This window comes from Balaenoptera musculus, chromosome 21 (assembly GCF_009873245.2).
Source record: "Balaenoptera musculus isolate JJ_BM4_2016_0621 chromosome 21, mBalMus1.pri.v3, whole genome shotgun sequence".
NCBI classification, from domain to species: domain Eukaryota; kingdom Metazoa; phylum Chordata; class Mammalia; order Artiodactyla; family Balaenopteridae; genus Balaenoptera; species Balaenoptera musculus.
Genome location: NC_045805.1, coordinates 18,053,399 through 18,311,355, shown reverse-complemented (window position 1 = coordinate 18,311,355; position 257,957 = coordinate 18,053,399). Strand labels below are relative to the sequence as shown.

The window sequence follows — 257,957 nt, the reverse complement described above, 5'->3', positions numbered from 1 at the left end:
ACTAAGACAACTCCTAGAAATTTACCAGTTTTCAAAATACATTTCAGTAGTCCCCCCTTATCCATGGCTTCACTTTCCGTGGTTTCAGTTACTCGTGGTCAACCTGGGTCCAAAAATATTAAATGGAAAATTCCAGAAATAAAAAATCCATAAGTTTTAAATTGCTCACCATTCTGAGTAACATGATGAAATCCCACTGTGTCCTTCCTGGGTTGTGAATCATCCCTTTGCCCAGTGTATCCCACGCGTTAGTCACTTAGTAGCCGTCTTGGTTATCAGATGGACTGTCATGGTATCACAGTGTTTACATTCAAGTGACCCTTATTTTACTTAATAATGGACCCAAAGTGCAAGAGTAGTGATGCTGGTAATTTGGATATATTAAAGAGAAGCTGTAAAGTGCTTCCTTTAAGTGAGAAGGTAAAAGTTTTCAACTTAATAAGGAAAAGAAAACAGTATGCTGAGGTTGCTAATACCTACAGTAAGAATGAATCTTCTATTTCTGAAATTGTGAAGAAAGAAAAAGAAATTCATGCTAGTTATACTGTCACACCTCAAACTACAAAAGTTACAGCCACAGGGCGTAATAAATGCTTCGTTAAGATGGAAAAGGCATTTAATTTATACAAGAAGATATTTTGAGAAAGAGAGAGACCACATTCACATAACTATTATTACAGTATGTTGTTACAAGTGTTCTATTTTATTATCAGTTACTGTACCTAATTTGTAAATTAATCTGTATCATAAGAGTGTATATATAGGAAGAAAATTTTTTTTCTCTGAATTTACCTTTTTATTGTCTCCTGTTCTTGTTTTGTGTGTTCAGCAGCTTTTAATTCTCTCTCTGATTATTTAATTTCAGTTTCTTTGAAGTTTTCTTCTCCTTTCATTGCCTCATTCCATTTTTCTGTTTGTGTTTTAGGTGTCTCATATTAGAGGTTTTTCTCAAATATCTGGTAATCTTTTGTTATATGTTCATATTTTAAAACAAACTAGAAGCTCTGTGTGCATGGAGTGAGCTTTTGGCCAATGGGTTCCACTCATTGCTGTTCTGGCTGGGCCATTTCATATGAGGGGCTTTGACTATCAGTATTGTTAGGTCTTTTTCTCTTTGGTTGGATTTCTCCTGCCTGGTAGTCCACAGCCTAGCTGCTGTTTTGTTCAGATGCCCTTTGATGATGGAGCCATAGGTATATTTAATAAAGGGGGCCATCAGCTCATATACTTAATGAGCTGTTATTGAGCTGTTTGAGTGTTTTTACCACGTCTTTGTTTACTTTTTCAAGAAAAGCACATTTTTAAAACTTAGGACCTCAGTCTGGGAAAAGTGGGACTAAATCATGAAGTTCATGTGCTGGATGGATTTATTCACCAAATCCAGAGTTAGGTTACTTCTTCTTGAGGCAGATAGAGATAGTTTTAAGAAAAATAAATGTATAATGGTGATTGTGAACTTATGGAACTACCACATGTTTAAGCTTGGATGGTAGGGATGAGGAAGAGATTAATTGATAAAGGAACGTCAGTGAATATCAGTTATTGGATTTTAAAGTTAAAGATAGCAGACATACTCTCCTACAAAACATATTTTGGTGACATTTACCACAGAGACCAAGAACTGAACTTGATTATTAGCCTAATTAAGTATGGCATTTTCTACTGCATATTTTCAAGGATGAAGCAAGCAGCTTGAAGGTAAGCAGATTTGTCTTCTAGCAGATTTTAAACTGTGATAAAATGAGAGTTTAGGACAGAAGGAAAGACAACTAATAAAGATATTTGTAATCTGTGGTATATAATGCTTTATTCCTTGTAAGCTCTAGGTGCTATAAGAGTTAAAAGTTCAAGCTGAAAAATCTACAAAAACCACTCTGAAAATCTATACTTTTTTATTTCATTGCTCTTTGGTGCTAAGAGGTTCTCAAGAAGGTGAGTATCTTATGTACCATTTGTGCTGTAATATTTAATTACAGTGAGTGTACAGAAGATTAGCTGTCTCAGAGATTCTTTTGAAATCAGATTGCACATCAAAACTGCATTGTGCCCTGCTAAGTAAGCAAATTTAAGAAAGAGGAGAAGGTGATGTCAAGACTTACTGCAAAATGAACAAATAAAGGAATAGGATTTGCTTGGTGTTCAGCCTATTAAAGCATGGCCAAATGTCAGCCTTCATTTGTCAACTTAAATATATTTTTCTAAAATTTACGAAGATTCAGTTTATGGAAAGTATCCTTTAGCTAGTATTTGAACTTGAGAAATAAATTAAGCAACACAAAAATGATGAATAGATTATACTAATAACTCAATTTCTCATAGTGATTAATTACCACATGAATATGTACATTAGTAATTCAGATACAGATACCTGTTGTCCCTTTTTGTTATTTTTCTGATTATAATGTTAATACATGTGTTTTTGCTCCCTGATACTTGAGGTTTTAGAAACTTAGAGGTTAACTTCTCCTCCACAATAGCTAGACACCCCCGGCCCCTGCACAAACACAACATGCACTGAAGCATTTCAGGTTTCCAGGGATTTCTCCCTTCAAAAAAAAAGTAAAAATGAAATTTTTAAAATCCAAGAGCCGAACCCCAAATAACCAGGTAGACTAAGGTAGCTTGGAGCCTGAATTGGACTTGCTGGAAATAATCAGGAACATAGGTGAGGACCTCAGGCCAGAGCAACAAAGTTCACAGGCGCTTGAAACTAGAATGATAGGGAGCCGGCAGCCTTTGTGCAGGGATAGGATTTCCCTGAGGTCAGAATTCTATACTGACCGTATCTGAGTATATTCAGCCTTGAAACAGCAACGAGGTGGAGAGCCTGAATCTGAGACCCCTTCCTCTAAGCTAAAATCCTGAAGGAGGCCCTGAAGCGTCCTGAGACACGTATGTACACAAAGAGAGACGCTTGATTACAATCAAGCTTGACCTCTTAAGCAAAGACTACCAAATCCAGATAAGGCCTGCCACTATTAGTGAGAATCAACTAATAAATTTAGACCCCAAAGAATGCAGTTGTTGGAACCGAAGACAGAATGCATAAGAGCTACGTATGAAACAAACTATGAAATTACAAAAATGAGTTTTTTTTAAAACTATAGGAATTACACAGATATGAGGTAGAATTTCTAAGAAAATTTAATTGCTGAAATCAAAACCTCAATCAAGAGTTTTGAGTCCAGTCGTGACTAACTGGTATTGTTCCATCATAAACTACAACATTGCACAACAGACACTTCAAGGCCTTTGTCCTTGAGAGAAAGGACACTCATGTGGTGACCTCTACATTCACTCTGGCTTGCTGCCTGGAAGCATTTTCAGCAGAGGGAAGTGAAGCCCAAACAGAAAACAGAAGATGGAAGAAATGAGATGAGAAAACAGCTACTTAGGGTCACACGGGGCTGGGAGACATTGGAGTTCAAATCAGCCAGAGTGTAAAGGCCTCACTGAACAACCCAAGAATTAAATTAAAGACATGCCTTAGGAGTAAGACTACTCTAGAGTAAGGGTGACTCTGGACCCTAATAAAACCTAAAATTAATCCTCAGTTGGAACAAGCGGATCTACCAGTATAGTGACTACCTGCCAAAACAAAATTCAGTACTCTTTAAAGGAAAACAACAAAAATCCTATTTTTGATAATGTAATATCCACAACATCCACTATAAAGCAGACAAGTTTTATATACGCTAAGTAAGAAAATGTGACGTGACCCTTAAGCAGGGGAAAAAGCAACCCACAGAAACAAATGTTTGACTTAGTAGATACAAACTTTAAAAGCTCTTATAAATATGTTGAGAAGTTTAAAGGAAAAGATGGACATAATGAGAGAAGAAATGGGAATTATATACAGAAAAATTAAAACTATAAAAAATAACCAAATGGAAATTCCAGGATTGGAAAATATAATATTTAAAATAAAAATTCATTGTATGGACTTAATAGAAGATTGGAGACAGAGTAAGAAAGGATCAGTAAACTTGAAGGCAGAGAAATACAGACTATCCAAACTGATGCACAAAGAGGAAAAGTTACTGAGGGGGAGGGGGGGGAAGACAAAACAAAAAATAGTGCATCAGTGACCACACAAAGCAGTCAACCATAAGTGTAATTACAGATCCTAAAGGAGAAGGAGAAGGGTGGGGTGGGGAGCAGAAAAATATTCAAAGAGATAATGGCCAAAATTTTTCCAAATTTGAAGAAATACATAAACTATAGTTTCAAGAAGTTCAGCAAACCCTAATAAAGAAATCTATGCCTAGTCATATCCTAGCCAAATTGCTGAAAAGCCAAAAAAATTTTTTTTAATCTTGAAAGTATCCAGAGACAAAAGATACATTATACACAGGGTTAGTGATAAGAATAACTGCTGGCTTCCCATCAGTAACAATGGAGAGCAAAAGATAGTGGTGTAACATCTTTAAAGTATGGAAAGAAAAAAGGAAATGCAACCTAGAATATGATATTCAGCAAAATAGCCCTTTAAAAATAACAGTGAAATAAAGACAACTTTAGATAAATATCAGACAGCCTGAAACCAGCAGACCTGTACTACAAGAAAAGTTAAAAGAAATTCTTCAGGCTGTTGGGAAATGAAACCAGCCAGAAATTTTGATCTATTCAAAATAATGAAGTTTGCCATAAATGGTAAATTTCTAGCAAATATAAAATTTTTTATCTTAAACATATAAAAATGTAATCAACTGGTTAAAGCAAAAATAGCAATGTAGTGTGGAGTTTATCATTAAAATGTTCAATAATATCATAAAGGACAGAAAGGGGTAAATGGAAGTATCCTGTTCTAAGAGTCTTACAGTATAGTGCAATGATATAATATTCATTCAATCAATGCGTATTTTAACCCATGGAAACATAGATGAATTAAAATGCAATAATAAAAAGATATTGACTAACCCAAAGTAAGGCAGGAAAGGGGGAAACAAAGAAAACTAGGATGATAAATTTAAAAATAGCAAAATGATAGTATAAATTCAACCAATTAATAATTACATTAAATGTAAGTTCATTAAATATTCCAATTAATAGTCAGATATTGTCAGATCAATTATTTTATGAAGATCATTTGCTACCTAGAAAAGATGTACTTTAGATATAAAGACACGGATAGGCTACATGTAAAGTGATAGATAAAAGAATACAATGCAAACACTAACAATAAGAAACTGCAGTGGTTATATTAATATCAGACAAAACACATGTCAAGGCAACGAGAATCACCAGTTGTATTAGTTGGGATCCGGTCAGAAGACAAAGTGACACATGATTTAAACAGGGACGTGTAATATAAAGAATTATTAGAATAATGGAGAATTGACTAGTATATAATATATACATATATAAATTTTTATGTATTTGAATATGATCTTATTTGCCATTTCCTCCATTGCTTTTAAGCTTAGAAATTTTAAGCTCCCAATGTGATAAGTATTCTGTCATATATTTTTATGTTTTATATTTTCTTTGTATTTAACTAAAAAAAAAAAAAAATCCACTTGGGATTAATTTTATTACATGGTTTTAAAAAAATGAGGCCCTAACTCTAGATTTCCCTGCCAATTTATCCAACACTATTTACAGAATAATTCTTCGTTTTTGCCATCTAATATAATGCAAATTATTTTTAAGTATTTTTACATACCTGAATCTGTGTTAAGAGTCTGGCTATCCTTGTAACCACATTGTTTTAATTATGTACCTTTACAATGTTTTCATAGTTCATAAAACTAGTCTATCTCCCCCTCTCAACAGCCACACACAGATTTCTCTTCTCTTCAAAAAATTCCTTAACTATTCTTACTTGTTTATCCTTTCAGATTAACTTTAGAACATATATAAACATATATAGATATGTTTAGAATCGTATCTCCTCCAAATAGTGTTTTTATTGGGATCACTTTGAAATGATAAATTTGGAAAGAACTGACACCTGAATTAGTCAGGGTTCTCCACAGAAACAGAACCAATAGGATGTAGATATACAGAGAAACAGATTTATTATGATAAGGAATTGGCTCACAAGATTATGGAGCCTGACAAGTCCCAAAATGTGCAGGGTGAGTCAGCAAGCTGGAAATCCAAGAGAGCCAATGGTATAGTTCCAACCTGCATCTAAAGTCCTGAGAACCAAGAGAGCCGTTGGTTTAGTTCTAGTCTGAAGGCTGGCGGGCTCAAGAGCCAATGTTTCGGTTCAAAGGCAGTCAGGCAGCAGGAATTCTTTCTTACTTGGGGGAGAGTCAGCCCTTTTGTTTTATTCAGGTCTTCAATTGATTGGATGAGGCCCACCACCTTAGAGAGCTAATCTGTTTTATTCAGTCTATTGATTTCAATGTTAATCTCATCCAAAAACACCCTCACAGAAACACCCAGAATAATGTTTGACCAAATATCTGGGTACTCCATGACCCAGGCAAGACGACACCAAAAAAAAAAAAAAAAAAATTAACCATTACAACATCTTTATAATATTTTCATCCCATCCAGAAACAGTTATTCCAATTATTTATTCTCAAGATTTATGGCTTTCGCTATCTAGATCATACTTCTCATAAGGTCTTTTCTAGATCCTACATACTTACTATTGCTTTTAAGAGTAGGATTTTTTCCCATTAGATTCTCTATCTGATTACTGATTACTATCTCAAACTGATTAAGCAGTTTGATTTATTCAGCCACTAAACTGAACTCCTAGTAGTTCTGACATTTTTTTCTGTTGAGTTTCTTAAGTTTTCTGTTGGCCAGTCATACTGTATGCAGATGACGGTAACTGTCTTTGCCATTCCTATATTATTGCTCTTATTTCTATTTCCTGTATTTTTGTGTTGATTATAGCTTTCAGAACAATGTAAAATACTAATAGCGATAGCAGGAATCTTTTGATTTCCTGTTTCAATAGGATTATATCTAATGTTTCAAATTAAGCATAATATTTTCCTGTTGACTTGAGACAAATACTTTATCTTGTTAAGAAACTATCCTTTATTTCCTGAATTTGAAAGAGTCTGGAAAAAGGAGTGACTGTTGAATCATCTCAAATGCCTTTTTGGCTTTGACTGACGTGATTATACATTTTTCCAATTTGATCTCCACATGCAATAGATCTGCTTTACAGGCTTCCTAGTCTTAAATTATCCCACATTATTGTAATAAACTCTGATCATAGTAGACCATTCTTTTCATTTCATGGTCTTAGACAAGTTGCCTTCCCTGTATCAGGTTCCTTATCTCTAAATTGGGGCTAAAAATTGTATCTGCCCCACGTTACAGGGATGAGACGAGACGAGATAATTCACATTAAGTAAATCTGTATAATTTGCAGTTACCATCTTGAAATTCTTAATAATGTTATCTTTGAATTTTTGTTTTGTAAATGAAGTCAGTGGGACGATGGAGCTTGTGCAGGGGCCTGGAGCCTCTGCTCACACCCAGCCCTCCTTCCCACTCCCAAGGATGGGTTCTTGGCTACGCTCTGCTTTGCCCAGCGTCACCGTCCCCAGCCCTGCCCAGTAACTGCTTCCATACTCCAGCCCCTTGGCAGGGGTCTAGGTGTAGGAATGGGGAGGGGCACCCGCACTGTCAGAGTCTTGGGGCAGAGTGTGGTGGAGCCCCTCCTGCTCGGGCCTGGCGGTGCTAGCCGTGGTGCATCCGCTGGCAGCCAGCCAAAGGCCACAGGCTGGTGGAGATGAGCCTTTCTCCCATTCCGAATCCGGGTACTTAGAGCTTTCTAACTCCGAGGTTTCGATCCCCTGGGGGTTGCTTATTCACTGTGGGTTGGGGTATCACGCCTATAGGAAGAAGAAATGTCTGCCTGAACTTCCCCAGGGTGCTCCCCCAGCTGAAGCACAGTGCATCGGTCCAGCAGCTGGTGTGAGCAAGTGTATGTGCATCCTGAGTCATGGGATGGGGACCCAGGACACCTGTGAGGGTCCACACTCACCTGGAAGCATCCCCGTACCAGAAGGAGCATGCCCTTGGCTTGCTTCATGCTGGATGAACCTTCTCTTCCTTCTTCCAGCCTTCCTGAGTCTGACTCAAGATGCCTCAGAAGCATTCTCAGAAGCTGTGCCATTAAATACGAATTAGGTAATTTTGGTGATTTCACATAGAAGGTAAATGCTCTGATATTTGCACTTTAAACAGACATTGTACAATATAAAGATGAATGGTGAAAGTCATGCTAATAACAAAATTTTTAAGTTTTAGTTACTTAAAATGACATTAAATAGCAAATTAAAAACATCATGACATGTTGAGAGAGAGAGACTATGAAAGAAGGAAAAAGTTTTCTATTTTAATACCTTAGCACTTTTTCCTGCTTTGCTGGACAAAGAGCCCTGCATTTTCATTTTGCACAAGGCTCCAAAAATTATGTAGCTGGTCCCTCCCTGGAATGTGGATATTTGGGCCAGTGTGCAGGGGTGTCTGTGGGTTTGGTGAGACATGGGATGGTAAGAAACACAGGAAGAAAAGAGTAACATTTTATGCTACTTGAAAGTGGATATTGATTTTCTCAAAACTATAATGGAGAAAATGGTTTTTGTGTTAGAAAGAAACAGAAGAGAAAAGAATGCTAAGATGGTAAGTGTGCTGCTTATGATACCCGAGGTGTATGGCAACAGTGGAGCATTAAGGCCTAGGAGAACTTGATGTCTAGAGAGCAGTTTACGATGAACTGTCTGAACTGACCACCTGAGTATCAACAATATGACTTAGGGACTCTACTTAACAAAATTCCAAGTAGCTTCACTTTTTAAAAAAACATACAAAGTAAAGCTATTACTCCAGCAGAATGTAAATTTATAAAGAATAAATCATAGCAAGATAGTATAACATGTTTAAATTTCACATGAGGCAGAAGGTATTTTGATAAAAACAGGGGTTTAAAGGACACACAGAACATACCCTAACTGTGGGTTTGCGCTGTGGGCTATGGGCAAATGACTGTAATAGATAACCTAACCTTGGGACAAATTAAAGGAAGGAAATGAATGACAGCTGGGGGGAAAAAAAGTAAGAACTAGCAAATAACAAAGTCACCTTCTGCTGCTTTAATGTACCCAATGCTGGAAAGAATACTGGTCACCTTAATAATAAGTAGGCAAATCATCATCTTCAAACACAGAAGAAAAGGGTAAGGAACAATTCTTTAAAAGACATAGCAATGGTTCTCACATCTGGTACTTCGGTAACTGCTGTTGTCACACAGTGTCTTGCTAGAGAGGCATTTTCATTCAAGATGAATATGTGGTTGATTAGCACTTTTCAAAAAGCAATTGTCTGAGGTTCTCTGTACTTGATATCCTGTTACCATTTTCTCATTAAGGTGATTCATGAAATTTTTCAATGAGGTTCCTATGGTATTTTTAAAAATCGATTTGGTTTCACCCTTTCAACTAAATGAATGAGTCAGTGTATCATTCAGACAGATGTGGACTTGCATAATTATAAAGTTAAATGATCTTTGCATAGAATTGAGAAGATGAGCAAAGACTAAAAGCAGAATTCAGGATGACATAACTATATCAAAAAGGATATATTAGAAAATATGCATAAACCGGTGAAATGCATTTAGCCCACCCATTCAGAACAGCATGCTGAAGCAAGGGCTCTTGAGTCAGCCTTCCCGAGTTCAGATCCTGGCTCTGTCACTCCCCACCTTTGCAGTTAAGCAAGGTTCTTACTACACTCTCCACACCTCAGCTTTTTCGTATGTAAAATGAGGTAACAGAGCAGCTGAGTCTTAGGGTGGCTGGGAGAATTAAAGGGGAAACTGCTTGTAGAGTACTGACTTTAGCAAACACACAATCAATGTTAGTTATTATCCCTAAAATAATAGGCCTATTCATTTAGAATTGCTTATTTGTAATCATGTTCATAAACTTGACCTTGAAGATTAACACAAAGGTAAAAATTCATGGACTACTGAAAATTTAAAGTGGTACTTATTATTAAAGTGGACTAAAAATAGTGAAAAGAAAATATCTTTTTAAAATCTCTTCTGGTAGATATGGCTAAGCACTTTAACCCTATCCTGTACACGGTTCCTACTTTAGTTGTCACCATATTCATCTATTAAATTCTCTTGGTTTCTGGGCACCTACTTAACTTTAATGAGTATTTTATGCTGTGCGTGTGAAATATATAGTCCATGTACCTAGGACTATTTCTGTCTACTAGTTTTTCTTGTTTCCAAAAAGAGAAAAGAGGAATGCCTACAGCTAAAACAAAACATTCTCTCTCTGTCAGCTCCTTCTGCTGATACTTCAGCATTCCAGATTATATATTCGCATCATTTGGATTTTCCGACTCTTAGTTTTCAAAAAACCAAGAAGTCAAAACTAAAATACATTGCTTTTTATAGCAGAAAATAACTTCCATTGCTCAAAGCTAATTTAGAATAAAATCCGGTCAACCCGAAAAACATATACATATATATGTATGTATACATGTATATATATGTATGTATACATGTACATGTATGTATATATATGTATACATGTACACGTATGTATATGTATATATACATGTAGATGTATGTATATGTATGTATACGTATATATGTATGTATGTGTTTAAATTTGGCTGCAGATCCCTTGTCACTCATATTCCCACACAAACATCTTTTTAATTTTTTTAATGTAATATTTTCCTTTAAGAAGTGGGAACAAAGCTTTATTCTTGTTGAAAAGCCTTGCTCAATCCTGTGCTTAGCATAGGACCTGGGATCTGGTGAATAACCAATACAAGTCTGTTGAAAGAATAAGTGGGTGAATCTATGAATAAATGAATAAATAAACAGAGTAAGGCCTATCAAGCCTGAAAAGCAAATATAGTCTTTGCCTGACTTTTACTTTACTCCTTAACATATTTCCTAAACTGTGTCTCTGCCTTCCAATATTAAAATTAATAAATACAATCGCTCACATACTTGAGAGTTTCCTAGTAAAACACACATCCCAACAACTAAAGTGCTTCAGCCTCAATGAAATGAATTTGCCTTCTGTGATAGTAAATGCTGACAGTAGCTAACATATATTCCTCATATATATTATGCATATAAAATGCTTAGTACAGTATACACATATACATATGCTCTATACATATAGTTTCTCTTTATATGCTGGACACGAGGCTAAGCATTTCTTATACATAATCTCATTAATATCCTCAACAATCCTATGAGGTAGTAGATACTAATGTATTTCCCAGTTTATATCTGACGCTTAAAGAAGTTAAGTAATTCCCTTAAAATCAAATAGCCATTAAGTATCAAACCAGGAGTCAGACCCACGTTTGCCTAATTCCTGAGTCAATCTCTTAACTGCTGTGATGAATTCATTACCATGATACAAGAACACTGGGAAGTGGACAGAGGTGACTTCTAATTCCTAGAAGAGGTGCTAGTGACAGGCTATGGTTTGGTGAGAAATTAAGGCTTCTGAGCAGACTGGAGAGAGGTTGTGGTCAACTAGGCGTGGGGGATAGATGGAATATTAGACAGAAAACTGGGCGGAGGGAAGGCTGAGGTACTGGCCTCTATCTAGGGTCATATAATTTATCATCCAAACCAGGACACTTTTGAAAGTGAAAGAGGGCTCCTGCATAACTACACCAGGATAGCACCACGAATTGGACTATCCTGGTAAACCAGGACAACAGTCACCTTCCCCATGTCCCTCTCTTACTAACTTTTTCTCTTTTATTCCTTCTTTCTTCTTTCCTCTCTTCTTTCCCCTCTCCTTTCTCTTCCTCTTTGTTCTCCCCATGTCTCTCACCAACTCGTTCCACGCAGCTTAAGTGGCAATAATATGCCATGATTATCAGGAATTGGTATGCTCACTAAATCCCTCATATTTGAACTTATTTAGACAAATGCTACAAAGCAACATTTTCTTTGCTACTATATTAGTTGTGGCTGCATAACAAATTTACCCCAAAATGAAGTGGTCTAAGAAAACATTTATTATCTCACACAATTTCTGAGAGTCAGGAATTCAGGAGCAGCTTAGCTGGGTGATTCTGGCTCAGGGTCCCTCATGATGACCAATCAAGCTGACAGCTAGGACTGTAGTCATCCGAAGACATGGCCGGAACTGAGGGATCGACTTCCAAGCAAGCTGACTCACGTGGCTCTTGGCTGGAGGACTCTGTTCCTTGCCACCTGGGCCAACCCACAGGGGTGCTCATGACACGACAGCTCACTTCCCCCAGAACAAATGATCCAAGATAGAGGAGAGAGGAACAGTGCACCATTTTATGACCTAGTTTCTAAAGTTTCCCTCTCTCGGTTCTGCTATATTCTATTTATTAAAAATTAGTCATTAAATCCAACCACACTCACAAGAAGAATTGGACTCTGCCTCTTGAAGGGAGGAATATCAAAGAATTTGAGGAGACATTTAAAACCACCACAGTCCATCCTCTGGCCACAAATTATTTACATTCTTCCCACCTGCAAAATATACTCACCACTCCCAAGGTCCACAAGGTCTAATGCATTAGCTCCAACTCCAGAATCTAAATCAGTTCCTGGTATGGATGAAGCTCCTTGGGTATAGTCCTTAAGTACAGGTCCCTGAGTACAGTTCCTTTCAACCTGAAAATGTGTGAACGAACAAGACAAGTTACCTGCTCCCCCTGCCATACACACACACACACACACACACACAAAACCAATATACAATATATTGTACAATGGTGGAACAGAGATAGCATAGCCATTATAGGCATTCTTCTTTAAAAGGCAGGAAACTGGAGGAATGAAGGAGTCAATAGTTGATAGCATTTCTGGAAGTATGTTAAAATGCTGGAAGATCTTGATAAAGATTTAGTATTACTCCTGCCTGGGAATAATTCTCCATGGCTCTTAGATCTATTCTCTGGGCTCTTGGTTCTGCCACCTTAGTCATCCTTCCTTTTCCATAAAAGGTAGCACGTGTTTGCAGCTGTGTGATTTCCTTAGTCATTTCCCACTTGTAGAAGTCTGGAATCCCAAAGGCCTCTTTTTATTATGTACTGTCTCTGTCCCTGGTAGTCCGAGCTGGCTCTATTTCTATGAAGATAATTCTCTTTAAAACTTTGTGGCTCTCCTATGTATCTTATTGGGGTTCTCTCCATTAGACAAATGCCACAGTAACAGATCTCTTTGAGATCAGACCTTCTTTACGTTGGATATCTGCTGAGACACAGAAGACTTGCCCAGAGCTAGACTATCCACTTCCAAGAAGACTCACTCTCATGGCTGTTGACTGGAGGCTTGTGTCCCTTGGTACAGGGCCCTTCCATAGGGCTGCTTGTGACATAGCAGAGCGAGTGATCTGAAAGAGAGAGGAGAAAGTCACAGTGTCTTTTTTACCTAGTTGTTTTTTTTTTAATAAATTTATTTATTTTTGGCTGTGTTGGGTCTTCGTTGCTGCGCGTGGGCTTTCTCTACTTGCGGCGAGCAGGGGCTACTCTTTGTTGTGGTGCGTGGGCTTCTCATTGCAGTGGCTTCTCGTTGCAGAGCACAGGCTCTGGGTGCATGGGCTTCAGTAGTTGTGGCACGCGGGCTCACGCTGGCTCTAGAGCCCAGGCTCAGTAGTTGTGGCACATGGGCTTAGTTGCTCTGCGGCATGTGGGATCTTCCTGGACCAGGGCTCGAACCCATATCCCCTGCCTTGGCAGGCAAATTCTTAACCACTGCGCCACCAGGGAAGTCCCTTTACCTAGTTTTTGAAGTTATCCACCATCAATCCTGCTTTATTCTATTCATTAGACATAAGTCACTAAGTCCAGTCCCCACTCAAGGGGAGGAGAATTAACCTCCACTTCTTGAAATGAGGAGTTATCAAAGAATTTGTAGACATTTTTTAAAAATCACTACAGCTGCATAACTTTTTCAAACTTTAACTCTTTAATTTTATCTCTGGGACTGTATCCAAAGAAAACAATAAAATATAAGGGAATGCTATGTGAACCAAGCTATTTACATTATGTTATACCAATGAAAAATTAAAAAACACAACTAAATATCCAGCAATAGAGGAATGGTTTGATGAATTACAGTACTTCTACAGAATAGAATATTGTACAACTATTTAAAGTTATTCTGAAACCTGTATAGTAACATGAAAAACGTCTGTGATGAAATCTTTATGAGAGAACAGAAAATTGTACATTGAAAAAATATGCACAAAAAAGAGACCAGATAGAAACATACCAAAATAACAACAATGGTGAAATCATGGGAGGTTTATTTTTCTCTGTTTTCAAATTTTCTGTTATGTAGCTGTTTCCAAAATTTTTTTATGAATTGTTCTGTAATGTATAATTCTATTATGATTTTTTTATTTTAAAAGAGAATTAAAGATAATACTGACTTTATAAATAAGGATTCAGTAGGCATTTATGTATTTTTTTTCCTGTGTAGCAAAAAATAGACTGTGCTCAGATTTATAGACTTGTGAGGGGTTATATTACTGACGGAAGAGGTAGGGAAGAGGTGACACACTCGAAAGTGGTAATTAATTGAGAAGAATTTAATTAAAGGAGACAGAGTATGGTTGAACACCCTAGGGAGTTAGGTACTCACCCTGCTTCGGCTTGAAGAGGCAAAGGGAAAGAGTGTCTGTAGCTCACAGAAGCTGTGATCTTCAGTGATCAGCCTCAGGGAGGTGAAACAAACAACCCTATGTTATTCTCTGACTCTCTAGATCACTTGTTCACCTCCCACTGATTGAACCAACCAGAATCCAGAGTGGAAAGAGTCTTCCAATAAAAGGTGAGGCTCCCATAACACAAAGAAGGGTAGAAAATGGATCTGGAAGAGCAAATGGAAATATCTAGCACATGGGGATTATTTAAAAATAGCTGGGTGGTGCTCTGATGAGAAGATTCCAAAGCTCTTACATACAATTTATACCTTTATACTAAAAATGTATATCGACAATGTTTGAGGAATATACATGTTGGCATCAAACTGTTTACATAAAGATGTCCAGATATCACACTAGTTATGGACATTTACACTTTTAGACACAAACACACTGCCTGCATTTTAGATCATGGCAATTCAAACTGATTCTTGCATCTGTTCATACATATCTTATACCAGGTTTTATATTAGTATAGACAGATGTACACAAACCAGAACGACATTTTCAATGATACACCAGTGACCCTCCTGATAAATTTATTCCCATTCAAGGAAGAGATGTAGAAGTGGACATTTCCTTTAGCTGGACCATGAATTTCACCAAGGCAAGCCCCTTATTGGGTTGGGTTTAATTTGGTTTGGTTTTTGCTCACCATGCAGCCATCACCTATCATAAATGTTAACAGGAAGTCAACAAAATTTATTCAATGGATGAATGAATGGAGTTATTAAACACTTTATCTTTTAAAGCCACTAGTGATATTTAAGGAGACTCAACAGATCTATGATTTTTAAATTTTATAAATATATTGGAAACTTTAGCTGTTTTCTAATGATTATAGTTATAACTGACCTTTCTATAGAAAAAATTAATTAGTACTTTTAGCCAAACTAGATATTTTATTCCAGTGTTGGAGGCAGTATAAGTCATTGCAGTGCTCTCTATTTAACAAATAATGGAACACTGATGCTTTTAACGTTAAAGTCACTGGAATTTGCATTCAAGTATGTATATTCATATTCCTGCTAGTTAAAGAGTAGTTATAAATTTCTATAGGTAACTATCTTTACCACTGTAGAAGTTTCATTATCACATCGTGTATAAAGTCCAATTTACCTCTTACATCCATTCAAAATATTTTAAACCTGCATAATTTCTGCATTATTATTAAATTAACATACTTTCCAACAATTCACAAGGTAACTATTCCAAGCTGTCAAATCTTTTCCACTTCTTGGGAATTAAAACTGTTATCGTTACTATTTTAAGGAGTTCAAGGGAAAGCTTAAAAGAATGAAAATTTATTACCCAAACCCATTATTTGGTTTAAAGCATAAAATCCAAAACCTCTAATCATTTGGATTTTGAACCTTCAACCACTATATAGAGTGTTTGAAAAACAAAAAACCCATGTTGTCTCATATTCCAGATATAAAGGTTACTGATATTCCACTGCCAATCTAGCATTTCATAGCATGACCCATTATCAAAAAGACTGAAATATAAGCAAATGGAGAAAGGTTTTAGCAACCAGTGAAACAGTCCAAAGAAATTCAGAATCCACAGTGTCCGAGTATCACTTGAAAATAATTGTAGACTCAAAGACTCTGAGGTATAAGACATAGCTTACACTGAATACATTCTAGCTGATGGAAGAATCCCTGATAATCAAAAATTTTTTTTCTACTACAAATCTGAAGCCAACATACTTTCTCATTAAATGTCATCATTAAATATTTATTCTGCATTTTCCCTGCTCTTTTTAAAGGCCTGAGAAAACCCTGGTAAGATTTTTTTTTTTCCCCTTCTACAGTAACAAATTGCAATGTGATCTTGATCTCTAAGTTACATTTAAAGTCTTTGACAACACTTGGAAATACTTATTAATATTAAACATTGTATATATTTTTTCTCTTTCTTTCATTTTTTTTTTTTTTTTTTTTTTTGCAGGACAAAAGAGTGTCTTGAACCAGAGCCAGTGTGAGTTTCTACAAACCACTGGGCAAGACATATTAATTCCACCTCCTCCCACATCTGCCATACAGAAAATCCAGCATGACTAATCTGGCCTACAGCTTGACAGAAACAGAGCTGAATATAAGCAATTATTCTTCCGGTCCCCCAGTGATTATCTGCTCAACCAACAGAACAGAAAGTGTCCTGACGGCCACTGGATGAAGACAGGCGATCCTGTGCTCAAAGGCTGGAGTTATCCCAGAATAAGGCTGTATCAAGCACGATTGGATGAAAAGCTAAACCCAAGATTTAGCTTTATGGATAGGAATTTGAGTGAAGTATTGTAATATGTTTCTCCCTGCATATCCTTTGCAAGTAATTATTTGTATATAAACCTCAGGTTGAAGAATCTATAGTGTGACCTCTTGTCCCTTTAGTATGGCTCCTGACTCTTTAGATTCTTGTCTTCAAAGGAAGAAAGCTCCTAATACTATTAACCTAAAAGTGTCTTTAACTTCCTATTACCTCTCATTTTTTTTTTTTTTTTGTTTCTGTAAAACAGTAGAGATCTAATTAGAGAGGCAATTTTTTTGTTTCTTGCGATTATAAATATAGAGCTTGCCTCATGAATATTCAGACAAGATTAGTCAGCTCTGTCCAACGGAACCTTCTGTGATGACGGAAATGTTCTAGATTTTCACTGTCCAGTACGGTAGCCACTAGCCACATGTGGCTCTGAGCACTTGAAATGGGCTGCTGCAACTAAGGAAATGGAATTATTTTATTTTACTTTAATTAATTTTAATTTAAATTTGAAAAGCCATACGTGGCTAGTGGTACTTACTGGACAGTGCAGGTCTGGAGAGCGCAATTTGAAGGCACCAAGTTGGCTCCTCTGTCCCCAAATTCCTGTATCCCTATTTCTCATAATGCCTCGGTCTCCATGACCCTTTAAGAAATGGGATGGGGGCTTCCCTGGTGGCGCAGTGGTTGAGAATCTGCCTGCCAATGCAGGGGACACGGGTTCGAGCCCTGGTCTGGGAAGATCCCACATGCCGCGGAGCGACTAGGCCCGTGAGCCACAATTGCTGAGCCTGTGCGTCTGGAGCCTGTGCTCCGCAACAAGAGAGGCCGCGATAGTGAGAGGCCCGCGCACCGCGATGAAGAGTGGCCCCCACTTGCCACAACTAGAGAAAGCCCTCGCACAGAAACGAAGACCCAACACAGCCATAAATAAATAAATAAATAAATAAAATTTTAAAGAAATGGGATGCTGAATGAAATTAAAATTCTGTTCCAGTCAAAGTTCTTTGTTGCAAACACAAGTCAATGCCAGTGGACTTACACAAAAAATGTCTTTGCCAGTATGTATACACCCCACAGAATCAACCGGAAGCCTGGAGAATCGAGCTTGAGCTGACACAGAGGAAGCTGATGCCTGGCCAAGGGCCTGCCACTGAGAACAGTCTCCTAGGATGCCATTGCTGGCCTTGACATTGCTGGAAGCTCGCCACCACACTGCAGGACTCTGCTGCCCTTGGTCACTCTCTGCTGGCCATTGAACTCTCCACCCCACAGTGGCCACTTCTCATCATCTTTAATTGAACTTTTGCCGTTTGTGTCACCACTCAAAGATCCTGTCAGCCCATGGAGAGGAAATATCTGCTCACCTTTCAGGTTCATAGATTCTGCTTTCTCCCCACGTAGGGGCAAGGGACGGGGGGTTGGTGTAGGCAAAAGCACTCATTTAAATGAAAAGTTCCAATTTTATTTCTAAAGAGATTAACCTTCATGCAAACTGTAAAGAAGTGGAAGCAGAAACAGAGCAATTTGCATTCTTTTCAATTTTCTGAATATGGTTTTTATTAGTCATTAGCCACTAAATTATAGCATAAAATTGTATAAATATAACAATTATAATTATTTATAAGTATATATAATTGGTCATGAAGTTATAATTCATAATTTATAATGGGCTTGGTTAAACTAGTGGCTGATTCTATCGAAATCTCTACAGAAAGATGTCAGGAGAGCTGCACCGCTTGGTGTGCGCCTGCCGCCTAGTGGCAAGATGCTATTAACACTACCACAGAGATCCCACAGGGCTTGAAAGGCAAGGTTTGCCAGAGTTTTTCCCACTTTACTGTTTTCCTAACATTTTAATCCAATCCACCAGATAATCCTTAGGACTTTGAAATTCTCTTCCATTATATTCCATTCCATTCCACGCCAGGTTGACTGCAAACTATAAATCTCTGAGAACCAAAGTGTATCTTAGCAGCACTTTGAACCACATTCCCTAAACCAAGTTCACTAAGACTGCTTTTATGTTACTTGTGTCCAGAAACGATGCGTGGATTGGGCATACTATTAAGGTCCCACAGAGAATATCTTGGCCACTATTACGAAAATGCAAATTAACACTGGAGTCCTTGATGTCATGGACTTCTGACTTCTAAAGGGATTTTTTTCCCCCCCCGAAAGAGTGATAAGCTTAGTTTAAGAAAACAATGAAAGAGGATCTATCGGTATTTTTTTCAGACCGCTCTAAGGTGGTATGGCTGAAAAGATGAGATGAAGTTGCGATAGGCAGCATGAATGGAGGTCCAGGCTCCCCAGAGACAGGCTGGGTCCAGGGGCTCCCTGGGCTTGGTTCAGGCTATTCTTGATTCATACTATGAAAGGCAATAAGTAAACATTTTTAACCTGGATCTGGAAGTAGGAGGAAGATTTGGAGTATTAACCGGGATGGCAAGACAGATTTGAGGTTTGGGGACTGAAGAATCTGGGGACTATTTCAAAGTAGATCTTGACTGGAGAAGAGAAAGATCGTTTCCTATGTGGGGGTCAGGGTATGATGATAGGGGTTTTGAAAAGTGAATGACTTCCATAAAACTGCTGAGTGGGTGGAGCATGGAGGCAGAGGTCTGGTGAGGGCGGAGCTACGGTTCTCAGGGACTGAGTGGGTCAGGTCAGGGGGACTCGCTCTTCTTCTCAGATGCTCCCCTGCCCTGATGCTTGCCTGGCCATCCCCTTCTTCTTTGCCTTTGTGTTACCCTCTCCCCTCCTTTGCAATGACTGACTCGTTTTTTCATAAACAGCTGTAGCAGTTTTATCAAAATTATTACATGGAATTCATAATGTGACTTACTGGGTATCTAAAATTGGTGAGTTGAACCTTCTGTACTTCTTTCTTAAGAGTAAGTCTCCAGTCAAGTTTCTTCTTAACGGTTGATGACCTTCAAATTGTTTTCTTGTTGATGCACAGCTCTAAATAAAGCCAAAAAAAAAAAAAAAAAGGCTCTCTAGTCCTAAAAATTAAAGTTACCTTTCCACTCTCATCAGAGCCTAATATCTAGAGACTGGCTACTCTCCAAAGAGCTTACATTTGTGCATGCATACTCATGCCTAATTAGAGCCTAGGCAGAGCTAAATCCTATCATCATGTGGCTTTAGAGACAATTATTCCTGAGCTAGACTTTTTTTTTTTAGGTAAGAGTGATACCCTTGGAGGGCTTCCCTGGTGGCGCAGTGGTTGAGAGTCTGCCTGCCAATGCAGGGGACACGGGTTCGAGCCCTGGTCTGGGAAGATCGCACATGCCGCGGAGCAACTGGGCCCGTGAGCCACAACTACTGAGCCTGCGCGCCTGGAGCCTGTGCTCCGCAACAACAGAGGCCGCGATAGTGAGAGGCCCGTGCACCGCGCTGAAGAGTGGCCCCCGCTTGCCGCAACTAGAGAAAGCCCTCGCACAGAAATGAAGACACAAAACAACCAAAAATAAATAAATAAATAATTAAAAAAAAAAAAGAGTGATACCCTTGGAGAACTCAGTAATAGTAGCACTCTTAAAATGACTCAAAATAGGTTGCGATTATTCCACAAATATTTATTATAAATATGAACAATAACATGTTAGATACGTAATAAAAATGTAGCCTCGGGGCTTCCCTGGTGGCGCAGTGGTTGAGAATCCGCCTGCCAATGAAGGGGACATGGGTTCAAGCCCTGTTCCGGGAAGATCCCACATGCCGCGGAGGAACTAAGCCCGTGTGCCACAACTACTGAGCTACTGAGCCTGTACTCTAGAGCCCGCAAGCCACAACTACTGAGCCCCCATGCCGCAACTACTGAAGCCCACGCGCCTAGACCCCGTGCTCCGCAACAAGAGAAGCCACCTCAATGAGAAGCCTGAGCACCGCAACAAAGAGAAGCCCCCACTCACCGCAACCAGAAAGCCTGCGTGCAGCAACGAAGACCCAACGCAGCCAAAAATAAAATAAAATTTTTTTAAAAAAGCATCTTAAAAAAAAAAAAAGTAGCCTCCTTCAAAGATGTTACACCTGCATATTCTTCCAAAAGGCTAAAAGATGTGAAAACTGTCGAATGTTCTCCATTTCTGATCTCAAGACCCTGTAAGACTGTTTGCAGAGAAGCAGCACAGGGCGCTATAGCATCTAATATCTAAAGAGGCACACTCTGCGCTTTCTTCCACTGTTTCCAGTATGGGAAAATTGATCCCTTACTTTTCATTCCTTAGAATTCTTCAGTGACCTTCAACACTGATTTTCTCATTTTGTGGAGGTATCTCAGTCCTGGTACGAAGTTTTGTTTCTTGTTTTTAGAGTCTTCGGACTGGGAGCATAAATTTGATATCCATGGGAAAAGCTGAGGATTCCAAGGAAGTTATGTTCTTATATTAACCTACCCTATAGGATATCCATAATGGGTATAAGGCGTTATACCAATATACAGTGATTCACTGGGATAGAAATGATCTCAGAAAGATAATCACAAAGACATGAGCTTAAATTTCTTTATGCAAATCAGTACTTCTTTTTTTAAAAAATTAATTTATTTTTGGCTGTGTTGGGTCTTCGTTTCTGTGCGAGGGCTTTCTCTAGTTGCGGCAAGCGGGGGCCACTCTTCACTGCGGTGCGAGGGCCTCTCACTATCGCGGCCTCTCTTGCTGGGAGCACAGGCTCCAGACGCGCAGGCTCAGCAGTTGTGGCTCACGGGCCTGGTTGCTCCGTGGCATGTGGGATCTTCCCAGACCAGGGCTCGAACCCGTGTCCCCTGCATTGGCAGGCGGATTCTCAACCACTGCGCCACCGGGGAAGCCCCAGTACTTCTTTTTATCTGTTCATTCTACAGATGAATACGAAGTAATTTCATCCAATATGGTTGCTGTGTGGTGTACACACATATATTCATTAATGTTAAAATCGTGCACATTATATATAATGATTATGCACATAATTCAGAGACACTCCATTTACTGGGGTGCTTCCATGCGGAGTCAGGTGCGCTCATAATCAGAGGAAAGGAGAAAGAAAATCTCAGAAGCATTCGTTTCTTTTCCGTTTCAGCAACCATCAAGCCGGGCCTTCGGTCTCACTACCTTCAGGATTCTTTCGGGGTTTTTAGCACTTTAGAACCAGCTGTATGCTAAGCTGAGAATTGCCACCACAAAAGAAAACACTGTAGTGAAGAACCGGCTGGGAAAAAAGCGTACACCGAGAGAAGCCCCGGCCTTGCGGGAGGCGTTGGTGGAGATAGATGGCTGCTCCTACAATCCCTAAGTGGCTTAAAAGAGTTCAAATTCTCAGAGCACATGATTTGTGTTTCTAACTCCGGTGGTCTCTGGATTCACAACCCAAGGTGCTTCCTCCTCACGCACAGTGCACGGCGGACTTCGGCCCCGCAGCCCCTCTTGGTGGTGCATTCCCGCGTCCCCCCAAAACGCCGCGTGCAAAAGGCGCCCCGGCCGCTCGCGCCAGCCTCCGGGTCTGGAGCACCAGCCCCGCCCTCGCTGCCCCCCGCCTGTTGACCGGGACCCGCAAGTTGAGGCTTCCCTTCCTAGCAGGAGGCAGGGACGTTGGCCTCAGCGCCTAAGGACTTCGTCGAGGCGCATCCCCAGGGATGGCGGCTCGCCCCCTCCGCGCGGCGCCGGCAAGGGGTCCGGTCAGTGCGCACGACTCCCGGGGCTGCCCCTCCCGGCCCTGCCCCGCGCGCGTCTCCGCGGCCCGCGTCCGCCGCCAAGGGTCCTCGCCCCCTGCCCGGCGCGTTCGCCCCAGCCCAGGGGCCAAGCCGGGGGCGGGAGGGCCAAGGTGGGCGCCTTCACTCCCCGCCTCGGGCGCCCCTGAGGTGCCCAGCGACGAGGGCGTGAGGCCCCGGGGCGCAGCGGGGACGGCCCGGAGCGCCACAAGAGGCCGCCCGAGGGCGCAGCGCGCCGCGCCGGGCAGGCGGCCGCGGGGGGGCTGGGGCGCGGGCGGGACGCGCGGAGGCGGGGCGGAGGCTCCCACCGCCTCCTCCTCCCCAACCTCCTCCGCCTCCGCCTCCGCCTCCTCCGCGCCCTCCTCTCGCAGCCACCGCCTCCGCCGGACGGAGGAGCCGGGAGTCCGCGGCGCCGGCTCGGGGCTGCGGGATGGGGAGTTAGCGCCACGGCGGCGGCAGTGGCCGCGGCGCAACCGGCCGCCGCCCCCGGGCCCGTCCCGCCGGGGACGCCGGGCGCGGCCAGCCAGCCCTGGAGCCAGGCCCGCGGGCGGCGGCGGCGGCGGCGGCGGCGGAGCTGGGCAGGTGGATGCGGCTGGAAGATGGCGCCCTCGGGCCCGGGCAGCGTCAGGCGGCGGTGCCGGCGGGTGCTGTACTGGATCCCCGTGGTGTTCATCAGCCTCCTGCTCGGCTGGTCCTACTACGCCTACGCCATCCAGCTGTGCATAGGTGAGTGCGCGCCCGCCCGCGCTCGGCCCTCCCCCCGCCCCCGGAGGGCCGGCCCGGCCACTCAGCGGCCTCTGCGCTCGCCCCTCGCCCCCTCCGCCGCCCACTCGACAGTCCCGGGACGCGGGGACGCCGAGCGCACGGCGCCGCGCGCCCGCTCTCCCCACCCCGGAGCCTGTCGCGTCCCGGGCGCCGCCAACTGGCTGCTTCTCGGCCGGCGCCGCGGTCGAAAACAGCCTCGGGGCAGCCTCCTTCCGCTCGCGCTCCCGTCGCCTTCCCCTCGCAACTCTCCGGTTACGGTGCCACCTCCACCCCGGCGCTCGCGCAGCGCAGCCACCCCCGCCCTCGGCAGGACGGCGCCCGGGACAACGGCGGTGTCCGCCGCCCCAGCCTCCGCCGAGGGCTGAGGCCCGGGGAGGCTGCGCTGGAGGCTGGAGGGCTCCGAGCTGGGCCCAGGATCTGAGCTGCGCCAGACCCGCGCGGGGGACGGTGGCCTCGCGTGTCAGAGCTGCCCGTTTCTGGTTGTCCTTAATCCACTTTTTAAAAATTGGTGACAGCCCTCAGGGGCGTTTTTGCTGCCTTTATGATCTTTGAGCATTGCCAATTGGACACTTGCTAGTGAAGAGGAGGTGGAGGTGGGTGGGTGGTGAGCTACTATAAAGTATTTTCGAAGATATATGCAGTACGCAAGACCGTAATTTAGATGTTAGAATAATGGAAGGGAAAAAGGAGGCGACCATCTGATGTTTTTTCATCCAGAGAGCCAAGTGGCTCAAGTCCAAGTTTTAGGCTCCAGAATCGGTTCGATGGGGTATTTGCAGCGCTGAAGATGAGAAGAAAAAAAGTTGATTACGCACGATTAGGCAATACAATTCTGTTCCTTAATGTAAGCCGGTTTCTACCTTAGAGGTTTTGTGAAAGCTCATCGTGTTGTCAGGAAAGGTGATAAACCAGAGGATGACCTTTCTGCCAGTGACTTGAGAACGCTTTTTGTGTTTTGTGTTTTCGCCCTCCGGCGTACTTGCTTCCGGTGAGGCCAGGAGAAAGGTTAAATAGTGGCCTGTTTAGTTGAACCTTCTCAATTTAAGCGTTTTGCAAGCTGCAAGATTCAGACATAGAATCTTCTCTGAAGCCATCTTACCTCAAAATGTTGCCCCTTGTGAGAAATGATAGGTGTCGGAATAATACAGCAAAATAATTACTGACATAACTTTTAACAGAATTGAGACTAACTTCCCATTTCATATAGTTTTAAAATTTGATATTATTACTATATTGTTTATTGAATTTAGAAACAATATTTCAGTACAAAAGTAGCTTTTTTTAAAAAGAAAAGGATTGGGTACCGAAATCATCAAGACAGTGCACCTGAGTATGTAGCATTCAAGTTATCAAAAATGTATAGGAAAAAATTTTCAGAAACATGTTGTACTTTTTGTATTAGCTGTTAATATTAAAACAACTTGTCTTATTGAGGTATACTGAAATGTTACATAACTATTAGAAACGTTTGTTGTATTTCATTCCTTCTCCTCTTAGAAGCAGTGAGCAGTTTAAATTACTGTAACTGGTGCAAAAGAGGAAAGTGTCAGAAGGCCTCAGTTATCAAAACAGGCAATTTATTCACCTACATTATCACATTAAGCTAAGAAGCTTAGCCTGATGCAGTCTCATGCCCATCAGGAGGAAACACATGAAGGCTGGGAGAGCTTTTCGTCCCTTACGATTACCTCTGCCCCAGCTGAGTTCTACATAGGATGTCTTACTGTATTGAGTGGACAGGTGATGGGGGAGGAGCTAAATGGAAAACCGCTGTTTTATCTGGATATTATTTATATATATTTTATATATTTTTATTTTAATTTCTGTAAGTTTAAGGTAAATCTAAAATATCCATGAAATTCACATCACTATTTTAGTAAGTGAAATTTTGACTGAGGGGGGAATGCCTCTTTTTAAACTGCCTAAGTGACATGGCCTGTTTTTGATACTTTCCCTGGAGATCAAAAATGAAGTCTCATGTCACTTCTCGTCATTGCCTCCCTCGCCTGGTACAATGCCTGTCATGTTGAAAGCAATCAACAAATAGCCTTGAATAAACAACAACAACGAAATGATTCAGAGGCAATCTCCCTGAAGTTGTCAGAAAGTAGTTTTTCTATTAAAGCTATAGAAACAAATTGTAAGTAATCGTATGAAAAGTCTAGATCCTAGAGTCAAGAAGACAGCAAATTGAAAATGATTCTAGACGCTATGGCAGTTTAGGAGGGGTAAGCTCTAAAAGCTTGGATAGCCTTGGTTGGGTGGGAAGTTGAAATTAACTGTACAGTTCCCTTACAGGCACCGGGAAAAGGGCCACTAGTGTGGCAGGCACACAAAACCAGGCTTCTCTCCTTTTCACAAACAAAGCAGAGAGGAATGCCAACCTTCCCTACCCCCCAGCATTATTCACATCTCTGATGGCCCTGCCCTTTGTGGATTCTGTTTCTCTTGGAAGTTGCCGTTTACCATCAGATTTTCCAAATTTTACCCATAAAACATTGGCCAGGGTTGGGACCAGAGGATGGGGGTTGGGGGTTGGGAATTAGAGTGAGTAACAAACAGAATAGAAAAACAGGGCGGTTTACCCTGGCCTTGCTTCTGTATCTGCTGTCAGCAGAGATGACCCTGAATATAAATTACTTTGTGCCCTTTGCTGAGTTAACTGCAATTTAGGAGTAGTGCTTACCCTGGTATCCTTGGAAACTGGAGATAATGATTCTCATTACAGTTAGTTTCTATATTTAACAATGTGGATGTGTGTGGCTCTCTAGGCACTTTTTCAATTAGCATAATGTTTGCTTAGTGTTTGTATTTTAGAAAAAATAAACTCATATCTCTTTGGAATATGTGTACATAAAAAATATATGGGATGTCCATATATTGTATGAGAGTCAAGTATTTGGGGTAAGTTTCCTTCCTAGTCTACCAAAGAAGAGAGAATACAGAGCTGCTGCTATTTGTGATCATTTCAGAACATGTTTATCTAGTTAATTGATTAACTGGTCTCTTCTAGTCCCTCCCTCTCCCTCCCACTACTCTCTCCACTCCAGCTTCTTTTGTGTCTTATCTGTCTTTTGATCCCTTTAATTACTAGTTAGCTCATTTTCCATAAAGTAAGATAAATTCAAAGGGTAAAATTTGTAAGGTGGGTAATTAGGATGCAGAATAGAGGGAATGACGGTAATCTGCAGGCATGCTTGGTTCAGGGAACATACTAAGCATGGCTTTTGTGTTTTCCAGAAACATTATGGCAGTCGCTGTGTTAACTTTGTTGAATACGGTAACTGAAGTTTTCCCTTTTAAGTGCTAACATTTAAAATTGTTTTAACTATTTTTATACCTTTTAATTTGATAATAATTTCAAAGTTACAGAAGAGTTTCAAGAATAGTACCAGAAAGCTCCACATACCCTTGTTTAATAAGTTTGGTTTTCACTTTTCTAAAATGTATTCCTTCCCTGCCTTCACCTTAGGCAGGTGCCATGAAACATTTATTATTAAGTTGTGTGCTCATATGGTTCTGAGTTTGCTTATGGATTTACTGAAGTCATTTCAGAGAATCATGAAGATTGCAAAGCTTAAAGATCATTTAGGCCAACTGTCTCTGGCATTTGTAGATGCAGACATTAAATGTCCAAGAGTTGCTACCAGTTCTATGTCCTTTTTCCAAATTAACCAATGTGACTTCAGCTTCTGTGGTACAAATGTTAAAATGTCTCCCTTTCCTTGCAAACCCCTCACCGCATCTCTCTAGCCCAATGAAGTCCTTTAGAAAGTCCATTAAACTTTATTGTTGTTGTTTAATAAGAGTTAACACAGCTCTGAAAGTAAGGGAAACAGCCTTTATATAATGATTTCACAATTTTCAAAGGGTTTATAGTTTGGGCCAGATAGTTACAACCACTCAACACGACTGTTGTAGCACAAAAGCAACTTTAGATAATTTAACAAATGGGTGTGACTGTGTTCCAATAAAACTTTATTTATAAAAATAGTCAGCAGGCCAGACGGCCCTTGGGCAATAGATTGCTGACCCTGGAGTATGTTAGAAGTTAGACCATTAGAATATTGGGGTTTTACTCATGGTTTTGCAGTCTTTATTATTAATAAACACCTCTCAGAAATGATTGCAACCTCTTATATTCCACAGTGATTATTGAAGATGTTCAAGAATTAAAAGAATTAGTCTACATACTTAGGGATCAGTTTAGGAGATAGAAAATTACGTTTTCCTTCTTTTAAGGATATCTTTAAGGATAAAACATATAAAACCTCATACGTGGATTCTGTTGTGATCTACCATTAATTCAAGGCCATTGCACGTTCAAGGATGGAGACTGAATGGGGCTCTAAGTTGTTTTCCATCATGAAATGAATTTGAGCCCCACAGAGAAAGAACTGTGTTTTTGTTATTGGTAAACTATCATTTTTAAAAATTATGCAGGACATTAAAACTTTTTTAGAAAAAACTACTAACACATGATCTTGAGAATACAAGTGTTACCATCTATAATTATTAAAATAGTTTTAAATGACACAGAAAGCACATCCATAGAAGACATACACATGCTAAATGTTTAATGCCTAAATACTTAGAAATTATTTCTTGTTGACAGTTGATTTAAAATATATTAGTTCTTTAACTTTTCTTGATATTATCAAATACTTTCAAGATTTTTAGTTGTCCAAATAGAGGGATAAGAACTCAACATTTCTTCAAATCTAAAATTCAAATGTATAAAATGTGATGTACTCCAAATTCTTGACCTATGTACCATTTGACTTTAATATAAATGGTCAGTGGGAAAGGAGAAAAAAAGACTCTGCTTAATGCTTTCTTGGTTCCATTTAGTGTGTCAGAAAGCTTTTTAATTTATATATTGGACAATGCAGCATTACTGTTTGCTATTAAATCCTATTAGAGATGACATAGGTAACGCAGTTACCATGGTACTTAGCATGCAGAGGTGCTCACTAAAAGTCGAATGAATTAATGTGTTTGATTTTTATGAAACAGTTGTATAATGTAAATAGATAAGAGAAGAGGGTCTAGAAGTCAAAACTCAATTTAAAGTTTGTTGTGGAGAAAAAAAGTTTACTTTCAAATGCTTACTGAGAATGCCGTGTCCATGCTGTCAAAATAAATACTTGCTCAAGTGTTTCCAGTAATTAAGCAGAAGCTGAAGGGGTGGTTTCTTAAGTCAAGATAATTGTCTCTAGAGAAGGTGCATTTCCGCAAGGTTAGAAAGAGGCCAGCTTCAGAGGGTTTTGAGCAGGGTTCATTCAAAAGCGTTTATTGAACCTTTGTTATGTGCTAGGCACTTTTTCCCCCCGAGATGATTTAGAGGAGAACTGAATAGACATCTTTTCCTCACAGCTAAGGGGAAAAATTGCCTCTGGAAAAGCAAAACAGAACAAAACTAAAGCCTTTCCTCCAGCTTGCGCATGAGGAGAACGGTTGGTAACTTTCAAAATGCGGCTCGCATGGCACAGGGGCAGGAAGGAGAAATGGAAAATGAAATACCCCAGTCCCGGGAGCCTGTGAGTTGGTTGCTGTGCCAGTGTTAAATCAGAACGATCAATACAGCAGGTGAGGCGAGCTGACGGAGAGCGCTTCACTGGTAATGCCTGGCTAATCATATTATCGATCTACCACGTATAAACATCTCAGAGCGAGATTATGACCAGTAATTTTTGCCTCAGCTACGTGCTACGTGGTTGTTTCAGTTGCCTCATTTCTTACCTAATGCTCGGGCAACTTTTACTCTGCTCTCTGCTTAGGGCCTGTGACTTGGTGGGTAAATGTGAGAACTTCCGGAACACAACTCATTGAATCCATGGGAAGACTGGAGAACCTAGCTTAGAAAATGAGCAGAAACCAAGAGAAGGTGGGTGAAGCAGAGCTGATGTCATACCGTTGGCAGGAGCTGCTGCCCTAGTGGCCAGCCATCCCAAGCACTGGAGCCACCCCTGCTCCCTGTGACTCCGTAAGGATGGTTCTGGGAGCATCAGCTGGCTGACCTGTTGTCGTGCCCACACCCCAGGCAACAGGGTTTATTTAGCAAGAGCAGGTGTTTGATCTCTTTGGCCTCCGTGGTAGGAAGAAGTGCCAGGAGGACAAAAACCAAACAAACCAAAAGGACAAATATTCCAGAGATTAGTGTAGATGGAGAGTTCTCAGTGAGAAGATTCTCAGTGATCTTTGTTTCATTTGTTTTTCTTTTTCATCTTGATGGAAAATTTGTGGTTTTTCTTCTCAGAAAAATGGAACCAGGACTTAACATGTTGTAATTTATACTGCTGATTTCATGCATTTTGACTGTTGTATCACGTCTCTCAGCCTTCTTTCCTCTAGGAAGTGGTGAGTTCGTGGGTCCCCTGAGACTTCAACATTGTGATGACTGGAGAAATACTATCTCATCTTACTTGCAAAATGATAGATTTGCCATAGATTCTTTTTTTTTTTTTATAAAGATAATCTTTAAAGACTGTTGCTTTTTTTTTTTTTTAATTAATTAATTTATTTACTTATGGCTGTGTTGGGTCCCCGTCTCCGCGCGAGGGCCCTCTCCAGTTGCGGCGAGCGGCGGCCACTCTTCATCGCGGTGCGCGCGCCTCCCCCTATCGCGGCCTCTCTTGTTGCGGAGCACAGGCTCCAGACGCGTAGGCTCAGTAGTTGTGGCTCACGGGCCCAGCTGCTCCGCGGCATGTGGGATCCTCCCAGACCAGGGCTCGAACCCGTGTCCGCTGCACTGGCAGGCAGACTCTCAACCACTGCGCCACCAGGGAAGCCCCTGCCATAGATTCTTAATGTTCTCCGTTGGGCAAACAGTTTTACAAAGATTGTTTAGAAAGATAGTCTTAATAGTATGTGGAAGCCTACGATTTTGTATTACCATGTAGATATATAACAGAGAATTAATAGTAAAAGTATAACATAATTGAATTAATTTCTTTAATAGTCCATTAAACATTGTTGAAATATTTTTCTCTAATTCTTTTAAGGGTAGTTTTATGATATCTTAATTGTTATCTCAGTCAAATGCTGAGAATGGAAAAGGGTGGAATTTGCAAGGCAGCGGGTGGGGTGAGGGCAGCTGGGAGGAGGTAGATGACCTGATTTCTTAAGAAGCATATGTTAGCAATTAAGTAACCGGCTATGATTGCCTGAAATTTTTCCTTTAAAATTAAATCACATTTGAAACATTTGTGTATCATTTTTCCTAATTTGACTTTTCATCTGACTGTGACTTTTAAATTCAATTATAAATATTTGTGCCAGAAATGTTAAAAATCCATTTTTATTTGGGAGACACTGGAGCAAAAATATCTGCTGCATTTATCATCTTAGCGCTTCTCTGCACTCTAAAATGCATACTTGATGGTAGTTCATTTTAGATATGTTGTTGATTACATTTTTAAATGCAAATGAAAGAGAAGTGCTTTTACAGATGACTGAGCTTTATTTCTTTGCCAGTATTTCTCCATGGTATCCTGAAATTTCTCCTCATGTAGAGTGTCAATTAAGCTTTCCTGCTATACTTAAAGTATTTTGACCTCTTTGGATTTATTCACTAGCATCGCCACCCTAAAGGAACAGAAGGTCCAGATCAGTTTGTCAGTAAAATAAACACCAAGCAATAATCAAAAAACCTTTTTCTCTACATCCGTTAAAACCAAATATCCAAAGAGTACAATAGTTTCAAGGTAATTTGTTCATCTTCATGGTCATCTTATAATAGATACAGTCCTTGTAAAAAGCAGCTCATGTATTTCCAAGAACTTTATAGATTTATTTGATTGTAACTCGGTGAAATTTGGCAGACCAGAATGCTTTGTAATGCTTATCTATTTTCTTATATATATAGATAAAATTAAATTTCTGACTTTGTTTATTGCATTATGTAAAAAATGGATTTTCACTGTATTTGAATGAGTATGTTTAGAATGAGGTGACTGAAAACTCAGACTAGATTGTGTCCCTGATGGTTTTGGGGGCCCGAAGGTCATCTCAAGAGAGGTAGTAGGTGGCTGAATCTGAAGTGTGGCTTTTCACCAAATTGGTAGGGATGTGAGAGATGGTGCAACTTAAAGTACAGTCTCTGTAATGTCCGTATAATTCACATTGGGCATATGATAGTGGGAAAAACAGCCTGCTCCAAAACAGCTGATGCTGAGCCCTAATGAGAGACACCTGGTACCATTTACCAACTGAGAAAAAGATTTCAGTGTTATGAGCCTCAAACTGTAAGTCCCAAGCCTGCTCTGAATTGCAGGGACTAATATGTGATCAGGTTTTTTACTTGGTGTCCAACTCCATGTGACATGTTGTAGGAAGAAAGGCAATAAGGGATTTATGTGCTTAACTAGGACTAGTGATTATACAGGGCACCTCCAGGGAGGTCCATTAGTGTGAAGGGAATGAAGGGCAGAGACCAGCTGGACTTAATCAAGGTTTTAATTATAGCATATTTTTAATGAAATGCAGCTTATTCCAGGACTAGGACATATCTAAAAACTAAGATATGCAGAACTGAGAGCTGTATGTCGGTTGGAGGGGGTGGAGAGCAGTGATTCAGTTGTAGGCCCCCATAAACTTGCATTTTAGCAAGCAATTTTAAAATCCAAGGATTGAATGCATTTCAAACCATCCATAATTTATTGAGTACCTTTCTAATTTATTCATTCATTCAAAAATATTTGTTAACGGCTCTTAGAGTTTACATTCTAGTTGGAGGATAGGAAGGACAAATAAGAGACACAGTAGCTTATATAATGTGTTAGAGGGTCCTAAGTATCATGACAAAAAAGCAAAAGGCAGAGCAAAAATGATTGGGAATGCCAGTGAAGTTTTCCTTTTTTAGTTTTTAGATCACCATAATAAGTCTAGTTGTCATCTGTCACCATTCAAAGATATTACATAATTACTGACTATATTCCCCACCCTGTACTTTGCATACTTGTGACTCATTTATTTTGCAACTGGAAGTTTGTACCTCTTAATCTCGCCCACCTATTTCTCTCCTCCCCCCACCAGCCTCCCCTCTGGCAACCACCTGTGTGTTCTCTGTATCTAGGACTGTTTAGTTGTGTTGTTCATTTGTTTTGTTTTTTAGATACTACATATAAGTGAAATCACATAGTATTTGTCTTTCTCTGACTGATTTATTTCACTTAGCATAATGCACTCTAGGTCCATCCATGTTGCTGCAAATGGCAAGATTTCATTCTTTTTTATGGCCAAGCTATATTCCATTGTATATATAGACCACATCTTTTTATCCATGCGTGTGTGTGTGTGTGCGTGTGTGTGTGTGTGTGTGTGTGGTGGGATGGTCAAGGAATTTAAGCAATGACTCAAAGATGCTGAGGGATTGAACCATGCTTGCACTGGGAAGAAATGCATCTCAGGCGGAGGGAACCATCAGTATGGAGGCCCTGAGGCAGGAGGGTGTGAGCGTGTTAGAGGAGGAACAAGGTGATTTTGGCTGGAGGGGTGTGAGCAGGGGGAAGGGACGTAGGTGACAAGGTCAGAGAGGTGCAGAAAAGGTACAGATTATGGGGCCTCATAGGCCATTGTGAGAATTTTGGCTTTACTTGGGGTGAAACGGGGATCCATGGCAGAGTGCTGGGTAGCACAGTGACATGCTGTGACTTACGTTTAAAAAGATCATCCTGGCTGCTGCGTACTCTGGGCTGTCCACTTCATCAATCCAGGTGAGAAATGATGATGTGTCAGACCATGGTGGGGACAGTGGGAAGGGAGAGAGGTTGCCAGCTTCTGCATTTCTTTTTAGAGACAACAGGATTTCCTGACAGACATTTGTGAGTTGTGAAAGAAAGGAAGGAGCCACTCGATTCCAATGTTTTGGCCTGAGCAACTGGACGAATGGAGATGAGCTGAGATGCACAAGATGTAGGTAGAGCGGAGCTGGGTGGGGATGGGGTGACCGTAGATCACCAGTGTTATGTGGACATGGAAACAGAGCTGCTGAGTGAGCAGTTGCGTAGATGAGCTTGGCATTGGGAAGAGAGTCTGGACGGGAGGAGTAAATTTGGGAGTCCTCAGCATTTAAATCGATTTAAAGACTTAACATTGGATACATTTGTCCCAACAAGAGAGTGAACGTAAATTGAGCAGAGACGAGGACCAAAGATGACCAGCACTGAGAGTTGAGGAGATGAGTAGGAACCAGCAAAGGAGACTGAGAAGGGATGACTAGTGGAGTGGAGGAAAACTAAGAGAATGTGGGGTCCTGAAGCCTGGGGAGGAGAAGGTGTCAAGGAGGAGGGAGCACTCGATGTTGACAGATAGGCTCATATGTCAAGTAAAATAAGGACTGAGAATTTAACAATGTGAGATTGAACTCTTGTTTTAATTTATTACTGACTGTGCTCTGAAGACCCCCAAATTTAATTTTTAAAGTTTTACTAAAATGAAACACATATAGCAGTGTGTGAGTCGCTGGGATATCTGTTATTCCTTCAATCCAAATTAAAAAGACCTTATTCTATTAGATAAGCTTAACTTTCTTATTATCTGAAGATTACCTGTAGAAGATTTCATTGAGAGCAGCAACAATGTCTGGTTACAGTTGTAGCCTTGATGCCTGACACAGAGTAGCGTTCAAGACATACTTCTCTTAAAGGAATGGATGCCCACGGAACTTGTTTAATGAGCCTTTTGTGATCGCAGTAGACATTTCAAGCTTCAAAGAACGTGAATCCTTTACGAGAGAATTACCTGCTTAACTTTTTATTATTTGATCACTCAGATGTTCGTAAATGAGTTTGTAATATTTTTATTGTTTCAAATTATTATGGGCCAAGTTGTACCCTTCCCCCGCCCCCCCATTTCATATGTTGAAGTCCTAACCCCTAGGACCTCAGAACATGACTGTATTTGGAGATAGAGCCTTTAAAGAGGTAATTAAATTAAAATTAGGTCATTAGAATGAGTCATAATACCATATGATTGGAGGAAATTTGGACACACACATATAGAGGGAAGACCATGTGAAGACACAAGGAGAAGTCAGCCAAGGAGAGAGGCCTCAGAAGAAACCAAACCTGCTAAATCTTGATCTTAGATTTCTGGCCTCCAGAATTGTGAGAAGATAAATTTCTGTTGTTTAAGGCATCCAGTCTGTGGTACTTTGTTATGGCAGCCCTAGTGAACTAATACACAAATATAATAATCAAATGCCTCTTTTTTTTCTTTCTGAATATTGAAATGTAATCATTTATAATAAGGATTTAGATGACAACATTAATTTTATAACCCATTTGAAAAGTTAAAAGATTAAGAACAATTTAGAATATGCAAAATATTTGCCCTAATATATAAATATAAAAATAATCACTAAAAAAATGAGTGAAATGCATTTGCAGGAAGCACTCAAACTTAGCCAGCATTGCCCAGAGCTGCTATATTCCATTTTAAAAGTTTTCAGCTAACTAAAATCTCCCCTTATAATGCTAAAATTTTTACCCATTTTAGATTAAAAAAAAGAAAGACTTTCTAAAATATTCAACTCCCCCTTCCTTGCCCCAGTCTTCTTAGAGTATGCTGTACATAATTTAACTTTAATTTGAAGCTGTCAATCTGAGATGGATACATGTATGCAGTTAATATCCAAAAGTACCCAGGACCCTTGAAGTCTTTGGATTTTGCATTCATTCACTGAAAAAGGCCAAGGAAGTGTGGAATTTGTAATTTTGCCTAGGTGTTCTTCTGAATCTCAGACACTGAGAATCTGGGAAGACTCATGAATGAACCACTTCGGTAGAAGTGCCTAGGTAGACATCTGCATCTCAACAAAGCTTTGTTTTTCTTTACTTACCACTTCTGAGCTTACTTTCTTGAAAAGATCAAACAACAAAAATCCTTCATTGTAGAAATAACCAGAGATGAGAAAGAAAACTTTAGCTACAGGTGAATATTAGTTTAATTTGTGGTTTGGGAATAGTCTCTGGAGCAGGTGATTTTTAAATGTTTTTATTGTGATAAAATATACGTAACATAAAATTTTGCCATTGTACCCATTTACCATTTTGACTGCATTTTAAGTGTGCAGTTCAGTGGCATTAAGTACATTCCCATTGCTGTGCAACCATCACCACCATCCATCTCCAGCAATTTTTAATCTTCCCAAAATGACACTCTGCATCCATTAAGCAATAATTCCCCATTCTCCTTTTCCCCCAGCCCCTGGCACCCACCATTCTACTTTCTGTTTCTATGACTTTGACTATTCTAGGTACCTCATATATGTGGAACCATGTATTTGTCTTTTTGTGTCTGTTTATTTCACTTAAGCATAGGTCTTTAAGGTTTATCCATGTTGTAGCATGTGTCAGAATTTCATTCCTAATGGTCTATAATATTCCATTATATTATGTACCACATTTTGTTTATCTGTTCATTTGTTGCTGAACATTTTGGTTGTTTCCACCTTTTGGCTATTGTGTATAATGCTGCTGTGAACATTCGTCTGCAAATACATGTTCAAGTCTCTGATTTCAGTTCTTTGGGTATATACCCAGAAGTGGAATTGTTGGATTATATGGTAATTTTGTGTTTAATTTTTGAGGCCTGCCATGCTGTTTTCTTGGAGCAGGTGATTTTGATGGAAGTGTGATTCCAGAGAAGCCTGTATATACCCTTGTAAACATATCTAAACTTGAAGGTCTCTGGAAGTGTCTGTGAGGTCCATATCAATGTCTCCGGAGTAGTTTTTAACTACCTTGCCCTTTCACAGTGCAGCAGGAAAGCTGGTGGTCAGGGAATTGTGAGTAACTCCATTTTGCCCATGCAGTAGCTTTCTTCATTCCTAGGGACTGTGTCCCTCATGAGAACACCGGCCATCAGGTACGGCCAAGGCAGAAATGTTGAGGGCTGCTGGCCTACTGCACCTAGTCTAAAATTCAACAACAATTTTTGGGTAACCAGAGCACTAATGATAACTGGTAGAAATTTTATCTTTTTAAAGAGCAACATGTTATGAGTTTAAATGGTACATATACTGGGTAAACATGAGCTGGTGGCATGAGCTGGTGGGGAGAAGTCGAGGAAACATACCTGTGTCTGTGGATGCGTCAGTATCCCACGGTGTTAATCATGAGCTAGGTCCTTATACACAGCACAGGGAGTGAACACGATTCATGAATGAATATCAGGGTATTTGTTTTGCCTGCAGATCTAGAGTAAGTGACAGTGGTTTCAGGAACAGAAAACAAAAATCAGTACATTAATTGGTGGAGAGAAACAAGTAGGAAACATGAGATTCAGCTCACACATTGAGCAGAGAGAGAGACTCAGTCCAAGCATTGATGACTGTCTTAGATCTGTACACAATTGCGTAGAACTTCCTGTTTACGTTAATGAATACGTCTACTTATAATTAGGTGGTACTTGTATACTATTGTGCTCTTATACTCTGCCTTAAGCAGTAGTAGGGCCCGTCTTTCATCTGTGACCTGCCAGTTTACAACTATGTCAAATTTGCTTTTGCTGCAACTGAATATAGGTACTATCACGGCAATTACTGGCCGGCGGGCTGTGCTAGTGCTGTTGGTAAATGCAGTATAGAGTAAGGGTATGATTTGCTGCAAGTAAGAGGAACAAGGCATACTGTAATTCAAGCTGAGATCAAAGAAAGATTGTGTGTGTGAGAAGTTTACTTCATGAATATATGACAGTGAAGAAAATACTGTTGTAAAAGAAAATACTGACTCACCCTTCAATACCCAGTACAGAAGGGTGAGTCAGTGAATAGTTTAATACCTTTGCATGTTTTAATAGATATTGCGACTCAGTGCTCTACTGCAGTAATTATTGCTGGTGCTAATGTTGTTTTAAATCTTTTAATTCATCCCTTCAGGTGTGCCACTGTAAATTCTATTCTGATGAACATCATAAACACAAACTCTGGAATTATAGCTTTGTCCCGTTCGTTTCTTTCTCTGGAGTACTATAGAAGTGTCAGATAATTTACGTGAGCCTAGAAATATTGGTTTAATTTTTAAGTATGTTATATGTGGTCTGTTATAAGTGCCCTGGTCATTTGGTACTCGACATGTAGCTGCTAACCCCGGGAGATAGTTTTAGAAGGTTATCTGTTTCCATGGAGAAGCACACAAGAAGCACTGATTTTTCTACTTAATAAATCAGAAAGCTAATGTTTGGTAGTGAAAAAAAAATTCTCTCAGTATTGTCCTCTTTGATAATTCTGAGTACACCAGGTAATAAGGGATTGATCTAATGACATTAAAAAATACACTACAAAAATTCTTTCCATCTGATCTTATATGTGTTATTTTTAAATGCTGAAATAACCAAAATACAAGTGGGATTTTTGCTTACTATGAATAAATAAATACATATATAAGAAAGATGAGTAGTTACACTGAGCAAAATAATCATTAAGGCCCTTCCAGTTCTAATATTTGGGTTCTGACTAATGAAGGGGATGTTTTCAGGATTTGAAGTCTCTGCTTGACCTTCCCCCAATAGTAGACAACCATTATTTGGGAACCGGGTAGAACTTTGCTGAAGGTGTATTGTTCACACCAACCTGCCTGATTCAGAGGAGTCGGTCATGCCTCTCAGGGCCAACCCAAAGAAGGGCATGTGGAATTGGAAAGGAAGGGGACTGGAGTTGAAAAGACCCAGGCATTGTTGGAACTTGAATTGAGCTGTAGCCACGTGTGGAAGAGGGGGGACCCGTACAATTCTATCTAACAGGGTAAATAAACTCACCTGCCTTGAAATCTGTACAACTTGCTGGCACTGGGAATCTCCTCTGTTTTTTTTTTGTTTTTATTTATTTATTTATTTATTTATTTATTTATGACTGTGTTGAGTCTTCGTTTCTGTGCGAGGGCTTTCTCCAGTTGCAGCAAGTGAGGACCACTCTTCATCGCGGTGCGCGGGCCTCTCACCATCGCGGCCTCTCTTGTTGCGGAGCACAGGCTCCAGACGCGCAGGCTCAGTAATTGTGGCTCACGGGCCCAGTTGCTCCGTGGCATGTGGGATCTTCCCAGACCAGGGCTCGAACCCATGTCCCCTGCATTGGCAGGCAGATTCTCAACCACTGCGCCACCAGGGAAGCCCTCTCCTCTGTTTTAACTGAGACAGAGGGATCATAGGATTCCATTGAGTAAGCTTTGAAGTGAGGACACTAAGCCAGGGACCAGCCCTGAGATCAGATTCCCTTGTTTAACAGTACTGCTTAGTACACTCGGTGAGTCAGGAATTGTCTTTCTCTTTGCCGAGACGAAAGTGGCAGTGAGTTTTTTCAGGGCCATAATCGTGAGACAAAATCTTCATTCCCCTTTCAAAACTGATAAATCAGAAGACCCACACATCCCTAATGATTAAGTACAAACATTCGGTGTGTTCCCAGCCTTCAGTTGGGAAAGTCAGAGTTTACACCAAATGTTTCTGCAGAGTAGAGCTTCTTAGGTATTGAGAACAATGATTTGGTCAAATTGCTAAAGAAATGGGGAGAGAGAGAGAGAGAACTTCTAACTTGGAAAATTTTGATAACGGTAGGGATTACAAATTCCCTTTCCGGGACAGATGTATGTTCTGTCACTCTTCATTGCCAGTTTCTACAAGTGAGGGATCTTCCCGTAAGGGAGTGTACCTGGGCCGTACTGACCTCAAGAATGATCTTTCCCTCTGCTCCTGAGAAGGCGGGTCAGGAAGTCCCAGTGTCCTCTCCTAATCCTCTTCCCTGCATCACCATCTCACTCTTATCCTCGGAACCCGGAGCTCTCTTCCTTCCCCAACTCTTGAATTGAGAACTCAGGAAAGCCAAGCTCTCAGCACTGAAATATAACCAAATATTTGAATTTTTTTTGTGCCCAAAGTTTGTAAAATGACCTGCTTCCAGGTTATGTTTAAGTTGGTTGGTGGAGGAAGGGTGACAAAAAGAGGACGTCTTAAACCTTGATCTCCAGAGCATTCCTCATCACAAGTAGCAGGTAGCGGCCCAGGTGTTAAACACAGAGGGGCCACTGTGTGGGGGCAACCAGGCAAGGAACAGCTGCCCAGGACAAAGAAGCCTGGAAGGGATATGCATTCGGGGGCGCCAGATGTCACACATCCTGGGAGGGCAGGTGGAGTCCTTGAAAGAGTTTTGGAGTCAGACAGACCTAATATGTAGATCCTAGCACCACAGGTTATGACTGAATGACATTAGGAAAGTTATTTTACTTTTGGGAGACTGTTTTCCCAACTTTTAAAATTATGATAATACCTTCCTTACAGATTGTTGTAAGGTTTAAATGAGATAAACATTTGAAAAGAATTAGCACAGTTCCTGGCATAGAGTAAACATTTAACAAAGCGCTCCCTTCCTTTAGTTTATTCTTGCCCCCCATCATCTGACCTCCCCCCACCACCAGCCCAGTGATGCCCTGTCACCCCAACCCAGCCTTCACCCTGCTCGAGCTGCAGGCTTATTTCAGAGAGTGTTTCTGGCTGAATTGTGTCTTCCCCCAAGTTCATAGGTTGAAGTCTTAACCTGCAGGACTTCCGAATTTGGAGATAAGGTCTTTGAAGAGGTAATTAAGTTAAAATGAGGTCATTAGGGTGGACCCTAATCCAGTATGACTGATGTGCTTGTAAGAAGAGGAAATTTGGTTCTAAAGATACACAGAGAGAAAACTATGTGAAGATACAGGGAGAAGATGGTCATCCACAAGCCAAAGAGAGAGGCCTCAGAAGAAACCAGTCCTGCCGACACCTTGATCTCAGACTTGTATCCTCCAGAACTGTGAGGAAATAGCTGTCTGATAAAGAAGCCGCGAAGTCTGTGGTACTTTCCCAGACCGACTAATACAGGAGTCATCACTGAAGACTTGGGGTGGGAGGAACGTCTGCTCTCATAGCCCAGCAGGTAGGGGAAGAGAATGAGGGCAGCCTCTTGTTTACCCTGGTGGAAGGGAGGTGAGTTTGGATGTTCCAAACTCAAAAAGGCTCCCCTGACACAGAGTAGCTAATTTTTGTAATATTGTTAATTCACAATTTTGTAATGTTGTTTCAGGTACATTAAGCATTAGAAAGGCTTTTGATGGCTAATATGGAGGCCTGACCACCCAGATAACATATGACTTGCATAACCTTTTGGATCATAACCTGTTCTTTTTTTTCTTTTAATTTTTTTTTTTTTAATGGACAGAGAATCTGATAGATACCTTTTTTTTTTTTTAAAGAAATTCACGTTCTTTTATTTATTTATTTATTTATTTATGGCTGTGTTGGGTCTTCGTTTCTGTGCGAGGGCTTTCTCTAGCTGCGGCAAGTGGGGGCCACTCTTCATCGCGGTGCGCGGGCCTCGCACCATCGCGGCCTCTCTTGTTGCGGAGCATAGGCTCCAGACGCGCAGGCTCAGTAGCTGTGGCTCACGGGCCCAGTTGCTCCGTGGCATGTGGGATCTTCCCAGACCAGGGCTCGAACCCGTGTCCCCTGCATTGGCAGGCAGATTCTCAACCACTGCGCCACCAGGGAAGCCCTTCTTTTAATTTTTATTAAAGTATAGTTGATTTACAGTGTTGTGTTAGTTTCAGGTGTACAGCAAAGTGAATCAGTTATACATATACATATATCCATTCTTTTTTTAGATTCTTCTCCCATATAGGCCATTATAGAATATTGACTAGATTTCCCTGTGCTATACAGTAGGTCCTTATCAGTTATCTATTTTATATATAATAGTGTGTATATGTCAATCCCAATCTCCCAATTTATCCCTCCCCCCACTTTCCCCCCTGGTAACCATAAATTTGTTTTCTACATCTGTGACTCTGTTTTGTAAATAAGTTCATTTGTATCATTTTTTTAGATTCCACACATGAGCAATATCATATGATACTTGTCTTTCTCTGTCTGACTTCACTTAGTGTGATAATCTCTAGGTCCATCCATACTGCTGCAAATGGCATTATTTCATTCTTTTTTATGGCTGCATAATATTCCATTGTATATATGTACCACATCTTCGTTATCCATTCCTCTGTCAATGGACATCATAACCTGTTCTTAAGGTTCCCGTTCTTCCTGTGTCTTGGTTTATATTGACTGGTTTACTGCTGTTCATTTTTTTTTTCTTTGTTGTTGCATTGTGCCATTCTTCAGGAGAAGTTCTCCTTGACCATTTTTCCATGGTTGTTTGATAATTTCTAGCACACAAAACATCTAGTTTAGATCAGTATAGTTTGTTAGACATAAATCCTGGGGTAGAGGCAGGGGGGATGCATCAGACCACCTGGGAAATCCTACTTCTCGCCAAATTACACAATTTCCTCCACTCCTCACATTGAGATGCTGATGCCTGCCAGACCCTATGAGAACCTGGACAGGCCTTGGTCGGGTGGGGATGGGGGTGGAGTTGAGAGGAAAAGTTCTTCAAGGAGTAGGGAAAGAAAATGTAGTTTTAAAATTCACTGGTTTAGTGTTTTCTCATTATGTTAATTTGCCCACATGGTAATTCACCTGCATTTTTCTGCTTATTCACACTCAAAAGTTCTTCCAGCAATTTATTTCCATCAACTTGGCATTTCACTGTCCAGAAAATTGTAGCACTCCAGCAAGCTAAAAATGCATGGTGTGCTTCTTTCTCCAGGTTGTTTATAAAACTGTTGACACTAAACCTTGGGGAACTCCTACTCTTAAGGTTTCACTGTTTCGTGATTTATTTATGCTCCATATTCATCTAACATTTATTGAGCTCCTCATATATGCCAGCTTCTATTCGAGGTGTTTTTACTTACATTACCTAGTTTATTCTCAAAACAACTCAATGAGATAAATATTGAGATAAGACTGAGGAGAGAATAAGTAATTAGGCGGAGATAAAACATCAAACTGGACAGAGCCAGGATGCAAACCTCAGTGAAGGACATGGAAAAGAAACAAATAAAAACAATTACAGGCTGTGCTAAGTTCTAAGAAAGAAACAGTGTGTGGTGGTAAGGATTGTAGCTGGGTACTGGACAGGAGGACCTCTATGAGAAACTGACCTGCAACTTGCAAGCTGAAGGATGATCAGGAGTGAGCCAGGAGAGGCAGCAGGTGAAGAGGTAACAACACTAAAGTTTAGTGTGTTCTGGAAGGTCAGCCCGTTTGCAGCTTAGTGGGCAAGAGGATGAGCGATGAGAAGTGATCTTGGAGAGGTGGGTAGGAGCCAGAGCATGTTGGCGCACTGAGGCCTGAGTAAGGAGATTGGACTTCAGTGTAAATTCAGTGCAAAGCCACGGAAGGGTTTTTAGTGAGATGACATCAATTGACATTTTAAAAGAAACCATGGTTTTCTTATTGCAGAATGAGTGTTTAAGGAACCGTATGGGGATCTGGCAAGGAATGTAGACTGCCTGCCCCGTGTTTGTGGTTGGCACTGTGAGGTCTGGCTTTTATGTAACCGTGAGAACCCACATGGGAAACCATGGGTTTTTGGGTCCAGGTGATGTGAAGCCTTACCCTTATTCTTTGTTTCTATTCTGGAACTGCTTTGCTGTCCTTGACAAAACAGTTCCTACAAACCCACCGATTCTATTTGTAGAATGACTTTTGCCCCAAGTTTTTGTTTTTATTTATTTATTTATTTTAAAAATTTATTTATTTATTCTTGGCTGCGTTGGGTCTTTGTTGCTGCACGCGGGCTTTCTCTAGTTGCAGCAAGCGTGGGGCTACTCTTCGTTGCGGTGCGCGGGCTTCTCACTGAGGTGGCTTCTCTTATTAAAATGGTCTAGCAGCAGTGTCACCAGTATTCATGGGAATGATTTGATGTATTTCTCCTACTGACCCAATTTGATCTCTAAAACATTAAAAGTGAACTAGTGCTTCTTGGAAGGTAGCTGAAAGGACAAAGGATTCTGCTTCAAAGGGTTTTCACTGGCCAGTTTCACCAAAGAATTCACTGTCAGTTCAACAAAGCATTTCAAAAAGAGAGTAATTAATTCTGTTAGAGTAACTTGAGTACCAAGAATTAGGGAGGGTATTGGTGACCTTGACAGGACTGATAGCAGTGGAATGTTGGGGGTGCAGAACCACTTGGTGGTGGTCGAGGAAGTAACAAGAAATTTGGGGGTACGGGCTTCCCTGGTGGTGCAGTGGTTAAGAATCCGCCTGCCAATGCAGGGGACACAGGTTCAAGCCCTGGTCTGGGAAGATCGCACATGCCGCGGAGCAACTAAGCCAGTGCGCCACAACTACTGAGCCTGCTCTAGAGCCCGCGAGCCACAACTACTGAAGCCCACGTGCCACAACTACTGAGCCCGCGCTCCACAACAAGAGAAGCCACCTCCATGAGAAGCCCGCGCACCACAACGAAGAGTAGCCCCCGCTCGCCGCAACTAGAGAAAGCCCGCGCCCAGCAACGAAGACCCAACGCAGCCAAAAATAAATAAATAAATAAACAAATAAATTAATTAATTAAAAAAAAAAGAAATTAGGGGGTAGAGGCAGTGCGTTTGGATGATTGTTAAAATAAGTTTTCCTGTGAAAGGCCAGAAAAATGGGGTGGCAGCTAGAGACTTGAGGTCAAAGGAGAGATGTAAGGACAGGAGATATTAAAGTATATTTGTAGCACTCTTCCTATTTTCATCTTAATTTTCTGAATCTGAGGGGCTTCTGTTTCTTAATTGAAAATGTTTTACTGATTTAATGTCCTTGTTTTTTCCGTTAGTTTCAACTTCTAAGTAAAATGGCCCCATGAACTCTAGGCTTTTTGAGCAGGGGGATGGAGTCTCATTTACCATTTTATCCTCAGTGGTGTAACTATGGTAGACTCAGTGACTGTTTTTCAATAGATGAGTTAAAGATAAGCAGAAAAAAATAGAGCTTGGCTATAAAGTTATCCTTCAGATTCACTCATTAGAACCAATTCTTTACTTTTGGTGTTCTTCATTATCAGACTGAATATATGGGGCTAAGATATATCTGTGTCAGACTGCCCTAGTGGATTTATACAGAGAAGGTACTGTGTTTATGCAATAAAAGTAAATTATTCTTCCAAAACAGAGTTTGAATTTGAAGGCAAGAAAAAGAAAATTCAGATTAAGAAAAGAAATAAAAAAATCACAGCCGTATACATTTGTGATGAAAATACCCCAAAAACAGATTGTTCTGGAAAAAATTATGTAACTGTTCTTTGCTAATTTAAGGGGGAAAGTACTTTTTTTTTTTTTTTTACCTACTATGAAGGCTTGTTTTAGTATCTGAAGTTTTTTGGATTTTGGATGTACTTAGGACTGAACGTTGAACTAGATTCAAGCTACTGACTAACAGAGGTAGGCTGCTACTTATCAATAGATAACATTTTTGACAGCAAACTCTCAATTGTATAATCACCAAAGCAAAATTTTAAAAAATCAGTTGGTAAAATATAGGACTGGAAAGATCTTTGAGACGAACCTTTGCTTTTAATCAAGATTGAATTTAAATCAATCTAGACTAAATCGGCTCTAATATTTTTAGAGCTCTTTAGAAAATAGGGTTGGATAGCATCCTTAGGGAATCATATGGGTGTATATATAAAGTTACTTTGAATAGGATTATTTGCAGTCAAGTTTTTAGAGTATGACAAAGGATTTTATTATTGTTTTCCCTCTAGCAGATACATAAAGTTAGTTTATGTAGTTACTTTGCTAGCTATAATTCCAATTTATTAATTTACAGTAAATAATACACTTGGCTTCAGAACTTACACAGAAGATCAACACATGTCTTCTTAGTAAACTATGTTTAGAATAAAATTAGATTCTAGATGCAGGGTGTGATGATTAATTTTATGTGTCAACTAGGCTAGGCTGTGGTGGCCAGTTGTCTGGTTAAACACCAGTCTAGCTGTTGCTGTGAAGGCATTTTTTAGATGTGGTTAACATTTAAATCAGTAGACTGTGAGTAAAGCAGGTTACCTTTCATAATGTAGGTGGGCCTCACCCAATCAGTTGAAGGCCTTAAGAGCAAAGACTGAGGTCTCCTGAAGAGGAAGCATCTCTGCCTCTAGTCTGCCTTCAGACCCAAGACTGCAACATTAACCCTTCCCTGGCTCTCCAGCTTGCCAGCCTGCTCTGTAGATTTTGGACTTGCCAGCTCCCATAACCCTGTGAGCCAACCCTTAAAATTCATATTCATTCATTCTCTACTCTCTTCTCTCTCTCTCTCCTTCCCTCCTCCCTCCTGCCTCCTCCGGCCTCCCTCTCTCTCTCTACACACACACACCCACACCCACACACCCACACACCCACACACACACACACACCCTATTGGTTCTGTTTCTCTGGAGAACTATATTTATACAGGGGTTGAAAAGCATTCTCTATAGAAGGCCAGATAGTAAATATTCTAGGCTCTGCAGGCCATACTCTTCCTGTCACAACTACCCAACTCTCCATTGTAGCACAGAAATAACCATGTAAATGAATGCGTGTCTCTGTTCCGAAAAACTTTATTTACAGAAGCAGATGGCTGGCTATATTTGGATTGAGGACTGTAGTTTACTGACCCCTGGATTAAATGACTGCTTGATAATTCATGCGGAAGAGATAAGTGAGGTATGCCTTTAATTTTTTTTGTATGCATTTTTAAGGATGTTTACTCAAGTCAGGTTTGGAATAAGAAGCAGTTTTTCATCCTTTTGTATATTAGGGGTTACTACTTTGGCTGACAGTCTGACTCTTCAACTTTGGTTTTACCTGTTTTATTTTTACACAAGAGTTCCTTAAAGATCAGTACTACAACAAAAGTATCATGCATCAACGCTAAACTGATGGCTGACCAATCAGCCTTTTCTCTAATGCCCCACTCTGTTTCTTAGAGGAATGATTAATGAAGGAGGAGGAGGGTTAGCAGAAAGGGTGGCCGGAAAACACAACTGGCCACCCGACCTACCAGCCTTGCAGTTATATTGACACTTCCAGATTCCAAGATGTAATTCTTTTTTTTTTTTTTTTTTTTTTTTTTTTTAGTTAGTTAGTTAGTTAGTTTTGGCTGTGTTGGGTCTTCGTTTCTGTGCGAGGGCTTTCTCTAGTTGCGGCAAGCGGGGGCCACTCTTCATCGCGGTGCGCAGGCCTCTCACTATCGCGGCCTCTCTTGTTGCGGAGCACAGGCTCCAGACGCGCAGGCTCAGTAGTTGTGGCTCACGGGCCTAGTTGCTCCGTGGCATGTGGGATCTTCCCAGACCAGGGATCGAACCCGTGTCCCCTGCATTGGCAGGCAGACTCTCAACCACTGTGCCACCAGGGAAGCCCCAAGATGTAATTCTTAAAGGCCTTCATTTTGCTCTTGGCAAAAGGAACATTCTTGCAAACACTGGTAATAATTTATCATTCCCACTTTCTCTCTTCCAATAGACCACCAGTGCCAATAAAGTACTTCCATTCTTTAGGATCTTTCAACAAGGCAGAGTTCTTGTTGCCTAGTTGTACTGCACTTAATCTGGGAGGAGTTTTAAGTCCTGCAGGTAGATTGAAAGTTAGAGATCTCTAAAGCAGCATATTATCATTGTAGGCTATGGAACTGGAAAGAAATTAGGCTAATCCAAGATAAAATTAGGCAGTTAAGTTTTTAAAATGAAAATTAAAATCGTGACCCCTGATGTTACTATTGTATGTATTTAGATAGTCACCAGATGTATGAAGGGTAAATATTTTAGTGTAATAACAGCAGTGCTCTTATTCCCAAGAGTAAATTGCATCTAACTTTTTTGGAATGAATATAAGATTTAGGCCTTTAAAAAAAAAAGTCATTGTTCTTATTCATTAAGTTGGACAGATTGTGTCCCATCCAAAATAGATCTTCTCACTTTTAAGTGAAGTTCTCACATGGGCTGACTGCCGCATCAGGAATGAAGTTTTTATGTCTCCTCGTTACCCTGTGTAAGGATCAGTACCACCATTTTTATTTATCATGTTTCTGGAATGACACATCTATATACAAAGGCAAGATATGGAGATCTAAGTTATTTTTCACCTTTTATTTTTCACTTTGTAAAGTCTATTTTTAGTCAGAATTTTGCATTTATGTCTTTTAAAGGTCTGTACAAATACTACTTGTCTCTTTGTAATTTTTCTTCATTTGTAGTCCCCTTTCCTATACGTTATCTATTACAGCTAGTGTTCGCAAAATTAAATATCATGTATTATAATTGTTTGTATATTTGGGGGCTTACTGTGTGCCAGGTACTATGTTAGGTACATTACATGTATTACCTCTTTTAATTCCACAACAGCTCTAATGATATTGCTGTTGCTATTACTACCCTCACTTCGTGATGGAATATGTAGAATCACTGTGTAAACCAGCAAGTGGCAGAGATTTATCCAGAGCCTTTGCTCTTTAGTTTGGTGGTTGTGCTTAGTAAGATTCTTCTTCACTTTGACAAACTGAACTATTAAAAAGTAAAATACTAAGGAAGAGCCAAAATTAGGAGGGAAAAACCCTATAAACGTATAAAACCTTTCTATCTTCTTTCAAAGTTGCTTGAAGCCAAGTTGAAGCCAGTGTCTTCTTCAAGCTTTTAATTTTTAGAGGATCATGAACCACTTGGTCGTCTCTGTCTCCTTTGTGTAATGAGGTATTGTCTTCACTTCTGGGGATGTATGCTAGCAGGCAGTACAGATAAGATTACTCTTGGTTTTGCAAATTACTAGTTGAGTTTCTACAGTGTGCTAAGATGACAGGTAGAAGAAATAACTTTGTTCTTGAAATTTTCAAGTCAACAGAAGAAAGAATTAACATAGGTGTGCTTTGGGATTCCACTTTTATGATTCAAATTAATGGTGTTTTCTTCTGTTTGTCTTTTTTTTTAAAATAAATTTATTTGTTTTATTTATTTTTGGCTGCACTGGGTCTTCTTTGCTACGTGTGGACTTTTCTCTAGTTGCAGAGAGCAGGGGCTACTCTTCGTTGCGGTGCACAGGCTTCTCATTGTGGTGGCATGGGCTCTAGGCGCGCGGGCTTCAGTAGTTGTGGCTCGTGGGCTCTGGAGCGCAGGCTCAGTAGTTGTGGCGCACAGGCTTAGTTGCTCTGCAGCATGTGGGATCTTCCTGGACCAGGGCTCGAACCCGCGTCCCCTGCACTGGCAGGCGGATTCTTAACCACTGCGCCACCAGGGAAACCCTTTTTGTCTTTTTTATTCAGTAAACATTTATGGGAGCATATGCTCTATGCCAGTTATTATGCTTTAATAAGGAACTAAGTTTAATAAGATCCAGCAGAGCCCAAGTCATAATATTTTTGTCACATGCGTAAAACTTTAAAATTGAAAATAAAAGAATTTCTCAGATAGAATTAACTAATGTGCTACTCATTGTGACTTGGAGTAAAGCTCGTCTGCCTCCATTTTCTTTTAATAAAAATAGAAATAACTATATTAAATTACCTCAAAAGTCGTTTTTAGAAAATATGTTAAAGATGGTTATAAAAGATTTGAAATTTCTTTGTGTGTAGTTGGAGAATAAGTATCAGCATAATTTTTAAATAGACCAAACTGAAATTCTGTGAAATAATAAAATTAAATAATACTGAATAAAACTCAAAATTCACATTAAAACCCAGTAGATTTTTGGAAGATCTGTCATAAATATGATCAGTATTGCTGTTTAATTCTCATGTTGATGTAAATAGTCAAATTACATTTGACTTACCATCTATTTGACTTACCATCTATTTGACTTACCATCTATTTGACTTACCATCTATTTTTTCCAAAAATGAGTCTCTATTTCCCATATATTATCTTTATATACATATATATTGGAAACATATGTGGCTAAATTATAACCTTTTCTTAAACAGTCATTTATGAACAAAATAGAAAATAACATTGTTCTATGTGGTTTTGTCCCAGAAAGGAAATGTTGAAATTGGCAACTCTTCCACTAAATTGAAAATTACAAGGTGAACCATTGACCTACTAAACAGGTAAACATGGTTGAAAGAACATTAATTTCCTCAAGATCATAAAGCAAAACCAAGTATAGTCCATATATCTGTTAGTGAAATAGGTCAGTTTGAAAGTTTTGATACTGCTGTTTAATCAGGGACAAACCATAAGATTTTGCTAGTATTTATTGTCTTTTTTTTGCTGCGCCATGCGGCATGTGAGATCTTAGTTCCCCAACCGGGGATCGAACCTGCGCCCCCTGCGTTGGAAGTGCGGAGTCTTAACCACTGGACCGCCAAAGAAGCCCCTATTAAGTCATTTGAAAGTAGTTATACACTACTTTATTTGGAACATACGTAACAAATATGGGATTACTTCCCAGAGTACAATATAAAAGGCTCTCAATAAGTAAAAGAGAAGTAGACCAATGGGAAAGTGGTAATTTAATCAGAAGAGATAGGAAAAGCCAATCATTTTATTTTTTAATAAAAATTTTTTAAAGTTCACTAGTAATCAGGGAAATGAATACTAAAACAATGACTTTTTATTTTGGCCTAAAATGTTGACAAAAATTAAAGACATTTTACATTCATAGGAAATTGGATAGGCTCACAATTTTGGGGAGTGTAATTGATACAGCCTTTTTGGACTTTCGCATTTAACTCTATAAATGTTATCAGAATTATTTACCATAAGCATGCATCCATGAGTAACTTGTTTAAATGAAAAAAAAAAAAGAAGAAGATCTGTGAATTTTGGAGTACATTAAGAGAAAAACAAACTGTGAAGGGCGGAAATAGCTTTTTAAAAGATGTCTTTGAATGCATATCCAGTCAATATAATAATGGTCCAGGGCAAAAAACTTCTCACCTCATACTAACTGTACTTTTTCTTTTTTTTAATGTCATTTTGTTTTACTGTTTCAGTTCTGACAGCTAGAGTCATGGGTTAGCAAATACATTTTCTTTAAAACACCAGCACCTCTGAAATGGTCATTAAGGGTCATTCCTATATAAATGCACGAATGAATTAAAAGTGCTTTTGCATTTCATTAGATTAGCTGAAGGAGCAGAAATGTTGATCCAAGGAAGAACTGTAGTCAATTTTAGGGCACTTTGAAGACAGGGAAGTCAGAGCCTGGAGAGAAATGCCTGAAGGGAGAGGTGGAGGTCAGACAGAAAAGACAGGTTGGTCCTTGGTCCTTCCTCTGGCCTCACATTAACCTCTTCACGTATTCTGTGAGAAAGTGCATATGACTCTCGCCGCTGGTGGACAAGCGCACCTGTGGAACAGGCCGTTTGTAAGTCAGAGATCATCTGTGTCTGCCTGTCCCATCCTGGGGATCAGAAACGTAAAAGGAGATTGAGAGACCAGGAAATATTTAAAGGAGCCACATCAAGGTTGGTGAGAAATCTGGAAATCATCTATTTTTTGGGTTAAGAGAGAACATATGAAGGTCTGCCATTTAGATTTTCTGTTTATTGCTACAGATTGGAAGCCTAGATTCCATAGGTAGAAGCCACAAGAGGCTCATTTCGGCACCCTCTGATCGTACAATCATTCTTTTTTTTTTTTTAATTAATTTATTTATTAATTAATTTATTTTTGGCTGTGTTGGGTCTTCGTTTCTGTGCGAGGGCTTTCTCTAGTTGCGGCGAGTGGGGGCCACTCTTCATCGCGGTGCGCGGGCCTCTCACTATCGTGGCCTCTCTTGTTGCGGAGCACAGGCTCCAGACGCGCAGGCTCAGTAGTTGTGGCTCACGGGCTTAGTTGCTCCGCGGCATGTGGGATCTTCCCAGACCAGGGCTCGAACCCGTGTCCCCTGCATTGGCAGACAGATTCTCAACCACTACACCACCAGGGAAGCCCCCGTACAATCATTCTTAAGAGCAATCCAGTGAGGGAGTGGGCTGCTCTCCAAAACTGTGTCTCCTGCTCACTCTAGAAATGGCTAAACGGTAGCTCTCCTGTGAAGGAGGTTGGTTGGATCAGGTAATCTTAAAAATCTCTCACAACATTACCCTCTGATTTCAGTGCTTCTTAAGGCAATGAAAATATACTCCAGGACAAAGGGCCAGAATCCTGTACGCCTTTAAATAGCCAAGGAGGAACAAAACTACATAAATAAAGTCAAATCTTGCCTTGCTACAACTGAGATAGGCCAGAGCTTCCTAAAGACTTTAGTACAAATGGAGGATGACCACATGGGAAGCAAAACAAGGAGACGATACAGAAGGCAAGAAAACTGCCCGAGTGGGACTTTTTGTCCCAGCTTGTTTGAGCTCTGTGGTCCCTGCCCTCAATCTACCTGCCACCTTGCGATATTTACGGCAGCCCTTCAGGGATGGCAGTTTCTCAGGCACATGGTCTGGGCCCCTTGTTGTACAGTAGGAAGCAGTTAGTCCATCGGGCATAAGAATTCATCCTTTCAGAAATATGGCAAGAGAAGTGTATGCCGTGGACACACTTTTTTCCTTCTGGAAAGCTAACTCGGTGGTTGCCAACTCATAAAGAGCAATCAGTGTCTCTGGCAATGTGAGGAGCTGGAGAGCTTTTATCCGAACTCTGTAGTTGGAAGGAAACCTGAGAAACAGATCGATATAGGAGTAAGACCCGCCAGGGCCATGCTTGGCGGGGTTAGCTTTCTGCATGAGAGCCAGGGCTGGAACGCCAGCGGGGGCCTGGTTGAGGGCGGCCACCCGCCTTCCCTCCCCACCTCTCTGCCACAGGGCTCGTGCCTCCTCTAAACAACGTTGAACAAATATTTAAAGAATGTTGGTTTGAAAAGGAGCCAAATTATTAACCTACTCAAGCGTCTTCTCTCTCTGTCAGGCCCTCTGTTTTCCATAAGCTTCTTGTAACCTATTGCCTGTCTCTTTTCTCTATTTATTTCTATAGTGTCCATGGAAAATATTGGAGAACAAGGTAAGATATATCACTGCCTTCAGTCTAAAATTTTAAAAATAGTTGGAAAAAACGAATAGCATTCATTTAGATTTGGTTGGAGTAAGTCATACTTGGAGAATGTTGGAGTCAGGATGGGTTAAAGGCGTATCATTCTGTCAGTCCCCAGACTGAATTCTCTCAGACGCTTGGCAGAGAACTTGACCCTGAAGTGGCAGTCACTATGCCAAGGTTCTTATGGCTTCAAGATACAGGAATGTCAACAATCTCCTGTTTCTACTCAGAGTCTGACCCCATGCCTGAGTCACCTATATAATTCATGAAAAATATCATTGGGTCTAGTCATCTCACACTGATTTAAGTGCCTGTGAGGTAACTGAATGTTTTAATGGTTCTATAATAGGAATATCAGCTTCTTTTAAAAAGCTAAAATGGCTGTTAAGGTTTAAAAATACCAAACATGCTATATTTTAAATTAAATTAGCATATTTTATTCAACTGTATCTTACACAAGTAAGTTATATATTAATGTATTATCCAGAATTAATCATTATCACTGTATACAAAATTAGTATTTCAGCTTTGCATAGGACTTCAAGACTAAAATACCATACAAAGTGTGTTTATGTACACTACCTTAAAAAAATATTCGGAATGTTTTTGTTAACAGTTGTCCTATGTGATCAGTAAGAAACTTGAACTCTTCTTGGAGGAAATCTCTCTTTGTTCAGAAGATCTCTGTTTAAAACTACTGTCCTTGAAACAGGACCACCAGATTTGACTCGAGCTGAGCAAAATAGGCAAACAGCTCAAGCAGGAACTGCTTTTGCTATTCTTCGTTAGTGAAGCAAAAGTTCTTACAGCCTGAATGTTTTAACATTCGTTTAACACTTTGTTTATGATTTAAAGTTGCAGGCATAACTGCCTTATTTTTACAACTTAGGAGAGGTCCCCGTAGCCATTTTGCCGATAGATGGGCTTGTCTACAGATGGGAGGGTTCTAATCATGGGATAGTAAGTAATTAAATAATTAAATTATTCGGTTATTTTAGAACAAGCACATCTTTTGTGAATACCATGATTTTAGTATGTATTTGCATATTAAAGTGATAATTTTGTTTCTCTCATTTTAGTTGTGTGCCTGATTGCTTATCATCTACTTTTTGCAATGTTTGTCTGGTCGTATTGGAAAACTATCTTTACATTACCAATGAATCCTTCAAAAGAAGTAAGTTAAAATATTAGTATAGTTATGTCCTAAAGATGGAAGTCTGTAATACTGATGTCTGAAGAATGAGTTTTATGTCTTTTTATTAATGTTGCAAACTTAGTGATTTTTTTATATTAATGTGTTAATTAAATACTTGAATTTTCACTTGATAAATATTATTTTTGCACTGGATGAGTATTATACTTACAATATTAAATATGTTATATGTTCCATTTCTACTTTAGAGTCAGACACAAGGATGGATGGATGGATAGATAGATAAAAAGATAGAGCTGAAGGTAGACACATTTCTATTATAATTGTCATACTAATGGAGCATTAGTTGGCTGTCAGCCACCAGAAACAACAACAGCACATTAACGACTTAACTAATCTTCTCTTTCTTTTTTTTTTTTAATTAATTAATTACTTTATTTTTGGCTGCATTGGGTCTTCATTGCTGCGTGCGGGCTTTCTCTAGTTGCGGCGAGTGGGGGCCGTGCATGGGCGTCTCACTGCGGTGGCTTCTCTTGTTGTGGAGCACAGGCTCTAGGCGTGCGGGCTTCAGTAGTTGTGGCACACGGGTTCAGTAGTTGTGGCACACGGGCTTAGTTGCTCCGCGGCATGTGGGATCTTCCTGGACCAGGGCTCGAACCCGTGTCCCCTGCATTGGCAGGTGGATTCTTAACCACTGCGCCACCAGGGAAGCCCAATGTTCTCTACTTTCAAAGTATAGCTAGTCTACAGCTGTCAGGTACCCAGGCTCCTACCCTGTTGCTCTCTGACATGTATAGCCTCCATTCCCAACATTACCTCTTGGCCTAAAATGGCTGCTTCATTTCCAGCCATCATGTCTACATTCCAGACAGCAGGCCAGAGAAAGTAGAAAAGAAGAGTAGAAGTAAATGTCCTTCTCTTTAAGGACTTTCTGGAAGTTGCTGATGCCATTTCCACTTACATTTAGAACTTAGTTTTATGGCCACATTTAATTGCACAGAAGACTGGAAATTTAGTGTTTATTCTCAATGGCCATGTTAACCACGTTAGAAGGAGTAGATGTTGGGGGACAACTAGCAGTTTCAGCTACAGAAGGTTTTTTAAATAGAGTTATATATTCAAATATGCATCTTGAAAAGATCATTCTGGCGAACTTTTTGTTTCTGGGTGTTTAATCCTGGTTAAATGTCCTTGAAGCAGAGAAACTGTGATTTACTCATTTTTGTACCCTTGGCACTTAGTCTAGTATATGGTTGTTGAATAGAAATATACTCTGCTCCAGTAATAATAATGTAGTTTTAGTAGGCTAACGTTAAAAAAAAGAAGTCTAGGCATCACTTAGAATTGTTTTCTGAAATAATCTGTTTGAAATGCAGCTGTGGTCAAAAAGGCCAGTAAATATGCTGTATGAACTGGGAAAGGATATTAAAAACAAAACCACAGGTATTTGCACAGTATTAATGGCACGCTTGGCCTAGAATGCATTAGATATAGCCTTTCTTCTTCCTCTCTCTACTTACTTTTTTTCCTACCTCTTTTTCCTCCCTCCTACCATGTTCTCTTCTTTCCTATCCTTCTTACCCTCATCCTGTCCTTAGTTGTAGGTTTGAAGGAAATTGCTGACTTTTATCATAGGTCATCTCATCCACTCTGGTGGTTTGCCTGTGACCTCTGTGTTGACATGTCCCAGATCTGTTTCTAGCCTGACCTCTCCCACGAATTTCAAATTTATATTATCTCCCTGCCAAACATAGCTCCTTGATCACTGCACTGACACCGCAAACACAACACATGTGAGACTGAAGCCACCACCCTCTCCTTCCCCAAACCGTGACTCATCTGTTTCTTCTACGGGTTAATGCCACTGCGAACCACTTTGTCATTCGATCCAGAAGCTTGGCATCCTTGCGCCTCCCCCAGCATCCAAATCCTGGAAATGTTTGCACTTCCTAATTTTTCTTTTTCAGTTCCAGCCCCTTTCTCTTTATTTTCCATCACTGCCCTAATTCAGAGTCTTGGTCATCTCTGTCATCTGAGACACTGCAGTCTTCTCTGTGGTGTCACCCTTGACAATCTTGCCTGCATTCCCTCGGAGAATTCTGCAAAAATCCATCCTTCACTCTGCTGCTTGTGTCTATTCAGTGACTCTGCCCATCCCACAGGGTGAAGGCCAGTCTCCCTAGTTTGGCAACGATGACTCTTGTCCAAATTTCTGACTCCTCACTTTGTACTCTAGTAGTTCTTATGTACATGGTTTCCTGTGTACACCATGCCATAATTTTCTTTCTAGAATGTTCTTAACTCCTTTCTCATTAAAATAATTTTATTTTTATCTATAGTGGCAGCTCCTTCTTGATTTCCTCTGCTGGTTCCTCATTATCTCCTGAACCTCTAAAGCATTGGATTATCCCAGAGTTCAGTCTCTGGCCCTCTTCTCTTATTTATCTACATTATGACTTTATATACCGTCTCATCGCTTTCAAATTAATCACTAGCCTGATCCTCCCTCCTAAACTCCAGACTCCTTTCCAGCTTCCGATTTGGCATCTAATAGGAATTTCAAATTCAAATTCCAAGTACCTGAAAATAAACTTCTGATTTTCTACTTGGTCCCCAAATCCTTCTATTCCTACATTTTTCCCATCTCAATGATGGCAATTCCATCCTTCCGGTTGTTCAGGTCAAAATCTTGGAGTCACCCTTGGCTACTCTTTTTCTCTCAGACGCCACACCCAGTCAATCAGCAAATTCTGTAGGCCATACCCTCAGAGCACCCACGTGTTAGCTCACGCCCCTCCATGCTCCCAGCGTGGTCCAGGCCACCAGCATCCCTGCTGGTATATGTCCAGTACCCTGTCAGCACGTTTCCTTGCTTTTGTGTTTGCCCTCTTCTGTATATTTTCAGCACAGTACCAGAGTGATGCTTTCAAAACACAAGACAGTTCATACTATTCCTCTGCTCAGAACTTTGCTGTCATATCTGAGCTCACTCAGAGTAAAACCCTAATTCTCTGCTGTAACCTAAAAGGCTGCGCATGGCCTGGCCTCACACCACTTCTCTGACCCTCTATAATGCTGTCTTAGTCGCATCAGTTTCCTTGCTGTTCTGCCAGCACACTAAGCGTGTGTCTCCTTCAGGAGCCTTGAGAGCGGCTATTACCCCTTGATCTGGAACCCTCTTCTCACAGCTAACGGCATGGCCACGCCCTTCCTTTTCTTGCTCTCTCTGTGTCTCTGCCCAAGAGTACCTTTCAGGCATTCCATGACCACTTCCTCCAAAATAGCAAAACCCCATCCCTGCTTTCCTTCTAAACCTTACCTTGCTGTGTTTTTCTCCATGGCATATCATTCTGTAATTCATCCCATAGTCATTTTTTATACCATCCCTAGAATATAAGCTCTACAACAGCATGAACTTTATCTGTTTTATTCACTAATCCATCACCAGTACCTGGTGTCTGACCCTTAAAAGGTACTCAATAAATATTTGTTAAATGACTGAAAGTTGAGGAGTTACGTGTATAGAGACAGGTTTGTGTTTATAGCTTTGGCAGAAAGTTGAAGTGACTTCTGATTTCTCCCTAAAATTATATGTGAGATCAACAACTAAGAATAATGGGGGAAGTAGGTTGACTGAGGTTTGGAAGAGCAGAGAAGGTTTGAAATAGCAGCTGGAGAGAGAGGAAAAATGAAATGATAAAAAACGCAGAATTGAGGGAGTAGTGGAGGTTGATGACAGTGAATTTACAGTTTTGTACCAGGCCTTGTTGGATGACTTTTGTACAGAAGACATATACCTTATTCGATTCATACTACTGTAGGAGATGGATATTATTTATTACCATTTCACAGATGGAGCAACAGGCTTGAACATGAACTAATTATCCTAAGGCATCAAGCGCTAGTATGTGGCAGAGCTAATAACATTCAAAGCAAAGTCCTTTTGACCATGGAGGCTGCACTCGTGTCCCTGCACCACGCTCTAGCATGAAGAGTGGACCCCACGTGGGGGCTGTGGAGGGGATGTGTGCCAGGACATCAGTTGGCACATGGAGGAAAAAAATAGCCAAACTTCTATTTATATGCTGTTCTTTTATGTTTCTCCTTTTTTAAAGATTCTTATATAAGATACATACTATATTAGCTAATAGCACATCTATAAATAAGTAAATATGCATATATTGGCAGTGCAGTCTCAAATTATTTTTTACTGGTAGGGGTACATTATCAAAAGAGTTTGGAGACCAGTGTCATGAAAGAAAGAGCCCTTGCTTGCTGGTTAAGAATCTTGGGTTATTCCATTAATAAAATGCAAGATCTTGGGCTTAATCTTCTAATTGATTTGCATCCAGAGACCCCTCACTTGTAAAATGAGGATCTTGGACTTCCAGCTGACAATAAAGTGCTCTCAAGTGCTAAAAATCTTTGGAAAATGGTACTAAAAAAGTAGGAGAAGAGATAATATAAGAAAATAATGTAAATATTTTCTTGTCACTGTTCAGAGAATATAATTTTTCAATTCATAACATTTTCTCCCGATATTAAAGTAATATAACCATACGAATTTATATTTTGAAAACGAAGAGTAGGCAGAAAGAAAAAGAAAAAAAAAATCCCACCACACTAATTCAGCCAGTTTACATTCTGAATTTCTTTCTGGTTATTTTTCCTAGTGGTATTCAGAGCACACATATTCCAGTTTTTTTCATGTAATAGTTCTTCCTTGGTTTATTGTCATTTTTAATAACAACATGATATTCTCACTGAAACACTGCATTTTTAGTCTGATCGCAACTTTTCATGTTATAAACAGCGTTGTTAAAGTGTTTGTTCATAGAGCTTTACCCATATTTTGGGTTATTTTTCTTAATATAAATTCTCAGAAGTAGAATTACTAGACGAAGGAAATTTAAGTCACTTGCCAAATTGTTTCCCAGAATAATTACAGCAATTTCCAAAGCCACCAGTTTTTATCAGAACCTTGGCACTGCATGCTGTTCTTAAGAAAACTGTTGTGAATTTAATAGGCAAAAAAAGTTCTACGTTTTAATTTGGACATTTTAGGTACTAGTGAGGTTATATTTTAATTTTTGTCCTAAGTCAAAAACAACTAGCAAAAAAGGAAATACAGTTCTTTGAGTTTTCTGTTTATTATTGGATTCTGGTTTTTTTCTTAATTTGTGCACCCTTTTAAAATTATACTCTCCTTTAATCTGAAAACTGTGTTTGATCCCAGATGTTGGTTTCTAATATCATTCTCTAAGGAAAGGAAGAAGAGCTCCTTGGAGAAATGGCTGATTCTAGAACTAGGGCAGGATATTTTGAAAATGAGCCTGGAGCGTATTATGCCAAAAAGTAAAAGGTACTCCAAAAAATAAAATAAAATATATTGTTGGTGGTGTATCAAAGGGACATAGGATCCAGTTGAAAATGTCCCAGTGACCAAAGCCGGAACAATTTCAGCAGGAAAATAAATAAAATAGTGTTCATTTATAACTCAGAGTATAAAATAAATATCTTTGAGTCTACCGATATAAAGAAATGATTGAATTAATAAATAAATGGGGAGAAAAGAGAAATCTCTTTTACAGAAGAATTCCAAATAATTTATGTACATACTCTGCCCTCAAGGAGGGGAAGAATAAATCTCCACTCCTTAAATGTGGGCTGCATGTGGTAACTTCTTTCCAAAGAGTACAGAATGAAGACAGGGAAGTAACGAGTCACTTTACAGTGGAGAAACCTGAAAAACACTCCCTCAACCAGGTGATTGAAGTCAACATCAACAGTGCTAAGTCACATTGATAGTATGTTCCCTTGATATGACGTGGTGAGAATGGCACTTTGCCTCTGTGGTCTTCCTCCCCAAAACCCGTAACCCCAGTCTAATCATGAGATAAACATCAGAAAATTTCCAGTAGAGCAGCATCTTACAAAATACCTGATCAGTACGACTCAGAATTGTCAAACTCAACAAAAACAAGGAAAATCTGAAAAATTGTCTCAGCCAAGAGTAACTTAAGGAAACATGAAAAATAAATGTACTGTGGTCTCCTAGATGGGACCCTGGAACAGAAAAAAAGATATTCAGTGAAAACTAAGGAAATCTGAATAAACTGTGGACTTTGGTTAATAACAATGTATCCATATTGATACATTAATTGTCCTAAATGTACCATGCTAATATATGATGTTAGGAATATCAGCAAGTTGATGAGAGGATATATGGGAACCTTGTACCATTTTCTCAATTTTTCTATAAATCAAAATTGATAAAACTGTTTAAACAAAAACAAAACAGCTTGCATTACTGACCAAAGGACCGCTGCAATCTGGAAGATCGGAGGTCAGGTATATTATCTTTTTCACCCCAGGAGATCTCTCGTTCCTTCAGCTCTCTGCAGATGTCATCTTTCCTCAGATCTGTGATGTGCGTTTATACATAAAAGTGTTCTGAGGGGGAGGGGACTGCATATTTGGTGCATTCCAAGATAGAACTAGATATTTTGACATCCATCTTACATAAATAACAATTCCACCAACATGTATTTGGTTTTTAGGACCTGATGGTTGCAGTGTGTTATGTTTATTTATTTATAAAAGCATTAAACATACTAAGGACTCATTTCCATCACTCACTAGAATTTACCTCTAAAGTTAGAAGGATCCAGAACTCTGTAGAAAATGTAATAAAATGTCGATGGTTTTGTTCCTTTTTAGTATTAAGTCTTTTACGAAACTAATTTTCAATGCTAGGTTTTAAATTACTTTTAGAAATGGTCAAGGGAGATATATCTGCCTGAATTATGGGACTTATGGTTCTGACAATGGAAAGTTAGAGACTAGGATACAAAATAACTTTTGCTTTGATATTCAGTGGTCTGACTTAGGTTTCCTGGTACTTGTTCCTTTGTCCATTCCACAGTTCTAGCAGAGGGCTTACTCTGTGCTAAGCTTGATCCCCTTGTGGGGTTACATGCTTGTGGAAGAGACAGACAAAGGACAAATGAACCAACAAAATAATTTCAAATTATGGTGTGTAACACAAAGAAATCACACGTGGACCTGATGGAGAGTATGGCAGGGGGAAGGGACAGAATTATCAGGGTCCCTACCCTAGTAAGGGAAGTTCTTTGAGAAGATGACATTTCAGCTGAAACCTGCAAAATGAGAAGGAGCCATCCAGAAAGTGTGAGGAATAATGCTCTAGGCAGAGGAATCAACGTGTACAAAGTTAATAGATACTTTCTCCAGATCGACCCTACCTTTTCTTGACTATTACAGAATTACAGCATCATTTGATGTTATACATTTTCTACCACCACTCATATATTTCCAAACAAGATACACAGTTCTATAAAGACCATCAGTACACTTACCTGTTTGTCAGTGTTTTCTTTTTTTTAAAATAGCATGTTTCAGATTTTAAAGTAGTGTCATCAACAGGTGCATGGTGCCCAACCTAGAATTTTTAAGTAAGAAAGAAAATCTGGCAAATCCTCTGATAAACCAATATGATTGCATATGATGGGTCAATAAACAATTTGAATTTTTCTTTGTTAGGTGTTTAATTCTGTTAGTAAGATCTGAATGGTGACAGCATTCTCATTGCCTCTGCTTCCTAGTGAACTTCTTTTTCAGAGTAACTCTGAAAACAATGGAATAGATTCTAGGAATCCACGATCCAATTGAGAGATAGTTTTCCACCTGTTGGAAATGTGGTTCCCAAACTTTCTTTGACTCTAAGGTATTTAATCTGCTGCTATTCCTGCCCCAGCCTCTAGGATTAGGCTGCAAGGTCCTTTTTTTCTGGGTTTGAGACTCAACACTGCTCACTGCCACTCACTGCCCTCATTTATATAGTCATGCAATCCAGAAAATTGTGTAAATATATTTCGTTTTATAAACTGAGATTTAAGGTAGCAAGCAAATGAAGAGCATCTGATAGAACGAATACACCAAGGCTTTATAAATGTGGCCTTCATTTATTTGTTATTCGTATTCATTTGAAAAAGGATTGGTTAAAGTATAATTTGAAACACTGAAATTAATTAATAGTAAGCAAATGCTGTGAGCATCTTGCAGGAGGAATATTTAATGTGGAGAATACTTTTTTTCAAATATCTTTCACAGACTCTTAAGGGGCCTAACAGTAACATACCTACTAATTTAATGTAAGTAAATTTGATATACTAATTTAGAATAATTCATATTACATAAATTTCTACTTAGAGAAAACTTATTTTTATTTTCTTTACCTTAATGAGTCTGAAATTTTACAACTATATTAAAAATCATGCATTTGTGAATATTATGGTACCTTAAAATTATTTACATTTGGAAGCTGAAGATTTGTTTCTTTTTTTTTTTTTAAGTTATTTATTTGTTTTTATTTTTGGCTGTGTTGGGTGTTCATTGCTGCGCGCGGGCTTTCTCTAGTTGTGGTGAGCGGGGGCTACTCTTCTTTGCAGTGCGCGGGCTTCTCATTGTGGTGGCTTCTCTTGTTGCGGAGCACGGGCTCTAGGCACGCGGGCTTCAGTAGTTGTGGCACTTGGGCTCAGCAGTTGTGGCTCGCGGGCTCCAGAGCGCAGGCTCAGTAGTTGTGGTGCACGGGCTTAGTTGCTCCGCGGCATGTGGGATCTTCCCAGACCAGGGCTCGAACCTGTGTCCCCTGCATTGGCAGGTGGATTCTTAACCACTGCACCATCAGGGAAGCCCTGAAGATTTGTTTCTAATTTTAAACTAACCTCAGTAGAATTATCAACCTCTAAACAAAGATTTTTAATTTTTATTTCTCTGAAGATAATGATTTAGGTTCAAATATCATGACCTCATTTTCATCAGATTGTTCTTTCCTTCATTGACATACTTAAATCACTTTTTAAAAACTTTTTAAAAATTGTAAAATATGTCTTACATTCAAAAACCATATATAAGGCACAGTTTAAAGAATAATAAAATGAAAACACCTAAACAGTCACCCAACCAAATAGAAGCATTATTTATATTTGAAGTATCTTCTGTGTACTTCTATTTTGTATTTCCCTGCATTTCTCAAGAAGTAACAGCTATCCTGAGTTTTGTGTTAATCATTTCCTTGTTTTTAAAATAATTTTATCATATATACATATCCCTAACCATAATAATATATAGTGGTTTATTTTATATATCTGTTCATCAGTAGGTTGCGAGTCTTGGTTGTACACAGCTGTAGTTCATTAAATGTTAAGTGCCATATAGGATTCAATTATTTGGATAGGTCATACTCCAATTTATTTATCTCTTCACCTTTTGGTGGACATTTAGGTTGTGTTTAGTTTTTTACATTTTAAACAATGGTGCTGTGAATACCCTTGTACATGTCTCCTGGAGTACATTTATAGGAGTTCAAATAGACTTTTAAAACCATTTTTTTGTGATTATCAAGTTGGAGCCCAAACAAATTTTCATTTTTCTCAAATAAGTATTTTTTAAAATTGGTTGGGCCCAATTGGCAGTATAAGAAGTAAAGTCAATGACTAGTTCTTCTGAGTGCTAGAGAAATTCACGTAACGATTATCCCTAAGTTAAAACTCACTTAAATGAGAATGCATGCTTGATGTATTTGTTTCTATTTTTGTTTTTAATTATAACCAATTGAAAAATGCATCCATTGAACCAAATTTGTTTATTTTGCCATTTCATCTATTAATGTAACTAATATTTGGATAGAACTCTACAGTTTATAAGGCACTTTTACATACTTTATTTCTCTTGAGCTTCACAAACATCTGAGGAAGTAGGTATTATTATTATTCTTCCCTTTTTTTAGATTTATAAACTAATGATCCATGAGATTAACAGATTTGCCCAGATTTCAAATCTATTACCTCTCTGAATTTATATGCTACATACTGTTAATATTTTATAAATACCTCTTTGTGGGTATAGTAGATAAGTATGTTATCATTTCTTTGAGAACACTGATTAAAATTTAAACTTCTTCCACAGTTCCATCTCTCTTATGCAGAAAAAGAATTGCTGGAGAGAGAGCCAAGAGGAGAAGCCCATCAGGAAGTTCTTAGGCGAGCAGCCAGAGACCTTCCCATCTACACCAGGACCGTGTCTGGAGGTAGAGGATAACGAGTGCTTTGGCAGGGTGGCTTGTGGTGATGGTTAGAAAGCATATCTGTACTTGAAACTGTCACACACTCGTTGAAACACATTGTGCTTCAGCTTGCATTATTATTAAATCTCTCCCGTACAGTCCCATAAAACAGAATGGAAAGATGAGTAACGCTGCGGCACAGAGATCTCAGCCAAGTCAGAACTGACTTGACTTCTATTCTGCCTTCCTAGCTGTGACTCAGTGAAGATGTTAGAACTGCTGAAACTTGATTTGTAGTTGCGTTCATTTTTAAAGTTTTAATTCCTATTCTTATTTAATTCAAAAGAGCAGTATCTGTAATGAACATAACATTGATAACTCTACATAAATTTAAAACTTAGTATGTAAATTATACAAAACTTAATTTGGGTATTGATAAAATTTCTTTATCTTTAAAATTTATTTATTTATTTATTTATTTTTTTACAAAAGCGACTCAATAAATCTCATTTACTTGGACTAAGATTTTTCAGGTAATTTAACAGCTGTCTAATTAAAGAATTGTCTTAAAAACTGACACACATGGACTACCGGTACTTACCCACAGAGGCTCACCCAGAAGGAAACTCTGTGACTTCAGCTGTATCCTGTCCCTTTCAGTGGCCACTAGCCCCATGTGGTTGTTGAGCACTTAAGACGTGGCTAGTCCAAATTGAGATGTGCTTTAAGTGTAAAACACACAACTAGTTTCCAAGACTTGGTATGGAAAAAAGGACTGTAAAATACCTCGTTAATATTTTTATATTATTTATATTTGTTTCTAACTCAGAGTCGTAATTGAATATAACGCTAAGCTTCACACATGATTTTTTCCTGTTGTTTTTACTGTTTCTCAATGAGCAAGTGGTCATTCCCTGATTTAATATGATGCCACTGGTTCTATCCCATAAAGAGAGTGATGTGCTTATGTATGTTTACATATATTTACCCTGTGTAAGCCTAAACTAATATTGAGGAGATTTAAGCCCCCTAAAAATAAGTTACTACACAAGTTGCCAAAACTAGTTGATGGCAGTGACAGTATCAGGTGCAAAAATCTAGTCTCCTCATTCCTAGTGCAGTGCTTTTTCTACTAGACCCCTTGCTACACCACAGTAAGACCAAGGGGGGAAGTATAAGTCATACCAGGATAAAGTATTACTATTCATTAATAACAACTACCCTTTGGATTTATAAGTTATCTCCTTGTGTGGGTTATGTACTGGTAAGGCTGTCATCTCTTGTATGCCTATCTCCTGGGATGAACTTATGATTCTCAAAATTTGTGACAGTCTGGAACAGAATCTGAACTTCCTGATACAGTCTTTCTGTTTTTAGTGCAAAAATTCTGGATGCATGCTAAAATCAGTATTAACTGACTAGAGTCACTGACTCAAATTACAGAAAGTAAAATAGATTATAACGCTGGTGTGATTGATCTCCTTCTGGCATATGTGGAACGTAAAGGTAGTCATGATGCAGAAAGGACGTCCAGTGGAGCAGCCACAGTACCCCCAAGGCAGGAATGTGAGTGGGATCCTTCTCACCCCATCCCCAGCCAAGACCCTTGGGTTGTTTGGATAACTTCCTTCTTCACCCTGCGAAAGGCTGCGGACTAAAGCAATGAAAGGCTCAGTTGATGTTCACACACTTTATACGTCTTAAGAGAATTGAAGAAAGTAGATGGCAGTATAATTTGGGGTTTTCCCATTCATTCTAAATCCACAGTCCTTCCTCCAAACATAAAAGAGGAAAATACTAGCTGCCTGAACACTGACTGCTGTACACAGAGAACAAATTCAACCCTATACGGACTTGGGTGTAGGGTGTAGTGAGGCAGGTACTACGACTCCTCATCTCACTTCTGTTTGCCCTGTGCTTTCTCCTGATCCGACCATCTCCTGCTTTCTTACAGGGTTCTCCAAACTCTATCATATTATTATTTATTTTTATTTTTATTAATGAGGACTACTTGCTTTTTTAGCTCTCCCTTGCTATCGATCCTTTCCTACAAAAAAAGATTTGTAGATTTTTTGACAAGGAAGGTAACCATTAGAAGTGAGGTAATTAGTTTATCATTTTGCACACAGATGTTGGTAATGCTTCCTTTTCAACACGTACCAAAAAAGTTTTAAATCGCATAATACATGAACGAATTCTCAAAAACTTCAAGCAAGACAGTTAAAATAAAATGCCCCCTCCACTGTTAAGACTTTTTAAATGATAATTAGATGGCTCAATTAAAATTCCAGTGGGATGATTTTAGTTGAATATAATATGGCACATGGAGTGTTTTTTTATTATAAGACTAAATTTCTGTTTCTGAAAGACTGTAAACAAAACCTTTTTCTACGTTGTTTTGATTTCTTGTGAGTTAGTGCCCACTTTAATTTGAAAGGTTTTTTTACCCCAGTGTACTTTAGAGATAATCACCACTTGGAGAGAATCTAGCATTGCCCACCAAAACTCACCTGGAAATTCTGTGACTTTGGACCCATGCTACCCATTATGGTAACCACTAGTCTTTAAGTTGTGATTACTGACAACTTAAAATGTGACCATAAGTGTAAAACACATAACAGGTTTCAAAGGCTTGGTATAAAAAAAAGTACAATATGTCACTAATATTTTATATTAATTATATGTTGAAATAATATTTTGGATATATTAGGTGAAATAAAATATATCATTAAAATTAATTTCCCCTGTTTCTTTTTACTTCTTTTAACGTAGCTCCCAGAGAATTTAAAAGTACTCACGTGGCTCACATTATATTCCTTCTGGAAAACACTGCCTCACACTTTGATACTTCGCATGAGCCAGTGATACCTTAGAGCTTGACTTGGGATGTACCTGTGAGGCTTCTTCATTCAGGAGATGAGCAGACCATGCCATCCATCTCTGGAATTTCTGAAAAAGAAAGTTATAAGGGGATGATTAAGGAATTATTTCAATATTGAAAACAACTCCATCTAGGCCTTGTGTTCTTAAAAATAGACCTCGTTTTATTCTTAGTTTATAGCAACCATTTCTGTTTTTTTAGAGATTATAGTATTAGCTAATCTAATCTTGGTAACTGCTTGTTGCAAGTATTTTTTCCAAATTTTAAGTTCATTAGTATTGGTTTTGCTGGTCCTACTGGACTGCCCACTTAACTGATCTCCTGTAATTTTGGCAGACTGAGTGCATCCTGTCAGGTGCCTGTGTACTGAAAGAGCATCTCCAAATCAATCTTCCATAATTGTCTTTGATATCTGTATTAGAGAAGAAAGGATCAGGACTTCAGTCACAAGAATTAAAATTCTCTACTGGAAATACCTCTTGCAATACTCACTTCTAATCTTGTATCTCACCCAACAGAAAAGATGTGAGTGCTTTCCCAGTTCAAGCAACCAATTGAGTGTATTCACAAATTTCTAAAATGTGTTTCTCAAAAAACTTCTAGAATGTGGTTGTGTCCTCCCCTAGTTATCCTGGCAGGGTACTGGAAATGAATTGATTTAGTCGAGGGAGACATTCTGTTTACTTTGATAGAAATGGACATGGTTGCACCCTTTGTGAATCTTACTGTGACTGCTTTATAATTATACAGTATAGTTAGAGTTGAGCGTGCCTTAGAAAAATTTCCCCAAAAGATTTTCTGTTCTTGGGAAACCTCTCCAGAGAACTGAGGCTACAGGCAAGTCATTCCATTTTTGTTTTTACGCAGTCGAATATGTCATTTTTACCGAATTTAAATTCATTATGCTTTTTAGAATTTAGATTTGGATAGATGATTAAGAGCTATTTAATTGTGTATTCAATTCACTGTTAAATCTAAGGCTAAGTGGAACTCTTTGTTCATAGCAATCCGCTATTGTGACAGATGCCAACTTATAAAACCAGACCGCTGCCATCACTGTTCCGTCTGTGATAAGTAAGAAAACCTTTTACTTCTAAAATGTCTACATGCTGGTGGTCTTTTTATTTAATACGTTTCTTTTCTCACCGCTTTCCGCATTATTTCCTTTTCTCCTTATTCATGCTTCTCAGGCCTTTATTTAGGAAGTATAACCAGCATGGTCCCTTGCATTAATATGAGTGTGGCTGAGGGCCATGACTGGTTGCCCCTCTCCCCCCAGATTTTCGCTGATATGAATGAAGTGCATGATTTTTCGCAGCTCATACTTGGCTGGTTCTAGTTAACAAGTACTTCTGTGATTCATTTCCCTCTTTATAAAGATAACTCAGTTGGCTTCATGACAGTCAGATGTTATTATATACTTATACTACAAGGACAGTACTACTTGGCTTAAGGTTGGATATTAACGGAAAAGCTTTATCCAGACTTTCTATAAATCTGTTGACATTTTGCACTTTATCTTTAGCGTAAGAGTTGTATATTAACATACTGCTTGTTTTTAGAAAATTATTTTATTTGCATCTTAAAGTATGTATATTTTGAATTTAAAGTTCTGCTATTGGGTCGTCTAGAATTGGCCGTAGTGTTTACTGCGTTTATTTTAGATGAAGCCTTTGGCTACTATTCAGTTTTTAGATAAGTAAATAACTTTGCAGTATTTTACTCGCCACAACTCTCTTGAAATAGCATTTCCTCTTTGTAACGTACTGGGATTACACTTTTGCGGGACGTTGAGTTCTGTGTGTGTGATTTTTTTTTTAGATGCATTTTGAAGATGGACCATCATTGCCCATGGTGAGTGTGGCTCTAAAAGAACTTTCTGTCCTTTATAACATAACAAGTGGAATCATAGATCTACTTAAATCTTTTTATAAGTGAAATCTTGCCTTAGCTGACCTAGGAGGACCTTTCAGATTAAGTTCCTAGTATTTGTTTAGTTAGCTCAAAAGAGCCTTTCTTCAGGAGAGTTTCCATGAAATAATTTTAACACCAGTAGGTTAACAATGTAAAAGTTATTTTCTCATATTTGCTCAGAACAACTGGTTTTCTTTGTATGCACATGCGTAAACACAGAGATTCTAAAATACTTCTCAGAAATTACACCAAAATGTACACATAAATTATATACAATACTGCACTCAAAGTTTCTAATAAAGAATGAATTCATCTAGAGCTTTAACAATCTAACAATCTAACAATTCATCTAGAGCTTTAACAATTATTTTAAATAAAACTTAACATTTAGGAGTAGAATAGGAAATATACAAATACACACATATGTTTAAACAAGGGTTTCCACTTAGAATTCATTAATATTTTTAAAAAAAAGTCTAAATCATGAAATTAGATAACTTAATAGAGGATTATTTGAAAGATCTATTTAACTAATGAAGGTTGATTTTTCTACCTTATAATTCTTCATCTCAATGTGCACATCTGTGTGACAACCACGCTAAAGTTGCCAGCCAGGTTGGATTTAGACATTAAGCATGATCATTCTAAAAGCCTTATCTTCTTTCAGGGATGGCACTAGGGAAAGGTAGACATGCCCACAAATCTACACCAGGGGTAGGTGGAAACATACATAGTAAATGGTTATCTTAGCTGCCGGGAACAATAGAGGAATGTCGGGTTTGCAATGTTATTAGCTCTGTCCAGGGTACCCCGTACTTTTCTTCACCTAGATTTTCTGCTTTAACATGTCAAGGCTAGTTAATGCCTATGAGAATAATGCTCCTCTCAGAGAAAAATGTCAGTAAATAACCTCTCTTTGGAGTATTAATTTTCATTTGAGGTCATTCTTTTTTTTTTTTTTTAATTAATTAATTAATTAATTATTTATTTATGGCTGTGCTGGGTCTTCGTTTCTGTGCGAGGGATTTCTCTAGTTGCGGCAAGCGGGGGCCACTCTTCATCGCGGTGCGCGGGCCTCTCACTCTCGCGGCCTCTCTTGTTGCGGAGCACAGGCTCCAGACGCGCAGGCTCAGTAGTTGTGGCTCACGGGCCCAGTTGCTCCGAGGCACGTGGGATCTTCCCAGACCAGGGCTCGAACCCGTGTCCCCTGCATTGGCAGGCAGACTCTCAACCACTGCGCCACCAGGGAAGCCCTGAGGTCATTCTTTTGCTTTCCTCATTCTTCCCCTCATTCCATTCGTTCTGTTCTCTTTCTCAGCACGTTCTTTTCCCCCTGATACCTCCAATTATAAGTTTTCTTAGTCCTCCTTACGGTCCTCTGTTGATCCTTCCGGTAACACCTGCTGTCAGTCCCTCCCCGCCGCCCCCGTAGCCCCACCAGCCACCTGTGCGTTCTCTGCACCTGCGGTGGACAGTTCCCAAGCCCACCTGCTACTCCCACTTTGGGCACCGGCTTTTCTTTGCTTCTCTGCCTGAGGGCTCTCTTCTGTCTGGGGGGTTTGTTCAGCTCATAATCCAGGCAATTCAGAAGTGCCAGGGCATTAATGCTTCCAGAGGCCACTCTCACCCAGTGAGGGACTGGCCAGGAACACATGCTTTCTTGGCTTTTCTCCTCCTTTCTGGATAGCTGGGTGGTCTAGCTGTGACTGAGCAGAGTGGTAAAGAAACCAGGGGCATAGAGTTCATTCCCGTTTTCCTATCTTAAAGTAATAACGGATAGTGATGATAAGCAATGGAGAGCTGGAAACAGGATTAATCCCAAGCTAGTGCACACCTATAAAGCTTGCCATGCCCTGGCTATCCTCAGAAAATTACACATAGAGAGATGATGATTTATTATGATAGCAGTCTTTCTTTATTTTTTTTTAATTAATTAATTTATTTTTGGCTGCATTGGGTCTTCATTGCTGAGCGTGGGTTTCTCATCGGGGTGGCTTTTCTTGTTGTGGAGCACGGGCTCTAGGTGCGCAGGCTCAGTAGTCGTGGCTCACGGGCTTAGTTGCTCCGCGGCATGTGGGATCTTCCCAGACCAGGGCTCGAACCCTTGTCCCCTGCATTGACAGGTGGACCCTTAACCACTGCGCCACCAGGGAAGTCCTGATAGCAGTCTTCCTAAACCTGACATTAATTTGGCTTTAAAAGAAACATAGCATAATTGGATAATCTTTTAAATTTTGACAGACCCTACTAAAAAAGTCAAGGGGAACAGATGTGACCCTAGAGTTTTAAAAAAAATGGGTTCAGATTACATGTCTATACACTACCTGTTGTCACCTTCACACCGCGTGGCAACGTGGAAGAAGTTGAATGGACTGACGGCAGTGGCTTTCAGCTTCTGCGTTGCTGCTTCTCTGCACTGTCACCTCCTGTGCCGCAGCCACTGCCCCAGCCCCCATCCAGATCCGGGCACCCCCTTGCAGAAGGCAGTAGCCAGGTCGACTTGTGAAGGGTTTGGTGCCGAGGACCTAATATTCACCTGGTGCCAGCTGAATGGAGCAGCCATTTTATTTATTTCAAATTTCAAATTAAAATTCTAAATTTTAAAATGTACAGATAATACACACTCGCAGTTCTAAATTCAGAAATAAAAAGGTGCAGGTGTTCTTCTTAGCCCCTTCTTCCACTCCTCACAGGGAACCAGCGTTGGTTGCTACATGTCACGTGTGCTTTTCAGATATAAATCTGTATGTGTGCGTGTGTTTAATATTTTTTATACACACAAGAAAATTTTTTATGCATTTTTTTAACATAAGTGTTTGCCTTATGGACTGGGTCTCTGCCTTTTTTTCCCTTCACTTAATATATCCTGGAAATTGTTTCATATCAGTATATAAAAGATCTTTTTCTACAGCCGTTATGTGAATGTGTAACAGTCACTTACTAAGACCTTTAGTATGTTCCCAAACTGTGGGGAACCTTTTTATCCAGGTCTTGTGTATGATTTTGAAGTTCAGTATCTGTCAACTTTTAGTGTTGGAAAAGTCATAGAGCCATACCTCTTCTGTTCTCAGTGACTTCAGCATATCTGCTGTGGCCAGTTAAGAGTACCCATCAGGGTGCAGGGGATCAACCTCACACTTCTTTTTTAACTAAAGTAGTATTTGCCTTATTGGGTTTCCTATCAGAGAAGTGCTTTTTCTTTTAATAAAAAGTTCTCGTTTATCAATTAATTATATTAACAATATACCTTGACATGCTTGCCAGTGGTTAGGTAGTACTAATTAAATTAAATAATTTTAGCCTCAGTTTATTGAGTGCCTGTAATGTCTAAAGATGATATATCCATATATCTGTAAAATCTGTAATCCTTATAACAGTGACAGATATTATTAGAAATTATTTGTTTCATTTTAAAGAAGAGGAAAGTGAGCCTCAGATAAATTAAAGAGTGGGCTTAAAGTCATATAGCAAGTTTTCTGGACTTCAGAGGCTACTTTCTTTCCATCTTTTTTTTTTTTATATTATGTTCTTTTTCCAATTTAGGCTCAGAAAGCAATTTCCCTAAAACAGAGCCAAGAGCTGTTTACCCTGAATTTAAACAACATATAAGGTATATTTACCTAGAATGTGTTTTATTTCTCCATATAAAGTCATTCAGACTCAGAAACATGCACTTCCTTTTCAAATCGAGTCTACAGAGTAGTAGGCAGTTAAAATGTCTAACCAAAAGCTGTCTGTCATGACGAGACTAAGATGTTATTCAAAATAAATATTACTCTATTTCCTCAAGTTCAAAGTACCTATCAAACTCTAAAATACCTGGTCTTTATTTACTGACTTTCTCCTGTTTCCTGGCTCTGACATGGCAAGTTACACCATGCCCCTAAGTAGAAGTTAAAGTAAGCTAAATTACATGTTGTAAAATCTACGTTCAAAATCGTTTTCCTTTCTATAAAAACGCTATTTGTCATCTAATACAAAAGCTGCTTCTTGCATTCCTGCAGGAAGAGAAACAGTCTTTCCCATCCCTTCTCGTTTTCCCCTCGGCCACAAAAGAGTCGTCGTCTCCATCCACACGTCCAGTCTTAATGCACCCAGCCTTTGTCTGCCCGTTCTCTCCTCTTGAAACCAGCGCATGGAAGAACAGGGAATAGCCTATATCCTTTTGTGACAGAGTACATTTAGGCTAGGCCAGTGTGGAACTGTTTGCAGTATTATTTCTTGCCATTATTTCGTTCAGATGTCGTAAGAGGCAATCTTAGTAACTGGTTTGCACTCACCCTGTAATCTCTAGAACTGCAAATGTTACTGTTTTCATACAGCGTGCACCCACAGTTTTGCCTTCTTTATGAATTTGTCATACGCAATACCCTTAAGTTCCCAAATTACTAAATCTAATGCTGTTCCCTTTGCCTTATATATATATTTTTTTTAATTAATTAATTTATTTATTTATGGTTGTGTTGGGTCTTCGTTCCTGTGCGAGGGCTTTCTCTAGTTGTGGCAGGCGGGGGCCACTCTTCATCGCGGTGCGCGGGCCTCTCACTATCGCGGCCTCTCTTGTTGCGGAGCACAGGCTCCAGACGCGCAGGCTCAGTAGCTTTGGCTCACGGGCCCAGTTGCTCCGCGGCATGTGGGATCTTCCCAGACCAGGGCTCGAACCCGTGTCCCCTGCATCGGCAGGCAGATTCTCAACCACTGCGCCACCAGGGAAGCCCTGCCTTATATTTTTTAAGGCAGAAGATATACACATTTTCCATTTTTGTTCCAAATTTCTGTTTATTCATAAGCCCAGTGTTTGACTTCTGAATTTTTTTAATTACAAGAATTTTTTAAATTGTATGAACACTTACCACGAGCTCTATCCTTTTAGCAAATTTTTAACTCCACAGTACAGTTTGCTAACCACAGTCACGGTGGTGTACAGCAGATCTAGAACTCGTTCATCTTGTGTGATTGAGTAAACGTTTTTCATATGAACATAGTTTCACCTTAAGAGAGAAAGAAAAATGTTTCAGTTTACTGGCAAAGTCAGTAGAGAGCAAGATTACCTTATATGAACATAAGAGTAGGAACAAAGGTGTTTGAGGAGAGGAAACACCTATGTGTTCTATGCAATGAGTTTATTATACCAATTAACAAAGTGAACCCGTGAAGACAGCAGCCAGTTCCACTTAGGTGTTGTGTCACATTTATACCTTATCTAGGAATTCCCTTGTCTTTATGAAAAGGAGGGAAAAAGCTTTGATAGAAAAAGTGAGACTGTAAAGTATGAGTTATGTTTGTGTTTATGTTTATTGGTACAGTAGTTTGAATTCTTACCACCCCTCTTACCAGATAGAGTGATTTCAGAGTGAGGACTGAGAATTATAAATCTCCATTTTTGGAATCATAACATATAGAGCTGGCTCTCAGAAAGGATCTCAGAGTGCTTGTTTGACAGATAAGGAAAATGAAATTCTTAGAGACGATGGCACTTTATCAGGGCCACATAGTTATTTAGCATCAAATGTGCACGACGACCTGGCTTTCTGGTTCCCAGTCCTGTTTCTTTTCTTAAACGTACCACTTAATATGCTTTGATAATCTGGTTGCTTCAGTGCTATACTGACGGCATGCAAGTAGTCTCTGAAGAAATTTCATCTAATTTGGGAAAACTTGAAAGATTTTAAAATTAACTTAATCATAGTTAGAAATCAAACCCAAAGGTTAACGCAGAGAAGAACTTAGAAAATTCCTTTTATCTGCTTGGCATTAGTAGATTTCTCACAGGATCTATGCTTAAGGCACGTGTTTATTTGTATAACTGGACAGGAAGTGTAGGGTCATGATTGATTAAAGCAGTATTACACATATGTCAAATTTTAAAAATCTAAACATAGAAATTCCTTTTTAGTGAAGTGGATTTTTTAATGTTTGTATGTATAAAGAAATCTTCTGAGTTATGCTTAAAGAAATGCCAATAAATTTTAAATGTTAGGAAACAAAATACTTGTATTAAGGTTGAGCATATGTATACCTAGGGTGACAATGTAAAACTCATTGAAAATGTTGTTTTTGTTTTGTTAACAGGGTGAACAATTGTGTTGGATTTTCAAATTATAAATTTTTCCTCCTTTTCTTGGCTTATTCTCTGCTGTACTGCCTTTTTATTGCTGCTACAGATTTACAGTATTTTATCAAATTTTGGACCGTAAGTCATTACCTTGGTGACTTTTTTTGGTATACAAAAATACGTATTAAAGATTTTCAGTAGTGAATTAATCCAGACACTAATTATAGAAGAGAGTTAACTTATATATAGTCAGTCCTCATTATTCGCAGATTCTGTGTTTGTGAATTCACCTACTTGCTAACATTTATCTGTAACCTCAGAGTCAATACTCAACATAGCTTTTGTGGTCATTTGCAAACATGCACAGAGTAGGGAAAATGGGAGTCACCCATGTGCACATTTCTAGTTGAGATCAAACCAGAGGACCTGCTGCGTTCCTGTTGGAACTCACATACGGTAAATAAGTGTGCTTTTTCATTCTATTTAGTGCCATGTCTTTTGCATTTTTGTGCTTTTTTGTTGGTGATTTCATTGTTTAAAAGGTCTTCAAGCCTAGCGCTGAAGTGCTGTCTAGTGTTGGTGAGCAGAAGAGACTGAGATGTGCCTGACGGAGAAAATACATGTGTTTAGTGTTTAGATAAGCTCCCTTCAGGCCTGAGTTATGGTGCTGGTGGCTGTGAGTTCTGTTATTTAATATGCTAAATAAGGTATAAATTAGGTTTTATAAGCAGAAACACACAGAACAAGGTTACGTATTGACCATTTGACAAAAATATTATGACGAGAGGCTTACAGGACCCTAACTCTGTATCTTCCCAGGAGAAATGGTTCAGGATTCACAAATTCAGTGTTCATGGCAACTTTATAGAACAGCACCACTGCGAATAACGAGAATTGACCATATAAGAAGAATTTTTTTCTTAGTATTGAAAAATAGAAGTTTTTCTTTATGTGTAAAACGATTATTAAACTATTATACCTATAATGTCCTGAATTGTTATTAGGTATTGTATATGCTTTAGGCAGCTCATTTGTTTTCTTCACTGTGTATTTTAAATGTAAGCAAAATGAAATTAGAACTATGTGTTTTAAATACCCAAAGATATTCCTCATGAACACCAAACAATGGTAAAAAAACAGTTATCCCTTGCCAGGGTTGCTTTATTACATTCATTAAATTATCATTTATTATGGTAAGGCTTTCTGGATTGCTAGATCACTGATGTGAGATTTGAACCACATTCAATACTAAAGATTTATTGAATCCTGTTATGTGCCAGTTATATTGCTAAGTGCTAGGAATCCACAGGTGAATGAACATGGCCTAGCGTTCAAGGATACTTCCAGTGTCCAGCTGGAAGAATGATCTCTAATGAATGTCTGAGAGCCTATGGCCTCACTGCTCCTCATTCCTGTGGATGGTTTTATTTCCAAACCACAAATAAATTTGTAAAGGAATGACTGGTTTTCACTGTGATGACTCTGCTGTCAAAAGCTGTCAGTGAGATCTTGTGACCTGGGTCAATCTGACAGATACTACAGGATATTGAAACAGAATATCAGAAGGGGACACGTCCTAGCAGCTCTGGTGCTTCGCTAAGTGTCCCCAAGCCTGCCATTCTAGAGGGACTCCAGATCTCCTTGGACATACGAACAAGGAGAGTCAGTCTGGTTTTGCTTTGAGATGGCCTTTTGCAGCCCATGGGTATTGTAAGGTTTATTTTAGACAGGTGTTATAAACTAGTGTTGATCTTTTTTGTGATGACGTTGTTTAAAGTAGCTTGGAGTATTACCGTGGATGTGTTCTTTGTGTTTGTAGTTGATGCTGTTGTTTGTAGTGATGTAAAACATCAATGAGAAGGGTAGCTAAATTGTGCCAATTAACCTTCCATTTTCTGGCATTATAATCAAACTGTTTAAGCATTTGTAAATCTGGAGTATGTTAACAAAACATTTTCAGGAAGTAAATTAAAAGCTATATTTTATAGCTCCCTTTATCTTGCTCCCTACTGATGCAGTTTACACACATCATAATTTTTCTATGAATTCGGTTATACAAAAGAAAATAAGTATCCCAAATTTTAATATATTTTCCATATATATATACATATATATTCACGTTATAGTAAACATTTATTCGAACCTGAAGATGTATTTTTTTCCTCAAAGTTTTAACATAAAACCATATATCTTTCTCCATACCTAAATTTAAGAAGAATTTTAAGCAAAAAATCTCACTTACAAAAGTAGGGGAATACTTATCCCTTTGACAAAGCATTTTATTTTCTTCCTTTCTTTATAGAATGGCCTACCTGATACTCAAGCCAAGTTCCATATTATGTTTTTATTCTTTGCTGCAGCGATGTTTTCTGTCAGCTTGTCTTCTCTGTTTGGCTATCATTGTTGGCTAGTCAGCAGAAATAAATCTACATTAGGTGAGTATCCAATGATTGTAGTTAACAGAACTTTAAATACAAAACCAAATAGTCATCAGAAGTTGCCATATGATTAAATGCTAACCTGTCCTGAAGTTGTAAAATCATTCTCGTTTCCCACATTGTCTTGCGGGACAAATACAAATTCACTCATTCCATATATTTTTTGACTGTCCATTGTGTGTAAAGCATTGTGTATATACAGTGGTTAGCAAGGGTAAAATAGTCTAGCGAGGGGCACAGAAAATCAATAACCAAACGTAAATGTAATTACAAAATGCGAAGTGCTTTGAAACAAACAGGATGAAGCAAACAGGATGTTCAGGTATGAATCAAGGTCTGGGGATGGTAGAAGGGAACCTGTTTAGATGGAGTGGTCAGGGAAGAGCTCACAAAAGCAAAAAGTATATTTAAACTAAGAAGTCAGTCACGGAAAGAGCCAGAACATCTCAGGCAGAGAAAACAGTATGTTCAGAAGCCCTGCAGACATGGGATACAGCAAAATCAGTGCTTAGCAGGAAATGTATAGCTATAAATGCTTACATTAAAAAAGAAATACCTCAGATCAATAACTTTACACCTTAAGGAACTATGAAAAGAAGAGCAAAAAGTAAACCCAGAGCCAGAAGAAGGTGGGAAATAATAAGGATTAGACAGGACATTATGGAAACAGAATTCTAAAAAACAGAAGATCAATGAAATCAATAATTAGTTTATTGAAAATATCAACAAATATGACAGGCCTATAACTAGAAAGCAAAAAAGAAGCCTCAAATCATGAAAATCAGAAATGAAAGTGGGAACATTACTACCAACCTTGCAGAAATAAAAAAGGAGTTTAATTAGGTAACCTTGGGACTTCCCTGGTGGTGCAGTGGTTCAGAATCTGCCTGCCAATGCAGGGGACACGGGTTCAAACCCTGGTCCAGGAAGATCCCACGTGCCGTGGAGCACTTCTACAACCTGACAAAGGACTTTATGAGAAATTCTCAGCTAATAGGATACTCAGTGGTGGAAAATAAACCTTTGCCCTAAATAAATAAACCAAGGATTCCCTCTTTCACTACTGCTGTTCAGCACTGTACTGGATTCTAGCCAGAGAAATTAGTCAAGAAAAGAAATTAAGGCATTCAAGTTGCAAAGGAAGACGTAAAACTATTGTTTTTGTGGATGAAATGATCTTATATATAGAAAACAGTAAAGAATCCACAATAAAAACTATTAGAGCTAATAAAATCTGCAAAGTTGCGTGAGCAATATGCAAAAAAATCAGTTGTATTTCTATATACTATCAATGAACGATCCCAAAGGAAATTATTGAAATTTCTATTACAATTTCAATGGCCTTTCATGCATAAATGGAAAAGCTAATCTTCAAATTCATATGGAATTTCAAGGAGCCCCAAATAGCAAAAACAGTATCCACCAAAAAAAAATTGTTAAGTTCTTCCTGTTTATAAAACTTGCAACAAATCTATAGTAATCAAAACAGTGTGATACTGGCTATGAGATTCCGTTATTATAGTAGTCAGTGAAGATTAATTGTAGTATATAGTCAGTGAATGTTCATTTTTAGTATTCAGGTGAAATCTTATCCCAGCAAGTACTATTAGGGTGAAAATATTGGTATAATAATTTCTAAACAAAGTACCTTATTTCAAATTATATGTAGAGCAATTAAATTATTTTTCAAACGTAAATTTTTCTACTAGCTTTTAACTTCTAGAAACGTCTAGATTTAACTTGTAACACTGAAAGGGCTTCCTCTGGACAGTATGGTCCTATAATTATTGAAATGTTTTATAAAAAGCTATATAACCTAGGTTGATAAATGTTAAGGATCTTGCAAATCACATTTTTCATAGTACCATGACTCTGCTAGTTATGTTTTTCCTTTTTTAAATTATGGGCAGAAATCAGTACACTTCTATGTTTATTTGCACCCCAAAACTAACATTTTAGATTTTGCATCTCGGCATTATTTAAGAAGAAAATGTAGCATAATAGACAGAACTTTGATGACCTTGTTCAAGTTCCACTTCTGTCATTTATTTTTTGTGATATTTTGAGCAAGTCGCACGGTCTCTCTGAACCTCAGCTTCCAAATGCAGAGTGGGCATAACCAGCTATAACGTATGGCTCTGTGTTGGACCCTGGTTTGGACAAAGAGCTTTAAAGTACATTTTTGATCAGCTAGAAAAAAAATTATGATTGGATGAGATAAAATTTTAATGAAATTGGAACATGGAATTTATTAACTGAAAAAAGGTTGTAGAATGTATCTGTAGTCGCACTTTGGTTAAAAAAATGGACATTTGTAATTATTTTCTCTATCCATCCAGCCATCCATTTAATAAAGATTTAGAAGATGTAAAGTTTTAATTTATTTGCTTGTTTGCATTTTCTAATTTTCAACAATGCAGATGTGCTGCTGCAAGAAGAAAAGGGTTACTTAAAATCTAAAATAATATCATATTTTATGTTTGTTTTAAAAGAATAGACAGTCTTCATTGCAGGGCTGTTGATAGGCACATAAGCAGTCACAGGAGGCTAGCCATTGGTTTTCAGAGTTTCTTCATTTAATTCAGTCATTTCTAACTATAGGGGTTGCTAGATGATGTGCTGTTTACTCATGTGATTCCTCTACCATCTTTTCTAGAGGCATTTAGAAGTCCAGTATTTCGACATGGAACAGATAAGAATGGATTCAGCTTGGGTTTCAGTAAAAATATGGGACAGGTTTTTGGTGATGAGAAGAGGTACTGGTTGCTACCCATTTTTTCAAGGTACTTTGTTGTGCAAATTTTCAGGGTTTAGACGGAAAGTGGAAGTAATCCAACAAAAGAACTCTGTAATTCTGCATAAAAACTCCTATTTTTTTTTTTTTAATTTTTTTTTTTTTTAAGGGCAGGGATTTAAAATTTTTTTTTTTTAATTTTTATTTATTTATTTATGGCTGTGTTGGGTCTTCGTTTCTGTGCGAGGGCTTTCTCCAGTTGCGGCAAGCGGGGGCCACTCTTCATCGCGGTGCGCGGGCCTCTCACTATCGCGGCCCCTCCCGTTGCGGAGCACAGGCTCCAGACGCGCAGGCTCAGTAGTTGTGGCTCACGGGCCCAGCTGCTCCGCGGCACGTGGGATCCTCCCAGACCAGGGCTCGAACCCGTGTCCCCTGCATTGGCAGGCGGACTCTCAACCACTGCGCCACCAGGGAAGCCCAAAACTCCTATTTTTTACAGTATTATTTTATGACTCACTATCACATCAATGTGGAAATCAGTTGACTCACATCTGCATAAACATACCACATTCAAGCCAATGTGTGATATACACGTTTTGTCCGTAATACAACTATGTTGTACTCACAGAGATCGTCTCTTTCACTGCGTAATTGTAAGTTTTTATTTTAATTTTAGTCTAGGTGATGGCTGCTCCTTTCCAACTTGCCTTGTTAACCAGGACCCTGAACAGCCCTCTACTCCTGCAGGATTGAATTCATCTTCTAAAAAGTGAGTCCATATTACTTTCAAAGAATATATTTTATCCTCTTGCGTCCTTCGATCATATGTTCCTTTGAAAAAGAATTTTAAGAACTTAAGATAATTTACTACACTGGTTTCTACCTGGAATGAGGGTGAGAGGAAAGTATGACTGGGGAGGGGTACCTACCTAGGGAGCTTCAGTCATAATTATAAAATTCTGTTATTAATCTGGGTGGTCAGTAAACAGGTGTTAACTCTCTCTACATTTTTGTTAACTGAAATAAATTATGATTTTTTAAAATGTGGTGCTTAAAAGAAAAAAATGTAAGTCCAAATTAGTCCCCCTAGTGATTAGGTGAGCAGACAGGGTAAACTTTCCCTCTGACCCTCCAGGCCTTTCTTCTCGGCCGTAACTGTTATAAAGAGATCAAAAAACGTCCCTGCCTGGATCAGGCCTTTGGAGATGAAATGGAATCCCAGACATCTGCTTGACAGTCCCATTAGCAATGGGCACTATATTCTTGGTACTCTTTAAAGACCTCTAAGCATGATCTGAGCCATTTCTGTGGAGAGAGAAAGGAAGGAGTCTTGGAAATCCGTTGTCTGGAGACTTTGGCTACTGCTTGAAGTCTCTTTTGGTTCCAGTCTATCAGGCATTTGAGGAAGACCTGAAACTGGATTCTGACTTGGCTACTAACTGCCAAAAGGCAAAACTATCTAAACGTTTCAAAATGCTCTACGTGAAGTGTTAAGTTGAAACATTTTTTTACATGTTCAAGACAGACTTTTTTTTTTTTTAAATTTTATTTATTTATTTATTTATGGCTGTGTTGGGTCTTCATTTCTGTGCGAGGGCTTTCTCTAGTTGCGGCGAGCGGGGACCACTCTTCATCGCGGTGCACGGGCCTCTCACTGTCGCGGCCTCTCTTGTTGCGGAGCACAGGCTCCAGACGCGCAGGCTCAGTAGTTGTGGCTCACGGGCCCAGTTGCTCTGCGGCATGTGGGATCTTCCCAGACCAGGGCTCGAACCCGTGTGCCCTGCATTGGCAGGCAGACTCTCAACCACTGCGCCACCAGGAAAGCCCCAAGACAGACTTTTTTTTTTGATGTGACCATACCTCTAATTTTTAAATGAAAGCCAATAGTAAAAGCATACCCATAATATCATTAGTTAAATTTTAAAGGTTTTCTTAGTTGCTGGAATGCTATGTTCATAGCACCTATGCTTATAGTCTCCACATCTAGTTCGTGTTTCTTATTGATCACAGCACTTTGTCCACTGGAGCCTGATGTGACCCCAGCATCCATCTCAAGGTGGTGATTCTGGCAGCCATTCCAAAATCATCTTAAATTGTCATGAAATGAAACCTATTTGCCCCCTCCATCCCTAGAGTGAGCTATGTGCAGTCCAGACTCGACCAGTTAATGAGGAGGCCATTCTCATGTGTGTCACAGGGACATTCAAAGGCACCAGAGTCTTACTGGGTCCTGCCCTGTGAGTTTTGGCTTAAAAATTCTACAACGCTAAATGCTAATTTTTTTTTTTTATACCTCAGGGCAGAAAAATCTTGTTTTAATAAATTACTTAGAATGCTTTCCTGCTTTTATAAAATTTAACAGCAGTTTTCAATAATGTTTTTTATCCTTGTTAAGAGGTTTTTGTAGTTTAAGACTATTTGGGTTTTAGAGATAGTATCTCTCCTACTAAATATACAGTGGGCATTGGGAGAAATCCTAGTTCTGGCACTGTTACCCAGCTAGGTGATCTAGAAGAGGTCAAGTAACCTCTCCGGGCTTCTCTTCCCTTTCCTTTAAATGTTGAGATTGGATTTTGACAGCTAAAGTCTCTTCTACAAAATTCTGTAATTTCCCCCGATTAGCCCCTATGAATTTTCTGTGGCTAGTGCTGGTCTCCCCTGTGTACTCCAGAGTTGTATATTTGATTGTCTACACAGTGGTCCCACCTAAACATCTAAAAGTCATTGCCAGCTGAACAGGTGCAAAGCAGAACTCTTGATTCCAAGCCATCTATACCCTCGCCCCACCCAAAACTCGATTCTTCTTCATGCTTTCATGTGTCAGTAGTAGTGACCTCCATTCTCCCAGATGCTCAGGCCAGAAACTTGGGAGTCATACTAGATTCCTCTCTTTCAGGGACCCTGTATATACAGATGTAGAGCCTGTCAGATGTCCCCTCCAAATATATCTATAACCTGGATACTTTCTTACCACCTCCAAGGCTGCTTTCTTGGTCCAAGCCATCATTTCTCACATGGATTATTTCAATACCTTCGTTACTGACCTTTCTGATTCCATGTTTGCCCTCCTCCAGTTTATTCTCCATTAAAATGTCAGAGTGATCCTCTTAAAGCGTAAATCATATGGTGTCACTCTCCTGCTCAGAACCCTCCACTGATTTTCCATCTTGCTCAGAATAAAAGCTAATGAATGTCCTTACCTTGCGCTGACTAATCTCTTCCCCAACACCTCTTGATGTCACCCCGTACCACTTTCCCGACACTCGCAATCCTCAGACACACAGACCTTGCTGGTCCTCAAATATACCAAGCATGTTCCTTATTTAGTGGCTTTGTACTTGCCAGTTCCTATTCCTAAAGGTTCTTCCTCTGGATATCTGAATGGTCTGTGCCTTCGCTTCACTTTCTGCCCAGGTGTAGCTTTACAGTAGAGGCTGCCTTTGGAAACCCTTGGATAATAGTAACCTGCCCCTCCATTCCCTTTATACTGTCTTTTACTGTTGTCAGAGCTCTTCTTACCACCTGACTTACTATATATTTATTATACTTCTTCCTCAATTACAACAAAATTTCCATGAGATCAAAGACTTTACTCACTGATGTAACAGGTACTCAGTGAGTGTTGTTGAATGAGTGGATCCTTGCCATTTGTTAGATTCCTGTTAGCAGTAATGGATCTCCAAGCAGTCCTTAAACCAGGACTTAGTTTGCTGTACTTGGTCTAAGGTCCCTTTCCTGAGGAATAATTAGAATTAGAGTAAAAGAGATATTTCATATGAATAGGAGACAGGCTTTTCTTTCTTAAGATTTTCCTCCCAAAATTTTAATAAGGGGTTGTTAAAGCAGAACAAAATTGAAATAGTCTCAAATTTTAGATATAAGGTAATTATTAAAGAGCAAAGGCATATCCTTTAAAAAATATAATAGTTATAGTCAACTAAAATATGTGAAATTACTCTTGGAAGAATTTTAAGTGGGTTTTTCTTTTGAACATTATTATAATTTCTATTTCGGTGTGTTGTAAAAAAATACACTAATAGTTTCTGTGCCAATAATTTTTTTAATCTAAGTGAAATGTTATTTTATGTATATTTTTTGATACCATCTGTCATATGTGGCATGTCTACTTAAATTTTAAAACCTAAAGTCTTTCTTTTAAACTCCTTATTTACCAAATTAAACATCAGATTTTTAAGACCTAATAATGTCAGATGTTTTCAGCATCCCTGCAAGATAATGTTCAAATTTGTTGTTTAGGTTTTATAGAGAAAGATAGAGAATTCTTTGTTCGAGACCACTTAGGCCACTTTAGAAACAATAAATAGGTCAGTTTTTCTCAAACTTATCTTTCTACCATCATCTTCATTTATTTTTTTCCATATTTTTTTCCACTTGTAAAATTAATATTTTTCTTTAATATTTTTATTTAAATTGCCACTTAAATTTTTTTTAAACCAAACTTTATATCACTGTCATAAATGAGAAATTAGTATAATCTGCCATAGAATATAACTTTAAAAAAAATAAAATCAATAATAAAATACTGTTAAGTTCTAAGTAGATTCCCTTACCTGCTAAAGTCTTAGGCTGTGGCCTATTCTCCATATTAAGAATGGAGATTTGCCAAAGTCAGAGATTGTCATTGTATTGTAATCAGAAGAAAGAAAAGTGAACTGAAGCGAGAACACTTTTTTCATTGTGAGTCAGTGTGATTTAATGCCTTGTTCCTGTTTTCCCCAAATTCTCTTGGGTAACTCCTACAATTATCTTGCACCACAAGTGGGTTGAGTTCCATCCTTTGCAAAATGCTCACCCTAATACTATCAAGAGTTAACCTAATGATCATGATGATAATTATTGTTATTCAGTCCTGAAAACCATCAATTTCCTGCAAAGCCATTGAGAGAGTCCCAGAGCCACCTTCTTACTGATTCTCAATCTTGGACGGAGAACAGCACAAACCTGGGAAAAGGTAAAGCTGGTAAGAGTATGCTTGTTTGGCTATTCCAATATATTTTATTTTTAAAAGGTGAAAGTGGTAAAAATTTTTCATTCTTATTACCTGTAGAATTTTTCTTGTTTTGGAGTCAGACTACCATTGTAAATATAGAACTGTTTTCAAAGAACTGCTTGTGAAGTGCTTTGATTAATGTCTGGAAGCTATAGAAAATCATTTTGTGAAAAATAGATTTACATTGCTTTTTTCCAGTTTAGAGAACCAAATCTTTATTATCGCATATTAAATAAAATGATAAACTCAAAATATAATTTATTTAAAAATTGGAAAAAGTTCAGTAAGCTCAGGCAAAAGGTTGAAAAGTATCTACTGAAAGGGCTCTCAAATTATGTAGTTTTTATTCAAAAGTTTCTATCCTTTTCAAAATGTCGAAGTAAAGCCATTGCAGAATTGCCGTAACTTTAGCTACCTGTTATTTCTTCATATCCAACTCACAGTTCTCTTGTTATTGTTGATTTTAATCTTTTGATTATTTGGGTCAATATAGTTTATTGGCAAAAAACAAGAAAGTGTTTGAAGGCAGACAGACCTGATATCAAATCCCAATTTGGGCACCTAATCAGTGTGTGGTATTTGTTAAGTTACTTAACCTCCTTTAGACTTAGCTTCATCTTTAAAAGACTACTTATTTTTCAGGGTTGTTAAGTATTAAACAAAATATGTGATCATATGTGATCATATGTGATCATATGTGCAGGGGTGTGTATATATTATATGTGTGGTCTCCTGAGTGCAAAACCATGCATGCTCTATTAAGGCACCATTAGCCAGAAAATCTCCAAATTGACCTATTTAAGTCTTCAAGTGTTTCTCCTTCATTTCTAGTCTTTTCTTCAAACCTTTTCCTAGTGCTTGCCTGACTGTGGCTTACTGCACTTTAAAGTGTTTCCTGGTTTATTTGAAATCTCTTTGGGATTTAGTGAAAAACAAACAGATAGTCCTGAGTAAAAATTCTTAAGTCATTATTTAATAAAAAATCAGACACGTTCTCTCTTTCTTTAAAGAGTCTTGCTCTTGAGGAATGTGTATGCCTCTGAAGACCCCCATGATCTGAGTATTCATAACTTGGTCTGTTTCTCCACCTTCAAACATTCCATTCCATTCTTCAGTCTATGGGAGGGACTAGGTATTACCTAAGCAAAATTGATGACACCTGTTTGCCTTTTGAATCCCTCAGTTTCCTTAGAGACAAAGAAGTGATGTATATTTGGGGGGTAGAAAGACAAAGAACTCTTTCAGAAGAGATTCATATTTCACTTTATAGTTCTACATTAATGTAGAAGTGATTTTCTGGTTTCTGTGTGCTGTTAATTTGGAGACATAGATTAATTTTCTGTTACTGTGATAGATGAATTGAGAAATTATTTAAAGTTTAAAGGATGGTGTAAAAGAAGGAAGAGAAATATGAAAATGGTGAGATGAGAAAGGGCTCAAAGTTTAGTTTGACAAGAATGAGGTAGGTAGATGAAGAATTAGAAAACAGTGATTTAAGGTAGTGTGAGAAGTGCCAGGCTCAATGTTTCTTACATTATTTTATTCACACCCCTAGTTCTTCAGGTGTATGTATTTAACTGTTTTTAAAGTGCTTTTTTTGTGACACCGGTTGTGGCCGACTGTATTGTATGTGTGTGTGTGTGTTCTATATAACATCTTCTAAATACCCATACTACGTACAGGTCACCTTTGGTAAAACAGTGGCAGGATTCATGACTGAATAAACAAGTCTCTGCCTATTTGTTCAAAAGCAACAACAAAAATTGCTAACTTATGTTCTTTCTTGAAGGTATGAGCAATCCTGCACTGACCATGGAGAATGAGAATTAACTCTTCTAACAAAATTTACTCATACTTTACGGAAGTAAGAAAAGCTTTTCCTTTATTGTTTTATATTTTCAGCAGTTCTCTAGCTCTCTTAGGGCAATAGTTTCCATAAACATTTACTTTTTTTTTTTTTTTAATAAATTTATTTATTTATTTTTGGCTGCGTTGGGTCTTTGTTTCTGTGCACGGACTTTGTCCAGTTGCAGCGAGAGGGGGCCACTCTTTGTTGCGGTGCATGGGCTTCTCACTGTGGTGTCCCCCCCATTGTGGAGCAGGGGCTCCAGGGGCACGGGCTACAGTAGTTGTGGCACGCGGGCTCAGTAGTTGTGACTCGCGGGCTCTAGAGCACAGGCTCAGCAGTTGTGGCGCACGGGCCTAGTTGCTCCGCAGCATGTGGGATCCTTCCGGACCGGGGCTCGAACCCAGGTCCCCTGCATTGGCAGGCGGATTCTCAACCACCGCACCACCAGGGAAGTCCCAACATTTACTTTTGAGTGACTCAAATAGAAGATGTCTTAGCTGACCTTTGGGATTGCATCAGTCATGCTGGAGACCTCTGGACATGGATTTAGCTTGAATGTTAGCTAGTACTTAGGTTAACTTGATAAAATATAAGTTGATGAACAAAATTCATTTTTATAGTAATGCATTAAATAGCAAAGATTGATCCTAAAATATTGAACTTTATATGACAAGTGTCATTTCATAGGATCATGCAATTTTTTTTTATTTTTTTCTTTCCCTCAGGATATCCAGTGGTCTTATTCTTGACCACCCATTAGTTGAACCTCACTGTGTCTAAATACAAGATAATTATATCTTGTTAGCACAAATCTCTGCTACCCCTATTTTTGGTCACGGTAGGACCCTAGAGCATGTGTCACCCTTAAAATACTAGGTGTTCCAAGTCATTTTCTTTAACCCGTAATTTTTTTAAACCTATAGTTCCAAATCAGTTTCCTTAAAGTGAAATCTATTTATAAGGCTGCAGTCAATAAAAAGCTACAATAAGGAGCCCCTTTGGAACAGAGCCATAAACATCTTAACAAATTAAACAACTATGTGTACTATTACAATAAGCAATATGAAGAATTGGACTTGTGGTTGTCAAGGGGGAGGGGGGTGGAAGAGGAAAGGATTGGGAGTTTGGGATTAGCAGTTGCAAACTATTATATATAGGATAGATAAACAACAAGGTCCTACTGTATAGCACAGGGAACTATATTCAATATCCTTGATAAACCATAATGGAAAAGAATATGAAAAAGAATATATGTATATATGTATAGCTGAATCACTTTGCTGTACAGCAGAAATTAATACAACATTGTAAATCAACTGTACTTCAATAAAATTTTTTAAAATTAAAAAAAATTATATGAAGAATTGAACATTGAAGTTATCAAGATAACTCTCTACTTATAAAACTGTGACCTAGCAAGAGAGCAGCATCTAAAACAAAATTGTGTCGAAGTAGTTCATGGATATCTGGTTTTTATTTTATTTGGTTTTGGTTTTGATGAATAGCCATGTGATTCTGTGTGCCAGTTGGCCAGTGTTTTGGTTTTAGATGACTCTATATGATGGTATAGTATATTAGATTGATTGTAACTATGGTTAGGATAGTGAAAATTTAATGTTCTTCATTTGGTTAATTAGCAAATACAGTGTAAATTTCTGGAACTAATTCTTAAAATATAACTGATTATATAAATACGAATCATTAGCTAATACCACAAGCAAAGTATTTTACAGAACATAGTTCTGTAAAGCATACAGAGTTTCACAGGATTTTTTTTTAGTACGTTGAATTAGTTATAATTACCATTGTTTGTGAGGTTATCTGTGTTAAATATTTTATAAGCTTACATAGTAACGTAACTTTGTGTGTAAATCCGGTAGATTTCCCAGTATTTTGACAAGATCAGTGTTGTGTTTGTTCATCATTATTCTCAACCCTTTGCAGTGCCAGACGCATAGTAGGTTCTAAATAAACAGTTGGTAAATGGGTGATAAAATAACATCATTGATGTTTACTATCTCACAGAAACTTGATTTTATTACATTTGAATATATGACAGTAGTGGTCATAAAAACCCAATTGCAGCATGAATTAACTGCGTTGATGTAAAAGAAAAAAAAAAGTGTTTTCTGATGTAATGTTTTTCATTCTGTTGACATACCAGTGAAAAGTTCCTTTAAAAAATTGAATTTTCCTAAGGTAGCTGATAGTCAAAATAGTTTTTTAAAGTTTTTCCTGCTTTATACCTCAGACTTGCAATTCATTCAATACACATTTATACTGAACAATATTATCTGATGTTGATACACCTAATTTGATTATATTACTAAATGATATCTCTTCTCCTTTTTCAACTACATTAGTAAATGACCTGTGGCCTTTTTATAAAATATTTCTTGGTTCAGTATAGTTTCCACACAGTCAAAATGTGCCTAAATCCATAATAGTGCTAAAGTATAGATTAAACTTAGCCTGCCCAACCTTCACTCTTATACAATAGAAACTTTAAAATGCTGTGCTTCTATGTACATGGTGTTTCAGAATTATTTCCCTAAATCCCCTAACAACTCACTTGTCACTTGTAAACTCTTGTTGGCCTCAGACAAATTCAGAACTAAGAACGTAGAACCCTGTGGCTCAAATTGGGGCCCCAAACCAGCAGTATTGACATCACCTGGAGCTTAACAGAAATGCAGAATTGTGGACCTTACCCTAGACCTACTGAATCAGAATTTGTATTTTCTGCATTTTAACAAGATCCTCTTCTCTTGTATGTGTGTATTATAGTTTGAGAATTGATGTAAAGGTCTGTCTATATTCAAGAACTCATCTGATGAGCCTTCTAGTATAGAAAACATTTAATTTTGAACAAGGGATGTTATTGCAACAGTGAATGAGTTGGTTCGTTTTTTGTTTGCTTGTATTTTTATAGTTAACACGAGAGTTTCACGTTTTCTGTTTCATCCCAAGGTGTAATCAGTGCTGTCGATGGATGGAAGAGGCTTCCTGCAGGAAGGCACCACTAGCCAGCTGTTCCCATCCCCTGTGGCTGGATATGCAGAATGTGAATTGACCATTTCTCTCCGAGCTGTTGCTTAAAACATAACACATTTTTACTCCAGTATACAGATTGTTTCAACTAACACAAATTCCTCTTAAACATTAAAAGTAGTTATGGTTTATGAATCAAGGACAAAAATATCTTTTATCATAAAAACTTGGAATAAATTCATGGACCAGTTTTCACCCAGATATTTGGGGAGCACAACTTACCACATAAAAAACCCACTGATCCTCTGATTTTCTGATTCAGAAAATTGAGACTATTAAGATATTGAGATTTAAAAGATTTCACGTAACATTATAATGATAAGCTTTATTCGTAAAACCTGTTACCTATGAGAAGGTGGAGGTAGCAGACGAGACTTGTTTACTCCCTCCGATGTGATTCTAGCCTTAGACTGCGTGAACTGTAAAAACCATGAACTCATTACAAATTTCAAGTGGCCTGCAGTTGAAGATGACCATCCATTTTTTTTTTTGCCAGACTTTAATTCTAGCCTTTGTTCCCTGCTGGAAAAGATGTATGATCACTGAAGCTTGAGCTCAACTGGCTGGAAAATCTTTTCAGAATTAATACATTTCTGTTATATTAGAAATATATTTTTCATCTCTTTTACTTATCTGAAAATGGGGGAAGTCTATAATAACAATTATGAAGATTGGTTTATGATATTCTTTTGCTGGTTTAGCTTTTAAAAGTCTCTTTTTAGGTTATTTCTCCTATTGAACATAGCAAACATATTGAATTTTTGTTAAGAATTCCTGATGGGCCAATGGATTAATCCTTCATTGACATCTATATTATTTCTTTTTCCTCTCATCAGAAGTATGACAGTTAAACTACATAGGTCCTCAAATACCTATTAAGATTAAATTATGCAAATCATCAAACAAAAGTCATATCCTTTTGGAAATTTAGTCCAACATGAACTGAATGGTGTGCTGTTTGGAAACTGAGTTTAAGATAAACTACAGTGGTGTGTTTGTTGATGCCAAAATGTTCAGCTTCAGTAAATATACTAAGAAGCTCTTGTGCCTTCTCTGCACTATTAAAAAGTCTTATTCTTTTTTAATTTGATGGAATGCAAGTTTTGTAAATGTTAGCAATTAGAATACGCTGTATACATTTTTTTGGTACTGACTTTGAGAATTTAAAGCAGACTAACTTTAAGACTACACAGCTAAGGAACTGGTATTTAAACAAAGAGAAAATGGTATTAGAGTTTTCAAAATCTGAATTAGATAAATTCAACACAAAGTAGACTAGAATTCCAGAGGATAATGGAGTAACAGATCCTTGCAGTTACTCATCCTTGCTAAAAATGTGAAGTTTTATATTAAATGACTTTATGAAAGAACCAGTGTCAGCCCAGTCCATTTTATAAATCATTTGAGTGCACTTCTTTGAGCAACAGGATGGTGGTCTTTTTCAGATTTTTTTTTAAAGCTAAAGATTTTGATCTGACAATCTACTTCAAGAAAACTCAGAAGATACGATACATTCTTACTTTTATCTTAAAGCATTGTTAGGTCATCATTTTCATTACCTGAAGTGCCAGGTTGGAACCTATAGCTACTGTTAGAAGTCTTAAGGGCAAGAGCATCACATAATGTATTAAGAATTATGTGCAGCCAGATGTTTTTCAAAGCACAGTACTAGAGCTGTTTTTACAGACAGGATTCTGTTGGGTGTCCCCTCCTGTCTAACTAGAAATTAGGGGAAAAAGAGGGATTTTTATTCTTTACCTTGCTAGAGTACTGTTAATTTCCCCCCCTCCCTTTAGCTCTTTCATGTAATTATTCAAATACATAAGTCAATACACATTAGAATCAGATGAAAACATTTTTTAAAATAAAGTTTTTTTCATTAAGTTGTAATGGTTCCCTTTTTGGTTTCATACAGTGACTAATCTTTAAAGTGTTTTTTGTTTAGTTTTGTTTTTAACTCTAAGGGGTTATAATTTTTGGAGATGATGGCATATCTCATTAGATTTGCAGTATAAATTTTATCTGAGTGAACAGAGCATCAAATAGACCTACGTTTTGTATATATTTATAAAATGTACCTTAAAAACACTTTAAACACTTTACTTTAAAAAATTTAATTGCTTAACTCAAACTTGAAGACACTTGAAGTATAAGTCCTGACAGTCCATTAAATAATTTTGATTTTTCCTGTTTTTAGAGATTATATCATATAGGTATCAATATTTAAGAATTTTTTCATTTAGAAATATTGTACAAATGCTTCATATACATTAGCTATTTGCCATTGTGCAGTGAAAGATTTGTTTTTTTCAAAGATAAAAACTGCATCTGAATACAATGATGAGACATTCAAGTAAGTGCTTATCTATGAATTCCCTCCTGTTATACCATAATAAAGTCTGGTTGATCACCTTTGTTAGCTGTCTATATGAAATTGCCTTTGCACTAACAATCTAAATTGCTTTAAAGATATACTTTTCCTAATCATCTACCAGAGCTCCTGCAGGCAAGATTCATGTCTACATCCTGGTTATAACATAGGTCTTTGGAGAAGAAGAGGATGACAGGATGAGAGGATTGCCCATTAGTAGTTAAAGGAGTCTGAGGACAATTAGAAAAAGACTAACATTCGGGCGTGCTGTAATCACTAGATAACTGTTGGAAATACGGCATATGTTTGACAAAAAAACCATCTTCACTAGGAAAATCATACACAAAGGTCTTATAAACCATGTTCATAGAAAATTAAGCTAGTAATGTGATTCATGCTTCAAGAAAACAACCTGTGAAAAAGCTGTTACTCCCTTATATTATAAACTAGCAAATTTTCCCTATTTTGAAATAGTACATGTAAACCTGCTGGGCTGATTCTTAAGTTATACTGTATACTGTGGTACACAATTATTGTCACATATTTACTTGTAAAAGTGATAGTTTTGATACTATGATGAAAAACCACCACGTATATTCAAACCTCATAAAACTTAAACGCAAATCCACTTACACTGTAAACTGTGATGAAGGTATCCTCCAGTACGACCATCCCCCTTCCACAGACTACAAATTCTGATCTGCTAACATTTTATCTGAAGTGATGCATTTCAACAATGGATTTTCACTGGTAACATACATCTCTGGGTAAGATCCTTCTGTGGAAAACTGTTCTAAGTAACCCCAAATGTTTTTTAACAGCCTGCACTCCTTTTCCACATACTTAGCCAACTTAGAAGTATTTCCTCTTACCTGTGGGAGCAAATTGTGTTACACACCTTAAGTATTTGTTACTCTTTTACAAAGATACCACTGGAATTTTTTTACCTTGGTAAAAATTCATAGATTCTAATTTTTATTAATACTTTAGCAATTTGATCATGTCACTTACTAAAAACATTAAATACATTCCAACATTAGAGAAGTCTTGATTTTAAAACTGAGCAATCTCTTCCTCCACTAGATTTAGAATTTACTACCAAAATATCTTACTTTGTTACAGAACACAGGCAACTGTGTTAGACTTTATAATGGTCCAAACCTGTGCACCCTTTTGTCTTTGCCATGATGGATTTGTTATTCTTTTACAGTAGTGTCCTGATTTGTATCAAGTGGACATCACTGAAGGGATGAGTTCAAGTAGGCTTGTTTCAAAGGAACTCCTGTGGATCACAAACTACGAAGTATCTCTCAGCACGATGTTCAGTATAGCAGGAGGCTCTGAAATAGGATGTTTTTTCCATCTTCCAAAAAAAAGGATGTAAGTAAAGAGGATGCTTGTCCGTAATGCAGTCTAGGTTGTTAAGAGCTCAGTCTCTGACACCCTTGAATTGTTCTTTACCAACAAAAAGGTCAAATGAAAGTCTGGCCAATGCCAATAAAGACAACTTTAAATCACTTGCAGCCCTCTCACTGCAGGAGAGTGACAGCAGAAACAAAATGTTGACAACGCCCAAACATAGATCTTGGGATGTTCCTGTTCATACAGCCAACATTCGGTATTTCTGTACTGTTGGTTTACAGTTGGGGGGAAAATGTGTTAGTATTATTCATCTTTTGTGTTGACTTATTTCTGAGTACCAGTTAAACCAAAGGGGGCCTTTTGATAAGTGATTTTAAGCTCTGGTTTATGCTAAAGCAGCTCCTTATTGCTCAGAAAGGACATATTATTTTATGATTCATGAAAACAAACTGATTTATGTTGCATCTTCCAGGGAAGATTTAACAATGTAAGTTTAATCCTGACCTGAATTTAATACTTAATGTTTCTTGTTTGACAGATTAAGGTGCTTAATCAAATTAAGAAAAAAACATAATGCCCCAAAGTAGAGTTCTGTTGATGCTGAATTAAAGAACTGTTACCATGGAAAGCTTCAGTTCTGTTGTTGTTTATTCAGCTGAAACTAAGACTATTGTCAGAATTTAGGTTTGTGTCTTTTTCTGTCAGTATGTATAGCCCCTAAAGCCTAGTATTGAAAGTATCTTAAATGCCCTAATCAAACATTTATAATGTGAAACTTGAATGTTTTAAAAAAGCAACCTTGATTATACACTAATCTTAGTGTAACATACAAACATGTTTTAAAGTTCTTTAAAAAATATACTTAGGCAAGAAGTAGAGAATATGGATGAGCCCTGGAGTAATGGCTAGAAAGAATCAACAGAAGGACAGTCTGTATACAGATGTGTATACTTCAGGTATGATTTTTTTTTTGTTTTTTTTGGTTTATGCTCTTTCTACATGGTCTTTGTAGTGGTATAAGACACCAGCTATCAGTAAACAATGTTAATTCTTGTTAGGAAAAAAACAAAACAAAGGTGTATGACACAAGTGAAATGCGTCCCCACCAAACCAAACACCTTAACATTTCCAGAAGTTTTAAAATTTGATTAAACTTTTTCCTGCTCCATGCATACTTTTACCACCATCAGTTATATCACATCCTAGTAGATTCCACTTCAGGTTGTACTGACTTAGTGGTTTCTCAACTTCTTTGAAAATATTCTCACCTGTAGTTATTTCTTCTTTACTCAAACTCAGCACTGATTTCTCAAAAATAAAGAACAGCTGGCACTGATAACATCTGACTCATTAAGAGCCAAAGAAAAACATTCAAAATCATTTGTCTTGTTCCATAATTAACTGCTGATGTTGTGCCCCACTCTTTAAGCCAACTGTTCTCATCAGAAAGCTGTACACAAAGCTTAAGTTTTCTCTGGATACATTCTTTGGGCTACTGCGTTCAGACATGATATATAACTCACCATCAGTAAACAGCTTTGCTTGGCTAACAAATGGGCCACTTGTAAACATACTTTGGCTGCAGCCTTATTTTCGTGAAGAAATTATGCTGTGATGAGATACTCCATTTTAAAATTGCTAATTCTCCTGACTGTTGCTTTCCCATGAGTTGGGAATACTGTGATGAGGGCTTAGTCTAGTTATGTCAACATACGTTGTACTTTTTTAGCACAGTTATAGTGTCACAGTTTATTATAATTTGATAATATAATTCACACTCCAACGTGCCTTAAAAGCACACCAAAGTGCACTTTTCTTGTTTTGACATAGTGGGTATGAATTGGTAACATAAACAAATAATAAAATGTTGTGGTTCAGAGATATACATGGCACAACTGCTGTTGGGTCATCATCTCCATCACTGATTTTGTAGCGTACCAAGCAGAAACATGAAATGATGAGAATGCCATAGGCAGTTTCTGTAGCAGCTACTCAACTTTCCCATTGTAGTGCAAAGGTAGCCATAGACGGTACATAAATGTTGTGGCTGCAATCCAATAAAACTTTATTTATGGACACTAAACGCTGAATTTCATAATTTTCACATGTCAGGAGATGCTTTTTTCCCCCCAACCATTTAAAAACTGTAAAATCCATTCTCATGTCACTGGCCATACAAAATACAGGCAGCAGGCTGGTTTTGATTAGTAGGCCATAATTTGCTGATTCTTGCTCTAGATTTAACAGAATATGGTGAGTCCAGAATTAATGGCTTAGGAACATTTAAAAATGATCAAATATCTTTTATCCAAAAGCTAGGTTTAGTAAAGGTTATAATGTTCCTCTTTTAGAAGTTATAAAATATATTAGTTCTTGGAGACAGAAACCAAAACCAAAAAATTGATACAAACTCTGAAATTCAGCAACTACAAACTGAAATTCAGCCAACTACATGGCTATTCAGAAGGCAATCTTTATAAAAGATCAAAAGAAAAAGAAACCAATTAGATACCTGCTATAGTGTGTTGACTTTAAAAGAAGCCACAGTAAGTTATACCAAATGCATTTACTTTGTACATCTTTCAGAATAAATGGGGAGACAGAAGTCAAGTCTTAACAACTAGTTGAGGTATGCATAAAAAATAAGCCAACACTGTTGAAATGTAGAAGGTGCAGGTTGATTTTTTCAATTAAGAGATTAAAAATCAGCTAGTTAATGAAGTTACTGAAGTTACTGAGTTCTGTTCAGTTGCCCAAATTAAAAAAAAAAAAAAAAGAAAGAAAGAAAACGACCCACAATAGCCCCCAAATATTTCTAAAACAAAATTACCAGTCATCAACATATAATAAGAAAACATTTCTGAAGCCTTTATTTACAAAAGCTTTAAAAACAAATAATCCCTCTGTTTCACAAATGTTTTGTTTAAAAAGGACCACCCAGTTACAGCATGGAAGTATCATGAATAAAGAATGTACAAGGGAAACAAACCAATGTGGCTAACATTTGGAGATTTGCTACTACTACTGATTGAAGTGCAGATAACACACATCATAACTTGTAGTCCATCATTTCAGGGCAGAGTTAATGATTACCGAAGTGTCTTCCTACACATGCTCTGATCTGGTCACATATTCTGCATGGCTAAATATTTCACAGTCTCTTGTCAATATATATAAAATAGATTGCAAAGATATACACAAAAAAATAAACAAGCATTACACTCCTCAGGTAATTTTATTAGCTACACTGTATATAGCTAATAAATTTAATATTTTTTGTATTTTGTTGTTTTGCACCAAATCTCTCCATTATTTATCTTTGTAGCAACTATGAAAGCACAAACTTTTTGTCTTCTAATTTAATCTGGTACAAAATGTACCTAAAGACTTGCAATCTTTGGGTTTTAATGAAATTGATTTGTGTAATCAACAAATCAAGAGCATCATTAAGAAGTATGGCTATAAAATCTTAAAAAATTAAAAATAAGGGTAAATAGCGATGGAATAAAAAGAAGCAGATCAAGGGAAGTGTGCTATCATAAAATAACTGCAGCTTCAACATGTTGGATACCAGTTTCTGGGCAGACACTAAACATCCAATCACAAAGGATTTTTCCTGAAGGGTGTAAAGCTGGTTTGAAAAATTCTTCAGTCACAGAGCAGCCTACACATGCCAATTAGAAACTGACAGACACTAGATGTGCTTGGGAGATTAAGTACTACCTACAGAAACAGCAGTTACTAAGCTCCTCAGTAGTTTTTTGTCTTTTTTTTTTGTAGTCTTGCTGAATCAACCATTTGCACAATGCATGTTCTATATTCTGTGGGTCAAAAGCAAGTAAATACTGTATAAAGTTGGCAGATGGTCATTTTTCCAGCTAAGAGCAAGAAAAGCCAAAACTGCTGATAAAACAGAGGATTTGAGTCAGAATCACTCTCTAAAGTGCAAAATTGATGGTCCACAATCTCAAATAGCTAAAACTCCTGCAGAATGGAAGGGAGACATGAAACAGGGAAATAAATTACAGTCAGTGCTAGTTAATTTAGGAAAGGGAAAAAACCAAGCTCAAGTAAGTAATGTTTATCAAAGTATTCAATATGATGTACTGAATAGCTTTCCCCACTCTGTCACACATGCCTACTAACAAGTATATTAAGGCCAGATTTAACCTGAATGCTTTTCTATTTATTAAGATCTGAGATAGGAATGGTCACACTTAGTACTGAAAGGCAGAAAATAAAATGAGCTATGAAAGGAAAAAAAAGTAATGTCTGTTGTTCAAGGGATTCAACCAGAGATAAAACCTATATACAAGCATGTGTGTAGCTCAGATACAATAAAAATAAAAGAACCATTTCATGTCATGACTGCTTGTTGGCCTCCTCTTCATATGCACTCCCTGTGCCATTCTGTACATAGGATGAACCAGAACCAAGGCCGTACAAATGACCACAATATTTGGCATCATCAATATGATCTTCAAAGAACATCTAAAAAGGAATTTTGGAAGAAAAACAAAAAAGATAATTTTAACCAAAAGGTACCAATGGTAATTTATATTTCAGCAATTGAAGTACTGACTGTTCATTAACTATAATGACAGCCCTTTTCTGCGGTGCTCCTCTGAAGCCACACATTTAAATTAAACGTGTAAGACTGACTTTCTCACGAAGTACAGAGCTCAAAAGAAACCAAAGAAAAAGACTACCAAAAAAATGTATAAACACAACGCCTTTCCTATTAACACTCAGACCATTTTTATGAGAATTTGTAATGGAAAGATGGCAGGCATTTTTATTCCATTAATTTAATAATACTTAATCATGAGAATGAATAAAAATAGCCAATAATGGGCAGGGGAGGGGAAGTTTAGGTTTATAAGTAGCCTTGAGTCTATGTGCAAGGCTAAGTTGGCTGAAAACAATCAAACCCCAAACATGTCTGGAAAGCAAACCCTGAACATTCAGATTAGGTTATTATCCTTAATAAAGCCAAGAAAAATAAAGATAACGAATTAGTAGCAGAGAATCCACCATTAATTGAACCCTTAAGGCATTTTTTAAATGCAAAACTGAAAACTCAGAAGGTTGTCTTAATTCTCTAATGAAGCACTGGGAAGAAGTAACAAAACAAAATATTTACTTGTCATGAACAGTCCAAATCACTTCTGAATCAATACCACTTGGCAAAATAGCTATATGCTTTCTATTGTATGTATTATTAACACATTTCTACAAAAAGTTTTAAATTCCCAGAAGTATTCTCAGTCATTTCTTTAATGTCTAAGAGGATATACTCAAAAGAATTCTACAGTGAATATTTTGCAAGAAGGAAAACTTTTTTGTAAGCAAAAAAGTCCGTTCTGTTTTGTTTCTGCACAACTGGCTTTCTTTTCTTTGCATTTAGCTACAGTGAAGTATACCTGTCACTTAACCTAAGAGTAGACCTGGGTTCATTAAATTTCATTCTTCCATACCTAACTTCTTTATATTTGAAGAACTTATCTCTGCCTTTTGCCACTTAAGGAGTGTCTGCCCAACATGATTTTTGATTTAACTATTTCAGATTTAACCCCTTTAGAATTCAAAACCTCTTTGTAAGAATCTACTAAAAAGCATGTAAATCTGTAAATCCTCAAAGAACTGAAGAATGGCAAGAGCAAACAGTATTTTCAGCAGCAGTTTAATACCTAAGAGAAGCCAATGCCAGGGGAAACTTAACATATGGATCCCTTGACTTGACAGAAGCAACACTGATGTGGCCAACAGAAAGTCCTCTGGAGTTCTCCCATTAGTAATGTGTATGACCTTGGATAAAGGCTACCTGCATCTGGCCTCAGTTTCCTCACCTAAGAAATATGGTTGGACCTACATGACTTCTAAGGTAGTTTAAATTTTTTATTCTACAAAGAACTTATTTTTTTTCATTGCCTTCTGAACTACATTTCAAGATGACTTATGATGACTTTTGATTACTTTCATTCAAGTGTAGTGAGTATGACTTAACATGGTACCTATAATCATATCTTCACTTAATATGTACTTATTGCCCCAAAACTTTTGCCATTAGATTTTAATGTTCTCAACCTAACAACCAACTGAGAAAAATGCACTGATGTCTTCATACTTCTCTCATTTTGAAAAAGGCCATTCCTGTGAGCAATGAGTCAGATCCTGCCTGATGTTGTGGTCCTATCCGTTCCAGCTCTAACTGTTCAGCAACTTCCTGTAAACCACCCTACAAGAAAGAAAAATTGCTTGTCAAAAGAAAGAAACATTGCAACACTCGAATTCACAAATTACGTAACTTAGACAATGACCAAAATAGAAATGAACTTCAGTATGTAAAGATGGACCTTATGAAGATCAGCAAAAAACAGAGAATGTGAATTACTGATGTATTTATTGAATGTGGGAGATGTTTATAATTTAATAAAAAATGAGATCTTAATTGGGAAAATTTATCTTCATCATACTCTTTAAGGCGTGTGGCAGGCAAATAACTTCGCTGAAGATACGGGAGAAGCAGATCGTATATAAGGTAACAGGTACACAGGGTAACACTTACCAAGTACATTCACAGTCCCTCTATCCACCCATCAATTATTATAAAACTGACTGTAGGCAGTTACTTTAAATTTTCTTAAGCTTCACATCAATCTATCTCTAAATAGTTTCATCTAAATAATTTGCACAAAACAAAGCTGTTATGATTAATCAAATCCATAAGAATTCACTAAGTGCTTAACTATGGTTTTGTTAGTTTAAAAAAGTTATAAGAATACAACTCCTTAGAAGGGTCTGCTAAACACCCCCCTATTTAAATATTGCTAGGATTAAAAAAAAGATAATGAGATTGAAAGGAAGAGAAAGAATACAAGAAAAGAAGGAGAGAGGGAGTGAGGGAAGTAGAATAAAGAGGGGGAAAATGGGAGGAGAGAAAGGAAAGAAACATCAGGACCAACGACAAAACACACACAAAGAAATTTCTCTAAATTGTTAAGGCCTCTACCAGCAAACCAGCCCTTCTCTACATCACAGCTTGAAACAGTGCTTTGCACAGCAGCTGCTTCAGGGCTAAAAATAGCACAAGGATTAGGTATCATTAGCAGCTGCTTAGGAGAGCAACAGAATAGAGCCATTCAGTACCACTGACTATAGGTCAAAAAGTACCTTTGTCATTAACCTAAATTTTAACACTGCCGGTAACTCGGGGCATATTCAGAATATCTAATATGCTTAGAAATTTTTCAACAACATACACATAATGAACAATAATTCGGTTCTCTGTTCCCCAAAACTGTCACTGTACAGACATGTCAATTTTAAAAAGCATTTCCACAGCCAGATTAAAACATTTATGCCTTGGATTCTCAGCACACAATACTTTCAGGGGGTATCCTTTATTTCTTAAAAATTTCCCTGGTTATATGCTATATCCTGTAATGAGGCAAGGAAACTCTGGACAAAAGACCACTCTCATGATTTTCAGTTCATCTGTCAAAAGCAAAGTTTCCTTATTCAACTCCAAAATTATTTCTTTCTGCATAAAGTAAAACTCAAAGTTTTTACCATCTCCTAAAAGTATAACCTTCCTTGCACTTCTAAAAAGTTGGTGAGGAGAAAACTTGATCAACCTTGATGTAAGTTCTATGAAGCAACCACTTTACATAAATGTTTTTCTTGAATTACAGCTTAAACACAAACACACCAGAAAAAACAAAACCACTATATTCCTTAGGAGTCTGTACCCCCATAGTGAATTCATTCTAAGACTAAAGGAGCACTTTTCCTTAATAAAGACATTTTCTTTTCTTTTTGAAAGAATTAATGTTCAGAAGTAACAAATCATTACACACATGGTAAGCAGTGTCAGAATGTAAGCTGCTGTCTAGACAGGACCTACCCAATTACTAGCACTTACTACTAACAAGCTGACATCTATGGGCCAGGGGAGGAAAAAAAACCCTTTTAGCTATGTAATTTACTCCTAGTAACATGACCCTATGACTAGACCCAGGAAAATAATCTCTCACGAAGGTAAGCTGAAGGGGAGACTCTTTTTGCTACACGACTGACTGTATCTGCACATTGCTGGCCACTTCAGACTTTCTCTTGCGTGGAAAGATGTGCGTGTTGCAAGAGAGTGAGAACTTGCACTTCTGTGCCTGAGAGGCTCAGGTTCTGTGCTAGTTTATGTTCAATCTGGCAAGCAATGACAAAAATCTGATCTTTTGTTTAAATCCTGTTGAAAATTTATTCTGCCAATATATACGGAAGCTCTGAAAAAGGATTTCCTATAAATTATTTATGCAAAAAAGGAATCAAATGATCAGATAATGTAACTGCATTTAACATAAAACTTAAAAATAGGGTTTAAATCAACATCCCAACCCAGCACCTTATAAGTCAGTCACCCATTCTGAATACCGTGCTGATTACAGATAAAGCCATTCGAAGCCTTACTTTGAGATTTTTGCAGCTCTTCATGAGGTACTTCACATCATAAATGACAGGAAAAAACAATCGAAGGATCTCAAAAAAGTCAAGTTCTTCTTCAGGCAAGTTAGAATTGGTCAGGATTTTGATTAAGTAGCCAAAGTCATAACCACTACAAAAGGGTTAAAGAATACAGAAGAGGGACCATAAATACCACAGAAATGAAAAGATATTTTTTTTCTGATACAACTTTTAAGTGAGTCACACTGTAGGCAGAAAAAAAAAAAAAAGAATGAACCAGAAAAAAGTACACAGAAGAAAAGAGAAAATAAACATGTTTACAATTATAATGGGAAAATGCCATCTTTTACAGACAGTGTCATTTCATCATTCAGGGATACCAATATACAGAGATCTCTACTACCCTCCTAAGCGTGTAGTCACTAAACTACTATCTTGCTAATCCTTGAATAGAGAACTCTCTAAATTTAGAGTATCAAACTATCCATAGCAGATATCTCAAAAAATAAAGATGAAAGGAAACTTGGCAAAAATGTCAAATGATGCAGGAAAACTGGCATTCAGAAGGCAAAAATAATGCAAATTTTCCCATCATTTACATAATGAGGTCATTCACTTCAAAAACCCAAACAGTTAATTCCCTAACAAACTATCTTCACTTCCCGTAAGTGATTTTATTAATAATACTCTCTTCCCTCAAAATTTTGTTCCTGTCTCAATCCCCAAGAGATACTAATGGTAATGTTGAACCTTGAAGCGAAGGTAGTAAAGGCTGAGAACTAGTATCTAGAAAATAAAAAACCAACTCCCATACTCTCAAATCAACACCTCCTTCCTCTCCCTACTGTTTGGCTTTTCCACAGCTTTATATCAATACCTCTCTACACTCCCGTGCCACAATCACACCCCCTTCTTTTCCCTGTCTACCTTTCCTTTAAGGACCTCCCACAGGATGCCTTCCCTCAAGAGCTCAGCTCCCACAGATTTCTCAGACAAGCTGTTTTCTTGTACTTCCCTTTAAAGTCCATGTATTGTTTTCTCCACATGTTTAAAGGGTAGGTGTCACATCTTCAAATTTTTTTTTCCTTATGGCACAAAGTTGGGACTCAAATATTTGATGAGAGATGCTATTTAACATATCTTTCAAGGGGAGATTACAAATAAAATTTCTATTCAATGTTTAGAATTTTACTTCTTACTTTAAAAAGAGAAAAAAATGTTTTTACATTGAAGACCATTAAGGAATATCAAGGAATAAACAATAAACAGCAGAAACCTTTAAATTTCTGGTAGCTAACAAGGAAGTAACTAACTTTGCTGTCTACCTAAAATATGTCAATATATTTGCTTAGCATCAATACTAGTAAAAGGAAGATCATATTAGAGTTTAGGATTTATAAAGTTCTTCAACTAGTCTTTATCTACTAGAAATAGATTAGAATATGAAGAAAATATTTAATGACATTTAGTAGAATAAAATCTTAACATATCTTGACAAATACTCAAATATATCAGTCTAATCCAGACTCTAAACTATAAGAAGACATGACCCCTTTCTGTTTTTTTTTTTTTTTTAAACATCTTTATTGAAGTATAATTGCCTTACAATGGTGTGTTAGCTTCTGCTTTATAACAAAGTTAATCAGTTATACATATACAATATGTTCCCGTATCTCTTCCCTCTTGCATCTCCCTCCCTCCCACCCTCCCCATCCCACCCCTCTAGGTGGTCACAAAGCACCAAGCTGATCTCCCTGTGCTATGCGGCTGCTTCCCACTAGCTATCTATTTTACATTTGGTAGTGTATATATGTCCATGACACTCTCTCACCCTGTCACATCTCACCCCACCCCCTCCCCATATCCCTTTCTGTTTTTGTTCATCTTATCCTAGTACCTAGCACATGGTATTTGCTCAGGGTATTTTTTGAAAGAAAGAACCTGTCATACATAGTAATAAAAAACAGGACTATGCTTTCTAGTTCTTTTGTATCTTCATGACCAGGAAAGTAAAAAAAAGAGCTCAAAAAACATTCCTGAAATTACCAGAGACTTAAGCCTCATCTCCTGAGGTATAGGCTCAAATGGAGAATAGAGAAAAAAGATGATAGGTGGAAATTAGTATGTTCAATACTCCAACTCAAAAATTACTGCTTAGTACTGCCTTGAAGCTGACAATATGAACAGTCCTTCACTATTCTCATTCATTATACAGGCCAGCATTGGAAATTCTAAAGCATGCAGAAACTCTTATTTTTTTTTTTAAATGTGTGAAGTGGACCAAGTATAAGAACATTAATGCAAAATGCAGTGCTTTTTAAAAAGATAACAAGAGGCCAAATAAACTTCCCAAGGTCACTATTAGTCCCTGGGCTGCCAATTTAATTTAGTTTACTTTGGAAAATTCTTTCTCTTACCTAAAAGTCTATATTTACAAAATGGAATTAATTTCCTTTCCAGAAATTCTCTTCAACAATCTGGTTTTATTTTATGATAAGAATTTAAAACTACCACTTATTGAGAATATACTGTGTGTAAAGCACTTTACTAGATGCTTTAAATATGTTATTATCGACCATTAAAACAATTCTGTAAGATAATTCTTCTAAGTGATTTCTTCCTGACACTCTATTAAAAAAAAACATTAAAATCCACCACAGAGACTCACCCCTAGCTTTCTTTGCCATTTTTTTTTCCATAGCACTTAATCACCATCTAACCAACCACAATATACATCTCATCATTTTAAAAAATTGTCTGCCTACTCCCACCAGAATGTAAACTCCATGAAATGAAAGATTTTACTCTATTTTGTTCGTAGCTTAATGCCTAGAATCTTACCACAGTGCTTGGCATATGGTAGATAATAAATAACTTTTTTAAAAAATGAATAAATGTTTTCATTCTAAGGCTTAGAAATGTTAAATAACCCTAGGTAACACAGATTCCAAATGGCACTGCTGGATTTAAACCAAGGTCTATTTTTCCAGCCTGTACTCTTTCCACATGCAATACTGTCTCTTAGTCTAAAATGGATCCCATATCATTAAATTCATCTTTAAGTAGACCAACATTAGCCTGTGAAGAGTTAGGAGACTGCTATATGGCAGCCAATTTTTTGTAACTAAGCCTGAAATTGCTGACACAGTGACCCAAGTGAAGTGTGAAGCAGCCAGGAAATGGTAACACAAATGCCATTTTCAATGTAATCTTTTTACCTGTGAAATGATAACCATTTGACCCCTTCGCAGAGGACTACTCCTGATGTCATAAGAAGTTCTGCAAAGTACTGGGTCTCAATCCCTTCCTCCTCATGTTTTTTAAACTGGATGCCAGATGTTGTCAGTAGCTCTATAGAGTCCTGGGCATACATGTCCTCCCTGGCAGAAGAAAAAGAAAGACAACGTTCAAAAGTGCCGTACTTCAAACTGTTTTTCTCCCACTTATATCTACAACTACAGCGCCAGAAATATCAAGAGAGAGAATGGGCTTGGGTCCATTTATTCCAATGCTTCACATATATGGAAGGAAAATACAACTTAAATACAAAGGTCATTTAGTATTTTAGAAAAATGTTCATATAGTAAGTAATCATTCACAACAGTCCAATGGTGAGATTTTCATCTTTACTATCAATTTCATTAGCCTTTCACAAGTTAAGTAAATTTAGCTGGGTTTGAAACAAAGGGTCTTCTTCTCACCAGCAGCCACCCCCACAAAGTAAGCGATGTGTTCTTACTGGGGGCTTTCGGTCTCAGCAGCCCGTTCAATGCTGCCAAATGGAGCTGCAGCCCCGGGCGTGAAGGCCTGTGTCTGTCTCCCGGGCTCTCAGCAGGAAAGAGACTGAGTAGAAAACATCTGCTGTGGCTGAGTTAAACCACATTCCGTCTTAAAGAAAAAGGAGATGCCTCCTCTCACTACTGATGAGCCTTTCAAATAGCTCTGATAGGCAGTAAACTGTTTAAAATGAAGGGCTCTGCTAGAATAGCATTAATTTCTTCTTCTAACAACCTTACTCCTAGAAGATTACCTCCCAAAAATCAAGCCAGGAAATCTAAATATAAAACCAATCTTTCAAGATTTTACTTAAGCCAAAAAGAAAGCCATCTCTAATTTGTAAGCACAAACACACAGGTATCCAAAACATTATATTAAATCAAAAAAGTGATCAAAATGGAAGTATGTTTCTGAGAATAAATGAAAAGTATTTCATGCATTGCCCACTGGATGCTTCCTTTTATTTACTTTTAAAATTGTGAGAATACTGGTTTTTACCACTTAGCAAAAGAAAATTCTATAAAAGCTTTAATAAAACAAAACCAAAAGGAACATTACACTTAGGCCAAAAAAGTATCCTTATGGTCTACTCTCTGGAAATCAATTTACTATTAAATGTCTTTGAAAAATAACAAAACTAGCAACTGAAATATTTAAAAACAGAGGAACCACAACGATCACTGTCAAACTTCCCTGGAAAATGTCCCTGGAAAACCCTTGTTACAGAAGGGGACTGAATAAGTCCACGTTTTTTCATTACACAACAGGTACTATTGTCCTTATTATACTAAAATATGTACCTTGAACAAGTAGAATCTCACTCATCGTGCCCCAGTGCTAAGAGACACGCTTTAGCAACTATAACCAACCAAAGGCATCCAGATTCTTTCCAGGCACACGTTATTCTGGGCCATATGTTCACTTTACTTTTATTTTAGTTTATTATCTCGCTCTCAATCAGAACTTAAGCTTGAAGAGGGCAATGATTTTTGTCTGTTTTGTTCAATGTTGTATCACCAAGGAGTACTGCACTATTGAAATCAGTATTTCCCAAACCTGCCCGATGATAACAATCACTCAGAGAACTCAGCAACAATATGGATTCCCAAGTCCCACACCTGGACCTACTGGATCACAACCTCCAGGAGACAGACCTGGATGAATACCTCTGGTGTTTTATGATCAAGTATCAAATTATACTTTAATTTTCATGTACATATCAACTCCAAATTCAGTTTAGAGCAAATTCCCAAACATGGGACTTTGGCAATAGAAAGCAGACAGAAGAGTTATAGGAACACTAAGTTAAATGACTATGACCAACTTTCCTCAACACTATGTCCCTGGGGCTTAGCACAGCTGCTGACACATTCATTCTAGGCACTCAATAAAAAAGTCAATTTTCATCTTTCTTCAAAATATCCAAGATTCATGGTGCTCTTTCTCCACATTAGGTAGAACTGGTTTTATCTTCCAACTGACCTTTTCTACTTAAATAATATTCTTCACTGTATCCTTAAACATCTCTTAAGATATTAACATTAGTATGAATGGTAGCAAAACTACAGTAGCCCTCTCTGTATAAGAAAAAAACGTCTTTCAGAGATTGTCAACTTTACCAAAACTCAGACACTTAATGGTCACCTACTCACGTAATGCGATCACAGCAGTATCTTAGTAAAGACCAATGTTCTAACGATCAGCTTGGAAAAAAGGTAACATGGAACAAATGAAATGGTAAAGAACTGATTTTAAAAAGGGTTATCTTTTGGGAAAAGGATAAAAGGGAATTTTCGGAACTAAAGTACTTATAAATGGTTATTATCAGTTTTAATAGAGATGAGTACCTTTCACCCTCTACCAAGTTCTGGAGTGTATATTATTAAATTCAACAGAGTAAAAACAAAGAGTCAGGCTAAACATAATGCAATTAGAAGCCATACTATTGCACCATTGACAACACTACCCTCTGAATTCATCAGCCCTGCTTTTCTTTAGATCTTATATGCTAAGTATCACATTACAGAGAATGGAGGTTCTTACGTGGCACTACCATTAATTGTCCTACAGCTTCTTTTACAATTTTCCAAATCGGATGTTAGATCATATGAAACAATCAGAGGCTGTCAAACAGAAGGACAGTGCAGTACAGTAATATACTCAAAATGTATTAAACATCTCCCCATCTTACAGTCAGTTTGTAAACAATCTGCCCTTACCCCCAAACACTGGAAACTTCCCTAAGCTATCAAGACTACTCATACCAATGATATAGAAGTATTGTGAGTAAAGAAACTGGGTTTTGACCCAGGGCTTGAGTTAGAATTCAGATTCTGAATTGTTTCTAAAAGAAACACCAGGCTCAAAGATACTATTACTTCTCCCATAGATAACTTACAAAAGGTTTTGTGGACTGACCTGAGAATATAAACATTATATAATATTGATTTAAAAGGAAAATGCACCCAAGTTTCCAAGAACTATCTTACCACCTGTGATGTGTAATCTACTCATACACTGGAGTATGACCGTAATAAAAATCTCTTCACAAGAAGGATAACTATTACAACAAAAACATACATACTTCAAATTGCACTCAAAGTTTGAAAGCAAAATTAATGTTGTAAGATTATTTTTTTCTATCAAGAAGTATTTTCAATACCCAGTTTTCCAAATTTCAAAATAGTGGCAGTCATACTTTTCAAATAACATCTCTAAAACTCAAAGTATTTGCATTTAAGTCTTCTTTATCCTAATTTTTTTGTCCCATGATAAAAAGAAATGTAAACTTTTGAAATTTTAGGTTTTAAATATTTCCAGGATAATGACATCAAATTCAGTTAGAATTTCATTTGTCATACTTGAGGGAAATGAATTCCTAAAATTAAACTAAAAAAAAAAGTTTGGGTTAGATTTATTCCCCACTTACGTCAAATTAAATTTAAAATTAAACTGCCAAGTTGAAGTTCCCGGAGGGTACTCTCCTTGCTCATTCATAAAGGTCAGCCCTAGCTGAATTATCTTCAACAAGTCCACGTTACACCGCAGCAGTTGGTACTGATAGTCAGCGTTGCTCCTGAATTCTCCAATGGGCCTTGCAACCACACCTGGAAACTCGGTGTCCTGTAAAATAGTTTTAAGGTTCATTATTTACTAAATGGTCGAAACCACAATCCACAAATTCCTAGAATAAATAATTAATTTGGGGTACAAGTCGAAGAATCCTGTTATAGGTGATATTCTACACAATTCACGGTCAATTGCAAAGTACCTTTTAACTAGGAAGAGCATTACTTTTTAGAACCATAAAATAAAACTCTGCAAACTTAATGACTTCTTCTTACTTTAAATATCATATTAGTAAAAAACTACTATGTATTAGATACACATAATAATGCAACTGAGTACTCTATTCCCAAGGAAGGGGGAAAAAGTCACAAATTCATGTTTCTCAACAGGTGTGTGAAACTATGCTCACTGTATTCTAATGTTAAAAACAATGAAGAACTGGTTAAAAAGAATGGAAAATGCACCATACTTTCCGATTGCTTTTCTGAAGTAAGGTTTATCTAAACACCAAAACCCTCCTAATTTCTTGGGCTAAAACAGTACCCTCTCTACAGTCCAGAGAAAGCACATCCTTAAAAACTGCTAAAAACTGCATGCCACCACTCATTCCTGTAGAATGTTAAGCACATCTCTAATGTTGTCACTCCTTATCATCTGAGAAAGAAATGATCACTATGAATTCCTACTAGAAAAAAATAATTTCATTCTAATTGTAAGTACATCTATTAAATAGGACATTATCTATGTACACTCAAATATTCATATTTTAACCAACCTGCCCTTCCCAAAAAAAGAGTATAAATTCATTTGTATTAAATATACTAAGAAAATAGTATATCAGTTTAGTATTAAAGTTCAAATTAGGAAACTAAGAACAAAACCTAAATACCAACTCATATGAAGCAGTAAAGAAATTAAAATTTTTCTAAATTCAGTCCAACTCAACAACCGCTTTATTGGATGCTATGTGTTATGCTAGGTGTCGGGGAAGAAAGGATGATTAAGACACTAATCTCTTACTTCTCGAAGCTAATAATCTAGAAAACAGTAGAGAAGCCAAAACACAATAGTAAAGAAGCAAAATAATTAACTGAGTAGACAAGCTAGGCAGATTGAACAGTATATGCAAAAGTAGAAATGCTTAACAGTACTGTGTGTCCATGGAACTCCACTGGTAATTAAAAAACAAACAAAAACTGCAGATCAACAATGCTTCACTGGGAGATGTGAATTTTTTTGTTTGAGAAAGACATTCAGGAGTTCCATCTGGTATTAATATTAGGCCTTAATGTTGCTAGGAGCAGACCTGGCACTCACAGCTAGGTCCTAGCATTCTTCTGCTGAATATAAACAGTTTCACACTATAACATCAGACAAGGCCAGTCTGTAATCATGACTGAACATAAGCAAAAACACAGACATTTGTCCAAACCACAAAAATGACCAAACATCTTTCTATCTTGGCTGAGTGACTGTTGCTTCTTTATAGCTTTAGCCTCACTCCAGTCTTCTCTCATTCTAGTTGAGACTCAGTAAGATACCCTATCATGGAACTACCCGAGCTTACTAACAGCATCCAGTTCAGAGCAAAGCCCTGCTTCCTTACTCCTTTCCTAAAACCACCTGCCACAAGCCCAAATCCTAAAAGTCCTAACACTCTCTTATTCAAATGCCCCATGGTTCTAAGAATGCATTTTCCCTCAGTGCAATGAGTAAGAAACCCAACTTGTCATATTGCAGGTGTGTTCTTGGTGGTCTTTAGTTGGAGGTCATTGACAAAATTCTCTTTTTATAATTAAATTAATCACTAAAAAAAATGAGCCAGAAGGGTTGAATTCAAGATGTTTAAAATCCCCTTTCCTCTTTCATAAAAAGCATTTTAAGGATTTTGCTCATAGTCATACCATAGCAACGTAATTATATTTTCGGATAACTTGACGAATTTTCTTCATCTCTTCATCCAGGTTGCAAGCCCAAACTTCACAAATTCTTTGGCTATGATCTACAGTTGCTGCTGGCATAGTGAGGGCACAAGGAGTCTAGCTGCCAAGCATCAAAATGTTACACTTGATTGAAGATTTGTTTCGTAAAATACTTTATCCTTTATTTATGTACCTGTCAAAATAAGAACCAGCTATATGAGGAATCTGAATCACAGAATAATTGAGTTGACAGAAATCTAAGAGATTATCTATTCACAGTCCTTGCTTTATAAGAAAATCAAAGTTTAGAAAGTGACTTGTCTAAAGTCACACAGCTAATCAGTAGGATAAAAAGGACTACAACACAGGTTTCCTGGTTCTAATATGTTATGTAAAAACAGTGTTTTTTTGTGTACATACTAATCATTTTTTAAAATTTTTCATTACTTAAAAATTGCTCTGAATTCAACTCACTCTCTGAATTAAACTTTATAAAGACATCCCTTTCCAGAAAAAAAAAGGAAAAGTGACATGCTGATATACATGTGAAAAGATCAGATCAGATGTTACTAGGGCAAAGATAGTATTTGCTTTTATTCCTCATTAACTGAACATTCAAAGTCTGATTTAACTACAATATCTACTGGAATTTATTCAAGTCAGATTGGAGGGGCCAAAAGTAAACCAATTTAAAAAAAAAAAGTTCTTTCTGAGCAATAAATAACAGCCACAGAAACTGTTTCCATATCTGTAACTGTGGATGGAGAAAGAAAGCAAGCAATAGAGGGTCTGCATTTCAAATTGTTTCTAATTTCCTAAAAACCAGAGCATTTTCCCTGGTTACCAAGCACACATGTCACGTTTCTGGTCCCTAAACACAGATTTCATGGTATATAATGATAACAGTACAGACCAACATTTTGATTCTTGAGCAGGGAAATTCCAGATGCGCTTTCATTTTTCACACAACTTTGAAAAAATTCATAACATAAAGTGTAAAAAAGGGAATTATGACCTCCCCTTCTAAGCTCTGCAGTCACAAATGTAACCTCGAGTGCTCTAAGAACAGAAACCAAAGATCCAGGGGCCCCTTCCTTTATAACCCTCTTCGCTAAACACACACACACAGTGGAAAGATCCAGGGCCCCTTCCTTTATAAGCCTCTTCGCTAAACACAAACACACACACACACACACAGTGGAAAGACCCTGTAGTTGAACACTGCTTTCCTCCACCTCTCTCTACTACAGTTCCAGAAGCCCCGAAGAGGCATCAGAGGCCTTCTCATTACTGGAGGTAGCATCTCCGAACAGCGGGTTCCCAACGCGAGAACAGTACAGACACACTCAAGTCACAGATAACTCTCTTCCCTGGCAGAGAGCCAGAGAGAAGGTGCTGATAACCATTGACCGGAGCCGGATGGACTCCCAAACACCGCATACGAGAAGCTAAGGATCTAGGCCACCGCCCTCCACTCCCAATTTCCGCCCCACAGCATCGAAGCCCCAGGTACAAAGCCTTCGCGTCATCACTCCGCGCCACCCCCTTGACATACCCCCCAGCCCCAGTTACCCTCCCCCCTCCACCCGCCGCCCAGCCCCTTCCTTCGCCAGCCGCGCTCCAGCTGGCGCCATCGCGCACCCGCTTAGGTTCGTCATTCCCGCCCCCTTCCTACTTCTCCAACCCGCCCCTCCCCCCGCAAGTCTGTGGCAAAATCTACTTGTGTCGCTGAGCTCGCGCTCCTCCTCCTCCTCCTCGCCATAGAGACAGCACCCAGCGGCGGCGGCGGGTGCCCCATAGACACCTCTCGCCCGGCAAGGGGGAAAGGGGAGCCGGAGCTGCGCCGCACCGCGCTGCGCCGTCGCTTCTCGCACGTCCGGGCGGGGGCGCCAGATGATGACGCGGCACGCAGAGAGGGCGGGGCACGCAGGTGACGGAAGCTGGGGTGGTGGAGAGCTGGGCGGTCAGGCGTCCTGACTGGCTGCTTGGGGCGTCAGGGCCGTGAAGGTAGGACTGCCGGTCCCGGGCGGCGAGTTTCCTGTCTCCAGCTGTCCGCAGTCAGAGCATGCCCGCCGGACCCCGAGGACCCCCGGTCGGGATTGCTTAGAGAAGACGCGGCTCCCCAGCACTTGGGCTGGGGCGTCCCTGCCCTCTCCTCCTCTGTCGCTGGAGAACCGCCGGGCTGAGCAGCTGGGAGAAGCAGGCCAGAGCCTTCTAGGGCCTCGGGCCCGGGGACCTGTGGAGGATGAGCTGGCTCTTTCCCCTGACCAAGAGCGCCTCCTCCTCCGCGGCTGGGTCCCCCGGTGGTCTCACCAGCCTCCAACAGCAGAAGCAGCGGCTGATCGAGTCCCTCCGGAACTCCCACTCCAGGTGACTGGTCGCTGCCTCTCCGACAGGAAGAAAAAGTAGGGCGGGAGGGCGGGCTGGTCCTAACCACACTCGCAGCTCCTCAGGCCGACTCCCGCCAGCTGCCGCCTTTTGACCTACCTCCCTTCGTCCTGGCTCTCACGCTTGCTCTCCCTTCCCTGAGCCACGTTCAGGATTTTCTTCCGGGCCCTCCTTCCCTCCGTCCCGCCCCACCACCGCTCAGCTCCTCTAATTCCGATTTTCTCGTCCCTCCTGACCCAGCGCTGCTGACTGTAATCTGTCTCGTAGTCTGTCTCCAATATGCCTTGCTTTGCCCGGCTTCCTCACTAATCTTTCCCTTTGCCCACCTGTTTGCCGCGTTGGCAGAATTGTTAAAATTCTGTACTTGGGTAAAAAGAATCGTGAAGAGTAATCTCCAAGTTTCACAAATAGTGGACCATTTTTGAAAAAAAAAAAACTTTCAACATTAAAGAAAAGGGAAGACAGTTTTCACCAGTGAGTTCTTCTCTGGGAGTGACATACTCAATCCTCTGAAGTCTCTAATAGAAGATTTACCCTGTTCTAACCACCTCCCCCGAGCTGGCAACTATCAGTCTCTGTTCATTTCTCACTTTGTTGTTCTTGTTCCCACACTCAGGAATTGCCTTAGAGTCATCTTGATTGTTCTCTTGGCGTTGTATGAGTTGTTCATTTTCAGCGTGGTCAGATTAGAAATATTTTGCAATTCAAATGAATTCAACTGTTTTTATTGTAAACTGGTTTGCTGCAACCCGTTATATTGCAAAAATCTGTGACCTCTAGTGGTTTTCAAAAATTAGAACTGCCTCTTTTTATTATATGAATTATGCAAGTATATTTACATGAGTGTCAGCACATTTTAATGTAAAGGTGTCAACATCTTAATAGACTTTTCATACATTTGAAATATATATATTCAGAGATATTAAAATTGATTAATTCCTGTGGAAGGAACTACTGGGAGCCATTTTATCTGTTACACTAAGGATTTTTTCCCAAGCAAGTTATAGTGTAGAATAGTTTTAAATTAGATATAGTGTTAAAAGAAAAAATCACTGCAAAATGAGTTTGGCTAAAATGAGGCCTGTTACTGATTGAACTTCAGGTGTTTCTTGGTTCTTTGTCTCAATTGTTCTGCTTGTTGAGAACTTTAGAAAGGTGAGAATTTGTGGTATTAAACAGGAAAGAATGGCATGGTATTTGATTTAATGGTGGCTTTCTTTTCGGAAAATTAAGTTCATAGAGTTCTTACAAGTCAATCTTAGTCCAAATAGTGTTCTCTACTAACCTGTAAGAGCTACTTTTACAAAATATGCTTATGAAATAAGGTGACTCCTTTTTAACAAACAACGGAAGTTTGTCTCCTTAGAAGGCATCACCTTGGAAGACTGTTTGTATACTATGCTAGTACTACTATTGCCAAAATACTTTTTAGAACCATACTTTTGGAATTAATTGCTTTTAAGCCTTTAGTATATTCTGTTAGATATTCTCACTGCTGGTAAATATTTATTCTTTGAGGTTGGAGCTGAATTTTTCAAATATTCCAAAGTCCTTTGCTGCTAAGGCTGGTAAATAAGGAAAGCGATTGATGTGAAATTTATTGTTTATTTTTTTGGCCTTCCAAATAAGGTGAGATTCTAAGGCAGGAATTGCTAATCTAAGGAGTTCTGGAATTGGCTTAAGAGGATCGGTAAATACTCTGAGTCAAATGCAGAAGGGATGTATTTTTTTTTTTTTTTGAAGGGATGTATTTTATTTGTTATTTTTTGAGCCAGAAATTGTGGACATAATCAGACATGCGATATTATCTACATATTTGTAGTGTTTTATGAACAGCAAACTTTAAGTACTTGATTCTTTTAAGTTCTTTTATAAAAATATTTGAAGTTTTTATTGAAATATTTCACATTTATAAACTATACTTGGATAATTCTGGTGACAGTTAAGGAGGTCATGTACTTCCATTTTTCAAAGAATGGTACGATCCCAGAAAAAATGTCATCTACCTATTCTTGTTAAGTCTGCCCTTTTAACTCATGACATACATTTTAAAACTAGCTGGTAAAAATGATGTATGTGTGCAGTATCTGACAATATGTTGCTTGAGTAGCCAAATTCAATACTACAACTTATGCTTAAAGATTTTTGTACAAAAAGACACTGCGATTGGTTATTCTGAAGGTGCACTTTGTAAAAGTTCAAAGAATGTTTCGAACGGTATTTTAATGAATAATACAAAACTTCCTCAGTTATGAGTATTAATATCTTGTTGCATGCTGCCCACCTGCCTCATGTTTAATACTCTATCCCTTCTCCAAATATAGGGTCAGTAGCTCTTTCTTGACGTGAAAGCGTCTGACTTCGTCTCCTCAATAACCTTTCCCCACCCCATTCTCTCATCTACCTTCCAACTCCTTATAATTTAAAAAAATCCCACTTCAGGAAAGAGTCTCTTTAATTCCCTTTCTCTAATTAATGTAAGCTTCTTTTTTACCTTAAGAAATTCCTACCTCCTCATCTTCCTCAGGCCTCTCCTAAAGGTTAGCTGAATTTTATGTGTTTTTATTCCTCATCTAAGTCTTACTGGTAAGGCAGGGCAAGTGGAACACTGTCATAATGATGACCAAAAAAGTGTTTACCCAATATATAATAACACGTTTGTCTGCTACGAAAATGGAAACAAAGTTATGTAGATTACTAGGCTCAAGAATTTTATTCCACCTTCAGTCATCACAGTATTCAATTTACCACTAAAATTCCTGACTTTATGGGCAGGAGTAGAACTAATTCTGTTGTTTCTTTTACTTCCTAAAGAAGCTCACTCTAAGAGACACTGTTGATTTCCCATCTAAATCCATTTCTTCTGATTTCTTGGAAGAACATTGTTTTTATATGGGTTCCTGGTCTGCGAGACCAATTATTTAATGGAGGCTGTGCTCTTTCAACCTGCTTAGGTAAATAATGATTGTTTACGCCAATGATGATGGTCTCATTCCCACTGCTAGTTATTGTGGAAGCAAGACACTTGACCTAATCTTAGTCATTGGGGTTGGAGAAGAAGTCTGCTGGGGAGCTGCTCAAAACATTTTCTTAGTAATAGAAGTGTCTAAGAGGAAGTGCTTCTTTGTGTTTTGGATATTGTTGTGTTACATGGGACATCTAGAACTGCTTGGATCATGAAGGAAGCAGACTGACTACTGAATGTGGTAGAGTAGGAAGATGGAAAGTCTGTGATAATATTGTGATGCTGAATTAACCAGATCTGGAAACTTCCTTCCTCCGGACTTCTTGCTGTATAAGATTATACGATACATATACATTTGTATTATACATACAAATAACCCCTCACTGTTTAAGACACTTTCGGCCTGGTTTTTCAGTTATTGATACTTGCAGCTGAAACTACCCCAAGTGATACTCACTAATCCCAGTATTTAAAGATTCTTGGGAAGTGAAGCTGTTAAGTATCTCCCTGCATTGAACCTGCAACCAGAAAATACTAAAATCTGATGGTAGCTCAACAGTTACCATCCTCACTATCCTGCTTTTAACTCTCACAGTATCTACAGTTAATTAGCTTCTTTATTATTTTATTTCCTTAGCTCTGAAGGAACAACCTGGAGCTGTGTTGTAAATGGTAATTGTTATCTGTAATTAACTATATAAATTCAAAGTTATACTAATAGTACTCTTTCTTTGTTACCTTTTACTTAGGGAGATCAACTCTCTCAAGTAAAGGACTTCTCCATTTTAATAATCAGTTAGATATGTGGTAATTCTGGTGCTATTTTTATTTTATATTTAATCAGAAAATCTAATTTGGGAGTTATTTTTATCAGAATTGCTTTCTTTTTCACTCTGGTATGAGATAGTAGACAAAATGAATTTGAGGAACATAAATGCAAACAAGCAAAAATTATTGACATTGGGAAAAGCAACATGACTTAGGTGAACTGAGTTCCAATTCCCATCTGTAGAATCAGGAATTGTGATTTTTATTCTGCAGGATTGTTGGTATTTAAGTAATATATATAAACATTTATTAGAGTATCTGACACACAGTAAACAGGCAACAGATTGTATTCCTTCTTTCCACTGCATAGAATCAGTGTGCCTGGAACCTTTGCCTCTTAGCCTACATGGATCTAGCCAGCTTATTGTTTATGAATTGCTCACAAGCCTACAGCTCATTTGCCTCTGGCAGGACTACTTCTGACTTTCCATTCAGAAAGCAAGTCCATTCCAGAGAGTTCTTTTCTTCACAAATGAAATGTAAGATTTCATTTTGAAAGATTTCAGACAATCCATGTAAAGAAACTAGAATGTTATCTGACACACAGTAAGTACTCTGTAAATGCCAATTACTTTATTTTTGTGTCTTAAATATAATAGTGCCAACCTCATAGTTTTTAAAAATTGTTTTGAAATCTTCTTTTGTTGCCAGTCCTTGGATATTCTTTCTGATTACCCAAATTTTTTTAAAAAGCCTTATAACATCTTTAGAGAGTCTGCTATTGTATAATTTTCTACCCTATAGCTGTTAAGTTTAACCCCCTGCTCCCAGGTATAAGGCTGTCTCCTGTAAACTCATGGGTTTCTTAGTAAGCCTAGATTCCAAACCTTTCTTTCTGTAGTTTTTACTGTCAGCTCATAAGGACTCACATGCAAACTTGATAACACAGAAAGTTTGTAATGAGAGGATATGTGTATATGTTTTAACCTGTCTAGTGTTGTACTTTTTTTTTAATGGATCTGTTGTCAACATAATTTGAGATTTTTCATTAAAATATCCAAATTCCCAACTTTTAAAAAATAGTTTTTATTATTTAGAGCAGTTTTAGGTTCACAGCAAAGTTGAGCGAGCAGCAGGTACAGAGATTTCCCATATAGCCTTTGCCCTCTCCAACTTTTCTTTTAAAATAGAAAGATCTGGCAACAGTTCCCACATAACAGTGCTTGCTTTCAGCTTAAGAGTAGCTGTCCTATTTACTGGGCCGCCCTTCTCCATTTTACCAGTTCGCAATCACACCCTTTTGTACTACAAGCAACTGCCTTCATTCATGTACCTTTCTGACTCTTAAAGGTATTTGAGAGTAAAGTTTTCTTGTGGAAGAAAATCACCTTGACTTGTTGCAATAAAAAATTCTATCAGAATCTGCTGTGCCTTAGCCTGTTGAAGCTACAGAAACCTACAAAATGTCAATATTTTGACTCTATAAATTTGAACTCTTATAGTGAACTTAAAAGTTATGTATATCAAACGGTCCCATAATTAAGTGAATTTTAATTTGATACATTAAATCATATAGTCTCTAACCAGTGATTAAAAGTTATAATTGCAGAGTATATGACACAATAAAGCATGTTACCATTTAAAATTTTTCCTAAATAGATCGTAACACTCAAGGGCTGTGTCTCTAGGTGATTTTCCCTCTAGTCATATCAGTCCGTACCTGCTTTTTAAAAAACGTTACCACCCAGGTCATCATTTCTCCATTGCCAGGTGAATCCAACCACATCTCCTCCTCCCCTCCTCCCCTCCTCCCTCTGAGCTCCTTCCCAGCTGTCTCCACTGCCTGCTCACCTACGCCAAAAGCCTGGTCATCCTGTTCTCACTTAGTCATCCCTGCTGCCCCTGGGCTGTAACTATTCTCTCTGCCTGCAGTCTTGTTCCCTTACTTTTTTCTTCCACATGGGTGCCAGAGTCATCTTTTTAAAATTTGAATTTGACCATGTTATTCCTTTTAGTAGCTTCCTAACTCTTGCCAGCCTCCTTAGCTTAAAGCCTGGTTGTCACACAAGGTGGTGACGTGACTGATGGAAACGTGTCTGCAGACACAATGTAAAGTTTCTGTAGGGCAAAGGATACGGAGACTCTTAGAGTTATTATTTCCTACTGAAGCTTTCCTAATTGTGTTTCCTCTGTCTAGAATGTACACTTCATTTCCCCGATTCTCTTTCCTGAGGTTAACTCTTACTTGACTTTTCAATGTAGCTCAGATACTGTTTTTTACCCCGAATACCCCACCACCCCCATCCCTGTTTATGTTAGGTTCTTTCCTCTGTGTTCCTATAGCTCTTTGCACGTCTCTGTCATGATCCAATGTCTTCTACAGAACACTGTTCAACAAATACTGTAAAATAAGTGGTCCATGTCAAACAGACATAGAAAACAAAATCGAGTACTCTAGAATTTCTAAAAGCCTTTAATATGCTAAAGTGCGTCAGTATTCTCCAAGAGAAGGATACAGTATGAAGCGTCTTCCAAGCAGAGCACTGAACCATCTATTTGAGCTATTTAGCTATTTATTTTAAATTTCCAGTTTCTTAATTATTCATTTTCATATCAACCAGTGTGTGTGTGTGTGTGAGTGAGTGTGTGAGTGAATGCAAGTGTTAATAAGAAGAACCTTTGTATTCTATTACAAGTTAATCACTAAATGGATGTTGCCTATTAACTGCAATTATAAGTAATGGCACATCTCTGGGCGCCCTGCCTCCCAGGTTAGGAGCATTAAGCTGAAATACCTTTGTTTAGCTCACGGGAAACATCTTGACAGGCCCATCTGTGAATGGCTGCAGGGAGGAAGAAAGTAGCACATCCCCTCCGGAGGCTGACCGGAAACAGGAAATGTTTGGCCTTACTCCCTCCCCTTTTAGTATAAAAGAAGCCCGAATTCTAACTCAGGCAGGATGGTTCTTTGGGGGCACCATCTTCTTGATCTGCTGGCCTTCCAAATGAAGTCGCTATTCCTTACCCCAACAACTCGTCTCTCAACTTATTGGCTTGTCGTGCAGTGCGGAGTTCGAGCTTGGACACGGTAACACAAGGGCTATTTCTTTTGTTCCTCTGAGGATATTATACAAATTGAGAGTCTTCTGTTGGCTCATTTAACTCTGTTTCCTTGAAGTTTTGTGTTTGGGACTTGTTGAGTTTGGTGCATGCCTTGCATGGTTTTGTTTTGTTCAAACCTTTTCTGTATTTGAGATTCCTGGTTGACTTGTTTGTAGATACTTAATTCTGTTTCTCATAGCCTGCCTCAGGCGATGGGTGAAAAAGAATGACTCGCTTTGTTATGGGCCAAGCTGATAGCTGTCTTTTGGAAATGGAGGCTTCGTGGGAGTCAGTAGTTTCCTAAGGCACTGCTACCTTAGAGGCTACATCCCGTGTTATTCAGGGGGCAGATGTTACCGCTGCCCGCTGGTTGGAACAAGCAGGGCACCAGGAGAGTGCTCTAGCTTCCTGCTGGTCCACGTGTCCCCGCACGTGAGGCGCTCCTGCCCCACCCTCCACCCTCCGGTCCAAGGGCTTGGAGGACCTTCAGACTGCTCCTACTTTGCTCTGGTCTTATGTTTTGGGTCGTCATTAGTTCCTGTATTTATTTTCTTTTCTTTTTTTTTTTAACGCTGATCTTTTCCTTAAATCTAATCCCATCTTTTTTTATCTTTCTAAGATTCCTCAAAGTTTCTTGCCAGTTTATGGTACTATTTGCTTTCCAGCACTGTTACAGATTTGCTTTTTAAAAGTCAGTTTTGATATTTCCTGGAGAAAATGGGATGGGAAAGAGAAATTGTCTAACCTTCATCTACTGTCTTGAAGCATCTAAACCCTTTATTGGAAAGGATCACCTAAAAACCCTCCCTTGAGCTACCCAACCCTGCCGGAGATGCATGAAATCAGTATCTTGAATTGCTCTTTTTCAGTCACTTGATGTGCTGTGTGCTCCATCAGAGCAAAGACCACACTATTTCCATTTCCTTGGAAGATGCTGGATATATGGTAGCTGTTCAGTTGAACCTAGTCTTAGGTACAAAATACAAGTTTACACAAGATCCAAAGTAAGGAGATAAATGATTGTTCTATAAAAGGAATCTTTTAACCATAACTAGTGCCTCTCTTGCATTTCAAGATCTGTTTGTTTGCAGTTTTAGGGACTATTAAAGAAATGTGGATGCCAGTTAATCACACATTCTGACAGTTTTCTGTTGTTTCAGCTTTCTTTAGTCCCAAACTGATTCAGAGCCACTGAAGTAAAGCCATAGTAATTCACTGCTCTCAGAGAACCTAGAAAATAAAATTATTAATGGAAGGCTATTTAAATTTTCTCTGGTGTGATTACAGTATTACTTCAAAGTGTGTGTGTATGTGTGTTTACATCCAAAAAGTACTTACCTGCCAGCATAAAGATATGGCTATATGGCTGTAAGAATGTTTATCAAAGTATGGTTTATAGTAGTAAAACTTGGAAACAATCTAAATATTGATGCCAAAAACTCAGCCTCTGTGCACCAGTGCCAAATCAAATCTCGGAGGCAGTTTTGGAAGAAGTAGAAAAGAATAGCTCTATTGCTTTGCCAGGCAAATGGGGACACAGCAGGCTCATGCCCTGAGAAACTGTGTCCCAACCTGAGAGGATTTGGTGAAGAGTTTTACAGCAATGGTTCAAGGGCTGAGTTGCTAATAAGGATCAGGGTGTGTTCAGGGCCTGCACTCCTTTAATTTGGCCTCAGGTGGTCTCCTCCCTTGTCTCTGCATCCCCTCCCTTCCCTGATTAGCAACTGTTCGAATATCTGCCCTTTAGAATTCAGGGAAGGTAATGGAGGCTGGAGTCTATTCCCTACAAACAAGAAACGGTGGACACAGAAAGGCTTCCATGCCCAGGAGCCCCACAGGGTTCTGCTCAGTTTCAATACCTAATAGTACGGAGTAGTTTAACAATATACTAGAACATTATGCAGCCATTTAAAAATATTGTAAAATAACATTTGCTGATTTGGAAAAATAATGTTTTTTCAAATGAGAATGAATTATTTTTGGAATAACTTTTTTAGAGTTATTTGAAAATAGCAAAAAATTCAAAATAAATTTGTGATAAAGATTCAGGGAATGATTCTTGTTTTAATTAAGTAGAACAAATATCTGCCGTTTTGTCTAACACAGCTAGTGTAGAGGAGGAAAAAGCTTTCCTTGATGCTCTTAGGGTCCTTGGCTGGGTCTGAAAATTAAACTGACAAAGACAGATTAACAGGAGAAAAGCATAGAAATTTAATTAATGTGAGTTTTACATATCAGGGGGGCCTTCAAAAGGAAATGAAGACCCAAAGAAACAGACCTGAGTGTTTTATGCTGGGTTTGATGAAGAGTGGACAGTCGTGGAGGAATACAATGGGTTAAGGGGTATGAGGCACGTCTTGGAGATATTGCGGGTTCAGTGACAGACCACCTCAATAAAGCAAATATCGCAGTAAAGCATGTCACATGAATTTTTTGGTTTCCCAGTGCATATAAAAGTTATCTTTACACTATACTGTAGTCTGTTAAGTGTGCAATAGCATTATGTCTAAAAAACAATGTATATATTTTAATTAAAAATACTTTATTGCTAAAAAATGCTGTCATCTGAGCCTTCAGCGAGTCGCAGTCTTTCTGCTGGTGGAGGGTTTAAAATATTGCAAGAATTACCAGTATGTGACACAGAAACATGAAGCGAGCAAATGCTATTGGAAGAATGGCACCAATAGACTTGCTCTATGCAGGATTGCCACCATCCTTCAATTTGTAAAAAAAAAAGGAAAAAGAAAAGAAAAAGGCAATATCTATGAAGCACAATAAAGTGAAGTATGCCTGTAATTGTAGGAAACGGGGCAGGGTTCATGTGGTTGCAGGGTACAATGATGACATAGCAAGGCCGGTTTGTTAGGATTCTTCTTGGTGTCCCTATGTCTTCTGAGATAAGGATGCTCCTTTCCTCTTGGCATGGGGAGGGCACCTCTTAATGAGGTTTTATGACCTGTTTCAGGGAAGAAGGGTGAGGGGGGAGGAGGTCAGCGTAACCTTCCTGTTTCTGCTATTTTCTCATACTCCTTCAGCTTAAAATATTCAAGATGCCAAGGTGCCACATTTAGGGGTAGCGTGTCCTGAACCCCATCAATTGCCATGATTAACCTGTTGTTTTGGAATTTGTTAATGATGGTTTAGCTCTCATTAATATATTACAAATATTACCTTTAGGTTTTTTTTGTTTTTTTTTTGTTTTACCTTTAGTTATTTTTGATACCTCATTTGTGGAGGAAACTTGTCAAAAATTTTAATAAATGTCAAGACCATAATTATGGGAACAGTGAATTGAACACTTCTAGCCAATGATTTAAGTAAAAATCAATTTAATCAAATTCACTTTGTTTTCTATAAAAATTTTCTATATAAATACAGTGTCTGAAAAAATGAGTTAAAACTTTAGTATTACAAATTTAGACAGGCTCCAATTTAGATGTGTGTTCTAAATGCTTATTTAATAATAGCTAACATATTGAACAATTATTATGGTATTATGTGGGGAGGGCTTTACATGCATTATCTCACTTAATCTAACAGCTCTTTTAGGTAGATGGGTATTTTTAACATCCGCATTTACTGTGTGAGAGATAAGGCTTAGACAGATTAAATAAGTCGTCCATGATCACACAAGTGAATGGTAGAGGATTTGATCCCAGAACCTTAATTTAAGAGGTCGTGCTCTTACTCACTAAGATGCTCCACTTGGCTTTGAACTGGTGGATACTTTTGTGATCAGTATTCCCTTAAAGCATTGGACACCTTAGGGTCCTAAGATAAAAAGGAGGAATAAAAAACTTAAGCCATTTTATTCATTACATAATGTTTATACAACTGAGAAGGCTGTTGGTATCCTAGTCCAAACTTGATCCCCAAAGAGAAACTTTCATAAAAATTGTGTTAGTCCTAATATTGAATATCTTCTTGAGTCTTTTCTCAACCATTTCTTCTCTTCAGTCATAACCTCATTCCATGGGATGTCAGGGGAGACATCTATGATTTCTCCATAACTCCATCCCAACACTTTTGAACTTTTCAAGTTACCTAAAATTTACATATTTGAGAGGCTAGATTTTTATCAGAAGGCAAAAAAAAGTCATAGTCCAAAAAAGAAAATGAGGAAAATAAGAGGTTTTCTAAAGCTACTAATTGAAGCAACCAAAAGAACAAAAAGTAAATTACGTAATTGCTAGATCTTTCAAAGGTATTTATGCTTGAAAAAGTTTCACGTCCGTTTGGATATTAGGCTTCCTTTCAGCGTTAACTCATTAACACTACTTAACATTTTTCCCTTTGGAAAGATTATGAATGTTGGTTAGCATTCCAAGTGATCCCCCAGAAGGTTTGGTTGGTAGATTATAACTGTAATAATTGCATGCCTGCAATTAAAAATAAAATTCTAAATGTAGAATGTTAAAGTATATGGGACTTAAACGAGTTGGCATTTATATTCAGCTGCTAGTAACAAAGACTCCCAAAATAGTAACTTAAATGTGATAAAAGTTTCTTTTTCTCTGCATACAAGAAATTCAGTTTGACAATTCCATAGCCATCAAGGACCCAAGCTACTTCTTCCTGCTGAGCTCGCCCTAGTGTGTGGCTCCCACTCTCAGGGTCACTCCTGGTCCCATATGGCTGTTAGAAGTTCAGCTGTCAGGGCCAGGCTGGAAGGGCAAATGGACTCATACCAGTTTTTTTGTTCCCTTTTAAGATGCTTTCCTGGAAATGCCACCTCACAACTTTTCTATGTTTTATTGACTGGAACTTAAGTCTATAGCAACAACTTGCTGCAAGAAAAGTTAGAACATTGCTACTCAGAATAAAATCAGGCTTCTCTTATTTAGGAAGAAGGGGAGTATTTGGTTTCGAAAAGCAGCCAGCGGTCTCTATCATAAGACTGTAGGAGACGTCTCATCCAGACTTCTAAGTTTAAGCTCTTAAGGCCCAGGCTTCCCCAGCTGTCTATACAGCTGGGCAATAGCAGAATTATAATCAGAACCCAGATGTCTTGCTGACCTGTTTTAACTAGAGGGCTCACAATTGCTTCTACTAAGGATGAATTAGATAAAGTGATAGTAGATCGATCTAGCACTAATACAAGAGTTTTTCTTTGTCTCTTTACCTCACCATCTAATTCCCCCTCTCAGCAACCACCCCGCTCATATCTCAGAATAGTATTGCCTGCTTATTCGATAAACATGATCATTTTCCCCTCAAGATGCAAGTTATATTGGCCATCTAAATTCTATTATTAAAATAAAGTAGTTTTAGTAGCCTCTAAAAATATTTAACATTTGTTTTTAACATTAATGGTTTTTATAACTTTAGATAAATTTTTTTTCTCAAATTTTCTCCTGCAGTATAGCTGAAATACAGAAAGATGTGGAATACAGGTTGCCATTCACCGTAAACAACCTGACAATTAACATTAATATGTGAGTAGAATTGTATCCTATTTTTTCATGTAATAGGACTTTAAAATCTTTTTATTATTTTGTTTCTTAGCTATTACTAGAAGTAAACTGTTTAAAAGTGAATTTATTCCCTTTCTAGTATTTATTTCCCTTTCTAGTAACTATAGTTTATTAAACTTACAATTTTGTGAAATAAAAAAATTTTAAAGACATCATTGTAATAGATATTGCTGTAAGAAACTGTAAAAGAGGAAATGTAATAAAAAGACGTAATCGTTTTTGTTGTTTTGCACTAAAGTCTAAGCTGGAGGTAGGCTGAAAGAGTAAGAATGATAATGACAAACACTCGAAGGGATCATGTGTGGAAAACCATTAGAGATATAGACACTTTTACATCAGAAGTAAGTGAAAATACTCTAGTTTTCGGCAACATATACTACGTCAACCAGAAAGTTCAAGACTGAATTTGATCTGCTAATTATTTTTAAAGAAAAAAAAAATTGAAAGTTGAAAATGTAATCGTGAGGTTATTAAGTTATAAAGAGGAAAGGTTGGACAAAGTGATTGCTGAAGTACTCATTTAGCCTTAAGTGCAGTTATTAGTCTTCAGCATGAAAGAATTAAGTTGTTACCTCAGATTGCCTCAGGTGGCTAGCAACTAGAGTGAGTGTTTGGGTGAGGTAAAAAGGCGCTTAACTTGAAGATAGGAACCACACTTGTTCATCGTCCTATCCTCATTGCCTAGCATGGTGCCTGCACATAGGAGGCCTTGTTAAATCCTAGTTGAACGAGTGGATTAAAGCATGACTATATAACAGTGACAACCATTATGCTGTGTTATCTTGATATATGGGAGTTTCTGAATCATCACAGCAGCCCTGCAAATTGGAACAAATTACAGACAAATAGGTAGTGAATAGTGTAGTGGGGAGAGAAACCCAGATTGGTTGGGGTCCAAAGGCCATTCATTGCCCTTTTTTTACCAAACTAGTTTAACATCTTTAACCATATAAATGAAGTAGTTTTATCTCTCATCACATGCCTTAGGTAGAGCTAGGTAGGAGAAGCCGACAAGGACCCAGTTTTCTTCTTGACAATGTTGCCAACAAATAGTTTTCTGAGCCAGAAGGGGAACAGAGTGGCAATTTAAAGGGACATACTTGTCTGAGTTTTAGAGATTTGGAAAACAGGGTTCCATGTCCAGTAAACTCTCATTTTTAAAGACTTTTTAAAAATTCTTTTAAATTTGTAGTAGTTCAAAAAAGGTTAAGATTTTTACTCTTTTTATTTTTTGTATTGAGAATTTACTGTTATTTACTTGAAACCATGTGATTGACCTCAAAGTTGGGAAAGATGTGTTAATTGAGACATTTAGAAGAGAGCCCTATAGAACCAAGGCATGATGACAGCTACACTGTTCCAATCCTAGCGCTTCCCATTTTATCCACTTAACTCTTTAAAAAATTCAGTATATAATGAAATAATTCTTGGCAGTATTTCAAAAGTAGGAAAGCCATAAGAAAAGTATATGGCCAGAACCTGTGGTCCACTAAATAGCCAGACTGGGTTAAATTAGGGTTCACCTGATAAAAATGCCTGGTCTAATTTTAGCTGAGATTTTGGATAGCTTGGTATATTGTGTTTGAAAGCAATTAATAGGCATGGTGTGAAGAATAGTCTATAATTCACGGTATCCTTATTCCACATTAAGAAGGTTTTACTATACTGAATTACTTTATAGTCTTGTTGCCAAAGTGTATCTTTTTGTATACTTTCGATCAACTCAACAACCATAGTAGAGCACTAATTACTGAGTAATCCAAATGAAAGTATGAAAATTTTATTTGCTTTTAAGTAATTTTGTTTTAGGATTATGACTGTATAATATCACATTTGTTGTCTTTGTTTTTGTTTTTTAATCTGTTCTACCTTTACCAGATTGCTTCCTCCACAATTTCCTCAGGAAAAACCAGTGATCAGTGTTTATCCACCAATACGACATCACTTAGTGGATAAACAAGGAGTGTATGTTACCTCTCCATTAGTAAACAATGTATGTATATGATATAATTTATTTCAAAAATGTTCACTGTATTTAATAGATAATCCTGATTTGAAGGTTATTTGTTTTTCAGTGGTGAGGACCTGTTGATGTTAAGAACTTTGGTTCATAGTAGATCTTTTATAGTGGTTAGGAAGGGATAAAATTCAAATATGCCTTAAATTTCTTAGGATATATATATATATGTATATATATGATTGATTAATGTGAAGGACTGTAACTTAAATGTACTCAGTATTTACCTTTGAACCTTCAAATTATTGTCAATAGTGAAATGTGGAAATATTTCAGCTCCATTATTGACTAAACTTTTAACCTCATTTGTGGTATTGATTCTGTAAGAAAATATTGTAAGTTGTGGATTGCTGATATGTTCAATTGACATAATATCCTTTGCTTTTCATTTAATTCTTGACTTGCAAAAGTGGATTTAAGATTGAGTTTTACAGTTAAATTATCCTAATGAGACTTTATAATCTTTTTCTGAAGATGAATTTGATCACCGTGTATTACTGTTACTTTTAGTTTACAATGCACTCAGATCTTGGGAAAATTATTCAGAGTCTGTTGGATGAGTTTTGGAAGAATCCTCCAGCTTTAGCTCCTGCTTCAACAGCTTTCCCGTAGTAAGTATATTTATATCGAAAGAGTTTGTATATACATTTATTTACTTTTGATCTAAGTAATCAAAATATAGTTTAAAAATTCAAATAATGTTAAAAGGCAATCCTCTGCTTTCCACATCCCCACCTTCACACACAGATACATTCATACTTTTCAGAGGCAACTGTGTTTTTCTATTTTAAGCTGCTTCTCTAATATTTACCTTCATCTTTCTGAATAATATATACATACTGCTATCTCTTGATTCTTTCAGTTTCGATACTATCTATTGACTTCCTATTATGGATTGATGAGGATTTTACTTATCTTTCACAAACCTTCCTTTTCCCTCATCCTCTGAGAAATTTTTGATTTTTACTTAAACTCATGTTTGGTACTTTCATTACATTGACTCTCTAAATATTCCTTGCTGCTGAGCCTAGTACTTTATAATGATTATATTTCCCTGATGGTATAACTTTTTGCTTTTCTCTGGAGTTAATTACTTCGATTTTTCCATTGGTTTTATTTTCTTTGATCTTTTTAATTTTCCACATCTTTTAGCAGCTCTGAAAAATACCTTTCAAATCATTTTTTCACATCATCAAACCTGTCAGGTAATCTCTAGGTTCCGGTATTTTCTCTTTGCAAACATTGCTTCATTTTCCCCCTCCATTCTGAATTAGTTACTCTACAACTGCTATAAAGCTGTCATCCTGGGATTTCCCTTTCCCACTCTCCTGTGTTGGATTCTCCTCTTCCTGCATCCTATGTTTTTTTCTTTCTCAGGCTATTTCCTAGTTTCTTGCATTACTGCCTCCCTATAGCTTCCTAAGTAACGGCATGTTCCAGTTACTAAGGATGAATGACAAATTATCCTAAAACTTGTGGTTAAAATAATGACAACATTTATTTTCCTTGTGAATCTGCCGTTTGGTTAGGGACTAATAGAGAGAGCTTGTTTGTGCTCCACCTTTTGCATCAGCTGGCGTGGCTTAAAACAATGAACACACTGATTTTGCTCACTGATCTTCAGTTCAGGAAGGGTTCATCAGGGAGAGCTCTTGTCTGCTCTACTCATCATCAGCGGGCTCTCATCAGAGGCCTTACCTGCGGAGGTCAACTAGAATACCTAGATGCAGCCTGGGCTTCCTCACATCATAACGGCTGGGCTCCTGGGGTGAACATCCCGAACGAGTTATGAGAAAGTCATATTCGCCTTCTCTGACATAGCTACTGAAGTCATGCAGTTTGTTCTGCTTCATTCTGCTTCTGCTTCATTCAGTTTGTTGAGGCAATCAAGAAGTCCTGATCAGATTCAAGGGGAAGAAAATAGGCTCTTCCTCTTTATGGTGGAGTGGCAAGGTTCTAGAAGAGTATATGGGACCGGAAATAGTGCTGTGGCCATTTTTGGAAAATACAGTATGCCACAAGATGCTTGGAAGAATAATTTTGAGACTTCTTTTCTTCTTTTTTTTTTTTTTTTTACTTGCAAATGTCTTTAATATACCCTCACACTTAAAAGTTGGTAGAGTTCAAATTCTATGTTGAAGTGGTTTTCCACTGAGAATTTTGAAGGCATTCCTCTGTTGTCTATATATAGGCTTCTGTTGCCAAGATGTCCAGTGCCATTTTGATTTCTGATCCTTTGTAACCTTTTTTTGTTTTTTTAATTTATTTTATTTATTTATTTATTTTTGGCTGTGTTGGGTCTTCATTGCTGCGCGTGGGTTTTCTCTAGTTGCAGCAAGCGAGGGTTACTCTTCGTTGCAGTGTGCGGGTTTCTCATTGCATTGGCTTCTCTTGTTGCGGAGCACGGGCTCTAGGCTCATGGGCTCAGTAGTTGTGGCTCACGGGCTCTAGAGTGCAGGCTCAGTAGTTGTGGAGCACGGGCTTAGTTGCTCCACGGCATGTGGGATCTTCCCAGACCAGGGCTTGTATACCCGTGTCCCCTGTCTGCATTGGCAGGCAGATTCTTAACCACTGCGCCACCAGGGAAGTCCCTGATCCTTTGTAACTTTTTATCTCAGATATTCTGAAATTGCATGATGATACAACTTCTTACAGTCTTTACTTCCTCTTCCTGTAATATCTCTTGGCTTAATTACCCAGTTCTTCTACTTAATTTCCAAGAACTTTTTCTTGTTCAGAAGTCAGGTGGCATCTTTAACACTGCCTGGAAATCTGCTTAGGCTAGATTATCCCATTCATTGGGTATATCAGCCCCAGCCATCATCTTTGCCCTCCTGTGTCTTTGTCCTGGAGTCATAAGTCTCGCTGATATTCTTTATCTAAAAACTGGATTTCCTATCTTCTGTCAGGAAAGAGTTAAATATATCTCATTCACCTTATTTGAAGATATAAGCTAACAACTGTGATACAGTACACATTGTTAAAAAGCAAGTTTGATACACTTCTTAGATTATTTTATAGGTTGTACCTGCTACTGAGATTAAAATAAAGCAGATTGGTTCGGAACTATTAAGACTTTATTTCAAGGATAGTACAAATATTCCCTCACATTGAACATATTCTTTCTAAATAACTTATGTTATATTTACATACCTGTTAATAATATACCTTTACATAAAAGTAAACCTTTAAGATAAAGGTGAGCCATACTTTGAAATAAACAAGCTTTTTAGAGAACTTTTTTAAACTTAATTTTTTCAATCATATATTCACTTGGCTCTAAAATTTTAAAACTATAAAAGGGTATGGGGCGAAAAGTCTCCTTCCACTTTTTCCCTTGCGGTTTACTTTTTCTTCTTATTGGTATCCAAAGTTTTTCATTTGGGTGCATATGTATAGAATTCCTGAGATATTTTATGCATATACAAGGAAATATGTACACATAGTATTTTATTACCTCTTTTTTCACACAAGTGGTAGCAAACTATTCCCTTGCCCTTTTTTTTCTTTTTTCCCTCACTAAATGGTATGGTTCAGAGAGCTTTCCATGTTGGTTGCTAAAGCACTTCCTCATTCTTCTTTATGACCACAAAGTACTTGTTTTATGGATATAGCATAACTTAACAAAACTCCTATTAATGGACATTTTTGTTGTTTCCAATCTTTCCTAAAAGACCCATCCTTCTTTGCCCTCAGTGATGCAGTGAATAACATTAAAAGTAATATTTTACCCAAGTGTAAGTTTATTTGTTAGATACATTCTCAAAGTGGTATACATATATGTAATTTTGACTAATACTGCAGGATTGCCCTACAGAGTTAAGTTGTACCAATTTCTACTCCTGTACGCAATGCTTATTCCCTTTGCTGACATAGTAAATTATCAAAATGGATCTTTGCTAATTTATAAGCGGAAAATGTGTTAGTATAACTTTATTTGTATTTATCTTACAGTGAAGTTGACAATTTTTTCCTATGATTTAGAGATTTTTTTTCCTTTCCTTGAACCTGTGTATTCTATCCTATTCTCCATTTTGCTATTGGGTTGTTAGTCTTTTATTAATTTGCAGAAATTCTTTACATATTAGAGAAATTATCCATTTTCCTATGACATGTTTCAGATGTTTTCCCCCAATTTGTTATTTGTCTTTATTTATAATGGGCTTTGTCATGTAGAGGGGTTTTCTTTGTTGTTTTGTTGTGTTTTGTTTTTTATATCATGGGATTTATCATTATTTTCTCTTATGACTTTTGAATTTGGGATCACAGAAAGTCCTTTACCACCCCAAGTTTTTAATTTCCCAGTGATTTCTTCCAGTTCTTTTAAGATTTAAAAAAAAAATTCAAAAAACATTTTAAATTTGATACATTTGGTTTTTATTTTATTATAGGTATGAAGGCTTGGCTCCAATTTAATTTTTTCCAGATGTCCCAATGCTATTTATTGACCAATCTATCTTTTTTTTTTTTTTTACTAATTTGAGATTCTTTTTATTATATCTTAATTGCCATATATCTTTGTGATTTTTCTGGATTTTGTATTCAGTTCCATTGATCTACCTATCCATTGCCAGTGTTATGCTTTAAAAAAGTTTTGTGTTTTTTTTTTTTAATTATTAAGGTTTTCTAATGTGTTTTGCTATATGGCAGGGTTAATCTCTCTTTACCCTCCTTTTTCAGGTACTTTTCTCTATATACTTATTTATTTTTCCATATTAACTTTAGTATTATAATTTCAAAATCTGTGACAAATGTTTTCCTCCAACACAATTCCAATTTATGTTAACTTATGTCATTAAATATGACATTAAATTATGTCATGAAACAATAGCACTCCCATTTAAAAAAATTGTTTAAGCTTGATATATTTTGGAACATTTCAATACTCTGATACCCGTTTTTTTTTCCAACACCACCAAGTAATTCTCCAGTTCTCACCAGACACTGACTGTTTCCTACGAATTTAACTTAATTCTGATGCTATCCACAGGGAGATGGTGTCAGATCCCACAGATTAAGGGCTCGGTCTCACAGGCTGCTCCATTTCACATACCAATTGAAAATGTATAGATTGTTACCTGTGCTATAAATCCCAGGTTCCCATGACCTCCACCTCAGGTTTGAGTAATTTGTTAAGTGGCTCATGGAACTCCAAAATAAATTTACTTATGTTTACTAGTTGATTATAAAGGATATTATAAAAGATACAGATGAATAGCCAGATGAAGAGGTACATAGGGCACGGCAAGGTCTAGGAGAGCCCCAAGCACAGGAGCTTTTGTCCCCATGAACTGGGGTGCACCACCCTCCTGCCATGTGGATGCATTCATCAACAAGAAGCTTGTCAAATCATATTGTTCAAGGGTTTTTGTAGAGATTATTCAGCAGCCCCCTCTTCCCTGAGATCAATGGGTGGGGCTGAAAGTTCCAACTTTCTGTCACTTGGTCTTTTTGGTGACCAACCCCGTCCTCAGACTATATAGGGACTCAGCCTAAGTCACCTCATTAGCATAAACTCAGATGTTACAAATAACGAAAAAGGGTCCTATCATTTAAGAACTTACCAGGATTTTAGGAGCACTTTGCCTAGAACCTGGTCAAAGACAAAATATGTTTCTTATTATACCACAAATACAAAGTAAAGTATTTAGTATCCTATGTTTCTAAAAAGTCTTTTTATCTTTTATACAAGAGTGACTGACCCATTTAAACTTAACTATATTAATTTAAGTAGTGGTATTTAGATAATTCTCATCTGCATTTAGGCCTAAATTACACTGCTTATTTTAGAGCATGGTTCTCTTTGAACTGCTCTAAGAGAAAAAAAATATTAAATGTAAAATATTTTTTAGGTGTGATTGACATGTAACGTGTACAACAGAATGATTCAATAGTAATTTATATTACAAAATGATCACCACAGTAAGTCTAGTTAACACCCATCGCCATGCATAGTTACAGAATTTTTTCCTGTGATGAGAATGTTTAAGATTTAGCAGCTTTCGGATATGCAGTATAGTGTTATTAACCATAATGATGCTGTGCGTCACCTCCCCAGGACTTACTCATTTTACAACTGAAAGTCTGTACCTTTTGACCATGTTCACACATTTTGCCCACTGCTGCCCATCACCTGCCTCTGGCAAACACCAGTCTGTTTTCTGTATTTATGAGCTCAGTGTTTTTTGTTTTTCGTTTTTAAATTCTACACATAAGTGAGAGCGTATGGTATTTGCCTTTCTCTGTCTGACATATTTCACATAGCATAATACCCTCAGGGTCCATCCATATTGTTTTGAATGGCAAGATTTTCTTTGTTTTTATGGCTGAATAATATTTCTGTGTATATATACACCACCTTTTCTTTATCTCATCATCTACTGATGGACCCTAGGTTGTTTCCATCTCTTGTCTATTGTAAATAATGCTGCAGTGAACATAGGGGAGCAGACATCTTTTCGAGTTAGTGTCTTCATTTTCTTCGCATAAATACCCAGAAGTGGAATTGCTGGATCATGTGGTAGTTCTATTTTGAGGAGCCTCCATCCTGTTTTCCATAGTGGCTATATACCAGTTTACATTTCCACCGGCAGTGTACAGCATTCACTTTTCTCCATAGCCTTACCAATGCTTGTTATTTCTTATCTTTTTGATAATAGTCATTCCAACAAGTTTGACAGTTAGTAATCTAATTATCAAAGAACTAGCATCTTTTCTTGTACCTGTTGGCCATCTGTATGTCTTCTTTGGAAAAATGTCTATTCAGATTCCCATTTTTAAATCAGATTATTTGTATTTTTGCTGTTGAGTTGTATGAGTTCTTTATATATTTTGGATATTAATACCTTGTCAGATATATGGTTTGCAAATATTTTCTCCCATTCCATAGGTTGCCTTTTCATTTTGTTGATGGTTTCCTTTGCTGTGCAGAAGTTTTTAGTTTGATGTAGTCCCATTTGTTTAGTTTTGTAAGTGAGGTATTAAAGTCCCCTATTTTTTTTTTTTTTTAATAAATGTATGTATGTATTTCTGGCTGCGTTGGGTCTTCGTTGTAGTGTGTGGGCTTCTCATTGCGGTGGCTTCTCTTGCGGAGCACGGGCTCTAGGCACGCAGGCTTCGGTAGTTGTGGCATGTGGGCTCAGTAGTTGTAGTAAGTGGGCTCTAGAGCACAGGCTCAGTAGTTGTGGCGCACAGGCTTAGTTGCTCCGCGGCACGTGAGATCTTCCCGGATCAGGGATCGAACCCGTGTCCCCTGTACTGACAGGCAGATTCTTAACCACTGCACCACCAGGGAAGTCCCAAGTCCCCTATTCTCATTTTATTGCTCTCTATTTATCATTTTAGGTCTGTTTATATTTGCTTTATATATTTAGGTGCTCCTATCTTGGGTGCATAAATATTTATAATTGTTATATCCTCTTGTTAGATTGACCCCTTTACCATTATGTAACGCCCTTCTTTGTCTCTTATTACAGTCTTTGTTTTAAAGTCTGTTTTGTCTGATATAAGTATAGCTACCCCAGCTTTCTTTTGGTTTCTATTTGCATGTAATATCAGCATAAAGAAGTCCCTTCAACATTTCTTGTAAGGTCGGTTTAGTGGTGATAACTCCTTTAGCTTTTGCTTGTCTGGAAAACTCTACCTCTGCTTCAAGTCTGAATGAGAACTTTGCTATGTAGAGTATTCTTGAAAGTGTTCTTCTTTTAGTACTCTAAATATGTCATTCCTCTGCCTTCTGGCCTGCAAAGTTTCAGCTGAAAAATCTGCTGGTAGTTTTATGGGGGTTCCCTTGTACCTAACAAGTTGTTTTTCTGTTGCTGCTTTTAAGATCCTTGCCTTGTCTTTAACTTCTGACATTTTAATTAAAATGTGTCTCGGTTCATCTCGTCTGGGACTTCCTGGCTTTCCTGGATCTGGATGCCCGTTTCCCTCCCTAGGTTAGAGAAGTTTTCAGCCATTATTTCTTCAGATAAGTCTTCTGCCCCTTTCTCTGTCTCTTCTCCTTCTGGTAGCCCTGTAATACAAACCGTAAGTCCCTTAAGCTATCTTCACTTTTTTTCCTTTTTTTTCTCTGCTCTGATTATGTGAGTTCCACTGCCCTGTCTTGAGTTCACCGATCCTTTCTTCTGGCCGGTGACTGTGACATCCTTTGTTTACTGATATGGCAGGAAATATTCCATTTCTCACTCTGCCTCATCCAGTCTGCTGTTGAATCCCTCTAGAATATTTTTCAGTTCAATTGTTGTATTCTCCAGCTTTGATTCTTTCTTGTATTTTCTTTCTCTTTGTTGAGGTTCTTTCTGTGTTCAGGGAGCATCTTTATGACCTTTACTTTGAACTCTTTATCAGGTAAATTATGTATCTTAATTTCATTAAGGTTTTTTTCCTGAAGTTTTATCCTGTATTTTATTTGGAACGTATTTCTTTGTTTCTTCTTTTTGCTTGACTCTGTGTAAGATAAAACAGTCTCCTCTCCCAGTTTTGAGGACGGGACTAGGAGATGAACCTTATCATTCAACCCTACCCTGGCTCTTGACTGTCTATCAAGCCTTTGTGATTGTCCAAGCAACCTATTATTTTTTTAATAGCTCCCAGGAATTAAGGGTGTGCCAAGACCTGTCATCGCCCCACAGGGGAGGATAGCCATACCTAGATTTAGGCTGATTGGAAGCAAGACCCTCAGGCAGCAGCTTTTAATGTATGCAAATATATACAGTTCTGTGGGACCACAAGCTTATTAAGTCCTGCTGGCCACCTGAGCCAGGTGATGAGAATGAAAACATGGTGTCCATTGGCCTCTGTTCCCTGAAGGCGCCTCCGTAGGCCTTCACATACATGGGTTCCAAGCCTGAAGCCCACCCCTCAGACTGAAGCTTCAGGATAAGCAAATAGGCCTGTTTCACATTAAGACTGTGGGTGTGTTTAAGTCTGCTATCTGCAGTGCCCTGGTGTGGTAGCCTGCCAAGAACTGTCTACAACTGTTACAGTCTCGTGGGACCCAGGAATGTCAGCCCCCCTGGCCGCCAGAGCCAGGTAAGTAAGGGGCATTCCTGGTTGGCAGCCGCAAAAACCAGAGCACCAAATACAAAACCGGGACCCCAGACACATGTAAGATCTCCCCTCCAAGACATGCTGGCATTCTGGAACATGCAGAGGGAGAGCACAAAGATAGTAGAGCCCACCCTCTGGAGTCTATGGAAGGATTACATTCAGTCCTTGGAGTTGTGTTTAATTAGAAGCCTGCCCCTCAGGCTATAGCTATGATAATAAGCTAATAGGCCTCTTTCAACAGAAAGACTGAGCTCCTGTTGTCCCATGCTGTTCCCCTGGGGGGGTGGCTGATTAAGAACCTCTTCTCCATTTCTGTGAGCGGGAGCCCCGCTGGCTGTCAGATTCAGACAGCGTTGTGGTGTCCTCTGGTTGCCACTGCGAAAACAAGGGCATAAGCTCCGTTCTCTAAGATAGTGGTGAGCTGGAGTGAGGCAGGGCGCGAGTGCGGCGAGGGCGTCCACTGGCCTCCATTCCCTGAGAGCACCTCCATGGGTGCCTAGATGGCCAAGCCCCTGGGCGAGCACGTAGGCCTCTTTCACAGGAAGACGGGGGGTTGCTTCTGTCTGCTGTCTATGCCGTGTCCTGGGGGTCATAATCTACCAACAACTGGCTCTCTGACTGTTACAATCCTACGGGACCCAGGAATCTTAGCCTGCCTGGCATCCAGAGTCAAGCAATCAAGGGATATTCCCTGGGCAGCAGCTGCAGAAACCAGAGCACCAGGTGCATGTAGGAGCTCCCTCTGGGTGATACTGGGTCTCTGGAGTGCAGCAGATGGGAAACAAGATGTCACCCACCAGCCACCATCCCCAGAAAGCGTCCCAGCGGACCCCTAGATGTGTGTTAAGTTAGATGCCTGCCGCTGCCTCGAGCTGATGCTTTAAGATTGGCAAATGAGCCTCTTTCACGTTAAGTCATGTCCTCTTCTGCATTTGGCCCTGAGGCAGGGGAGTCCAGGAGTACGAGCCCTGGAAGAATTGTTTCTTAGTTCGCTGTAGCCTTGTGAGTCTCGGGGACATGAGCTCTTTTGGTCTTCAGAGCTAGATGTTTTGGGGGCTTTTCTCTCAGGTTCAATCTCAACCCTTAACTCCCCAGGGAAAAGCTCTGGGTTTTGAGTTTTCTCCAGCTTGTGGGTTGTCCTGCTGAGGGTGGGGTTTATGGTGAGATTGTGTCTCAGCCTCTCCTACCAGCTTAGATGTCATTTTCTTCTTGTTTGCCCAACGTGTAGGAGCCACTCAGCTAGTTTTTAGGGTTTTTTTCAGAGGAAATTGTTCCCTGTGTAGCTGTTGATTCAGTGTTTCTGTGGGAGAAGGTGAATTCAGGATCTTCCTATGTCACCATCTTGATCCAGAACCCAATATTTATTACCTTGCAAAAATAAATTATTTTCTGATTATATCTTGAGCACATACTGCTGTGCCGCTTTTCTAATAGATAAATAGTTTTTATACGCATCTTTTTTATGTTTTAACATTTTTAGCAGCTCATCTATACATTTAATTTTTCTTTGAAATTTTCCGGAAAAGCAGTCTTGACTTGCAGTCAGATTTTGCCAGATATAATGAAAGCTACGGATTTATTCAAGCTACACTTGAATAAATTTCCTGGACTTAAATGTTCTCCATTTCTTCTATGAAGATACTCATTGATGCCAGCAGAAAGGCCATATTTGAGTTTTGAGCATTCTGTTCACTTCCAGTGTGACCAGTTGAATTGTATATTTTCTAAAACATTTTTCTTTTTCATGGAAAGAAACGAAAATTTTTCCTTGAGGGGTGTTCATATTTTATCAATTTATACGATATCTGATTCACTTATATAATTATAATAACTAATGGCACCTGCCATCTGTACTGCATAACTACTGTTTTTTAGAACAATTTAGGAATACTTTTACAAACTTACCCCTAAAATCTAACCTCATGTTTTTCCTCTCTTTCTCTTCAGCCTGTACAGTAAAGCAGGTGGGACGCCTCCTTGTGCTTCTCCGGGTTTTCCATTTCTTCCTCCGTATCCCCCACAAGAAGCTTCCAGGACTGTCGGTTCTTTATCTGTTGCTGACACTGTTTCTTCTTCGGCGACAAGTCATACAGCAGCCAAACCTGCTGCTCCTTCGTTTGGTGTCCTTTCAAATCTGCCATTGCCTGTTCCCACAACAGACACTGCAGCACCGGTTGGTATCAGATATCTGTAGTTTGTACCCTTGAAATATTCAGTCAACAAACATTATATCCCTCCAGTGTGCCAGCCACCATGGCACAAAAGATAAAAAGATTAAATCACATTTTCAACTTAAGTAACAATGTCAAAGAGGTAACCAGCAAATAAGTAAATGATTGTAAGTAGAAGAGGTAGTCTAGAGCTACGGCAAAGACACAGTTACGGGAATAGTCAGTGCTCCCAGGGACCATCGTAGAGCTAGAAAGATACCTTTATAGAAGATGCAATTCTTTTTCTTAAACCACTTTATCCTTGGTGCCTCAAAGCATGCCTGATGCATATAGTAGGTGCTCATTCAAAATGAGGCAGATGAATGAATGATTCACACTTGAGGCCAAATTTTGATAGATGGTAATGAATTTGCCAGGATGATAAGGGGTCACATGAGGCAATTCTGTGAAGAGGCAACAGCATTGACAAAGATTGGGGAGCATAAACCAGATGGCATCTTTGTGAAGCTGCCTGTTATAGAGCCCTCTGGTTGTCATATAGGACAGGCAAAGATATGAGAAGGATGGTATAGGAGGAGCATGTGTCAGATTATGGAGGGTCTGCTCTAGCATACTGGGGACTTTAATCCAGTGTCTCATTGGTGTAAACAATTGTGTGTTCTTCAATTAAGCTGGTATCTGCTGCCATGTGGGATGTTACCGAGGGAGAGACGGTGCATTAAACATATTAAAGGGATTTAAAAACCTTCATTTTTAACCCTTAGTGAATATCACCCATAGTAATACTCGAATATTAAAAAATTATCATAATCAACTTTACTAATTTCAGTGTTTGTAATAATTTAGAATATAGACCCAAGTGGACTTCGTTTTTCCAAAACCTTTCATCATTGTATTAATGAATATTATGAACAAATTATAATTAGTAGTATAAATAAAATTACAAGAGAACTTTTCATGGGTCCTTGATTTTAAAATGTCATCTGTATTCAAACAATGTATACTCTATTCCTTACCTACCCTACTCTCTCATGGAACTTAGGTAACTATTCAGATTTTTGCCAACTTACTAATTTCTCTATACTTAATGCCTTACACTTGAGACAAACATTCATATACATCAATGAAACCCACAGATAATTCTCCACATTTGTCACAGATACACTTAGGAGATTTATTTTACAACCGTATACTTGTCCAAGAGCTAAACACAGGTACTCACGTGATCCCCATCAAAAAAAAAAAAAAAGTAACCCTACATATATAAAGATATACTGAAAAAAACAATGAAGAAAGAAGGGGAGGGTAAGGAGGAAAATGTGAAGTGCAAAGATTAAATGTGATAATAAAACAGTTGTGGGACGCAGTACATTAAAAATTACTTTTATAACCAAATAGGAGCAGTCAAAAAGATGGCTGAAATTTAACACCATTTCAAACTCTCTTTAGATAAGCCAAAATGGTTTTGGTTACAAGATGCCTGATATCCCTGATGTATTTCCAGAACTCTCAGAACTAAGGTAAAAAAACTAGAAGAGTAACATTGGTGTTTGTTGTCTATTTAATTTGTAAATAGAAACCACATCATCATTTTCATATCCATATTAAGTTAAAAAACATTTTAAAATCATCACTCTTCCTGTATTGTGGATGTCTTAGTGGGAAAGTTCTATGAATCAGTCGTCTGTCTTGTAGGTTATATTTATTGAGTTACTGGTCTGTGAGAAATCCTACAGTTAAAAAAAGTTTAGCTTTATTTGATCCAGTGTTTTACAGTCACTTGTAGGAAGTGGTGATGTGTCCTTCTCTGCTAATAATTAATGAAGTTTACCCGCAGCACGTACACGTTAAAGCAGTCATACGCGGAGTAATGCTTGCAGCAACCCGTGAAGTAGGGACTGTTATTGTTGCCGTGTTATAGAGTATTCTCCTCCTCCTTTCCTTTCTTCCTTCCCTTTAAAAACATTATTATGAAAACGTCAAAAATACAAAAAGGTGAACCTCTTTGCCATCTTCTTCCAGCTTTTTTCAGGAAGTATGGGTATAGGTCAGGATTATTTTAAACCAAATCCCAAATATTATGTTATTTTTACCTATACGTTCTTCACTAAATTTCTCCACCAGGTAAAGACTTTTTCTTTGCCATAATCCCAATCCACGTCATCATCATACCTCACAATATGGATGCTAATTCTTCAATTCTTTGATATTATCTTACTTCCCCAGGGTCTTAATAATTAAATCTTTTGGTTGGTAGTTTATATGAATCAGGGTTCAAAATAAGATCTACCTATTGAAAAAAAAAAAAAAAAGATCTACCTATTGCATTTGAATACTGTTATCTTTTATAGTTCTTTTAATCATGAACCATTTCTCCCACGTTTATTAATATGTATGTACATATACACACGTATACATACACACATATGCGTGCATACATATACATACAAATATATATACATACACATATAAATACATACAGAGTAAATTATACACATATTATTAAATATTTATGTAAGAAACTGGTTATTTGTCCTATAGAATTTCCCATACCCTGTTGTTGCCTGATTGCATCTTTGTGGTTCCATTGAGGGTGTTCCTCTATTTCTCATATTTCCTTCTACTGGTGGCTAGATAGAGAGTTTTGATTAGATGTAGGTTCAATTTTTTTATCAAATCATTACATTGTACACCTTAAACTTACACAATGTCTCAAGAAAGCTGGGGGAAAAATTTAGGTTTAATTCTTTTGGCAAGAATATTTACATCATAGTGCATATTTCCTATTACATCACATACGGCAGCAATGATGTCTGGTTGCCTTATTTTTAGTGACATTAGGATTGAAACAGGTTGAAACACTTGAAATCACTGACTATGCATTATTTCCTTAAGGATTGCAAATGTGATTTCCTACTGCCAGAATTAGCCTCTTCATAGAAGAGGAAAGTTTAGTTATATTGAAATATACTTCATACAGAAAGACAAGATATATGCTTGATTTTTTTCCTCTTAATTTATTAATTTTCAGAATAATGAGTTGATGCATAAGCTAGCTGCAAAAGTTCTGATAGGCGAGGTGTTTTTTGTTTTTTTATAGTTGTTTTTGAGTTATTATAAACTCATAAATTAAAAAAGAAATTTGTGTTTCAGTCCATTCAAACATTATTCTTTTTGCTGCTTAAACAGTTCTATCTTTAGTCAATAGGAAACTCTGGCAAAACAAAGATGTCATGGGCTCAACATGAACATTTTTTTTCCCTGACCTGAAGCCAGCCATTTCTCTGAAAGGCACTTGTTCTTTTTCAAAATAACAATACCAATAAAATAACAATATCAGTAGTGATTATGAAAGCAGGATAAGTTTGTTTTGTTTTTTACACTTCTTTTGTCTTTAGGATATAGCACACCAGAGATGTACAGCCAAATACTATTTTTTAAAGTCTTTTCAGTAAAATTTCTCTGGATGATTATATAACTTAGAAAAGAAAACCACGTTCATTTATTTCCATTTGCTTTGAATTTTAGAGACTGCTTTTTCTGTTTTAATTTTGTTTTTTATCTATATGTAGTCAAAACTGAAAGTTAGGTTCAGAAAGGTTTCCCTCCCTCCCTATCCCACCCATCCAGTTCCCTCTTTCACTCTCTGGATATGATTTTTGTTCTGGGATTAGCCTTCCACGATTGCTTTTTAAAAACATTTTTATGACTATATGTACACAGACACATATACATGTATCATTTACTGGGACAGCCACATACCTATTAGGTAAATAGGCTCAGAGGTTAAAATTGGTAGGTTATTAGGGCTGTTCATAAACCCTCGTCTTCATAGTCCTGTAGTGACTTGACACTGTACTGTATTTAGAGTACTTTTTGTTCTATTGTGATTGATGTTTTATTTGCTTTTAAGGTTATAATTTGCCTTCTTCTGTGTCTATATAAAAATATATATGTCAAAAATTATTTAGAACTCTCAGCTGAATGAAACTGAAAAATGGTGAATATTTATCATGAAAAAAACTAGATGACTGATATTCATTAACATATTTTTTCTGTTGTGTTTCTAGTGTATCACAACTTACAGATATGAATGATCAAGAGGAGGTATTACTAGAACAGTTTCTGACTTTGCCTCAACTAAAACAAATTATTACTGACAAGGATGACTTAATGAAAAGTATTGAGGAGCTAGCAAGTATGTCTTTCCTTACTTATTAAATTTCCTAAGAAAAATGTGATCTTTACCTAGCAATAAACTAGAAATTTGTCTTACAGGAAAAAATCTCCTTTTGGAGCCCAGCTTGGAAGCCAAAAGGCAAACTGTTTTAGATAAGGTGAGTTAGTTATCATTTTTTAAGAAATCCATACAATTTTAAAATAGAATTAAATAGCATTTTAATTTTCTCTTTTAGTATGAATTACTTACACAAATGAAATCAACTTTTGAAAAGAAGATGCAAAGGCAGCATGAACTTAGCGAGGTAAGATTGTTTAGCTCTTTTCTTTTACCATAAGAATTTTTCATCTTAATGTGCATGTGCCACATTCTTAAATTCATTATTACTAGAAAGCATTTATTAGGTATCTGAGTTTATCTTATGTGTTTATAAGTCATGATAAACAGCTCTAAGTTATGCAGATGAACAGCTGTCAGTTATAAGCCATTGTAAATCATTTGTGCTCATGCAAGAGCATTTGGTTCCAAAATAGAAAAATATAAAAAGCCCCATAAAGAACTCTTCTGGGAGAGTTATTATAAAGGCAGTTTAACTGTTCTAATAAAAGCTACCAACAAAAATTTTAATTTTAGACTACTTGTAAGCCTATATACAAGTATCTCAAATGAAAAGTTAGCAAATTGAAAAATATAATATATAAAAAGTATAAAGTATAATTCACCACAAATAATAGATTTTATGCTAGAATATGTGAAAATCAAAAACTTTATAAAATTCAACCCATGTTACTGAAAAAACAAATCTTTAAAAATAAAAAGGGCAAAAATCATTTAAAAAACTAAAATAAATGAAAGAGAAGAGGATATAATCTTTATATCTCATGTCAATAACCCAATCATAATATTCTGTTTCCTTTAAAATCAGGAATTCTAGAAGGTAAAGCCAATTTAGTAAAACAAAGTAGAAATAGACAACAGCAAAAAAAATGATGGTTAAGGCGAATATAAATTTATAATAGATTTCAGATGATCATTCTTTAGAATAAAATAATAGTAGCTGACATTGTACAATTGTTGTATCTTTTGCATTGCACTAAGCTATTTACATATATTGCCCATTATTCCACCCAAAACTCTATGAGGTAGATGTTGTTACTGTTTTTCCATTTTGCAGATGAGGAAACTGAGGTACATGGATATTAAATAACATCCCTGAGGTTATGTAGATAGAAAGTGTCAGAGTCAGGAGTCACATGTAAGCAGTCCTCCCTCACTCTTAACTGGAAAATCTGACAGAGTCAACTAAATTACCTTTAGATGCTTATTAAAGCTTAGTAGATGCTGAAGAAGCTTTTCACAATAATCAGCATCATTCCGTAGACAAACTCTTAGTAAACTAAGATAAAATTAATTCCTTAATTTAATAAGGAAACCAACAGCAAACATCACACCTAATGACTCAACATTTCCAGGATCCCTTTAATGTTAGGAATGAGACAGTGATGCCCCAGTATCACTGCTATTTAACATTGCTTGGGAGGTTCTGGCCACTGTAAGAAGACAAGAAAAGGAAAAGAGGTATAATGTAAAAGAAAAGATGAAATGGTTGTTAACCAAAACCAAACAAGTAAAAATCCTAGCAAATTGAGAAGGTTTTCCTCTAGATATCTAGCAACTACCAGTGCAAAATGAAGTAGAAGAAAAAAACTCATTTACAATATAAACAAAACTGTAAAACATTTAGAACTGAACCCAATGAAGTAAGTTAGGAAACTTTACTGAATGACACAAAAGAAGACTTGAAAAAATAGAGTAACAGAATATTCATGGACTGAAAGATACAGTATTATAAAGATTTCATTCTTCCCAAAATAACTTAAAAATCTTCTATACTTCCAATCAAAATCCCAAGAGTATTTTTTTTAAAATTTAAACAGATTTATTCTAAAGTTCTTCTGAAAAACTAAACAGGTTAAAGTAGTCAAGAAGAGCTTGAGCAAAAAGAAACCCTTTCCCAGTATCAAAATACAGTATAAAAGCTCTTTATTTAAAACAGTAGAGTAGCCTTGTAGGAAGCGAAAAATAGTTCTATGGAACAGATTCTGCAGTTTAGAAACAGACATATATATGAGTAATTGGTTAGAAAAAAATGAGAATTTAATAAAGGCAGTCCATTTAGAAAAAAGTTAGATCCCTATATCATAGCATACACAGAAAGATACTCTAGATAGAGTAAGTATTTAGGTGGAAACCATAAAATTATGAGAGACAACTATCTGCTAGAGTTTTTTTTTTAGGATTATGATGGGAAAATCCTTTCTAAGCATTATGACAATAGGCAGAAGCATAAAATAAAAAACTGACGATTTAAGCTATATATAAATTTAAACTTTGTATACATTGAAGATCATAAAATCAAAAGTGAAGTAAAGGGGACAAATATTTGTAGCAGATATAACAAATATTAATGCCAATGGTCAATAAAGAAACCTTACATACAGGCAAAGGGAAGAACAGGAAACTCACAAAAGGAGAAATATGAAGGTCCAATAAACATTCTGATATAGCAATTATTCTGACTTCTTGAAATGTTTAAAAAAATCCTTGATTCCTAGGATTGTCTCGGTAGATGTGCTCACTCAGAACCTCTGAAGATGATGACTCTTCTATACTCTAAAGTATGGAAACCACTTCACTAGACTGTTGGTGCCATTAGTGCAGGAACCTGTCCTGTTTTTTTCCCCCTGTATACCCAATACCTTGGTCCAGTGCTTGGCACATGGTAGGTACTCAATAAATATTTAATGAATAAGTAAATGGAAACATTTGAAAAGATGCTCAACCTTACACTAATAAGCAAAATTACATTATCTGTGTGAGCGAGACTTGTAAAGATAGATAACCAGTGTAGGTAAAGGTGATTAAAAATGGTGTATTTCTATATATCCCTGTATGTGATGTATCACAATGAGATACCATCTCACACCCACTAGGATGACTATTAATAAAAACAGTTTTAGTTCCTACATTTAGATCTTTGATCCATTTTGAGTTAAATTTTGTGCATGAGGTAAGGTAAGAGTGCAACTTAATTCTGAACGTGGATATCCAGTTTTCCTAGCAATAGTTGTCCAAGACTGTCCTTTCCCGACTGAAGGGTCTTGGCACACTTTTGAAAATATTTGGCCATATGTATGAGTGTTTGTTATTTCATTGATCTATATGTCTCTTCTGATTGCCAGTACCATACTGTTTTGATTACTGTAGCTTTATAGTAAGTTTTGAAATCAGGAAGTATGAATCCTCCAACTTTGTTCTTCTTTTTCAAGATCGTTTTGACTATTTGGGGGTCTCTTGAGATTCTCTATGAATTTTAGGGTGGATTTTTCTATTTCTGCAAAAAATGCTGTTGACATTTTGATAGGGATTACATAGACTCTGGAGATCACTTTGGGTAGTATTGTCTTAACAGTATTAAGTCTTTTGATCCATGAACACAGGGTGTCTTTCTACTTATTTATGTCTTCTTTAATTTCTTTCAGCAGTGTTTTGTAGTTTTCGGTGTTCAAGTCCTTCACCACTTTGGTTAAATTTAATTCCATCACCTTTGCCATATTCTGTTCATTAGAAGCAAGTCACTAGGTCCAGACCACACTCAAGGGGAGGGGATTATACAAGTGCAGGAATACCAGGAGAGGAGGATCATTGGGGATCATCTTAGAGGGTGCCTACCACAATGATCTGATTCCTAAATTCCCAAGAGAGGACAGTGATCTGCCCAGTTTCTCTCACTTAATAGTTTGCAGGCAATGGATTCGTTTCTACTGTGGTAGGTAGCCATCTCATATCCAAAAGATGAGGACTTAGATGGGACCACATTTCCTCAAAAAGAGCCTATGTAAGGCACATAATGAATTGCTTCTCCCTACCTCTACCTCTACTCCATTTTCCTTCCCTCTAAGGAGTTTTTCTGAGCATTAGAAACTAATATACTTGATTTTCTTTTTCAGAGCTGTAGTGCGAGTGCCCTACAGGCAAGATTGAAAGTAGCTGCACATGAAGCTGAGGAAGACTCTGATAATATTGCAGAAGATTTCTTGGAGGGAAAGACTGATATAGATGATTTTCTCAGTAGCTTCATGGAAAAGAGAACAGTATGTAATACTCTTCAGTTGAGGACAAGGGACAGCGTAATATCAAATAACTTATGTATATTCATGAGTAAAAAAAACCTTAGCACATTACTGAGCTGGAGTTTTGAGTGCAGTGAGAGGAAACTGAAGAGCCTCTATTGAGAACGATAGCAACATCCTGCTATCACTTTAAACCTGCTTGTTGTGAGTACACAAGCAGGTAAATCACATAATGGTTCTGTTTTAGAAATGATAGTATCTGTATTGTTCTGTAGTAAAGCTAGTAAATTAGCTTAAGTCTAGTCTTAATAGTTGTAATATACTTCTGAATAACCTGTTTCACAAGTTGTTTAAAAAGAGAATAACCTACATAGTGTGTTTGTTTGTTTGGCTGTGCCGCACGGCTTGCAGGATCTTAGTTCACTGACCAGGGTTTGAACCCAGGCCACCGCTGTGAAAGTGCCGAGTCCTAACAACTGCACCACCAGGGAATTCCCTATACAGATTTTTAAAATTTTTTTGTTTTTAATATTACTGAGAACATTCTGGGGATAATTTCTGTTCTAGTATTTCCATTATATTTAAAGAAAAAATTTTTAAGTCTGCTTAGCAGTATCTTGTCCTTTGATAGAGTCCTAAATATTTACCTAATTTCTCTGAAACATCACAGTTTAAAAATAACCTTTTGTTAATAAACGTTATAAAACAGATGTGCCATATATATATATGAACTGTTAAGGAAAGTGTGGCAGATTTTATTATCCCCGTTTTCCGTGAGAAAATTTGAAGTACAGGGACATTAATGACTATGGTTATAGCATTAGTGAAGCGTCGATTTTGGGTCCATTTTTCTTCGGTACTATATAACTGTATCTTGAAGTTTTTTTTGTTTTTGTTTTAATTTATTTTATTTATTTTTAGCTGCGTTGGGTCTTCGTTGCTGTGCAGAGGCTTTCTCTAGTTGTGGCGAGCAGGGCTACTCTTTGTTGCGGAGCACGGGCTCTAGGCACGCAGGCTTCAGTAGTTGTGGGTCACGGGCTCTAGAGCTCAGGCTCAGTAGTTGTGGCGCACGGGCTTAGTTGCTCCGCGGCATGTGGGATCTTCCCGGACCAGGGCTCAAGCCCGTGTCCCCTGCATTGGGAGGCGGATTCTTAACCACTGTGCCACCAGGGAAGCCCTGAAGTTTTTATTTGTTAAGCTTCCTGGGTAACAACAGTAGGATTTATTTTCATATTTTTAAAACACAGATATTTGAAATTATATAATCAGAGAACTGGTATAAAGGATCAGAGTGTGTTTTACATTCTGGAAGTTTAGAAAGATTATCTTCCAAACAAAATTAAAATTTTTTTCTTTTTGATTCTTAAATTCTGCTCTACCTTAGACATCCACAATTTAAATAATGTCAACAAGTTAGAAGATTCTTACTTAGAATTCTGTCAAATTTAGCTAGTAGTAGGAAGATTATTGGAGAAGTGACTGGTATTTTAAATAATTTGTCTTCTAGATTTGCCACTGTAGAAGAGCCAAGGAAGAGAAACTTCAACAAGTGATAGCAATGCACAGCCAATTTCATGCTCCATTATAGGTAAATTGTATTCTAGAAGGTTTGAGTCTTAAGGCTACTGCATGGCTATTGTTAATGAAGTGTTCTTACCAGTGTTTGTTCAGCCAGCTTTAAGCATAATACTGTCGTTATAGCTATTGTGCTATATAACATGTAGAATACTTTATATTAAGCATAATGTTTTATACCTAAGCATATAACCAGTAGAAATTGTTTGCATATTTTCTCAGTATGATATTGGCTTAAATGAATTATTTTTCAGTATTTGATAGCTACTTATGTAGAGTTTAAGCTGTAATTAGTTCCTTTCTCTCAGCTGGTGTGGGGAGTATACCATATTACTTAGTTGACATATTCCTCAGTAGTCTCTTTTGTCATTTCTTCCTTTAAAATGAATTTCCGCTCTCTCTCTTTTCCATCTCACATCAGGATTATTCCAGTAACTTTCTGACCAGTCCTCTGACTTGAGGGTTTCTCCTTCCTGCTCAGCACTGACAGAATGATCTTCCTAAAATACCACTCTGTGATAACATTTCTCTGCTCCAGGACCTGCAATGAACCCCTAGGGATGAGAAATGCCAAATTTCTCTCTCTGATTTTAAGCCTTCTGTAATCTGGCTTCTATTTTACATCATCCGTTTTAATTTTCCATTTTCCCCTTATGTTCTCTCATGTCATGTTCTTTTTTCTACCACCGCGTCTTTGTTCGTGCTCTCACCTGATCTCAGGACGCTCTTCTGTTTTCCTCTCCACCTGTCTTGTTGTAGGAATGATCTGGTGGCAAAGACTAGCTCCCACCTCAACAACTTTAAAAGCTCGGGTTACTGGATAACGCAGGGAAACAGAGCCAAAGTGCAGAAGAGTACACCTCAGTCACCTGGGAGTGAGAACACGACACACGGCCATCAGTAACCAAAGCTGCCCCTCCTTCTCAGACCCTTCCCAAGGCCGCTTGTTTCTCATTTCTGCCTCTCTCTTCTGCCTCTCGCTCCCATGTGCTTTCTCGCTGGCTCCTCAGAGAGCTTTCTTTGCTGCACCTCACGTCGTTCAACCAGTGCCACCCACAGGCCTGATCATATCCTGACGGTCCAAACAGCCAGTGGAGACTGACAAGGGTCTCACCACCAATTCAGGGAAGGAGACTGGCCCGGCATAGACAGTGTCCATCCTGACCTCAGCAGTTTGACCTAGAGATTGGTGTCATGTGTTCATCTGCCCGCTCTGCTGGGCTAAAGGAGTAGACTTTGAGAAGGGAGCATGGGAGGTTCCCTTAAACGGGATCAGGCGACAGGGAGGGAAGTGACAGGCATTTCTCAACCCCCGTTCAACCTCATCTGCCCCTTTTCTCAATCTAGTTGTCCTTAACATCAGTAGCAACATTGAATTGTTTTATTTTACAAATCAGGCTGTTAATCCCTGAGGGTAAGGGTTGATTTTTAATATCAAGTGTGCATTTCTCAAGGTTGAGAAGTAAGTGGGCACTGAGTAATCGCTTATTGACCTGAGCATGCTAGCATCCTTTCCCTACCTCTTTTCCCTCATAGTCAGATTATCTTCTTACAGGTAAATCTTAGTTTATCATCTTAAATTAAATCTTAGGTTTTGATTTTCTTTTCTTTTCAGATTTTCCTGAAAACATGAACTGCCAAGAGAGGAATGGGACACAAAACTAAGCACTTTTATATTTATGATTTGCAAATTGGCATTTCATTACAGTGGCTGAATTCACAGATACACTATATAGATTGTATACAGAACTGAGACTGATTTTGTACAGATTAGAATGATTGCTATGATCTTTGCTTTGAGAAATTTTTCTGCACTATTTGCACTAAAAATGTTTATTTGTTGTTGATAAATCCTATCATATTTAAGTTCCACTGCTGTTCCTCTCTTACTGTTGATTAAATACCTATGCATGTAATTTTAGCTAGTTTCAATATTTTATAAAATTACTTCATTTAAATTTGTAATTTTAATTTGAAACTGCCTCATTGCTTTATCAAGAATGGTTTCAATTTTTTCCTCTCAACCTTTTTTGAAAAATTACCATTTCAACTGTAGAAAAACTGTTTTTCTTTCTGTATGATAAAACTTTCAAAAATAATTTGTTTTTAAATATTCACAGTGTCAGGAAACACCAAACCTGCCAATGTGCTATCTCAAGGAAGTAACTTTTAATTCATACAATAAATCAAAAGAGTAAACCAGTGGTTTTTACCTATTGTTGTTTTATTTTTAAAATTAAAGTTGCACTTAAGAGGCAATACAGGTAAATAAATATTTTACCTAATAGAAAAAACTGCGTTTCATTTAAACTAGTCCAACATAAACTTTAATACTAACTTTTTTTTTTTTTTTTTTTTTTTTTGGCCACACTGCGCGGCTTGCAGGATCTTAGTTCCCCAATCAGGGATTGAACCCGCATCCTCAGCAGTGAAAGCGCGGAGTCCTAACCACTGGACCACCAGGGGATTGCCTCATGCTAACTTTGTAAATATAAGTATCTGCTGGGTTTGTGGTTAGATAAGGATATGCTCTCTAAGTTCCTCATATTGAAGTTTAAAACAATATTTTTGTTAATAAATAGTAAATTTAAATACAAAAAAGTCAGTGAATTTTTCTGACCTTTACTGTGTTGGCTTTTCATAACAGAAAAGCTTTAATAATAAATAAAATTAATATTAATTTTTAGGCAGTCTAGTTTTTCATTAATTTAATTGGATTTTTGCTTTAACTTGTACTGTGTTAAACAGTTTGCTTTTATACTACGTTACAGAATGAATATATTTTATGGGTAGCTGTGAAAGCTAATTAAGTAGATAATCTTGAACTAGATATCTGAGGCTTGGTAAAGTAGTATCCAAATCACAAAACAACCTAATGACAATTTTTATTTAAACTTCATCACAGTATGATTGCCATTCCAAACACCAGCATACAGTACCGTTTTTTTCTTTTCTTTTTTCTTCTTTCTATACACGTTTTTAGCAATAGAACTTTAGGAAAAACAAAATTATTTTCTTAGACTTGAATAATACTTAATACTTAGTCTATGTGTGTGGAAGGGCAGGTATTCACACAGACTATAAAGATATAATTTGGGTAAAGAAATTAACTTTTTTTAATCACCTGTCTTCCTGGTACTGTGCTAAGGGCATGCCATTTAATCTTCAAAATGACCAGACGAGGAAGGTATTATTACTCTGGATGTGTAGATGAGATAACTGAGGTAAGTGTCTCAAATTTGTGGCAGAGTCTTCTGGGTATTCAGGAACGTTTCCTTACTGTAGTGGTCACAGAAGCTTCAGCTTTCCCAGCAGTCACCACAATGGAGGACACGGTAGTCCCAATCTTCTGCAAACAGTCAGGAAGCTTTCTGAGAAACCAGGCAGAGCCCAGAACAAGAGGCCAGCAGACCACAGCCATTAATTCATTTGATCTACTAATTTTATTAAGCCCCTACTAAGAATGAGGCACTGTGGAAATACTATACAACGATGACTCAAACATGGTCTAGGTGTTTAGGTACTTATCCCCCTTTTCCTCCAGTGGAAAAAAAAAAAAGTCATTTTCTTATATAGTAGATCTCTTCTACATAATCACATAAGTAATTCATCTCAATGTTTTTTATTCTTTAAACTTGAACTATCCCAGTTTCATTCTGTACCAGTTAACATACCTTGGTTTCTCCTTTTAAAATTAATTTTTTAGATAACCTCCTTACAACCCAGTCATTAATAAGAGGAGTCTGATCATCATTACCTACATATAACCGACAAATCAGTTCAGATAATAGGTCATATAAGTCATCCAGGATGGACAATAATCTGCATTTGAATATGTATGAATTTTGGTTCTGTTACTACAATAAAAATTTTAGTGACTTTTCTATAATTTTATGGCTATATTATTTTCTTCTTAAAATTGGCTATATTGGAGAAACAGTGCCAGAGGAAGAAAAAAAAAAAAAAGCCTGCCAAAGCAGAGATTCTTATTTTACTTTAACACATAATAGAAAACTAGATGGAAGTCACAATAGTAGAGAAAAGCTTAGGAGTTATTAGATTATTCAGAGTAGGGGTTTGTCATGGGTAGAAATTTAAAGGCTAACATCTCAAAAATAGAAGAAAGTTTTCTAAATAAATGTGATACATGCTAAACATAATGTATCAAAGTTGGAAGATTTTCTAGGAATAATTCTAGACTAGGAAATTTATATTGAAATAGAGATTGACAGGTAAGTGATCATAATTCATATGTGCTTAAATTGAAGGACAGCTCAGATTCATTTTTAGGGAAAGAAAGTAAACTAATAATGTGCTCTTAAAGAATAAAAACCTATGCCAGGGTTTCCCTTCTCTTCACCTTCCTTTATTCTAAAAAAGTTCCTTTGTTGATTGCTAAGTCATAATCAAAATGCTTACCTACTTCATATTATTAAATTTTTCAGAAAATCACTTGAGCTCTAAATATTACTAGTTGGGAAGTAATCTGTCTTGAGTCAGTTTTACATTGGTTTAAACCAACTGCTCTAAATAAAACTTCCTTGATTGATGTTTGATTTAAAATGAGAATGTACTGTTAAGAGATTTTAGCCTTGTTGGATTGGCCATGCTCTTTTAAGGCTCTGTCCAGCACAATAAAGTTTTAATAAGCAATAAAGGTAACCTTTTTAAAATAATTTTCAGTGTTAGGTTAACTTATAAGTAGTCTAAATGAACATATGCTTAAATTATGTTTTGTAAAATATTTGGTGTGGGGCTGAAAAAAAGTTTTGTGCCTGATGTGGAAGACATCACATTAAAGAACTAAATTTTAAAATATCAAGGATTTATAGTATTTGCTTTTCAAAATAAATGCATAGTTCTGTTTGGTATAGTTACTGTGTCCTTTTTTAAAAATTTGTTATTTATTTTTGTAGATGTATACTGCCAAATGGAAGAAATTAAAGTCTCATCCTCAACAGGAGCCAAAGAAGTTTCTGAGTTGATAATCAACTACAAGAGTGGTATGAAGTGAGTTATGTTATAAAAATGCAAAAGCCATTACAACTTATCCTAAGTATCATTAACAAGGTATTCCCTGCTACAGAAAGTTTGTACCTTTTGACCACCTTTCTCCAATTCCCCAACCCCACCTCCACCTCAGGTTAACCACAAATCTGACCTTTTTCTCTAACTTTGGTTTGTTCATGTTTGTTATAGATTGCACATATAAGTGAAATCATACAGTATTTGTTTTTCTCTGACTTACATCACTTAGCATAATGCCCTCAAGGTCCATTCATATTGTCACAAAAGGCAGAATTTCCTCATTTTTTATGTCTGAATACTATTCCATGGTGTGTGTGCTTCTTTATTCATTCATCTGCTGGTGGACAGTTAGGTTGTTTCCATGTCTTGGCTATTTTAAATAATGCTGCTATGAACATGAAGGGGTACAGATTACCTTTTCGAATTAGTGTTTTCATTTCCTTTGTATTCCCACAAGTAGAATTTCTGGATCATATGGTAGTTTTATTTTTAATTTTTTGAGGGTCCTCCATACTGTTTTCCATAGTAGCTGTACCAGTTTATGATCCCATTAACAGTACACAAGAGTTCTCTTAAATTCACATTATCACCAGCATTTCATATTGCTTGTCTTTTTGATGTTGGCCATCCTACCATATGTGAGGTGATATCTCATTATGGTTTGGTTTTGGTTTGCATTTCCCTAATGACCAGTGATGCTGGGCATCTTTCCATATACCGGTTGACCCTTTTATATATCTTCTTTGAGAAAAATGTCTACTCAAGTCTTTTACCCAATTTTTAATTGGAATGCTTTTTGTGGTTTTTTTTTTTTTTTTGCTGTAGAATTGTATGAGTTCTTTATGTAGTTTGAATATTAACCGTTTGTCAGATATATGGTTTGCAAATATGTTTTTCCATTCCATATAGGTTGTCTTTTCACTTTGTCAATTATTCTTTGGCTGTGCAGAAGCTTTTTAGTGTGATGTAGTTCTACTTATTTATTTTTTATTTTGTTGCTTGTGCTTTAGATGTCATATCCAAAAATCACTGCCAGGACACATGCCAGTGAGCCTTTTTTCTGTTTTCTTCTAGGAGTTTCATGGTTTCAGGTTGTACATTTAAATCTTAATCATTTTGAGTTCATTTTGGGGAGTGGTATAAGACAGTGGTCGTTTCATTCTTTTACATATGACTATGCAATTTTTGCAGCACCATTTATGGAAGAGACCATCTTTTCTCCACTGAGTATTCTTGGTTCCCTTGTCACATATTAGTTGACCATATATGCTTGGGTTCATTTCTGGGCTCATAATTTTGTTCCACTGATCTATTTGTTTTTATACCAGTACCATACTGTTTTGATTACTATAGCTTTATAGCATAGCTTGAAATCGGGAAGTGTGATGCCGCCCACTTTGTTCTCCTTTCTCAGTATTGCTTTGGTTATTCCATGTCTTTTGTGGTTCCATATAAATTTTAGGATTGTTTTTACTACTTTAAAAAATGCCACTGGAATCTTGATGGGAATTGCACTGAATATATAAATGGCTTTTGGTAGTATGATCATTTTAACGATATTCTTCCAATCCAAGAACACAGGATGCCTTTCCATTTATTTATGTCTTCGATTTCTTTCATCAGTGTCTTGTAGTTTTCAGAGTAGAGATGTTTCACCTCCTTGGTTAGGTTTATTCCTAAGTATTTTATTGTTTTGGATGCTGTTGTAAATGGGATCATTTTATTTCTTTTTCAGATAATTTCATTGTTAGTTTATAGAAATGCCATTGAATTTTATGTTACTTTTGTATCCTACAACTTTACTGAATTTGTTGATTAGATCTAACAGATTTTTTTCGTGGCATCTTTAGAATTTTCTATGTATAAAAACATGTCATCTACATATAGAAACAGTTTTACTTCATCCTTTCCCATTCTGATACCTTTTGTTTTTTTTCCTTCTACTTTGGTCTACTTTGTGGTCTTTGTTGAGTAGAAGTGGTCAGAGTGGGCACCCTTATCTTGTTCCTGATCTTAGTGGAAAAGCTTTCAGCCTTTCAACAGTGAGTATGATATTAGCTGTGGGCTTATCCCTTTTGGCCTTTATTATGTTGAAGTACATCCCTTGTATACCTAATTTGTTGAGAGTTTTTATCATGAATGAATATTGAACTTTGTCAAATGCTTTTTCTGCATCTAATCAGATAATGTTTTTTTTCCTTCATTTGATTAATATGATTTATCACATTGATTTGTGTATGTTGAACCATCCTTGCATGCCAGGTCTATATCCCAGTTGATCATGGTGAATGATGCTTTTAATGTGCTGCTGATTTCAATTTGCTAGTATTTTATTGCAAATTTTTACATCTCTATTCATCAGGGATATTCGTCTATAGTTTCCTTTTTTGGTAATGTTCTTTTGCAGCTTTGCTATCAGGGTGATGCTGGCCTCATAAAATGAGTTTTGGGAGTGTTCCCTCCTCTTCTACTTTTTGGGAAAGACTGGCATTAATTTTTCTTAAGATGTTTTGTGAAGTTCACCAGTTGAAGCCCTCTGGTCCTGGGCTTTTCCTCTGTGAGAGATTTTTGATTACTAATTCAATCTCTTTACTAGTAATTGGTCTATTCAGACTTTCTGTTTTGTCCTGATTCACTCTTGATAGTATGTTTCTAAGAATTTTGCATTTCTTCTAGGGTTTCCAGTTTGTTGGCATATAGTTTTTCATAGTAGCCTCTTACAATTCTTTATTTCTGTGCTATCAGTTGTAATGTCTCCTTTTTCATTTACAATTTTGTTGATTTGGGTCCTTTCTTTTTTCCTTGGTTTACCTTTTCAAAGAACCAACTCTTAGTTTGGTTAATCTCTGTTGTTTTCCTGTTTCATTTCATTTCACTCTTAGTTTGGTTAATCTTCTCTGTTGTTTTCCTGTTTCATTTCATTTCAAACATTTCATGTTTCTCTATTTCATTTATTTCTGCTCTAATCTTTGCTATTTTCTTCTGCTAACTTTAGGCTCAGCTCTTCTTTTTCTAGTTCCCTAAGGCGTAGAGTTAGGATGTTTATATGGGATCTTTCTTGCTTCTTAATGTAGGCATTTATTGCTATGAACTTTCCTTAGAATTGCTTTTGATGCATCCCATAAGTTTTGTCGTGTTTCCATTTTCATTTGTCTCAAGATACTCTTTATGTCCCCTTTAATTTCTTCTTTGATCCATTGGTTGTTCAGAAGAGTTTTAATTCCATATGTTCGTGACTTTTCCAGTTTTCCTCTTGTTATTGATTTATAGTTTCATACCATTGTGGTCAGAGAAGATACCTGGTATGATTTCAATCTTCTTGAATTTACTGGCTTGTTCTGTGGCCTAACATATGGTGTATCCTAGAAAATGTTCATGTGCACTTGAGAAGAATGTGTATTCTGCTGTTGATGAACAGAATGTTCTGTATATGTCTGTTAGTACATTTGGTATATAGTGTGGTTCACATTTGCTGTTTCCTTATTGATTCTCTCCCTGGATGATCTATCCGTTGTCTATAGAGTGGGGTATTAAAGTCCCCAACTATTATTTTATTGCTTTTATTTCTCCTTTTAGCTCTGCTAGTTTTTGCTTTATGTACTTAGGTGGTCTATTTTTGGGCAAGGCATCTGTTTGAGCACTGAGGGGGAGGGGAGGGGAGGGGAGGGTCATTGGCTGAGATAGCTGGGTAGGACTGCTGGCTTGGTTCCCCACCCACCCAAGTGAGGCTGTAGGATGGGCTTCATGGTTGCCTGGATTCTGTGATGTTACTAGACAGTTGGGACTGGATACTATACTCAGCATTAGGTGGGGCTTTGAAATTAGCTTCCCTGCCCTGGTGGTGCAGCAGGATGGGACACAAGGCCTGCACAGCTCATTGTTTGGGGACCTGAATCAGGCAGGGGTGTGCACTGAAGGTGCAGGCCACCAGTCTTGCTCTGCAGACAGGGCAAGTCACACAGGCTGTGCTCTCTGTTCAACTGCCACTGTAAACGGGGCTGTTGGATGGGTTATGCACTTTCCCGTGTGTTCTGGTAAAGCTCCCTGGTCAGGCGGGCTGATGCGTGTTTTCAGCAATAAGTGGGGCTACAGATGAGTTTCCCTGCTCAGGCACCGTGGGAGAAGCTGCTCGAAGGTCACTAACGCTGTTTGTTCGGGGTCTTAAGTCAACCTGTGCCCCAGGTTCCCTGGCCAAACAGGGCCACTGGCTTTGCTCTCAGGGTGGTCAGCTCTGCCCACCCGCTTCTCAGCTCAAGCGCTGCTGGGGTACGCAGCTTCCAGGTGTTCTCGCCACCCCTCCCTATCAGGTGGGGCTGGGGCCACGCTCTGCAGTGGGTGGGGCTCTCTGTCTCCTGCCTGGGGAGGACTGAGAAGGCCCATTCAGGCAGCTCCCAAATCTTCCTGAACAGGCTTTCTGGTCAGTAGGGGCCAGGAGCCACAGTCTGCGGCAGTGGCGCCGTGGCTCAGCTCTTCTTCTGCCTGGGCGTGGGCAGACTGGACTCCAGGGCCAGCAGCACGTCCCCTCGGGAGCCCGAGCTAGGCAAACCTGCGCCCTGTCGCATTCTCTGGTCAGACTGCACCACTGACCGACCGGACCCTGTCGATGAACGGGCTGCTGGCTGAGACAGCTGTGTGGGCTCTGCAGGCAGAACGTCGATTAAACTGTATTAACCAGTCACACAGTTCCTAAGGTAACAAATGACAGAACTTACTCCACGTGGTAAACAGACATGAAAACCAAATTCTCTAGTTCTTACGTGCCATCTTCTCTCATTGAAATGGTACCCTGTGACTTTATACAGTCATACTTCAGGGATCAGGCTGGTGGTTGACCCACGCTGTCCTGGTGATGTAGTCTCTGGAGTAGTAATCAAAGGTTGTTATTCAAAAAGCTAATATGATCCAAATTCATATTTAAGAACCAGAGAGTAAATGTTTCTACTTTATTAGGTGGTACACTGGTGTTGTTAGAGAAGAGTGTGTTGTAAGTCTTAGCGATTTTTAAATAAGGAGCAATATGAAATTCCAGGAAAAGGCAACACAGTTATTATAACGATTTAAAATATATTACCTAAGGAAAAGTTAAAGTGAATAAACCTGAAAGATAAGCTTAAGCACAGTTACAAAGCTCATCAGTTACAGAAATATGTCTATTAAACATAATGTGTTCCATTATTAGAAATACTGATAACAGAGTCAGGAAGGAAGGTAACATAAAATATTTTAGGAAACAAAATATGCATCTGGAAGTGAACTAAGGGGGAAGACTGAAGTGATCAGTGTGAAGGAAAGAGGTCGGGGCACTTTCTGACCAGCTGCAGGCTATCAAGGAAGATTTGAACTGATAACCTCAGGTGATGGTAGAGGTCACTGCTCTGTAGTGAATAAAACTTCTTCCACAGTCCAGAATGATTTTCAAAATGGGGAATCATTTTCCTTATCCTTGTTTGATAAAAGAAATGGCGACTTCCTGTTCTTCAACACCTGAAGGAACTACAAGCTGGGCTTCTTTCTTCTCACTGCTACATTTTATAATTCTCAAGGACCTGTATCATTTGCTGGGCTACTCTGTCATTTGAGATTGCACTGTTCCCTTATTTCTGGAGTGTGTTTGTGTGCGTCCTTTACTTGGGAACCCCACGGGGGACCTTCAGGCTGTGAGAAACACGGCCTCGTCGGAATCGCGGTCCTTGCCACTGTCCTCACCCGGCACACACTCCCCCCCGCTGGGGGAGCGGCAGCTCAGATCTTCTACCCCGGACTCTTGATCACTGTTGGCTGACAGATCTGGGTCTGAGCTTTTCAAATTGTCCTGGGTTAGAATCAAAGCAGAATCTTCATCGCCCTGTGAAGGGCTCCTGGATGGAAATGATTTCATATTCCCGCTGTAATCCTGGGGAGTGTTGGCTGTGCTGTTGTCTGAGGTAGAAAACCCTGAGTGTTTGCTGGGTTCACTTTGCTTACTCTTCACTTGAGTGCGATTTAACTGGACTTTCTGAATTCTTTCCAGCCTCTAAAAAAGAAACAACAATTTCAGGGAACGATCATAAATCATGTATCTTTTTTGTATATGCATGCCTAAAGGGATTCGTTACCTTCCAGCTGGGTATAATGTTAAGAACATGGGATTTAGACGGACTTGGGTTGAAAACTAGACTTCATGACTTTGGACAGAATAATTAGATTCTGTGAGGCTTGCTTTCCTCATCTCTAATGTAAGGATGGCACTGCCTTAGCACAGGTTTTCTATAAAATGCAGAAAACGTAGCATGGGTAGAGCACCTGGCATCCTTCTTTCTGTACCTGTCTGGTTTTACATAATGATTTTCATCCTGTGAACTCAAAATACATTTTTTTTAAATTAGGAGTGAGGTGTTCATTATCTAATTTTTTAAATTAAGATATAAGTAGCTCACCCTCTTAAAGTGTACAATTCAGTGGTTTTTAGTATATTCACAAGGGTACACAACCATTCACTACCATCTAGTTCCCTAATATTTTCATCATTCCCAAAGCAAACCAAGGAAGCGAGCCAAGCCAGATGTCTGAAACGTATTAAGTGCCTAGGTAAGTGCTCACCTGGTGGGGGCTGTGTTTCTTGTTACCCACCGGCTAAACATGTGAAATGGCTCTGTTGCTACATTTCACACATCCCGAGTCATGAGAGGCTTTCGCAGAGCAGTGATCGTCACAAAATAAGGTTAACAAGAGCAAGTGTGTCTTACTTCTTCTAGGGCCTCGAGTTCTTCCTCCAGCTGCTGGGTTTCCTCCTTCACAGCCATAAGGTAATCTGTGACCGACTGTCGGGGCTGCAGCCCCTTTTCAAAGCGGTTATACATTCCACTCCAAAACCTAGAGAGGACAGCAGCACTTCGTGAAACACCAGGTCACAATCTGTACATCCACATCCTCAGGTCTTCTAAGGAATCTTTCAAACCACAGTCCCACCGTCCTGATAATAACCAAATGCAAAGCACAGGCTCAGAAAAGCCACTTACTTAAGGCGATAATTTCATGTTGATGTTTTCATTTTCTTGAATCAGTAGACTTCTTTTGGGGAGAATAAATTCATGAAGAGTCTACTTGTATAGATGGTACTGAATTAGTAGGCACATAACATATTTTTCTAAAATAGACTGAAGGTAGTACATGTTACCATTTTCTTTCTTTTTTTGGCTTAAGAAAATGGCTGTTAGTTTGGAAGTCAATTTGAAAAATGAGTGTTTCTATTAACATGCAGGATCTTTCAGCCACAAAGGGAGTCCTTTAAATTTGAGGGTTTTCGCTTGTTTTTATCACAACCACCAAAAATTTACATTTGCAATAAATCCTCCCTTTTTTATCCTACACAGTAAAGCATACTGGAATGCAAATGAGAATACAGGTGCACTTTGCTTTACTCTGATTTGTGGAGATGGCGTTTTTTACAAATTGGAGGTTTGTGGCAACCTTGTGTCAAGCAAGTCTATCAGCACAATTTCTCTAACAGCATTTGCTCATTGTGTGTCTCTGTGTCACATCTGGGTAATTCTCAGAATATTTCAAGACTTTTCATTATTATTTTGTTTGCTATGGTGATCAGTGATCTTTGATGTTACTACTACTACTCACTGAAGGCTCAGATGATGGTTAGCATTTTTTAGCAATAAAGTGTTTTTAAGTTAAGGTATATAACATGGTTACATTGTTTTTTAGACGTAATGCTGTTGCACACTTAATAGACTACAGTATAGTGTAAACATAACTTTTATATGCACTGGGAAACTAAAAAATTGATGTGACTCGTTATTGCGATATTCACTCTCTCGCAGTGGTCGGGAACCAAAGCCACCGTATTTCTGAAGGTAAGCTGTGTCATGATCACAACCTAAACCTGTGATTCCACATTTAACTTCTAAGGTCCTCCCTCCCTCCCTTTTAAATAGACTGGAACTTACATTTTTAGGATATCATTGCTACAAAACATTGACTTCTAAAGAGAATTCCACATTTAGGGGGAAAAAGAGAGGGAGAGGAGACACTGGCAAAAATGCCAGATGAGATATTTAAGCATCTTCCTTCAGTGTGTTTGCATTCAAAAAAGCTTTGAAGCTCATACACTTCAACTTCCAAATGGTAAACAGTGCCAGAATCTAAGTTCCTAACCATACATGTTAAGGTCCTAGAGGTTTACCTACTTGTACATGAAGTTGCATGGCATCGTGGGGAGATGGAGGGTTCCCTGGGTCTGACTGGGATCATCTCTAAATAGAGGGTTCAGGTAGTCCCCCCGATTCTTCCACAGGTGAGCCCATAGAGAGTATGTTCTTTCTTGAATTCTGTTATAAAGAAAATAAGCCTGAATACAGCTTATCTTCATTCTTACAAACAGCAGGCATGTAATAGTAAAGCTGGAAAGGGATCAAAAACTGTTATCTGAACATCAGGTGTCCCTGTTCCCTAGCAGGGACATTTGCAATCTGTGTCTTCATGGTACAGCAGGAGAGCTCTGTAACAGTCTCGATTCCGCTGCTCTCCGTACTGGCCTCAGCAAGATGCTTAATCCCTCTGAGTGTAAAATAAAACCACAAGAATCTTTTTGGAATTTTTCCCCAAATAGTCATTGGATTTTTATTATTTGCCAGGTACTATTTAAATGCTTCACACATTTTCTCTCATATAATCCTCACTGAATTCCTATGACATTTGTCCCTTTTGCTAATCTAGTCCAACAAATCACAAAACTATCTAGGAAAACAGGTGAGCTTCAAGGATGTACTCTGCTACTTTTAAATCATTATGATTTATTGGAATTAAAGTTCCTTGGAGAAAACATAAACTAGTACCTACTGGAAAAAGTCATTTTCTTTCCATTCAGGCACTATAAAACTAGTAAGAGTCTATTTTATTTGAACTGATCATTTCCAAAATTAAATCCGATACTATATATACCACACTTAAAATCATTTTATAAAAATTTCAAAAATGTTCTTTCATTTGCAGTTCTTAAGTCACTTTGTGTTAAGTTTTTGACTTTATAAGAAGTCCACATTTCATCTACTTTTTCCCTCTCAATAAAAGCAATCCAGTTTTAATCTGAATAAGAGAGTGACCTGAGTTTCTAATTTACTTTCCCAGTTATACAGTAGTCCACCTTTATCCATGGGATATATGTTCCAAGACCCCCAGTGGATGCCTGAAACTGTGGACAGTACTGAACCCTGTGTATTCCTATACGTACATATCTATGATAAAGTTTCATTTATAAATTAGGCATAATAAGAATATCCAAAATGCCAGCATCACTACTCTTGAACTTTGGGGCCATTATTAAGTAAAATAGGGGTTACTTGAACACAAGCATTGTGTTAACCTCGACAGTCAATCAGATAACCGAGACAGCTACGAAGTAAGTAACAGGCGGTCCCGGGCAGGATGGAGAGGGGCGGCACAAGATTTCATTGTGCTACTCAGAATGGCCCACAATTTAAAACTTATGAATCGTTTTTTTTCTGGAATTTTCCATTTAATATTTTCGGACCACAGTTGACCTTGGATAACTGAAATTATGGAAATCGAAACCATGGATAAGGGGGGCTACTGTACTTGCAATTCTTATTACAGTATATCCGCCAAAGATGTCTAACTCTTTCCTTTTAAATGCAAAAATCGCTTTCTCTGACTCCAAGAAGCTTCCTTTCCATTATCAGTACGTGAAGTCTACCTACCTGTCTGTGGACGTTAGGCAGGAACTGGGCAAAATGGACTTGTACCTATCTTTGTCAGCTGATGGTATTAAACTGTTAAAGTGATGTCAGGAAAAAGAAAATAACTTTACCCTGTCAGTATAGATGTGTGGCTAAAACAGTCTTCAGAACTGTGAAAGGCCATCTGAAATTCTCAGTCACAAACTCTTTCGATAAAAATTAAACACTGAAACACTTACTTGAGTTCTTGTCTCTCCTTCTGGCTGTTACATAGGAAGTTTCCAAACTGGCAGGAATAGATGTGGTGTTGAATATGAATCAAAAACCTCTCATTAAACTCAAAGGCACAGGGGAATTGTTCCATTAACTGCCAGACGCACTCAATGAACTGGTCAATAACTGGAGAGATTTCTCTGGGATCACCATCTAGGTTGCCATATCTATAAAACAAAGTGTGAGAGACATTACGGCAAGGTTTTTGGGGGTTTCATTTTTTGTTTGTTTTTTTAACTCGAAAGCTATAAATGCAAAAACAATCATAGAAGCAACCCTAGTTCCTAAACAGATCTTACCTTACACACCTGGAATGCAGAAGAAGTGGAAAAACATAACTTTTAAAATTCTAATGTCAAGAGAAACTTTGTAGTGAAGGTCTGGGCAGAGAAGGGACATGTTGACATTATAATTACAAAAGAAAAGTGTTAGTGCTAGAGATAGAATTCAAGGAGTCTTTCCATGGAGAGAGCAACCTTTCATTCAAACGTGCTAAGTACATCAGAACTTCTGAAATAAATCTTCCACTTTAATCTCTCATATCATTGTTCTCAAGAGTACATCAGGAATCTCCTCCCTCATGTTTGTATTGATTTTTAAACGAAGACTGCCTCGTCCTTTACACTATCATGTGAATTTTAGAAAGAATCCAAAAGGGTGATTTGGGTGCCATCAAATACAGAATAACAATATAGAACCTCACCTTCTCAGACATGGATAATCAACTTGAGGAATAGGAATGAGCAAGGATCGGTTTAGTAGTTTTTTTCCAGAGTGGAAACATTAGAAACTGCCTGGAAACCTCTCAAAAGGTTTAGTCCCACTCACCTTTGGTCACTTTAAAAAAGGGTTGCCCAATATGTTCTTTCCTCACAGGACACATGTTTATCAGCCATTTCTATATTCTTTCTGCCACAGATCCTCTACCTCAGAGATCCTAAGTGCCTAGCAGACAGTCGGTGGAACCCCCAAAACTGAAAATAACAGTTGATCTTAAGGTTACTTAATTGTTTGGGGGCTTTAATTTTCTCATTTGTAAAATCGAATCACTGTGCTTTCCGGGAAAGATAATTAATTATAAAAACAGAATTCCAGAAAACCACATAATAAATGCTCAACTAATGCTAAATGCAAAAACTTACAAAAATAAATATGGGCAGCTCCATAAATTCAGAATTTAATTTAGGAAAACATTCAATCAAAAATGTATATCAAAATCTCTAAATTATTATCAGCATGCTGCCTAAATTTAAATTTTACCTCTAAAAGACGAGACCATACCAGCTACAACACGTAACATTCAGGGATTAGAGACACCAGAACACCAGTCAGACGTTACCATCCACACTAATCAAATGAGGCCAGTAGCTTCTGTTTATTGAAAGCCCAGTAGATGGGCCAGTAGGCAAGGAGCTGGGCTATTCACATATACGGTTTTAAACGCCTTGCTATAACCCCGTGGATTAGGGAGGGTCTCCCCTTTAAACAGATGGGAGGCGAACGCTCAGAGAGGACAGATGCCCAAGGCCACACAGTAAATGCCACAGCCTGGATTTGAGGCTGGATCTGTTGGGCTCAAAGCCTGGGCCGCTGTCCTACATTAGCTCTCCAGAGACGCTTGGGACACAAATGCTGCAGGATAAGCCCAATTTAACTCCCCGTGTGGAAGATCAAAGAGAAACTGTTCCACAGGCATTTCACAACGTGCAGCTTAAAATGAATGTCTGCACTTCAAAAATGGAATAATTTAGTAAATCAAATGTGTGTGGAAGGAAGGGAGAGTCCATCCTTTCTAGGTCGATTAATGAACAAGCTTCTGTCTCTTCTGGAAGAACTTAACATTAGTTAGTTCTGCTCAGTAAATACCAACCGTTCTCGAGTTAGAACTTCTTTATCTGTGATACAACATATTCAACAGAATTTTAACTTCCTGAGATGATACACAAGGAAACTCTGAAAACAAGGCTATTTTCCCCCACTCAATTGAGAACTTCAGAAACAGATTATTTTTTTTATCCTAAACATTCACTACAACAGATTTTAAAATATTTCTTACCTGTGATTAAACTTATGACCAAAGGAAATCCAGTCCTTTTCAATTAATACCTACACAAGATAGAGTATAAATATCATGGAGAGAAGCAAATGAAGGAAAATAAGAGACCAGCACCAATAATTCTGAAGGATTCTGAATTCAAAGGTTCTTGGAGCAGAAGTCACTCTCCTCCGTAACCTGCAAATGAACGAGCACTCACTATCCACCGCTATAGAGATGCATGTCAGAAGGCAAAGTTGAAAGCCTTCCATAGGAAAAATAAGAGTGGACACATGAAAATGTAATGCCACCACCCACAGAGTGCTTTCAATGCACACTGTTCATACTGCTTCATGTATGATCTCATTTCATTGTGGGGTAGGTATTATCACTCTCATTTTAGAGAGGGGGAAACTGAAGGAGAGGTTAAATACTCACCGAAGATCACGCTACTGGGAAGTAGTTGATGCCACCTTGTAACCGAGTTCCAGAAGCCACCACAGCCCATCTAGCCCAGCTCTCAACCGACAGGCAATGCTGCTTGTCAATATAATAGCAAATACTAACCGTTCTACAAGAAACAATTAGGGATGCTTTCCAGTTATCTTTAGTATACTTTAGAAGAATTCTAGAATGATGAGGGTCTGGAACATATGAGAAGTTTCAGCCCTGCTTTGGAGTTAGGGGTAACATGAGTTTTTATACTCTCAAGTTGTCTGGATTTAAAAAAAAAAAAACAACTTTTTAATCAAATACTATAGGATAGTACCATCAATATCACCAATGCTCTAAAACAGCCAGAGCTTTTCCCTTAAAAAAAGTAAGGACTGGTTGAAGTTTGGCCTTGACAACTCCTAAGTTTAATGGGCAGGAATCAAAAAGAGCCAATGGTGGTGAAGGAGAGAGGCTCCCGCTGGTGTGCAACTCAGCGTCCCCACTCTCCAGACATAAACGAAGGACTCCAGCCCCTAACCTCAGTCCAGGGGAGGGGTCTGAAGCAGGAATGTCACTCTGAAGTCTCAGCGCTGTCACAGGTGATAGGAAGTTCTCTGACACATTCAACACAAAAGGAAAGAAAAAGCCCAAGAGTGGACACCTGCCACTTCTCTCTTGTCCCCAGAGTGTCAGCTGATAATACTCGATAAAGGAGACCTAGCAGTAGAGCTACCCCATCAGGCTTCCTGGCTCAGCATCTACCCCAAGCATGGATTCAGGATCCTCTGGAGCACTTTCTACCAAATCATGGTTCAAGAGGCAGGAACCAGGTAATCTCCCAGCCGCTAGGAAGTCCCTGCAGTCATTTTAAGATTTTGGTTCTGGCTTAGCCAAAGCTTCACCCTTCCAGGCAACTAACACAAATATTCTGCAGTTGGAAGCAACATGTCAAGTTCTGATGCACATCTGAGAGGTGCAAAATCTAGGAGAGGATGTACCCATAATTTCAAAGAATGCAGAAACATTGTAAAGTTTTCAATATTCTCATCCAGAGTTGTGAAGGACAATTTAAAATATAAAAGCAGTACGTGAAAACACTTTTTCCTATAGAAAGTTTTTTCTCCAAATACTTTTTCTGGAGAGTGTTTTCTGTTTTATAGTCATGTTACCTCAAACTTGAAAATACATATCAAACTTGAAATATATTAATACAAATGATGTATAAAACTATTTTACAAACTGCTAAATAGATATTTTATATTTGCCCCCAACTTCACCTTTAATAGCATTGATTTGAATTGGTTCCAAAATCCCAGAAATTCACCTTCTTATTCCAAGCCTATTTCACCTTTTCCCCTTTAATTAATCATGCTGATCTACCAAGAGAAAAATAATGTTGATGAGGAGGGGGAAAAGCTGCCAACAGTTGTGAGAAGAGAGGTCCACTCTGTCCAGGCGCTGCGTGCGTGGGACAGTGGCCAAGCGGCCACACTCACCATGAAGCCCTTCAGAGTCCGGTAGTGAGGGTCCAGCAGGAGGCCGGCCACCGAGCACGCCTGAGCAGTCCTGTCCCAGCCGTCGGAACAATGAACAAGCACACTTGCCCCTTCCTCTGAGACTGCCTGAAAAACAGGGTGGGCAAAGGATGGCTATCAACAGGAAACATCATCAGAATTAGCTTTGGTTTTGTACTCACAGAAAGAATCAAAGAAAGATTTACAGGCAGAAAATCAATACCAAAACCTGCTCCTTCATGTATTGAGTGTTCACGCCCCCGTGCAGTTAGGGCGGAGCCAAGGAGAGGTTTGGTGCCGGTAACTGAAGCGTCACTTCCCTTCCCTTATAGCCAGAAGCCACGAGCCCGGCTTCTGTACCATATACAAGCAGGCTTCCTGTGTGAACGTCTCCTAGCCCACCTTCAACCCTCTCTTCCTCCCCGCCGGGTTTCCACCTTAAGCCTTTCCAAATGAAATTCTGGAGCTGCTGCTGGCTGCAATCATTTTCAAAAAGAAAAAGACAAAAATTATAAATTGTAAAACTATGAAATTAGAGATAAAAGAATAAGAGCCAAGTAAAAGTGCCCAGCACTGAATAAATATTTGTTAAATGAATTATCTAATAAAGGGGAGCATACCATGTCATCAGAAAAGATATGGTTGTCTTTAGGTATAAATCTGAGGGGAATTTATTTAAAAAAAAAAAAACGCACTGAACAACAAAATAGACAATGCATTCAAAAGCAGTTGCAGCAAAATCTTCCTCTGGCAGAACAGAATCTACCTGCCAGGTTCAGGAACATGACTTGCTTCTGCCGTCACTGAAAAGGGGGAGCTGTTTGCTAAGGTGGAAGCTTCAGGCCTCGGTCACTCAAGTGACTCACATTTGGATGTACCCTCCTATAGAAAATTATTCCCTCCACCCAGGACCAAGCCTAGTTGAAGAGAGACCATTCTGAAAGTATTTTACCACTTGATCGCCTTGATGATATACTATCAACTGAACACCATCCTCTCTTTCACAAAATGCCATCGTCAGAGGGCAAACTTCATGGAGGTCTGCAAAGCCAGCTTTGGTATCACCCAGTTTAGTACAGAGGAGCTCATGCGAGGGAACAAGATCTCCATTCCGAAGTCAGAGTACACTGGCTGCTCTGCCCCATAATTTATGTTCTCTGCATTCGCATACCTTTGCAATGAAGATTCCTGCATCCATGATGGCCTTAATATGCCTCAACCAGCCAGAGTTCTCCAGTCCCCAAAGAAAATCACTCATGGAGGGAGATTTAAGTTCACACACTGCAAGATAAATTGTGTTACAGAAAAAAAATACAGAAAATCTCTCATTTTACATGTGATCATATTTGCAGGCAGTTCGTTAATGATTCCTTCACTGTAGTATTTTCTGGAAGACTTGAGTCAAGATAAATGCCCAAGCTTACTCATTCTACTGAACAGTTCCAAGTAAGGCTTTTCTGTCTTCTTTGGTCACAGGGGACACATCTGTTTAGGAGTATTATATTGGTAAAGTTTAAACCCTAATAAATGAAAATCATTGAATGTTACCATAGTAAAAATAAGAGAAGATTTATTTATTCTTCCAGCAAAGATATTCAAAATGTGCCACCAAGAAGCACTTGAGTAAGAGTGCCCTGGAGGAAAAGACTCCTATAACGAACTCCAGCACTTTCCCAACTAGAACTCCATCATCCAAGCACTTCAGTTGCGGACTGCAGTAAAAATACAAAACAGAGCTGTCCTAGAAGTCTTAAATGGAAATGATCGAACTCCTCCTACCAACAACCCTACCCAAAGGGAGTAAAGCGTGTGAACTTAAATATGAGACCCTGCACTTCTGAATGCTTCTAGAGCATCAGGTTAGGGGTTTTCCCTTTGGTTGAAAATGAAGATAATCCAGGATTCCAGTGATATCTATATTTTACAAAACTAAGGCAGGTGTGTAAACACTTCTATAATATTATCACAAACAATTTCATCTCGAGAGCTTATCTTTTAGTTAACATGAAGCATGAAAAAACTTTAGGGCTCAGCGTTCTGACTACATATCACAAATATGACATTCCAAAGTTCATGGGGTTCATACCTATAAAGCCCTTTTGAGGAATCTTATAAATTAATGAAAATTAAATAATGTTCCATAGATTTTGTTTGTTTAAAGTGTATTTCTTTGGGCCTTGATTTCTTCATGTTTAAAACAGGGAAGGTGTACTAAATTATATCTAAATGCCCTTCCAACTCTAAACTCCCAGATTCAACTTTTAAGTCTATGAAAGCATTGCACATTTGCAATACATAAAAACAGTTAAGAATGCTTAATTTATCAGATGCCCTTCCCTCAAATATGCCAGATAGCAGAGGGTTCACTCGTATTTCCCACAACATAAGAGCCACACAAAAAAAGCACAAGTAGTTAAATTCTGAGTCACAGACGGCAGCAGTGAGGAAGAAAATAACACCGAGATTCCCAGCTTTTAAGGCCCTTCTTAAGAAAAAACCGTATTATGAATATGTTCAGGCAAGAGTCCAAACTCCTCCTTCCAAAAGCTTGCCCTGAGCTGGAAGCCCAGCTGGAGAAGTGAGCTCTCTCCAGCATCGCCCTGGTTCAGGACACTGTCCCTTTGAGGTCACACTGCTGCCGGCTCCCCACCAGCAGCGATTTAGATTGTTCCAGGAAGATTAACCTGATTTGCAGTCTTCAAACGTTTTTGCACGTGTGCCCCTCCACTGATTTTTAAAACGATGTACCCTTCTCAGGCACCCTGGAATAACGCACCATAATAAGACTGAAGGTGTGTTCACCGTCTGTAAGGTGGCAAAAGGGCAGTTCGTCAGGGGAGGTGGGAAAGGACGGCTGGTTCACACCTGGACGGAGGAGCATCTCTAAGGCAGGCGAGGCAGTTTTAGGAAGGAGCACGTGCGGAAGTCAGTGCCGTAAAGCAATCCAGCCAGGGCGCCCCTGGGAAAATCTTCCCGTGACCTCGGGGTGTATGTACTCAGTGTGGAGACAGACGCTGAATCTGCTGCAACTGGGGAGAAACTGGGCCGGGCGTGGCTCTGTCCTCGGGGACGCGGACGGGGCCGGGCTGGCCGCAGCGCTGCCCAGGCCCTCCGAGCAGCGCGCATGACGCAATCCCCGCACCCTCCGTGCTGCGGCCTCTCCCGCGGGCGCCTGCTGTTTGGTCTTTTCTGTCCAACCCCGGCCGTGACCCAGACCGTTCAACTTAATCCTAAAATACACACATTCCACCACGTAGAGTCTCTGGACCCGCTGAGTCCTTTAAATCTTCTGCAGATAACACTGACTTGCAAACAGTTTTTTGTTTTTTGTGTGGTTTTTTTTTTTTTCCACTGAACTAGCCCAAGTTTCCGGTGGTCACGATCGGCTTCAGGGCTAGCTGGCATCCTCCTTCGTTTCAAAAAGTCCAGGGAGCTAGAGGGATATCTTGGCATCCAAGCTCTGAAGCTCAGTCCAAGAACAAACGATCCCTTTTGCCTTCTCTTCCCACCAGGTGTGGAAATGACAGCAAGTTTAAAAATAAAGACGCCAGGCTGTCCAGCTAACTGGGAGGTGGCCTGTGCCAGTGGCAAGAGGGGACCGGCCAGCTCACAGAGCAAGGCCCTAAAAGGTGCTGTGGAGAGGATGCCCAGGTCACCCTCGTCACTGGCTCACGGCCCAGGGGACCAGCTGCCGCATCTCTCCCAGGTCAGCTCCTTTCCTTCCACACGGAGGATGGCTCCTTGTTCAACACATCTGCTTTCGGGAACACTGAAACTGGGTACATTCAATAAAGTAGCCTCCCGAGGTTTCACGCAAGGGAGCGGCTGAGAGAGTGTTTCCCCTCACGTGCTGAGCGGCGATGGTTAAGAGCCATCAGCCCACAGGTGATTAATACACCTGGACAGATGGGGGTACACTTGAGACTCCAAGAATTAGCGCCTGGATTTTTAAATATAAAACTGATGGGTTTGTTTGGATAAACTCAGGATAAGGCAGAAATACTGATCGGTTCACCCCTGTTGCCAAAGCTGAACCAATATTTACAAACCATTTTGCTGAACAAAGTTCATTCCAGCTGACCTCAGAGGCGTCAGCCACAGATCACAGAGAACCAGACTTATTATACTAACCTGGAGTTTAGTGCCTGGGTCTAGTGACATTTGTTTTACATAACAGGGCAACTATATCCCACAAACACATAAAAACAACACTTAAAAAAAGATCGATAATTATGGCACCTTAGGAAATAGGAAATTTATTTGGAAGAAAATTAACCTTCCATGATCTTCCGTAGCTATTTCCTATACCAAGCTCATTTCTTCCTACACAGTGACTGGGTGGGGATCAGTGAGGGTGCAGAGTCTCCACTTGAACCCTGTGGGGTTGGTCTTCCTTGTGTCTAAGATCTAAAGTTGGAAGGTACATGGCCCTCCCTTACTTACCAGCCAGACACATACCTGAGCTCTCCTAATGTTTGATTTGTCTCCTTCCCATTTTGGAGTCAAAAACCCAAGCCCAATGAAACGGCCTTCAAAGAACTAGCAAAATGATGGTAATCTCCCTCAACTGAACATCCCAGCAGGTGATACCATTCAAAGAGGACTTAATTATGGCCTGTACAACAGAAGTGTTTGGTAAAGCCTGCCCTGTTGTCTCCCTTTTTTACCTAGAGCCCACCCTGGTGACAGAATCAACTCTGCAGTGAAGTGTACTTGGTCTATTAATGTCAGTGGTGCTCTCCTCCCCACCCCTGCCAACTGACGTGGACCCTCTTTATAGAGGCCTTTCCATTAATTGGAGAGATCTGTGTATTAGCTTCTCTGTATATTACTGGACACCAATAAGATTCCAGCTTTGCTTAGGATGCTATTTCCTGGAATCGCCACACAATTAACAATGCCAAGAAAGCCATTTTTGAATAGCGTTGTCCTCCTCTAAAGAATTCGATGCTAATAGAAAGTGGTAAGTTGCGATCCAGCCTAAATTCTGCACACCTGTGCTAGCACCACTTGCGTTAGCAGCATAGATAGTATATGCAGACACACATGGGCATGAGTATGTGTCTGTGTCGAGCTACTAATAAACATGTATGTGTGTGTAAATGCAGGTATACACACACACATTCCAGTAATACTAATTACCATTGGCCTAAAGAAAATCAAGCAGCTGGTTCACAAAAGAATGCCCTATTAGCATTTATTAGCTTTGCATATGAATTTTGTGTCTAAAGACACAATTTGCCACAAATAAATTTTAAAATATATATGCCCGTTTATGTTACATTTACCATATACAAGGCTTGGGATTTGGTCATTTGCTCTCAGTGAACAGGAACTCAACCAAAGACAGGGCTTAAGGAATGAGCAAGTCTAAATAGGAAACGTAAGGCAGATGAAAATAGAGAAGTCCAGTCTGCGAGAAGGAAGGGGTGCTGAGAGCCCGTGAAGTCGGGGTGGATGTAAGGTATCAGTGGTAAATGCTGGAGAGAAGGCCGAGAACCATGTGAGGTTAAGATGTTGGCAGCAAATAACAGAAGCGGTGAAATAAGCAGTACACGTAGCTGGGGACGTAACTGGTGGAAAAGCATTCCACGCGCATCACACCGGCTGAGCAAAGCTGCAGGACCAATGCACCCATCGAATCTGAGGCCACATTGTCACTGGCAAGCAGACACTGAACTGCCCCATCCCACCTGCAGCCTTGTGGAAAAACTGCTCGCCTTGTGGCTAATATGAGTCATGTCTATCTTTAGTTTTATGGGAGATACGTTCTTCTGTAAGTGCTCTTTTTGTAAATGTCCTAGTTATCCAAAAGCTAGCTGTCATGATTAATAAAGTGAAAACAATAATTCTGAAATTTTTTGATGTTTGAATTGTCCCAAGGAACATCAAGATACAGCATAATTAGGATAAAAAATAGCCATTCTTCTCCCATTAAATCTTTGTTTTCTCTTGTCCTCTCCTTTGCTAAAATCACCCAGAGATGAAGTCTTTGGCTTTGACATCCAGTTAAAACATTCAACCATCTGATCTACCCAAGGACAGCCCTCAGGAAGATCACTTCTGAGAAAGCAACATCTTCTCTTCCCGCCATGATTTTCTGCCCTACATCAAAATCAGTAACGTCACTTTGTATTAATAAATGAAGCTTTTTTCTATGCAATGCCCAGCGTATAGAAAACTCTCAACAACTGTCTGATGTACAGATGATTGTCTGAAATAACTATGTAGCTCCTAGTGATTTCCTCTACATCCGTTATCTACCATACAACATATATTTACTCCCAATTTTCAGATTAGCAAGTGTGGCTTAAAGAGTTTACTAAGTCATCCATGGTTACTCGGCCAGCAAATAACTGAGCTGGAGTCCCGGCCACAACACGTACGCCCCAAAGCTCATGCTCTTTCCTCTCTGCCTCAGTGCTTAGAGCATTAGATCTCAGTCTAGGTCGGGTGACACCATCCAGCCACATTTTACATCCTCTTACAACACAGAGAGAGCCAGGTACACACCCTTGATGCATTTCTTTCTTCCAAGTGACCACGAATTGATAACTAGTGGAGCCTGACGAAGAGACCTGTTGCTCTAGCAGAACACTTATTAAAAAACCGTACCGCTGGGTGGAGCTATGCAGTTCACTTTAATGGGAAAGTAGGTTTTCTGTGTGGAAACCCATGCCACATTGCTAAATTTTGAGGGAGAGTGACCAGATTTTCAGCCAGGTCTTATTGGCTGTCTCGTCTAATAGGTTAGTAATCTCAGGAAATTAATAATGGGGAAAGTCAGAAGATCGAGAACCGAAAAAAGATCAACCTTTATAGCTTTTCATTAGCTCATAGCTGGTAGAACTTCATAGCATAAACTTGTAGGCCATGTTACAGGAAATACTCACTTTGAAATGAAAAACTTAAATGTGACTATAAAGGGCTGAACTCTTCCATTTCTTCCAGGCTTACGTAGCCATCACCACATAAAGTAACGAGGTGAGGAAGAAAGCATCAAATAAAAAGGACACCAGGACTGAGAGTTACAACCTTACCTCTGAGCAGAGAAAAATACTTCGTGGGAAACTCGGAGCCGGGTGTGTTAGGGACTGTCCCCTTCTAGACCCTGGTGCACCCGAGAGCACCGGGCAGGGACGCCAGAGCAGGGAGTCGTCACACGAGCACAGCACCCACGGCCGTGGTGCCTCCCATGACACACTCGAAGTTCTCTGCTTTCACCTGTCGCTGCTACACCCAACAAAGGTTCTGAACAATCGGGCCTCACAACCTTCACACACAAGCACAGGTCACGTATCTCTGGGGCCACCTGACTTTACCACAAAACTTTCTCCATCATCACTGTCCCCAGTTCTAGGGGAAACGATAAAAGTGGTTACCACTTGGGGCCTGCTAAAAAGATTCCAATCTTTTCAGTTGAATCTTACAAACAGCCCTTCACTACAGTATTGTCCAAACTGCTGAATGGGCACCGGGCCTTTGTTCCTGTGCTCTGGACCTGCTCCCATCTGATCTGCTGTCAGGCTGAGGTCTGTATCTCTGTCAGACAACTTGCTGAGAAAACATCCACCGGGCCCGGCATGGGGTTTATTAAATTATTTTCGATGAACTTGTGCTGAGTGGACACAGACCGTATCACAAGGCAAGCACTTCCATGCCTCTGAAATTGTGCTTACTCCACGTCTCTTGAAGAAAAAAATTAAGAAAAGCCACCCATAAGAAAGCAGGGGACCTATCAAATACCTGCCTAGCTGCCTGAATTAATCTACAGCCCATTAGCTTGTCCATTTTACGCAGGGCTTATTTTAAACTACAGTACTGCTTCCCAAGAAAAAGCATAACGCACCTTATACTGGACAGTACTTTACAGTTTGCAAGGAATCTTTTTTAACAAATCTGTGAGTTAGACAGCAATGATATATTGCTTACATTGTTTTACAAATACAGGAAATGAGGTTTGTTCACGTTTACTCAGAGACTAAGGTAAGAACCCAAATCCAGATCTTCAGACACTTAGGCCAGGGCACTTTCTACCCAAGCCACCACCTAGAGAGACTGTAAAGGAAAGTGGTTAAGAGTATGGTGTCTGGGACTTCCCTGGTGGCACAGTGGTTAAGAATCCTCCTGCCTATGCAGGGGACACAGGTTCAAGCCCTGGTCCAGGAAGATCGCACATGCCGCGGAGCAACTAAGCCCGTGCACCACAACTACCGAGCCTGCGCTCTAGAGCCCATGAGCCACAACTACTGAGCCCACGTGCCACAACTACTAAAGCCCGTGCGCCTAGAGCCCGGGCTCCGCAACAAGAGAAGCCACAGCAATGAGAAGCCCGTGCACTGCAACGAAGAGTAGCCCCCGCTCGCCACAACTAGAGAAAGCCTGCGCGCAGCAACGAAGACCCAACGCAGCCAAAAAATAAGTATATTAAAAAAAATTAACAGTGTCCAGTACATAATAATCACCCCATAAATGTTATATCATCATTACCATGTGGGTGGTTATCTGTGAGCCTGTCCAATAAAAGAACCACAAATCAACGAGGATCACAGTGAAATGATGGAAAGTACTAGGCTCAATTCTTGCTTTGTTATGTGATACCAACAAGGGTATGTCTTTAAAAACTTTTTAATTAAAAATGTAATACACCAGACTTTGTAACTGGAGAGAGGCGCTCCTACTGGTCTTGAAGAATAACCTGTCGTGTTGTGAAGAGCTGATGTGGAGGTCCAACATGGCAGAGAACTCTAGGACCTAAGGGTGACCGCCAGCTGACAGCACTCAGGGCCCTCAGTTGAATGCAGCCAATAACCTGCATCAGCCTGGAAGCAGATTCTGCCCCATCCAGGTTTCCAGATGAGGACACAGTCCAGCTAGCACCTTGACTGCAGCCTTGTAAGATCCTGGGCAGAGGGTTCCTGGCTTCCCACTGACACATGAGAAATGCCCAGACTCGTGACCCTCAGAAACTGTGACCTGATAAGTGTGTATCCTTTGTGTTCCATGTAACATACCAACCATAGACAATTTTGTAAATAAAGAAGGAAAAAGGAAAAATTCACCCATCGTCCTCTCATTCTAATCCAATTATCATTCTGGAAGTTCTTCATAAATATGGTTTACTGTATAGCAAATCAGAGTATGTATACAATTTTACAACCTGAATTTTTCACTTACATTATACACGTTCTCCCATGTTAGTAATATATTTTTCACATTTATCATTTTTAATGGATGCAAAATTTTCTATCAAAAGGTAGAGTGTTTAGTCAGTCTACTATTGTTGAACATTCCTGAGGCTTCCAAAATTCTATTATTATAAATAAAACACTAATATCAAAACAGGCATTATATGTCTTTCTTTTTTTAAACCATATTTTGGATTAGTCCCTAAGGGGAATTAATCTGGTAAAAATATGTATCTCAGAACAAAATATATTAGGTATCTCTTGCCAATTTCAATGATACTAGAAATATTTAAAGTACTAGTTTTACCACATTCTTTTCAGTATTGAATATTTTAATGTATTTAAATTTAAATATTTAAATAAATTCAATTTTATTTAAATTTAAAAAATTTTTAAGAGAAAAATGGTACTTTGAGGTTTTAACTACATTTCTTTAATTATCAGAGCAAGTTTAAATGTTTTTCTATGTTTATTTATTTCAACTTATTTTTCTTTAAAGAATTATCTTAGATTGAGTTGCCTAACTTCACTGAGACACTTTCTTCATCTATAAAGTGCAGATAATATTACGTACAGCACACTATTGCTGTGAAATCAAATACAGGCAGACCTCATTTTACTGTACTTCACAGATATTGTGTTTTTTATAGGTCGAAGGTCTGTGGCAACCCTGCATCAAGCAAGTCTATCGGCACCATTCTCCCAACAGCATTTGCTCGCGTCATACCTCTGTATCACATTTTGGTAATTCTCGAAATATTTCAAACCCTCCACCAGTGAAAAGATTACAACTCTCTGAAAGCTCAGATGATGGTTACATCTTTTAAGCAATAAAATATTTTTAAATTAAGGTACATACATTGCTTTTTTAGATATAATGCTATTGCACACTGCATAGACTACAGGATAGGGTAAACATAACTTTCACATGCCCTGGGAAACCAAAAAATCCGTGTGACTCACTTTATAGCGATATTCATTTTACTGAGGTGGTCTGGAACCGAACCTGCGATATCTTCAAGGTCTGCCCATTCGTGAATCATTTAAGTAAAAATACTGAGGAAGCCTGGCACGTAGCAGGTGCTCTGTTTTTAGTTAAATGCACAAATCAATGAATAAGGGGTCAATTATACAGAACTACACTGTGGCCAACAATATTAATCTAAGATTCATGTAGAATCCAGGCACGCCGAAACTAGTGGTGGGGAGAAAGGTCAATTTTCTGGGCAACATACAAAAGGTGGAACATGTTGACTGAAAAACAGGAAGGTGTCACTGCCATCATGTCCTTCCCATAAACACCCGCCTACCTTGAAAACAGGTATTTATTTACGAAGCGGCGCGATAGTGCGGCTCAATTTCAAAGCCCTGATGTGAGGTAATTCCATGTGCCCCTCTCTCCCTCCCTCTCACTGATTTCCTCCCCCCAAATCAAGGATGCCCTAGGAGGTTTTTATTTCCACATCTGATAACAATTTCCTCAGCCACGGAAAGAGCCTATTCCAGGTTCTTCTACTGCCTGTTTCAACAACAACAAAAGAAAGAAAATATAGGGCATCCTTTTATTATTTGAGGGAAAAGCCATTATTTATATGATCAAGAGGAAAGGCTCTGTGGAAAGCACTTAATAAATCACACAATTGCTACATAACTGAAAGGCTTCATTATTATCTCACTGGGAGGTGCGAATGTCACAAAATAGTTTGGTTTAGAACTTAGAAACCAAAGTTAACATGCAATCAATCAGCTCCATAATAGGACCTACATCGGATGTGAACTTGGTCCTAGATTTCAGTTTCTGATGAAATACCCTGCAGCTCTTGCTCACAGACAGGGCTATTTCGGGCCAGAATGCAAACGATTTTTCATTTCTGTTATTCAGAATCTATCCTGATAATATCAATATCCCTGATAAGAGAAATTTTGAAAAAAAATAATAATCATGAAGGAAATGCATTATTCCGCTTCCTACCAAGTGACCAGCAGCACAAACCTTCCGATCTCTTTGATGCCATGACAGCTGTTTGAAGGATAAAAGCCTCAAAAAGTGGGTCTGATTGCATCAGTTCATCAGCTGAGCTTCCACGAGCAGTTTATAATTTACTTGGTAAGAACAGATAGTCAAACATTGGTCAAGTCCCCTGAAAGGCATCCAGAAAGTTGTCCTTGCTTATTGCACTGACACAGAGCTGAAAAAGTGATGCAGAAGAACCATGATCCCTTATGAAACACGGGCTGCCCTCCCTCTGGAACTCGGTCAGTTCGCTGGTCCTTTAGAAACAGCGAGTCAGACCAAAGGTATGAGGGCAGGAGACATGGTTCCTAATAAGAAACCAAGGAAATGCTCATTTTAAAACAAAAGCCAAATCGCCATGTTACAAGCACTCCTGGGGGCCACCTTCTGCATAGAAGAAAATATATATTCTCAAAAGTCAGCTTATGAAATTACTAAATGAAAAATATAAAGCATACAAATGTTTTTAATGATCCTGATAATGAACACTCTTCACACTAAAACTAGACTACCCGTTCAATTACAGTACCAAGCCAGTCCAGTTTTTCATTGTGTGAAAAGCACAGCTTATAACAGGTAGAGCCACACCGCCCATGATAATCTCCCAAAGTTTACGAAGTTCAATGCCCAAGGCATGCTCCTGTCACCTGAGACATGGCAAATTTCACGTGGAGGTAAGATGGAGATAGATAGCTCTGGGGCCGTTATTTTTTTTTTTTAAGATGCAGGAAGAGGTTTCGTCTAACCATTCAAACCCTCAATTTTAAACTATTTGCAATCAGGGGCATCAAAGTGTGGACTTGCAGACTGTCAGGGCTGGATGGGTCCACAGACATTATTAGTCCAATCCTCTCCATCTACAGCAGGTAACAGAGCCCCAAAGAAGGTACATGACGTGTTCAAGGTCTCATAATGACTTAGATGACCCTGGGAATCCAGGAAGGAGAATGGATATCAGGCTTGTCTGTGACACTCAAGTCCCTCCAGCCCCACCGCTAGCTTCTCACTACATCCTGCTCTGATTAAGCACTGAACTGCACGAGTTACTGAGAGCAAACGTGTATCCCGAGAAAAAGGGAATCCGGCCCTTTCTTTGTCCCTCTTCACTGCAGACCCCGCATTTCCGTGCAGACCGGACCGCCCGCTTCCCTGGCACACAGCGCCGCCTCCCCAGGGCTTCCCCCCCCCGAAGCGCGAGCCCAGCATTTACAGCCTCCCCTGGCCCAGGGGCACGAAGCCCTGGGTTAAGCCCTCTTTCTCTTCGGCTCCCACAGGAGGGAGAAGCGGTGGACCTGACGACAGACTGCTCCTTGGGCCTTGACAAGCGCAGGAGCAGAAGCAGGAAACGAAGCTGGTTTTGCTTGGAATATACGATTCCTGGCAGTTCATTTACGGCTGGTGTGGCCACATGAATAACTCCTCTATGTTGCGTAACCCGGCTCTGCGACTTCCTCTCCCTGTGAGTACCGAAGCCTGGCCGTACGCATCTCGTGGTGCTCGCTGGGTGGGGTAGGTGGGGGGAGCGCACTGCAGCACTTGTTGCTGATGGAAGGGAGAACCAGGACCCCCCAACATCCTCCTAATGGCCATTCAGCCGCTCGGATTCAGCTTATGAACCTCATGTCCACACGTGAACAGCTGGCGGCTGCTTTCGATGTAGGACTGCTTCATCTCCAAATGGTCCTGAATATGGGTCAAACTACTATTATGAGAGAGAAAGAAAAACTATCCCCGTGCACTTTTATCTTCGGTGTTAGGTGCCACCGGAGAGAGCCTGGCAGCCAATACCACATGACAAAACCACTCCACGATGACACAAAAAAAGACGAGAAAAGCTGTTAAATGTTTCAAGAGTCCCTGCATTTTGATATTCTTCCCAAATGATCCCACCCCTGCAAACAACATCACAGTAAAGCACAATTTTCACGTCAAGACACCATCTTATTCCATCTTGGCATTAACACATTTAACTGCAGTTTTTAAATGCTGTGCATAAGGAAATGGTTTACCTTCCAGCATTTTTTGCAGACTGTTCCTCATGACGTGGATGTTCTCTATCCCGATAAACTGGAACTTGATATTGGAATAATTGTCTTCGTTCTCATAGCCTTTCCCTGCAGCACGATTTGCCATCGCATTAAGCTGCAGTGGTCAGCAAAACAGAACAGTCACCAGTGCTAGTCACGAAACAATCACAACACCTCACGGCTCTCCATAAGAACACGCAACACGATGCAGAGAAACATGCTTTAAATCCCGGGAACACTGTGCTGGGCTAGGTAGCTACAGACACTCGTGCTGAGCTTACAATTCAACAACATCAGTTTGTTGATGTGGGAACATTTTCTGAGCTGGAAGCATCCTATAGATAAGCCCTTTTGGAGACGTTCCCTGTCAGGGATGCCAAATCCAATGTGGGATTCTGTACAGAGCCAAGTCGCCCCAATTTAATACCAAACCTGACAGCCTTAGGTTGGCAGAAGAATATCAGCAGATACAGTTGGCAACATAAAGCTCTGTAAGTTAAATTATTATATCTTCCAGTATTAGAATGCCAATAAACACATCAACGTATAGGAATGGTTACGTCATTCTAATCTGCCTACAAGAATCCCTCAGGTACCCAATTCAACCTTGAGCAGGAATCGCTGAACAAAACAGAGAGAGGGCAAGCAGGTGCTAAGCCTCCAGAGACATTTCCTGCGGCCACCCTATTTAAATCTCCAGAGAGGATTTTTTTCTACCACATTCATTATCATAATTTCATATATAAAAAGTCACGGTTCCTAGTGCAAACTGGGTTAAATGGTAATGGACTTTGAAGAAGAAATTTATGATATGCAAACTTCTGCCTTATTCCTGTGTAACTAAAATCAAGAAGGGGACAAGCCCTGCCTTAGCTGAGAAATACACAGATTTCTAGAATGAATGTATTATTGTGAATACTCCATTCCTGCTGTTCAGCTAAGCGGGCCATCACATCCTAGACATCAGTATTCACGGACCATTCTCTTCCTCTGCCCACAAAGGGCAGCAGGGCTAGCCCAGGCAGAGCACTCACCACCAAAAAAATATCAGTTTTTAGGACCACAATGCAGCACTCGGGGGACAGTCATACTTTTCAAAAATCTAAGCTTAAAAAAGCCAAGTTAAGTTAAAAGCATACATATTTTTTGACCCAGATTGCCTATGTGTGAGAGTCTGACACTATTAAAATACCAGCACATAAAGACAGACGTCCAAGGATGTTTACTGCAATCTTTTTTTTTTTTTTAATAATAGTTGAGAGTAAAAAAAACAGAAAACCTATGAATATCTCCATAGGGCCATGATTGGATGAATTATGGTATATTCATACCCTGGACTTCTAATAGGCTCAAGTAGAGACACAGAGATAGAGATAGACAGATATATAGATGTCTAGATATTGCGAGGGGAGGGAGGGAGGAGGGAAAGAAAACAAAGAGGAGAGGGGAGGGAGGGGAGAAGAGAGGAGATACTGGGCCATGACATGTGAAGTGAAAAGAGTAAGCTCCAGAATAATATTCATACGATTCTCCCATTTTTTGTAAAACAAGCCGACCTACAGACACGCGTTTACGTTTATGCATGCTGGGTTAAGCAGAACAGAAACGAATGGAAGGCTATACCAATTTAGCAGCTGTTGCAGCAGACAGACAGAGGTGGCACGTGTGGGGAGCGGCTACCAATACTACTCCAGATGCTCCTACAGGCTTTGCTACAAACCAGATATAGTGGGTTTGTAACTTAAGTAACAGAAAAAAAACATATGGCAGGCCCCTCAGTTTCCTGCTCCGCGATTCAGCTCACGTGACATCAGCTGGGGCACGCCCCACTACCCTGTTTCCCATTTACGAAAAGATCGTCCCCTTTTTCTCCCAGGCATGCTATGAGAAGGATAAAGGGTTTGGTCTCAATAAAGAAAAAAAATATAAAAATAGTGTTATTTTTAAGACAACTGATGTTCATGCTTTAAATTTTAAAAATATTTTAAGAGGAAAATTTTTCTAAAATTACCTATAGACATTGTTCTTTTGAAACATACTATTATAAAAATATCACTGGTTTGTATAATTATTTTCCAAAGTTGCTGGCTTATTCTTTACAAGCTTCATAAATAAAATGGTTAATAGGATACGTGTAAGTATCTTTATGTTACATGAACCTTATGTTTATTCTGTATCTTGAATAATTCAAGTTAAGCCTTCTCACCACATAGCATACTCTTTTTAAACAGTGCAGTGAATAAAAACCAGAACACTATTATTACTTTAATCTATAATTAGGACCCTATGTTCACATTTTTTAGTAGTTGATTACCTATGACCTGGGAGAATTTATCGATGGTCTTCTTTAAAAGCAAAGGAGCCACAAAAGATGGCCTCTTAAAAGTCAACGGTACTTCTCATGATGAACAGAAGGTGGCAATATTTAATCTACCATCCAAAGTGTACTTTCTCAAGGTTTCCACACATTTTACAGGCCCTGTCAGGATAATGGGGCACCAGCTGACCCTTCAAAGCAGGAAATACAGTTTCATAATTAATAAAAAATTCAGAAGCGATCTTGGACCTATATGTATATTCATTCAGATAGAGTATCTCTTATATAAATAAAACACTAAGTCTAGTTTGGTGCCCTGTCCCTTAGGCTGAGAACTCCATTTCACAGGCAAGAAACAAGCTGTTCATTTCAGCTCCTAAAAGTTCTCAAATAGTGAAAAAAAACAACCTCAAAAGGTCACATACTACATGTTTTCAATTACAGAACGTTCTTGAAATGACAAACTTACAGAGGTGGAGAACAGATTAGTGGTTATTTGTGGTGATGTAATTGTTCTGTATCTTGACTGTGGTACTGGATATACAAACATACATATGTGATAAGACTTTACAGAGCTAAACACACACACACACACACACACACGACTACAGTAAAACTGGGAAAATCGGAACAAGATTGGTGGATTTTATCAATGTCAGTATCCTGGTTGCAATACTGTACACAGCTTTGCAAGATGTTATCACTGGGGGAAAGTGGGTAAAACGTACAAGGCATCCTTCTGTATTATTTCCTACAACTTCATGTGAATCTACAATTATCTCAAAATAGAAAGTCTAATTTAAAAAAAAAAATTCTCAAACAGATAAAACAATGGAGGTAACTGCATTCCAGTTTCAACCTATGCTTAAAGAACACAACAGACAACTGAAAGGTGGTACTGGAAAAAGTGCCCTGTTTTCTAATCCAAGGTCACTCTGCTATTTGATCATCTCAGCATCTTTGGGTGCAAAAAAGCTCATAAGTGAAACAAAAAAATTCACTCACTCTCAACAAACACTTAACGAACACCTACTGTGTGCCAGGCACTGAATGGAATAAAAACGTGAATAAGAAGTGGTTCCAGCCACCACAAGCTTATCATCAAGTGTGGAAGTGCAAGCACACAGCACCAAATAACGACAGATAATACCCACCAGGACTGGGCAGGAGCTGAGAGCCTGGTAGAGGCGGTGGCAGTAGTTAGAATTTGGAACAGCCCCATGTGGCCTAGGGCATCAGGGGTAACGTTTCATGATGGGAGGACTTGAGATGGGCTTTAATAACCAGGAAGCATGGAGAGAAAGGGGGGGGGGACATCCCAGATGAAGCGATGAGAAAGGGAAGAGGTAGGGGACCAAATCAAAGAAGCAGGTGGGTATCAGTGAATCAACCAGTGCGAGCATAGCAGAAGGTTCAAGTCTGGCGGCAGCAGCAAGAAAGGAGGCTAGAAATTATTAGGGTCCCCTACACACAAGCTGAATTAAGAAGTTCTCACTTTATCTGTGGCAGTAGAGAGCCACTGAAGGCTTCTGAGCAGCCTTAGTTGAAACATTTGAGATTTAGTATCCATGACAGAGAAGACCCACTGGAGTGGGGCAGAGGACGTGAGCTCCACAGGAAGGTGCCTGATGCCATCTATGGCCGGAACCCTGTGCATCAAGCTGGCACAGAGCAGGCACTCAGTGAAGATCTACTGACGGGCTGACCGACCAAACAAATGCGTAACAGAGTGAGGCTGAGAGGTGAACAGGCCAAGAACGTTAAAAAAAGAACCGAATCAGATTCTTTCCCCCCCAGTCTTAAATCATCAATCAAACACATCAAAATCATGGAAACTCAGTCAACCATAATCTGCATATCAAGTTAAAGGTCAGCCTGGTCACCATCTCAGCCTCGGAGTCTATTTCAGCAGAGCACATTCTGTACCTGAATGACAGGACCTGATCTGACGTGGCTGGAAAATGAGAATTGAAGTTGATCTTGGCAGGAGGACTGGACCATGGTCTAGCCTGCAGTGTCAATTAATGGTCCTTTTCTCTCCCTGCATCTGTATCTGGTGAAATGAAGAATCTTATCTTGTGATATAAACATGAAAATAAGAGATGATTTTACTTCTTGCAACTACTGTCTACAACTGTGCTAATCAAAATCCTCCTTTCCTACCCCTGAAGGAAGAATTAATAACTTTTGGAATACAATCAGATAGGAAATCACCGTCCAGCTCAACTGAAAATCCCAACCCCATATATGATGCAGAATTTTCTCCTTCTCTTATTAGAGGCCGTTTGGACTGGTGAGGGGTCTGCTTTGGTACCTTCCTTTTCTTCCTTCTTCTAGCTCTATCTTTATATGGGGAGGGGGAGGGAGAGAGGGGGATAAAAGAGGAGGTAGATATCTCTTTGCAAAGCTGGACGAGACTGCTGTTCTCTCTCCATTGGTCGTCACTGCTTTTCCGGTTAACACTTGCTGACCAGCGCTGCCCTCTCTGGCATTAAGTGTCCATATCCTAGGGCAAGTCTGTGGGCTCCTGGGAGGAGGAGGCACACAGCTCGCTGACATGGAGACCCACCTTGGCTTGAGCCTGTTCCGAGGCCCCCGGCTTCCCTCCCCAGCACGTACCCCACAGTCAGCCGCAGCTGGGAACCTCCAGTTGGGGGGTGGGGGCCGGGCCTCCGCAAGACGGCTCACGTACAACTTTCTTTCTCAGTGTTCACTGGACCCACAGGTCCCCCCTCCATCCCTGTCCTGCCAAAAAGGGAGAGCAGATGCCCCACTGCCACTAAATGCCACGGTCGCTCCCCTTCCCCTGCTCACTGCCACAGTGGAACTAGTCGGCCACACGTCCCACACGGAAGTGACCTCCTAGCTGCCCCTCTGTCACGCACCCCGATCTCTGCAACAGATACTCCCAGATCCCCTCCTCACAGGATTCAGTGAGAGGAAACCACCTACTTACTGATTCCAGAGACACAGAAAAACTTCCAACATGACCTCCTCCTGTTTCACAGCTAAAGAATGGCTCACAAGGTGAAATCAGAGGCCATTTCACCACAAAGCTGTCTTTGGAGAAGGAGCCAGGACAAGGGGCCGGGCGTTAGCTGAGCCCCTGGCCGGCCTGCTCGCCCCTTCCCTCCACAGCCCGGCACCCCTCCCAGGCCGCCGGCGTCAGAGCCCGGCTCACATCTCCTGCCCCGGCCTGAGTGTGTACGAGCCTGTGGTTGGTCCTTCAGCTCCGAGTCTCCAGCCTCACTGCAGATGTGCTCGGAAGGGGGAACCCTGTGGAACCTGACGGTGGACCCAAGGCTTCCCTGGATATCGCTGTCCACAGACCGTGATCAAACAGAAGTAGCGTGGGCTCGGGTGCCAGATAAGCTGAGATTTGAACGGCTTGACCTTGGACGCATGACTGAACCTCTCTCAATCTGAGACCTTACCCATAAAAAGAAAAGAACAGCTCCTAATTTGCAGGAGTATTATAAGAATTGAATGCAAAAGTGCCTGGCATTTTTACAAGCTCAGCAAAGTCCCAGAACAAAGTAATGTTAAAGTCATGAGCGAGGCTGAGACAGAAGGGGTTCGATATCACATTAAAATCCAACAACTATGGCATCAACATGATCTCCTATCTTCTTAATGCACCAAATTCTAGCAGCAACATGTGACCTCGAGGGTATGTTTTTTCTTAACAGATACTCAGTTCATGCTGAGGCCCTCACTGCCTTTGCCTCCTGAGATTTTAATATCAACAAGCAATGCAGAAGCTTTCATCTGAACAGGCAGCATCTGGGGCGAGCCTTGCTCCAAGGACAAGAATGACTTCTAGCCTTTCTCCTTTTCAGTAAACCTGTGAGCAAACCTGGCCAGGGCCCGTCTGTCTGTCCACCACCCACAGCAAACATGGACCTGGTCTCCTGGCTACTGAGGAATAAAAATCGACAGATGTGATCTTTAAAAGAATGAGAGCTCTAAGCAAACAGGTGAAGACTCCTGTGAAGGTGTGTGCGCCTGGGGAAATAGGAAGAGGGCACGACTTGTGTGAGACACCAATTTTCTTTAAGGGATCAGCAACCAACTTCTTATCGCCAAGAGCAAACGCACTCAGTGCTAAATATACCCTTCACGTCAAATCCTCTGGATTAATTTATTTTACATCTGGACTATGCCTGGCTCAACAGCTGCCACATTTCCCGGAAGGTTTGCATAGCGTAGTGCACGCTTGGGTCGTTGGCCCTTAAAGCAGCAGGCGAACCTGTCTGCCTCTATTTAAATCTAGGAGAATAGGATCGGAGAAGGGCACCCCAATTCACTTTAAAGGCCCTGTCTTTCCATCCTTTTCTTATCTTGTCTTCAGTACGTGTGTCTAAGACAGGCATTCATTCAGTTGTCTCTGACTGTTAGGAAATTCAGAGCAGCTCCACTGTCCTGACGCAAAAGGCACAATGACGGGAGGGAAAGAGTCAATGCGAGAAGGATGAAGCAGAGAGAAAGCACAAATCGAAAGAGAGCAGTAAAAGTCAGAGCCTGGCATCTTTCGAGTGAAAACCTGCAAGCAGAGAAACTATTTCTTTCCCAGTCTGAAGCTCTTCCCTGCTGTGCTTTGAAAATCTGTCCAAAAGCAAGGGAATCCTTTACCTGTCATCTACTAGAATGTGATCCAGCTGCAACATGTTTTGTCCTTGGCCTGCAAGGTTGGTCTGCTGATCTGGCATCTGAGAGTAACTCATCCTCACTGCCCACCCCTCCACGGCCATCCCACAGCTACCCTCCCATTAGAGAGGAAGGGACTGTTCTGAGGGCAGTAATGTGAGTGATCTTAGACTAGGAAGACATCAAACTTAGTGATCGAGACCGTGAATCACAATATTTAATGAAATGGGGCTCAGAGAAGCAGCGAAATTGCCAGGGTCTGAGTGGCTACACAATGGATAGTATCCAGTTTCCATGATTTCTCTTATCGGCCACGAGTATAGACCCTGTCTGTAATTACCCACTCCTAACATCAGTGTAGACTTTGAAGTGACTTGGGCCGTTGGTCATATTTCCTCCTTCCTGTTCTAATGTTTCTATGTCCTTATGTTCTTTTTTTTTTTGATAGCTTCTTTGACATAGAATTCACATGCCATACAATCTATCCATGTAAAGTATACAATTCAATGGTGTTTGGTATAGTCACAGAACTGTGAATATACCACGTCACCACAATCTATTTTTAGAACATCTTCATCACCCCAAAAAGAAACCCTCTACCCATCAGGTGTCGCCTCCCATTTCCTCCCATTCCCCTAGCCCTAGGCAACCACCACCCTGCCTGATGTCTCTACGGATTTGTCATAGAGACATTCATATAAATGGAATCATACAATATGTGATCCTCTGTGACTGACTTCTTTCACTTAGCCTAACACTTTCAAGGTTCATCCACGTTGTAGCACTTACCAGTACTTCATTCCTTTAGTAATAATAGCCAATAAATATTCCAGGGAATGGATATACCATATTTTATTAATCCATTCTCAGCTGATGGAATTTGGTTGTTTCTACTTTGGGGCTATTATTAACAATGAATATTCACTTAGAAGTTTCTGTGTGGACATATGTTTTCATTTTTCTTAAATTAGGAGTGGAATTACTGGGTCACATGGTAACTTTTATGTGTAACATTTTGAAGTCCTTATGTTCTTTCAACCTTTTTATGATTAAAAATTCTTTCACACTGTAATTTACAAAATAAAGGTTTCTTAAAATCCTCCTCTCACCTCACAAGAAAAGCCACTGTTAACAGTTTACTATACATACCCTCAAACTTTTTTCAATGAAAAACTATAGAACAACGTATAATTTGTATAATTTAATTATTGTTCCATACATGGCATTACAGATTTCCTGTAGCTCACTCTTGCTGCTTCATGGTATAGCCTGGACCTGTTCCACACCCACGTGGAGAAACAACATGCAGCTCTCTCTCACAGTCACAGGCCCAGGTATATTTTCATAACTGGCAAGGAATTCCTGTGCCAAATATGTTGAATAAAGGCCATTTCTCTCTGTCACCTCATTTTGTCCCATATATTCCATGCCCCTGTAGGTGATTTTGTTTCCATGTATTCAATGGCACATCCCTCTGAGGACTTCATGTGTTGGCTGGTTTACAAAGAAATGGGTCTAAGGAGTGAAATTACAAATTATACTTGACCTAACCCTGACTAGTGTCAAGAACATATCAAGCTGAGTGGGTGGTAAGCGTAAGATGGACTTGGTCCACCCGTTGATAACTAGATTATTTCCTGTTGTTCTATTAAATTATAAAATTAATATATGAATACCTGAGTACTTATAAAATAATATTTTCAAACGAGGTAAGTAGAAAGTTCTCTACCTCCCCCAAGCCTCCCCACCTTCTCCATGCAATTTTAATAGGTTAGTGTTTATCCTTCCAGATCTTTTTCTATTTTAAGTTTTTACCAACCTATAGTTTGGTTTTTCCGTAGACACAGTAGTATACATATTAATTGGTGACTTTTCTTTTTTTACTTAACATTACATTTTGTAAATCTTTCCAAGTCATAGCTACAGAGCACTACAAGTGGAATTTGCAATAGAAGAGGTGAATATCTCACAAAAACAGAACTGTAGGAATTCCACAGAGAAGAAAAGGTCCTTTTATAAACAAACCAAAAAAATAATTTGGTATATTTAGGAGAGTCATCTCCAACACGAAACCACACTTTCATCGTGTGCGCTATGTACCAAGCACAATGCTCAGAGCAGGGGAAATATCCAAAGTACCTGCCGACGTCAGGCCCTCCAGGAGCTCCGGGGCCCCAGAAGGCAGCTGAGCAGGGCAGCTACGCACGGCTGTGCAAAGGGAAACAGCCCCCCTGCAGATGGGGCTCCCTGAGCGGGTCAGGGAGCATGGCCTCATCTCGCATTCCATGACTCAGAGCGGCAAAGACCACATCAGCGTGGTGACACCTACTTTAGGCCGAGTGTCCACGACGTAAATGAAGTCGCTTCCCGGGCTGGCCTTCCTGATGGCCTGGAGCATCTGCTCGTCTTCCAGGCACCGGGCACTGAAGCCAGACAGGGGCTGGCTGCTCCGGCAGATGGAGACCTGGGGGGAAGCAAGGCAGCAGCATCAGGCAGCAGTGCGACGGCACCTCCCCGCAACCCTCAAGACCATCCCCACAGCAAGGCCCCAGAGCTCACTGACGCCCACCACTAGCTCGTAAAAGTATCAGTGCCTTCTGGAGACCGAGGTTGCCTTCTTTCTAATTCAAGTCAAGAAACCACTACATGGGCAAGTAGTGCAAAAAGTTTCTCTGTGTAAGAAATTAGGAATGTGTAAGGATGTTTAGGTGGGACCCAAATTGTGAAACGTAAAGCCAGTTAAATATCCTACTTTCCTCTTCACCACTACTCTTTCATCTTCCTGCCAAAGTAGAAATATAAAGTAAGTAACTATTCTCCTAAAATTTATAAAAATTATAAAAGTGACTTCTTTAGTGTTTCCGTCATTTACTAGCCCATTTAGAAACATCACAAATACCGAAAACCAATTCTAACCCTAAATGGGGGCGTTTTCACGGTGACAAAGCCCAGGCAGCTGCTAGCTTCTAAGGACGGCAGGCGTGGACCTGGGCTGACCAGGTAAGCTGGAAGCAAGGTCTTTCTGGGGAACTGATCTGCGTTCTATTCTTCGATTTCCCTACTCTGCGGTTCTAAGAGTACACCACACCACTGCCCTGGTGATGCAGTGGTTGAGAATCCGCCTGCCAACGCAGGGGACACAGGTTCAAGCCCTGGTCCGGGTAGATCCCACATGCCGTGGAGCAGCTGGGCCTGTGCACCACAGCTACTGAGCCTGCGCTCTAGAGCTTGCGAGCCACAACTACTGAGCCCACGTGCTACAACTACTGAAGCCCACGCGCCTAGAGCCCGTGTTCCGCAACAAGAGAAGCCACCGCCATGAGAAGCCCGCGCACCGCAACGAGGAGTAGCCCCCGCTCGCCGCAACTAGAGAAAGCCCGTGCACAGCAACGAAGACCCAACGCAGCCAAAAATAAATTAATTAAAAAAATATATATACACAACAGCATAAACAATATACATAACAGCATAAACATTTCCCTGAGTTATTAATAGGTGAGTATAGCCACAACCTCACAGCTGTAAAACTTACACTTCTGTGGGCAAAGTACTTTTTATGGATTTAGATTTATTTTAACATTTAAATTGAACTGAAATCACCAAATACAATCTAGGAATGACTCTTCTGAAGAACGTACACTGAGCCCAGGCGCCCCCTGTGTAAGAGGATGCAGGCAGCCCCCCGGCTCGGGGCAGACTGAGCAGGGAAACCTCACCTGAAAAGAGCCGTGGCCCAGCCCGTTCAGGGCGCCCGCATGCAGGGCTTCATCCTGGAAGCCACTCCAGCTCTGAGTCCAGCACAGCTTAACTGTCCTTAAAGCCCACGCCAGCACTCCTTAGCCAGGGTTTGGGTTTCTCCAGAAAAGGTGAGCTTTGGCACTCCTCACTGGAGAAGGCAGGGATGGTTCTTACTAACTATATGATCCTCCAGCAGAGAACCTCCTGGCAGGACCGAGAACTGCAGACAAGTAACCGGGCAACCGCCCGAAGGTTCCAGTACCTTCTGTGACAGAGAGGGGCAATTACTGAGGGGCTCCAGGAACTCTGTGCCTGCAGCCAGAATTCAGGGGGCCGGTGCCTGCGGAGTGGGAAGCAAAGCAAAGGGGCAAGAGAGCGGCTCCAGGGCTGCTGAACTCTCGAGCTGTTGGCAGCAGAAGTCCAACCACAGAGTGGAGGAGAAAGGGCCCCGGGGGTCTCACCGTGGACGGGAGGCCGGCCAGCAAGGGGACGGCCAGGAGCAAGGCAAAGTGACGGCAGGGGCCAGAGGGGGCTTGGGGACAGCAGGAGAGCTGCACCGGATGCACGGAGTGAAGCGCCGCAGGCGGCTCTCCTGCGCTCATCCAGGCTCCTGTCTTCTGCGATGGGCAGAGGGGCCAGGTCAGCCGCTCTGACTGCAGAGAAAACAATTCTGAGCTGGCTTTGTCTGGCCTAAAGAAATACTAATTAAGGACAGCTACCATCAGGCAGTTTCTTAGATTCTATCAGAAGAGCTAGACGGGGAAGAGAACATATCTCAATGGGGAGAATTTGTCCAAGGAAGCATACGGCGCACCTAAACTCACTCAACTAGTGGAGGTCCAATCATGAAATGAAGCCAATTAGTGACAACTATTACTACTTACCTTCAGGCTGAGAGCAGTTTTCAGTGAAGGGTCAAGTCAGAACAGAGTTATACTATGAAATGTAGTTGATAAATTAAACCAAATACATTAAACAGACTACATGTTCATTTCTTTTTTTAATTTTTATTTATTTATTTATTTTTGTCTGTGTTGGGTCTTCGTTTCTGTGCGAGGGCTTTCTCTAGTTGCGGCAAGTGGGGGCCACTCTTCATCGCGGTGCGCGGGCCTCTCACTATTGCGGCCTCTCTTGTTGCGGAGCACAAGCTCCAGACGCACAGGCTCAGTAGCTGTGGCTCACGGGCCCAGCTGCTCCGCGGCATGTGGGATCTTCCCAGACCAGGGCTCGAACCCGTGTCCCCTGCATTGGCAGGCAGATTCCCAACCACTGAGCCACCAGGGAAGCCCCATGTTAATATCTTGTAGTTACATTCTCTTAATAATCTATAGACAGGCTCCAAACAGAATTCGTCACTGACTCAGTGATTGCTGGCATAGAGCTGTCCGCTCTGTAAAGAGTGGTGAGTGGTCTCTAAGTGCTCCGTCCACCCTATACACACCGCAGAGAGTCAGACTGTTGAGAGAACTGCACCATCACCTGGCAGCATTCCTTACTGATGTCAGCCTCCTGAGAGCAGAGATAAGACTCCTCAATGGTAAACTGTCATGAGAGCCTCATTTATAAAGGCTACTGATAATTAAAATAGCCAATATTTTTTGAATGCTTACTATGTGGTAGGCACTATTAGAAGAACTCTGTGTATTTTTATTTAATCTTCCCGACTACCATATACGGTAAGATCTATTATTTGCTCCATTTTATAGATGAGACAACCACAGCACAGAGAGGTAAAGGAACTTGCCCAATGTCACAGAGCTAGGAGTTGAATCCAAGCAAAATATTTCCTGAACCTGGATTCTGAACCAACATCATATAGCGCCCATGTGTGTAAATAAGTCAAGAAGCATGAGACAGAATTAAGAGGCAGGATTCAAAAAGATCTGGCTTTTAATCCAAGGTGTGTTCTCACTTCCTATATAATCTTAGGTAATTTACCTATCATCTCTGAACCTTGGTTTTTCTCATCTTTAATACAGGGATAATAATAATATCAAAACTACAGAGTGTGATAAGGTATATAACACTCCTAGAACTATGCCTAACACACAGTAAGTTTCAATAAACATTATTTATAAAAGAAGGGCAAGAAGGTCTATATTTTTCTTAAGGAAAATTGCCTCTTTGGAAATCTTTCAGACTTGGGCTTCCCAGAGATTTGCACTGTGATCTGGGGATACCATGCTATTAATGATTTAAAGCAGAACTGCTTTCTTAAAAATAATTAAAATATTTAGTAAGAAAGAACAAAGGACACAGCAGCTTCCAAACACAAGTGACACTGATACATCTCTAACTGTGATCTACAAAGCTGCTGGACGGTTTGATATCCAGAAGGATTCTGGATGGCTCTATATAACTCATGTGTGGTTTCAGGCCTGAAATTAACATTAAGAGCTGCCCCTAACAGCTGGTAAAATTGGGAGGGCCTCAAACGGCCAGCAGCAAGCTCCCGTCCATACTCTGCTTCCGTGGATAAAGTCCCCAGCTAAGCAACCCTTCTCCCAAAGGACCAGATGCACCTCCTTCTCATCCCTGAGTAGTGGGTTTCGTTCCCTGCCAGCCCATGGAATTACTCAAACCAGCCAATCACATGCTCTCCTGGGAACCAGGGGTCAACTCATCCTCCTGATACTACAAAGCCTGTCTCACACCATCTCTGCTGGTTCACTCTATTCCTGAGCGCAACCTTCCTACAGCCCTGCCTGGCATGCAGTGCCTTCCTCCCCTGGGCAGTGGCCATATGTAACTAATAAGCTGCTGTCAACCTCATTTGTCCAGTGTCAGATGTCATGTGTTCAGCCAGCCCAGTAACCCTAGGGCAGGAATCCTGACCTCATCAACGGGTGAACAGGAAGTGATTACAACACCATGTATGATAAAAGCTGGTCCAAAGGTAATTATGTACCATCAGCGGGGGAATTTATATCAAATGAGTCTCAACGGGGCTTCCTGTTCATGACATGAGGTACATGTCAAGCGTTTTCTTAATCTAATCACCAATTCCCACTACCCAACACCGGCCAACTCACCAAAATCTTCAGTGCTCCTTGGAACAAGGGGCTATGTGAGGAACAGAATTTAACTAGAAAATGTGATATTCTTATTCCCAAGCCTGAGTTCTACTGGTGTAGGAATACATACTCAAGTCTAAAAAGTCTAAAATCACAAAAAGGAAGAAAGAAAGGTCTGCAAACTTAGGTACTTTATAGTTGTTTACTTTTCACGGAAGATGCCTGGTTTATGTGTGGGTTTTTCTGAGCAAAAATAGCATGAAATACTGCACTGATATTTCCTGTGTCTCCCACCGAACCACAGAAATCCACCTTCGCTAATGCTATTTCCCGCTATAAAAATCCCTGGTCACCTTGGAAGCATTTACATAATTAACCTGGATATTAAAACCTGAGCATTGTTACAAAACCAAAAATTTGATCGTATTCTACCTGCAGCATAGATTTTAGGTCGCGGGGGTGGGAGAGTGGGCATGCATGTACGTGAAGTATTTCCCTGGGCAACCAGATACTTTAGCAATGCTTAGAAACCTTCTCTATTTTCATCTTGTAAGAAGAGCTAAAACTTAAAGTACTGTTTGCTTTAAAATTTTAAGTACAGGAAATCAATTATTTTTAACTATAACTGATGGCTGTGTGAGTTCATTTCCGGGCTTGGAGATCCAGTAAAGAACAGCGCACGAGAGCGGGAATGGGGTGATGAGGGTCCGACGTCAAGAGGCAAAGAAGCTGGCCTCTGTGGCCTAACGGCTAAAAATTCTATCCTATCCTCAGACATTACGTGTTTGCCCTTTATAATACTCACACTGACAAAAAATCCCTTTTCTCAAGAAAATCAAAACAGAAGGAAAAGAAGTAGGATAAGGACTAAGCTCACTTTTTAAACACCCGGTCCATCCCCACCTCTGACACAACAATAAATGATTCTCCCTCCCTCTCCTCTCTTACTTCTTTATCAAGGGATGCTACAAAAAAAGTAAATGTTACTGGCATCCTAAATTCAAATACAACATCATGAAATTCCACATCCCTTTTCATCCCATCATTTTTTTTTAAAAAAAGAGATTCACATCTTCCTTTGCCTCTCACCATTGGGCCAGCTCTGTGTAGGCTGAGATATATTTGGAGTCAAATAATACAGGACATTAATGAAATATCTGTCTTCTTTAGGCCATTTCAGAGCCGTGAGTGTAACTGAAAATAAGACCATTTATATCCTTTCAATGAACAGACCTTACCCTGCTGAGTTAATATCTCCCTTCAAAGTAGGCGCCACAGAAGGCGATATGCTTTACTCTGGCCAAGCTGGCACGGCTCAGTGTATTCTTGGAGGCCTCCTTTTAAGAGCGGACATAGGTCCTGCCCCACGCCCTGCCTATAGGTGCATGCACGGCACACACACTCACACACATCTGTTGCAATTGTTTATAGTTTGGCATTAAAGTCAAATGAGGCTATGTTATCTCACTTGAAAACTGAACGTTTTCTCCTGGCTAAAGTCACATGACCTCTAAAGCAGGTAAGGAAGATCATTCTTGTCTCCCCGAATTTATTTTCTCATCCTCCACAGAAATGGAATCACAGTTTTTAGCTGTGATTTACACGGTTACCCACAGGACTGTCTTTTCCCACCTGCCCTGTGCAGTTCTGATCAATAGGATGAGAGCAGTACTGTCACATGGCAGTTTGGGGAGCCTTCCTCCGAAAGCAGTGAGGGCACCACGGGGCCCCCTTCCACCTACTGCCGCGTGGAGGTCACGGCTGGTACTAAAGTCACCTCTCACACCACGTGATGAGGGCGACACCCCAGGGCTGGCAGAGCAGAAAGGTGCAAGGAGCTCGGGTCCCTGAGGGCTGAGTAGAGCAGAACCAGGACACCAGGCCCTGACTGCCGACCTGGGGAGTTTTATGTGAGAGAAAATAAAATTCTACCCTATTTAAGCCACGGTTACTTATGGTCTCTCTTAGTTGCAGACAAACCTAATTCTAGCTTTTACCAATATTATTTTAAAAAATGAAACTCACTCTCCATAAAGAAAGATTTCTTATACTGAAGATACAGAGAAAACATATTTATGTTCCATTTAAAAAAAGAAGGAAAAAGAACGTGCCACGGCTTTTAGGGGCTTTTCTAAAATAGGCATTCCGAAGGCTCTTCAGTACAGAGCCTCCCAAGGTGACCAGTTAGAAGAGAGGACGGCGCTCACTCAGACGATTAAGGTTAGGTGTGTTGTGACTCTTTCCCATTCCTTTATTGTCAAATAAACATGGAAGGTCAACTTCTACAGGAGATAAGGGTTTAAGCACAGTTGTGTTGTGTCATGTCGTACCACACACACAGCAATATCCACATACTTTAAAAAGAATTCAAACCCCCACACACAGCAGAAGCCCCTGGAAAAGGCCTGTTTATGATAAAAGAAGGAAAGCAAAGCATGAAACAAAAGCATGCCTTGAGACTTACGTGGTTATCTTTATAGTAGTAAGAAAGGGCAGGAAATCGCCGTCTGCTCCGGAATTTGGAACTCCCCACTATGATGTGTGCCGTGGCCGACTTGGGAACGTACAGTTGAGTAGGGTAAGAATCACAAACCTGTTGTGGAAAGCACAAGGGGATATTTTAGGCAATCTAGTCATGCTTTGCAAACTGCCACCAGAAATTCCATTTCACTGGGCTTACAGGTTGCATATTTAAGTTTTCTTAACCAAGTTAACAGAGCCACTTCAGAGAAATGAAGCGCTGGTTCTAAGAAATCACAGTGAAGCAAAGCAAGACACTAACATCCTGCCCTCAGGCGTTGCCCCTTCTCTCCAAGGGCTCTTTGTGGGAGGTAAGACAGTGACAAACGAGCATTTCTTTCATCGAAAAGGGACAAACTGCAATTCTGCATCCTGGCAACTGAGAAAACCTTAGCTGCCTGTTTAAGATAGCCTGACACTGGAAGACAATGTCCTAAAATGCCAGCACCAGTGGTGACCTCCTCAGGGCACCTTTCTGTCCCTGGCACACCCTCTGTGCGCTCCTATCTGAGGTGACAGTCAAGCCAACACCCTCCCCGGACATCTTCCCAAAGCCCACCCACTCTTCAGGGGCCGACCCAATTCCTCTCCCCTGCGCTCCCACCCTTCACCACACATTATAACAACCTTTTGTTTCTTACGTGACGATTTCAGAAGTGGTAAGAAATGATTTACCCTTTCTGTGCATCCCTGGCAGTGATTCCCCCAGTGGAAGCTCTGGCGCCTTGGAATGGTCTGGCAATTCTATCAGAAATCAGGGGTTTAAATCCTAGCTCCAACTTGCCAACTTCATGACCTTCAAGAAGTCAAACTACTGAGCACTTGCTATTCTCTAAAAGTGACACGGAACAGAAGTGACATCCCCCGGGGCTGATACAAGGACACCCGTGACAAGGCTCTTCATCAACCATTAATTCTGACAGAAGTGGGAATGGTGGCAACAGTAATAGTAGTCGACTTGTTGCTCGACACATATATTTCTTTGATGGCAGCCAATCCATCCTTTTGCAACACGAGGACCGTTTAGATGGCAGTTCCTGACCTTTGTTTATTTCCTAGAAGTCAAGCACCTTCTGGGGCGCTTCAAGAAGAGTCCTCAAGCAGGTATAGCAGCAGGGGAAATGTGTGTCTGCACGTCCTCTAACCATCCCGCCCGCCCTGACCACTCTGAACCACGGGACCGAAGGGCACGAGAACCCGTCACAAAGCTCACATCAGTTGTTCTGTGACGACGCCTCCCTCGCCTGCCCTCCTGCCTACCTTGTCTGCTTCCAGCCTGGGCACCACATTGAGCAGGAGACAGATGGGCCACAGAAGTGACGTTCCCAGGCCCAAAGCATTTCCCCAAAGGCATTTTAGGAAAGATTACCAAAGACGTCAACGTGGGCTCTGGCACTGAGACAAAAATCCCAGACCAAGAACAGATGGTCCAACCTACTTGGAACCTGAGATTTTACTGGAATTACTGCCCACAGACACTACACTTGCTTCCCTGCAAATCTGGTGTCAGGACCTCTCTGGAGTCAGGCAGCCAGAACATTACTACACGGACCACACCTGCGCGTCTGAGTTCAAGAGACATGTAGTCATTGCACCAGACTTAACAACGTTTTCTTAAAATAGCAGTTTTAAAAAGGACATTGGTAGGTTTTCAGTAAGTTGGGAATTACCTACTTTCTTTAACAGCACTAAGGAATCACAAAGTTATTTATGATTAAATGAAATAAGAATAATTAAGTCATGGCTGAGATTTCCCAACATGTTTACTGCATAGGCCCTTGGCCTTTCTGAATAGCACAGAGGTAAGTGGGATGGTAAATGCCGTGTCCATGTACGGCCTCCCAAGGTCAAAGGTGCCCAGCCTGGCTCAGTCACGGCCCCATGTGCACCCTCCCTGGTATGGGGCCAAGAGAGTAAACGCTCAGAGCCCACTCTCCCTGATACCCTCAGCCCCAACCGACTCAAGGACCTAAATGTGCTCTATCCACTCAGGGTCCTTCCTCTGCCCATGGAGAGCAGGGAAGACCCCCCCACCCTCTCAGAGCTCCATGGCTCTCCCTCTCCACAGAGCAGGAAACGTACAGCCGCGGGGCTGGCCTGCGCGAGGACCAGGAGCTCAACAACCTGAGCCCCGTCCAAGGCGGTCAGGCTGCACCAGCTTCCACGGCCTCCCTGCAGGGAACAGAATGTCACCAGTACAGGGACTCCCGCGCCCCCAGAGACGCCAAGAATCGGTGCTTCGATATGGTGCTCGGAAGATAGACTCACGGCGCCAGTTAACGGAGTTTCAAGATACCACTTCTTAACCAAGCTGGACAAAAGTAAATTCATCCTGCTTTCCTGACAGTAGACAGCACTTTGCAGTGGAAATTAAAACAACAGTCCTGGAGAGCACTGATGGCTATCACTTTTGCAGCAAGCTCACACAGCTGCAGTTAAAACTCTGACAACAAATAATGCACAGCGCAGTGCAATTTATGCCACCAGATTCCGAAACCTTAGCCGACTGAAGTGGATTAAGTTAAAACAATTCCTGCGTAATTTTTTTTTAATTAATAAGGGAACAATTTTCTTTGTCCTCCGCTAAATAAGCCTGCCTGGAGTGCCTGCATGTCTAGCTTCGCCTGGCCAAGAGGAATCTTTTTTGGTAATTCTTTCATTCATTCAGCAAGTTGTTTTTTTTTAACTGAAATATATTTAACATATAACACTGTATAATTTAAAGTGTAAAACATATTAATTTGATACATTTGTACATTGTAATACAACTGCCATTGTAGTGACAATTAGCACCTCTATCATGTTACATAATCATCCTTTTTAGTGGCTGGAATCATTAAGTTCTAGTTTCTTAGAAGTGTGATGATTATCATAGAATACTGGTGTCTATCAACAAAACTTTATTGAATCCTTATTATGTGTCAGGCAGTAGGTTAGGTGCTAGAGCAGTGATGAATAACAAAAGATTTACTGGTCTCAAGGAGTTCACATTCCCAGGAGTCTTTGATCTTTGTTGCCCTGGTTACAACCTCCCAATACATGTATTTACCACTGCAGCATAGTATCCATCTGAGGGCCAGCCAAGGCTCTGTATTTATTGAGGACCCATCACTCAGTTGAGCACTTTAGGGTGAGGGTTAGTTGTCAGGAACTGAGATATATCTATAAAGACAACGGTCTTCTTCAACATTTAAGACCTAAAATTTATTTCAAGGAATTTATGATGTAATGGGGAGAAGAAACGGGGTATGAGCAGCATGAAATGATTTATATATACATAAAATAATACATAATATATAAACTATAGCTGTAGAGAACTGAAATAAACAAGATTTTTTTAAATTACTGGTTTGGGTTATACTTTCAATTTTATTCCAAGAGAAATAGATTAAAATTTTAACCTAGTAATGAATGCCAATTATTTTATTTAAAGAAAGACAATTTTAAGAGTTAGGTTACAGAAAGGAAATCTTAGCTTAGAGAGTTAGATTACCAGAAGCAAGTGTCTTATAAACAGGGATAATAGCAGTGCGGATAGAGGTGGTGATGATAATAATAGTTAGCCTGCCCAAGACCACATGGAGAGAAAAGGGCAGCACCGGTTCTGGAACCTAAGTCTCTGTGCGCTATGTATGGTGTTATTTCCACCATGGACAAAAGCTTCTTCTCCATCAGATGACATCACTAGCCCCACTTACATCAAATAACTTGTGAAAAGAAAGAAATAACTCTTATAAAAGAAGGGAGGAGGGCTTCCCTGGTGGCACAGTGGTTGAGAATCCGCCTGCCAATGCAGGGGACACGGGTTCGAGCCCTGGTCTGGGAAGATCCCACATGCCGCGGAGCGATTAGGCCCGTGAGCTACAATTACTGAGCCTGCGCGTCTGGAGCCTGTGCTCCGCAACAAGAGAGGCCGCGATAGTGAGAGGCCCGCGTACCGCGATGAAGAGTGGCCCCCGCTCGCCGCAACTAGAGAAAGCCCTCGCACAGAAACGAAAACCCAACACAGTCATAAGTAAATAAATAAATAAAAATTTAAAAAAAAAAGAAGGGAGGAAAAAGTAGAGGTTTTTCTCAACCATGAGGTTAAAAGCAAAAGTAACGGATGATGACATAATCTTCCCAATGGACTAACAGTCAGAAATATTTTGATAGAACCAACTTTTATTATATTTTTTAACTGGTAACAAGTGAGGGTTCATCATCTTTCTCCCTATTTCAATGATATTTGTAAAATCAGAAAATCCCCTAGGTTTTCACCTTTTCTGTTTCAACACAGTTTGTTGATTGTTAGTTTGGGTTTGCTGTATATTACTTTTGGGAAAAAAATGCTGAGTAACTCATGTTTTGCAGTCTCTATACTGTAGGACTTAAGTGACTAAATGTGAGTCATGTTTGTGGTGTTAAGTCTAGAAGGAAACCTCATAAAAAATAACAAGAACCTGTGTTTTCAAGAAAATATTATTCCACAAGACGTGCCTTAGTGTCATTTTCTTCCTCACCCAAGGGTGTGTCATATTTTTTTTAAATTTTAAAAGGATATCCAATTTTCTTTACTAAACTAGGATTTTCCTGCCTTTCAATTTCAAGGCTAAAAATTCATTGCAAAGGTTGGCTTTAGCATTGGAACAAACTATTACATTAGCCAGATACTTTATAATGATTGAGACAAAAAGGACCCAAATGTCCACTCACAGTGTAAGATTATGATTGTTAGATTTAAAAGTAATTACAAAGAAAATTCAGTATCATGAAAGTGGCCATTCTATCCCAAATAATCTGTACATTCAGTATATCCAGAAGAAGGATGTAGAGGGACCTGACTTGTAGAATATCAAGATTTACTATAAAGCTATAATAATCATAATTAGTGAAAATGTTAACTATGGAAATTATACAGTGTAAATTGGGACAAAGGTTAGCAAACAGGCCAGGGTTTTTTCTTAAACAATATGCTAAAACCATGAAACAAAACAGGAAACATTGACAACTCAAAACTTCTGAGGATTAAAAGATACTCTGGGCACAGTACATAAATATCTCCTAAGAGGAGATATTTGCAACAGCTATAAATGACAACAGGGCAATGTAAAGAAAACCACACTGAGATCTATTTCACACCAATTCAACCGGCATTTTCTCAAATTTAACTTTTTGATTAGTTAATAAATTCACATGGTTATAAAAATAAAACAATACAAAAAGGTGCACATCCTCACCCTTGTGTTCTATTCATCACATTCCCACCTACTTTCTAGGTTATCGCTTTGGGGCAATTACACATCCATATGAACAAGTCTTATTTTTCTCCCTCTTTTTTAAAATAAAAGGTATCACACTATATTCACGATACTGTGCCTTGCTTTTTTGAACCTAGCAATATACTTTAGCGATCCTTCCTTATCAGTACATGGAAATACTCTACATGTTTTTAATGGCTACACACTAATTTAATTATACGAATAGACCCAAAATTATTTAACTGGTCCTCTATTAAAGAAATTTGGGTTTCTTCTAATACATGCTTTGATAAACAATGCTACAATAAATAACTGTGTACGTCACTGTGCGTTTATGCTAACTCTTTAGAAGAAATTCCCAGAAGACTGTTGGGTCAATAAGTAGGGATACCGCCAAACACTGTAAATACCAACTGTTGGTAAGTCTGTGGGGTAATGAGAAATCATATCTTAGATGTGTAAGTCCATGCAAACACTTTGGAAAAGAATCTGGCAATAATGGGACTTCCCTGGCGGTCCCGTGCTTAAGACTCCGCCTTCCAATGTGGGGAGACCAGGTTCAATCCCTGGTCAGGGAGCTAGGATCCCACACGCTTCGCGGCCAAGGACCAAAACATACAACGGAAGCAATATTGTAACATATTCAATAAAGACTTTAAAAATGGTCCACATCAAAAAAAAAAATCTTTAAAAATAAAAAAGAATCTGGCAAGATCTAGTTAGGCTAAAATCCACATACCCTCTAACTCAGAAATTCTACTCCTAGGTAGAAACTCAAAATGTACTATGAGTCATATATAAGCCAGATAACGGCTTTATTTGAGATGGTAAAACAAAAGAGAGAAATAAAAGAAAAAGAATAAATAAAAGTTTAAACTATGGTATATTTGTAAAATGGAGTATAATACAATAGTGAAGAATGAGTAAACAAGAGCTATAGACTTCAGCAGTTACTAACTTCTTTACATCTTGGACAGTTACTTAATCTGTCTCTTCCTGAGTTTCTCCATTTGAAAGCAGGGATAATAACAACACCTACCACACAGGACTGCTGACATTTGTTAAGTTTCTAGAACACAGCCTGGCAGGTGGTAACTATTATACAGGTGTTTGTTAAATGCAATGAATCTCACAAATACAACTTGAGTGAAAAGTCAAGTTTCAGTAAGCAACATTCGGCATGATACCGCATACAGAAAGTGTAAAAAAACGCACGAAAAAATACTACATGCTGCTACTTACAAACGTAGAAACGTTATAAATAGAAAGGCATGACACCACCAAATTGCAGTCAATGACCCTGGAGCAGGAAGTGATTTGGAGGGAATATTAAGGAGGTTTAACAGCATTGGCCATGTTTGTTCTTACATAGTATGCAGGTCCCTGCTGTTCATTTCATTATTTTTCAAAGTTTTGTGTATGTTGGAAGAGTGGCATAATAAATAAACAGCTGTTTTAAAATGAAGAATAATCAATGGAAGAAAGCAGTAAGATGTATATTTCCAAAATTATTACAGGCAAATACAAGAAAAAAACTATCTAGCTGTAGATATGAAAAGGGGAAAAGCATGACTAGTAAAACCACAAAGCATAGTATCTAGAACAATGTCATAGATATCAGTTACTGCAAAATCAAAATCTAACCATACCTAATTTGAGAAAAAACAAAACATTCCACCCTCACAACCCAAAGATAATGACTGTTAGATTATTATTTTTAATAGTTATTATTATTATTATTTTCCTGCGGCATGCGGGATCTTAGTTCCCTGACCAGGGATTGAACCTGGGCCTCAGCAGTTAAAGCGCCAAGTCCTAACCACTGGACCGCCAGGGAATTCCCACTGTTAGATATTTTTTAAAAGGACAAAACATTCATATAGGGTCACTGAAAGTAATGGGATAAGTAGAGCTCTACCAGGCAAATTCTGACAAAAAGAAGAAAACGGTAGAAACATAATAATACAAAATAGAATTCAAAGCATTCACAGGAAAAAAGGATATTTTAAGTTGATAAAAAGCACACCAAGCAGATGTCCTAAACCATTATGTGCTGGACAACATAACTTCAAAAATATATACTGCAAACACTTTAGAAATGTAAGGAGAAAACGTCCAGTCAACAATCATAATGGGAAATTTTTACATACCTCTGTCAGAAATCAAGTGAACAAAGGGACCAAAATAACATAAGAAACTTAATTTAGATGGAGACAGAATTTTATATCCAAATAGCAGAGAATATATTTTTTCCAGACCCAAAACATTGATAAAATCAAATATTGATAATTAATCAAATATTGGGTGTTTTATGAAGACATAAATCTTCAAAAAATCCCCAAGTTCAAATCTTACAGGTCACATATACTGCTTGCTATACAAGGGAACAGAAATTAACAACCAAATACTGATCAAAAGCAAAAACATCAATGGCCTGCCTGCTTGAAATCTAAAAAAAAAAGATTTAAGCCTCTTATGCCTTGTAATTAGTCCTGGGAATTTATCCTTAGAAAATAATTTAAAATATGGGGAAAATCATATGAACAAAGATATTACTCCCAGAACTATTCATATGGCAAAAATTATGAGTAATCTAAATGTCTAATAATAGAGAAATATTTAAGTATATTATGGTACATTCATTTGATGCAATGTTACACAGTCATTTAATTACTGATATGAATACTGTCACAATATAGAAAATCCATATGGTAAGGTGAAGAAAGTAATCAGGATTCAAAATATGCAGCCAGAAATGGTCAATTAAGAGTGGACAAGATATAAATGGTCAGCATGTACGAAACTACAATTCAAGAGATTAAGGCGTGAAGATTAAATTGAGAAATCACTTATCCCACTATCAAGCTGTCAAAAGATTTTTAAGAAATAAACTCTTTAATGGTCAAGGTACAAAGACTCAAGCATTCTCCTACACAACTGTTGAGAATTTATATAAATTGGTACAATCTTTCTGCAGTTCTTTTTGATAATATGTACACAAATTTGAGTAAACCTTTTGACATACAAATTCCACCTTTAGGAATCTGTCTTTAAAAAAAAGACTTTTAACATGGGCAAAGGTACAGTTACCAGAATGTTCTCACTATGTTATTTAAAATAGTGAAAAATAATAATAACCTAAATGTCTAAAAATTAGAGATCAGACAGATAGAATATGATATAGCCATACTATGTCATATTATATAATGTTTTAAAATGATATAAAATACATTTATTGACAGGGTAACACTCACAATATGCTATGTGAAGAAAAGCAAAACACAAGGCATATGTAGTATGATTCCACTTTTGTTGTATATATTTGAATGGCTCCTCTGCCCTGACATTTTCCAATTGTAAACAATGAAATGCATTACTCATGTAAGAAAAAAGTTATTGAACTGTGCAGATGAGAAAAAAATTAAGAAAAAATCTAAAACCTTCTAGAAGAATGTTAGGGCAATGGGATGCCGGCTCTTTTCTCTTTTGTAAATTCTCTGCAATGTTCTTATGTACTTTTACTACTGAAAACACTTTAAAAATTAACAGGGAAGCCAACACTGATTCGTAAGCCCACCCTCAGGGAGAATATGGAATTCGCTCTGCCCCTCCTGCTTCCCTGCATCGCCCATTCCCTTCTGTAAGTGCAGACAGATTTCTCCTCATTTCTCTAGGGAAGGCTCTTGGTGACCTTGTGTACCAATCAAGAGTTCAGTGAGCACAGAAAGGAGCTCATGCCAAGCTGCCAGCAGAGCCTCTGTGACTCCCCAGCCGTCACTCACTGAGCTATAAAAAGACTGGCTGGGAGAAGGGAGGTGCTGGCCCTGAGGCCCACCGCTGGGCCTCTCCGGGTTTCCACTCCCTCATCCGTTACAGGGGATGGTCTCTGAGGTGGCCCTGTTCAAACTTTCTGGTTCTAGGTGCAAGTAGGAAACAGAGCCGGCAATAACCAAGGGAGACTTGGAAATCCACACATCTGTACCCACAAAGAGCTATCAAAATTGAAGGAGATCAAACAGGAGTCATGCTAAACTATGTGAAATCATGGTTTCATCTGGATTAAGTATCTGCATTTCACCAAATGCCTCCACTCACTCTGTAATCTCTATTCACATCGCTGAGCTGCCAATAATTATTAGGGAGGCCCATTCGCTTGTATTCTTCACTGAGATCGATCAGCATCCAGCCTTGTTCCCTTTCTTCTCTATCCAGCTTGGGGTTGAATGAAAAGCAGTATAACTCCTCATATTTCACTGCAAAAAAAGAAGAGGGGAGAATAAAGCCAAATCAAGCCAAGTCAAAGCCAGAATCAAATTTTCCCAAATGCATTCTGTCTGGGCTGGAGAGGCCAGCCTAGCTCCTCACCCCTCAGGGCTCTCCCAGGGGTACCCTGTCTCTGAGGTGGGTTCACCCACCTCTTCCCCACAACGACAAGACCTCAGGACAACCGAACTCAACTTTGCAAGAACTTCTTTTCTTTCAGGAGCATGGCCTTCCCCATCTTGTTTTTTTTTTTTGAGTTGCTTTTGAAAGTGAATATATTTTCAGACCACATAAAATATGGAGATTAAAAAGTAATTAAGAATATATGTGTACTTACAATAGCTAAGACACAGAAGTAACCTAAGTGTCCATCAACAGATGAATGGATAAAGAAGATGTGAGATATATATATGTGTGTGTGTGTGTATATATATATATATAAAATAGAGTATTACTCAGCCATAAGAAAGAATGAAATATTGCCATTTGCAGCAACATGGATGGACCTAGAGATTACCATACTAAGTGAAGTAAGTCAGACAGAGAAAGACAAATATATGATATCACTTTTATGTGAATTCTAAAAAATAATACAAATTAACTTTTATGTGAATTCTAAAAAATAATACAAATTAACTTATTTCTAAACAGAAACAGGCACAGAAAACAAACTTATGGTTACCAAAGGTGAAGGGGGGGTGCAGAAATTAGGAGTATGGGATTAACAGATACACACCACTATATATAAAATAAACAATAAGGATTTCCTGCATAGCACGGGGAACCATACTCAATATCTTGTAATAAGCTATAATGGAAAAGAATCTGAAAAAGAATATATATGCATAACTTTGCTGAACTCCTGAAACTAACACAATATTGTAAATCGACTATAGTTCAATTTTTAAAAAAAAGAACATATATATTCCTTAGAAAACCAGAACTCAAATTTGTTTATGTATGTCGAGCTCAAATTTGGGATGGCCTCTCAGAGATACACAGAGGTCACGCCACTGCCACGTTCTGATGCTTAAACAGTGTTAAATGACAAAACAGTTGAAAAAACTGTGGAATACATTTAAATGTTTGCACTTGAAACACCTGAACTTTTAACAACTACATAAATGTCATAATTGTACTATTCATACAGTATTTACAGGATTCATTAAAAAATATCCATTCATAGTACATGGCACCCTGTTCGTGAGGCGCAAGTTGAAGGATGTGTGAGGACAGACTTCTTTCAGTTGTGCCAGGGTATCTCTGACTTCACGCATCACCTTTTATGCTTGTGAGGCCAGGCCCGACAGCTATCCCCAGCAAGATCAAGGATTTGGTTTTCTTGCTCTGGCCTTGCCACATTGAGGGAAGCAACTAGGCCAGCGCTGTCCAACAGAAATACAGTGTAAGCCACGTATGTCATGTAAAATGTCCTTGTGGCCACATTAAAATCATAAAAAGAAAGTGAAATCAATTTTCACAAAATATTTTTTTATTTAGCCCAGGATACCCAAAATATCGTTCAACATATACGGAATACAAAACTTATTAATATTTTATACATTTTGCTTTGTACTGTCTTTGAAATTCCATGTGTATTTCTCACCAAACAGCACATCCTGGTTCAGACCAGCCACATTTTAAGCCCTCGATAGCCCCGTGTGGATAGGAGCTACCTAGTGGACAGTGCAAATCAAAGCATTTCTGGTGAGAATAAATCGTGGTTGATACTCTGTGAACCCTTGTTTCATTCCAGATTCTGTTCTGATTAAATGTACTGACCCATCTAGTAAGCATGATGACAGGTCTCCTTGCACAGATGAGAAATCCGAGGCAAAGGGATGTTTTGCAGCGTCCCCAGGGTCACACAGCTAGGAGGTAGGGAGTCACCACCAGGCACTCTGCCCACCCCCCACAAGGCAGACCCTTCTCTCTTCTCCCCAGATGGGCCGCTTTTGTATATTTTCTTTCCAACCATCCCCCTAATCTTTTTTTTTTTTTCAACAGAATTCTTTCTCCTTACAGTTTTCTTAGATCATCCCATTTGTTCCTTCATCTGTCAATGGCGTTCAGCGTGGACACTTTAATGCTCCTAAATGTGTGTCTGGAGGCCCAACAAAGCATCTCACCGCCAGCAAAAGGCCGCAAAAATACACAGGCAGCCTAAGGTCAAAACTCAAGTTTCCAGCTTCTTTTGATTACTACTGAAATGACTCATCTACAAGGATGATAAGATAAGGGTCATATTTTAAGTACCAGACTTTTGAATTAGACATGCACTCTTTCTTGTAAAAAAGAAGCAAGAAGACTGGGGTTTATCAGTGAGATAAGCTATGTCTATTTCAGTCTCTCTCGATGTTATATTTCTAAATTTGAAAATTGAGCATACTGAGATTTCAACGAAGAAAATGCACACATACAGGTACATGCACACACACACACACACACACACAGCACAGACACTTCCAGTAAAAACGGTTTCTTGTCATCTTAGCCAATTGAGCAGACAGCATATAAAATTGACATCCTGTTCTGGGAACGGTCGGCTCGACACTGACATATGTTTTCCATCTCTAAGTACCATTTTCATGACTCAGGCTTCTGATATCATAATGTTAACCACAAATGCAATTTATTTAAGATGCCAAAAGAATCTCTTGAGAAAGCCTCAGTTCCTTCAGTGAAAGAAGATCTAAGGAAGATGGGGTAATAATGGAAGTTAAATTCCATTTGCTAAATGCCTACAAATAGGTTTAAAGGTAGAAGAAGAAAACCATTCTATGACTACTGATAGTTTTCTAGGTATGGGCTCATTCTTGCTGTCATTGGGAGGAGGTGAGGAAACTGCACATAAATTAATGCAAGAATAACTTGTCACCGACATTAAGAAGATCACTCTTGAATTAGGAGACATCAGAATGGATTGCCACTGAAATAATGAAATTTTCTCTTTCAGTTATTTTAAAGGAAAAGGGTGATCAACCATACCTTTGGCCCAATTTACCTAAAATTCTACATGCGGGCAGAGAAACACATTTTTGTCAGTCAAAGCTCAGTCTTGTTAATGTGGGCAAGTTTCTTACCCAGAAGCCAGCCCAGGAGAAGCCCTCAGCTAAGAACTGCCTACTCTGAGAAATTAAAAAATACCATTAACAAAGATGTAAATTTTACTGAATATTTCCCATTCATAATGTTTTGTTCCCTCATCTCCATCTCTTGCAAAATACATAGCAGAATGTTTAGTAATCAACATTATTAAGATAAGTAAGGTAGGTAAATTAAAACCAACAACAACCAAAGTAGGGCTTTGAGAAATCTCCGGTCTTTACAGAATCTGAACTGAGAGAAAATACTTATGTGCTTTGGGAAGGCCAAATCCCTGATTTTCCACCCACTCTTAAAACAAACACGTTAAATACTCCACTGGCTTTTCACATCGCAAAGTCTAGGCCATCCCATCCAACATAAAATGCCTTTTGCTGCTCGTGGCCTGGCACCTTCAACAGGGGATGCATTGAAGGCTTCGCCCCTTGGGGCCTCAGGACTAGGAGGGCACAAGAGCTCCTCCAACAAGAAGCAAACCCTCAGCATGCCTTTGGACGGGGGCAGTAAACTGAATGTGCACCTCTAATTAAAAAAATTTTCAGAAAAGCTTATGTGGAAATCATTTTAGCACTTACTTTATTTACCTACCTAAATCATATAATTGCTAAACAAGGGCAGACTTCTATTTAGAAAGAAAAATGGCAATTTCTCAAATACTACATTAAACTAAGAATGAGTAGCATTTTGTCTATGGTTCTAAGAACGCCAAGTCAGTGTTTCAGGACTAAGAAGACGGCATGAGCTCCACCCAAGCACAGAGACACACCGATGGGACTGACTTTATCTTATTTTAGCATCATTGCTCAGCGCACGCCTTAACACAGGGAAGCATGTGTGGCTGCAATCGATTGGATACCTACTGCTCTCATCAACTCCTTCCCGCTCAGATAATCCCACTTTCTACTCCTGGAGAAGATACGGGCCATCAAGTGGGAACTCTTTCAACCTGGAAGCACCAAGCCTACAAATGGCCTTGTCTCGGCATCTAACCTCTGCCCCTTCCTCCCATAAGAAAGGAAAGGGTGTTCATTCCACCAAATAAGAGAGCCTTCGGGCAGAACAAAGCAGTTAGGAAAACAGAAAAAAAAAAAACATGGGGGCATTCTCTCTTATTATTGACTAACTGGGAAAAACCGAAGGTAATTTATACTAAAATCAAAAGTACTTTAAAAATTGAAAGGAAACTTGTAACAACCAATGTAAAACCTGAATAATACAATTACATTATTGTTATGCAAATTTTTAAAAATCGAAAGGAAACACACACGTGAATTAGCATCAGCACAATGTGAAGGATGAGGTAGGAAAGGGAAAAGTCACCAGCAGTCACTGGAAGGACACAGAGGTTTTAGAACCCAAAGTAAGGAAAGTTAAATTGCTCTACATGCCCTATTGAATTCAGACAACTGAAAATAAACGTAGTTGAAAAACCATTTAAAGAGGGGTGAGAAGATAACACAGCTATTAATTGGATTTTGCATATTAAAAAAAAAATGAGAACTTTCTTGTCTATTTTGAACAAACAAGTGCTCGAATTAAACATCAGGATTGTGGAAGTTAACACTTAAGAAAAAAGGGCTCCTGGACCCAGAGATTAGTATCATCAATAAAAAGAAAACTGTTACTGTAAAAATTGCTTGAGTGGCACTGACTTAGATAGGAACAGTAAAAAGTTAAATTAAGCAAATTAGACCATATCAATCCTGAGATTTTTTTTTAATAAATTTATTTATTTATTTATTTATTTTTGGCTGTGTTGGGTCTTCGTTTCTGTGCGAGGGCTTTCTCTAGTTGCGGCGAGCGGGGGCCACTCTTCATCGCGGTGCGCGGGCCTCTCACTATCGCGGCCTCTCTTGTTGCGGAGCACAGGCTCCAGACGCGCAGGCTCAGTAGTTGTGGCTCACGGGCTTAGTTGCTCCGCGGCATGTGGGATCTTCCCAGACCAGGGCTCGAACCCGTGTCCCCTGCATTGGCAGGCAGATTCTTAACCACTGCGCCACCAGGGAAGCCCAATCCTGAGATTTTTAAAAATCACAGTAAACATGCTGAAGAATTAGGGACTAAGATGGGCTGAAAAAATACTGCAATTTAATAAAAAATGGGAAAATAAACAAAAGAGATGGCTTAAATATTAAAGGGCCCAAGAACATTACAGAGGGAAAGATAATTGAAAACAAAAAAATAAACAGCAGGAGGCTAATTAGAGGGAGGAGAAAAGAAAGAACATGGGAAAAATGGAAGCCCTCTGAGAAATAGGGGTCTTCAAATCAGAAAAATGTATAACCTTATTAGTACATCAGACCTACAGCATTAATTTATTTTCTCATTTGGGCCACAGCCCTATTTTAACTTATTTCTTTACGAAGAATTAAAGAGCTTACTGGATTTGGCTACGTTATTTTTTTGCTGGGATCTTTTAGAGTCCATGACCAAATCCTGACCAATTTGAATTCATATGAAAGACAAACCAATAAAATCTAGACAAATTTTTTAGTCATCTGATTTACCCTTATCCCAGAAATTGTAATTCAGTGAAGACAGACTCTCAATAGCTTTGAAGCTATCTCCTTCATAGGCCTTGACTGAAATGGACTCCCAAACATTTCTTCTTTTGTTAAAAAAAAAAAAGTGTCCTCTATAGGACCTTAGCTGTGCCCATAAGGGGAGGTGAAAACACATGATTTGTGTTGGTGACCAACCACAATAACCCCAGAGATGGATATTGTGTTGCTGGAATTCAAAGTCATTTCCCCACCAAACACACACACAAACACACACACACACACACACACACCCCTCTTCTGAAATACCTTGAGAAGTGCAAAGGTGTAATTTGTAAAAGGTCCTGGGATGGTCTGAGAAGCCACCCCACCCCTGGTGGAAACTCCCTCCACCTTGCCTCACCTCCACCCAGATTCAACACCCTGCTTCCAAGGTGACAGGCTGTAATATGCCCTAATTTTAGCACTGCCTTTAGCATTAAACTGTGAAGCTGCTTGGATTCTATTTCCTCTTCCCATACTCATTAAAGTACTATGTTTTACATAAACCGGCATTTCTAATTCCAATGTTTCACGATGCTGGTGGCTTTTTAAAAAATCTTCTACGGTAATGGCTTTAATTCAATTAATGACTATAATTTCTTTCTTTGGTCTCTGGCTACAGCGAATACTGAACTCCCAAAACTTCATCTTTAAGAAAAAGTGTATATTTTTAAAAGCAGGGGAACACAGTGATGTTCCTCCCTGGGGACCCTCGCAATGTGAATCTGGGCACTCACTGTCATCTGGGGCCAGAGCCCTCACCGCCACTGTGATCTGCTCTTCCAGTGCCTCAGCCCTTTCCCAGTTCTCTGGGCTATTCCTAATTCCCATTAATCCGGTCAGAGCACATTTATCATCCGGTGCATCCATTAATCAGTGACACAGAAACTGCTGGCGCGCAATTCCCCTCGCATTCTCTGCTGCATGCAACCTCACGTACATCTTCCCAGAACTTCTGTTCCAATTATAGTGCGCCCTCCAAAAAGTTCAACTGCTTTTCTGGCTAACTCGGCAGTTCTTTTCAACACACTGAGATGAAAAAGCCTCAACGGGCTGACGTGAAAGGGGAGCAAACTCAAGACAAAATGATCAGATTCTGACGTTCTCATCACGTAACTTCAGCTCTTAGCTCTCAACAGACAATACAGTCGTATCATAATAATCTGAGGACCCAACCAAATGCTTTGAAGAATTTACAATCAAACTTCTTGTCCTGAATCAAAAAGCATTTAGTAAAGTAACTATAAGCGCATGTCCTATCTCCCTTATTAATGACTTCTGGGTAAACACTACCATGGATGTTACTGTTATACAAATGACCTCCTTTCACTGTATACTTCCAAGACACTGAACAAAGGAACCCCACAGTTCACACAAGCCACATATACAAGAAACACCTGTGTAGATTTTCATACATTTATAGCATAGTAAGCTATAAATTTCTTAGACTTAAAGCATAATAAGCTGTAATTCTAAAGACCCTAAGATGAGGGATACATAACCAGAGAGTAACTGATAGCATATATTTTTCAAATCAGCCATTCTTCCCACAACACTTAAGGAGGTTTTGTTTAGGAGAATCAACATATACATACCCAGAACATTCACTGATGCTAACAAAGGTCTAGTTATGCCAACCTTGGGAAATACATATTACTGTCAAAAAGCAACAGAAACCAAACCTTAAAAGTCCCCAAATAGGGAAAACTGCACTAGACCTGTTTGATATCAATGTTTTCCACACAAAACAATTTGTGGGTTTTGTCTTAGGGCTCAGTCAAGGTGGCTTGACTACCACAGTATCAGAAGGGCATACTTTGGGATGATTTCACCCCGAAAGTGAAGCACAACTATAACCCCCTCCAAGATAAAAACTACGAATAATGAAAGAAGCTCATAGAGTAAGTAACTCAGACAGAGGCCCCCCCCCTCAAAAGACAAGGAACTCTATCAGTCAGATTTCTTGGCCTCATCTGAAGGCTGGGATAATTCCTAAAGTACTATAATTATGAAGTATTCTCCATATTTCTTCAACACAATCTGTGAATGTCTTAAAGAGTGGGTCCCACGCTGAATGCCGAGCCGCTCTGCCCTACCTGGCCTTGCAAGGCGGAGGAGAGAGATGTAAACGTCATGGCAGTCCCTTTCCTGAGGGATGACGAGCTGTAAGAGCTGAAAGTTCTTGCAGCGAACGAGCAGAGGACACCCAGTAGCCGTTGTCGCCTGTTTCTCGATGGTGGAAATCTGACTGTGAAGAATCTACCACCAAAAGTTAATGTGGGTAAACTAAGCACAAATAACAGATACACAGGACAAAAAGTAACACAGATCTCTGAGCCACACACATAGACAAGAAACACTCCCTGACCTTCAGCTGGCTTGCACTCAGATGACAAGAACCTACATGTTTGGGGTAAGAGCCAACTGTCTGAATTTATCATTTTATTTTTCAACGTCAAGCTTTCTGATATCCAAGCTAATTATATGAAGCAAACTATTCGGCATACAATTCTGCACAGGTCCAGGTAAGGGAACATTTGGGCCGTCAAATGTTGAAATGCACTGAGTAGCTAAAATTAAATAAGGTCATGAGAAGTTAGTAAAATAAGCCTTGCAATCAACAAAAGTTAGAGACAGCTCCGCTGGGAGGTGCCACCATGCTCCTTAATTCCACATGGAATGCTCTCAAGTTCAACAGCAACGTGAGATTGTTGTTCTCGAAGCTCTTGGTGGTCAGGCAGGCTGCAGAAGAGATTTATTTGTAAGGAAATCATGCTGAAGTGCTCTGGCGTTTCAGGAGGGTCTCTCTCTGCTCAGCCCTCAGTGGCAACACTTCATTCTTTAAATTCCTCTCCACTAAGTAGTGCCTGTCACCTTCTGCTGAAAAGATAAAGTCTACAGACTACAGAAAAGGCAAAATCTACAACTCAGGAACTCTGGTTCTGGTCATAATGTCATGGTTGGGTGGCTATACAAAATAAGAACTATCTAATGGTCTCATTATTATGTAGCAGAAATACCTGATGATGGGACTGTTCCCTAGATTTTTTTTTTTCTTTTTTAAATTATGAGAAAACTGCAGACAACATAATAAAATGACTAAATGGCCTGCATTACAGGAGGCTACAAATAAAGTGGATTGCAAGTAAAGCACTGTGTAGATGCTGTATCTGGTACACTAACATTACTGAATGTCTACTTGACAGCTGTGACACGCAGCACTTATAGCTCTGGCTATTTCTATGTCTATCTTTGATGATGTTCAAATAATTAGTGCTTAAAATGAGTAAATAGATCAAGTGGATGTGACCCTTTACAGAAAAAAGGAAAAACCCACGTTCCAAAAAGAGTCCTCTGAACACCCAAACGCCAAATCCCACCCTCCTCACCCTGAGGACAAACAAAAAAATAGAGGGTCAAAACTTGTTACTTAAAACAATGGAAAACACATAAAGCCAACAATAAGGAATGCATACCCATGTTTCTTTCCTTGTGTCAGGTGCATTTTCCACAAATATGACATGAGTAGCCGTCAAATACAAAGTACCAAGGGCTGCCTTTTTAGAAGATATTCCATCTACCAAGCGGACATTTTCAACCTAGAGAAATCAATGTGACAGGGTTATAGTAGAGCAAAAAAGCTATTCACAAAAAACAATCAGTAAGTAATCTCGAGCTTAATCCAAATATGATTTTGAAAATTCTCCCAATAATAAAAACCAAAACTTGCCCTCTTAATTAGATCTCACAATGATTCTGTATATCAAAAGATAAAAATTCACCAATTCCTTAAATATAACCTTAAATGTACCACAAAAGAGTTATAGACCCTATTTTTTTTTTAAGATCTTTATTGGAGTATAATTGCTTTACAATGTTGTGTTAGTTTGTGTTGTTTAACAAAGTGAATCAGCTATATATATACATATATCCCCATATCCCCTCCCTCTTGCATCTCTCACCCCCCCTCCCTATCCCACCCCTCTAGGTGGTCACAAAGCACCGAGCTGATCTCCCTGTGCTATGCGGCTGCTTCCCACTAGCTATCTATTCTACATTTGGTAGTGTATATATGTTCATGCCACTCTCTCACTTCGTCCCAGCTTACCCTTCCCCCTCCCCATGTATAGATCCTATTCTTTAAGAATACCCTTTCTGTGTTTTAAATAGGTCAATATTTTTACTTCACTGTAATTATGTTAATTTTAAGGCAGGAAGCATATGCATGAAAGTTGAGTTTACACATTAACTATATATGAATCACATTCTATTAAAAAAATAATGTATTTTCCTATGTGTTTCTCAGTTGTAGAAATGGCCCCAAGGTTATCTGCTTCCATATAAACTAGTAGGAGCAAAAAGTATCAGAAGATGTTCTGCATGCTTACCAAGAAAATCTACCAAATTAAGATGTTAATATTTATAATAAAATCTTTCTAATAAACAGAATTCTCACCCCTGAGCTAAAATTCAAACTGCTACAGGAGACTTCTGGAAACAACTTTTATCAAGCATACATCTCTGAAATGTAGAGTAATTTCAAGAATATGTGCATCGGGATCATTTCAATATGAAATGTAAAGGAAATGACAAGACAGTTTCTACCAGGCAAACGAAAAAAGCAGCAACGACGACTCCAATAAGGCAGAGCCACCCCAAACACTCGATGAACATTCTAGTAAGGATGGCAGTGCTTAGCAATGCTACTTACTACTGCCAAGGATCAACCGTCTACAAAAAGACACTGGCTCAACCCTCATCCCTCAAATCAGGATGGTGACTTGCTTCCATGAGGCAGCTGAGAGACGAGTGAATCATTCTTTAGCCTAACATAGAAGCTGTTGTGCTGATGCAGTTGGAGAGCCCAAGGCTTCTCAACCGCTCCAGGAAGCCCTGCGGGGACAGCTGACTGAATGGACACCCCTCAGGATCGTCAGGGCAACTCCAAGGGCAAACATCACTCCACACATTCCACTGCCTCAGTTTCCTCTGAGCCCTTAGAACCAAACCAGCCTTCTGGGAATAGTACTTGAGGGTCTTGTCCCACTTCTTCCCAATTTCCAGGGATCTAACGAGGCAAATAAAGAATTAGGTATTTACTATATTTGGGGGGCATGCAATTTATGCGGGGGGTGGCTGCAGCATTCCTGAGGCCTTGTGAATGTCTACGTGCATCAAGAATGGTTATTCAACAGCAGTGTTCTTAACCTACCAGCTTACGGTTTTAAAAAATACTTCTTTTGTTACTACAGTGCTCCACATTCTTTCACATGGTTATTCATCAGTCTGTCTCTTTCATAAACGGTCCTCACATCATTGGTTTACTTTCATACCAGGTGGTCATCATTTCTTATGCATTCATGAAAACTGTTTATATAGTAAGGATAGTAGCCTATGGCTTAATTTTTATTTGTATGTTTTATAACTGCCTCTTTACCAAACTCTTTTACTAGTTCTAATAATTTTTTCACTAAAGTCTCTTGGATGTTCTGAGTAGACAGGAATATTTTCTGTAATAATTTATCTCTTCCTTTCCAATATTTATACCTTCATTCCCCTTGTTTAATGGCATTCACTAGAACCTGCAGAATAACAGTAAATAACAGTGGTAACAACACTCTTGTGTTGCTTTTCATTGGTTTAATAACAGTTTTATTGAGATAGAATTCAGATACCATACAATTCATCCATTAAAAGTATACGACTCAATGCTTTTTAGTATATTCACAGCATTGTGTAGATCATTGTGCAACCACTACTACCGTCAATGTTAAAGCATTTTCATCACCTGAGAAGGAAACCCTGTTCCCAGTAGCAGTCAGCCCTCTTTCCCCACTAACCGCCTCAGCACTAGGCAACCATCAATCTACTTTCTGTCTCTATGGATTTGCCTATTCTGGACATTTCATATGAACTGAATCGTACAGTCTGTTGTACTCTGTGACTGGTTTATTTCACTTAGCGTCATGTTTTCAATCCGTGTTTCAATCAAAGTTCATCCATTTGTAGAATGTGTCAGTACTTCATTTATTTTTACTGTCAAAAATATTCCATTATATGGATATACCACATTTTTATTTATCTGTCAGTTGATGGACATTAGGGTTGTTTCTACCTTTTGGTTATTATTATTTATTTATTTATTTATTTATTTATTTTTGGCTGTGTTGGGTCTTCGCTTCTGTGCGAGGGCTTCCTCTAGTTGCGGCAAGCGGGGACCACTCTTCATCGCGGTGCGCGGGCCTCTCACCATCGCGGCCTCTCTTGTTGCGGAGCACAGGCTCCAGACGTGCAGGCTCAGTAGTTGTGGCACACGGGCTTAGTTGCTCCGTGGCATGTGGGATCTTCCCGGACCAGGGCTCGAACCCGTGTCCCCTGCATTGGCAGGCAGACTGTCAACCACTGTGCCACCAGGGAAGCCGTGGTTATTATTAAAAATGCTGCTATGAACATTCTTATACAAGTTTTTTCTCATACAAGTTTTTATGACGACATACGTTGGGTATATATATATATATACGTAGGAGTGGAATTGTGCCGGTTCATATGTAACTCTTTGTTTAACCTTTTGAGGAACTCCCAGACTATTTTCCAAATCCAAAGTGGCTGTACCATTTTACATTCCCACCACCAATCTATAAGTGTTCTAATTTCTCCATGTCCTTGCTAACACTTGTTAAATAATTTCTTTTTTTTGATCATAGCCATCCTAGTAGGTATGAGATAGTATCTTGTGACTTTTAGTTGCATTTCCCTAATGGTTAATGGTTAACATGTTTTCATGTGCACATCTGTTTTTAATGGGAACACTTCCTATATTTTACCTCTGAGTTTGATGTTGATTTTTTTAAAAATCACATAGTAGAAGTGACCTACTCCTAGTTTAATAAGAGTTTTGATTTTTGAAAATGAGGAATGAACATCATGCCTTTTAAATATATATTTGGATATTTACTTTTTTATTTTAGTCCTGTGCTATTAATAATAGTAATAGCTTTCTTAATCCTTAAAGAAGTCTTGGATCTTGGTATATGACCAACTTGGAATCGGTGTGTTAATGTTTCAATATTCCTTATATTTTATCTGCTATAATTGTTTTATTCTTGTTTTCCTTTTTGGTTTCTTTGCATCTCTGCTTTTAAGAAATCATCACAGTTAAAATTACATAAATTAATTAGGAAGCTTTCAACATACAAATTATTTAGTATTTGAAACAAATATGGGCACTTCTTTATACAGAAACAATACTTTAATAATTCATTCAATTTTTTGTGCAATTATAGATCTGTTCAATGTTTCTATTTTTTACTAAATCTCATTTTGACATCTGTTTTCTTTTCAAATTATCTTCTTAGTGCCGATTTTCAAATTCTTTACAATCTTTTAATTCTTGTCTGTGGGTAAATCCCTCTCTCCTTACCCCTTCTCTCATTCCTAATATTGTGAACTATGTTCTTATTTCTTTGTGATTAGATATGCATATGTTTTTCTTCTAAGTAACAGGTCTTGGATTTATCAACTTAATTTTTCTCTTTTCCAATCGTTACTTTCTGCTTGTGTTTGTTAATAAATGTTTTAACATGCTTTCCTTGAGTATATCATGTGGTTTTTGTTTCTTTGTTCATTTTAATTTTTTTTATAATTTTTTTTTTTCTTTTTGGCTGTGCCATGAGGCATGTGGGATCTTAGTTCTCCGACCAGGGATCAAACCTGCGTCCCCTGCCATGGAAGCGTGGAGTCTTAACCACTGGACCACAAGGGAAGTCCCTCTTTGCTCATTTTTAAATTCTTGGGTTTAATAGCTCATCAATTTTCATTCTTTTTGATTAATAACAAGCTGTAAGTCCTATCATTTTCCTCCAGGTAAATCTTTGGCTGCATCTTAAGAGTTTTGTTTGCAATATTATCATTCTTATTACTTTCTAGATAGTTTATAACTGCAGTTTTTATTTCTTCTTTGACCCAAGAGTTTTTAAAGAGAATATTTTTCAATTCCCACGCGATTGGATTATGGTATTTAAATTTTTGTCATTAAACATTCTATTTTGAAGTGACTATGAGAAAGATATCATGGAAGAGACTGTGGGAGGAGAAAAGCAAGGGGATATATTATTTTTAGGACATTTCTATGGGGAAAAACTCATTTGCATGCTGAAATGTGCCTAGCTAAATTAACCAGAGGTCCAGGGTTGATATACCAATTAAAAATATCTAAAAGCAGAATGTAAATAATTTTCTCTGCACTTAGAACCAATGAAACAAAACTTTATTAGGGTAACCACATTGAACATAAGATAGTATTCTGAAGCCAAAGTATTTAGTATGAATTATTCTCCCTATAGATGTGAAGAAAGCTATACCACTTAGATTATTTTTAGAAAACCTCAGTGGAACAGAACAAGGTTTGCAGATGGTGGTAGGTTAGAACACTTAATGAGATTTTTCCATGTCTTTTTGTTAACTTTGGATGCTGCTGCAGGAAAATTACATTTCAAGATCTGGCGATCCTTCTCACAGGTCTCACAGCTGTCAAAAGTAATGCTGAAGGAGAGGGAGGGAAAAAATAAAAAACAATGAGGGAAACACCAACAGCATGATTTCCCAGTGACATAATAAAAGAAATGAGTAATAAAAATTAAAATCCTGTTATCTGAGAAATTCTGTGAAGATGGGGAGCACTGTGCAGGGACCACCACGTGGTTTACACTAAGACAGCCAGAACATTCTTGACTGTGATGCTAGAGTCAGTCAATTCTAGAAAAAATGAAATAAATCTCAAGAGTTTGGGTGCCATCATGAAGACCCATTGGTTCCATAACTCTGCTTCACTGTCGGGCTAACTTAATTCTACCTCATCTACACATGTAATAAACCATATGGTAATAAGGCTTCTTTCATACTTGGAGAGATAATGCCTCTTAGGAAACCACCAGCTTTTTTATTTATATAAATTTATTTTACTTATTTATTTTTGGCTGTGTTGGGTCTTCGCTGCTGCGCACAGGCTTTCTCTAGTTGTGGCGAGTGGGGCTACTCTTTGTTGCGGTGTGTGGGCTTCTCATCGCGGTGGCTTCTCTTGTTGTGGAGCACAGGCGCTAGGCTCGCGGGCTTCTGTAGTTGTGGCACGCGGGTTCAGGAGTTGTGGCGCACGGGCTTAGTTGTTCCCTGGCATGTGGGATCTTCCTGGACCAGGGCTTGAACCCGTGTCCCCTGCATTGGCAGGTGGATTCTTAACCAGTGTGCCACCAGGGAAGCCCAGGAAACCACCAGCTTCTTAAGACAAAGTTATTGCAATTCATTTGCATGTTCCTGGGAACACCACGCTTAAGACACACTTGGCATTCGTGCTCTGCAAATGGCAATTCATCTATGCAAAAGATATTACACTATTATCATTAACTCTTGAGTGTACATTTTTCACTTTCTGACATTTCCAAAAATGGAATGTATCTTATGATTAATGTGGTAAGAAGCCACTGTGGCATTTAACTGGCAGTACTTTTTTTTCTTTCTCTGTGGTAAATAAAATCTCAGTGCATCTTACAGCCACTGATGTCTTAGGTTTGCTGAAATGCAGTTAAGTTTTTAGTCACTGGCATATAAATTATATTTGAAATCATGGAACTGAAAGAGGTTACCTCGGGAGAGCATGCAGAGTGACAAGAGGAAAGATCTGAGGGCATCCAACATTTAAAGCTCTGAGGGAAGAGGAGGAATCAGAAAAGCAATCCTGGAGGAATGGCCAGTTAGGAGGAAAATCCGGAAAGCGTGCTGTCAGGGGAGAGGGTGCAGAGGGAGTGGTTTAAAAGGAGAATGTTTATGCCGAATGCTGCTGAGAAATCAAGTAAGGCAAGAAATGTAAAATGCCCGTTGGACTCAGCAACACGAAAGATGCAGAAGGGGTCGTGGGAGCCCCGGGGTCAGAAGCCATAACACAACGGCTGGAGGAGTGAACTCATCAGAGCTGAGAAAGTGGAGATTCTACTCTTTGTGGAAGTGAGGGCAGAAGCCAGAGCTGGGAACCTGACCACTCGAACTCCATCCCAGAGCAGCAAAAGACCAAAGCATGCAAAGAGCTTTCCAGAAGCAACAGGCACGTCAAGACAAAGAAGCCTACGAGTGTTGCCAACCAGGGGGCGTCTCACACTGTGATGCACATAGGAAATAAAATAACTCCCATTCGGAGGAAACCGTGAGAAACACGTTTTAAAGGACTAGAAAAAGGAGACGAGGAACACTGGGCAAGGATGTGTTTATCCTGCTTGTACTGAAGTCTCCCCAGTCCTACAAAGCTTCTCCTCCAGCTTTTAAAACTGGTCTTTTTAAAAATTAAGAAACATGCTTATTTATGCAATGTTTAAAGATTCAGAAATACAGAAGAAGGAAAGAAAATCACCCTAGTCCCATAATTGAAACACAAGCACTGGGACTTCCCTGGGCGCAGTGGTTAAGAATCCGCCTGCCAATGCAGGGGACACGGGTTCGATCCCTGGTCCAGGAAGATCCCACATGCCGCGGAGCAACCAAGCCTGTGGGCCACAACTACTGAGCCTGCACTCTAGAGCCCGTGAGCCGCAACTACTGAGCCCACGTGCCACAGCACCAGAAGCCCACGCGCCTAGAGCCCGTGCTCTGCAACAAGAGAAGTCACTGCAATGAGAAGCCCACTCACCACAACGAAGACCCAACTCAGCCAAAAATAAATAAATAAAATAAATGTTTTTAAAAACCACAAGCACTGTGAATCTTTTGGTGTATTTTAGAAAATATGTATACCTTATTTTAAGCATTTTTTGATTACGTGGCAAAGTGCCAGGGGAAAGAAACCCAGGGATGGGGAGGAAAAATCTAATCTCTGCCTTTGCTTTACTGAACCTTTCCTTTGCCCCAAATCTTCAGGAGGGTAGGTTGTATACCATACTGCCTTGATGGGTTGGAGAAGGGCTGTGTAATTAAGTAAGAGGCGGGTTTAATACAACACAGCTGAGTCATGGACCAGAGGTGCCTAAATGGATGGTGAAACAATCTATAACCTGAACTAATTCAGTGGGAGCAGATTATGCTAGAGGAGACTGTGAAAATGCAAACATCCGAGGGAACCAGCAGAAATTCTGGGAAGAGCTTTGGAATTCTGAAGGGAATAGAATGGAGGTGTTCAAAATACTACCAACATGGCATGGGTCAGGCCAATCCCAGCCGTCAGTTGCCTTATGTAAAAATTACCAAAATAATAATAATAAAAACAACAATTAAACATTTTTGGAGAACTTACTCTCTGCCATGCACTGTGCTGTCATTGCATATCTGACCTCAGTTAATCCCCACAATAACCCCATGAGTTAGCTCCTCACATAATCCTCATTTCACTGCTATGTTTAGAGACCCAACAAATCTTCCCAGGTCACACAAGCAGTACATGGGAAGGCTCAGCTTGGAGCTAAGGTCTATCCAGCTCCAAAGGCCAAGCTCACAGGTCACCGAGGCTGTGGACCCTGGTGAATGCCTATGAGGTCATTCTAGTTCTGTTACCCAAAATTAATATGTTTAGGATAACCAGTTAACAATTATTTGTTAAATAAATAAAGCAACTTTATACATGAAATTAGTATTTGAAAACAGAACGCTGGGACTTCCCTGGTGGCGCAGTGGTTAAGAATCCGCCTGCCAATGCAGGGGACACGGATTCGAGCCCTGGTCTGGGAAGATCCCACATGCTGCGGAGCAACTAAGCCCGTGCGCCACAACTACTGAGCCTGCGCTCTAGAGCCCGTGACCCACAACTACTGAGCCCGAGTGCCTAGAGCCCGTGCTCCACAACAAGAGAAGCCACCGCAATGAGAAGCCCATGCACCACAACAAAGAGTAGCCCCCGCTCGCCACAACTAGAGAAAGCCCGCGCACAGCAACAAAGACCCAACGCAGCCAAAAATTAATTAATTAATTAATTATTTTAAAAAACAGAATGATTTAAGAGAAAATTATATTGTAAAACTATATTCACAAACCACTATGGGAACATTGTTCTTTGAGATAAACCCAAAGACAAAAGGCCTGGGAATGGGCTACGGGAACCCGAATGTTGGCACGAGGAGACGTTCAGGATTCTCAGAACCAAAAGAAAGAACAGTAAACATCCAATTCCACTCAACAAAATGCCTTTGTGTAGCACGGTGTTAGGTTCTGGGAAGAACAAAAGGCTGAATAGGATGGAGTCTTTGTCCATCCTGAAGAATCTTACAGACTCAATGGAGAAGGCTGTGCCCCAGTTTAATAGCCTTTTCATTCCCATCCCTGCTCTGCTGAGGTTAGATTGAGGGGAAAAAAGCTTTCATCAGCCTTTCTAGGCCGAGGCTGAAAAGCCTCAGTGAAAACACGGGGCCCCTCCACGGCACTGTCAGGCCGGAAACAGGACACAAGTACGGCTGGGTCCTTCCCCCATCCATCACAGGGAGACACAGCCTCTCCTCAGCCATTCTCCATTGCACCACCTTCTAATTTCAATCTAAATAGAACAGAAGTCTTTACTTTCCACCCTGCAGGTTGCATACTGGACTACTGAACATTTTGGGATTCTAGAATCATCTCTGACTATCTGGAAAAGAAAAGCTGCTCTGTAGGACAGGGTGTCCGAAGTGCAGTGTAGGGTTACCTTTTAATGAAAGAAAGGGAAATGAACGGCACTGACCACCGGTTTTGCTTGGGCTGAAGATGAGTCCTCTAACCCGTGTAAAGTAGGCTGAGGGTCACGGCCAGGCATCCGGGGGAAGAGATCCAGAGGCTGCCGAACAGGGAGAAATCAAAATGTCTGCAGCGGCCAAAACCGAAGACAAGTTTATGTTCTAATCTAAGAAAAGCAACTAGATAAATAGTTTGTCGTGCTAAATTTGGTATCATGACATTTTCTAAGTCCAGCAACATGAAAAGTAAAATATTTGTCTGTGAGTCAGGAGGCCTCGACTCTGGTTCTGGTTCTGGTTCTGACAGGGAACCGTTGGGTGCAGGCAGCTGAGCGACTCTGTCTGGGTTCTGACTCCTGAAAAGGACCTACAGGTATTTAGTGCCTTCCCACACTTGCACGGGTTAACTCAGAGGTGCTTCAGAGAGACGTTAGAAAACCCAGAAAACAGCAGTTGTGAAAATACACACGATAATGACTCAATACTAAATCTCAAGAAATTTAGCCCCTCGGTACTGCGGTTGGCCAACAAAGCTCTCGCGATTTCCCAAGGAAAGGAAGCACCAGCCTCGGCCACGGCAGATGCCACAACACTCTCTGAAAGTGGCCCAGGGGCTGCACTGCAGCCCAGTGTTCGGGGCCCAACGGAGAGAAGCCCCCGCGGACAGAGCCCGGCCTCAGGAATCCACAGTCTTGGGTTCGGAGGCTGTGCTGGCTTCAAGCAGCGCCCACTACCTGCTCACTCACTCACTAGCTGCTCAGAATCACCACCAGGCCAATCCAGGACTTTTCCAGAAAAGCTGAAGGTAAAGGAAGATTCCTCTCAACTTCTCCCTTGAGCAGAAGGGACGAAAGAAGGAAGGGTAATAATAACAACAACAACACTCACATTAACTGAGCAACTGCTGAGTGCCAGGTATTGTACTAAGTGTTGTCCGCACACTATTTCCAACCCTGGCTGAAAACTAGACATAGTGGTCCCACTGAGCAAATGATAAAATACACATGCAGCCTGTAGACCTACTGCCCAAGGCCCCTCAGCTAGAAAGCGGCAGAGCCAGATTTCAGACCAGAAGGGTCTGACGCCCACACCCGTTCCCTAGATGTGCCCCCATACTTTACCCCCTCGGTCCAAGTTTAACGTTGTAAATCCTCCATTTTCCCTAAGATTTCAATGACAGAGTTACACGGTTAACACGTAAAAAGTTCTGACTAAAGCACTGATAACTCGGTGTAGAGCATTAAGTTAAAACGGCCACGTTAACGCCGTCTGTTCACTTCACTGGTCTGGAGGGGTGCATGCCCGCCACGGTACTGAGGTGGTCCGGAGAGCCTGGCTCCCACGTGGTCCCAGGACCTGCTGGCCAGAGTCATGACAGCTGCTCTGGCCTGTTTCACGTCATAAGGTGCCATGACCTTCTGGCAGCAGGAGAACCATGTCAGCAATCAAGGTGCACTTCTCACCAGCCACGCATCAATTACAGAAATGCTTCATTTATGGTAGGTGTCCCTGTGGCACTAAGTAGGATTATTTTTTTAATAAATTTATTTATTTTATTTATTTATTTTTGGCTGCATCGGGTCTTCGTTGCTGCGCACAGGCTTTCTCTCATTGCGGCAAGCGGGGGCTACTGTTCGTTGCGGTGCATGGGCTTCTCGTTGCAGTGGCTTCTCTTGTGGAGCACAGGCTCTAGGCGCACGGGCTTCAGTAGTTGTGGCACAAGGGCTCAGTAGCTGTGGCTTGTGGGCTTAGTTGTTCCGTGGCATGTGGGATCTTCCCGGACCAGGGATCGAACCCATGTCCCCTGCATTGGCAGGTGGATTCTTAACCAATGTGCCACCAGGGAAGGCCAAGTAGGATGTTTTAAGTTTGAACGCAGAGCTCCTGGACAATGAATGATTCCACCTGCGAGTAACTACACGTGTGAGAGAGAAAGAGAAAAGCCGTCCATCTCTGTAGTTATGAATAAACAGTAATTACTGACAAACAAGTTCATAACAGAGACTTCAGAGATTTCATTCTTGCTCCCACTGAATGCTCACCTCGTGTCTGTGATTCCATTTCCCCTGTTACAGTAGTGGTACCGACAGAGTTTGCAAAAAAGACGGGCTACTCAGTGATAGTTGCAGAATATTTTGACATAGATAAAGAAAAAAATGAAGCAATAAAACATTCTTCAGACCACTTGGAATTGTCATAATCTCTTATAATAGGGAAAAAAAGCATCTGATTTTTCCAATTTAAAAAGAAGTACTTTCAATACTGTATTGTATATTTGAAAGTTGCTAAGCGAGTATATCTTAAAAATCCCCATCACAAGAAAAAAACTGTTAACTATATGAGGTGATGAGTGCTAACACTGTGGTAATCATTTTGCAATATACACATATATCAAATCATTATACTGCATACCTTAAACCAATACAATGTTCTATGTCAATTATATCTCAATAAAACTGGAAAAATAAAATCACATGGTAGGGACTTCCCTGGCGGTCCAGCAGTTAAGACTTCGCCTTCCAACGCAGGGGGTGTGGTTGGATCCCTGATCGGGGAGCTAAGATCCCACGTGCCTCGCGGCCAAAAAACCAAAACATAAAACAGACGCAATATTGTAACAAATTCAATAAAGACTTTAAAAATGATCCACATCAAAAAAATAAAATAAAATCACATGGTAAAATGTCATATAATAGACTGGTTTGCAAAAAAATTTTTAATTAAAGAAATTAAGAGATACACGTTTTTCCTAGTTGCATAAAGTTGCTTGAACTCATAAAAGGGGGTAGTCAGGGACTTCCCTGGTGGTGCAGTGGTTAAGAATCCGCCTGCCAATGCAGGGGACATGGGTTCGAGCCCTGGTCCGGGAAGATCCCACATGCCGTGGAGCAACTAAGCCCGTGAGCCACAACTACTGAGCCCTCGCGCCAACTACTGAAGCCCACGCGCCTAGAGCCCGTGCTCCGCAACAAGAGAAGCCACCGCCATGAGAAGCCCGCGCACCGCAACGAAGAGTAGCCCCCGCTCGCCGCAACTAGAGAAAGCCCACACACAGCAACGAAGACCCAACGCAGCCAAAAATAAGTAAATAAATAAATTTATTTAAAAAAAAAACGGGGGTAGTCAGGAAGCTTCAGGAGTTTTCTAATCCAGCCGTTTGGTAGAAAAATCAGAAACACCAATCCTTCTCCCAAAAGGCAGATTTAATCTGTTTAAAACTATAAAACTAATGAAAGTCTTTTCCCAGGACCATTTTATTCAGAGGTCAGATATTGGAGAAGAAATGAGGGAAAGGCAAAAATCACAAAGCGCAATCCAAGAAAATATATGGCATGTAACCAGAAGAAATACTTAAGACATCCTGCCCTTCATAAAATTTATAAAATATCTTTGACATAACACAGAGAGAGAGGCGGGTAGGATACGTACATTCAGACTGCATGAAAATAATCCTATTTTCAAGCTGCCTGAAAAATTAAGTCTTTTAAAAATGTATCCCGCTATGAAGCCAAATTATTCTCTAAAACTTAGTCAATACAGTCAGATATACTACAAAGCAAGGCACCTATTAAAAATCCCTGAGACAGCTGCCACCCATCAGTTTAACCTTTGTTAATGTAATTAATTTATTAATTCATGTTATTAATTTGTTGAGTATCTATTCTGTGCCAGGGACCCAGACCAGTTACCCAAAGACTCCTAATTAGTTAACACTGCCCGCAGATTATCTGACTCCACCTGTCAGGACTCTTCCAGGAGCAAGAGACAGAAGTCTCAACTTCATATGGCTGCAGCCAAAAGGGATTTTAATGAAGCATTTAACCGTAACGATCAGACTGGCCAGGGATTCAAAGCCCCCAGCGCCCCCCCATCTCTCGGCAGGGGCCCCTCCCTCTCTGCTGGCTCTCGGCTCTCTGCTCACGACGGCTCCAGAAACCCAGCCTCACCGGATGCGTTCCCCGCAGCCCATGCAGCCTCGCTGCATTTCACTGGGTCCTACGCGTACACTTAAGCCAGTCACAGTGGTCACAGGAGTGACCTGATGAGTGGCCCGGTGTGAGCCACACAAAAGCGCACAAACTGTGGGCAGAGCAGGCGTGGGCCCTCAGGGAGCCCGGGAGAATGCACGGCGAGCCGCCAGAGCCCGGCGCACGGCTACCACGCCCTCTGTTCCCAGCTTGTCATCCTACTTCACGCCTTTGTCCCATCACTCGCTGTTCAAAGCCTCAGTGCTCCCAGTACTACTGATCAGGGCCTCCCACAGCCTGGCAGCACCTTACCTTTTCAGCAGGTTCCTTTTTTAATACCCAAAACCATCGCCAAAATCATATAATAGAGGCCACTGATTATTCTCCAAAGACATACTGAGCTACCAGAATCTGCGCATGCACAGATAACCCCCATTCTGCTGCTTCCTCCGGCAGCCTCTACTAGCCTACAGAGCCCGCCTCTTCAGTCTTACCCCTCAAGCACCAACTTCTGTCCGGACAGAGCCAGCATCAGGCAGGTTAACTGAAGTAGGAGGGTTCAGATCTGGAAAGACTAAAACCCAGTTTGAAACAGACTCAAAATCCAAGGAGTGTAGACTCACCCATGGGTAGCTATTGGTAGAAAAGTTCATTCCGGTAATCTTGATCTAATTTTCAAAAGTAAGAGGTAAAAGAATGAATGGGTTTATCCAGAATATTCTGTTATGCTAGTTGCACAAAAGGACAATGAAAATAAAGATTCTGAATTGTATGCATGTTATAAGGATGTTTAGTGTGTCAGCTTTCAAAGTGAAGAATCTACATATTTCCCCAATTGGCTGGAAAATTTAAGACCTTTCTCCACACAAGAAATAGGTACTTGACACACTTATTTCTACAGATCTACAAATCTCCAAATAATTCCAATAAATAAGGTTATACTCTGAAAAATATAAGTTGTGGGAAATTTGCTTTTAAAAGAAGAAAAAAGTCAGTCAACTTTCCTATATAGAAAAGGATGTTTTGGGGAATCCCCTGGTGGTCCAGTGGTTAGGACTCGGCACCTTCACTGCATGTCCAGGTTCGATCTCTGGTTGGGGAACTAAGATCCCACAAGCCGCGTGACACGGCCAAAATTAAAAAATTTTTTTGTTTTAAAAAAATAAAAAGAAAAGGATATTTTTATCCAGCTTAAGCCAAGGTAAAGGAAATGTCTTGATGATTTCAGATAGCCCTGAATGCCTATAAATGGGCACAATGTTGAGTTCCATCTACCTATACAATTGTTAAAACAGTTGATTTGGGACTTCCCTGGTGGCGCAGTGGTTAAGAATCCACCTGCCAATGCAGGGGGACACAGGTTCGAGCCCTGGTCCGGGAAGATCCCACATGCTATGAAGCAACTAAGCCCGTGCGCCACAACTACTGAGCCTGCGCTCTTGAGCCTGCAAGCCACAACTACTGAGCCCATGTGCCACAATTACTGAAGCCCGCGCGCCTAGAGCCCGTGCACCGCAACGAAGAGCAGCCCCCACTCACCACAACTAGAGAAAGCCCGCGCACAGCAACGAAGACCCAGTGCAGCCAAAGATAAATAAATAAACAAATAAATAAATAAAACAGTTGATTTGACTGACATTCAACTAAATTTTAAAAATTCCCTGAGGGGGATAATAAAGCTAAAATAGTAAGTGACACGACCTATAGCTACTTAAGAAATGAGATTGCTAGCAATTCTTGGAAAAGACAGAGAAAAGAAAAGGGAGCCCATTTTTGCTCAGGGGAAACTATAAACGTTATGCCAGCAGCCAAGCTCATAAATAAAGTCAGGCACTTGAGAGATTTGCACAGGGCCCATATAATTTATTTTGGTAGGATGACCCTGGATGTGTAGGCTTAAAAGAACATGCGCTGTTGAACAAGAGGACAGTCTCAGGATTTATTTCAACACCACCTTAAAATAACCTCAACCAAAAATACCATTTTCAACAAGCATAAATAAGAGAAAAAGAGGAAGAAAGAGATTAAGAGGAAAATAAATGAAGAACAGATGCTGGGCCCATTGTGACTCAAAGAATAAACCTATGGAACAACCTATTAAAGATAGCTGGCTTAAAAACAATAGTCATTTTGAAAAATAAAATAAGATTGGGGGAATAAGACCTAGCTAGGAAGCAATATAGAAAGCAAAGGCTTATTTTATGATGATGATTTTCCTCTAAAAATATTTCTAAAATTCTAAAACGCTTCTGAAGTTGACATATTTTTGACAAAGGCACCGCTAGCAAAGGACTAAACCATCTACTTATATAGCTCTTTGGAAACTATGGAAAACCAGTTTTCCAAGGGCAAACTGTGCCAAATGGAACTCATTGTTCGTCCAAAGAGAGCAGACAACCTGGGCACAGAGAGAGCCGAGTGGTATACACCCCTGCCCCCCCCCCACCATCTCCTGGCAAGTGTTGGTGCCAGAGGGCGAAGGGGTACAGCCTGTCCACGTGGGCACAGCCACTTTCCAGCCCATTTACACATTCCCATGCCTCACCCCGGGCTCCGAGCCCCCAAGGACAAACGCTATAATTGGCACCACATTTCCCCCTTTCTCATCTTACAGGACACCCCTTGGGAGCCCATTATTCCCATTCTGGGAAGTGAGTTTACAGCATAATGCCGTGCAGACACAAAGATGTGGAAACCTCTTCTGAGGGCCAATTAGAAAGACTGCACAACTGCCCTGTCACACAGAGCTCTGAGGTCCCCAGGAGCATGAGGACGTCACTCACCCAGCACAGCGTGTCCCCTCCAGCCTAACACCCAAGACCCGCCTCCTCCGTACTGCCTCTCTGTGACCATCTCAGTCCACAGAGATCATCCTCTCTGTGACTGGGAATTGCTGTGGCACTTCTGGTCATTACTATTTGAATTGCTGTGGCACTTCTGGTCAATACTATTTATTTCCCATTTATTCTACACTGCCTTATTACATGCTATTTTTACTGAACCATTCTAATTGTTTCCCAGAATGCATATTCTCAAGGAAGGTTCTTTTATTTCCAATATTCCCTGCAACACCATGAACAATGCAGGCCCACACTTACACTAGAACTGTGGGAAGAAGGAAAAAGGAGACGCAGTCCTTGGCTTACTGGCACCCTGAAATGACGGACCATTACAATGACATCAGAGCAACACTGCAACCCCTCGATGAGAGGCTCCTTGAGGACGGGCACACTACGTGTTTTTCATCTTTGTGCCCTAATGCTTAGCACACGCATGTCCAGTGACTGAAAGTTAACAGCACTATGGTAAAAACAAAGCATGTGAGGGCTTATAGGTAGATTCAGGTAGGATTAACCAGGAATGCTCTATTATTGAATTTGAATTTTCAGACAAGGTAAGTAATATTCAGTGATGGAAGATGTTGCAAGGACAAGAAACAAGGAATAAAGACAAACAAAAAAACAAAACAAAACACCAAACTTCATCTGCGAAGGTGAAAACTAAAACTAAGTGCCGGGCTTCCCTGCTGGCGCAGTGGTTGAGAATCCGCCTGCCAATGCAGGGGACACGCGTTCGAGCCCTGGTCTGGGAAGATCCCACATGCCGCGGAGCAACTAGGCCCGTGAGCCACAACTACTGAGCCTGCGCGTCTGGAGCCCGTGCTCCGCAACAAGAGAGGCCGCAGTAGTGAGAGGCCCGCGCACCGCGATGAAGAGTGGCCCCGCTTGCCGCAACTGGAGAAAGCCCTCGCACAGAAACGAAGACCCAACACAGCCATAAATAAATTTAAAAATTAATTAATTAAAATGGAGTAATGCAATTTCTTAAAAAAACCCAAAAAACTAAGTGCCATGGGACTAAGAGGTTTTACCTTTTTCTCCATAGCTGGGGTATAGGATGCAGCTATGGTTGAACAAGCAGTCTTCAAAAGCTGCTGTGAACACAAGCCAGCAGGTAAAAACAAAAGCTGCACCATTAAACTAGATTAGAGATTTAAAAAAAAAACAAAAAAACAACAAAAAACTAGTCTTCACACTGGGAAGACGTTACCCAGGTGGTATAGAAGCTGACAAGTTTCAAGAAATTTTAGGTCATTTTGCTTTAGGTCATAAACTCTTTATGTGATTGCTGTGATTATATAGCTCTTTGTAACATTCTTTATTTGAAAAGTTGAGACTGTGCAAGACACCATGTCTTGTCAGTTTCTGGGTACACTGTAGAACTAAATTTGGAGTTAGTATGCCAGATTTTTTTCATGCTGTCATTTGTAATGTTTTGCGAGAATCCTTGGGGTTAAAGTTTTCGTTACAATGTTGCTTCACTTTTTAGAGCCTGATAGTCCTTGCAAAATGAAAATCTGTGAACTTGGTACTATATCCAGGTATAACATTTTTTTTGGAAGCCATATTTGTATTTTCTTGTAAAGTACTTTTGAATTAATAAAATATTAGCATAAATGTGAGAGCACCGAACCCTGACCACTAGACTACTGGGGAACACTGGCTTAATTGTGTTAAAAAATAAGACAGATGTTGGGGCTTCCCTGGTGGCACGGTGGCTGAGAATCTGCCTGCCAATGCAGGGGACACGGGTTCGTGCCCTGGTCTGGGAAGATCCCGCGTGCCGTGGAGGAACTAGGCCCGTGAGCCACAACTACTGAGCCTGCGCGTCTGGGGCCTGTGCCCTGCAACAAGAGAGGCCGCGATAGTGAGAGGCCCGCGCACCGCGATGAAGAGAAACTCATCTCGCCGCAACTAGAGAAAGCCCTCGCACAGAAATGAAGACCCAACACAGCCAAAAATAAATAAAGTGTAAAAATTTAAAAAAAAAATAAAGTGCAACACTTTATAAAAAAAAAAAAGACAGATGTTAACTAGACTTATTGTGATCATTTTACAATGTATACAAATATTGAATCACTATGTTGTATACCTGAAACTAATAATACTGCTATATGTCTCTTACTCCTCAATTAAAAATTTTTTCAAAAAAAAAAAAAAAATGAAGAAGAAAGAAGGCTGTTGAAAGACAGTGAAGCTTGGACCCAGTCACATTAAACCATTTCCTTGATTCCTTCATTCAAGGAATCTTCACCGTGCACCTTTACTCTGTGCCAGGCACAGAGTGTTCTGGACGCTGCGGCTACAGCGGTGCACAAGACAAAGTCACTGCCCACAGGGAGCTTGCATTGATCGGGGGGGGCAAGGGAACAGGCAATGACAAATAAGCAAGCAAAGCAAACAAACAAACATATACGCACGCCAGAAGGTGCCAGGGAGGAAACGGAGGCAAGATACGCAGTTGCGTGGGGAGGGGTATCAGCATGTCCAGGGACTTCCTCTCCTATAAAATGACTGGACATTTCAGTAGAGACCAAAGGAAGTGAGAGAGACGGCCACAAGGAAATCTGGGTAAACAGCATTCTGGGCAAAAGGAACCACTGCAAGACCTTGAGCAGGAAGATCTTTGAATAATTCAAGGGGCTATAAAGAGGTGGGACGTCTGGACCAGAGCTGGTGTACAGTGGGGACGAGTTGCCACAGGCAGCCGGGGCCATCTGTCAGGCCTTCCAAGAGGATGCTAGGACACTGCCTTTCACTCTGAGTGGGCTGAGAAGCCCACCCTGGAAGGTTTACAGGGGAAGAAAGGTAGCAGGATTTGGCAGATAAACCTTCTAAAAGTGGACGATTTTCCAAGGTCTTGGCTTACCGTGATTACATCTATATTGCAATATTGGAATATTTTTTGTTTGCTTGATTCTTCCCTACAACGTAAGTTGCATCACAGGTTCCACTAAGGAGCCTGTCTTGTTCACCACTGGATGGATCTCCAAGGCCTACAGCAGCACCTGGCCTACAGAAAGCACTCAAGGAAGAGCTGCTGAAGGTCCAAGTGAAAGAATACACGCATGAAGAGGGTCTTTGAATCGATCCGCTTAGCTCAAGGAGGCAGAACCCCTTTGGTAAACCACCACTACTCATGCAGGCTGAGCAGCTCACTTCCATGTGGAAGTCAACTCCACCTTGAACACTCGAAATAATCTGTGCTTTGCTACATGCCCTGAGGAATGAAACTTTTCTTTTAGAGCTTGGCAGTAAATTTCTTTCTCCGGGAATCTGTGATAAACAGTGTTTTAATACACGAAAAAGAGGAGAAAAGTAAACACACGATTTTTATAAAGTTGTCACAGCCTGCCACAAAACGTTAAGTGGGGTTATTTTTAAACTATTTTAAATGGCTGAGGGAGGAAGGGCTGGGCCTGTGTCCTGGGAAGTACTTTAACTCCCAAAGGCTTCAACTAGCTGCCCACTAGCTGTCCACCAGGGGAAAGGGCACCAGAAGAAAATAGTTTACACTGTTCCTGGCCTAAGAAATATGGTACAAAATGAGCTTCTCGGCCTCCCTCTGAGTGCACCAGAAGAATACAACACGGAACCATCACACGGGACAGAGTCCCGGAACCCTGGGTGTGTGGTCAAGAGGTTTAATTTCATGCATACTTCACAGCTTGTCCCGTTCAGAATGGAAAAACCAATAAAAATAAACTTTAAATAAGGATGAGAAAATACATGCACATCTGTTCTGTGAAAACAAGCATTCCAGACACTGTGTGCCTGTGGAGATACGACAGAAGTGATAACTAAACCAAATCAGTCAATAATGTGAGTTCAAGTGAGAAATGTTGAAACTCACGAATAAACAAATAAATGTCCAAAGTGGACATATGTAGGAGGTTACACGTTCATGTCTTGATCATTCCTCACAAGCATTCAAATATTTCAAGGTATATAATGTCTTAATGGTATCCCTTTTGAAAGCTTTAATGCAGACACCAATGTTACCATGTTACTTTCATCCACTAAAAGAGAAAAAAAAAAATCAGAGTGTTTTCTCAGTTTCTTCCCCACACATCCACTCCAAAAAGACTCTCCCTCTGGAATCCTGGACCATGTCACTGAGGCTTCTTCTCCAGGGAAGGGAGGCCACAACAGAGGCTTCCTGAGCAAAACTTGACACCTTACCTAAAATTCATGCATTTGATGAAATTAACTTTTTATGAAAGAAAAATATGCTCTCAAGTATGGGTGTGAATTAGAGTTGGGTGACAGGAAGGGACTCTTTGTAGAGTGCCTTCAGAGGAAAAACTAGTCAACCCCACTGTAACGTGAGGAAGTGGATGAGTAAATCAAATGAAATGTCTGGATAAAGAAAGAAATTTTTATTCTCAAATTTCATAGAAGTTCTTCCAGCATACAAACCGGTGACCACCTCCTTTTGCAATGATGATGATAATAAAATTAAGAAAAACAGCTGAAGTTTACTAAATGTCACATTATTAAGTGTTTTAAATGTATTCTCTTGTTTAGTCTCCTAATGAGTTACAGATGAGAAAATCAAGGCTTTGGGAGACCTCAAGTGACTCATTCAAGATCACATATGCTGCTACAGTAATCAAGATTGTGTGGTACTAATTAAGGATAAATATGGAGATCAAAGGAATAGAACTGAGAGGCCGGTAAGAAACCCAGGCATCTACGGTCCATGCAACTATAGTGAATTAATTTTCCACAAGGTTGTGGAGATAATTAAAGGGTATAAGATAAGTCCTTCAATAAACGATGCTGGGACAACTGGAATCCCATATGCAAAAGAATGAATGCAGACCACTATCTCACACCATATACAAAAATTAACTCAAAATGGATCAAAGACCTACACAGTGAAAATCTTTGTGATCTTGGAATAGGCGATGGTTTCTTAGATATAGCACCTAATGTACAAGCAACCAAAGAAAAAACAGATAAATTGGACTTCATCACAGTTAAAAACTTTTGTGCTTCTAAGAACAACAGGAAAATGAAAAAAAGACCCACAGAATGGAAGCAAATATCTGCAAGTCATATATCTGAAAAAGATCTGGTATTCAGAATATACAAAGACTTACAACTCAACAATAAAAATATAGATGGCACGTATGCTTTTTTTTTTTTGGCCACACGGCACAAGGCATGCAGGATCTTAGCTCCCCAGCCAGGGATCGAACCCATGCCCCCCGCAGTGGAAGTGTGGAGTCTTAACCACTGGACCACGAAGGAGGTCCCTTACAGATGGCACAATTAAAAATGAACAAAGACCTATAATATAACACAGAAGAAAATCTTGATGATCGTGGGTTTGGCAATGACTTTTTAAATACAACAGCAAAAGCGTGATCTACAAAAGAAAGAACTGATTAGCTAGACTTAATTAAAATTAAAAACTTCTGCTTTGCAAAATACAGTCAAAAAAATGAAAAGACAAGCCACAGATTGGGAGAAAACATTTGCAAAAGACATTTCTGATAAAAACAACTCGATTAAAAAATGAGCCAAAGACCTTAACAGACACCTCACCAAAAACATACAGATGGCAAAATGAGCATACGCTCTATATCATGTGTCATCAGGGAAATGCAAATTAAAACAACAATGATTTACCACTACACACTGACAAGAACAGCTAAAATCCAAACACTGACAACACCAAATGCTGACAAGGATGTGAAGCAACTGGAACTCTCTCATTCATTGCTGGTGGGAGTACAAAATGGTACAGTCGCTTTGGAAGTAAGTTTGGCAGCTTCTTACAAAACTAAACACACTCTTAGTATGTAATCCAGCAATTACTTTCTTTGGGATTGATTCAAAGGAGCTGAAAACTTGTACACAAGTGTCTATAACAGCTTTATTCCTAATTGCCAAAACTTGGAAGCAACTAAGATGTCCTTCAGTAAGTGAGTGAATAAATTCTGATACATCCACACAATGGCATATTATTCAGCACTAAAGAGAAATGAGCTATCAAGCCATGAAAAGATATGGAGGAAACTTAAATGCATATTTTAAGTGAAAGAAGCCAATCTGAAAAGCCTACCTAATGTATGATTTCAACCATATGACATTCTGAAAAAGATAAAATTATGGAGACACAAAAATAACAGAGGTTGCCAAGGGTTGGGAAGGGAGGGACAGATAGGTGGGACACGGAGGATTTTTAGGGCAGTGAAGCTATTCTGGATGATATTACATTGAGGGATACATGTCATTATAAATCTGTGCAAACCCACAGAATGTACAACATCAAGACTGAACCCTAATAACCTATGGGCTTTGGATGATAATGATGTGTCAATATAGGTTTATCAATTATAACAAGAGGGATACTGATTACGGGGGAGGCTATGCATGGGTGGGGGAGGGGTATAAGAAAAATCTCTGTACTTTCTGCTCAATATTGCTGTGAACCTAAAACTGCACCAAAAAAAAAAAAAGTTATTAAAAAAGGAAAGAATTTGAATAGATATCGCTCCAAGAAAGATACACAAATAGCCAATAAGCGCATAAAAAGATGCTCAACATCATTAGACATCAAGGAAATGCAAATCAAACAATAATATGAGACCATTTCACACCCACTAGGATAGTTATAATCAAAAAGACAGACAATAACAAGTGCTGGTGAGGATGCAGAGAAACTGGAACCCTCACACAATGCTGTTGGGACTATAAAATGGTGCAGCCTCTCTGGAAAACAGTCTCAAAAGATTAAACATATAGTTACCATGTGACCCAATAATTCTAGTCCTAGGTATATACCAAAGAGAACTGAAAACATACACAAAAAACTTGTATATAAATAAGGGTTCACAGCAGCATTATTCATAATAAACAAAAAGTGGAAACAACCCAAATATTTATCAACTGATGAATGGATAAATAAATGTGGGTGAATATACACAATGGAATATTATTCAGCAATAAAAAGGAATGACATACTGATACAGGCTACAATATGGATGAATCTTGAAAATGTTATGCTAAGTGAAAGAAGCCAGTCATAATGGACTATATACTATAACATTCCATTTATATACAATGTCCAGAATAGGCAAATCTGTAGAAAGAAAAAGTACATTAGTGTTTGCAGGAGTGTGGGGAGAGAGAAACTGGAATTGATGGGTATGAAGCTGGTTATTCATAATGGGTATGAAGTTTCTCTTGGGGGTGATGAAAATGTTCTGAAATTAGATAGACAGTAATAATGGTTACACAACACTGTGAATATAACAAAAACCACTGAATTGTATGCTTTAAAAGTGTGACGTTTATGGTTATGTGAATTACTTCTCATTTTTAAAAATTATGCCTAAAGTTAAAAAAAATCATATACCTAATAAGGAAGAGGCAGAGTAAGAATTTAAACGGTGGTCACTTGACTTCAGAGCCACACTGTCACCCCCTCCACTACCATGCTAACAGCTGATGTTCATTTGTCAAATTAAGCATAGCTGGAATTCATTCATTCATTCAACAAATTCACTCACTATTTATTCAGCACTGGTTATGTGTTAGGGAATGTTTTTGCTTGGTTTTTTTTTTTTTTTATTGTGGCAAAATACACATAACATAAAATTTACCATTTTAACCATTTTAAAGTGTACAATTCAGTGGCATTAAGTACATTCAAAGTGTTGTGTAACCACCACCGTTATCCCCAAACTTTTTCATCACTTGAAATGGTGACTTTACATCTATTAAGTAATAACTTTCATTTTCCCTTACCCTAGCCCCTGTTAACCTTTATCCTACCTCTGTCTCTAAGAAGTTGCCCATTCTAGATATCTCATAGAAGTGGAATCACCCAATATTTGAAGCTTTTTGTCTGCCTTATTTCACTCAGCAAAATGTCTCAAGGGTTCATGCGTGCTGTGGTATATATCAGAACTTTGTTCCTTTTAATGGCTACATAATATTCCATTATATGTATATACCACATTTTGTTTATCCATTCTTCTACTGCTGGACACTCGGATTGTTTCCATTCTTTGTCTATTGTGAATAATGCAGTTATGAACACAGGAATACAAGTATCTGTTTGTGTCCCCCTTTTTAATACTTTTGGGCATGTATCTAGGAGCGGAATTGCTAGATCATACAGTAATTCTATGTTTAAGTAGTTGAGGGACTGCCAAACTGTTTTCCATAGCAGCTGCATCATTTAACATTCTCACCAGCCACGTCTGAGAGTTCCAATTTCTCTACATCCTTGCCAACACTTGTTATTTTTATTTATTTTTTTTAAACAATAGCCATCCTAATGGGTATGAAGTGGTAGTCCAGAGTGGTTTTGATTTGCATTTCCCTAATAGCTAGTGATGTTGTACATCTTTTCATATGCTTTCATTTGTATATCTTCTTTGGAGAAATGTCTGCTCAAGTCCTTGCCCACTTTTTAATTGAGCTCCTTGATTTTTTTGTTATTGTTGAGTTATAAGTGTATTAGTTTGCTTTCTGAAAACAGATGAAACCAGAGAAAGCAAAGCAGAATCTTTCATATTACAAAGGAACAATCTAGCATACCTTTAAATATTATACTGCTCTCATGCTGGGAAATGTATTTGTTTACTGTCCATCTTGATAAATGATAGGCGAAGGTGGAAAAGAACAAAAATTAAACTATTGGGAGTAAATATATTATTTATGTACAAGATAGAAAATTCAATATTCAACTGAGAATAATTCAGTGTTAATTACTCCTTAAAAACAACGAGATCCATAGGGAACCCTGACCTAACATACAAGCATATGGCTTATGAGAAAATTTTCCAGAATATGTATTTATTGACTGAATTTATTTACATCAGACTATTTTCAAAAGGATTTGAGACCTTTATAAAGTGATAAAAAAGAAAAAAGAAACAGTCCTATTAAAAAAGTATGCCACTCTTGGGGCTTCCCTGGTGGCGCAGTGGTTGAGGGTCTGCCTGCCAATGCAGGGGACACGGGTTCGAGCCCTGGTCTGGGAGGATCCCACATGCCGCAGAGCAACTAGGCCCGTGAGCCACAATTACTGAGCCTGCGCGTCTGGAGCCTGTGCTCCGCAACAAGAGAGGCCGCGATGGTGAGAGGCCCGCGCACCGCGATGAAGAGTGGCCCCCGCTCGCTGCAACTAGAGAAAGCCCTCGCACAGAAACGAAGACCCAACACAGCCATAAATTAAAAAAAAAAAAAAAAAAAAAAAAGTTAAGGATGTACCTCACATATCTTAAAAAAAAAAAAAAAAAAAGTATGCCACTCTTGTATTGCCATTCTGTAGTTCCTTAAGGGGGTTCCCTGATCCTATTAAGGAAATCGCTTGTATGTCTAACAGTCATCTCAAACTCAGTGTGTCCAAAACTGAGGCCTGGGTTCCCTCTCACCTCACTTCCCATCTTCCCCTCCTGTAGCTGTTCCTGTCTCAGCAATCCACCCTGCCAGGGCGGGGGGCAAACAACCTTGGCGCTGTCCTTAACTCCTCTTTTTCTCTCCTCTCATCTCTACTCTGTCAGTAAATCCTTAGCACTCTACTTTTAAATATATTGTTTATTTCCACTTCCACTGCTACCCACCACCCCCTCTTTCCAGCTTTGCCTACCCTCCTACCTCCACCCAGTTTATTTTTGTCCAATATCCTGCTAAATGTAAGTCCGAGCTTGGATCCCTCCTGTGGATCTCCTCACAGCCAGAGTGAAAGTCCGCACATTCTCTGTCCCTGCTCCCCCTCAAAGCTCATTGCCCACAACTGCCCCATCCCTGCCCCTCACCCACCCTGTCTTCCTGCTCCTCCTTGAAGACTCCAAGCACACTCCTACTTCCAGACCCTCTGCTGTCCTTAGGTGAGCGGATGCCTTGCTCCCTCACTTCTAGGTCTCTGCTCAAATGTCATTTTATCAGGAAGGCTGTACTATCAAGCATATATCAGATAACCACCCTAACTCACTCCCACCAACATCCCTCTCCTTGTATTTTGCTATTTTTCTTCATAGAATTTTCTCCATCACACACACACATACACACACACACACACAGTGTATATCCCCTAATTAGAAAGCTACCTGGCAGCTACCTGCATTTATACACTATAGAATGAATAGGGATTCTTAAGGTCTATGACACACCATGCGTTCTGTACCCACACCCAACTCACACCCAAACAACCAGACTTCATCTAAACTTTTGCTAAACCTACTAGACGTGAGGATTTCAAGAAATGCAGGTGGTTTTGAGGAATGCTTAAAAAACTCCTGCTTAACCACAACTTGGAAAACTAAAGAAAATGTAACTGCCGCCATTACACGCTAGTGGCGTGTTTCACTGTAACGAACTTATCAGCCTTGCTTTTGAAGTGAGATAGTGTATTTGATTACACAGACTACCTCCCCAATATTGTCAAATATTGGGCAACGGAAGAGACTTTAACAATTGGGCAATAATCTGTCTTAAATCAAAACAAAATGCTGACCTTGGTTCTTTCGATAAAACCAAACTGCAATAATAAGAAAAAACAAGGGGCATGTTTAATAAGCCAGAGGCAGCCTCAAGGCAAGAATGTGAGCAGGGCTGCGGAAGGCCTCGCCCTGGGAGTGTAAAGCCAGACCGAGTGAGAACCCAGACCACATTCTCTCCCACTCCCAACATCCAAACACAAGATAGCGTAGCTGCTGAGAAGACAAACTCTGCGGCTATACTGTCTGGTTCTGCACCCTCACCGTGTCCCTTGTAAGTTATTTCACCTCCATTTCCTCATTTGTAAAATGGGGATAATTAATAATACTTACATCTAATAGAGTTATTTCAAGGACTAATGAATTGAGTGCCTAGCACACAGCAAGTGCTACTGAAGGATTTTCTTTCACCAGTACTATTATTATATTGCTACTGTTACAAACAGCCACCAAAAGTATATTCAATCTCACCAATAAGCAAAGCTATAGTATATAAATTAATGAGAAACCACACTTCACATATCATTCTCTTAAGAATAAAGGAAAAAAGTTCCTCTGCTACACTGGTAAAGCAGACACAACTCTAGAGGAAAATCTAGCAGAAGATATCAAAAATCTTTAAGATATGTATAGAAAGGGAACCCAAAAACACACTTTAGAAATTTAATCTGAGGCAACAGAGAGATCTGCCCAACAATTTAAATTCACTGATGTTTATCACAGTTATTTGTTCTAGTGACAAAATGGAAGCAAATTAAATATCAAATATTAAGTGATAATCAACTTAGTTAAAAGCTGTAAAACGTCTGAAATTTTAATCTGCTTGCAACCTAACAAGTTAGCCTGCCGCAGTTTCATGGCTGCTGAGGGAAGACACAAGACTCCCGGGTCAGAAACAAAGGACTTCATTGCTCTCTGCACACCAGGAAGCAGGAGCTCCGTGTCTGCACCAGGTGCCTGTACCCACCCTTCCCCACCTCCCCAGTCTGAGGGGAAACCGCAGCCCAGTGGATGCTGCACTCAGAGCAGCTCTGTGTCCCAGACGAGCAAACTCAGAGCTTAGGGCACCACACACGCCAATCTTACAAGAGGGCTGCTAGCAACGCTGGCCAACCTTTGGCCCGAGGAAAATGTTGTCTTTATTACCCGGACAGCAAACGAATCTGCCCTTTGCCCAAGGGAGAAACTATTTCTCTCTTCCAAGGCTGTTTACTATAAAATCACCCTTGAAAAGATAATTTCAGGACAAAAGAACAGAAATGTTTACGACCCACGGAGAATTAACTGCCTCCCAACACTGAATAACTTATAATGCATCCACACCATGTGAGGCCATGTAGTTACAACAAATCACTTTCCAGAAGAATGTTTAATAAAGTGAGAAAAATATTTATGGTATACTATGACATACAAAACACAGACTCTCACCCCCCAAATTACACACACACACAGGCACAGAGAGACAGAAAGAGAAAGAGAGAGGGAAAACAAATGTAATTTTGTTTTATATCACTTTTCCATTTTTATATAAATAAAAGGGCTCACAATATACAAAGTTAAGGGCTTCCCTGGTGGCGCAGTGGTTGAGAGTCTGCCTGCCAATGCAGGGGACACGGGTTCGAGCCCTGGTCTGGGAAGATCCCACATGCCGCGGAGCAGCTGGGCCCGTGAGCCACAACTACTGAGCCTGCGCGTCTGGAGCCCGTGCTCTGCAACAAAAGAGGCCATGATAGTGAGAGGCCCACGCGCCGCGATGAAGAGTGGCCTCCGCTCGCCGCAACTAGAGAAAGCCCTCGCACAGAAACGAAGACCCAGCACAGCCAAAAATTAATTAATTAATTAATTGATTAATTTAAAAAAAAAAAAGAGGCCCCAGACTGCTCTCTCACCCCTTCCAAAAAAAAAAAACAAAGTTAACAGCAGTTCTTCTTGGGTACTGAGATTATGCATGGCTTTTATTTTCTTTCTGCTTTTTTGAACTAAATTTTCTGTAATGTATTACCTTTATAATCAGAAAAAAAAAGGCTTTTAAAAAAATATACATGGATATGACATCAAAAACACAAGTGACAAAAGAAAAACTGGGTAAGATGGACTTCATCAAAATTCAAAACTTCTGTGTTTCAAAGGACACCATGAAGACAGTGAAAAAAAAACTGACACAACGGGAGAAGACATTTGCAAGTCATATATCTGATTAGGGACTTATATCCATAATATATGGAGAACTTTTGCAACTCGATAATTAAAAAAGACAAATAACCCAATTAAAAAATGAACAAAGGATCTGAATAGAGAGCTCTCCAAAGAAAATATACAAATGGTCATTAAGCATAGGAAAAGATGCTCAACATAATTAGTCTTTAGGGAAATGCAAACCAAAACCATGATCAATACCACTTCACACCCACTAGGATGAATAAAAGAGACAGACAATAACAAGTGTTGGCAGGGATACGAAAAAACTGGAACCTTCACACATTGTTGGTGGGATCTTAAAATGGTGCAGTCACTTCCAGAAAACAGTCTGGCAGTTAAATATATATACAAATATATATACATACTATACACACACAAAAAAACAACAATTATTGAAATGGAGAAAGATATAAATAGATAATTGAGAAAAGTAATAAAATAGTCAATAAACATATTTTTGAAAATGCTTCAACCTCACTAGAAATAAAAAAAATGTACCATGAAATAACACAGTGCTATCCCCCCTTTAACAAATAGTTTTAAAATAATTAATGGTACAGTGAGAAAGACACTACGCCCTATTTCTGAAAATTGATATAATATTTTTGGAAAGTCATTAGGCAACATATATCAACCATAAAATTGTTCATCTTCCATGACACGGTAATTCCATCTAGGGCTCTAGCCTATATGCAAATAATAATTAATTAATAAGATATTCTTCATTATATTATTGGAACAGCCTTATGGGGAAATGGTTAATGTGATAATGACATTTCCATAGGATAAAAAAATCACATAGTCTTCTAAAAGCGTGTTTTCAAAGACCACAATAAGGTAAATGAAAAGAAGCATACTACAAAATTGAATTCGGTGATCCTAAATTTCTAAACAAGCAAATATATACTCACATATTAACAGTGGTTAATTTCCATATTTTTCGTATTAAGGAATCAAAAGTTAATACACTTTTATAACCTGAAAATGTATACTTTTTAAAATAAAGATGAAAGAGATAACACTTAGTGCCGATGGTATAATGACAGTGAATGACACAGAGAAAGCCAATCTTCTCATGACTCTATTGATCTCTATCACAAAGAGATCTTGCAAATGACATCACTATTTTCAAATGGGGGTATGGAATTTTGAATTATAACCTGGTGAGTTTGACGTTAAGTCTAGGCAAGATTCTAAAACGGCTTCTTTAATGGAATTTTGTATGAACCTAGAAAAGGAAACTATCAATCAGCAGAAGAATTCACTCAATCATTCGCAGACTACTTCAGTTTTTTCTTTGATGAGCTATTTGGAGAGGTGATGGAAGCCAAGTTTATCAAATGGTAAATGGCACCAAGCTGAGGGAACTAGTGTTATCTGTTATCAGGATGGAGAACCGGAGAGATAAGGGCGAACTTAAGCTACTAAGAAGTCACATCTGCCTAATTTAATTTCTTCCCTGGATAAGATCATGGATGAGGTAATAATAGAGGGCAAGGCTGTTAAATAGTGGATGGTACCCAACCGAGAGGAATAGCAGATGTGTATCATGATCCAAAAACAGTGTCAGGGATTAAGCAAGAACCTAAATCCAATGAGATAACATTCAACAAAGCTAAGTGTAAGATACTATCATTCAAGGAAAAGGCAGGGGAGACTTGACTTCACAGCTCAATGTGTGGAGACCACTTCAGGGCTCTCTTCCACAGTCAGCTCACCAGAAGGCCACTGAGCTGTGGCTCGATGATATTTAAATTTAAAAAATAGTTAGCAAACTTTACTCTCTCCCAGTTCAACAAAACCTAAAGTAATCTTTTTTTTTTTTTTAACTCATTGAGTAAAGTAACCAGGATATAAAGGGACTTAAAACCAAGCCACTGGTTGGTTGCCAGAAAAGCAGCGCTAAGCCAACTACTTAGGTGAGAGGGAAGGGTTATGGAGGTGGTGGCATCCTAGGAAATCCTCGAAGGGCCATTTCCTGGAAGGAGGGTTGATGTATTGGGGAACATCCCAGGGGACAGAGCTAGACACAATTACTAAAAACTACAGGGAGCCAGATTTTGACTCAATGTAAGGAAAACTTCCTAATGGCTAGAGCTGTCCATGGTCATCGTGGATTGCCAAGGGACACAGCAAGTTCTCAGAGTCAGAAGTAGGGAGCTCGGGCTAGCTGGGCACTGGGCTCAGAGGAAATTCAAACAGGATTCTAGTCTATTCTCCCCTCAGATGCCTGAAACACCTTCATGTCTTTGCTAACAAGAGTCATCCAGACTCTGCTTAAGACACCTGTAATCCTTCAAGAGATAAACCAATTTCTTTTCTGTAACAGGTGTAATTGTGGTAAAGAACTTCTCTACACGCAGCCAAGACCTTCTCCTCCGCAGTCCCTTCGTTTCCGCTCGCCGGGACTATAAAGAGTTTTTCTAAACCCTGAACCATAAAGAAGCTTTCCAATACTGAAAGATACCACGTAATGAGAATCCTTATAAAGACTGTTCCTACCCTCATCATTCCACTCTGGGCAATAATAAATTAAGAAAACTGTACCAGGTATTTTCCTAGGGGCACAAAACCCACATCCCTATGAGTGGATACAGTTTAAGCAAACCCTACTCAAATGAATAATATGCAACCATTAAAACAATAAATAGGGAGATGACATCTGAATATAAAATATATATACAAAATAATGGTGGGCAAAAAATTCAATACGAGAGATAAAGCATGCTATTTTCAACTATATAAAAAGGGCATATTATCACAAATTAGAAGTGAATTTGGAGTGATGTAAATACAACTTCATCTCATTAGGTTGTTTTTCTAAGAAACTGTTTAAATGTTTAACAATAAAAATCTATACTCCCTTTTTTTTTTTTTATACTCCCTTTTGATGTAAACCTATCTCTTCACCCATTTAAACAATTAGTCCCAAAGTGCCTAGGTTCTGAATGCTACATAAATCATTCTAGATTATTAGATGTATATATAAAGAAAAAAGATTTAGTTGTATAATATGTAAGATGTACTCATAGTTTCCTCAAAAATTAAAGTTACTATATGACCCAGTAATTCCACTTCTAGAGATATACCCAAGAGAACTGGAAAGTTACGTTCTCCCAAAAAACAAGTGTATGAGTGTTCATAGCAGTGCTATTCATAATAAACAAAAAAGTGGAAATAACCCAAATGCCCATCCACTGATGAAAGGATAAAAAGAATGCGGTATATCCACAAAATGGAATATTATTCTGCAATAAAAAAGGAATGAAGCACCAACACCTACTACAGGTTGGATGAACCTAGGAAGGGTTATGCTAAATGAAGCAAGTCACAAATGGCCACAAATTATATTACTCATCTATATGAAATGTCCAGAATAGGCAAATCTAATAAGACAGGAAGTAGACTAGTGGCTGCCAAGGGCTGGAGTAGGGAATGAGGACTGACTACTAATAGGTACTGGGTTTCTTTGGGAGTGATGAAAATGTTCCCAGTTAGATAGTGGTGAGAGGTACACAACATATAAATATACCAAAAAACACTGAAATGTACACTTTAAAATGGCTAAATGGTGAATTTTATGTTATTTTAATTCTGTCTCATTAAAACAATATATAATGACAAAATACTTATCATTATATATATGCTATATATTTTATAAAATATATTGACATCCACAAGTACTTAATACTATTAGAAGACTGACAATATGGTACCTAGCATGGGTACAATGCACAAAAGGCCTGGATTACTAAAGAAAATATTAAAAACTGAAGGGCTGAAATTAAGAATTACTCATTCCTTCTATTATCCAATTCTTATTTACTGTGTGCTTACTTGGTGCCAGAAACTATGTTAGGTGCTGTGGATACAGGGGTGAACAAGATGTGATCCTCACCTTCACGGGGCTCCTGGTCTAAAAGGGGAGCTTGACATGAAACAAATAATCACTTGCATATATATAAAACATGTATGTAACAAGGGGCATAAGGTGAAATATGGGTTCCATGACAGAATATATCAATAACAGGCAGCCCTGATCTAGATGAAGAATTGGGCAATACCTTCCTGAGGAAATTATATTTAATCTGAAACTATGAAGATGAGAGATTTAGGCAGGTGAAGAGCGGGGATAAGAGTATCCTCCAGATGGAACAGCAGTGCAGAAGTCCTGAGGCAGAAAAGAACCTGTCACATGTGAGAAACCCACGAAGGCTAGTTGTGATCAGAGGGTGGTGAGTAAGAAGACGACTGTCACAGAATGAGGCTGAGAAGTAAACATGGGTCCATCCAGGCAGGCCACTCTGGGGATTCTCACTCTATATCCTGGGTACAAAGGGAAGCCACCCAAGAATTTCAGCAGGGAAGTAACATGACCAATTTGTGTCATAAAAGCATCACCCAGGCTCCTGCTGTGGAGGAGGGATTGGAGAAAAGCAAAGAGGAACCAGTTAGGAGGCTGTGAGAGTAACGGCTCAGACCAGGGATGGGGGTGGAAGGGAACAAAAGGCATTTTCAAGGTCTATTTGGAGTTTTGGAGGTCATCACATATTCTATTTTACAACTCAAATTTACATGTGTGGGAAAAAAATGTCTTCCAGAAAGACCAAAGCATAAAAAGTAGAGATTACTTCACCAGGCTCCTAGACACATTAGCATCTATCCGATACTAACCCAAACCCTGCAAAACACTTCAAGTTACTTCTAAAAGCCCTGAAGGCTTTATATATAACTAAGTAACACTTGAACCCAAATTATCCCTAAGCTTCTTGCAGGGTTTTTTCTTACCAGCAAGTTTTCAGAGTGGCAGAGAAAACCAGACAGAGAAGTAGAAACAAGAAGTTCACTGTGATGCAATACAGGTAACGCTTGGTGTCCTAACTTAAACCCAACTGCAAACTAGCTCCTCCTTGGAACATTTTTTTTTTTTTCTTATACAGGAACCATTCCAGGAGAGAAACACCCTGCTTAGTATACGCTCTGTTAAAGGCTTCTGTTACACACACACACACACACACCAGCAAGAAAGATGTGCAAAGCATCCGGATTATTCATGGGTATCTGTCTCCTTACACTGCACTCCAGAGACTGAAGCAGAGTACAGAGGCCGTGATGGATATCGCACAGCTTAAAAAGAGTAAATGAATGACTTCACTGTAATAGGAAAACAACTGTACATTATACATGCATTTCCTTTCCTCTTAAAATAAACCCCTGCCAGCCACATGGTAAATACACTTCAAACTTGAGTGTATACCCCTCACAAGCCACCTAAGACATTAAATCGTACAATATAAGACAAGCTATCTATTCAGCACCCCCCCAGAATATAATGGAAGCCCAAAACAAAGACGAATATGACCATCAAAAATTATACATTTTACAACACAAGCTCTGTAAGTAGTACGGTCCCTTTTCATTTATACTGTGAAAATTAGTACTGCACTTAAAAATGTAAAATGAAATTGTTTAAAATATCGAATCACTATGTTGGGTAACAAGAACTAACACAGTGATGTAGGGCAATTACACCTCAAAACAAACAAACAAACTCATAGAAAGAGAGACCCAATTTGTGATTACCGGGGGGGCAGGCTGGAGGAAGGTGGTCAAAAGGTACAAACTTCCAGTTAGAAGATAAATAAGTACTAGGGATGGAATGTATAACATGATAAATATAATTTACACTGCTGTATGTTATACATGAAAGTTAAGATAATAAATTCTAAGAGTTCCCATCACAAGAAAAAATTTTTTTCTATTTCTTTAATTTTCTATCTAAAAGATGATGAATGGTCATTAATTTATTGTGGCAATCATTTTATGATGTGTGTAAGTCAAATCATTCATTATGCTGTACAGCTTAAACTTATCCAGTGCTGTATGTCGATTCTATCTCAATGAAACTGGAAGTAAAAAATAAAGATAGGGTTTCCCTGGTGGCGCAGTGGTTGAGAGTCTGCCTGCCAATGCAGGGCACACGGTTCGGGCCCTGGTCTGGGAGCATCTCAGGTGCCGCGGGGCGGCTGGGCCCGTGAGCCACCGGCTGCTGGGCCTGCGCGTCTGGAGCCTGTGCTCCGCAACAAGAGAGGCCACGATAGCGAGAGGCCCGCGCACCGCGATGAAGAGTGGCCCCCACTCGCCGCAGCTGGAGGAAGCCCTCGCGCAGAAACGAAGACCCAACACAGCCAAAAATAAATAAATAAATAAATAAATTTATATTTAAAAAAAAGATAAAAATTTTTTGTTTTACAAATGTAAAATAAAATGATATTGTTTAACCTCAAGGAATCATGTCATGTCATCATTTCTATCTTTATTGCTGTTAAGGCTTTCAGCATCTTTGAGGTAGTAATGATTTATTACAATACATCATATTTACACAACCGCCTGACAGCATCTCCAATGCTCCTGGTCCTCCTTGCGTGTTAAGACTCAGCTCTTCTAAGAAGCCTTCCCTCCCCCTTTACGGTAGAGCTGATCCTCCATCCATCGCCCTCTCTGCCCACTGTCCCTTGTACACATCTCTCTCCAGATTTACAACTGCCTCCATTCCAGACCAGGAGCGCCCTGGTGCTCGGTGCTCCCAGGACCTAACACAGAGCTTCTCACAGGAAAGGTTCTCCAATGCTTGTGGAATGAAATGAATGAATAAATGGACTGGATCCCCCCCAACCTCTGTAGTGTTTAATTTTTTCCACCTGCATTATCCTAAATGTTCATGACTCTCAACTCAATGAAATTTCAGACAATTATCCATTTCCCCCCATTTCTTTCTGTTTCCTGATAGAAGATTTATGGTACAGGGTGTTTATGAAAACGGGTTTTAAGAACAAGTGAGAATATTGCTTGATATTCAGGTTTGCACACATGGCTTTGTAGAGAATGAGTTTGAATAAGGATGAGAAAAGGCCTTTACTCCCCAAATTCATATTCCATAGGAAGAAAAGCACTCAGTGTCATGTCACCCTCTCACTACTGACATTCACATCAGATGTCATTTTTATCAAGAGCCCCCTTCTTCAAGACAAAGAAAGGATGCCCCTGGCAAGGGCAGAGGGAGTTCATGAGTTAAATTCCTCATTCCAGAATAAATTATTTAGCATCACTTAAACCCTGAAAGCTCTGAGCCACCTATCTTGCGGTTTATGGCACTCTCCTCTACGTTTACAATTTCCCGATTGTGAAGCAACAATTTAATTCCATAGTGCAAAATCAATACAACTTAACTTTACTGTTGGAACTCACATTATGTGGCAAACTAAAAGATTTTATTCTTCCACTGGCATGAGACAATTGTAAAACTGCCTTTATAAAGAGGCACTTAGGAACCATTCCAGAATTTAGGAATGAATTTTTCTTACTGGACTTATTGCACAGCAATGGGCCCATGAGATGAATACGATCCCTGGGGCCTCCTAAGTTCCAGCTTTGACTTCACTGTCAGGACCTAGATTTTGAACAGGAGATCATCCCGGAAACGCAAGGCGCTGTAGTGGTAGTAACAAGAGACAGCCAATAGGTTCCTGAAATAGGTTTTGTCACTAGTTTAGGGTTTTTATCAGGAATGTCGATCACCTTTTTTGCTCTAAATTTTATTACTAGTACAACCATGAATAGTAAGGTTTGGTACAGGGGTCAACGTTTCCAGCGTTATTTAACTGAAATGATCTGGAACCAGTCGCTTTTGTTGAGTTGGAAAGAGCTGGTGTTGTTTAAAACAGACCAGTGGACGAATCTATAAGCTGCAACCCACTGGAAAAGGCAAGAAGATGGAAGGATTGATAATATTCAGCCTACAGCGAACATTGATCATCTGCTCGGTGCAAGGTCCACTGCAGCTGATAGCCTGAGGACCAAGAAGCAGCAGGGCGAGTTGGGCGGGTCTGAACCCTTAGATTCAACAAGCTTCCCCGAGTGCATTCAACGCACCTGCACGTAACTCGTTTCCCTACACCTGTTATTAGGAAGGCTTGTTTCTCTCAGCTACTCAGAGCAGCCAACAGAAAAAACAAAAATTTTAAAGCAGCAACCTAGTGCTAGACCAGAAGGGAGCGTTTATCAGCCTACCAGCAGCCCCATTACTCTATAGGCAGTTAGGGTTCCCTCCCGTCCAGCCCTCTGTCCACTGAGCATCCCCAAGGACAAGAGGTTAGATCCAGCAGCAGCCAAGGCTAGGCCTGTGAGGCAGCAAGAGAAGCCCAGCCTCCCGGCGAAGCGGCAGAGGCTCCGGCGCCGCCTCCTCCCTCGCTCGCTCGCGGTGCCAGTTCGGCCTGCGCCGGACAGGGAGGCCGGGCCTCCAGCTGGCTCAGCATCCCTCCTCTTGCTCCCGCTCTCCCTCCTCCGCCCGCGCGCGTAGCACCAACCTTGGGCGTGCGGATGTGCTCCATGGCGAGCCCGCGTCTGCAGGTCCCGGCCGGGCGAGGCCTCACGCACCTGCGCGCGTCTGCAGCGCGGCGGGAGGGACGCGGGGAGGGGGCTTCGCGCCCGGGAGCGGGCGGGCCTCGGGCTTGGCTCCGCCCTCAGGTGCGGCGGCGCCCGCGCGAGGCAGGCGTGCGGGGCCCGGGGCTCCCGCGCGGCCCTAGCGCGCGCGTCTCTGCGCTACTGCCACCTGCACCGCCTGTCGCCGCCCCGCCCCTTGCCTGGCTGGGGTCGCGGGAGCCAGAGCCGCTCGCTTCCTCTGAAGAAGGGCAGCCAGCGTAAGACTGTGGGGTTACTGTTCCCCGAGACACAATGAGGGCCTTGCGTTGGGTGCGGCCTTTTGGAGAAGAGATGGGACTAAGCGCTGCTCCACACCTCCCATGGGCTTCCTTCCAGAGGGTCCCAGGATAGGTGGCACTTCAGGGTGGGGCAGGAAAAAGGCTGCCACAAACATTCCAGATCCAGTGTGGCCTGTTGGGCCCTGTCTGTATATTTCAGCACAGGCGGCAGAGCGTTTGGGATGAAGGTGGAAATAGCAACAGTGTTAGCGCCGTAGAAAGTGCTGGGAAGACAGGCATCTCACGTCAACCTGTGACTGTACCCTTGGAAGAGACACTTTCCCTTGGCACCGTATTGGGTGCTCATTTGACATCTTCACTTAGCTCTCACTAACTGGACTGGAAGATATAGATAACAAAGCATCCATTATAAAGCATCATTCTTCCATTTATGATATTAAGAGTAGTTGTTGCCACTGTTAGTATCAAGCCATTTGGAAAAGCCAAAGGGAAGAAATGCGTGCCACCCACCCCCGCCTTTTTTTCTTGCAAACCTGTGTGTAAAGGTTTACCATATTAATTATTTCATAAAACTGTTCATAGTTCTTAGAATAATATCTATCCAATTTTTTCCTAGCTCTTACTCATCTCTCTTTTACCTGGATTGTAAATTCTTTGGCTATAAGACATTGGTTTTTTAATCTCTTTTTGTCCAGTGTATGGTAGGCACATTGCAACCTTCCAAATAAATGTTTACTTAATCAATACAGTATTGCATTTTTTTTAATTTCCATGTCCCCTTCACATATCTTTTATCATTTCATCCTCCTTCCACTCTGGGAGGCAATTAGGACAAGTTCAGTAAACTGATGTTTGCATATGGCAAAATTGACCCAGAGTATAATTTCTTGTTACTAAAAAACACCAGGAATAGCGTCAGGAGCACTCTGGTTCCAATTCAGCCTCTGACCTCATTCCACTTATTAGGATAAGTTAACATAGAATAAGCTAGAAATAAAATAACAATAGGGAAAGAAATCTCTATAAGTAAACATTTGGGTTTGATCTAACAGTTCTCTGAGGAATCCTCCTCGACTTGACCCCCAGCCCCGATCGCTATCCAGTTTATTAGATCACAAGCTGTGTTGACCCCAGACAGCCACTCTGCTCTTTCTCACTTTCTCTGCACTGCCTCATGCCCCCATGTTTCACTGCTTCTCTGAACCACCACCCAGCGGGGCAGAAGAGATTGAACAAAGCAGCAAGAGTTGGAGGGCAGTGGAGTGAGAGGAGCTAGAATACATCATTGAAATGGCTGACTATGTTGATCCTAAGTAGGGCAGAAAGTGAAACCAGGCATTCATTTAGTTAAGAAACACTGGTATTAATTTACTGATGGTCATGCACAAGGCATCATGGCAGATACTGGGAAACTGAAGGGAGACCCAGAGGAGGAGGATACCAAGTTCCATAACAGTGATATGGATAACACCAAGGAAGTGAAAAGTAGACCAGTAAGATGGCAACAGAGCATGTGGAAATGCCAAAAGTAGCCTCAAGGAGATTGACCTACTTCCTACATTTTCCATGTTAATTATATGGGAAATAATAGGTGAACTCCGGATCATATACTTAATTCCTAAAGTTTGCTACTGTTGCATTTGTTATGAGCCATGGGTCATTTGGATAAATGTTGCACCTCTTGAGTATTCACAGAGCAGAAATCTCTCCATCTGGCCCCAGAACCAAGAAGTAGGAAGGGTAGAAAAAATGTATTCTTCTAACACTACATAATTTGCAGAGGGATCCACATCCAGATTTATACTACATCAGTTTACTTTTTATACTACAGATGCACTTTGCCCAGTAGGTTGGAAAATGGCTATTATTTTTTAAGCTAGCATTTGTGAATCCTGAATGGAAAATTCAACAAAACTATTTTCGCCATCAAGCAAAATATCAGACAATAGGGTTAAGACCTAGTTACCTGCATATTCATCAAACTACTTCTTCCCTTGACAACACACAATATAGTTGTCCTCATTTTATCTTTAGTGCTCATGTTTCAGTGCTTTTCTACCTCTGTGAAAATGGTAGATATTTAATTCTCCTTTCCTTCACGGGCACACAGGAGACTATGCTTCCCGACTCTATTACTGTTGGGTGGGACCATGGACCAGGGCTGTGGAAAGTGACCTGTGTCACTTTGAAGCCAAAGTTCTGCAAAACCTGTGTGGCCCTCCAGCTTTCTCTTCCCTTGTCTTGTTATATGGAGATCTTATCTTGAAATTATAGAGAAAATAATGATGATAAGTTCACTCTGAGTATATAATGTGACTGTGGCCACAAACTATTCAGCATTAGATTGACATGAAGAGAAAAATAAGCTGTTTCTCCAAGTCATTACTTGGAAGGGAGCTGCTCTGAAGTGTCACAGCAGGTTCTTTTGAGTGAAAAGAACAGCTTTTTGTAGTGGTGGTCGTTGCATGAAGCCACTGAGATTTAGAGGTTAAGTTTTGTACCTACCCTCGCCTATCCTGACATTCTAGAGAAGGGACTCTGAGAGTCAAAATAATATACTTTCTGTGTCTCTGATCTTTTTTCAAGGAGGTTGATAATGTCATTAAAGAGATCTGATGACACATGTCATCTGCCAAGACCTCAACTTTATTGTGTATTACCAAACTTCTTCTGCAGAACCTCTCCTTAAGAAATTTGTATCACACGGATAGTCTAGTTGCAAATAATATTACTATAGGAATTTTTAAATCCAAACTTGATATTCACTGGAAACTTCCCCAAATGCTGTGATCTTCAGTGGCGTGAGGAGATTTGGATGCTTATCAAACACTTGCAAGACTTTTTCCAGAATTCTTACATTTCTCCTGAGGCAACGAAAACTTCTGATTTGGAGTGAAGACAAGAACTCTCTCCTCAGGAGGGTAGTATTGCTAATGATTACAAACTCAGTAAAATCCTATTCAGCACTACTAAGCCTCAGCGGTCCATGAGGATATGAGTGGAGGAGGGCACCCATCTCTATACAAGCCGAGCCTCAGCTAGAAGCAGGCTAGATACCCAATAGGATAGGGTTAGAGCTGCATTTGGGGTTCTGCCTAGAAAAAATAACATCCTCACCTCCAGGATTTTTCTAAAGCCAATGATGCCAAATACCAATGTCTTCTTTGGCCTCGCCCTGTGCCAGGCATAGAGATGAAGCACCCTGTGGACTGCAGGCAGCTCTGCCCTTTTTCTAGAAACCAAAGGGGACACTCTGGACCAGCATAAAAGGAGCTCTTACTCTATGAACAGGCAAGGTTTTAAAATAGACTCGCATATTTTGTTCTCCCTCCAAGAAGGCACATCACTCAGACACAAGTCTGTATCCTCAGAGCACTTACTGTTTATTCCCTTCCCACTGCTGTCCCTTCAACCATCATTTTGATGCAGACAATTCCCATGTCAATATTTCCAATCCTAAATTCTCTCCGTACCTCACATATTATATTTCCATCCACCTGTTGAGTACCTCCACATGGATGTCCCATCAATGTCACCAACTAGGTATGACAGACAGGCCTATATTCAAGTCACAGCTCCAGCATGTGCTAGCTGTGTGACCTTGAGCAAGTTTTTGACCCCTCTCAGCCTCAGGTTTCTTACCTGTAAAATGGAGATAACAATAATATCTCTATTACTTTCTTTTTCTCAAGCTGAGGAGTAGATATCTATATATATATGAATGTTTATTACATTATTTCCTGTTTATTTGTATATGCCTGAGGTAGTCCAAAATAAAAAATAAAATTGATAGCAGAAAATGGGGCATAACTACACCTCCTTCTTAGGATGGATGTGACGATTCAGTGAGATCAAGCATATATTCTGTGACTAATATTTATTGAGTGTTCTCTGTGAGCCAAGCACCGAGGATAAAGTGTGAACCAAAGCAAACACAGTCCTGCCCTCAAGGTGCTTCCGTCTAATAATATCAGCTCCTATTATTATTATCATTACCTTCTACCTGATACCAAACCTCCTCTTGAAGTCATTACTTCTTTTGTTAATCTCAATCGCTCAAGTTCAGAACCTTCGAGTTTGTTCTGGTTGATGTCCCTCACTGGCCCCCATACCCAGACAGATGAGGATTCCTCATCCACAACTTTTCCTCAGCTGACCCCTCCCCTTCCTTTCCCACTGCCATTGCTCTAAGATCCTCATTTCTTCTTCCCGGCTGGAATATTAGCCTCTGCTGCCAGATCAGTCTTCATGAAAAGCAACTCTAATCATCGCTCTCCATCTTAAAAACTTTCAGGTGGTTTACAATTGCCTTTTAATTAAGTACCATCTCCTGATTCTGTCATTGAAGGCCCAGTCACATCCTACCTTTCTCTTTCTCTTTTACAAACTCAGCAAAGTTAAGTCACTGGCACTTAGTAGGTGCTCAATAAATATTTTTTGAATGTATCACTTAGTCAACCAATCACTTTCTATATCCTGCATTTACTTACCTTTATGTCTTTGTTCATACTATTCCTGTGTATCAAATCCCCTAGGTTCATTTCAAGATTCACTTCAACATTCCCTCCAAATGCAGTTCTTCCAAAATAACTCTTGTCTGTTCATTCCAATAAGCAGAGATCGTCATAAGCAGTTTATTTTCATCTGGAAGTGTAATTTTATGCATCTCTGTCACAACTTGTCCACAGGGGACCTTAATCAGTCCCCTGTTCCAAGAACCACGCTGGGTCACTACACTGACAATGTCACGCTGGGCGGATGGAATGAACAGAAAGTTGCAGGGGTCCAAGATGCCCAAGAAAAGCACACATGTGTCAGAGGATGGGAGATACCTTCTGGGGAAATTCAGGGTCCTGCCATCTCAGTGAAGTTTCTAGGCATCCGCAGTGGTGAAATAGCTTCTCCAGCATGAAAGGCAAATTGCTTTGCTTTGCAGCCCTCTAGCCTATTACTGAGTTGGCCGTCAGGCCCACCAGCTCTGAGTGGGGCCTTGGGTAAGAAAAGGGTCTCTAGCTGATTTGAGTTGTGGTGGAAACAGGTCTATGACAGTGGCTTTTTGACCCCAGCAGATCCAAATATGAGGAGGTGATAAACATTAAATGAGGTCATAAGGGTGGGGCTCTAGTCCAATAGAACTGGTGCCATTATAAGAAGAGGAAGAGATCTCTCTCTCTCTCTCCCTCTCTATCATATGAGGATACAGCAAGAAGGCAGTCATCTGCAAGCCAGGAAAGAGAGCTCTCACCAAAAACTGAACCTTGGGGGACCTTGATCTTGGACTTCCCAGCCTCCAGAACTATGAAAAATAAATTTCTGTTGT

The 257,957-nt window shown here is 39.4% G+C and overlaps 4 protein-coding genes across 11 annotated transcripts; 2 read left to right on the top strand and 2 right to left on the bottom strand.

Annotated features, from left to right (window-relative positions):
* Positions 1–23,137: 23,137 nt before the first annotated feature.
* ZDHHC2 (zinc finger DHHC-type palmitoyltransferase 2) lies at positions 23,138–99,595 on the top strand. 4 transcript variants are annotated; one of them, XM_036838554.1, is made up of 18 exons: positions 23,138–23,334; positions 52,166–52,192; positions 53,305–53,399; positions 63,369–63,489; positions 67,351–67,420; positions 68,168–68,200; positions 74,333–74,453; positions 76,618–76,750; positions 79,410–79,536; positions 80,164–80,256; positions 84,356–84,468; positions 86,288–86,362; positions 89,318–89,411; positions 92,980–93,149; positions 93,241–93,387; positions 93,998–94,087; positions 97,552–97,672; positions 99,278–99,595. In XM_036838554.1, the coding sequence occupies exons 1-12, from the start codon at positions 23,208–23,210 to the stop codon at positions 86,326–86,328; spliced, it is 1,101 nt and encodes a 366-aa protein (XP_036694449.1). In that variant the 5' UTR covers positions 23,138–23,207; the 3' UTR covers positions 86,329–86,362; positions 89,318–89,411; positions 92,980–93,149; positions 93,241–93,387; positions 93,998–94,087; positions 97,552–97,672; positions 99,278–99,595. The 4 variants fall into 4 exon arrangements, with proteins under 4 accessions (XP_036694449.1, XP_036694448.1, XP_036694450.1 ...); XM_036838553.1 differs by adding an exon at positions 98,877–99,015 and having other exon boundaries at positions 89,318–93,149; XM_036838555.1 differs by having other exon boundaries at positions 84,356–84,459; positions 89,318–93,149.
* Positions 96,898–112,259, bottom strand: CNOT7 (CCR4-NOT transcription complex subunit 7). 2 transcript variants are annotated; one of them, XM_036838556.1, is made up of 7 exons: positions 112,080–112,259; positions 110,342–110,552; positions 108,298–108,491; positions 104,810–104,971; positions 101,598–101,742; positions 99,259–99,369; positions 96,898–97,622 (listed from the first exon to the last, which is right to left on the bottom strand). In XM_036838556.1, exons 2-7 carry the CDS (start codon positions 110,456–110,458, stop codon positions 97,494–97,496), a joined length of 858 nt encoding a protein of 285 aa, XP_036694451.1. In that variant the 5' UTR covers positions 110,459–110,552; positions 112,080–112,259; the 3' UTR covers positions 96,898–97,493. The 2 variants fall into 2 exon arrangements, with proteins under 2 accessions (XP_036694451.1, XP_036694452.1); XM_036838557.1 differs by having other exon boundaries at positions 97,618–97,701; positions 99,278–99,369; positions 112,080–112,233.
* On the top strand, positions 112,256–150,385 carry VPS37A (VPS37A subunit of ESCRT-I). Its single transcript, XM_036838551.1, has 12 exons — positions 112,256–112,729; positions 124,943–125,017; positions 126,935–127,049; positions 127,584–127,684; positions 138,072–138,297; positions 139,745–139,815; positions 142,366–142,493; positions 142,574–142,632; positions 142,711–142,779; positions 146,486–146,629; positions 148,116–148,196; positions 149,799–150,385. The coding sequence occupies exons 1-11, from the start codon at positions 112,605–112,607 to the stop codon at positions 148,194–148,196; spliced, it is 1,194 nt and encodes a 397-aa protein (XP_036694446.1). The 5' UTR covers positions 112,256–112,604; the 3' UTR covers positions 149,799–150,385.
* Positions 150,386–158,140: 7,755 nt separating this feature from the next.
* MTMR7 (myotubularin related protein 7) lies at positions 158,141–257,158 on the bottom strand. Of its 4 annotated transcripts, none has more exons than XM_036838548.1 (14): positions 257,128–257,158; positions 215,247–215,369; positions 213,867–214,029; positions 205,955–206,112; positions 196,564–196,692; positions 189,677–189,811; positions 180,366–180,498; positions 168,326–168,435; positions 167,137–167,262; positions 165,227–165,276; positions 163,137–163,337; positions 161,389–161,529; positions 159,937–160,063; positions 158,141–159,224 (listed from the first exon to the last, which is right to left on the bottom strand). In XM_036838548.1, exons 1-14 carry the CDS (start codon positions 257,143–257,145, stop codon positions 158,862–158,864), a joined length of 1,977 nt encoding a protein of 658 aa, XP_036694443.1. In that variant the 5' UTR covers positions 257,146–257,158; the 3' UTR covers positions 158,141–158,861. The 4 variants fall into 4 exon arrangements, with proteins under 4 accessions (XP_036694443.1, XP_036694442.1, XP_036694444.1 ...); XM_036838547.1 differs by lacking the exon at positions 257,128–257,158 and adding an exon at positions 252,284–252,438; XM_036838550.1 differs by lacking the exons at positions 158,141–159,224; positions 257,128–257,158 and adding an exon at positions 252,284–252,374 and having other exon boundaries at positions 159,970–160,163.
* Positions 257,159–257,957: the final 799 nt, after the last annotated feature.

Excerpts from the sequence above, each read along its gene's own strand:
- ZDHHC2 (XM_036838554.1), top strand. The coding sequence starts at position 23,208 with ATGGCGCCCTCGGGCCCGGGCAGCGTCAGGCGGCGGTGCCGGCGGGTG. Across the intron at positions 79,537-80,163 it reads TTGCTACCCATTTTTTCAAG|TCTAGGTGATGGCTGCTCCT; the intron begins GTACTTTGTTGT and ends TTTTAATTTTAG. Across the intron at positions 80,257-84,355 it reads TTGAATTCATCTTCTAAAAA|TCCTGAAAACCATCAATTTC; the intron begins GTGAGTCCATAT and ends ATTGTTATTCAG.
- CNOT7 (XM_036838556.1), bottom strand. The coding sequence starts at position 110,458 with ATGCCAGCAGCAACTGTAGATCATAGCCAAAGAATTTGTGAAGTTTGG. Across the intron at positions 101,743-104,809 it reads AAATGGTTATCATTTCACAG|TGGTTATGACTTTGGCTACT; the intron begins GTAAAAAGATTA and ends ACCCTTTTGTAG. Across the intron at positions 99,370-101,597 it reads AGAGCTGCAAAAATCTCAAA|GGTGGTTTACAGGAAGTTGC; the intron begins GTAAGGCTTCGA and ends TCTTTCTTGTAG.
- VPS37A (XM_036838551.1), top strand. The coding sequence starts at position 112,605 with ATGAGCTGGCTCTTTCCCCTGACCAAGAGCGCCTCCTCCTCCGCGGCT. Across the intron at positions 127,685-138,071 it reads GCTTCAACAGCTTTCCCGTA|CCTGTACAGTAAAGCAGGTG; the intron begins GTAAGTATATTT and ends CTTTCTCTTCAG. Across the intron at positions 146,630-148,115 it reads GCTTCATGGAAAAGAGAACA|ATTTGCCACTGTAGAAGAGC; the intron begins GTATGTAATACT and ends TTTGTCTTCTAG.
- MTMR7 (XM_036838547.1), bottom strand. The coding sequence starts at position 252,307 with ATGGAGCACATCCGCACGCCCAAG. Across the intron at positions 168,436-180,365 it reads TCTGCAAAAAATGCTGGAAG|TGTGTGAACTTAAATCTCCC; the intron begins GTAAACCATTTC and ends TTTATCTTGCAG. Across the intron at positions 163,338-165,226 it reads GGTCATAAGTTTAATCACAG|ATATGGCAACCTAGATGGTG; the intron begins GTAAGAAATATT and ends TTTGTTTTATAG.